We start from the raw sequence: 264,623 nt of genomic DNA, 5'->3' as shown, positions 1-264,623 counted from the left end.
AGGCAGTGGAGCTACGTGTAGACTGACCTTTACAATCCATGGCGGTGTGATTGAAACATTGACACTTACAGCATCACATATGATTAGGTACACAAGGACTAACTTTGAGGTGGAGAATGCCTGATGTAATATACAAGGGTTGGAACTTAAATAGTGGCAACTGTTTATTCACAACCTATACAAAAGAGTTACATGTTTGCACCTGTTACTGTCCTTCAAAGTAGTCACCAGCATTGTGTAGAACCGTTGCCAGCGATGTAGAAGACGTAGTATACCGTTGGCAGAGCCTGTTCTGTTGATGGTCTACTGCCCGTCGAATCTCTGGAAGAGTTCTGAAGTGAATGTCACGAAGTGGTTCCTTCATCTTCGGAATCAAATCAATGTCACAAGAACTTAAGTCCAGGGAGTATGGTGGATGGTGCTGTATGTCCCAGTCCCACCGACCGAACACAGCAGCCACAGTCTGCGCTGTATACGCCTGCGCACTGTCGTGCAAAATGATGGATGGGTTGCGCAGACAGTGTCACCGCTTCTTTCACAAAGCCTTGATCACAGTGTCGTACAGTATGACCTCTGGCACTTCAATCTTGATCCAATTCCGTTGTTCCTGTTTCGAAAACATAGTGACACCGTTACGTTAGACCGCTCGCTCACTAGTGACTGTTTCCCTAGATTGCGCGCACACCGGTGACGTGGGACGGACGAGTTCATTTGCTCGGAGTTAAGGTAGGTATGTCAACAACGTGTGCTATCAACGACAATAGTAGATTCCGCTGCATAGTGTCTTCACAAAGGTGTTGCCACTATTTAAGTTCCAACCCTCGTATTCAGGCAATTCTGCACACTGAATTTCCGAATAAAAGAAGTTGGCTTCTGCATCTCATCAACTCTTTTCATCAAAGCTTCACATTCACGTTCCAATTTCCTTTGGAGTTACCTATATCCAATATGTCCTGGTACGTCAAAACTCCTTTGCAACAACTTAGACCAATCTGCATCTCACTACTGAGAGCAGATTCCCAAAGTAATTTCTCATTTTAATATCGTGTTCACTTGGGTAGCCTTCAGTGCCTCGATTACAGGTGCAGAATCGTTCAGGTGGTTGATAGATTTAAGCTGCCCTGCAAGTTCCTTTAGAGCGTTATGGATATATAAAGGCAACAGTTTTTTCAAGGAACCTTCTAGGTGTTTAACAGTAAACACATTATCTATCACAGGATGAGCTCTGTTACTGTTAGTGTTTTCTCTTATATTCACAGTTATCACAGGTGAATGAGCCACATGATGCCTCTTTGGAAATTTGGATGTTAATACTGCCCAAAAGACAACCCGAGCTGCAGGGAGTACAGAAAAGTCACTTAGGCTTGATGGAAGTTCCATGAGCAGCTCAGGAAGTAAGCATCCACTAAGACAAAGCTTCACATGCCTTGGAACAACCAAAGTGTGGCAGGTTTCCAAGTGGTTGGTCATTAACGACTGTTCCAGCTCAACAGCCATGCGTCACAACAGTGCACAATACACCATGAAATTGAGGTTTTTTATAGAGGTTTGCATCATCCTCACCATAAAGGCACTTAAACCAAGATCCCTGTTCCCTGTAACACACAGTGATCCTCTGCCGACACACACTGGGCGCTGAAACATGCACATATCTCACAGTTTCAGAGAACTTGGAGCACTCACCATTCCCTGGCTCAAGAAACTCGAGTTCACCAAGCCAGCAGCAAGCAGACGACTGCTGAGCTTCCTGAGGTGCCTGTCATTTAGAACCCCATGGAGGACGTGGGACTTTACAAAAAATACTATGGACACGGCTAGCGATACCCACAATGTGAGCTTTTAACTGACCACCAAAATAAGTTACCAGCGTTACTGTGTAAAAGTGACAGTAGATTTATCAGTGAACACCAAATAGCTAATGATAAAATTCCAGTCATTTAACTTCATCTCATTTTCGAAGTTGCTGAGTCCACTGTAAATATCTTGAACGTGGAACACTGACAGATGTAGCACCTCTGCTTATCCTTGTTGAACGATTACAATCATCCAGCTAAATAATGCCTTGTATTTCATCCACACTTTTCACTTTCCACGTTCATAAGAAATATGACTGCTGGGCACTGCACCAGTCTCACGCGGAAACATGTATAAACACTCATAGATCTGTTACACTTCCCTTAGTGAATCGCCTAACGTATTCTCTACAAGCAGAAGGAGGGTTTCCCTTACAAAACCTACAAACTGATAGTATATCGGCGTCCTCAGAATATCGAATTACATGTGGGATGCCTAAGTGATACAATAGAATAGGTCAACAAATCACAATCAGAGTTGAAAAATTCAGTTATGTCTACTCAAGTACGACTTTACATCTTGAACTTCAATATGACTTTACATCTTGAACTTCAAAAAAATATTGACAATCAAGAGCTAAATCCACCGCAACTTGAGTACCATCAAGGAAAATAAAACTTAACTATGTAACTAGTAGTATATCCGAAACCAATAAAAATATTGGAGGCATTTTATGTGGAATGTCAGTTGGAACCAGCCTATACTACCACCTCCTAAAAGACAAATAAACGACGCACCACGAAGGAATTATCCGAATGATAAGGAAATTAGCAGATGCGATATACATATACAGACAAAGAAATGATTACAATTGCAGAAAAATTGAATGATTTATACAAGAGAAATAATCCCACAAATCGAGCAAGTCAATAATGCGCTGGTCCACCACTAGTTTTTATGCAAGAAGTTATTCGGCTTGACATTTATTGACAGAATTGTTGGATTCCTCCTGAGGGATATACTGCTAAATTCTGTCCAATTGACACATTAGATCGTCAGAATCCCGAGAAAGCTGGAGGGCTCTGCCCATAATTCTTCACACATTCTCAATTTGTCAGAGATTCAGCCACGTTACTGGCCAAGGAGGGTTTGGTAAACATGACGGCAAGCAGTAAGAACTCTCGATGCGTGCATTCGGGCACTACCTCACTGAAATGTAAGCCCATGATGGCTTGCCATGAAGGACAACAAATCAGGGTGTAGAATATCATCGACATACCACTGTGTTGCAACGGTGCCACAATGACAACCAAATTGGTCCTGCTATGAAAAGTTTGGCACCCCAGACCATCACTCCTTGCTGTTGGGCTGTATGACGAGCGACAAACAGATTGGTACCCCACTGCTGTCCATGGTGTCTCCAGACATCTCTTCACTGGTCATCGGGGCTCAATTAGGAGTAAGACTCATCACTGAAGAGAGTTCTATTGACGTCGATAAGATGAGGCCGAAGGTGTGTCTGGAGAAGCTCTGGACAGTGGTGGGATACCAATCTGACTGTCATATGGTCCGACAACCAGGAGTGGTGGTCTGGGGTGCCATTTCTTTTCATAGCAGGACCCCTTCTGTTGTCATCCGTAGCATCCTTACAGCACAGCGGTATATCGACGCGATTCTACGCCCGTTTTTGTTGCCTTTGGTGGCAGGCTATGCTGGGTCTACATTTCAGTAAGATAATGTCCGTCCACACGCAGTGAAAGTTCCCATTGCTTGTCTACGTGCTTACCAAACCCCATCTTGGACACCAAGGGCGCCGATCTCTCCCCACTTGAGAAACTTTGGAGCATTATGGACAGGGCCCTCTAACAAGCTCAGGATTTTGACCCTCTGCCTCAGTTGGACAGCGTATGGCACGGTGTCCCTCAAGAGGATATCCGACGCCTCTATCAGTCAAAAAAAATGGCTCTGAGCACTATGGGACTTAACAGCTGTGGTCATCAGTCCCCTAGAACTTAGAACTACTTAAACCTAACTAACCTAAGGACATCACACACATCCATACCCTAGGCAGGATTCGAACCTGCGACCGTAGCAGTCACGCGGTTCCGGACTGCGCGCCTAGAACCGCGAGACCACCGCGGCCGGCCCTCTATCAGTCAATGCCAAGCCGCAAAACTGCTTGCAGGAGGGCCAGAGGTGGACCAACGCATTTTAACTTGGTGAGTTTATTAATTTTTTGAATATATTACCCAATATTTCTGAAATTGTATTCATTTGTTTGAACGCACATGTACATCACATCTGCCGATTCCTGTTTGATTCGGATAATTCCTTTGTGGTGCGATGTTTTTTGTCTTAGAGTGTATTTACCATCTATATTATGAAGTACCTAAACAGTCACCCAATCCTAATTGCAAATTAAAGATCTAACTGCTTCCTGAGGCAACAGATACTTAATTTTCAGCATTTCATATAATTATTGATCAAAATGAAAAACATAAAATGATTTCATAATAGAGGTATAACATCATGAGGAAGATTTAACACAATAATTATTAAAGTTAGAAACTGTATTGATTCTTCTTTTCTCTAGGCATTGTAGCTCATGGTGCGCAAATAATACAACTATATTCATCCAGTATTAGAGACTGAGATTACTTAGTGACCTCCAACAAATTTTAGACATAATTTCAAACCTTTTGGAAACTTCTCATTGACAGCATCCCCCTACACGCGCGCGCGCGCGTGCACACACACACACACACACACACACACACACACACACACACACACACACACAAGTAATGAAGGGAAGAATGCTTATCGCATACTACATTCTCACTGTTGATACAGTAAAAAATCACCAACAAGACGTTTCATTTATTGTTTTCTTATTGCTCAAACTATTCACAAAACATTTTGCAGACAGCAGCACATGTATCATTGAATATACAGGAAAATTATGTCATCGTACAACACAGAGTTTGGGAGACAAGACGCCATAAACACTGAGACGCGTGAAAAACTTGCTTTTATTAAAACGGAGCCATTTTATACATGCGAGTTCGATTCTTTAAAGACTGGGTGTTAGGAGGGTTGGGGGAGGGGGTGACGTTGGTTCCTCCAGAAACACCAAGCATACAGATGTTCTAAATTTGTTATCGTACGAAACTCAGGGGGAAGATCTTTGGGTAAGTATTCGTCATTTAAAATCTTTAATCTTACACACTGCATTTAGTTTCATCTTAGGGGTTGAGCCTTGTGAGTAACATGCCAGTATCTAAACCCTTCTTGTACCCTCATTTATTATCTGACCCTCTACATGTAAAAACATAGCAGAACGCTGGAAATAAAAGTAGCAGTTATTATTAGAAATATCAATACACGATCTATATGGCACCACGCGCAAATAACCGACACATTGCAGCAAAGGCTCCAGACTACTCTACAGATTCAAATGAATGGCCTGCGAAGAAGACTTTCAGTTCAGTTTTGAAAAATTGGGGTTAATTTATTTGTACAGTATGGCAGGAACGAAACTGAGTTGATGTCCTGATCAGGATGGTCAAGTAAATTATAAGTCCCCCAGTTTTCAAAACAATAACCTTGAAGATTTTATTTAAGAAAAACGATATGCAAATGAGGCCCCTACAGAGGAGAGATGGCCACTAAGCTCAAAATGTGTAGGATGGCTTGGGAAGCAAAAGAGGAACGTGTAAACTGGTCAGGTGCTGGCGTGGAAGAGAGTGTAGTGTCTCTATTGAGTTTTGTGCACACTCTTGTCTGAGTCACCAAGTGAGCCTCTCATGCTACCCAAAGGATGGCTAAAAGAGGCCACGGGAAGATGCCCCTATTTCAGCAATCCTTACCATGAGAACCGTAACAAGTCAACAGAGTACGAGTATCGACGTCGCAAAGCTAGCCCAGCCACCACGGCATGGAGAAGTGGCCACTAAGACCAAAGGTACAGTATGTCCTGGGAGGATGGAAGAGGAACGTGTTAGCTGGCTAGGTGCTGGCGTACAATAGAATGTTGTGTCTCTACTCCGTCCTCAGTGTGCCTTCTTCTGAAACACCACATGATCCTCTAACGCAGCCCCAAATACCAAGGATGGATAACGAAATCCACTGAAGGAAGGCATCCCTTATTCAGCAGTCCTTATTGTGAGAACCTTAGCAGGTCAACAGCATGTTCTGTAGCCATGGATAGACTGTGGGCAGTCTGCCCATCATCAAAGCTTGCAGCAACGAATTAAGAAATCTCAATAAACATTTTAAAAATCTACTGCCTCTACTATTTCCAAGCAGGTGATCCCTACACACTCCTTCCCCCTGCCACAGGAGTTGAGTATCAATGTTTAACAAAATGATTGAATAATGTATATTCAGACTCCCTTGGACAGACAGTGTGGAGTGGGGCCTTAAGTGTGGGTGTACATGGACATATTTAACGTGCAGAAAAGTGCACGCCATTCTGCAGAATGGCTAAGGAGACCTTGCCAACTTCAGGTCGTTTATCATTGTAGTTTCAACAGAGAGAATGTTGTATGTGATTCTATAGTCTCCAGTGACGGCTCCTGATTAATACAACTAGAGGTTCAAATGCTGCTGTAGACTTTTTTAATACAAAAATCAAGCTCTTTCTTTTTTGTATGTCAGGCGTGAACTCCCATTTAAGAGTATCTATTTTTAGATTTAGTTACCTGCACTATACTGAGTGGGGTTTGGTTGTGCCAGTAGGTTTAATATCTACTGTTCTTTCCAAACATAAACTGGAGACAGCTAGTTTTTCGGTTCTGAAAGTTTCAACACACTGCAGGACCTTATATACGCTAACTCAGATTTAAATATGATACTCCTCATAATCTTCTCTGTTTTAACACAGAAAGCATGTCTGTAGTTGAAAACAACATTTCAGGAAATAAATCTTCCACAGCTACAGTTTAGTTCTATTATTATTTATTTATTGTGTCATACCTCGTTTCAAGGCTAAAGCTTCATTATGAAAAGCTCATCATCATGCCATGCAAGACTGTATTTTGGTACCCACTTCGATACTTTGTGTCCTCTTTACACTGGCTAAGTCTTTATTATAAGGGGCCCCTAGGTTCGAAACTTACTCTGAGAGAATAATGCATAAAGGAGCCAGCTGTAGCTGTGGAAGATTTACTCCCTGAAAAACATTGCACATTTAAATTCCAAAAATATATGAAAGCACGGAAGACGCGCAATTCATTAACAAAACACCTGTTCCTTTCCCACCACCAAAACGCAGTTGAGTCACACGACTGAGGCATTCTACTTCTTCATTTGATAACCAACGTGTACTCAAATATTACAATTCTTTTATAATGATTACCGTCTCATCGGACAAAGAATTGGTCAGCCTTTTAAAACAACATACCGGTCGCTCAGGGGGCGTGTAGATAGTTCAGAACTGGTACCAGGTGGTCACGTTACCCTCTATCGCTGATGTACAGGGGTGGACAAAAATATGAACACATCAAAAACATTAGCACATCTAACATGATTTAGGAAAATCATTGACCTTCAGAACACTTCCAGTCTTCTCGAAACGGATGAACACAGATTCAGTATGGTTTTCGACAAAATCGTACATAATTCTTCCTGCAAAATAGTGGCATGTTCAATTAAAACGATGGAGGTCGACAGCGACCACGTACCCTTCTCTCAAAAGTAGACCATAAAGTCTCAATGATATTGAGATCTGATGACTGTGGTGGCCAGGGAAGATCCAACAATTTATCCCTGTGCTGACAGAAGCAGTCCTGGACGATGCAAGCCGTGTAGCAGGATGCCTGTCGTCTTGGAAAGCAGGGTCATCATTGTTGAACAGACATTATACTGTGGAATGGACCTGATTAACCAAAATGGTCACATAATCCTTGACAGTAAAGCGACTCTGCAAAGCATCCGTGGAGGCTCGTGGAATACCACGATATGGCCGCCCATATCAACACCGAAATCCCTCCATATTTCACTCTTGGGACATAAACTCGGATAGAAGTGGGAAACAGACAACGACAAAACTCATATAATGAAAATAATGTCTTCCAGTGCTCCGTAGTCCAGGTATTATGCTTTCAGTGCTATGTTTTCCTGCTAGTGGCATTTACATCACTGATGAGTCATTTTGAAATTCCAGCTCTCCCTGCAATTCCCTATTTCTGGAACTCCCTTCATGCTGATTTAGTGATAACATAGTTCGTGAATATGACATCCAGTTCTGCAGTGACTTTTGCAGCTATTATCCTCTTATTTTTTATCAAAATACTCTTCCATCACCATCTGTCATGACCACTTGACTCACCACGTTGTGACTTAGTGAATGATGTTTTTCCATTTTCCCTGGGTTTATTATACACCTTCGACATGGTGCCTCTTGAAACTCCAAACACTTCAGCCACATTCATTATGGAAGCACCCTCATAGAGCACCAGCAGTTTCCCACGTTCGAATTCACTTACCTGCGACACAGGGCACTCACAATTACCCAGAACACTGTTCTGATCATGACTAATACTTGCAACGTATTGAGGATGCCGTTCATTGTCCAAAGCAACACTGTAATCTGCAGGCTTGTTTAGCATCTACATTTGCATCAAGCGTGCATTTGTAGCGGGTATCCTATGTTTCTGTCCAACCACTGTTACTCATGTCAGTAAAATGGTGTGTATGTGCCAGTCGGTTGTATGGATTCAGCTCAGTAAAATGGGCAGCGTGGAGACATGTCAGAAAGATCACAAAGTACTGAAGTTGCCTGATTTGTTAGCGTATCGATGCAGTGTCCTGCATGCTTACTAGGAATACTGTACCACATGCAGAAATGCAGCACGCCTTAAGAATAGTGACTGATAGGGACTGGAGATGAGTGACACGCCTTGTCAATGACAATCAGCTACAACCCGACAGTAATTGTTACTATCAACCAGTGCAGGTCAATCTCAACCAGTTTCCGATTGACAATGGCATAGGAAGAGACATGTTTTGGGCATTTGTAGTCTAGTGTCTCACAGAAGGCCATTGCTCACAGCAGCACATACATGACTTCAGTGTGTGAAACAACACTCGACAGTAGCTTTCTGGAGGCATGTAGTGAGGTCTCAAGGGTCGCAGTTTTGCCTCTTTTCATATGATGCAAAGCGACTGTAGTTCAGGCAAGAAGTGGTTCTGTGATACTTTGGGTGTACCTTTGTACCATGATTTGGGTGCACCCGTTCAGGTTACTGAGAGCATGAATCAAGACATTTATTTCATCATTCTAAGTGGGCAAGTGTCGCCTTTTCTTTCTACGAGTATGCTGTGGACACTCTCGTCTTCCAGTATGGCAACAGCCATGTTTACGGGGCTTCACATGTGCATTCAGAGATTGGCAAACACTTAGACACCCTACCACATCCCTACCAATCCTGTATATCACCTGATCTTAATTCCATAGAAATAACTGGGATTATTTGGAGCAGCAGTTGAAACATAGCCGTCAGTATCCTTACAGTTCCGTAGCTCTGCAGGATCTAATCACCAAAGAATGGTTTCAGAGAAATATGGTGTACCTGAAGGAACTGGTGGACTCTCTCTTCCCCATCGAACTGTGGCTGTTAGTTGTAGGGCAAAGGTGGCATGGGTGCATTTTGTTAGAGTGGCTTGCATACATTAAGGGGCAAACATACATTCAGATGATTGTTTTATAACCCCTCCCCATCCCCTTAACCTACTGTTATACTAATTTAATTTATGAGCCCCTGTGGTTTGTTTTGTCACCCCCTTGGTGAAATTCATCATTCTTAGGAACCTGCCCCCTCGCCAATGCAAGCACATTTTTTCTACTGCACTCATGCTCATAAATTAAGGATAATGCTGATACATGGTGAAACAACGCTCTGATGGACGGTTTGCGGGTTTGAATCACCTCAGGGTATGATCATGCAGTGCATTTGACCTGCGGTCGTAGCACGGTTGCGCTAGCGGCAGTCCACATATGAAGAGGTGTGTTGGTGCATGTCAGAGTACGGTGCAGTGAGTAAGTGTGCAGACGTTTTCAGACTTGCTAATGGTGACTGTGTGTTGAAAATGGCTCAAAAACACATATTGATGATGTTACGAGGCGTAGAATACTAGGCGACTGGAGGGTAGTCAAACACAGCAGGTCATAGCACAGGCCCTCCGTGTGCAACAAAGTGTGATCTCAAGATTATAGCAACGATTCCAGCAGACAGGAAACGTGTCCAGGTGCTACAGTACGGGACATCCACAGTGTACAACACCACAAGAAGACTGATATCTTACCATCAGTGCCTGCACATGGCCGCGGAGTACTGCAGGTATCCTTTCTCGGGACATTACCACAGCCACTGGAACAGTTGTCTGCAGACATACAGTCTACAGACGACTGAACAGACATTGTTTATTCGCCCAGAGACCTGCAAGGTGCACTCCACTGACCCCTGGCCACAGGAGAGTCCATGAAGCCTGGTGTCAAGAACACACAACATGGTCATTGAAACAGTGGTCCCAGGTTATGTTCACAGACGAGTCCAAGTATAGTCTGAACAGAAATTCTCGCCGGGTTTTCATCTGGCGTGAACTAGGAACCAGATACCAACCCCTTAATGTCCTTGAAAGGGACCTATATGGAGGTCGTGGTTTGATGGTGTGGGGTGGGATTATGATTGGTGCACGTACATCCCTGCATGTCATTGACAGAGGAACTGTAACAGGTCAGGTGTATTAGGACGTCATTTTGCACCAGTATTTCCGCCTTTTCAGGGGTTCAGTGGGTCCCACCTTCCTCCTGATGGATGATAACGCACAGCCCCACCGAGCTGCCTTCGTGGAGGAGTACCTTGAAACAGATGATATCAGGCGAATGGAGTAGCCTGCCGGTTCTCCAGATCTAAACCCCATCGAGCAGGTCTAAGATGCTCTCGCTCGACGTATCGTTGCAGGTCTTCAAACCCCTACGACACTTCAGGCGATCCGACAGGCACTGGTGCAAGAATGGGAGGCTATACCCCAGCAGCTGCTCGACCACCTGATCCAGAGCATGCCAACCCATTGTGCAGCCTGTGTACGTGTGCATGGTGATCATATCCCATACTGATGTCGGGATACATGGGCAGGAAACAGTGGCGTTTTGTAGCACATGTCTTTTGGTACGCTTTTCTCAACTTATCACGAATACCGTGGACTTACAGATCTGTGTCCCGTGTGTTTCCTATGTGCCTATGCTATTAGTGCCAGTTTTGTGTAGTGCCACGTTGTGTGGCAACACATTCTGCAGTTATCCTTAATTTATGAGCACGAGTGTAAATTAAATTACTAATTAATAAAACTGATCAGCCGGCCGAAGTGGCCGTGCGGTTAAAGGTGCTGCAGTCTGGAACCGCAAGACCGCTACGGTCGCAGGTTCGAATCCTGCCTCGGGCATGGATGTTTGTGATGTCCTTAGGTTAGTTAGGTTTAACTAGTTCTAAGTTCTAGGGGACTAATGACCTCAGCAGTTGAGTCCCATAGTGCTCAGAGCCATTTGAACCATAAAACTGATCAATTCATTACCCTCTCCACCTCCTGGTTGGTTAATTTGGGGGAGGGGACCATACAGGAAGGTCGTCTGTCCCTCTTTATTAGGGAAGGATGAGAAAAAAAGTCGCCCATTCCCTTTCAAAGGAAAAATTCTGGCATTTGCCTGCAGCGACTTAGAGAAACCACGTAAAGCCTAAATCAGGATGCCCAGATGCGACTTTTAACCTTCGCTCTCCCACATGTGATCTGTGCTGAGCTGCCAGACTGGGAGAATCAATATAGTATTTATTTAAATAATTACAACCAGTTTATTTATTTATTTAAACAATTAGAAACAGTTTCACACTCACTATCAAGTATTGCTGTAGTGTCTCTGTGTGCTCAATAAAAATATCTCATCAAATTGATTTCAGTGTGTGGAATATTGTTTATTTAAACAATTTACAGGATACAAGGCAGTTTTTGGAATATTTAAACAATTTTTGGCACTTTCTTTCGATTGTGCAAGGAATACCATCAATATAAAACACTCATCACACATAATTACATTGCTGTCTCTTTCTTCTCCGATAAAAACACTTGCGCTGCAACTGCATCCTAAGACCAGAAACATTATGGGTTCCTTGTAGTATCAGCACCACCAGCGGCACCATGAGGTGTACACACGCGTGAAAACTGCTATCATGGCTTTGCCACCGAATTCATACACTGGGCTCACACCACTGCAGCAGCTGCTGGACTGCGCTAGTCCCCCCCCCTCCCCCCCCCGTCCCCAACAAAAGCATCAGGTGACAGGGTCCCTTTGATACTAGACTCATGTTCTGCCACTCTATGTCTCTATCACCTTCTGTCTCTGACTCGCTCTCTCTCCCACCCTCCCTTTCTCCCTTTCTGCGTCTCAAGTGGCTACTTCCTGTTTTTGTGTGAACCAATATGTGCAAACTGACACAGGCAAAGACGTTCCCCCACCCTCCCCACCTCTCATGCAGTATATCCTTTTGTCCTCACACTTCCAGTGCTATGGAAACCTATAGCAGATGGAAAAACAGTATTCCAGAAGAATTAGGTAGTGTCCGTTATGTGCCACCATACTAAAACCTCCTTTGACCTGAGCAAAGTGGCGAATACCTGGGAAACCCCGAGTCCTTCAGAAAATACTCGGCTGTGAATGTCTTCGAAATAGGTCCCCCCACTCTATGAAATTGATTGACTAATTAAGTAAATGGATACGCACTGTGTGGGACAGTGTTTCCTTGTGTCCTGTTGGTTGATACTAGGACTGGTACATGTGGCTGGTCGCTCTCTCTCTCTCTCTCTCTCTCTCTCTCTCTCTCTCTCTCAAGTTTGTGTGTGAATCAACGTCTTCAAACACACACGTGGAGGTTTTCATCTCTCCTCAGAGTACTGTGTGTCTATTGGCTAATACTGGGAAGAAAGGGGAGGCTCAAGCAGTTTCGATATAAAATAGAGCCAAAGAGTCCATTTGCACTACACTGTCAGATTAATTGTTTAACAATTTACAGGAGTCAAATAGATCGCTTAAAGCACTAACCACTACTACACCTTACGATGACTCATCTTTGTCATAAAACATATTTTCAATGTTTGAGAATCTCACGCACACAGTTTTCAAATCAAGTAATTAAATTTCTGCCCTAAATAGAACGTAACGCTAAATATATTCGAGGTCTTGTATGCACCGACGTTTGACAACATAAACACCCTCCTCCACCACAACATTTCCAGTAAGCAAATCTGGTGAAAAAATCCTACACACTCGCGATTTTGAAGGACATGTCATCCTCTGACTGTCGGTAGCCATGCCCATGACGCAGCACGAGATCCACAAGCTGGCCTCACAGAACACTCCGCACAGGAGACATTGCATCATCATGTAGGCGCCAGTCAGGAGAGACCCACACATGCATCAGCAGATGCACGCAGATCCCTGGCATCCAGACGCTGGCCTCACAGAACGCTCAGAGCTCGGAGAGAGTGTCACCAACAAGTCATCAGATCAATTTACATTGGGGGAATAGTTGTCTAGCGCAAACACGCAGCATACTGAATATTCTCACGCAAAACACACGTCTGCTTCTGTCGCCGCTCACACAGCATATTGGTCATTACGCTAGTCAGTCATCCAGAGAGTGCTCCCACCGGGACCTCTCCCCGCAGCTACGGGCAAGAGTCGACAGGTTGGAGCAATCTTTGTACCCAAATACTCGTCACAGGCTAAGCTAATCTGTGACTTCTGGTCTACCGAAGACTCGTGCCCATTCGTGTTGCCAGAAACGGCGCACTGCGAGACAAGCAGGTGTGGCTTGGCCACATATAGTAGTTCTAACCAATTCCTACCCGACATAGGCCCCCTCCCCCGGTTTCAAATATCCACTTTCCCCAATCCGAGACATGCAAGTTGTTGACCATCCACTTCGAATTTCTCAAGTGAAATGTAGATTTCTCACTTTTATTCGAGTTATTTTCAAAGACAGAAGAAATCTGGTCATACACGCGTTTTCGTATCGCTAAAGTATCGTCTTGTTGCGAAAATCCTGCAAAAGTATGACGTAGGCTGCATTACGTCTAAGTATTAACTCATCACGTGAAAAATCTGTTCTAATCAGCTTAATATCTTTTATGTCCTACGTCACATTACTAGAATATTAAACTCATTTTTGATTCATATCGAAGTGCTAAGAATATACTCTACCTCTGTCACAGGATGCTTCCTCACTTTCGCACTCTCTTAAAGAAACCAAATGCATCGTCACATACGAAGTGTCTCAGGTAGCAGCACAGAGCAGTTGAAAATATCAGATTTATACTACATATCACATTCAAAATACGATAATGCAGCTGATTTTATTACGATGGTCATCTCTCCCGGTGTAGGTGGGAGATTGAAATTTCGTTAAAAGATCTCTCCGCAACGAAAAAATGTCTAATTACCAATCCAACTCCCGTACCATACCTGTGGTTCTCTAGTCCTCGCTACATTCGACCGACGACACATCATTGATATCAAAATGATCATGATAGTCACTTTGCATGGTGAGTAGGGAAGACGATGTTCTTTTCGAGAAACACTGTTGAGAACCGACATTTGAAATTAACCGCAGAAGGAGTCCACCACCAACATACATTTCGCATAAGGACTACGAAGATAAGATACGAGAAATTAGCGGTCACATAGAGGCATATAGGCAGGCTTTTTCCCTCGCTCTATTTGCAAGTGGAATAGGAAAGGGAATGACTAGTTGTGGTATATGATATCCTCCGCCACACACCGTACGGTGGTTTGCGAAGTAAGCATACAGAGTTAAATGTAAATATAGTCTACGTATTAAAATGTCACTCCATCCATTTATAGACACACAAACCTCACAGAAGTATGTTGTCTCTTATTTATAGAGAAAACTAAAAGACAATTCTTCTGCTGCTGATTGTCTCTTGGTAAAAATCTTCGTATTAGCTCCAAATTTTCTCATCGCAGTTACTTGGCGAGGCGTATGTGAGAGGTTGCAATGTTTGCCCACAAGACATGGAAAAGGCTCCCCTTTCGTCAGAGTATCGCTTACCTGCCGTATCCTCAAGAATCTTCAAGTCTTCGGATATAGCATTTGAATCCACATGATTTCCACAGGTAACAGATGTCCCCCGCAAAGTCACAGACCCCTGCCGATTCTCTCGAAATTCCACCACGTTCCGACAGCACTGTTCCATTAGTTAGAAGGCTGATGTGTAGAGACCTATCACAACGATAAAAATAGCATACTAACGTACAGGAGGAAATTCACAATGATGCAGAGTATATGCGGACTGCACAGAGAATTTCAGAAACATAATACTTAAAATTGGTCAATATTGAATGATGATCTATAAATATCAATCTGTACATGTCCTGATCTCCTTTATCTTATTCCTATGATTATTACGTTAGAAATATGACAGTGTAATGGGTCAGAGACTTCACTGACAACACGCTCTCTCTCTCTCTCTCTCTCTCTCTCTCCTCGTTATTTTTATATCATCCAACGGAGTAAAACTACGGACTATAAAAAGTTTGCTAACATCATCTGGCAGGGAACTCGATAAGATATTACCATGTCTCTCTCTTCTGATACATCTGAAAGAAATATCGTCCTCGTGTTGATATCTACCATATGTGGTGATCCTATTAAATATGCCCATATCGGTCCATTGGAGCAGGTGGCCAGTAATCGAAGTCGCTTGTACTGATCTGTGTAAAGTTTTGTCCCCCATACTGTAGGTGGACCATATCCCACAGACTATCAATCACAAGCAAGAGTTCCTGTGTTGTTCTTTCATAAGCAGTTTAATACATTGTTTTTCTGCTGTACAACATTCAGTCAACGTATGATTGCAGATTTCTGCATCGCCATACATTTTGTTTTTCCACCATGACTTTCAGGTCTGTGGTCAACTGCTAAACGAGCATTAACATGATTCAATGAATCGGCTTTCACAGAAAGCTGAACACCGCATGGTGTAAATTAAGCTGCTCCCATAACACAGAGGATAGTTGAAATAAAAGACAGAGGCGATGTTTCTTATTGACAAGAATGTGGAAGACATCGCAACATACGGAAACTAAAAGAGTTTGCGGCATTGTGGAGCGTCTCCAAACAGCTTTCCAAAGGTGATGACCTCTACATTTAAACTCATGTTCCACAGTGATGGGGTGGCAGGGTCTTGGTGTCTCGTTTTTGAGACCAAGGGCATTGATTCCTTACATTGGAATGGGCATATCGTACCCAGGTATATGATCGGTGTCCTTGGTGGCAATCATGACTACCAAATGTTTCACTGTGTTTCATTTTTATGGCTTACAGTGCATAACCACATGTGGAACCAGGGGCTATTCTGCTGGACTTAAACCCATACAGAACCCATAGTATGGACCATCAGCTGCCAATCGTTCTGGTGGAGGAATGGAATGATTTCCATACGCCCAGGCGAACATTTAAGTACCCCCATTGATCCTCATTTTTTTCGTATTTACCTCGTTTTTACGTATTTTCTATCAGTTTTCGTAATTTTACCAGGTTTCCCATACTTTAAATGCATGTTACCGAATTACTGGAGTTCCAAACCACCACTCTCGATGACTTGTCACGTCAACAAAATATCTCATCACATCGTGATGCTATCAGCCAATGACATTGCAGCATGATTCTCGATTTCTGTATCATTACTAAACCACCCCTCCCCCCAATTACTTTGCGAGGGTTACACATATATGGACACATCACAAACCCTGTTACACTGCAGAAACCACATAACGAAAATATTGTTTCTTAGTGTAGCAAATAGCCATCAACAGAGAGGAGGTGCAAAAACTACAATCCTTGACCGAAACACCTTATAAATTCGTAATATTTTATTACGACTGACCAGCTCTTCCTATGTGGATGAGAGTCACAATGTATTCTCACACTCGTGGATCCTGAGCAGAACTCTAGATAGTCTCTCTATGAATCTTGTAACTGTCCCTCTGTCTTTAACCAATCCTCCCTGCAATATCGTCTCCGATTTAATTTCGAACTGACCAGAAGTTGGAGCATACTGTACCCATTACATTCGACGTCTCATGAAGGAACAGAACGAGCTCTTCCATGTCATCAATACACTTTGATATCTTGCTTTTGGGAAGAGCATAACACGTGTTCCAAGCTTGCACAGCTGACTGACACCTCTGGTATAGACCAGTATTCCCATTCCAATACCGTAACTTCTGTCTCGTTAAGACTGTTATGTACCAATCTTACTCACGTCACTCATACAGCTACACTCAATTTCTCTAGATGAATGCATGCTGAGGAGGTAAGCAACCTTTATTGATGTATAGTAAATACGAGCCTGATTCATTTGTGAGCGCTGTGGTGATCTAACAGACGATCAGGAAGATGAAGAAATGTGTAGTTTATCCATGATCGTTCTCCAGACGGAAGGAGTTTGAAACGTTTTTTGTAAACCATTCTTGCTGTCAGTTCTGTAGTATTGTTGTAGTGTTTGGACTCCATACGAGGAAGATGTTGGAAAGAGAGAAATGATTGTAGGACAAACACACACACTCCTAAGGCTATAGGCGGTTCTGCATTTAAACATGCTATAACGTGAAAGCAGTGTGGTTTCCGATGTATTAGCTGCGTGGAATACAACGCTATTATTACCCCACTGCAGGAAATATATTTCGAACACCTAACATACATTCATCATGCAAGTCCACTCACTATGGCGAGAAACGTTAATATGATAAAACTACTTCCTTCTACACGGAAGGAAAATAACATAGATTCTTTGTGATACATGACATTAAACAGCTCTCTGGAGCTCTCACTGCTCACATCTCGTAACTGTTTAGAAATCATGCTACGCTGGCGTCAGTCCTACAAAATTATCATCAGCAACGAAAAATGCAAGAAGCTATGGCACCTTATGAGGAAATATAAAAATGTGTAGCAGCAGTGTTTGACATGTGAAATTACATGCAATGCAGCACTAACAACGTGAACAGAACACAGTCTCTTCAACACACATAATATCGGTCAAGCTAATATATACACAGAGATTGCAGTACCTCACAAACCCCTGTTACTACCTTAGAATCACTGTAGTTATGAAACTGAAGTCTCGATTTATGTCCGAGATGTGGCAGGGGCATGGAGTACTTCGTATATATCTTTGTTCATCTACAGGAGGGTGCCAAAATGGGTTTTTCATCGGTCTGGTAGACATGATTCATCAATGTGCGCTGGAAATCTTTTTCTGACTGTGGTATGGAGGAGATTGCTGTCATTGATCGCCTATAGATAGTGCTCTAAGTCCAGTACAGAGCATGCAACTGTATACAAATCAAACGTAAGTTATACCAAACAGCTGATAGACCCAATGCAGTGTCCAGTTTTCTGTGAGAGCCAATGGATCATAACGTGTTAATGCCAGTTTAGCACTTGACACAGATGTCAAAGTCATGGTGGAAAAACGATATGTATGGCGGTGTATAAAGCTGTAGTCACGCGCTACTTCCATGTGTTACAGCAGAAAAACAGTGTATCAGACTGCTTATGAAAGAACAACACAGGAGCCCTCTCTTGTGAAAGATTGTCTATGGGATACGGTCCTCCCACACTAGAGAGAGAAAGAGAGAGAGAGAGAGAGAGAGAGAGACAGAGAGAGGAATTGTGCTGTCAACGAAGTCTCTGACACCGTTACACTGTCGTACTTCTAACGTAGTAGTCATGGGAACATGATAATGGACATCAGGACATGTACAGGGTGATATTTATAGACCATCATTCCATGCCGATGAATTGTAGGTGTTATGCTTCTGAATTTCTTTGTTCAGTCTGCGTGTATTCTGCATGCTTGCGAATTTCCTGGTGTACGTTAGTGTACAATTTTTCTCACTTTGATAGTTCTCTACCTAGTCAGTGATGAGTGGCGGAAAAGACAGCCCTCTAACTAATGGAGCAGTACTGTCGGAAAGTGATGGGATTTCGAGAGAATTAGCAGTGGTCTGTGACTTGATGGGGGACATCTCTTACTCGTGGGAATCATGTGGATTCAAATGCTACACACCGAAGACTGGAAGGTTCGTGGGAACACGGCACTAAGGAATACTCTGACGAAAGAGGAGTTGAGGGGTGAGCTCTGTACTGCTTCTTCTATGTCTTGTGGCAAACACTACAACCTCTCACATGCGTCTCGCCAAGTAACTGCAATGAGAAAATTAGGAGCTAATGCGAAGATTTTTACCACGAGACAATCAGCAGCAGACGTATCATCTTTTATAGTTTCCTCTATAAATAAAAGACAACATACTTCTGTGAGGTTTGTGTGTCTATAATTCAATGGAGTGACATCTTAATAGGTAGACTATATTTATATTTAATTCTGTATGCTTACTTCGCAAGCCATCATATATTGTGTGGCGGAGTCATTCCCTTTCTTATTCCAGTCGAGTTTCCTCTCGCATTTCTCGTATCTTATCTTCGTGGTCCTTATATGAAAGGTGCGTTGACGGCGGTGGAATCCTTCTACAGTCAGCTTCAAATGTCGGTTCTCACTAGTGTTCTTCGAAAAGAATATCGTCATCCCTCCAGGGATTCCCATTTGAGGTACCTGGCTAGTGTAACCCGAAAGCTGGAAAAGAATTACTCACTGTGAAAACTGATTATCATGATCGTTTAATTAAGTAGCCTATCAATTTGATACCAAGAACATCCCGCCGGTCAGGTAGAAGTGAGGGCTAGAGTTCCACAGATATGATTTGGGAGTTGGAGCAGTAATCAGGCACTTTCTCGTTGTGGAGAGATCCTTTTAACAAAATTTCAAGCTCCCATCAATTCGAAGTGAATGGCCAACAGCATTCCTGACTCGGATTAGGCAAAGTGGATTTTTTAAACAGGGGGTCGAAAACATTCTGTTGCCACCCTCCTACATAGGGGGAAATGATCACCACGATAAAATAAGAGAAATCAGAACTCACACAGAAAAATTTAAGTGCGCGATTTCCCCGACCGCCGTTCGAGAGTGGAACGGTAGAGAGACAGCTTGAAGGTGATTCACTGAACCCTCTGCCAGGCACTTTATTGTGAATAGCAGAATAATCACGTAGATGTAAATGTAGATGTATGTCTGGTGGAACTGGTAAGAACTACTGTGGAATATTTAATCTGTGGTATTTTTTTCTGATCCTCAAGGAATAACTTCAGCATAAAACACTCACCACACGTATTTACATTGTAGTCACTTTCCTCTGCCAAAGAAACACGTGTGCTGCAACTGTGGCGTAAGACTGGAAGCACTATGCATCCATTGCAGCCGGCTACAGTGGCCGAGCGGTTCTAGGCGCTTCAGTCCGGAAGCGCGCGACTGTTACGGTCGCAGCTTCGAATCCTGCCTCGGGCATGGATGTGTGTGATGTCCTTAGTTTAGTTAGGTTTAAGTAGTTCTAAGTTCTAGGGGACTGATGACCTCAGATGTTAAGTCCCATAGTGCTCAGAGCCATTTGAACCATCCATTGCAGTATCTGCGTTACCAGCGGAACTGTGGGGTGTGTGCACGTGTCGAAAGCGCTGTCGTGGCCTCACCGCCGGATCGATGAGCTTGGCTCGCTCCGCTGCAACAGCCACTGGACCACACATCACCTCCAAACAAAATCATTATGTGCTGACATACCTTTTATATCAGACTCACATTGTGCCTCTCTCTCTCTCTCTCTCTCTCTCTCTCTCTCTCTCTCTCTGCACCTCACACTATCTCTCTCTCCCTCTCTCTGTCTCAAGCGGCTACTTCCTGTTTTAGTGTACCCAACGCCTCCAAACACACAGATGGAGGTTTTCATCTCTCCTCAGATTACTGTGTACCTATTGGCTAATGCTGGTGACAAAGGGAGGGCTGACGCAGTTTCGATATCAAAAATAGAGGGGAGTAGTCCATTTGCATTACCTTATCAAATTAATTGTTTAACAATTTACAGGAGGCAAGCATATCGCTTAAAACACTCAGCACCAGCTTAAAATGATTCTTCTTTATAATATGACATATTTTCAGCGTTTGAGAAGCACACAAAAACATTTTGCAAATCAAGTAATTAATGTTCCCACAAATAGACTGTAGTGCTAAATATATGTGAGGTCTTATACGGACCAATGTCTGACAACACAAATACCCTCCTCCACCACAAGATTTGCCCTAAATATATCTGAAGAAAAAATCCTACCAGCCACACACACTCATTATCTTGAGGAGCGCACCACCTGCCGACTAAGAATCTGCAGCTGCGTCGCTGGCCAAGGAACCGCGCCATCACGTGAGCACCAGTCAGGAGAGACTCGCACATGCATTGGCAGCTCCATGCCCATCCCCAGCATCCACTTGCTGGCCCTATGAAATGCTTAGAGATTGGAGAGAGTGTCACCAAACAGTCAACCGATCAGTTTGCATGGCGGGAATAATCGTCCAGCGCAAATATCCGGCATATTGAATCTTCTCACGCAGCACACACATCATCTGCTACTGTCGCCGCTCACCCACCATAATGGTCACTTCGCTAGTCATTCATACAGAGAGCGCTGCTGCTGGGACATGTTCCCACAGCTGTGGGCGAGATCTGACAGGTCGAACAATACTTTGTACCCAGCTGCTATCACAGGCTAAGCTAATCTGCGACTTCCAGTCGACCGAAGCCTTGCGCCAACTCATGCCACCAGCCACGCTGATTGGACATGTCCTGTAAATTGTTTAAGAAAACAATACTGCACACACCGCTATATATTTGATGAGACATTTCTATTGAGTATAAAAAGACATTCCAGCATGACTTGGTGGTAAGTGTGAAACACATCTCTCAAATCGTTTAAATAAATAAATAGTAGGAAATTTTTCCTAATTGTTTGAATAAATAAATAAACTGGGTGAAACTGTTTAAATAAATACTATATTGATCCTCCCAGTCTGGCAGCTCAACACAGACTGAGCAAGTTTCCCTCCATTTTTTTTTCTGGAGGCAGGACTGGGAGGAGAGGGGTCAGAGAGGGGGAGGACTGGGGGATTTCCCAGGAGGGGGATTGCGTAATTAATTGATCAGTTTAACTAATCAGTCAATTAATTTGATATCAAAAACGGTTCAAATGAATCTGAGCACTATGGGACTTAACTTCTAAGGTCATCAGTCCCCTAGAACTTAGAACTACTTAAACCTAACTAACCTAAGAACATCACACACATCCATGCCTGAGGCAGGATTCGAACCTGCGACCGTAGCGGTGGCGCGATTCCGGACTGTAGCGCCTAGAACCGCTCGGCCACCCTGACCAGCGTGATATCAAATGTGTACTTGTATTAGCGAGAATGAGGGGGAGGGTTGTGGATTCCCCAGATGGGCAGGAGAGGGGGAGGGGTGGAGTGTTCTCAGAAGAACGTATTTTGCCCAAGGGGTTATAAATCAACGCCCAGAGGTCATAAATCAACCGAATTTTCCCCTGACAGAAGGCTTGCCCCTGAATGTCTGCAACCCACACTAACAGAATGTACCTGTGCCACTCTTTCCCTACTAATACTATTATCAAGACTAGAGGACGTGTTGCATGGTATCAGCTTGATGTCTCCTGGGAATCACCATCTTTTTGTCCAGCGAGCTTACTTCACAGCCGTCTATAATGGTATTACCTGAAAGATCACATGTGAATATGCTCCAGAGGTGAAAGTGCCAGTATATGAGTCCATATTATTAGTGGCAGACATAACGAATGGGATCTACATCCACATACAGAATCTACATACATACTCTACAAGCCACCATACGGTGCATGGCATAGGGTACATTGTACCACTAACAGTCACTTACTCTCCTGTTCCACTCGCAAATATAGCTCTAATTTCGCCCATATTATCTTTGTGCTCCTTGCTCTAAATGTATGTTGATGGCAGTAGAACCGTTCTGCAGTCAGCTTCATATAGCAGTGCTTTAAATTTCTTAACAGTGTTTTATGAAAAGAAAGTCATCTTCTTTCCTGGGATTCCCATTTGAGTATGAAGTATTGCCATAATATTTGTGTGTTGTTTGAACCTACAACTGAAACATCTAGCAGCCGACCCCTAAATTTCTTTGAAGTCGTACTTTAATCCAACCTGGTCCACCACCAAAACATTCTAGCAGTACTCAAGAACAGGTCGCACTGGCGTCCTACATGCGGTCTCCTTTACAGATGAACCACACTTCACTAAAACTCCCCCAATAAACCGAAGTCCATCATTCGCCTTCCGTACTACAATCCTCACATGCTCTTTTTCATTTCATAACGCTTTGGAACGTTACCCCAAGATATGTAATTGATGTGACATTCTCAGGCAGTACACTACTAATGTTGTATCCGAACATTACAGGACTGTTTTTCAGACTCAAAAAATGTTCAAATGTGTTTGAAGTCTTATGGGACTTAACTGCTAAGGTCATCAGTCCCTAAGCTTACACACTACTTAACCTAAATTATCCTAAGGACAAACACACACACCCATGCCCAAGGGAGGACTCGAACCTCCACCGGGACCATTTTCAGACTCAGCTGCATTACTTACATACAGGATGTTTTTGTAACTGAAGACATTGAAATATCTCTAAAATTACACATTGGATCAAAAAAGTTATAATTCCAATTTGTTTGTTTTGGAGCAGGACATCCAGTGATAGCACACTCGACCTGCCACACCACCTTGTGTGCAGATGGCTGGAAGCAACTTTGAAATCATCTATGGGTACCCCCATTTTTTATTGCAGGTGACGATTCTACTGCAAAATCTACATCCGTTTTGTCTGAAGCTTCCCTGTTTTTCCAATTAGGGTTAGTGTTCAAACATAGTACCGCCAATTTCAAACAATTAGTGAACCGCTTTTCAAATGACCGTACACAGGATATAAGCATATCTGCGGTAATGTCAGCACAGGCGTTTCGGATGTGGTCGACCATGGCTTCATTGCAAGTTGGCACTTACTGGTACACATATCTTTTAAATATCCCCAAATCCGTCGACCTTGCGAGTCAGTTAATAGGTCCACCTCCACCAATACACAAGCCAGCGTAAACACGGTCTCATACCACTGGTGCTTCAGTTGTGTAATGTGCTGGCAACCATCATACCGAAATCACGTACGCTGTTAAACGTTCAAGGCAACATCATGAAGTACTACCAGTAGTTCCTGTTCCAGAAAATGCGATATTTGTGTCCATTCAACGTGTCATTGATAAAATACGGACCAACGAGTTTTTTCCCCTTGATGCCACACCATACATTAGCCGACCAAGGACACTGACAATCAAGTTGGTGGAGATTGTCTACACTCAAGTAATGCATGTTATGGTGGATAAAGCTACCATGGTTCGTGAATGTGGACTCAACGAAAAACAGCACCTTGGGAAAGAATGTGGGTCTCATATTTGTTGACATGCCCATTCACAAAACACTACCCGGTTATGGAACTTGGAGCCATTAAGTTCTTGATGTAGTGACACGTGGTATGGATGCTACTTATAACAATCCAGTATCGTGACAATACTTCCTATAGACAACAGAATCGTGGTGTAATTACCAAGCGATTATCCGTGGGTTGTCGTGCGCTGCTGCTAGTACAGCTATTTCATTAGATTCTCATGTAACACGTTTGCTTCGTTTCCTTTTGCCAGTCTGTCAGCTGGCATCAGACATAAAGGTGTCATAACCTTATCAAAGAAAGAAAGAGAGTGTACTTTCTCTGGAAAACGCACGGCGCACAAGGCAGCAGGAGCCTCAACATTTCTCCTACACTGTCCATAAATCATGATCATTTCAATTTTTTCTTCTGTGGTTGCAACATTCATCGTCCACTAGCACGGCTGTTCTACAAATAATAGGTAGGTGTGCTGGCAATAAACACTGCACAAGTATTTTAATGTTTAGAGCCGCTATCTGTTCTACATCTACACGATACGTGAGCTCCTGCCGCAGTGTACTGCTGGATCTGCGGCGGGAGAGGGGGGGGGGGGGGGGGGTGGCATGCAAATATGCAAACAGGGGTATAAAGCCCGTACGGCAGTGGCAATTTCAGGGGAAGCTAAATTCATATTCTTGGAGAAAAAAATACATTCAAAGTCGATTTATTTTTGAGTGCGTGCATGGTGTGCGTGATGACTCTCCCAGTGGAATTCCTGTCGTATCAAAAAATAAAAAACTTTCCAGCAGAGTAAAGGGGACGGGGCTACACAAGCTGAGCCGAATAAATTTGAACGGGTGAACACCAATCGCTGTTTGTTTATGTGGTTGATTGGGTGTGCGAATGATAATCGTTGTTATAATTATTAGCGAAATCCGTAGATTCAGATCTCCAGAGTGGAAATAAACGACTTATAGGAATAACAAGCAAGGAAGATTACATATTTCGACAAAAAATTTGTGCCAGATTGCTATACTACTAAGAGCGAGTTTCACAGTCCCCGGTTGGCAATCACTTAAGCCTTAGCTCTACTCTCGGAATGACCCGAAAAACGCGTTGTACGAACACGTAATAACGTCTAACCGGAGAATAAATGCGGGATAACTAAATTGGTGATGTGGTAGGGTTAGTAAAGTTAACCGGAGAGTACGTTTTGACAATGGCAGGAATAGTTACAGCATTACTGATGACGAAATTATTTGTTAGAACGAGGAAGAAGAAGAAACGGGGACGTCACATAAATCGTATGTAAGAATATGACGATTCCAAATTTGAATAAAAATTTCGTACTACCACTACTTATCGATCTCATGCTTGAAAAACTGGAGCATATGAATGAAATGTGAAACTATTTCCTAACATAAATCTTTTTGCTTGTAATAGGCCTAATAGGAATTCGTTATTGGTACCTCGTGAATTACATTTTGGGGTGTTATTTACGAAAATGACGCATATAGAAATGACCGTTTGTGCCAAAACAGCCTCGCTTGTTTGGCGCTTTTACTATTGCTACAGTATCAGAAAGGCCTATTTCATTTCATCTAGCAGTGACAAAACAGACGTAAACACATCGTGAAACCGCACCGCTCTTGGGTACTATTGGCATTAACAGCTATTTCAACGTTAGGCAATGACATTTTAATTTTTCATGTAGCAAAACATTTGACAATCTTTGATGAGGTAATAAATCCTTTCGCAGAAAGGAAAGGACCCCGTTTAAAGCTGTAGCAAGATTATAGAGAAAATAATGCTGGGACCTAAGGACTGAAGAAATGTGTAACGTCTTGCTTGTCTCTCGTCTTTGCTGATTTCATGTTTCCTATATTTAACTTTATGTCACACAAAATAGAAAGTTATTAGCTAATAGGCAATAAAGAGTACCAAATGTTCTGAAGAGTTCTTACTCTCCCGCTCACAAATAATCCCATCCAGTATTTACTCCGAGCTTTTTTTCTCTTTCTTTTTTAAGAAAAGTACCACAGGAAATTTTAATTCCCACTGTCCTGAATGTAGGTTTGATGACTACCATTAAAAAATATACACGTTTGAACTGCATAAAGCGAAATAGAGTGACGTGCGATTGAAGACTGCTGTGTGAAAAGGCGTGGCACTGCACTTTGGCACACTTAAGACCAAATAACGTGTCTTACATTTCCTCTTATATACAGGGTGGTCCATTGATCGTGACCGGGCCAAGTATCTCACGAAATAAGCGTCAAACGAAAAAACTACAAAGAACGAAACTTGTCTAGCTTGAAGGGGGAAACCAGATGGCGCTATGGTTGGCCTGCTAGATAGCGCTGCCATAGATCAAACGGGATATCAACTGCGTTTTTTTCAATAGGAACCCCATTTTTTATTACATATTTGTAGTACATAAAGAAAACTGAATGTTTTAGTTGGACCACTTTTTTCGCTTTGTGATAGATGGCGCTGTAATAGTCACAAACACATGGCTCCCAATTTTAGACGAACAGTTGCTAACAGGTAGGTTTTTTAAATTAGAATACAGAACGCAGGTACGTTTGAACATCTTATTTCGGTGGTTCCAATGTCATACATTTACCTCCGTGAACTTCTCGTTTCTGAGAACGCATGCTGTTACAGCGTGATTACCTATAAATACCACATTACTGCAATAAATGCTCAAAACGATGTCCGTCAACCTCAGTGCATGTGGCAATACGTGTAATGACATTCCTCTCAACAGCGAGTAGTTCTCCTTCCGTAATGTTGGCACATGCATTAGCAATGCGCTGACACAAGTTGTCAGGCGTTGTCGATGGATCACGATAGCAAATATCCTTCAAATTTCCCCACAGAAAGAAATCTGGGGACGTCAGATCCGGTGAACATGCTTCAACGACCAATCCATCTGTCATGAAATATGCTATTCAATACCGCTTCAACCGCATGTGCCGGACATCCATCATGTTGGAAGTACATCGCCATTCTGTCATGCAAGGAAACATCTTGTAGTAACATCGGTAGAGCATTACGTAGGAAATCAGCATACATTGCACCATTTAGATTGCTATCGATAAAATAGGGGCCAATTATCCTTCCTCCCATAATGCCACACCATACATTAACCCGCGAAGGTCGCTGATGTTCCACTTGTCGCAGCCATCGTGGATATTCCGTTGCCCAATAGTGCATATTATGCCGGTTTACATTACCGCTGTTGGTGAATGACGCTTCGTCACTAAATAGAACGCGTGCAAAAAATCGTCCCGTAATTTCTCTTGTGCCTCAAAACTATACAGAAGGCAGAGGCTTCTAAACTAAGTAAGGGAGGCCACCCACCAATCGTCTTTCAGTTTTAGTTTTGTTATACTTATGGTATGTGAATTTCAGAACTCAAATATCAATAACCTGTAATAGTTCCATGCAACTATCGAAAATTCTCGAGAACACCTACTTTGAGGTTTTCCAAGAATCTTGAGGAACTTTGATTCCAGAAAATGAAGTCAATTTTTCACGACAGGAGTTGACATGGTAGCTCAGCGTGTTTGGGCAAGTGGCTGGCCACACTCTGTAATAATAGATTTAAAGAAAATAAAATAAAAAGGAAAAACTGAGTGAAATTTTCGACGATGAATTTAATGATACATCATGTGACATCCGCACAGACCTAATGACGAATAATAACAAAAAAACTGATAGACAGAACGAGCAGAAAAAAATGCAGCGTAGGTTACTCACTAGCTTTGGAGAACGGGGATCGGATAGTAATCAGTGGATTGCTGGATCGAATCTTTCTATGCCTTTTTTTTCATTTCATGTTTTTCTTCAGATACGAATATGTAAATCATTTAAATATAAATTTCACGAAATGCTAATTAACATACATCTAATCATTATTTTAATGAATTGCAGGTGTTCACGTTTCTAATTAGACACTGCATGCAAAATTCCAGTTTTAATTGCAAATATAACTTATCAACATTTTATAAATTATTCTTAATAAAGGTATAAATGTCTATATTTTAAATAGTTTTGTTAACAATTTGTTCTAAAATACTGATAATTAAGAATTTATATTTGCAATGAATATTGGAATTTTTTGTGCGATATGTAATTACAAACAAGAAGATGTGCACTTTCCATAAAAATAATCGTGAGATACGTTTAAATTAGCACAGATTTGACGAATTTTATATTTATGTAAGCTTCGAAAGTAACGAAAAAATAAAATGAAGAAAAAAAGAGACCATAGCAAGATCCTTAGATTATCCGATTTCAGTTCTCCAAGACTACTGAGTCAACCTTGCTGGCTGTCCTAATAAGTTGCCTGTATTTTAGAAAATTAAATAAGCTGAAGTTCCTTGAAAAACTGGAAAATCGATTTTCTCGAGAGTTTTTGGTACATACCTCGCTCTGCTTTAGGATAACAATATTACAGTTCTGAACTTCACATACGATAAGAAGAAAAAAATTACAAAAGTCGTATTGCTGGGGGATCTCCTTGTGAGATCAAGAACCACAAGTCCAAAATAAATATTCCAGACAGTGCAATGACTTGGTTCAAATGGTTCAAATGGCTCTGAGCACTATGCAACTTAAATTCTGAGGTCATCAGTCGCCTAGAACTTAGAACTAATTAAACCTAACTAACCTAAGGACATCACACACATCCACGCCCGAGGCAGGATTCGAACCTGTGACCGTAGCGGTCGCTCAGCTCCAGACTGTAGCGCCTGCAATGACTTGAATGACTAATGCATGTGAAGCACATACTTATGTGAGACATTATTTTCAACAAAATATGTGTGAACACCAGCTGTAAATTAATCTCTTGTCTCGTTTTCATCTACACCTGTGCTCTGGAAGCCACCTTAAGCAATCCTCCGTGGGACCAACACAGGTGATCCTGGTCCCCTGGCAGGACTTCTAAAGCTGCCTACCCCACCTGGTTCCCGGTAATACTACCTTTCTGCAAGTTTTTCTACTTTCAGACATGAATATACAAAATATATGTCCATAGAGCACTACTAGGTAGACTCAGCGAAATCGACTTTATTGAGATTTGAAACAAGGACGGCATGAGTTAAACCTTTAGCATAGTCATTAGGAACGAAGCTTGGTTTTCGATATTCTAACGTGTGTCACAGATTCACTCATGTTGTAACAACAAAATACCTTAAAGATAAGAAGGCCTACTTCCAGTGGTGTTAGAACACTAGATGCTCGAGCAATGCAGCCAACGACCGGTGGTAGAGCATATGTTTGTTCACACGAGGGCTCAACACAGATGAACAGAGTTAGCTGTCTTTAGACACAACGACTCAGAACTCCAGTAACATTATTAGTCAACCACAGAAGGCTTATACTTCAATTCCTTTTTATTTACACTGCAGATCATTCCAGCCAAAACTTGGGAGCAGCCATTGTACTGGCTGGAATATGAAATGTATCTGGGGATAGACAAAATTCCTTTGCTATAGTAGCCGAGCTAGATGTTTGATATGCATCTAGATATGGACTTATGTCTGTATGATCCAATGCAGGCGATCTCACAGTAGTATTCATTTCATTCAGTATGTGTAGTAACTAACACTTCTTTTGGGTTACTGTCGAATACAATATGTTTGTTTAACATATAGCAACAAAGGTTCGCCAGCTCATCATTTTTTTGCCACAGAGGAAGTATTTGAAAACAAAAACAAAGAGCAAACTCTGACTTGGTCCCATCTGTATAAATGCAAAACAAAGCCTCCTCATGTCACCCCAGAGCTCATCATCCCTGTCTGTCCAGTAGATGATCCCATCCACCCAAACAACTCCCTCCACCTTCATCCTACTGCAGAGGACATCATCCGTTTCTTCACCATTGTGCTACAAAACATCCACCCATTCCAACGCTCCCACACCATTTCCCAAATCACCCTCACTGCCCGTTCTGTCTTTCACTTCACCACCTATGCCACCTACTCCCACAATCAAGCCCACCTCACCTTCATCCCACTCACCAACCGCAACTAAATCTCTCCTATCATGGCATGGCAACATTATAGTATCCTTTACCATAGTATACACTCCCCGCCAACCCACAAACACCTCTTCCTGCACACCCTCAATCAATAGTGCGTGTATGCCTTCATACTAAATGAAACTTTCCTCCAACCCGGTCTCTCCATTTCCACAGCCTCTTACACCCTCCGCTGCACTGATAATTCGTACCCCCTAATGCATGATGGGGTTGCCATCAGCCACCTTAAACACTTCCCTTTTCTGCTCCAACTTCTCCTCAATAATCTCACCCTCAGCCTCTTCTTTACCACCCTTCCTGTCACATGTGCCACCATCTACATCTACCCTCGCACCCCCATGCCGTATAATTTTCTGGCCCATACTGATCGCAACTTCTCCAGTTACTTGTTGCCGCAGACCTCAATATCAACAGCCATGCTCCTGCCGACCTCCAGCAGTGGCATCAATTTATCACCACCCTCCAAGGAGACGGTTCCCCTCCCCCAACACACCCACCCCGAATCCAACACCACTCCTAACATAATCCTAATCACTCCCAACCTCTTTGGGAGCATCGCTGCAGAAGTCCTTGACCTCATTGGCAGCAACGACGCCCCCAACCTCCTCACTGTCTCTGATGCTCGCCATCCCTGCCCTGTCCCTCGACCTGATGTTCCCCCTAAAGGTTTCCATGAATACTCCCATGCCAACTGGGATGCCTATTGGGACTCCATACACACCCAGGTCGAATGCCACAACCTTACCAGCCAATCTCCCAATGAAATCTCCCGTACCACTACCTACCTCCACCAGACCTTGACTGACGCCATACCCACCCATATTCCTGCCAAAGCCATCCACCCTCACTGCCCAGCCCTGCCCCCACAGGGCATGATCCCATTGAGTACTGATTCTTCCTCCACACTCATGAGCGGGATGCACTCCCTCGCCACCAGCAGTTACAATGACACATCCGCAATATGTTTACTGCAACGAAATGCCATACCTGGTGATAGACATGCACACAACTCAATGCCACACTCCCAATAAACTCTTCTAAGTTTTGCCTGCTTTCCAACACCTTACTGGAAACCATCCTACCCTGCAATACCCTCTCCCCCATGATAAGCCTCCCTTTCATGACAACCTAACTTGACTGACTTTGCCTCCCACCTATACGAAGTCTTTTCCATTCCAGATGATCCCCAATTTGATTATTCCCTTTTACCAGATTCATTGAACACTTCTCCCTTTGCTCCAAGCTTCCAGTACTTGGGCCACACATCACCATCAGAACTTAACACTCTCATCACTACAAAGGACATCATCCTCATACTCCGCACTAAATGCATTACTGCCCATGGCCATGACCACATTACCTACTGCCACCTCAAACACTGCCCTCCCTCCCTCCCTCCTTGCAGTCCTTACCGATCTCTACAATGTAATCCTTGCCACCAGCTTCTACCCCGACCTGTGGAAAACCTCCCATATCCTGATGTTCCCCAAACCTCACAAGCCTCAATCTGATGCCTCTTCCTGTCACCCTATATGTCTCACCTCGGTGTTCAGCAAACTCTTAGAATCCATCCCTACTGGGCAGATTCATCGCCACCTCCATCAACACCACCTCCTCCCCAACACCTAATGTGGCTTTCAACTTTCCTTCTCTGCCAATGACCAACTCCTATGCGTCACCCATCTCCTCTCCCTCCAACTTAACTCTTGTCACTTCGCCATTTTTGCATTTATAGACCACGAAAAGGCCTATGACTGCATGTAGCATCCTGGTCTCCTGTTTAAACTCCTGACCTACACAAGAGATAAGTGCTGTAGAATTTCGCATAAGAAGAGGGAGTAAGTGACTGATTCAGCAATCAATTAATTTGATGTCAAAAGTGTGCTATCATCAGCGAGGGGATTTCCAAGAAGGGTGGAGGAGCAAGAGGGGAGGGGAATGGAGGGGGTGTTTCTCAGAAGGACAGATTATCCCCAGGGCATTATAAATCAACCCACAGGGTGCCATAAATCAATTAGCATAACAATAGCTTGGCCTCTGAACGTATGCTTGCCCCCTGAATATATGCTTTCTCCTGACTGTATGCAACCTGCGCAAACAAAATGTTCTCGTGCCACCATTACCCTGCTACTATCATTAACCCACCTTATATCTCACATGAACTTCTGAGCCAAAGTATTTTCCTTGCATGTGTCGACCCTTGATGTTTGAAGTGTGCTGAGCCTGAGGGCGGTGTCACAGGGCGCTATGCTTTTGCCCCATTACATAGAATGGTTGTAGGCACCTTTTAGGGATATTCGAACTTGTGTTGCAGTGGAGGAAAATGTTGGGGTTTCAAAAAAGTAATCCTTTAGTTTTTTTGGCAGTGTATTTTCAACGTGTTTTCATGCACTGTAAATGACATTCTCACGAGCCCCAGGTTTCATGACCACCATCCCTTCTCTGTTATTCCAATAGAGAAGAGTGTGCATAATTAAACCCCTGAACACCTATCCAACTTGAAGTACTCTGTATAGGTTCTTCTGATTTATAATTACTGGCAACACTGGCATAAATGATGAATTTCTGGCACCAACAAAAAACTCTCAGTAAAAATTCGCACTATTATTTGTTATTTCTTGTAGTTTTAAGACAGTGGTATTAACTGGTGCAATTCCCTGCCCACAACATCCAACATATTCAACTTCGCTTTTGTCCTCTAGGTTTATTTCTGTATCGCTCTTAGATGCTCCACCTGCATCATCGTCATGTAACACAACTTTCTCTTATACTCATCACTAACCAATCCTACAACAGCCCAGTTAACAAAGACCAAAAAAGCTCAAGTACATTAAAAGATTCGTCTACTCATAAATTTTTGTATAATGGTAGGAGAAAAGGCCCTGAACTACACATTAAAAATCCTAACCATGAGGTGTCAATGCAGGGATGGGGGAGGGGGCATTGAAAGGTCAGTTTTTACAGTTTTACTTCAATAAGTCAAAAACAACAGCTTCTAGCGAAAATGTTTCCCAGTACAAAATTGAACAACATTAATTTTCCTATAAATAAGATTATATTCATTTTTTCCTTAGGAGTGTTAGTTTCTGCTTTGCAGGGGTAGGAGAAATTGTAGTGTTAAAACAGTGTTTGAATAGTATAAGATTAATGTTTATTGTTAAATTAAATGAGTAAAGGACAAATGGTAAATGTATTAGCTCATCTGAGTAGAGGAGAGCCGTATTAAGCAATAAATTGGGTTTTTGGTGGTATGACATTCTGGAGGGGAGTGGATGGCGGAGGGTAGATGCAGTGTGGATGGTAGATTGACAGACTGTGTATAAAATTAATGTTTTTTTGTTAAATGAAACGGGTTAAGGACAAATAGTAAATGTGTGCACCTCATCTCAGTACAGTAGATCCATATTAAGTGATAAATTGAATATTGGGGTATGACATGCTGGAGGGGAATGAGTGGTGGAGGATAGATGAGAGAGCATAGGTTAACAGATTGCAGACTCACACTTCTCTCGCTCTTAGATCTCCAAGCTAAAGAGTGATTAGGTGAGTCCCCACTCTCTACCCTACTATGTTAAAAGAAGCAACTATAGGGTGTTACACAAAGTTATACCAACTCTTTCACAGCTTGTCTTATGAATCACATGTATCACACTGGATAGACACACCGATGGGGACATTATTTTATACAAAGTGCTTTGATGCAACACAGAATACAGATATGAATAACTAATAAGATTAAGAAATACATAATGACTGAATCTATGTAAATCTCCCCTCACTTTTCTACACTACTGGAGGGAAATTTGATTCTTAGTCATTCTGTAGAGCAGTTTTAGTTGTCTTCTGGGAAAGGGAACTTCTCACATTATTTTTTTATTTTAAACAGTCTATTCATTCCCACCATATCCTGTCCAGCTTTCTTATGTAAGTGGTCGAATTGACTGAACTCATGTTTATACACTGATCAGCCAGAAAATTATGATCACCTACCCAATAGCCAGCATGTCCACCATTAGCATGGATAACAACTTCGACGGATCAGGTCATGGAAGTAATAAGGCCTCGGTAGGTCACTGGAGGGAGTTGGCACTGCCTCTGTACATGCATGTCACCTAATTTTGGTAAATTCTGGGGAGACTGGCAATGAACTCTGACACAATGTTCAATCACATCCCAGATTTGTTCGATCGGGTGCACAACTGGTGAGTTGGGGAGCCAGTACATCAACTGGAACTCTCCACTGTGTTCCTCAAACCACACCATCACACCCCTACACTTGTGACATGGCTCATTATCTCAGTGAAAAATGCCACTGGCATCTAGAAACTTGATGGTCATGAAGGGGAGTACATGGTCTGCAACCATTGTACAATAATACTTGGCTGTCATGGTGCCTTGCACGAGCTCCATTGGACCCATGTGAGTGTTCCCCAGAGTATAATGGAGCTGCTGCCAGCCTGTCTCTGTCCCACAGTACAGCTGTCAAGGGGCTGTTACCCTATACGACGATGGATTCAAGCCCTTCCATCAGCATGATGAAGAAGGTATGAAGGTTCATCAGACCCTACAGTACTGACACTGTGGCAGCATCCAGTACTGACGGTTATGTGCCCATTTCAGTCATAACTGCTGCTGGCATGATGTTAACATTGGCACATGCATGGGTCATCAGCTGCAGAAGCCCAGTGCTCAGTGCACAATTGTACTCTGCCCAGCATTAAAGTCTGATGTTAGTTCTACCACAGTTTGCCACCTGTCCTGTTTTACCAGTCTGCCAACCTTAAAACATCTAATATTTGTTATGTGGAGTGGCTGCCCAATCCCATGACATATGTATGTGGTTTCACTGTGGTTTCACCATGGGTTGACGACACTCACCACAGAACTCCTTGAGCAGCTGGCAAATAGTGCAGTTTCTGAAATGCTTGTGCTGAGCTTCTAGGCCATCACAATTTGCCCTCTGTCAAACTCAGATAGATCGCATGCCTTCCACAGTCTACACACAGACAGCATGCACACTGATACTACATGCAACGTACATGTGTCCAACTAGCAGTCATTCCTCACCAGATGACACTGCTATCACCTTGACAGGTTTATATCGATAGAATGTGATCATAATGTTCTGGCTGAACAGTGTGTAGCGGTGTTACTTGCAGTTTATTGAGTACTTATTTGCAGTTGTTAAGTGAGTGTTATGTGAAATATGTTTGCTATAAACAACGGCTGAGAAGTATTTCATTTGTGTCATGTTGTCAGTGACCTATATAGTGTTGGATGGAAAAGGATTGGATTGGTAAATGTAGCATCTCTCTATTGTCTATTATTGGCAGTAAATTGTAAAGCTGTGTTACTGTGTTATAGTCACTTGGAGGTGAATTAATGACTGACCAGAAAGTTACTGCACTTCTCTGACCATTAACTGTGTTACTGGTACACTACACAAACACCTTCCATTCAGGAAATCCTGGCACTTGTAGAGTCAGCTATACTGAGACAATCCACTGACCATACTGGATTACTAAGAATCAATTTCCTCTCAAACAGTGTGGAACAGTTTGCAGAGATTTAGGTAGATTCTATGAATATGTGTTTCTTGCTTTTCTACTATTAATAACACATACTTCTATTCCATGTAGCGTTAACACACTTTGTGGAAAGTAAACATCCCCCAGAGCATGTCTGGTACTGTGTCGCCAGTGATTCATAAAACAAGGTGTGAATGGATTAGTATAACTTTGTAAAATACCTTGTAGTTGTTTTTGTAACATAGTGGGGTAGACTAAGGCTCCTGTAAGTACAAGCTGGCGCATTCAACCTTTTTGTTTCCCAGAGCTCTGAAATGTAAATGTTCTTCGGTGCTATAGGATTTGCGTCACGGCACTTTAGGATGGAAATTATGGATTGTTGTGCTGCCATAAACTCTTTTAACCATTCTAGAAGTGGATTTAGAATCGTTCGTTTCCCAGAAGATTCAGAGAGAAGAAAAAAATGGACTGTTAACTGGTGTCGCGAAAACTGGGAACCCAGATGGAGCGCAAGTTATGTATTGCAAGTAAATAATATTTATTATGACCTGAAGCAATATTTAATAGTAAAAATCGTATGTGATATTTGAATGTATGTTTCTGTTTAGCTATTTTGAAAGTACTGCCTCTTAACAGAAATTCTGCATGTGGGGAGTTAGCATCCCCAAAACATCATAACACAGAAAAACTTTTCTTAACATAAGTATTTAGAGTATAGTATGTGCGTCTTGTAGTATATTGACAGTCATTAATCAAATACAAGCCACAATCGCTTAAGACTTTTATTTAGATGACCGTTTTTTGCAGAATTAAGCCTTCATCGGATCTGTATCACAATAGTAATCATAATACTTCAGAACTACCTGCTATTTTTAAAGTTGAGAAAGCTCGCCAGTTCCACCACTGGCGTTTCACAATAGGAACACATAATGTAAAACATTAAGCCCTTGGGTTGATAGTGCCTAGGTCACGTCAAAAGCTATACTCAGTTTAATTCGGCTGAAACCGGTCATCTAAACAGTTTTAAGTGACCTAGGCTTGTATTTCAATAATGTCATCGATATCAGATCGCCCCCCGGAAGTCACAATGACGAACTTCGATAATGACAGTGCCTCTGCAGTAATGTTTGTTGCTGTGTCTGTAGGGTTAGTAGGCCTGTAGTATGTAGTGGTCTATCTTGAGATGGGCATTTGGTATTGCCTGAAATAAGTACCTCATATCATTCAAGAAAAGCTAATATACAGAAACATACACAAGTTTACATCACTATGAGAGGAAAATAAATGAGCTCAGAAAATACTCAGCTGTGTGGTATTGAGCTCATCCTACAACAATGTATGTACCAGAACTTGTCTAGTCATATATTTCAGTTTGAAACATAGTACTGAAAGTTTAGCAGAATCAGCTGGTCAAAATCTTTATTTATATACTTGATTTATATTACTTGTAAATGCTGACCTATATAATTTTTTTACACACAGACACACACACACACACACACACACACACACACACACACACACACACACACACACACAGACACATGCACATGCACATACACAAAAACAAATTACTTAAATAGAGTTTGAAAGCACTGATAAGTGTCAAACTTGTGTTTTGATTTTCTTGTGAGATTGTTCCTTTGTATACTTCCACATTTTCTTGTGTTAATTATGTATGCATAAGCAGTCTTTAGTGCAGTGTCTTCAGAGTTGTTAATTTCTGTGTTTAGCTTAAGTATTTCAGTTATCCTCTCTCTAAGAGTTTTTTATCACGATAAAAACAACAGTAAAATTTTATTTATAGTTCTTAGTTACAAGAATTAAAGAAAAATTCAACAAACAACAAATTACAGGCACACATTGAAGAGTCTCAGTTTGAGCCTCACAGACAATATGGCTGGAAAAGACTAAAATTAACAGCAGTTTCAACAGTTTTTGATGTCCTTAATCCTCCGCAAAATCTGTCCAATAAGCGTAAGAAAGGAATTGGCTTGCCAAAACCAGGGATACTTTTGAACAGAACTTCAACAGCATCAACATCTAAAGTAAGTGCAGTTGTATTGTGCATGTTTTCTTTTTATCATTATTCAGGATATTTAATTACTCTGTATTTAAGTAGTGGAAGAAAAAAATTTAATGTATTTTTCCATATCCAACTCCATTCAAATGTGACCCTCATCCAGTCACTCATATAAACTTCATTCTCATAAATACTTGTAATTTTTTACTTTGGTAAATGTATGTTGTTGTTGTTGTTGTTGTTGTTGTGGTCGTCAGTCTGTACACTGGTTTGATGCAGCTCTCTACGCCACTCTATCCTGTGCAAGCCTCTTCATCTCAGAATAACTACTGCAACCTACATCCTTTTGAACCTGCCTACTCTACTCATCTCTTGGTCTCCCACTATAGTTTTTATCCCCACACTTCCCTCCAATACTAAATTGGTGATCCCTTGATGTCTCAAAATGTGTCCTATAAATCAATCTCTCCTTTAATCAAGATAAATGAATAAGCAGTTAAACATTTTGAAACACAAAATTTGACTATTATACCTATTGCACCTGCTTATTACCATTATTATTATTATTATACCTAAATTAAAACGCACAAATAACACCTGATCATTATATTCACAGAGATTCACTTCATACAGAAGTTAAATTTTGATTATTGTGTGTTTCATGTCTTGGGTTTTAACTGTTATTGCATATTTATTCATCATATTAGATCACTTTTTGTCGCTAGATAAATGTATAAAATTTGCTAGATAAATGTATAACTAGGGATAAAAAGTGATCTAATATGATGAATAAATATGCAACAACAGTTAAAACCAAAGACATGAAACAGTCAATAATCAATTTAAATTCTGAATGAAGGAAACCTGTGTGAATATAATGAACAGGTGTTATTTCTGCTGTTTAAGATTATGTATGATAATAATAACAAGCAGGTGCAATAGGTACGATAGTCAGACATTTTGGCTAAAATCTGATATTGGACCCCTTCAAATCCATGTTGTGGTAACTGACTGATCTGTAGTGCAGCCTGAGATTTAGGTTAGGTTTGGAGGCAACAGTTTGATTGTGAGATGGCAAAGCCAGCGAATGTGAAAGCCACATGAAGGCAGTGGTAGCACAACTGGCTGGTTTGTAAGAATAACCTTTACATCTGCACCATTTTGAAAAATCCAATAGGGTTCCAATACGTAACTTTTACTGATTTTGTGTTGCAAAACGTTTAACAAAATATTCTTAGTACCAAACTTACATACATACACAAGAAGATCAACAACAATTTATTGTTTGAACCAAATAATGTTTTTAAATGTGTATGGTTGGGGAAATAGGATAAAGCTGGTTTCTTTTGTGAGTGTTCCTAAATGGCTATTTTTTCATTTTTTGCACTCCTCCTTTGAAAATTCATGATGGTATTACCCCACCACAAGATAGCTTTTCTTTGATTCAACAAAATTAGTTCATAATACATTTCCTTACTTATTGTTCTTTTCACAGATAAAATTAATGTAATTCATTAATATACTCATGAATACTCTGGTTTTGTGTGTGTGTTTCTGGTGATGGGAATTGCTGTGTGATTGGTGACTGTACAAAGTATCATTTGTGCATGAAAACCTGTCTAAAAGTACTCTGCTTACAAAGACTTTCAAAAATGTCTTCATGACACTCTACTTTTGAAAAACAAAATGAAAAATAATACATTTTTCTTTATAAGACATTGTATTTTTTTGACATGTCATTTACCCACAACAATGAGTCCCACTTCTTCTAAGCAAAATGTAGTGTGCAATATATAGGAATGACAGTTTGCTAGATAAATGTATGAGATGTTGAGCTGTGACAGACATATACAAAAGACTATTTGCATGCTAGCTTTAGGCCATAAGGCCTTTGTCCAGCATAGAAAACACACGCACACACATTCACCCAGCTCACACACATGACTGCTAGCTCCAGCTGCGGAGGGCAGACTTGAGCTCGCAGTCAAACCCAAAATATTCCAGATGCTTGCAGTGTGAAGCAATCTATTAACATTACTGCAATACTGCCTTCAAATGAAGAAACAGCTGTATGTTCTTGTCTCATCTTCACAACTGAAATAAATTGATATATACATTCCACTTTACTAAAATTTGCTCCTTAGGTAGTGACCACATATAGTAAATTTGAAAAGAAAGAATTGCAAAATAGTGATGTAACAATTTTTAACAGATTAAAATGTTAAAAAATTATAATGCAGTGTTAAATACAGGTGTAGTTATAACCTAAATTGATTGGACGTGAATGAAGTATGTTTTAGGCAAAAATATATTTTTATTGAAGTGTTCAAGTGATTTGTAACATTCTTGTATATTTCAACATCGCTTAGTTACTATTTCAGTATAACATGTGTAATAGTATTATTATAAAGTGATGTTTCGTTTGATATTGTGATACAATTTTTTTGTATGTATGCATTTTCTTTTGTATTTCTAGGCTGCAGAAACAGAATCAGTGGCTGCATTAAAGCGAATAGTAGCAGAATTGGAGGCAGAGCATCAAAAGTTAAAAAAGAAGTGGAAGAAGACAAGGGAAGCCTCTCATTTCTCTCAGAGGAACAAATTTCCAATACAAGAAAAAATGCAAATGCTATTAAACAGTGGTCTGATGCAGGTATTACAAAAGGACTCAAATGAGGTTTCCAGTTGGGGAAGACAGGATATAATTATTTGAGAGACACTAAATATCCATCATCATGCAGCACTCTGAATGGGAGAATTTAGGGTATAAAGGTAGATTTTGGTGTTATTAATTCACTGATGACACTTCTGCAAAACTAAGTTGAAGCAGTGGATGAAAATAGTAGAATGTGCTGTATGAGCATTGATGAGATGGAAATTAGTGGTACAAAGGATTTTGATAACATAAGCAAGAAGTTTGTAGGAAATGTAACATTAGATGCTAAAGAAGTAACAGGAAACCATTACACAGGTGTTCTTCTCTGAGGATTAAAAACGCCATGGAAGCAGATTGTGGCCTACAAAATAACTGGTACATCTACTAATGGGTCAGATATAAAGACGTGTATTGTCCACTGTCCAGGCTGCTACAGCTGTAGGGTTAAAAGTTAAAACAGTAGTCTCAGATGCGGACATCTACAAGGAATTGTGCAATGCTTTAGGTGTGAACGTTAATAGAAGGGACAAAAATACTTCTTTCACAGCAGATGATAAGGAAACAATACATGTTCTTTCAGATCCACCACATTTATTAAAGAATATTCGTTCTTCTTTCACATCTCATGTCCTAACTTTACCAGAAGATATTTGTAAAGAACATGATTTGCCATCCAAAATTGTTCCATCATCGTTTATGAAAGAATTATGTGAAATAGAAAACAGTTCAAAGGATGGATTAAGGTCTCTGCACTACATAGACGAGGAACATTCGTTTCCTTCACATTGTACCAAAATCAATGTTACAACTGCAGTTCAGTTGTTTTCTGTCGAAAACTGCTGCAGTTTTGGAAAAAGCAGTATGTCTCAGAAAAATGCACAAGGATGCTCTAACCACTGCATGGTGGATACAAGTGATGAATGAATGGTTTGACATAATGTCTGCCAGGTACCGTAAAAGGTCCAATACTCTAAGGAATAACGAGAGGAAGTTTGAGTTGCTTGAAAGTGTTGTGAATATCTTCCAGGACATGGAATTCGGCAAAGGTTGGAAGCCTGTGAAAACAGGTGTCATATTATCAACAATCAGTGCTATTAATCTGGAAAAGGAACTATTGAGTATGGGATATGAATTCCTTGTACCTGGACGACTTCCCCAGAATGCCTTAGAAAATGTGTTTTCAAAAATAAGGAAAAAGGCTGGAATAAAACCATCTGCTTTACAGTTGAGGAGAATAATAAACATGATTTGTGTGTCACAATTTGTTTCCCATGTGCAAAACATAAATCATGCTTTGGACAGTGATATTTATTTACTGGATTATTATATATCTACATCTACATTTATACTCCGCAAGCCACCCAACGGTGTGTGGAGAATAGTCTCAATAAGTGTACTAAATATGGGGAATGTCGACAAAATGATCCCATAATGTTTGCCACTTAAGAAGAGAATGATACCGAAGATATAGAAGCTGAAATAGCTACAGGTTACAGGTTACTTGACAACTCCAGTTGAAAATGATATGTATTATATTGCTGGAGCTACTATGAGTGCTACTTTGAAGCAGAAAATATGTGAATCCCGCATTGGTGCTACTAATTGTGTTAAAGATCCAGAAATGCCTAAAATAAATGAAAATATCACATATCATACAAAACTCAGATTTAGGAGGACTTAAGGAGCCATCATCTGGCATTTACAGGTTATGTAAAGAAGCTGAAATTCTTTTTCAAGACTCTGAGGAATTCCTTGTAGAAGGAGAATTATGTGTACATGAGCACTGTTGCAGTGTAAAACACAAAAAAATAAGTTATTATTTGAGTGTAAGATGCAAAGTCATTGCAAAACATCTGTCTGAAACAAAGCAACGAAATGGGTCCTTTGGATCTGCCTCAGTGTATAAGAAGCAGAAAATGGCAAGAGTTGTATATTCCATAAATGATGGTCATGTGCAGATGCATTTAAAATTAAGAGTTTTATTATATGTTATGTGTACTGTATATCATGTTTAATTTTGAGAAGGAAAATTATTATGAAATCTGAAATATTGTACACTTTTTTTCATGAAAATAGCTTTTCAATAACTCTTGACAGCTTTAAAATTTCTCTTATGCTACCACAAAATTTGTACTACATTGAATACCTGTAACTATTATCAAATAAAATGTAAAGAACTGTAAAGCAACTATAAATGTCTTTTGAATACATTTTTTATATTAGAATGTAATGCACACTGTTATAAGCAATAACTTTGTGATAATTGACTGAAACCATTAGCTATTAGCCCAATAAATAAACAGCTTTTGGTCCAACAAAATGAAGTTTCATGGAAGGACCAGGGCCTAAAGCAGAAAATAAGGTGGAATGTCAGCATGATGACAGCAGCCACAGGCATATCATGAGAGATTAAAGCTTACAAAGGACTGTTGGTGCTCCAGGATGGTGGAACAGCTGTATTGTGAATCAATGTTTCATATGATCTGTGTTTTTTAATTAAATCATGGGGCTGGGGAGGTAGATAGGTGATGATAAGTGATCTTTCTTAGACTAAGATCAGTGTCCACTGTTTCAACATTGAGCAAAAATTAAGCTTACTGAGAAGCTCTGACAGGCAGGTACTAGAGATGTCAAAAATCACAAAATTCTCATAAAAGTACATTGAAAAATAGTGTCAGTATATCATAGCACAATATCAGGTGATTAAAAAAATGAGCTTCTTGTTTGTATAGAATATTTAGAAATAGACGCACTATGCCTGTCTAGACATCATGTAGTGACAGATATGCAAGAAGTAGATGTAGGTGGATATAAGCTTTGAGCACTTGTAAGTAGACACTATGGAAGGAGGAGGAGTTGCCATATATGTTACAATTTGTCATCGTGTGACAAAATGAGGAAACTGAAAAATTATGTGTAGAGCAACATATAGCAGCATGTGCCTGAGAGCTTAAATTAAATAATGTTAATTTTATCGTTGTGGCTGTGTAAAGCTCCACACTGGGAAATTTTCAGATATTACTGAAAAATTTACATTCTTTGTTGTGCTATCTGTCAGACAGAGGGAAGGAAATGGTTTCTGGGGATTTCAGTGAAGATTTTCTGAAAGAGTCTGATAGTTAACCAAATAAAAATTTCTAATGTTAAGAATGGTCTTTCTGATCATAATGCACAGCTAGTTACAGTATATTACATAGCTCCACACAGTAATGCAAAACAGTACTCCAAAATAGTGCATTCAGTTAATGATTTAACAACTGCAAATTTTAGGGAAAGCTTGCAACAGTTAGACTGGGATGAGGTGTACAGGGAACCTAATGCTAATTTAAAATTTAAACGGATTCATGATACTTTTGTGAGTATATTTGAAAGCAGTTTCCCTAAGAAAACACTGAAACGTAACTATAAGAAACCATCTAATAAGCCTTGGATTATTAAATGAATAATAATATCTTGTAAACAGAAAAGGGAAATGGATCTTTTAGCTAGAAGGAATAATGATCCAGAAAGAAATATTGTATTCACACTGTATTCAGAAAAGTTATTAAAATATCCAGAAGTATGTGCATTATGTCTGAGATTAGCACCTCTGATAGCAAAATTAAAACAATCTGGAATATTGTTAAAAGGGAAACAGGACAACTGAGAGCACAGTAAGACTGTATTTATGTCAAACTCAATGAAAAGTTTGTAAACAAAAAGTCAGAAGCAGAAAATATTTTTAATAATCAGTTTTTAACTGTTGTAGGGAAAATAGGATCCAGCTGTTCATTACCAAATGCAAGGCTATGTTTGGAGGAGGCAGTACCTACGCAATTTGATAAAACTGAAATTCAACCAACCTCTCCTACTTAAATTAGGAAAATTAAAAATTCTCTCAAAAGTAAAAGCTCACCTGGAACTGATGGCAATTCCAACAGAGTACTAAAAGCTTGTTTCCAAGAGATAAATAGGATTCTCAGCCACATATGTAGTAGCTAACTGAAAAAGAACATTTTTCCAAATGGACTGGAATATGCTATTGTTAAATCATTGCATAAAAAGGAGGATATGTCTGCTGCTAACAACTATCATCCAATCTCTGCTCTGACAACTTTAGCCAAAATTCTTGAAAAAGTAATGTATTCAAGAGTATCTTCATATATTTGTAAAAATGAAGTACTAACAAAATGTCAGCTTGGTTTTCAAAATGGCTTCCAACACAAAATGCTATATATGCTTTCACTGATCAAATATTAAATGCTCTGAATAACCGAACACCACCTATTGGGATTTTTTCTGATCTCTGAAAGGTTCTTAACTGTGTGAATTATGAAATTATTCTACGTAAGCTTAAGTATTGTGGTATGAGTGGGACAGTGCAGAAATGGTTTACTTCATATTTATCTGGAAAAATGCAGAAGGTTGAAATTAACAGTACAGATAGTCAGCCCATTGTCAACTTTAGGCATTTTCCATATTTACACGTAACTTGTGCTTTACTTTGGAGAAGGAACTGTGTAGTGTGTGAGTCTTAAGTGAGTTCTTGTGTGTCCTAGAAACTTAACAAAGCAAGCCTTCATTTGTTTAGAAGTGCCGTGTTGTGCGATGCACATACCGATGCAAACATGAGTAAAATGAAAGTTCAAAATAGCATGATCTAAGGCTCCATGGAGGCCACTTCTAAAATATTTCAGAAAACTTGAACAAAACAATACAGTTCGCATAAGCTACGTGCTGTGTTTAGCATTGGTCGGTAAACAAAATGGCGGATGCGCCAGCCTGTGTTATTAGGAGCGCTATGATAGGTGAGGAATCGGCTGCTCAGGCCTTGGTTTGCAGATCTGTGAGGGATGAAAGTGCATGACCATAATACAGCAGCCTCACACATCTCTCATCCACCCCATCCATCCTATTATATCCCCAACACGTTATAGCCGGCCGGGGTGGCCAAGCGGTTCTAGGTGCTACAGTCTGGAACCGCGCGACCGCTACGGTCGCAGGTTTGAATCCTGCCTCGGGGCATGGATGTGTGTGATGTTCTTAGGTTAGTTAGGTTTAAGTAGTTCTAAGTTCTAGGGGACTGATGACCTCAGATGTTAAGTCCCATAGTGCTCAGAGCCATTTGAACCAATACGTTATCCCTTAATTAGAAGCTAGTGCACTTAGATGTATGCACATTTAATTTTTTTTTTATCCACGCCATTCAACAATTAACATTAATTTTACACCATTAAAACATTATTTTTAATAATCTGTGATGTATTCAGCTGCTGCAGTCTTAGAGGAAAGACCACTAGGATATTTTTGAAGAAAATTTAATGTCGTTTCATTTTGCGCGGAGAGCATTTTCAGTGGGAGCAGCAGTTTTTGAATTATTCAAGAAATGCATAAAAACTGATCTTTTAATGGCCCTTAGCCTCACACCCATACCCCCCTGTTTGGCATTATTAGTATGTTTTTTGTGGTACTATCGCTTACTACTGTACAAAAATTTGCAACTACATGAACTTTTCCCCCTAATTTTCCTTCACTGACTGGACTACAATGGACAGCTTTAAAGAAGTTTTGCACTGACATTCAGCAAACTAAGTACCACTTAGCTGCATAATATGTCCTTCTCTTAAGCCACCAGTGAAGATGTCATGACCCATGAACTTGTTCTTTAATGTAGCTGCCATTACAGTCTAAGGTGACTAGCCTGCAATTTACTTAGTGTGGTTATTGCTCACTTTCTACTCACCTGACATTTATAATGTGGGACCTCTGTTCATTTCGTATCTTCATGGTTACACCCACAAATAGCACATAATCGTTTCACCTTCACTGTCCAGAACAACTGATATTATTTTCCACACTGACATATGGCCGACCCCACAGAATATGGAATGCGTACTCATTCCTGCTACATGAGTGACAACTAGCCATCACTACATTACTTGATGTTGCCTTGGGTCAGTGTAACTTGAATTATTTCAAGCGGTATTGATGGAACTATTAGTTACTAGCTGAGCATTATAAGCAAACTGACCTGCTCCTACACTGAGTCTGGACTGGTCAAGAATATTGTAGTCAATGGCATGGTTACTTTAGCTGCTTAGAGAACAAGACTGCAGTTGTCCACTCTGCATTAATTTTTAACTGTACTCATCTGCATTCCAGTGAAGTTTTTACTGCTCCCCATCTGTTAACTCTATTGCCACACCATTGACATTGTTCTATCACCAGTTCTGTTTAGTTTTACATCATATAGTTTCTGACATATTGATCTCGGTAAGCTGGAAGAGACTAATTCCCAGAGAAGTTGTGGTGTAAATACCAGAGACTGGGTTCTGACACCCATCTCTTGAGTGCATAATGCTGAATTCACATCCCAGGTTTGGATACACGTGTCTCCGTTTACCAAACCTGATCCTGCATCTCATGCATACTGGTGCCAGTGTTGATGTCTTGTTGTTGGACACTGCTATGTTTCACTGAAAAGAGCAGATGCTGTGTCTCACCTTACAAGAGTGGCCCCAGGAATGTATATACTTGTACTTTTCAGCACCACCAGTATGGTAGTTCTCTCCTCCTCCCCCCCCCCCCCCCCACACACACACACAATCCTCAACTCACTGCCATCCCTCTTCTCTCTCCTTCCCACAAGACCCCAAACAGACAGATTTAATTCATATCTGTTCCCATTCCGAGGCTACCACTGAGCCATAGTTGCACTCACTCTTTCTTCCAGAAGCTCTGCAGAGTAGTAATGTTCTTCTCTGTCACAAATGAGATGAGTTTAAGAGTACTCCATCTTTGATTATACACTGCCACATTACTGTTCTTTGGCAGGAAAGGCTTCACATTGTTACACTTTTATACCAGCACGCAGTGCGGCATTTTAACTTTCCTAGTGATTGCTGCCTTGAGAGTGCAACTATTCCATATACAGCCTTCTGCTTCAGGGGTATTTTTCAAATGCCTGAATAATATATTTTATGTCTTACCTTATGCGCTGATTTTCTCTGGAGTTAACCTAAACATCTTCCAACAAGAAGAATTTAAACTATAACAAGAGACCAGGCAACTATTATACTGTGCACCTATTCTGAAATGTTCTGGTCAAGTAGGACCCCTCTATTCCCTGTAGAATATAGCTCAGATAATTCTTAACATTCAGGAGTGGTTGTGTAACATCACTGATGATGTTCGATATACATGAACAAAATGAGCTTGGTTTAATGCTGGTGGAGTTATCCTCATGACACTGTTTGGAACCCCTAACCATACTGATGCAGAGTGATGCAACTGTGCTATCCACTGTGCAACATCACTTGTTGCAAACATTCAGAATACCATCACCCAGAAAACATGCAGTTAGTACTCTTACAAGATGGTCTGGTTGTTAATCCAGTACCCAACATATCAGGATGGTAGCAGCCATCTTGGTACACCGTTATGAGTGTTTCAAGAAATTTGTCAATCTAACCACTGAGCTGGAAATTTCTAAGGCTTTACAAGTCACATCTTTCAGTTAGGGTTGTAGCATAAGCTCATTCCTAGTGCGATGCCTGCCTAAGTGTTAATACACTACACCACCGCACAAATAACGGCTCCATTATGAATGCTTTATTCTTTCAGATAATCTTTCTTACCGCACTATAACACTACTGCTTGAGTGCAACCATGGACATCTGCAGAAATTTTTCCATGACAGGGCAAAATTCCAAACTTGCCTTTTTTTTATGTCACTGGCTAGGTGAGTTTGAAAACATGTCCCACCTGTAGGTTCAAATCCTGCCTCGGGCATAGATGTGTGTGATGGCCTTAGGTTAGTTAGGTTTAAGTAGTTCTAAGTTCTGGGGGACTGATGACCTCAGATAAGCAGTACACAAAACTCATTCTACTAATTGATAGTTTTGGTATTTTTACAGTAGGTTACTTTGGTATCTGAGCAGCAAGTATATTTCAACAGTATTTGAAAAATAAATCTTTTTACGCTCTTATTGTGGATATGGATGCCAATTGTTTGCATCAACAATCTGAATTTACATCATCGTATGAACCCTGGGGTGATTGCGCGGCGTCTCACAGACGCCAGGCACACTCACTATTGTTCATCAGAGATACTGGCGGACTTGTGGTGCCATCTACCTTGCAGTTAACTAAATGCAAACATATTAAGCTCATCAACATTGCGCTAATTGGAGTACAGTTTTGGAGGGAAGAGATTATTTCCGAAGCTGCATTGCTGGAGTCTAGCAGATGCCTGTGACCTTTGCAGTTACTAACAGTAAATATTTTTTTAATTTAATCCACTAAAGTAGGTGTTTGGGCAACGGCCTTGCCGCAGTGGATACACCGGTTCCCGTGAGATCACCGAAGTTAAGCGCTGTTGGGTGTGGCCGGCTCTTGGATGGGTGACCATCCAGCCGCCATGCGCTGTTGCCATTTTTCGGGGTGCACTCAGCCTCGTGATGCCAATTGAGGAGCTACTCGACCGAATAGTAGCGGCTCCGGTCAAAGAAAACCATCTTAACGGCCGGGAGAGCGGTGTGCTGACCCCACGCCCCTCCTATCCGCATCCTCCTCGGAGGATGACACGGCGGTCGGATGGTCCCGGTAGGCCACTCGTGGCCTGACGACGGAGTGAGAAGAAGAAGAAAGTAGGTGTTTACTTATCTTTAGATCCTATATGACCTCAGAGAAGACCTACTTCAGTCTGACAAATGCATGTGACAGGGAAATTGTACTGCAGCTATAGGAGCAAGATGATCAACTAGATGATGACTTCGGTGTTTATAGCATTGTAGAAGAAGACAGTGTGGAAACAAGAGAAGAAAATCCATCACTGGGAAAGACGCAGACTCCGATAGTGACAGTGATAATCTTGTTTAGGAGGAGAAATGCGTACCATCACGTTTCCGACTTTGATAAAGGTCGGATTGTAGCCTATCGCGATTGCGGTTTATCGTATCGCGAGATTGCTGCTCGCGTTGGTCGAGATCCAATGACAGTCAGCAGAATATGGAATCGGTGGGTTCAGGAGGGTAATATGGAACGCCGAGCTGGATACCAACGGCCTCGTATCACTAGCAGTCGAAATGACAGGCATCTTGTCCGCATGGCTGTAACAGATCGTGCAGCCACGTCTCGATCCCTGAATCAACAGATGGGGACGTTTGCAAGACAACAACTATCTGCACGAACAGTTGGACGACATATGCAGCAGCATGGACTATCAGCTCGGAGACCATGGCTGCGGTTACCCTTGACGCGGCATCACAGACAAGAGCGCCTGCGATGGTGTACTCAACGACGAACCTGGGTGCACGAATGGCAAAAAGTCATTTTTTCAGATGAATCCAGATTCTGTTTACAGCATCATGATTGTCACAGCCGTGTTTGGCGACACCGCGGTGAACGCACATGGGAAGTGTGTATTCGTCATCGCCAAATGGCAAGAGTTGTATATTCCATAAATGATGGTCATGTGCAGATGCATTTAAAATTAAGAGTTTTATTATATGTTATGTGTACTGTATATCATGTTTAATTTTGAGAAGGAAAATTATTATGAAATCTGAAATATTGTACAGTTTTTTTCATGAAAATAGCTTTTCAATAACTCTTGACAGCTTTAAAATTTCTCTTATGCTACCACAAAATTTGTACTACATTGAATACCTGTAACTATTATCAAATAAAATGTAAAGAACTGTAAAGCAACTATAAATGTCTTTTGAATACATTTTTTATATTAGAATGTAATGCACACTGTTATAAGCAATAACTTTGTGATAATTGACTGAAACCATTGTTACACTTTTATACCAGCACGCAGTGCGGCATTTTAACTTTCCTAGTGATTGCTGCCTTGAGAGTGCAACTATTCCATATACAGCCTTCTGCTTCAGGGGTATTTTTCAAATGCCTGAATAATATATTTTATGTCTTACCTTATGCGCTGATTTTCTCTGGAGTTAACCTAAACATCTTCCAACAAGAAGAATTTAAACTATAACAAGAGACCAGGCAACTATTATACTGTGCACCTATTCTGAAATGTTCTGGTCAAGTAGGACCCCTCTATTCCCTGTAGAATATAGCTCAGATAATTCTTAACATTCAGGAGTGGTTGTGTAACATCACTGATGATGTTCGATATACATGAACAAAATGAGCTTGGTTTAATGCTGGTGGAGTTATCCTCATGACACTGTTTGGAACCCCTAACCATACTGATGCAGAGTGATGCAACTGTGCTATCCACTGTGCAACATCACTTGTTGCAAACATTCAGAATACCATCACCCAGAAAACATGCAGTTAGTACTCTTACAAGATGGTCTGGTTGTTAATCCAGTACCCAACATATCAGGATGGTAGCAGCCATCTTGGTACACCGTTATGAGTGTTTCAAGAAATTTGTCAATCTAACCACTGAGCTGGAAATTTCTAAGGCTTTACAAGTCACATCTTTCAGTTAGGGTTGTAGCATAAGCTCATTCCTAGTGCGATGCCTGCCTAAGTGTTAATACACTACACCACCGCACAAATAACGGCTCCATTATGAATGCTTTATTCTTTCAGATAATCTTTCTTACCGCACTATAACACTACTGCTTGAGTGCAACCATGGACATCTGCAGAAATTTTCCCATGACAGGGCAAAATTCCAAACTTGCCTTTTTTTTGTGTCACTGGCTAGGTGAGTTTGAAAACATGTCCCACCTGTAGGTTCAAATCCTGCCTCGGGCATAGATGTGTGTGATGGCCTTAGGTTAGTTAGGTTTAAGTAGTTCTAAGTTCTAGGGGACTGATGACCTCAGATAAGCAGTACACAAAACTCATTCTACTAATTGATAGTTTTGGTATTTTTACAGTAGGTTACTTTGGTATCTGAGCAGCAAGTATATTTCAACAGTATTTGAAAAATAAATCTTTTTACGCTCTTATTGTGGATATGGATGCCAATTGTTTGCATCAACAATCTGAATTTACATCATCGTATGAACCCTGGGGTGATTGCGCGGCGTCTCACAGACGCCAGGCACACTCACTATTGTTCATCAGAGATACTGGCGGACTTGTGGTGCCATCTACCTTGCAGTTAACTAAATGCAAACATATTAAGCTCATCAACATTGCGCTAATTGGAGTACAGTTTTGGAGGGAAGAGATTATTTCCGAAGCTGCATTGCTGGAGTCTAGCAGATGCCTGTGACCTTTGCAGTTACTAACAGTAAATATTTTTTTAATTTAATCTACTAAAGTAGGTGTTTACTTATCTTTAGATCCTATATGACCTCAGAGAAGACCTACTTCAGTCTGACAAATGCATGTGACAGGGAAATTGTACTGCAGCTATAGGAGCAAGATGATCAACTAGATGATGACTTCGGTGTTTATAGCATTGTAGAAGAAGACAGTGTGGAAACAAGAGAAGAAAATCCATCACTGGGAAAGACGCAGACTCCGATAGTGACAGTGATAATCTTGTTTAGGAGGAGAAATGCGTACCATCACGTTTCCGACTTTGATAAAGGTCGGATTGTAGCCTATCGCGATTGCGGTTTATCGTATCGCGAGATTGCTGCTCGCGTTGGTCGAGATCCAATGACAGTTAGCAGAATATGGAATCGGTGGGTTCAGGAGGGTAATATGGAACGCCGAGCTGGATACCAACGGCCTCGTATCACTAGCAGTCGAAATGACAGGCATCTTGTCCGCATGGCTGTAACAGATCGTGCAGCCACGTCTCGATCCCTGAATCAACAGATGGGGACGTTTGCAAGACAACAACTATCTGCACGAACAGTTGGACGACATATGCAGCAGCATGGACTATCAGCTCGGAGACCATGGCTGCGGTTACCCTTGACGCGGCATCACAGACAGGAGCGCCTGCGATGGTGTACTCAACGACGAACCTGGGTGCACGAATGGCAAAAAGTCATTTTTTCAGATGAATCCAGATTCTGTTTACAGCATCATGATTGTCACAGCCGTGTTTGGCGACACCGCGGTGAACGCACATGGGAAGTGTGTATTCGTCATCGCCATACTGGCGTAACACCCCGCGTGATGCTATGGGGTGCCATTGGTTACACGTCTCGGTCACCTCTTGTTCGCATTGACGGCACTTTGAGCAGTGGACATTACATTTCAGATGTGTTATGACCCGTGGCTCTACCCTTCATTTGATCCCTGCAAAACCCTACATTTCAGTAGGATAATGGACGACCGCATGTTGCAGGTCCTGTATGGGCCTTTCTGGATACAGAAAATGTTCGACTGCTGCCCTGGCCAGCACATTCTCCAGATCTCTCACCAACTGAAAACGTCTGGTCAATGGTGGCCGAGCAACTGACTCATCACAATACGCCAGTGACTACTCTTGATGAATTGTGGTATCATGTTGAAGCTGCATGGGCAGCTGTACCTGTACATGCCATCCAAGCCCTGTTTGACACAGGATCTATGCACCTAAATTGCGTGAAAATGTAATCACATGTCAGTTGTAGTATAATATATTTGTCCAATGAATACGCGTTTATCATCTGCATTTCTTCTTGGTGTAGCAATTTTAATGGCCAGTAGTGTAGTTGCCTTCACCAAATCAGCCAGCCCAGAACTGTCAGAAATGAAGCGGAGTGTTTAAGGTGCCCAGCAATGCTCCAGTGGTCAGTTGACTTCATACCTAATGTGTTCTCTGAGTTATAACTTAGAATTGATGACAATTAAATTTAGAGAGACGATGAAAGAGAATTACTGTAATAAAAAAATATTCTCCTTATAAAACAGTAAGGGGGCGGTGTAGCACTAGGAAAAAAGTGGGGGCCAGCGTCACCCGCGTTCCCTCTCTTATACACCCCTGCCTTTGTGCTATCAGGAACCAGGCGTGATCTAACCACAGACAATTGGTATACTTCCTTACAATTAGCTGATGACTTACTTCAGAAGAATCTTACTCTGGTTGGAACTACGAGGACGAATGTATTTGAAGTTCCCCCAGAGTTTACGCAAACAAAGAACGAGAAGGTGGGAACAACACTGGTTTTCAAACACACTGAACTCTTACGTCATATGTCGCTAAGAAAAACAAGGCAGTTCTGATACTCTTCACAATGCAGCATGATAATGCAATTGCTGCTACAGCTGGTGATGAGAAAAAGCTAGAAATGGTAACCCCTTACGACGATATAAAATCAGGAGTCGACACTGTCTACCAGCTGCATAGTACTTATAGCGTATCCAGAATGACCAATAGATGGCCTATGATGATTTGTTATAGCGTGTTGAACATTAGAACAATTAATGCACAAATAATATACCATGCAAATAATACTGATGCTAGCACCAGGCACTCTTAGTTTCTAAAACTTATGGCGTGTAATCTTGTTGACGATTATTTGTGTCGACGTTCTCAGCATTCATCATTGTCAAGAGATCTCAGACAACACATTCAGAGCCTTTTTTGCAGATGAAGGTGCTGTCCAACCCACATAAAGACGACTGAGGCTCAAAAAGACGGAGAAGCTGCGTATGCGGTCGTTCAAAAAAACGGTAGGCCTATCCCAAGTATAGATGCCACAGGTGTAAAAAGTTCCTCTGTTTAGAACATGCACGAAAAGTGTGCGCTTACTGCAAATTGTACGGCTCATTGAATGCGATATTTCTGTTACAGGCTGTACAGTTCATTAAGTATGAATGCTTTCATATAAGGACTATCAATTTTCTGAAAAGTGTGTTATAATGGTTCATCACCTTTGTGATGAACGAGACTGAAAACTGCGTAATGTGACAATCAACAGCTTTGTCATGTATATTTATACCTAAAAATCAGAAAAATAAAATGTATTCCATTGGTCAGAATGTGCACACCTCTCTCATTCTACTTAATTAGTACTGCTCCCTTATAAATTTTGACAGATGGAACGAAATATACTTTCTTACCGCAAAAATTCAGTTGACATCTGCAAGATGCCACCTGACCTATTATGAAACAATATCCCACGCGACCACTGCAGGGTTATTCAGGATATCCAATACTTTATGAAAGAAAGCTAGAAAATATTCACAAAAGAAATTTATTCACATTTCCATAATGTTAGGTTGAAACTGAAAATTAGAAATCTGCAACAGGAAAAAATTCAGAATCACTGAGAAAATCATACTGCATACCAACAAAAATTCCACATTAACACTGCCTGAAGTGAATAAACATGAAATAAACTTTACAAAAGGCTTATTTATCTCCTATGCCATCCATAACACTTTGTTTACAGAACTTCACTCCTGCTGATATTAATGGATTTCTTTTGCATTACTTTCAAGGTTTATATTTTTTAGTGTCGATTGGCTTAACTGACATAAAACAAAATGTGTATTGGAAGTTACATTTTGTTAGGTTGATTATGTGAAGTGTGGGCCAATATATTGCCAGATGAATGTGGGACGCCTCCAAAAATCGTTCTCTAATTGGCTGGCAGAATCAACTTTTAGCAGCCTGGGAGTTCACAAAGATAATTCTCATATGTCCATCTTGTCAAACTATTGAAGATCACATCAACTGCAGTGCACAGTTCATAGCTCTGTGTTTGTGTGATGTGCTGTGTTGCACCCCTGTGCACCATTACTGGAGCACGTAATTTATTCTTTTTCGACTTCTGGCAAAGAAAATGTTTTTTTTTTTTTGACTAATTTGTTCAGGATTAAGTATAAATGTACACACCTAAAATATAGCATGGCTGTGTTCTCCCGAATGTATTACAGTAGCTCTGCCATGTACAACTCAGATTTTCTTTTCCCACAGAGAAACGATAAAGTACTTTAGCGATTCCATTTTGCATTAAGGCACATATACAGTTGTCACGTTTATTGTGTTTGGAAGAGGCGATGGAAGCCATGCTCCATGGTGTTAGCTGCAATATTTCTCGACTTCTGTAGTGAATAAAAAGGCTGTACACAAATTCCAGGCGGGATGCAGTAAAATACTTTTATATTGGAGTCTTGTCTACTGTAATAATAAGCAGTTCCCCCGTCATCTGTAGTGCTTTACATATGCATAACACCTGGAAGATGCATAATTTTCTAATTGTCAGTAGGGATCGTCAGAGGCACTTGACAATGTCCCTAGCTGACCTCCATTGTTGTATTCAGGCTTGGAATCAGACACGTTCTAATATAATTTCCCCAACTAGAGTCCACAACTGAAATCACGCTCTTATTACCTGAAGCTTCCACACCACCTTGTCCATGCGCAGTAACTTCTAAACCGTACCGACTTCTGTAACTGCCACAATGGTGTTCTACAAGTTACTTTCGTCATTTACTCATATCACATCAACTTACCTGACACCAGCCTATTATTTAAATGTTTTTTTTAATTATTTACTGCTCCTGATGTGATGTATGAGGGAAGGTCACACAAGATAATTTTTTCCTCCCCTTTTGTTTATATTTGAGTCTTGTCTACTGTAATGATGAGTCATCAATATGGATGAAATCATGAATAAGCTTCACTAGCTGGGTAGTACTATTCCATTCATCTGCCTTACATTTAAGGACAAAGTGGACAGCTGCAGATTTTTCACTGAGGCAGCATGAATTTCGAAAATCCATATTTGTGTGCTGTGCATATGCACACTGGGATATGAGGAAAGTACAACTTCACTATTTTGTCACTTTACGACACCCAGCTGTTTAAAAAAATTGTGCTTGTTTAATACAATAACAGATGTTTATACTCATTTGTCGAGGTTTGTGTATTTTACAACATCAATGAGAGAAATGTAAATGTGTCCTATCATTTCCCCCCCCCCCCCCCCCCCCCCCCCCATCCCACACACACGCCAATCTTGATTACTTCTGTTGGGAATCAAATACTGGATGAACTCAGGAGTATTGTATACCTACCCCCAACAAGATGTGAGTTTGCCTGTTGTATTCAAAATAATAAGAGTTTTAAATTGTAAGGTATGTTCTGCTTAAAGTTTGAAAGAAAACAAAGGAAAGAGAAGAGATTAAATTTGTTATTACTTTCACTAATAGCTATACCATTTCATATGTTGAATCTTCCTTATTGACATGAGGTTTTGTGGAACTTTAACAGCTGCATAGGAACATTGTTTTCATAGCAATTTAGTTTGTGTGTGAATGCAATCCCAAATTAAACATTCTTGTAGGAAATGTAGTGATGTCAAAGTTCTTATAATGTTATCAGAACTGTTAGAAAACAACACATGAATAGAAGAGTGTGTGCCAAAATGGTCAATGTATAAAACCCTTATACATTTATGTAATGACTATAATTGTAGTTTTAAGGGAAATGACTATACTAGCAATAAAGGGTGGAGGAATCCAGTGTCAGAGATTGTTGTAAGATACTAAAAGCATTTTATTATCTTTACTTGGTCTAATGTTAAGTTAATTCAGCAAGGACTTGCCGTGGAAAGATTGGAAACCACCTTCTAAATGGTGCATTTGAAATACACCCAACATGAAGGGTGACTTTTTGGATTTATTTCAAAAACACATTATACTTCAATCTTGCTGAACACTTTAATAGAAACTTATCATGCTTCAGCATTTTAAGTCAATTATCTCTAATTTGTCTAGTTTAGTTTTGTACTGAGCCTACAGTGCACTGGGTATGGTAAATTATTGGGAATTTTTCACCATGGTTCACTCTGAAGGAAAAATGTGTCAGATACCTATTATTTCCATCAAATTTTGAAAAACTTTGAATTTTAAGACATAAACTGTCATACTTAATTACTAATATCTATGGTTAGTTATTTAGGTTTTGATACTTATTGTTGTTACAACTGATAACTAAATGTAACTCCTGTGCAGCTCGTAGCTGAGGCTACTGCGCCCCTTATATGCTAAGGAATATTTTAGCCTAGCAACCAGTGCTCTAGGCTCATACTAGTTGTACAAATATTGCAGAAGAACTCTGTGGTCATCTCTTGAGCTAGCCTGCTGCTATATGAGGCACCATCTTGCCCATGACCCAACCGCCTAGCCAACCCTTGATCCGCTTAAGCTACCTCACTCCAACCACATCATATATTACCATAAAGGCCTGCATATTAATACGAACTACATTACCCTTGTTGCCAATTATGCATCACCTTCTGAAAAATTCTGAGAAATATAATTGCATGTAACCCTTATTATTAACGGCCCTCATCCAGGTAATCTATCTGTCCATGGAAGCTTGTGATGAGCTACAAATATTGTAGTCACCACTTCTATGGAAAGTGAAAGGATTTCTAAGCCACTGTCAGACTATGGAGTACTGGGATAATTTACTAACAATTTGAAAATTTTTCTTAACACTTGATTTCACAGCCAGTCCTTGGCACTCCCTCGCATGTACTCTTATAACAAATTCAACTAGTAATTCAGGCTAGAAGTGTTTCACTAATAAGGATATTGACAGGATAAGCTTTCCTGCATGGTGATGTAGCCAATAGAGTGAGTGGAGAAGTCTCATGTATTGGATGGGGAATGTGAGCAGAGCATGGATTGTGGCTGCAATGCACTCTCAGCTCTTGAACCAGCACAAAAAACTTCTCACTTCTACTCCTTTCCCAGTTTTGGACTTTTTTCTATAATTTAATTGGTCATTATGAATGATTAGTGGCTAATTCACTATCTCTAGGGCACATCCAATTGCATAGTATATTATTATTTTAATTCTTAAACTTCCTGTTCCATTTTCACATGGATAGGGCACCCCAGTCCTTGTATATACAGACAGTTTCTTACAATTTGGCCCATTGTACACTTGTACAGAACCTTCTGCAGCAGCAGTTTCTTACATTTTGTGCTACTGGTCAAAAATAAAATGTTATTCCATAAATGATGGATGTTGATATTGCTCATCCATATTTCTCACTAGATACCAAATTACTGGCAATTATCTCCCATCATGTCAGTTTGCAAAATTTCACCTGGGCATCTAAAACCACGTTTAGGCATTTCCTCAGGTTTTATATGCCTTCTGATACAGTGAACATGAGTTGCTTGAAGTGTCATTTCAGGCAAAACAGTAGATTATTGCATTTGCATGGCAGATGAGACAGACGTTTGGATTTTAATTGCTGATATCTGTACACTAAATATGACAATAAGGGGATGAGGAATACAGCATATGTTTGTGATGGTCTTTGTTTCCATAAAGTCAAATGTTTCATTGGGCACCAAGAAAGGAATTTTGCCTGCCTTTTCCAAGAATTTACAGAGAACATTTCATTGCTGTCTTTCTTAAAGCAGGTAACACACAGCAAGTCAGGTGTTACTGTATATTCCACAACGGCATGTGACTCTTTACTGTATCACCTTCACATAGGACAAGGACAAGGCACTTTTTCTAAGGAGTCTCAGCCCATGATACATTTATAGCATTGCAATAGTAAGAAAAACATAAAAACTTCACTTCTTTATTTGCTAAAGTTATTGTCACAACACTTGGAAATGTACTTAATTGTTAACTAAAATGGTATTCTGGTACATAAATGAATAAATTCTATGAGAAGTAAGGACATGTACAATACAATATTTTATAATCTCATCCCAAGGAAGACTCATACAATTACATTGGTAAGGAAGTTACATGAACTATGATTCTTTACTCGCTAAAACTATTACAATAACATTTATAAACCAATTTTTTTACTTACTAAAATAGTATAATTAAATGAATAAATGCTACTAGAAATAAAGCTGTGTATAACAAAATATATTATAAAATTTGATATTTGACATGTGTCTTACATTATCACATAATTGCCACTGACATCACATCAAAGTTCCTTCAGCAACTATTATAGAACATTGCAGCACTGTGCAAGATGACATACAATGAAAAATTCCTATCACTACTGCTGAAGGTACATGCTGTAGGAAGATTTATTGAACATGCTGTACGAATAGTTTATATGACACATGTATCAACAAACATACTTTGGGTAGCATATAACTTGAAGTAATTGTGAAGAGTCATTATAATTATACTAAATTCCTTGAAAGTTCAGATTTAATGTAGTATATTATCAAAAAACGTGATAAAAAATTAAACTTTTAAAGTTAATATATTAAACTACTGCTGGTAACAATAAACATTTTTGCATCACCAACTTAGTGTATGTCAAAAAGTCCTCTTGCTCCATGTATTCTGCATTGAAGTCTGAAAAATAGTAATGCCTGCTTCAGTTAAATGTATATAAGTGTAATGTAGCTGAATTATGAACAAAATTTATCATTTTGAGAAGAGTAAAGGCTAATGAACTGTCAGAAAGGTCAAAATCAATTTTTCAAATCATACCATTACTGTGTTGGAGTGAGATGAAATAAAGTATCCTGTAAACTATGCAGCAGAAATGAAAACATAATGGGAAATGAAAACAAAAACAACATACGAAAGATGAGACAAATAAAAGCTCTACATGATACTTTTATATTCCACTGTAAACTCTCTTTCCACCACAGTCATTCAAAAACACTTCATAGCCCAACTCAGAGCTTCCATCTGCCCCTGCTCAATCATGTTCCTAATATTCAAAGCTCCATGGAAGTCTTGCTGCGTAACTTTCTGGATGAGTGCTATCCTGCAGAGTGTAATTTTAAGTCTGAATAAAACCCTACTCAGTTGCTAACCCAGTCTCCACAATATCCTTCATCCAAGAGATGTACTGGAGAACTTCTGCAATGTTTAGAAGAGTGGAAGAGACATTCTGGCAGTTTTGTGAATCGAGTAGGAGATTGGGGAGTTTTTAAATCTCGTAGTTGACAAGCCGAAGGTATGGGCTTGAATGTACATTTTATTCTCCAGGAGGTACCAGTGCAGTTCATGCTCTGATGCAGAGGAAACGTTTCATCTAACTTCAAACATATTCCTGACAAATATTTGGGCCACCAATATGATGTCTCATTAACAGGTATTCTGCTGGTTTAAACGAATGCAGACCACTGATTTACAAACCCTTTGAATTTTAAGTATTAGCAAATCTCGTAGTTTATACACTTGCGACAAAAGTAAGTAATTTTCACTGTGATTCCCACTGACTCATAGTTTAATCTCTGGAGATGCCAGGAAAGATACAAATAAACAAAACTACTTTCAAATAGACTGTCAGGCACCAACAAAGATCCACTTTAAGATATTTAAGACAGTGAGTATACAGGGTGAGTCACTAACTATTGCCACCTAGAATAATTCCGAAAGTATGATAGTAGCTGAAAAGTTTGTGGGGCAAATGTTGCATGGGACAACAGGGGCCATAATATGACGCTGGTTTTTTGGTGCTAGGTGGAGTATGATATATGAAGGTCAACTTTGTTTTTTTTTTTATTTGGAATGCTATAATTTGGTACTTATTTTCTGATAGCAGCTATCAAGATGAGTCCAATGACGTGTAATAGTAAGGTCTTTGATGGTCAATGATGGTCAAAAAGGTGGCATGAACGTCCATTTGCAGAAGGTGTTCAAAGTGATGAGCACTGGTATCAATGCATTGCTGCAATCTTCATCATGGATTGAATGGTATTCCTTATCACTTCAGCACTTATTGAAGCACATGCTCTGAGAATTCTTTCTCATATATAGTGCAAATAGTAAATATTCACCAAATATGATGTATCCATCTAACATGCCATTGACATGTACTTATATGCTGAATGATATCCTCAGTGTACTCACCCTACACGTCATACATTTAAATATGCGTAATGTAAATTGAGAACAACTGGATCTTTAACGCATCGACAGCATATCTGGCAAAGGAAAGTTACTAATGAGAAAACAGAAATTGGTACTCTTGCCACTGTAGTTCAAGATCCTTGTAATAGTTCACATCAAATTGCAAGGGAATCTGGCATGAGGCAGAGTAGTGTTGCTCGTGTTCTGCATCACCATAAATATCATCCTTACCATATCAGTCTCCAGCAAGAATTAACTGGTATGAATTGTATGCATCGCACTGAATTCTGCCAATGGGCTCAATTTCAGATTCAGAGGGATGACGCATTTATTAATTTGATTTTATTTACTGATGAGGTTACATTCAAGATCCATGGAAACGTTAATTTGCGTAGCATGCATTATTGGGCAACTGAAAATCCATGCTAGCTGCGGCAAGTTGCACACCAAAAACCGTGGTCGGTCAGTGTATGGTGTGGGATTCTGGAATACAGAATTATAGGCCCATATTTCATCAATAGAAATCTTAATGGTAGGAAGTACACCACATTCCTGCAAGAAACATTAGGTCTGTTATTGGTAGAAATACCTTTAGGAACAAGGGACAGAATGTGGTATCAACACGATGGATGTGCAGCACATTTTTCACTGATGGCTAGAAATGAGTTGATGAGGTTGTATGAATGTAACATCATTACAGAGACAATTCCTAAATCATTGGATTGGACACAGAGGAGATGTGATGTGGCTGGCTCATTCACCAGACTTGACACCTCTGGATTTTTTTTCTTGTGGGGATTCGTAAAAGACATTGTTTATAAAGACGTTCCAACTACGCATGAAGATATGCGAGAGCAAATTGTCAGCGCATGTGCTTCGATAAGTGCCGATGTGTTAAGGAATACCACTCAATCCATGAAAAGAAGATAGCGGCACTGCATTGACATCAATGGTCATCACTTCAAACACCTTCTGTAAATGGACGTTCATGCAACCTTTTTGACCTTCGTTGATCTCCAAAGACCTTACTGTTACACATCATTGTAGTCATTTCGATAGCAGCTATGAGAAAATAAGTACCAAACTATAGCATCCCATTTAAAAAATCAAAGTTGACCTTCATACGTCTGAAGTAGCCCCACCTAGCAACACAAAACCAATGTCATATTATGTCCCCCGTTGTGCCATGAAACGTTTGTCCCACAAACTTTTCAGCTCCTATCATACTTTCTGGGTTATTCTTGGCAGCAATAGTTAGTGACTCACCCTGAATAGTAACAGAGTGAACAGCTAATTTTTGTGTGAAATAAATTCTCAGATAGGTCAAAATCAATTTTTCAAGTCACACAATTACTGCGTTGAAATGAGCTGAAATAAAATATCCTGTAAAGTATGCAGCACAATTTCTAGAAACTCTGAATTAGATTACAGATACATTTTTTCATCTGTTGTTAGCTGTGAATCAGTTTGTATCATTTTAACTTTTGATGAAGTGTATGACATGCATATGTAGCACTTTGATATCAAAAGTGCATTTATTAATGGGAAGCTATAAGAAGAGATTTTATGAAACAACCTCAGTGTTTCAGTAGCAATAATACAAATTAATATTGCACATTAAGGAAAAGTCTTTATGGGCCAAAGCACTCTCCCTGGTGTTGCAATTAAAAATTTGTTCATTTTATTAAGGTTTCTGATTTCAAACACAAGATTCATTTCAGTATCACAGTTGATCCCAAATACTTTGTTGAACTGGAAATCTGACAAAACTGTGGCAGTAAGGAACTATTAATTCGGCAAGAGGGCTACATTAGACACCTCTTAGAGAAGTTTAAAGAAAACAGTTATAATCCATGTGTTTCCCCTGTTGATTACATTTCACAGTTACACTTAGGACAATTGCCTAGCTAATGAATACTCAATAACTTTCAAATACAGATACATGTGAACAGGTAGACATGATCTTCCCAGATTTCAGAAAGGTTTTCAGCAACATATCCTATCATAAACTAATAACCAAAATATGATCACACACAGTATAGTCATATGTATGTGATTTTCTTGATGAATATTTGTCTAACAAGAGTCAATACATTATACTCGATGGTGAATCTTCTACAGAAATGAAAATAACAGTAGGTGTGTCCCTAGAAAGTGTAACTGCATCTTTAATTTATGAGAGTCAGCAGCACCATGAGATATTTCACTGACAACACTGCTGTCTAAAGGAAAGGGTCATCATTAGGCAACTGCAAGGAAATGCCGAGAGATTTGGATAAAATTTTCACTTAGTGTAATAAATGGTGGAACATAAGATAATATATGTAAGGAAGAGAAAGAACCAGATAGTATATAATTACAAGTAAAGTGGTGAACATCTTGTGCATATCATACCATATAAGTATTTAGGAATGACATTGAGAAGCAATATGAAATGAGATAATAATGTAAAAACAGAATTAGGGAATTAATCTGAAGAGTCAGATTTGCTGGAAGGGTTCTGGGATAGTTCAGTGCAAGCCTAAAGGTGGGGTCCTTATCTAATAAGTCTGACCATAGACATCAAATAAATTAAGAGTCTCACTACTAAGATAGTAACAGAATGGCATAACCAAAATGAAATTGTACCAAAGAAGCTGAAGAAACTTAAATGGAGATCGCAGGACAAAAGACATGATGGATAAGTGTAGCGAACCCGTATTTGAGGAAGAGTTTGTGACCATCCTGCTGACACCATTACATGTCTCGGATAGGGATCTAAAGAAAATTATGAAAGAAATTAGGGTGTACACAGAGGCACGTAGGATTACACTTTTGCCTAACTCAACAAGTGAATGGAATAGAAAAGAAAACAGCTTATACTATTACAAACTACCTTCCAACATGCATTGTACACTGGCTTACACAGATTTAGAAGACAACTGAAAAATATCCTTTTATCGGGCAGTAGATCAGTTGGTTATTACAGTTACTGTAAGATGAGATGGTATGTTTCAAACAGACAGGGTAGCAATTTTCTTAACAACCATGGATCTGAACACTGGCCTGCTTTTATACACATACTAAAGAACCTTCAAAATACAAGATGAAAGGTAAAAAGTAAAGCAGTAATAATCTCAAATTTGGTGTACAGTCACACTCTGAATTTTTGGAGGATAATGGTACTGATGTATGAACAACAAGGTAAAAAATACATTAATTTTAAAATTAATTATTGTCTTTTTTAAATAAATGTAATTTTCCCCTCAACATGCCTAGAAACTATTAGAACAATGAGTGATGGCTGTATGGCCTTCAGAAAAAATGTCCATGTGAGTGTATTGTCTAGTGGACTTGTTACCTAGTTGCCTCACAGATAAAATTCTACTAGCCAGATTCCCTCCAAAGCAGGTTGTGTTGTAGTGTGTGAGGCAGCTGATAAAATAACATGGGTTTGCATACAGTTCTAGAAGCCAGGTGTGAAAACATGAAGCAACATTCAACTCTTTATGGACAATGAAAGTAATTTATGATTGATGAAAATGAATAAGTATCATAAAATGCCAAATAATTGACACAAAATATCACTCTACTCATGAAAGTGAGTCTTATGTGGTCTTATGTCAGATCAGAACTTCAACTAGTAGACATATTTACAAAGTCACTATCAAAAATGAAAGTAGGAGACAAACTGCATATTATTATCAACTGCTTCTTTAAAATCAGCATACCAGAGTGATAATGTAGCATAGTATGGCTTCTTGTCCTGATTATCTTTCACTGTCGCTTTGCAACTTTGAATAACTTTGATTGTATCTTTGGTAATGTTTACAGCTTAGACACACTTTATCCCAATTTACTTCAGTTCTTTTTTGTAATAAGGCATGAAGTGTCCGAAGTAGTCATGTGCTCCCATACCAAAATAATAAAAGCAGTGATCTATGAACCTGTTACAAGTTACTGCCACTCTGACAACAAAACATCACACCTAAGAACATTTGTAATTCTGTTAATGTAAATCCTTTTGCTATAAGCTATAGTTGAAATACATAATGCCTGTGGCTTACCTTCTATTTGGATCCCAAACTCTGCACATCATTTGTCATTATTTAAGATTTTTGCTGGAAGCTGCAGTGCATCCACTGATCTGGTCCATAGTTTTTTAAAAATTTGCATAGTGAAGTATTACATTATTCAATGAATGGGTGGCCATTTATCATAATAAATCTAATGTCTGATGATCTGGACTTTAATGTTTAAAATAATCCTGAATGGTTACTTTAGTCCCCTTGGCCAAGTCACAATTGACTAATTGACCTCTGCCTCCAACTCCTTCACCTCCTTCTCCTCCAGTTTCTTTTCCTTCACTTTCTTCACCTTTCCCTCATCATCCTCAAACAACTTCTTTTTCAATTTGTCCTTCTCTAGCTCCTCTTGCTCCAACTGATTCTCTGTTTTGAGCTCCTCCACCTCCTTTTCCTCCACCTCCTTTTCCTTCACCTTCTCCACCTTGACCTCATGCTCCTCAAACGGCTTCTTCTCCTCTCCCTCCAGCTGATGTTCCTTCATGTCTGGCTTCTTCACATTCACTTCCACCATCTTATTTCCTGTCTCTCCCTTCTTCAGCACTCTTGCCACTTGCTCATACCTCTTTTCCTCCTCCACACCTTGTAACTTACACCAATAGCCCACACGCAGCATCTTGATATATGCCACATTCTGTCAAAAGGAATAAATTGTTAGTATCCAAATAAGCAGCAGTACAATATGAGCAATTATAAACAGAAAAGAATGAGCTTTAGCCTCAGAATGAAGTGTATGTGTCTGTGTTCCATATAAGCTTTAGAATTCCTGAAGAAATTTCAATAAAATATGCTACACATATGATTTAGTGCCAATAGACAATTAATACAGGAGTATGACACCTCTAATATTACGGGTGTGGTGGGAGTCAAAATATTATATGTAAAAATAATTGAAAAATGAATATATTAGTGTTGGAGTTTTTCAGGATGCTACGTTAATTGGTTACAATCACAGTGATATTTAAATGCTGCAGATGGACATGGTGGTAGGAAGCAGTGACATGTATTTTATTTATTTAAGCTGATATGAAAAGAGTCATTAGGCTCTCTCTTACAACAGAACAGGCTTCCACACATACAGTATCTTTTTTACATCATAGTTACCTAAGAAATAACAATTTTAATATGACAAATATAAAATGATTTAAGTCACTATAGTGACAATGTGAGTAGATAATGCTGACTACAAACTAATATAGTTATTACTGGTAGTACATCTACTATTGCTGCTGCTGCCACTACTAATGATAACAGCATTAATAATAATAATAATAATTATTATTATTATTATTATTATTATTTCATAATAATGACATTAATAATAACAACAACAGTGGCAAATATAAAAAGAATTATTGGTGTACAAAATAGATGCTTTCTGATACAGCGAATCCTGGAGAAAGGAAATTTAAGGAGTCTGTACCTGCTAAGAGTACTGGGAAAGGATGAATAAAGGTAACAGGTGGATACAGGAACAATGGTATTATTATTGTCACTTTGGTAGATGTGTGATTAACTGACTTCTGAAGCTGGAGATACTATCTGATTCTCTATTATAATGCTGGAGGCTATTCCACACTCAAGTTCCTGCTGCTAAGAAGGACTTCAAGAAAGTGGGTGAACAATGGATTGGCACAAATAGGACTTTGCTCTGATAGGAATGTTCTTCAGATAAGAGTGTCAAGGTTGATGAGATATATGAGGGACAGCCTAATTAGTAAGAAAGCAGGGAAGACAGAGTGTCTGGAAATTTCTGTCCCCATCTGCACACAGCCTGGATAGCTATCTGTACGATGGTGTAATATGATCAAAGACTTGAACATCACAGATATAAATAACACATCTGTTAATAACCTGTTCCAGGCACCATGAGTTATTCTGAGAAAGACCTGTAATCAATATTTGAAAGCATAAGAGTTTTACAAGTTTCTTTTTTAGGTCAAAAGGGAAGAGCTTATTATATTTTTGTCGAGCATGGAGAGCTGTCAATGCCTTCTTGCAAACTGCAGTTATGTCTTGTCGTATTTTATAATGGATATATATTGGATCTAATGGCAACAAACAGACCTGAGCTCTTAGATATGTTTACATTGAAACTGGTATCAGTGACCATGATGCAACTGTGGCATCAATGATCACCAAAGCACAAAGGAGAACTAAACCAATCAGAAATATATACATGTTCACTAAATTAGATTAAAAAAAAAACATTGGTGTCATATGTCAATGAGGAACTTGAAACTTTCAGCACAGGGGAGGAGAATGTAGAGGAACTCTGGCTCAAGTTAAAGAGAATACTTGGTCATGACTGGGTGGATATGTACCCAGTTCATAATGGGAGGGAACCTCCATGGTATACTGTCACCATAAAGAAACATCTAAAGACTCAGAGATTACTGCATATAGGTGCAAAACAAAGCATAAGGCTATTGAGAGGGAGATGCTGAATGAAATGAGTTTGGCTGTCAAGTGAGCAGTGCATAATGGCTTCAATGACAAACATAGTAAAATATTTTCAAGTGAGCTTTCACACAAGCCAAAGAAATTCTGGTCATGTGTAAAGGCTGTTAGTGGCACCAGAGTTAGGGCCCAATCCCTAGCAAATGAGACAGGAACTGAAATTGAGGGCAGCAAACCAAAAGCTGAAATGCTTAACTCCATTTTCAAATGTTTCTTTACAAAGGAAAACCCAGGAGAACTGCCCCAATTTAATCCTTGTACTATTGGAGACATAAATGGAAAAGTATTAGTTTCAGTGGTGTTGAGAAACAGCTGAAATCATTCAAACTGAACAAAGCCCAGGTCCTGATGGAATCCCTGTGAGATTCTATACTAAATTTGCGGCTGAGTTAGCCCCTCTTCTAACTATAAAATATCATAGATCTCTGAAACAAAAACCATGCCCCACTCTTGAAAAAAGGCACAACTCACACCTATCTACAAGAAGGGTAGATTACCCATCCTCTTGGAAAAAGGCACAACTCACACCTATCTACAAGAAGGGTAGATTACTCATCCACAAAACCATCATCCAATATTCTTGACATTGATTTATTGTATAATCTTAGAACATATTCTAAGCTCAAGCATAATGAGGTAACTTAAACAGAATGATTTTTTCAATACCAACCAGCTGGTATTTCAAAAGCATCGATGATGTGAAAACCAACGTGTACTTTTCTCACATAACATACTTAAAGCTTTGAATCAGGCAACCAGGTAGATGCAGTATTTCTTGATTTCCGAGAAGCATTTGACTCAGTACCACACCTAAGCTTATTGTCAAAAGTATGAACATATGGGGTAGGAAGACAATAGTTCAGTTCTTGGTCTTATGTCAGATCAGAACTTCAACTAGTAGACATATTTACAAAGTCACTATCAAAAATGAAAGTAGGAGACAAACTGCATATTATTATCAACTGCTTCTTTAAAACCAGCATACCAGAGTGATAATGTAGCATAGTATGGCTTCTTGTCCTGATTATCTTTTACTGTCACTTTGCAACTTTGAATAACTGGATTGACAATTTTTTGGTAGGGAGGTCATAGCATGTTATCTTCGATGGAGAGTCATTGTCATATGTAGAGGTAGCTTTGGTTGTCTCCCAGGGAAGTGTGTTCAGAAACTTGCTGTTGATGTTGTATGTTAACAACCTTGCAGGCAATATTAATAGTAAAATCAGGCTTGAAGGTGATGCCGTTATCTATAATGATGTACTATCTGAAAGAAAGTGCATAAATAATCAGTCAAGCCTTGATAAGATTTTAAAGTGGTGCAAAGATTGGCAGCTTGCTCTAAATGTTCAGAAATGTAAGATTGTGAACACCACAAAATGAAAAAATGTATTATCCTATGACTATAATATTAATGAGTCAGAGCTGAAATCTACCAACTCATATAAATTATTGGGCGTAATGTTTTGGAGGGATATGAAATGGAATGATCACATACATTCAGTTGTAGGTAAAGCAGGTGGTAGACTTTGGTATATTGGTAGAATATTGGGGAAGTGCAATCAATGTACAAAGGAGTGTGCTTACGAATCACTCATGCAACCTGTTCTAGAATATTACCCAAGTGTGTGGAAACTGTGGCTCATAGGACTGACAGGAGGTATAAAATGTATACAGAGAACGGCAGTGCAAATGGTCATGATTGTTTAATCCATGTGAGAGTGTCACAGAGATACTGAAGGAACTGAACTGGAAGACTCTTGAAGACAGACATAAACTATACTGAGAAAATCTGTTAAAAAAGTTTCAAGAAGCAGCATTAAATGATTAACCTAAGAATAAGCTACAACCTCCTACGCATCGCTCAGATGGGGATTGTGAGGATAAGATCAGAATAATTACTGCATGCACAGAGGCATTCAAACAATCATTCTTCCCAAACTCCATACATGAATGGAACAGAAAAACACTGTAATAACTGTTACAGTGGGACATAATCTCTGCCATGTGTCTCACTGTGGTTTGCAGAGTACAGATGTAGACATAGATGTAGATATGCGGTCAGTACACTTTAGATTTTGATGTATTATTGCTCCTAGACTCTTTTCTGAGGGAGAGAAGTTGATATGTGTTCCATTCAGCGTTAAGGATGGTAGGGATTCCCCATATTTTGGGCTAATGACTCTAGAATGGCCAACCATAACGCTTGGATTTTGGATGGGTTGACTTTTGTCCTATATCATGCACACGTTTAGATGGTGCATGTATATCAGTATTGAAATTCTTTACAGCTTTCTTCAGATTTGTTGGTTTTTCACTTAGGTATACCTGGAGGTCAGCATCGCACATGTGGTATTTGCAGTATGATAAAAATGATGACACATCACTGACATACAATGAGACAAGTATAGGACCCAGTACCAAACCCTGCGAGATGCCTGATACTTGCTACCTGCATTGTGACTTCAAGATGATGGACATAACTCATTGCTGGCAAAACATCAGGTATGAGCGAAACCATTGAACTACACTCAATGAGAAACTTAGGCTGCTGTATTTGTCAAGTAAAATGTTAAAGTCAGCAGTGTCCAAGGTTTCAGTGAAGTCTAGGAAGTGCATGATAGTCCCTTTTGTGCATTCATGTCAAGCTTCAGATAGTTTCTCACCTTTAGTAAGGCAGATGTTGTGCTGTGATGTTTAGGAAAACCCAATTGTTATTCATCTCATAGGCTGTTTGTATTTGGTAGTTTTTTAGCTGGACATAAACTATATTTTCTAAGGCTTTGGACAGTGCAGGAGTTTTGGAAATAGATTAGTAATCAGAGGGTGCTGTGGCACTGTCCTTTTTAGATAGGGACTTAAGTATCCTTTATGTAGAGGCCCAAGGAAACACTTGTGTCTAAGATGTAGTTGAAGATATCTCTAATAGTGGACAGTAATGGGTCAATAATAGGCTTCAACATTTGGACTGTAATGCCATTGTGTACGACAGATGCTCATCTGATATGCACAGTAGCCATTTGATGGTATTACAAGCAGCATGCTTTAGTCAGAATTTTTCCAGGATACAGTTGCATACCCCTCTGTCACAGTTGTGGTGGAATTGTGGTTGTAATTAATGCAAAGTACCTGTTCAGCTCTTCACCTGGGACAATTGGATCAGTTGCAGCTTTTACTTTACCTACAATAAGACCACACAGGTTTTGTCACAGGCCAGCTGGTCTATTTCTGTTGTTGGTTAATGTATGGGCATGCCTGAGTTTTGCATTCCTCACTGCTTGACTGACTCGGCTCTGCTTATACTTGTAAGCAACATGATTTTCAGGCATGGAGTGCAGTTTGTATACCCAATATGTGACCCCTCTGAGATTCATGAGCTTTTTCAGTTTTTCAGTTAGCCAAGACTCAGGTTTCTCTCTTACTTTTCTGGCCTTCACAGGACCATATCTGTCATATAGTGGAGAAAGTTTGTTTGTAAATTGATGAAATTTTTTGTTCATGCCCGAGAAGTGAATATAAGACATCTTCCAAACTGTTTCTTGCACCTCAGTTGCAATTTCAGATAACTTAATGCATTTCAAACCTCAGTTTGTAGTAAGTTGTGGTTTCTTTCTGGGACATTGTAGCAAGAATGTCATGAAAATTGTCATGAGCAGAGGTGTCATATAGAATCAAACTATGGAATGATTGGACCAATTTCAGCCAAACCTGGAGCACCTGTGGCTTGCATTTTACCATCCCCATTGTGGAAATTAGGATGTGAAAGTGGTGATGAGGATTGAAGAAATTTCAGTTAAACTTGATGTGGCATTTCTGAACCTGGACAAAATGACTATGGACCAGGACACCCATAGCACTCCTAGAGATGGGGCTGGGGATAAGAGACAAAAAGGTTAATATGTTATCATAACATTTCATTAAACTTTTTTGCAAAGTGTCATAATTCTCATATAGCTTACCAAACTGGACTGTATACTTGTAAAAAGGCATCAGTCAGTAATATGGTGATTTTGAGTTTGCTGTTCCTTAAGGTATTACATTTGTAACCACACAAACTGACAATAAAGAGGTTATCAGTCTGTCAGTTAGTGTACATTCTTTAGTATTCCGAAAAATAATGTGATTTTTACAGGGGCATCAGTCAATGACACATGCCATTTTGAAAGTAGAGTGTGGCACCAGACATGACTTATTCTCCTTTGAAAATAAAGCTTAGATAACAGCATTGACCATGCTGCATATCATTTACTTTCTAGTCATACCCAAAAGTAGAGTTACCAGCAGTGTTTGCAAAACAACAGTATACTGCAATTGTTTTCACAGTTGTACAGTGTTGTTTTGTTATCCACACACATTTTATTATAGGTTTGTGATAGGATTTACTAATTATTAGTAGTACAATGAGATCTTCCAAGGCTATACCACAAGATACACTGAACTTCATCTGTTCTAAGAATACTATTCAGCTCAGGATAACATCACAGTCTCAGTATATTTCTGTCATATCTAACCTACTCTGGGAAATTCCACATTAATTTATAGTTAAAGGCCACAGTTTGTTACATTGAAACAGAGGTTTTGGAATTATAAAAAGGAAAGAGGACAGACCATTTACTGTACCTGACATCATGCAGGTGATTCTTAGAAATTCTAAGCCAGGTAAATTTTTCATTAGAGAGATTGCTGCTACTGAAATATGTCATGGTGATATCCATACTACATGAAGACCAGAATTTCTGAAGGGACTCCAAGTAGTGGAACACAGGGGAAGGTAAAATTCTCTGTCAGCACTTTTTCATATTCTGTTTATGATAACATAAGAAAGGGTTATATTATACGAGGGTCGGTCAAAAAGTAATGCCTCCCATTTTTTTTTCTACTTAAAGAAATTAAGTTAAGTGAAAAATTTGAATTTGGCGCCATTCCTCAAACCTTCTTCTGCAATCCACTGCAGTAGTAACTTTCTGTGTCAACAGGTGGCAGCACAGCAGAAGTTTGTAAGATGGCCGACATCGATGTTCGTTTGAGACAGCGTTGTGTGATTGAATTCTTGAATGCAGAAGGTGAAACGCCCATATGCATTCATGAAAGACTGAAGAAGGTGTATGGTGTTGTGACAGTGGATGTCAGCACTGTTAGACGATGGGTTCGTCGTTGTAAGGAAGCTGAAGGGCAAACACCGTTGACTGACGAAAAGCGGAGCGGCAGGCCGGTGAGTGCAGTGACTCCACACAACATTCAGCAAGTTGATGACATCATTCGTGGTGACCGTCGGGTGACTGCAGATGAAGTGTGTCGCATTATTTCTCTTAGTAAAGGCAGTGTGATCACGATTATTAAACAATTGGGGTACTCAAAAGTTTGTGCACGGTGGGTTCCAAGAATGTTAACCGATCAGAATAAAGAGGCAAGGAAAACAATAGCCTCCCAACACTTGCAGCGCTTCCGTTTGGAGGGAGATGAGTTTCTGAAAAAAATTGTGACCGGGGACGAAACATGGGTGCATTTTTTTGAACCCGAATCAAAGAGGCAGTCAATGGAGTGGCGTCACACAAGCTCGCCAAGGAAGAAAAAATTCAAAACTGTGCGATTGGCAGGGAAAGTTATGGCAACAGTTTTCTGGGATACATAGGGTGTGATTCTGGTTGATTTTTTGAAGCAGGGATGCACAATAAATTCTGTTCAATACGTCACAACCCTCAACAAACTTAAAGCACGTCTTCAGCGAGTTCGCCCAACAAAATCAATGGCAGATGTTCTTCTTTTGCATGACAATGCAAGACCACACACCAGTCGTCACACCTCTGACGAGATTGTCAAAATTGGATGGGAAGTTTTGCCTCATCCCCCATACAGCCCTGACCTGGCACCATCAGACTTCCATCTGTTCGGGCCACTAAAAGAAGCTCATCGTGGGATTCATTTTGAAGATGAGGAGGCCGTCAAAACATCCGTGCGTCAATGGCTTAGGAAGCAGAGCTGTGATTTTTACCGTGCTGGGATACATGCCCCTGTTCAAAGATGGACCAAAACTGTAGAGATGGGCGGAGATTACATTGAAAAATGACAAAATGATCCTCAATGTTGTGGTTTTCAACCTATGTAATTGCATTTAAATTTCCTGACAATTAAACGTAGAAAAAAAAATAGGAGGCATTACTTTTTGACTGACCCTCGTAGCTTCTACAACAATCAGTGGACTGATTAGTCACACTAGTCACCGGGGCCTCCAATATTACCTATTGACTGTGCCAAAGAAATGAGCTCATCAATCAGGAAAGATTCCAATTAAGTCTAGTACAGCAAGGATTTGGAAAATCTGCAGTGTTATCTGCTTGATTAACACTTAACTTTCTACAAAAGTTGAAGTGTACTGTTAAGAATGACAACCAGTATGAGTGAATGGACTGTCAGACACTAATTACTACTGTAGAACAATGCATTAGTATTGTGAAATGTTGAAATATGTGTGTTATATTGTATGCAATCAAGATAATGCTAATCTGAATGGAAATCAGTGTGCAATTTCAGTATCTTTTACATATATTTTTTAAAGGTGTCAGTTTCCAGTCTTTAATGATTAATTACATCAACAAAATATAACATTAGGAATTCAGTTTCATTTCCGACAGTAACACTTGCTTTATATAACATGAAAATTCCAATAAATATGTCCATGTAAAGTTACTAATGAACCTGGCAATGCTTCGTAAATGCTAAATATGTATAGGAATTGGATACACATCCCAGAGTCTTCCCCCCGTTCCCCGAGCCCACCTCCTCCTCCCCACTCTCTTTGTCTCCTCCTCTTCTCCCCCCTCTCTATGCATCTTCTCCTCTCCCCTCTCTGTGCATCCACTCCTCTCCCCTCGCTATCTCCAATCCCCCTCAATCCACCTATTCTTCTGTACTCATACTTCCGTGTCTTACCTTTTGTCCTGTTTATTGTTACTGCTAACAAAACCTTCACTGGGAACTGAAATCACTTAAAGTGAGTAGCTAAATTGGTTGGGATCATTGGTATATGACGTATGACAGATACCTCGCCAGCTGCTGGATCTGTGAGGATAATAGCTTCAGTGACAATATTTTGCATTGTTTTAATCTGTGAATGGATAATATTACAAAGTTTCAGCCCATTCGGATTCCATAGTAGCATTTCAGTCATTAACCAAAAACCATAAATACAACTTTTCTGTTTTCTGTAATGCCAATGATGAAGAAGAAAACAGACAGCACATTTTTGTGTCTCTGTTTGACAATATATATGTAACATGGGAGAAACAATTTGCCTAATTGTTTACATGCCCTCCTATCATAGTTGGAACTGAATGTGAGAAAGAAATCGAAAATTAAAAGTTTCACAGCACGCCACAGCATTTTCTTTCTCGCAGTCAGTTTTAACAGAAAGCATGTGCAATGTTTTTTGAAGAAATATATACCCAATGTCTGTCTGAATGTCCATTAGAGCGTTGGGTAAAAATTTAAAGTACATCTGTCAAGAACCTTTCAAGATTCTTGGTAACAAAGTTTCCCTTTAATATACCACATATATTAAAAATGTCCCCCCCCCCCCCACGAATAATGGACCTTGCCATTAGTGGGGAGGTTTGTGTGCCTCAGCGATACAGATGGCCGTACCGTAGATGCAACCACAATGGAAGGGTATCTGTTGAGAGACCAGACAAACCTGTGGTTCCTGAAGAGGGGCAGCAGCCTTTTCAGTAGTTGCAGGGGCAACAGTCTGAATGATTGACTGATCTGGCCTTGTAACACTAACCAAAACGGCCTTGCTGTACTGGTACTGCGAACGGCTCAAAGCAAGGGGAAACTACAGCAGTAATTTTTCCCAAGGGCATGCAGCTTTACTGTATGGTTAAATGATGATGGCGTCCTCTTGGGTAAAATATTCTGGAGGTAAAATAGTCCCCCATTTGGATCTCTGGGCGGGGACTACTCAAGAGGACGTCGTTATCAGGAGAAAGAAAACTGGCGTTATATGGATCGGAGCGTGGAATGTCAGATCCCTTAATTGGGCAGGTAGGTTTGAAAATTAAATAAGGGAAATGGATAGGTTAAAGTTAGATACAGTGGGAACTAGTGAAGTTGGATGGCAGGAGGAACAAGACTTTTGGTCAGGTGAATACTGGGGCTATAAATACAAAATCAAATAAGGGTAATGAAGGAGTAGGTTTAATAATGAATAAAAAATAGGAGTGTGGGTAAGCTACTACAAACAGCATAGTGGACTCATTATTGTGTCCAAGATAGACACAAAGCCCACACCTACTACAGTAGTATAAGTTTATATGCCAACAAGCCTTGCAGATGATGAAGACATTGATGAAATGTATGATGAGATAAAAGAAATTATTCAGGTAGTGAAGGGAGACGAAAATTCATGGGTGACTGGAATTCAAGAGTAGGAAAATGGAGAGAAGGAAACATAGTAGGTGAATATGGATTGGGGGTAAGAGATGAAAGAGGAAGCCGTCTGGTAGAATTTTGCACAGAGCATAACTTAATCATAGCTAACACTTGGTTCAAGGATCGTAAAAGAAGGTTGTATGCATGGAAGAATCCTGGAGATACTAGAAGGTATCAGATAGATTATATAATGGTAAGACAGAGATTTAGGAGCCAGATTTTAAATTGTAAGACATTTCCAGGGGTAGATGTTGACTCTGACAACAATGTATTGCTTACGAACTGTAGATTAAAACTGAAGAAACTGCAAAAAGGTGGGAATTTAAGGAGATGGGCCCTGGATAAACTGACTAAACCAGAGGTTGTACAGAGTTTCAGGGAGAGCATAATGGAACAATTGTCACGAATGGGGGAAAGAAATATGTTAGAAGATGAATAGGTAGCTCTGAGGGATGAAGTAGTGAAGTCAGCAAGGGATCAAGTAGGTAAAAAGTCGAGGGCTTGTAGAAATCCTTGGGTAACAGAAGAAATACTGAATTTAATTGATGAAAGGAGAAAATATAAAAATACAGTAAATGAAGCAGTCATAAACGAATACAAACATGTCAAAAATGAGATTGACAGGAAGTGCAAAATGGCTAAGCAGGGATGGCTAGAGGACAAATGTAAGGATGTAGAGGCGCATATCACTAGGAGTAAGATAGATACTGCCTACAGGCCAAGAAAGTCTTGAGATTTTTGGTAAAAGTTTCCCCTTAATATCTGATAGATATATTTACCTATTAAATATATTAAAGAAATATATGGCCTATGTCCATCAGAGTGTTAATTACAGTATCACATAAAAATCTGAAGTAATAAGTCATCAGGTCAAGAATTTTTCAAGATTTTTTGATAGCCCCTTTAAAAATATATGATTCAGCTATGAAACACAGCAGATACTTCAGCCAAATTTAATACACATATAGCTTACAATTTAAGAAAAAGTATTGTATGACTATGACAACCTGAGCTCCTCTCTTATTTGTGGTGCATGTAGGAAACTAGTGTCACATTTGGTTAACACTGGAATACCTGGACCAATACCAACCTAATTTGCTACAAATATGAAAAACTACCTTGAAAAAGTATTGGTGAGAGGTGAAAAACATATTCCTAACATCCCTAGGAGGAGAGGAGGGATAAGAAAGAGTTGACTTGTTAACATAATTTTAAGCAACCAGCGTCAACAATTAATGTCTAGTTTTCAGTGTTCCTAGGTCTTCTGGTGACAGTTATCATGACATTTCACCTCTGGGGGATTTAAGGAGATGGTGATGTGGGTGGGAATGGAGTCACACAAAAGCGGGCAAAAACAATGAATATTTTTGTCATATCCATAATATTTATGCTTGCTAGGCTGAACAGTAACAGTCCTGATGATGACTGACTCATGGGAGTTTGTACAGTGGGAAGAGAATGTGAAATATGTTGACTAAACTAACTACATATGTCACTACTATCTGGAAAACACTGAAGGACACACTTGTGTATATAATGCACCAACCACAAATAACATTGCCTTGTACCATTCTATTGTTGTTTTAAAACTGCAAGCCCGTACCTATTCCTTCATTACTGCTTCAGTTAACACTGTGATACATTGTGTTATCACACATCGAAGTGAGCAGCAGTAATATAAAATAAAAAGTGTGGTAGAGAGAAAAAATTTACGATTCATGCAAGAATATGATGTAGATTCAAAGCTAGCAGCACAATCCCAAAATGAGACAGTTGTCTGTGAGGTAATTAGTAATTGAATAAACATTTGGCTGGGATCTGATGCAACTGTGCTGTTTAATGTTCTGAGTGGGTCACTACATTGTGGTAACACTTGTACACAGCAACAGAGTGAGACAGTGAAAGTTTATTTTACTATTGTTTAATTAAACAGTGATTTAGCTCATATAATATAACTATATTTTATTATTGATTAATTAAACATCAATTAAACTGTGAATATGCACATACATATTTACCATGATAATATAAAGACAGCTATTCTTTACATGTTTACAAAATATGCCATGTGCCCGCTCATGTTATGAAAATTGGTGCACCCGTTCAAGAGTTAATAGTGTTACACCACAAGATCTACAGGGTTGTTGGCTAACTGATAACAGCCTGATGACAGTTAACACCTCCTGTTAGTGTTGGTGGGAGTGACCTGATACAAATATAAATAATAGGGTGATACTTCTTAATCAATAGGACTGGTAACACTGAGGAGAAATAAAAATCAAAGTGAGTAAAACCGTATCACAAGATGACATTTAGGCAGTGACTTAATGCTGATAATGATGGAGTGTTTAAGGAGATCAAACAGTGGAGGTTATCAGTATCCTATTCACATATCACTCCTGCTCCCAGGACAGAAGCAGTAAATTCAGTCTATTTTAGTATATAGCAAATTCTGTATGCAAGTGTAAGAAAGCATCCTAAATGTTTGTGCAGAATGTATCTGAGATGGAATGTGTAAAACAACCCAGTGTTCACCTAGCGGGATTTGGGAAACTGCATTAAACTGATTCCAGAAGCAGTCGCACTAACGTTTCCCGCTATCCATGCAGGTTTCATTTATTGACCCTACCTTTGACACAGAAAGAGATCAAAATGCAGAAATAAAATATCTAATAGATAGCAGAAGTGTTTTCAAGTGTGGTTTAAAGAGCTTTCTCCTAAACAACTCATTCTATACCATAGAGAAATTCCTGAGTATAAATAACAAGTGATTTCAAAAAATTGTAAATAGATAGCACACACCCTTTCAAACATTATTATTTTTTGTTTAGTTGTATATAAGTGTTCTACGTTTGTTCTGATGACACATGTCACATCATAAAATTCATTATGAATAACTAACTAATCAATGACAGAATTGTTTGTGTGGTGAATGTTGAGTTTTTTAGTGCCCATATAATCAGGTATTGGTTATTGGGGCCTGGTGCACATTTTTTTAAGTTACCATGGGACTGTAGCCTTTGTAAAAAAGACAAGAGACTCTCTGAACAGGAGGGAAAGACTTGTGCCCTTTAGTCTGAATTAGAACACATGACATTTGAAGTAGATAGGCTGAAGGGGAAATAAATAGATGGACTGGGCAAAAGCAACAAGGAATGGGAAAAAAGAAACAGCTCTTCATCTTCTACATCTACAATTGAGTTTACAGATCTTCTTTTTTTCTCTTCAAATTTGACTTATGGCTTGAAGTAGGAGTGGAAAAGCCTCAGCCAGATGTAGGGTGCAGCAGATGTCTAGCAAAGAAACTAAGTATAGGTTGGTACCCTAAGGAGTTGGAAGAAAAGGGTCTCACTGCTATGTAGTAGCCATCGGAGGAGTGTCGCCCAGATGGTACAGGACAAATTAGGAACAGGGTACCAGGTCACAAGTACTATGAAGCGAAGTGATGAGTGCTGGCCTTAACCAGGTGAGAGAGGACATAGGGAATTTGTACAAAGATTTTTACATTGCAGATCAGGTTACTGATCAGTGGGTGGAGCAGGGAACTGTCTGGCTAAGAAAAGTAATTACAGAACATGGTCCAGCAATGACCAAGTTGAAAGCTATACGCAAAAATCATTCTACAATGGAATGTATGTATCACTACTCCTGTTGCTAAGATTGTCGGGTAGACAACTTTCAGCGGTTGTAGTATGGACCAAAAGAATAAAAAATATCTAGTAAACATCAGCTGTAAAATGCATACCTTTAGAGCTATGAGCACCTGTTCATCTTCAACATAGTGAAACACATCTGTTCTACAGAACTAATCCCCATAGCTCTTAAGGTATTCATTTTAGAGTCCGTATCTACTGGGCATGTTTTACAGTTTGCAGTAGGAGAAGTGTGCTTCACAAGATCAGCAACACTCAATACCTAGCTGAGGTAGAGCCATTGTTGTTGCCAGAGGTGGCAGTGAACTAAATTTTGCACACTGCAAACTCCCAAGTCAGCTGCAAATGTAGTCATGTATACTTCCTTATCTATTGTATGTGTACTATAGCTAAGATTTCTAGATTTTCTACCCCTTCATGTGTTGCAGTTTTTTGGCAAAAAGTGTGTTTCAAAAGACATGAGGATTTCAACAGTATGACTCTAGGGACAAATGGTGGTGTATCCTATAGCACATTATATGCATTAGAAGAATAGATGTGGAATCAGTGAAATGAGATACTTGAATGCCTCTGGAACTAAACTTACATGACACCTGCACAATTGCAGCAATTTCCTGGAAGATTGATTTAAGGAGGAAAAGTGACTAGTTACAGTTGTCCCTGATGAATATGGTCACACCACCTTTAGCCCTCTTCCATGGAGACTATACTTTTGCGGAGGCTGAATCCCACAGTACAGGATTAACACACTCATTAACCTGAGCCATGTGCAGGACTGCAGATGTTTAACATTTGAGGGTTAAGAGAAGATATTGTTGGTTCCTATTAACAGACTTCATACTCCATTACTTCTTTAGATGACCCCTTTTCTGCCTTATCAGTTTACATGAATGTGGGATGGTATGGTGTTTTTTGAGTTGCCCTTTTATGTTACTGTATATGAGTTTGGCGTCAGATTTTCAGTGGTATGTTGATGGTAACTGCCACTTTGGCATGCTGCTTGCAGTACTTGTGCCATTCTTTGTTGTGGTGTATCCTACACTTAAATGCCCTGAGTACTTAATGTGAATTATCTACTTGTTGACAGAAGGCAGGTAATGGTTGCTCTGGAAGTACACTTACATGTACACTTGCACTGCTGAACTGCATCGAAGTGGACATCTCACCTTGTCTTTAGTGACAGCTACTTAAACACTAAGGAAAATCATGTCATAAATGTTGATGAACTCACTGACCTATATAATTTTTGCCTCACTGCAATTCACTGTCCTGGTTACTTCACCTCTTACACTTACAGCTTCTTTTTCTATTGAAGTATTTGACCATTCTGTTTCTATTCTACTTGACCAGCAGAGCATTTAATGCAAAATACTGGAAGCATGTATGTGACTCCTGCTTTGTGGACTGCCTTAGCACATGTGCCATAAATTGCCTTGCATTACATGCATATGCTGTTTGATCATATCAAAACACCCCAGGAGGTTTTGTACAAATAGCAGCAGTTTTAGACAGAAGAAGCCTGCTTTAATCTAATTCAGCAGGTACTACAGGTCAAAAGGTACCTTACAGGAAGCAGTTTCTTCAAGCTCCCTATTGACCCATTTCATTATGTGCTTGAGGTACGTTGCTCCTTCATCAGATCATTTCTCCAGCAGGCAACAGCATCAGTGATCATAATGTTGCTGCAGGGAAAATCATCTTTGCTGAAGTTAAAATAATTAGTGCCCCATTTCTAAGCCATTTCACTGATAGCAGTCATATGTTATACGCTCTAGCACTTTCTGAATATAGAAAAATGGCTGATATCTTGTTGAATGTTGCTTCTTCCCTTTTCATGATAATAAATACATTTTAGTACAATTTTACCTGTTACTTCTCACTCTTTTAATCAATCTTGGTGACTGCTCTTCAAGACTACCCTGTCAAGTTCTCTTGGAAGATTAGGTGGTAGATACAGTTCATCTGACTCACTAGAGTATTTATGGCTTTGAGAATTATGAACCATTTTGGTCCCATGAACAGCTGCAGAATAAGAGTCCACTCCACTTGCCTCTATAAGCCTCAAAAAGTGGGTTGCAGTAGATTCCCTAAAGGTTGCCTGTTATTCACTGTTTCATCTCAACTACATCAGCTCACAGCACTCCATGAGATCCAGCTTTTATTTATTTATTTTTAATATACAGATATGTGGAGACTTGTACCAGCCTAGTCCATTAAACTTCGGGCATACAGCCACGCAAATAACATTTTATCCACTGAGATTTTGGCTGTGTATCATCCGGCCATCCTCAGAGCGAGTCACAAGACTGACAAAAGGATGCCAAGCATGGTCTTATATGCTCTGCCGCGGTGGTACTGGGCATGCGGGTCACAGATGCTGGTTGGCGGCAAAGAAATATGCTTACACATGTGCCGCCTGTGGCAAAGGCATACCATCCTAACAGTTCAAGCACTCAAGCTAAGATCATTTCTCCTTGTGACACATTACATTCCACTGCCAAGCCCCACAGTGCTTGCTGAAGTGTGCACAGAGCTCATGGTTACAGATGACTGGTGGCACTCACCAGTACCCGTATCTGGAACCCTTGATTTTCACACCTATACTTGAGGTGCCCATCATTTAGCACAAACCAGGGGATGCATGAAACTTATCAAATGCTATGGACATGGTGAGAATTACCCCCTGCAGAAGTGAAAACAAAACAGTTTAAATTCATTACTGAAAATATACATTGTAGCAGATCTGCTGTTGGAATTGTGCCAGTTATAGATATGGAAAAGAAAAGAAACAAAATGTTTCATGTGCCCTGTGGATTCAGTAATAAAGATAAAATTGAAAATAAATGAAAAGACAACTGAAGTAATGGTGTAGGAAAAATATTAAGGAAACCTTCAGGAAGACAAAGATGAGGCTATTATTTTTCAGCTATGGAGTACATTTATCTTCGAACAGGAAACATGGACACTAGGGAAACAAAACAAAACCTAACTGGAAGAAACATAAATATTGTTGTGGTAGAAAATTTGCCTGAAAATTCTGAATGGAAAATAATAAAATAAAACATCTACTAATACTACACAAATTAAAGACCAGCAAAACAGTAATAAATGGAATAGACAGAAGGAACATGCAAAATGGGTGAGACATTACCTTAGATGCGACACTTTTGTCATAAATATATCAGAAGGCAAGGAACGAGACAAGACAGTAAAGGGGTACCTGAAAAATTCGTATTTTAATGACATTGAGACCATAATATGAAACAAAAATTATGGAGAGAACAACAAATTCTTGAATAGAGTGGTTGCTTTGACACATTACAGTCTATACGAAATGAATGAACTCATCACTGATGGGACCCCTCAGGCTTGTCTCCCGTCAATATCCCATTTTATCTGGAAATAGTGATATATCGTAAGATAGTTTTTTAATGTATTAAGCAGTTTTATAAACACAGTTTGAGTCCACTGGGATGCTAGTTTGTTCTTGTTCATAAGCCATAGTCAAACAAATGTAAATAAAGGTTTTCATACTTTTTAACACTTAAGATGTCATGAAAAAGAATACAGTTTTAGGGAACTTCAGTCACAGTACTTCACAAACACACTTTTGAATATTTAATATACAATCATAAAAGTTCTATGAGACTTACCATAATGTCTGGTTTCCGACGTTTCGATTTGGTTTCTCCTAGAAAGGAAAAAATGATTTGTTAATACACAATCATAAAAGTTCAATGTGAGTTACCATAAAATCTGATTTCTGACGTTTCACTTTGATTTTTCCTAGAAATGAAGAAAATGATTAGTTAAATAATTTCGTTTTTTGTTAAGTAAGAAAATGCATACACAAAATGTCAAATTATTACGAAAAATTTGCAGCACTGTAAGAGCCGGTTTTATTTCTTTCAACTCATTATTTCAGTGGCAGTGAAAGGAATATGAATGCATCAAGTAAACTTTTCAAGAATAGTTTGTATACTAGGCAAAACTCAAAATCTTTTTCAACAGCAAAAACTACAGAAGTGTCTATGCACACCAATACACAACAAAGTAGCAGAGAAGAGAAGCTGGTCAATAAAACACGGAAAGTGATTTAATTGCCAAAAAGTATTCATCCTCATTCAAGAATTATACTGAGTGGCATATCACACAGGATATCGGCAAGTGAAAAATACATAGACAAAATAAACTGCAATATCTTTGATCAGTGTGAGGAACAAGGAGCAATATTTGTAGAATCAAATAAGTTTATCAGAGAGGACTATATTCAACATGATGGGTTGCATCTCAGTTGGTTACATCCTGTACCTTTTTAACAAAATGTTTAATGATGTACGCAAAGTTACGTGAATCAAGGGAAACTAACAGACAGTGATGAAGGTAATAAATTAAAAACCACAGCAAAAAAGAAAAGGAATTTAGGAAAGCTGTGGTCAAAACTGTAAATTAGCATAAGTCTTCATTATTAATGCATGGGAACAGCTTGCGAGCAGAGTATCCATAGAGCAAAAACCGTAAAAATTGACAAAATGCAAATTATCCTTTTGGAAGGAAAGAATATCAAAATACTTTCCCTAAACAAACACTGGCTTACAAAACATTCTATCACAGTTTAAAATAATTAGAAAACTTTTGGGTTACTAGCAGCTTTGTAGGAAAACCTGAATGCATGAGGCTTTTACATGTTGGCCAAGAACTTGTTAGAGTATAAAAAAAGAGATAATTTCAATGTATGTAAATTATATTTTAAAGCAGCTGTATAGAGCTAGAAAAATGGAATATTATTAGTATCTCAGTATATAAGATTCCCTGTAGTGACGCAACAAAATTATTTTCAGAGAAATTCCAGTGTCCACTACATAAACTCACAAAAGAAAAGAGGAAAAAAATGCAATTGCTGCTGATTTTAATATAGATAAAGCAATTAAAACAAACATGACAATTAAGTTCATTGATTTAATTCTAAAATCTCACCTTGGACCAAATTTAATTGATTTTACTAGCATATATGAGTGAACATCGACACATATAGACAATATTTCAACAAATTATATATTAAATGACACTGTTAAATTTTCTTTGAACCTAGGAATTTCAGATGACTTATCAAGTTATTAAATATAAATATAGAAAGTGGAAGAAGATATTTCATAAAAAGACAGTTCATAAGAAACAACACACACTAATTCTGTTCTAGAGCAAATGGGGCAGATTGGTCATTGAATGAGAGCTCAAGTTCAATACGTTTTGGTAAGTTTTAAAAAGATTTAATATATATTCAATTAAAAATTTCCACCCATAGTTTGTCAAAGAAAGGCAACAAGCAAACTAAAGGAGACTACCACTAATAGAGAGAAAGAAGTACATGCTTAGCTGAAATTCGATAAGCGTCCTGAGTTTATGAACTATGTTAAATCAAATAAAATTGTGTAGGAAGATTGTAAAAGTATCAAAGCAAAAAGCAAAAACTGAAGACATTAAAAAAACATAGAAATAGACTAGTATTAGTCTTAGTCATAAGAAATGAGAATTTTTTTTTTTTTTTAATTCAGAAAAGGTGAGGTTGGGCGATGAAGTCGGGGGCCGCCGGCAGTGTGTGGTAATAGTCGGCAGCCAGTAGGCCACGCAGAGTAAATATGGCGGGGAGCTGTAGCAGCATATTGCACGTATGGTTTATTTGGAGTGGAGCAACAGAGAGTCAGGGAACTGTCGCGTTGCTTTAAGTTATGCCGATGTATGAGGTGAGACAGTTGGCCAGAGCCGGGAGTGGCAATGTGTAACTGGCTGATGTATGAGAATTTACCCCTGCCATAGTTTCTGTCTCTCTCTGAAATTACATCAGAAGCGAGGGGAAAAGCAGGAAAAGCAGTATAAACAGTCAGGCACTTTTAGCTTGAGAGAGGTGTGCCAGGTCAGTCAAGAGTCGGGTCGGACCTGTGCTGGTCTATGCTAACAGGGACCAGTCTGGCAACGATGCTGTAAATACTTTGTGTAAACCTGCACTTTGTTTCTATGTACTTGTTGGAGCTGTTTTCCACCTCCGGGGACACAACACCAGGATGGAACGGAACGGCAGACGGGTACTTGGACATTGCACGATTTGCCTGAAGGAGGGCAGTGACAGCGATCTGCAGCGGGTCCAGGACGGGCCACGTTCGCTTCCCACCTGGTGTACTGAGGTCCAGGCAAGGCATACGCTGCAAGAGGTGCTGCAATGCTGAAACAGTGTTAGGGACAGCGGTGGTTGTTGCCATCCAGCAAGCACCACTAGAGGCAAATTGCGGCACGCCGTCCAGGAGGGCGCAAGTTCGAGACTGGTCCTGACCGAGGGCCACGGGTGACCAGTACAACCACCTTCGTCCGATGGTCGGACAGAGCAGGACAAATGGGGCAGAGGGCAGTGGGGACCAGGGACTGTTAACAGTCTCCGGAATCGCAGGCAGTAGAGTGGCACCAGTTGCTACGCCTCGGCAGATGGCGACCAGGCGAGTGCAGTTGACTTCCATCGTCGGGTGTCCTTGATGACCACAGCAACAGTGTCGGCAGTCCAGGAGTGCTGAGACAGCTGGACTCGTGGAACAGCAGGCAGCAGGCGGGTGACGCACTGATAATATGCTTCTGTGAACTAGCCGAATAAAGCAATACTTCTGAATACCGCTGTATCATTCTGCACTGCCCCCTGATGCTATGAACTTGCTCGGTCTCCTGACAAAATACAGCGCAGTGAGTCCCAGCTGCAGCTTGGCCATCTGGAGTCCCAGGTTCGACCACCGCCAGTCCGCAGCAGTGGAGTCAGAAGTGGTGCTGGTTACAACGCTGGTACCGGATTTCCACTCCGACTTATGTCGAGCAAGTAGCATTGAGGTGTGTCTGTGTAGAGGGGTAGTTGAGGTATTTGGTTGCATTCGTGATGGGTGGTTGTACACTTGTTGTTATGTCTTGTTGTCGGGGAAGTGTTCGTCCGTACAAGTATAGGGAGAAAAGCAGGACTGTCACTGCACACGAGTACGAAGGGGATGGGTGAGTGATGTTTGATTTATTGTTTATGTGACATTCTTTTATGTTTTAAGGGGTTAAGTGTTAATTAGGATGGACTTCTTGAAGGTGTCTTTTGTAAGGCCGGAGGAGCCTGTAGAATTATCTGAATTCAGGGGAAATGTGGGACATGATGACATAGCATCTAAGCAATGTAATTTTTGTAACCTGTTAGTTCACGGATTACCGTGCACAAAGTGGGTCCCAAAGAGTTGTTTTATTTGTAACAGATTTGGACATTTGGCGCACAATTGTTCAGAAAGTAGATGGGCAATGATTCGCTGCAAGAAGTAAGTTTTAAGAGTAGCAGAGTGGAATTAATACTAACAGTAGAGCTACAAGCAGCGGAGGCTGCGGCAGTGACTACAGTGGAAGCTGTAGCCATTCTAACTGAGCAAATTCGAGTATTGTTGGAGACAAGGATAAGGGACAAAGAAAAATATGAAGAATTAGGAGGGAGGTTTGAGGCATTGCAAGCAGGGGAAGGGACATCCAGTGAAAGTAAATTGCAGGTCAGGGAGTGTCATAGAGCATCTGACCCGGCAATCGCGGCATTGATTAACCCCTTTTCGGGTAAAACAATGGAGGATGTGTCGCTATTCCTTAATGACATTATCACAATGGCTGAGGCCAATGGATGGTCGGATGTTGTAATGTTGAGAGTGGTGAAGTTACGGTTAATAGGGGATGCCAAGTCGTACGTACTGTGCCATGAAACGTTGAACAATGTGGGGACGTTTGCAGAGCTTGAAGCTGGGTTATACCAGAGGTACCAAAAACAGAATAGTACCAGGTTATTTTAGGAAAAATTAAATGTGTTGGTTATGAGAAGAAATGAGACTGTGGAGGTTTTCTCAGACAGGATTCGAAAGCGGGATGTACAATCATTCGAACTTTTACCTAATGGGGAGACGGATAGAGTGCTGTTACAGGAGGCCAAGAACAGGGCGTTGGATGTGTTTGTGCAGGGAGTACTGAAGGAGATGTCATGTCAGGTGAGAATGGAGAATCTCAGTGATCTTGTGGCGGCTCTAAGGATTCCCACATGCTCAGAGGAGGTAGATTATGTGATGAAGCAAAGGGTGGAGCATAAAGTCCTGGCAGCGGAAATTAAGTGTTTTGGTTGTGGCCAGGTAGGGCACATTAGGAGGCAGTGTAAGCATCAGTTGCGGTATTACTCATGTGGGAAAATGGGTCACCGGTCAGTGAACTGCAGGAGTAAAAGTAGGGGGGAACCTCAGCAACAGCAGCAGATAAACGAGAACGGGATTGCTTCAACAGTTGGAGGATGGTCCCAGTGAAATTAGGTAATGCGCTTGTAGGTGCACAGACGGAATGCTGCTTATTAGGCTTGCTGAATGGAAGGGAACAGAGGTTTCTGGTTGACAAGGGGACACACGTGTCTGTTATTAGTCTAGACCTGGTTTGTAGGAGAAGGCTTGGGCCACCACATTATAGGTTACGTGGGGTGAGGGATAATAAAGTGGAGTCATTGGGTACAACGGTACTTCCATTTCTTATCGCAGGAACTAAGTTTAGTGAGCGAGTAGAGGTGTTACCATGTGTGAGTGAAGGGTATTCAGTGATTCTCAGACTGAACTTCCTTGACAAACATCGTGTGAAGAGAGATCTTTGGCAACAAACAGTGTAACTCTGCGGAACAATGTTTTGCATAGGGGAAATGGTTGCAAATGGATGAATGTCACAAGGCGCACTTAACGTGAAGGTAATGCCAGCTAAACTGCGAATGGATTCATTAAAGGTCAATCAGCAGGATAACGTACCAGCAGGTACAGGGAAGGTAGTCTGGGTTTCAATAAATGTGGACTTACCAAAGGAGACGTTGCACATAGTGGAGCCACTCTTGAGTAATGAGGAGTTGGATAATGTTTTGTGTGGAGGAGTTTAGCTCACGCAAGTTATGTGGAAGGAGATCATAGGGTTCCTGTAAGTATAGATAACTTTGGCAGAGTGGACTTTAGTTTGTTGAAAGGGTTGTTATTGGCCACATTGGAGGTTTTTGATGAAGATGACCTTGATAGGGTGGATTTAGAGGCAAGCCATAAGCAAAATGTCGATGCAGTGCAACTGAGGGGAAAATTACAGAATTTGCAGAGAGACAACAGGGTCGCGTTGGAGGAATTGTTATTGACATTTAGCAATTTATTCAGAATGGAGGGTAGGTTACCGGCAACACCGATTACGAAGCATCACATACCAACGGAGGATAATACACCAATGTTTAGGAAACCATATAGGGTAGTACGTCATATGCAACCGCTACTAGAGGAGTTTATAGAACAACAACTACGAGATGGAATCATAAAGCATAGCGATAGTCCGTATTCAAGCAATGTAGTTCTCGTACCTAAAAAGTCGGTGGATGGTACAAGGAAATATAGGTTTTGTTGTGATTATAGGTTTCTGAATGTGAAAACCATTTCAGACTCATATCCGATTCCGAATATTACAGACACTGGATAATCAGGGACAACATAAGTATTTTACGATGCTGGATTTATGAACTGGATACCACCAGTTGGAAGTAGTGCCAGAGGATAGGGTAAAGACAGCTGTTACTGTTCCTGGGGGACACTATCAGTATATACGTATGCCGTTTGGGTTGAAGAATGCACTGGCCACTTTTCAGCAATTATTAGATGAGATTTTAAGGGGATTTAAACCAAAGACATGTATGGTTTACCTAGATGACATTATAGTATTTTTGAAGGATATAACAGAACATGTATCACATTTAAGAGAAGTACTTAGAAGCTTGTGGTCAGCGTGGTTAACATTAAGTTTTAAAAAATGTAATTTTGCGCAGACGCAGGTCAAATATTTAGGTCATGTAATCAGTGAACAAGGGGTCAAACCATTCCTCAGTTGACAAAGGCAGTTCAAAATTTTCCGACACCGCATTTATTGGTTATATTGGGTTATGTTCATATTACCATAAATTTGTAAAGGATTTTGCTAAAATAGGCGAGCCGTTAACAAAGCTTTTAAAGAAAGGGGTTAAATTTCAATGGACGGAGGAAAGCTAGCAAGTTTTCGATGAATTAAAAATGAGATTAATATCTGGTCCGGTGTTGGTGTTTCCGAATTTTGAAGAAGACTTCATCCCATCATGTGATGCTCCAAATGGCGCAGTAGGATTTGTTCTGGCGCAAAAGGTAAAGGGACAGGAGCGTCTGGTGGCGTATGCTTTGAGACAGTTAAATAGGGCAGAGTGGAATTATTCCACAATGGAAAAGGATATGTTAGCTGTAATATATGGAATAACATATTTTCGTTGTTAACTTTATGGTAGGAAGTTTAAGGTCGTGACAGATCACGCAGCATTGAGATGGTTACTGGGACTCAAGGATCCTTCTAGTTGGTTAACACAGTGGGCTCTACAATTAAGTGAGTTTGACTTTGAAGTAATTCACAAGACAGGGAGGAAACACCGGAATGCAGATGCATTAAGTCGCAAGTTAGACGCATTAGAAGTAATGGGTAAGAGTGTCGCGGAATGGCAAAGGGCACAAGCAGAGGATGAGGAATGCCAGGGTTTTAGAACTCAATCACATTTCATTGTGGAGGGAAATTTGTTGTGTAGAGTTACCAGGTGTGGACCACGGGTAGTGGTACCAAAGAGTTTGAGAGAGGAAGTCTTAAAACAGGCCCATGATCATGAGCTTCCAGGCATGAGGGTCATCAAGCAATGGAAAGACGAGTAGCACAACAATTTTGGTGGCTTACTCAGAGAAGGGATGTGGAACAATACATAGCAAACTGTGTACCGTGTGCGCAGCGAGCGGATGTGATGTGTACAAGAATTCCATTGCAATGGTTACCAGAGGCTTCGAAACCTTTCGAGTTTATCAGGCTAGATATCTGTGAGCCATACAACAAAACACCGGCAGGGAATCATTACGTTTTAACTATAATTGATCACTTTTCACAGTTTCTAGCCATGGTCACAATACCAGGCCAACAGGCAAGTACAGTAGCACAAGCTTTAGTCAATAACTGGTTATTGAAGTTCGGGGTGCCTGATACCGTAATTACGGATTAGGGAACTAACTTCATGTCCGAATTAATGACACAGTTGTGTCGGTTACTGAGGATTAAAAAATTATGGACCAGTCCATTTCATCTGCAGGCAAATGGGAGAATGGAGGGAGTACATAATACATTTTCATAAGTTATTATGTGAATGGAAACCATGATGACTGGGACATTTATCTTTCATATGTGGTACTGAATTATAACACCAAGATGCATTTGCGGGTCAGAATGTCAGTGTTCGAGGTGGTCTATGGAAGAAAGATGACATCACCATTTGACGTTCTATGTCTGGAATCGGGAGCTAAAGGAGACACAGTGAGGAAATATGCACAGACACAGAAAGTCTGGAAGAGGGTAAAGAAGGCCAATACGAAAGCGTTGGAAGGGTAGCAAGAACAGAATAAGCGATTGTGACCTTTAACACAGTACAGGGTAGGTCAATGGGTACTGATCACAAATCCATATACACCCAAGGGAAAGAAAAAAAAATACTTGACAAAGTACCACGGACCATACCAGGTCATGGAGATGACTTCGCCTGTAAATGTTAACGTGTAGCTGCCAACAAAAACATCCGTTATCCACATAAGTACAGTAATGCCTTTTAAAGGAATGTTGGACAGATTATCTCAAATACAAAGAAGTGACCCAGTTGCAGAGGCTAGGCAAAGAAAACGGAAAAAGAAAGTCACGGCAGAGGGACAACAGCAGACGCATAATGTTCCGTATGGGTTATGGTCACAGAGGGAGTAAATTATTATATGTGTAATAATGTATGGCATGTTTACATTTTGTGTTTTTGTATCAAGGGATAACTTGTGTTTTTTTGCGTTTTGGTGGGCCAGATAATAGTTGCGTTTTTCTTGTTTGTTCTTTTAGTTTTGTCATTGTATAGCGGAGACTATTTTCAGAGAATTTGATAGGGGTGTGAGTTTACCTCACTGCCAATTTTCCAGTAGTCGGAGTTGATTCACGTTATGAGTGTTACACTATTCATCCATACCCTGCGAAATGGAAGGAGATTGGGAAATGGGTGCAGATTAGGACGCAAGACGTACTTTTTATTTCGGCGAACAGAGAAGCTCACGGAGTACTACCACTGGCGGGGTTGGAGCATTGTACGCAAGGACCAGTGATGAATTGCCCTAATCAACCAGTTTTTTTGGATAGTAGTACGTGCGAAGTTGGATTGTTCCTGGAGATTACGAACGGTTCAGATAATAAGAAAGAGGTATTATTGACACATTCCTACTTCCAGAAGGTAGGGAGACATTGGTCATATTTGGTATTTATGCCGATATGGGTGATGGTCACTTGTTATACCAATCAGAGAGCGGATAAAATAAGGAGGTTATAACTGGGGGGAGAGTGGAATAATTATAAATGGTATGGTTTGTGAAATTGTGGGGAAGGATTTCTGTCTTCCAGCATCACGTATGGGTGAAACAGCTTTAAATTTGTTACAGAGCATGTTGTTTTATACAGAAGGGGTTCTGGAGATATTACCAATGCAGAATCTGACATATTTAAACTACACGTTAAATCCAGAGTTTTTGGAAACATTGCATTCCTTTATTAATGCACAGGAAGGATCTGTCACGATTAATAAAGTATTGGCACCTGTTCAAACGTTACAACAGCATTGCACTGACAGAATAATGACAGTGAGCATTTCAGCAACAAGCTGTACTGTTTTTCTATTTTTCTTGAGTATAGCTTTGTGCACCAGTAGAGGAGGTGCTAACACATCAGTTGCCTATAGCATGGGTAACCAGTGTAAACAGTCTATAGGTGTAGCATTAATGTTTTTATGTTCTTGTTAGTTTTAGTCTGTAGCATATAAGTTTTGTGAACAAGGTACGTTTACGCAGCCACAGGCCACGGCAGTTATATTTCGATTAGGGATGAATCTTGTCGAAAGGAGGGAGGTGTGCTGTGCTAGTATTACTCTTAGTTGTAGGAAAGGGTAATTTTTTTTTAAATTCAGTAAAGGCGCAGTTGGGTGATGAAGTCTGGGGCTGCTGGCAGTGTGTGGTAATAGTCGGCAGCGAGTAGGCAGAGTAAACTTCGCGCGGAGCTGTAAAAGCACATTGCACGTATGATTTGTTTAGAGTGGAGCAACAGTGAAGCAGGAAACTGCAGCATTACTTTAAGTTATTCTAATGTATGAGATGAGGCAGTTGGCCAGAGCCGGGAGTGGCGATGTGTAACTGGCTGACATATGGGAATTTACCCCTGCCATAGTTTCCGTCTCTCTCTGACACTATGTCAGAAGCAAGGGGAAAAGCAATATAAATAGTCAGGCACTTTTAGCTTGAGAGGGGTGTGCCAGGTCAGCCGAGAGTTGGAACGGACCTATGCTAGTCTATGCTTATAGGGGCCAGTCTGGCAGCGATGTTGTAAATATTCTGTGTAAATCTGTGCTTTTTTCTATGTACTTGTTCGGGCTGTATTCACCTCTGGGGACGCAACACCAGGGTGGGGCAGAATGGCAGCCGCGTACTTGGAGATTGCACAGTGTGCCTGAAGGAGGGCAGTGACAGCGGTCTGCAGCGGGTCCAGGACGGGCCACGTTCGCTTCCCACCTGGTGTACTGGGGTCCAGGCAAGGCGTACGCTGCGAGAGGTGCTGCAGTGCTGAAACAGCATTAGGGAAAGCAGTGGTTGTTCCCATCCAGCAAGCACCACTAGCGGTAAGTTGCAGTATGGCGTCAGGAGGGCACAGGTTCGAGTGCAGTCCTGTCCTGGGAGCAGCAGTGACCAAGGGCCATGGGCGACCAGTACAACCACCTTCGTCCCACGGTCAGACAGAGCAGGCCAAACAGGGTGGAGGACGGTGGGGACCAGGGACTGTAACAGTCTCCAGAATCGCAAGCAGTAGAGTGGCACCAGTAGCTACGCCTCGGCGGGCGGGGGCCGGGCAAGCACGGCTGACTTCCATTGTCGGGCAGCCTTGATGACCGCAGCAGCAGTGTCTGCAGTCCAGGAGCGCTGAGATGGTCAGACTCGTGGAACAGAGTGCAGGGGGCGCACTGAAATTATGCTTCTGTAAACTAGCTGAATAAAGTAATACTTCCGAATACCACTTTATCCCTCTACACTGCCCCTTGACACTATTGAACTTGCTCGGCCTCCTGACAAAATACGGAGCGGTGGGTCCCAGCTTTGGCTTGGCCATCTGGAGTCCCAGGTTCAACCACTGCCGGTCTGCAACAATTCTTGAAGAGTTGGAAATAAATATGCATCACTAATCCAGTCTCGATGTCATCAATGAGTGGCAAGTGCAGACACTGGTTTTTAAATATTTTTAACAATTTGGTGGTTCATTAATCCATCTCCTTTCATGCTTAATTATTTAACAATTATTAGATAATAAACATTTTATTTTTATTCATCTTTTCTTTCTATTACAAATAAAATAACATTTTTAATACCATTGTAATTTTTTAATAATAATGTCTACGATACTTTTTCTATTTTTCTACTTTATTGCATCTTTTGTTATTAGTATTCCTTTTGGTATGCATTTGTATAGATGATACTGTTTCTGACATTCTAAAAGGGGAGAAGGGGAGTTCAAAAAGAAATGAGACAGAGGCATAATTACAGAAACAGTACCTGTATGTTAGAAGTATTGACCCTGGCTGTTGAGACACTTGTCCCACTGTGACACAAGGAAGTGAATGGCTGTGCATAAAATTCCCAGGTCCACGATGTTAACCAGTTCTGCACGTACAGCTTGACATCGCCATTCGCACAAGTTCAGGAAAGGTATTGCTGATATTCTTCTTTGACTAAGATGGTCCCCTTCCGATTCACTTCCTGCAGCACAGGTCAACAGTGAATGCTCAGCGTTACTCGCAAACCTTGACCACCCTTTGCCAAGGGATCAAATCAAAATGACCAGCCAGTCTCACCTGTTTGGTCAGTCAGCTCCATGACAATGAAAAGCATCATATGGCCAACACAGTCACGGCACTTCTGCAGAAATTGAAATGGGGAGCCACCCTCCATACAATCTGGACCTCTCTCAATATGATTAGGCCATTTTTTATCCCCTTTAAAAGGCTCTGAGGGGCAAACAATTCACCTTGGACGACGACTTCCAGCTGTATGTGCAGAACTGGGTAACATTGAAGCCCTGGAAATTTTATGGGACAGCCATTCACTGCCTTGTGTCACAGTGGGACAAGCGTCTAAACAGCCAGGGGCAATACTTCTAACATACAGATACTGGTTTCTGTAATTATATCTCCGGCTCATTTCTTTTTTTAACACCCCTTTAACACACATCTTCATGCATATGGGGAAGTAACACATAACTGTGTTCATTTATATTTTAGCAGAGTCACGTTGTTTTATCAGTTTTATTACTCTGTAAAGTATTTTTACACAAATATTTTTACAGCTTGTACTTGGTCATTTGTTTTTAACACCATCTGGTAATGGATTACATAACAGTGTATTTACCATTTTAGTTACTTTCCTTATTTATTTGTTGGTTGTCATGCACCATCATATGGTTGTTTCCTTGATTTCTTTGGAATTAATCACAGCATTTTGCAGTCAAATGTAATGAATAAATCTAAATAAAAATTAAAATTTCTTCTATGTGCTTATGCAGTTTCACTGGCTGGCAAGCTATCTTTTGTGTTCAGTTGTTAATTTTAATTTTTGGCAGTATTTCCTTCAGATATGTACTGATATTGTTCTTGTTCACTTGGTGCTAGTAAATAATAACTTCAATTTTGTATTTGCCACATTGTCTCTGCTTAAATTATTCCATCAAGTTTGTTACTTGGTACGTATCATTTGTTCTACCTACACTATAGTGTGTTAATGCATATGATCCCACTTCTGGTCACCAATTTTAATGTATACGGGCAGGGAAGGGGGCAGAAGGTTGTTACATACGCCTCGTGATGACAGTGTGTAGGAGGTCGAGCGGCCAGGATTTGAGAGTGGGCATCCAGGGCTGCCGTTAAATGACAAAACAGGAAATTAGGTACAATAAAGAGGATATATGTGCAAGGGGTGCGTCTAGGGTCAGAAGTTACCAGGTCTAGGCCAGTCTAGGAGGTTGATCAATTAATTGCAATGGGCAATGGAAGACGAACCAGTTCATGTTAATTTATGTTGGTGGCCATTCATAAAAAGCAGAGCCAGAGGCTCTGCCTTCCAAAAAGACATCTATTCTGCTCGAGGTCTGGATTACGAGAGAAAGAGGCAACTGTGTTCTCAACCGCAGAACACTCCAGCGTCCACACACCTAACCTGTATCCCACACACACTATTGGGTAAAATCAATGGTGTGAATTGGCTAGCAGTTTCAGCAGAGTCCTCAGGACATCTCTTCACAGCAGCTTTAACTGGACAGAACTGCCTCGGTTTTGAAAGACAGGCAACTTGTGTCACGTCGGCACAGTGTAAGTTGCTCTAGGAGAAAACTTGTAAAGATTTGACTGGACCTTTGAAATAAATTTTTTAAACCAATTCCCTAAAATATTCCGTGACTGGCTGTGACCATGTACAAGTGTTTGACATATATTTCTGTATTCTGTCTAGATGTGGATTACCATGTGCTTACAGATCTTTCATAATATATTTTTTGACAACAAATTAATGATGAGCTACATGTGAATGTGTAATGTAATAAATAAATTCCACTAACATGAGTTAAGCGTTACTGGTGACCTACCAGCACTTTGTTTTAATTTCCATACATTTCAGTATGGCTGCAAGTCTCTTGCATGACTCTGTGTCATGTCTGAAATATATTATTATTCTACTACATATCCATAATCAGTAAATGAAATCAAAGACAAACTACAAGCCAAATAAATTTTGAAGCAGAAGACATTAAAGAAAGAATGTTCATTTCCAAATACCACAAGTTCTAGGATAGAAGACTTTCTTCTATTTCAAGGTAAAACATGTTACACAGCTGACAAAGTATGTCTTTAACATGAATAACTATATAACTAGTTTTAAAATTTTATGGAATTTTACTCACAACAAAATTCTGTAACTGAAGAATTAACATCTTGCCAATAACTTCTATATGTTACATAGTACTTAAATGTGGAGAACTAACAATATTTTGAAATACTGCACAAAACACAATCTCATGTTTCACAACAAAAATTGTTAAAAAGTCAGAAACTGCTTATGGCAGTCTATATCGTGAATTCCTTCATTTGATTGTAAAATTAATCACTAAATTGAAACACTGACCAAGAAACATCCTGTACTCTTAGATACACTACTCTCAAGGTATAACACTGTCCCCTACATTTGTTTGGCTCAAGTCAGAACAAGACTGAGGAGTCTAATTAAAGTTGTTAAAGCAACAGAACAATATGTAGAAAAAGTTATATTAATCCCTAAAAATGAAAGTTGTTAAAACAACTTCAAATGTGCTAGCACAACCTCAGGCCAAAATAGTTAGTCAGCCATGTGAAGAAGACTACTTTCCAGACCTTCCAAAATACCCAGAAGTGAAACCAATATTTAAAAAGACTCCCAAGAAAATATGGGCAATTATCATTCAGTTTCCCTTCTTTATGTGTTTTCAAAATATTTAGTACAATCATTGCAATTCAAATTCAAAACTTTAAAACAGACAAAAGTACAGTTTATGCCATCAATGAATTTCTTAGTTTCACTTTAGATAAACGACAGAAATTTACAAGAATCTTTTGTGACTTATTGAAACTGCTCGACTATGCAGAAAAGTTATTACTGTTACATAAAATGATGAAATATGGAATTGAGGTTAATGTCTTACAGTGGTGTAGGTAATATATGACAGAGAGAAAGCAAATGGTTGCAATAATATCTAGTAAAGGAAATTATTACTCGAAATGGAGAACTGTTTTACAGGGAGGAACCAGAAGGCTCAATTTAGGCCCAGTCTCTCTCTTTTTGTTATGCACATGACTTACCCATAAATATAGTCATTCAGTTTTATTTGCTGATGACACAAGCATTGATAGTAAACTAAAATGCAGAAGAAATTTCTGAAAATGTCATAAAGACCCTACAAAACAATAAAATAGCCCATAACTAAATATTTCAGAAAAACAGCTAGGGTAGTTTAAGAAAAAATAAGTGGTATCCACTCTGTGCTCAGAAGTAAGGAATTGAACTAAGCACAACTTGTTAAATACTTATGAACACAGATATAAATATATCATTGACGTCACACAGAGACTATCTGAAAAACAAATTAAACAGCTTGGCATTTGCTATGATAGTCTTAGCCAATGTAGCTGGTATAGACACAAAAAGATAGTGTTCCATAGCTACTCTGTGGCATTTGTAAGAAATGGTACTGTCTTTTGGCGAAATGCTAGGGTGACATTTTAGGCTTTAGCAGTCATCATATACAGCACCAAGATTTTTTCCTCAGGGTAGCAGATTTTGCAACATCATGCATATGACATAATCAGTGGTGTGAGGTATGTGTAGCAGATGGTATCTTCCTCACAGGAAAGACTGCCAGGATTGTAGTCTATCAGAATGACTGCGTGATACTTTGACGCTGTGTGTTAAAATGCTAACTTTCTTTCATTAACATTTTAATAATGGTGCATTAAACTAGCTTAACATCCTGGATTAGGTACCTCTAAATAACAAGTTATCACCTACTTATCTTGAAACTCAGAAATGCATGTCAAACTAAAACCAAAAGCTAAGTGACAAGGCAAACTAAGCTCTTTGGGTATTTTTGGAGCTCTGCCTAGACCAGGCTCCAAAGTGAAAGAGTGGTACTGTCTTATCATGGGGTACAGATATGTTGTTGGGTCTGTTCAGTAATATTACAGTTTTAATATACATTCAGTAAAGTGCTAATCAGATATATAGGGGTAGTCATGGGAGACAGACATGTGCCTGATGTGGACAATTGTGTTTCAACTTTTATGCAAAATTATTCCACTTTAATCATTTTGAACAAAATTTGTCAACTTAACCATTGTACAATTATTTAGGGAAAGGGAAAAAGGATGTTTATAGGTGGTGTGGTTTCTAAAAACTGTTAACGAACTGTTATGATGAAGTAGACACATACTATTGACATGGATGAAACACAACATAAAATTATGACAATCTCACAGAGGACATAAACATGGGATGATAATATTTGGGTATGAGCCCACATGAGATAAAGTAGACAAAATAATGTTATGCACTTAACTTAAGTAATAGAAAAACAAAGCAAAGATCTAACTATGAGAAACATACTCAGTGGCAGAATACATTGTAAGAATAACTGTTGGTAGACAGGTAGACAGGTATACTAAGTACACATGAAATTAGATCCACTGGCAATGTTGATGACAACAATAACACATAAGTGACAAGGAGTAAGACACTCATACTGTAGAGAGAAGCAATGTGGTTGTAATGAAGTGTTGAATTTTGTGACAGATGGCAGTGCACCGACATGTAAGTGGTGATAAGAGTTTAAAGACATCTGAATAACGCAAGTGTTTTTGAAACTCCCTGGCAGATTAAAACTGTGTGCCGGACCGAGACTCGAACTCGGGACCTTTGCCTTTCGCGGGCAAGTGCTCTACCAACTGAGCTACCCAAGCACGACTCACGCCCCATCCTTACAGCTTTACTTCTGCCAGTACCTTGCCTCCTACCTTCCAAACTTTACAGAAGCTCTCCTGCGAAACTTGCAGAACTAGCACTCCTGAAAGAAAGGATATTGCGGAGACATGGCTTAGCCACAGCCTGCCCCGTTTCCAGAATGAGATTATCACTCTGAAGCGGAGTGTGTGCTTATATGAAACTTCCTGGCAGATTAAAACTGTGTGCCGGACCAAGTTTGGAAGGTAGGAGGCGAGGTACTGGCAGAAGTAAAGCTGTGAGGACAGGGCGTGAGTCGTACTTGGGTAGCTCAGTTGGTAGAGCACTTGCCCGCGAAAGGCAAAGGTCCCGAGTTCGAGTCTCGGTCCGGCACACAGTTTTAACCTGCCAGGAAGTTTCATATAAGCGCACACTCCGCTTCAGAGTGATAATTTCATTCTGGCAAGTGTTTTTCTTTAAAAAGTAACTCAAAGGAAGGAAATGCGCTGATCGTAGAGCAATTCTTGTAACAAAAGTTCTTTTACAATGTATTTTCATAATATACCTATTTCTAATAAAAATCACACATCATTAAGTGAAACAATATACTGCTCACAACTTATGCGAGTAGAATAATTCACATTTTATAACTATTAATAATGCATTAACGGGATGCTGAGAAGATGGGATTATTATCAGTACTGAGAGATGTGTCAACTTTCAGTTATTCATGGTGTAAGGGCTATAGAAAGAATGACATGTTCTTATTACAGAATTATTAATGATCATTACTTAATGATGACAAATGAATTTATTTGTAAAAAAATTGAATCTGAATATCAGGTTAATGGGATAGCATGGCTACTGGGAGATACTCACTTTCAGCTTTATTCAAAATTCATTAAGTTTATTTATTTCCAAACTGAATGTTGTCTTTGAGAACATCCCTATTTTTGGAAATCTCAGAAGGAAGGGGATGTGTGATATTTACAGCTTTAGTACCCATCATATCTAGTTCCAAGTTTCTTTCCTCAGTGCTGCAGAGGTTGCAGCATTACACATATGACATAATCAATGATGTGAGGTACCAGTAGGAGATGGTATTATTCTCATGGGAAAAACTGCCATATTTCTAGTCTATCAAGTAACTGACTGAAACATTTGAGGGCTGCACAACAAAATGCTACCTTTCTTTCATTAATATTTTAACAATGGAGCACTAAACTTCATCAACACCCCGTAATACGTATCTCTAAATAGCAAGCTATCACCTAATAATTTCAAAAGTCACAATTACATGTTACACTAGAAACAAAAACTAAACAAAAAGGCAGATGAAGCCCTTTGGGTTGTCTTCAAAGACCCACCTAGACCTAATCCCAAGCAACGTAGTGTAGCTGCCTAAACAGATTGGAAGTGGTAGTTGGGGGGTACAGATGTATTGATATACACAGACACGAATATAATAGAGGGAAACATTCCACGTGGGAAAAATATATCTAAAAACAAAGATGATGTGACTTACCAAACGAAAGCGCTGGCAGGTTGATAGATACACAAACAAACACAAACATACACACAAAATTCAAGCTTTCACAACCAATGGTTGCTTCGTCAGGAAAGAGGGAAGGAGAGGGAAAGACAAAAGGATGTGGGTTTTAAGGGAGAGGGTAAGGAGTCATTCCAATCCCGGGAGCAGAAAGACTTACCTTAGGGGGAAAAAAGGACAGGTATACACTCGCACACATACACATATCCATCCGCACATACACAGTCAGAAGCAGACATTTGTAAACGCAAAGAGTTTCGAGATGCGCCTCCTACCTTCCTTTGCGTTTACAAATGTCTGCTTGTGACTGTGTATGTGCGGATGGCTATGTGTGTGTGTGTGTGTGTGTGTGTGTGTGTGTGTGTGTGTGTGTGTGTGTGCGAGTGTATACCTGTCCTTTTTTCCCCCTAAGGTAAGTCTTTCCGCTCCCGGAATTGGAATGACTCCTTACCCTCTCCCTTAAAACCCACATCCTTTTGTCTTTCCCTCTCATTCCCTCTTTCCTGATGAAGCAACCGTTGGTTGCGAAAGCTTGAATTTTGTGTGTAAGTTTGTGTTTGTTTGTGTATCTATCAACCTGCCAGCGCTTTCGTTTGATATACACAGACAGTAATATCACAATTTATATGCACATTACTGAAAAGGGTACTCATACTCATGGAAGACAGATCTGTGTCTATTGTGGAGAGTTATGTTTTTTTTAATGCAGGTTCTGCAAAGTGTTAAGGATACAGGGTGCTTATCAATGGTGGAAAAACTGACATTTTTTATGATTTTATTAAATTCTATAGTCTTTCCTGGTTACATTGATATATACATTACAGGGTTTCAAATGAAAAATGACCTATATATACCAAATTTTAAAGTTACAGCCATGTATGCCACCACGCCCCCTTTATTTCTGTTACAGAAACCAGTATTATTTCGAAAAGAAGTGTGAACTTTCTGTTTCCAGTTATTACACATATGATACATTGCATATGTTGGTAACAGTGCAGGTTTCTACTGTCTGTAAATGATTATCTGTGCTAGTATTTACTTATGTTTTGCTTAAGCAGTTTGTTCACTAGTAACTGAATGTTTGTTGCCCAAGTGCTACATATATTTGTGGAAGTACCTATCCTTTGGTGTGCAATAAATACAAACTATGCTACACATCAAGAAATTCAATAAAAGGAAATTCCGTGGTAACCAGTTCACAAACAAAGCAAGCCACACTGTTGAAAGTAACCTATGTATCAGTTCTCCAGGAAAGAAACTCCTACATGTCACACCTCCTGGTGATCAAAAATTTTTGTGTTCACAATAATGCAGATTGTAGTGGATTTATTGTTTTTGATGTGGGCATCTTATCTTCTTTGATGAAGGAAGTGACAAACTGTGAACAATGTGATGGTCCAGGCTGTCTGGAAATAACTGAACAACAAAGTAGTAGGGTGGGTTTAGCGTCAAAATTAGTTGTTCTGTGTAGATCCTGCAATAAATCTACGTCATAAATGACTTAGAACATTGCGCATAATTCATATGATCTTAATTTGAAATTAGTGTATGCAATGCATGCAACAGGAAAAGGAAAAAAGGCTGCTCAAGCGTTTTATGGTTTGATGGACCTTCCTCCTCCTCTCAGTAGGTTCAGCAAGTACATAAAAATACTCTTAGGTGCCTTGACAGTTGTGTCTAAAGCATCTATGAAGCATGCAGTAGAAGAAACTGTAAATATTAGTCGTGGTCGTGCGGTAGCGTTCTCGCTTCCCACACCCGGGTTCCCGGGTTCAATTCCCGGCGGGGTCAGGGATTTTCTCTGCCTCATGATGACTGGGTGTTGTGTGTTGTCCTTAGGTTAGTTAGGTTTAAGTAGTTCTAAGTTCTAGGGGACTGATGACCATACATGTTAAGTCCCATAGTGCTCAGAGCCATTTTTTGTAAATATTAGTCGAACCAGGACCTTGCTGTTGCACTTGATGGGACATGGCAATGTCGAGGACATCGTTCCTTGAATGGTGTTGTAAGTGCTACTTCTCTGGAGAACGGAAAAGTTGTTGATGTTGAGTGCTTATCTAAGTAGTGCCACACCTGCCATTGTAACACTGAAGGACATATTGAACATCAATGTTCTAGGAACTATGATGGTTCCAGTGTAGGTATGGAGTGTGATGGAGCTCTAAAAATATTTCGGGGGTCGGTGCTCCTTTATAACATTAGATATACAAAGTACCTAGGTGATGGGGACTCTAAAGATTTAAATAAAATTAAAGAGTTCAGTGTTTATGGTGATACCTTAGTAACAAAACTGGAGTGTTGTGGACATGTGCAAAAGAGTATGGGTGCTAGATTGAGGAAGCTACAAAGAGAAATGAAAGGAAAGTTGCTATCTGAAGGAAAATCTCTGTCTGGCCGAGTCAGACGGACAGAAACTAAAATAGACTTTCTTCATAGTTATTATGGACTGGCCAGTAGATGAACTGCACCTCTGAATGATGTTACAGCAATGAGAAAAGCTGTCCAGGCCACTGACTTTCATAAGTTGTCCACACATGACCACCCTGCTCACAGACATTGCCATAAAGGAGCAGATTCTTGGTGTGGTTACCAGAAAGCAAAAGGAAGTGGTCAAATATACTATCATAAGCATTATCTTCCTGAGCCTGTTATGAATGAAATAAAACCAACTTTTAGAGACATGATTGACCCTGTTTTGCTTAGTAAATGTCTTCATGGGGGCACTCAGAACACAAATGAAAGTTTCAACCACTGCAAATGGGAAAGATTACCCAAGAATGTTTTTGTAGGACTAAATACATTAAAAGTTGGTGTACTAGAGGCTGTGATATGTTTCAATGATGGAGTGAAAGGAAGGTTGCAAGTCCTGAGAAATTTAGGCATAAAATGTGGCTCTAGTGTGGAAGATCAGTTGCTTGTGTGTGACAGACAACAGGTGTATGAAGCTGAAAGATTCACTCTTCAATTTATCAAAGAAGCAAAAAGTGTTGAAAGGAATGCTAAGAGGAAGCATGAAGATGAAGAAATGCTACAGGATGAAGACTATGCTTCATGAATGTTCTGAGGCATTAATTGGACTCTATCTTCATTCGCAATTTCTCGCAAGTTGTATTTTTCAGAATTCAGGTACAAATATTTCCTAAAGTTTATAAAGCAGTGCCCTATTTTTTTTCTGTAGCTTGCAATAGTCCATATTTATGTTGTAGACCTAAGCTTTATTGCAGAAGCAACTAAATTATAGAAAAAATAACATTTTTCTTAGGAAAAAAATTATAAAAATTAAAATGTAAGCTGTCATATTTTTTATCCTTTTAATTTACATGATAGGTGGAATTAAATAGGCCTAGTACATCAGCCATCATGTCATGCAATTCTGGTAAAAATTTGCTCTCCTTCAAATGTATAGCATTGGATTACATGGTATCTCAATTTGAGGAAGCATTTTGACGAAAAAAAAAAAAAAATGCATCGACTTCTTTGTGATTTTTTAATAACTATAAGCAGGTTCAAAAATATTCAAAAGACTTCTAATTTGTTTACGAAGTGTGCTACATTACCTGATATCAACAAAAACTCTGTAAAACACACACATTATAGACAGTGCTTGAAAGAAACAGGTGTTGATTTTTACATAACATTGAACCTGAGAAGTACCCTGTATTCTTAATCAGATCAGAAGGGGCAGTCATAATGGACAGATGTGTGTTCTGATGCAGACAGTCAAAACTTAATTTTGTGCAGCAATAATGTACTAGAATATTTTGAGAATCCTTAACACGATATCTGTTACTAAAGTCACAAGATAAGTTTTGTAAATATATTAATAATATGTGTCTTGTTCAAAAGATGGTGGATAAAGTTTGTAACTTGCAGTTTCTCACATTCTGTTTAAATAAATAGATATGACATTCCTAAATAGTGAATGAACCAGTTATTAACATAACATTGGTTCCTCGCCAACAGTTCATTACAGCCTGAAGGTAACACATCTTTCATCTACACACTGCTGTCTGGGCAGATATCTGTAGAAGAGTGCAGGTCGGTCAAAACTAACAGAACTCTCTGCATTTCACTCAGGGCAGTGAAAACAACAAGGTACCTCACATGTAATGCATTTCCAGAACAAATGGGGTCATTAAGAAGAAATCTGTGGTAACATAGAGGAGTGGATATGATTCATTTTTGATAAATCATGTAATTTTTTGCTTGCTAACGACATAAGAAGCATATTAAGCTGACACAAAAAGTTATAAGAAACATGTGCAATACCAGGCTAAGAGAAACTTCTTGATCACTGTCAAGAAACCTATATATACTAACTGCTTCCTCATTGTACGTATATGAAACAATTCTCTTTACAAATAATAATCCTGAACTATTTCTTCCAAGTAACTTGTGCCAATGGTATGAAACTACGAACAAAGAAAGTTTCATGCTTCCTACACACAGAGTTCATCTTTCTGCACAGACCCAACAATATCGGGGAATGCAAACATGCAGAAAGCTGAAAGACACAAATTTTCAAAAGTTTGAAATGGAATAGACAAAAAGAAAGTTATGTTGCATTCTGGTAGAGAAATGCTTTTAACCTCTTGACGTAATTTTTTATGATGACTTGACCATTTGCTCAAGAGAAAAAATTAAATTCAGATACTGGTGTTATATGATGATAAATTTCGCATTCCATGAACAATCAAATATTATTATAAGGTGACACGTCTCCTGTATACTAGACCAGTGACTTGACTTGTATTTTATGAAACAATGATATTCTGATTCTGCACAAGAAACACATTTTAGCTGGATAGTGTACCTGACCAACATTATTTAATTCAGCATATGTATTACAAATAAGACTGTCTCATATCCCCATCTTGAAAACTAGTATACTATTTATTCTGCAATATGAACAGTTTTACACCTGGGAGGTTGCTACTACACATTAACTGTGTAGATAAATGCACATAACATAATTTTCCTCATTTTTGCCTGGCTTATATAATGGTGTTAAATTTACTCAACAATCTAGATTGAAAACTGCAGTAACATTTAAGTCCACAGAGGTTATAAATTGCTGCATATAATATTATATATACTTAACAATAAGAAACAAACCATTGAGTGGTACAGCTCTTGGCATGGAGGCTTTTTGGCGCGCGACGGGTGGTGGAGACTGAACCAGCTCTCTAGGACGCTTTTTAACTGGTTGAACTCTCTTAGGGATGTTCTTAGCAAGAATTCGCTGAATAAACTTTTCAAATGTCCCTTCTTCATCACACCAGTTACTAATGACTTCAACAGCATTCTTTTTGGAGAAGACCTGGTCGACCCACTTCGTAGCACTGTTGGTGGCAGCGTAGCGAAATAGGAGCTGCCTTTGAGGACAGGTGGCCATCCTGTGGAGGCTCTCCCACTCTGCCATTACAGATAGCTGGCCCTGTGAAAACCAGCTACTGTAATCACACAAACACTCACGAAAATATGGTATAAGAATATCCATATTACATAAAAAACTAGAGGAAAATGATAAATGGCATCAATCAACTCCTGCTGTACCAGCAAGGCTCCACAACCTTTCTGGATTATACACTTATGGAAAATGAACACCGTGAAGCTATGGGAATACAAGAGGGTAAGTTTTATTCTGATATTGTTCTGGCTCTTAAATTGCAGCTCCAAGACATGTCCAATATCCTTGTAAAAGTGATGTATGGACCAATATAACCACATGTATATTCTGTATGATTAACATCACAGGGTCATATGTCTATGGTCACTAATTTTTGCATCTACACCTGCAGTGCCAATCTGTAGTTGTGGATGAATTCAATCACAAGGACATTGGATGTCATCTTCAGAGGCAATGTTCCACTGTACTCCTAATGTTAGCACAACTAGTCAAGACAAATTACAGATATTGTAGAACAGACAAGTTAGCAACCTATCAAGTCTCACACATATGCAGTGTGAGGCAACTCCCTTGGTTATGTTACCTAGAGTTGTTGATGGTCATCTGGGAGAGCATACTGGGAACTGAAAGAAGAATATGCAGTTGTCCTCATACAAGAATTCATTTTCCTGGCACTGTATTCTGTATTTATCTTATACTATTTTCTGTTCCCTCTAATATCACATATATGTCTTCATTTTAGGCTATGATTTGTCACATAATGCATGGAATATGGTCTGCACACCATTGTCTGACAGACTGGTAGTTTTTGCTCTCATGGTCAACACCATATTTGTGTTTATTGTCACTGTCACCAAGAAGGGAACTTCCATTATTACTAAACATAGACTTGTACCGTCTGCTATTCTAGTGGTTTATTTCACTATACTGTTGGTGAAAGGCTGCACGGTAATGATGTGTGATAGGTATTCCAATGATCAGCAGTCTCACTCATGGCCCATCATTCAGCACATTGTTTTTGCTGCAGATGCCATTCAATCAGCAACGGCTCCTGATACAATGCATAGTCCAGGTCTGATCCTATATTCTGTTTCTAACCAAAACTGAGACACACACCTTCCTTGGGCTATTAACACCAGTAATGATACAGGGATGTTGTCTCATGACCAATGTTTTGAGTAATTCTTCAGGGACATTCTCCATAACACAGACTGATTATATCGCCTTGTTGAAATTCAGTTAATTTCAGGAATGTTACCTATCAAGAACATTCTGCTTGACTATGTGGCAGCTGTCACCACTGCTGTGTCTGGCAGCAAAACAATTACAGACAACACACCTAATGGGCTGACATTCGCCTGCTTGTGCCCCTGAGAAGAAGTACCGTTGGGCTGTAGTTCGGCAACAATGCAGCCCCCACAGGTGCATAGACACAAAGAGAGACAGCAGTGTGAGCTATCAACCAATACCTTATGGACGTCAACACTGTTATTCTGTTGCATGAGTCATGGTCCACATGGGTCGAGCACAATGCATACTCTGCACCATTGCACATGCAAACTGGACAGCCACCGCTCGTTTGCTGTGTTTCTTACACCCATGAATTAAATGGTATCGGTGAGACATGCATTCACATGCTCGGTTGGTCATGTGTCCATTGTGCTTCCACAGCCACGAGTCTGCCATGTGTGCTTGATCACTGAGGAGTGTGTACCCTCCAGGATCAGTGGTCGAGCCATTCACCACGGGCATGCAGTCACCCTTGGAGACATTTAAATGTGATTATTACGAGTTTTTCAGTGTGTATATATATATATATATATATATATATATATATTATTGTTACAGCTTAGACTTAGTGCGTGGGCATGGCATTAAGCTGGCTCAAGTATGACAGTTTTGAAAGCAATGAAAAACCACTCTTTGCACATTTCTGTGGTGACCCTGACATGATTACAATCAGGCAAAAACACCTGGTGACAGACTCCATCAGCGTGAGTGACCAGGAATCGTGAGTGAGCTCACTTTCAAATGTTCCTCTGCTCGCCTGTAGTCCTGCACGGACAACATTTGGGCCTTGAAATATTTATTCGTTTTCTGTGTACTTTCCTTCCTTGCATATGTCTTGGTACTTTCATGTGTCCCCTTTTGCCTGAGATCTTAGTGCAATAGGGCAATGGCGACCATGGAGGATCTCCAAAGGCAACTAGAGGAGCTGTTGGCATGTAATCAGTTCCCGGAAAGCAAGCTGCAGGCAAGGCCCTTCTGCCACTGCTGGAGTGGCACCCAGCACTGGATGTGTATTGGTTAAGCTTCCCCTTTTTGGCCCTGTGACCCATTCATGTGGTTTAGCCAAGAGGAGGTGGTTTTCCTAAGCAATAATATCACATGCCACCTCGTGAAATTTGGACATGTCGTGAGCCAGCGGGAACAGAGTTACACGGGCAAAGTACAGGACGTAATAACTTCCCTGTGGATTTAATCTTCCTACAAGCAGCTTAAGGAAGAGTTGATATGCCAGATTTTGTCATTCGACGAGCAGCAAGTATAGCAACTCTTGTGCCAAGAAGAACACACTAACCGGAGGCCTTCACAGTTCCTGCGCCACATGCAGAGCCTCGTGCAGTCAGACATGGTTCCAGATTAACTGTTGGGCACTATTTAGGTGCACAGCCTCCCCCTGCTCAGATGCAGACTGCGCAAACTGACATGCAACTGGGCACTGTAGGAGACCTGGTAGATAAGGTGTATAATGCACTGGCAACAGCACCAAGCACATACACAGCTGCCTATGACCCCTTGACCTCCCCCCCCCCCCCCCCCCACTATCACTCTGCAGTGACATACACCTCCAACAGCCGCAGCAATGGACACCGACCTACAGCACCTTATACAGAACTTGGCCACCCAGGTGGCAGTATTCAGTACACAGGTCGAAAGTTTGTGGCGCGTTCATGGCAAGAGGGCAGCAGGCATTGCAGCAGCAGCAGACCAGATGATGGGCAGCAGAGCTCGTGCTACAGGTAACGCAGTAGCAGCCGCTCTCACAGTACCCTGCCAATGTATTAGCAGGCTCCAAGTGGCGTCTGCTGGTAACATGTCCATTTCCGCAATGAAGCAACCCATGCTGCACCCATTGTTCACACACAAACACCAGTTGTGAGCAGGGCCTAGATGCACCCTGCTGCAGTACTATATCAAAGCATCTGTTTGTGGCAGAATGAGGTTGGAGCATGAAGTACATCATTGATATTGGGTCAGAATTATCAGTTTTTCGTAGAACCACGCTAAGAGATCCCACAATGAATCCATAGACATCCCAGTCTATACTCATTAGGTTAAAGTCGCGTCCAGCTAATATTCCATGATTTGGGTATTTACAACAAACATCTGCCATGCAGTTATCAAATGCATTTGTAGTTAAGGCAGGTACTCTCCCTTTCCAGGCACACATGTGGAAGTGTTGCATGATGCAACTAGCAAATTCTGCAAATTCATGTGAAGAAGATTCTTTTCATAATCAACATGGTGAAAACTCCATTTCCTTTTGCTGATGTCCACCCTTTGTCCCACCTTCTCCAGGCATAACACATATATGAGCATGCATAACAACTTTGATACGTGTTCTGAGGTCTGTATGTCACATCACATATGAGGATCCTGGGATCCACCTGAAACCACCTGCAGCTACCAATTGCTAGGGTATTTGTTTCTTATCGGGTGACTGGTGACCAGTAGACAATAACATTCTTTGGGGTGACCAGCCATCTGGATAATTCCTGGCATGTCCTCCTTTTTATCTGTTTGTCCGAGGTCCAAGTGGATTTTTACATCGTCCACTTTCTTCGCGAAGTTGATCATAATAAAATTATGTTTGCTATTATTCCCATTCTACTGCTCTTTTCTTATATACCTTGTCTACAGATGGCAGCAGGATCGTCAGTTTTATCGATCACATTTTACATAACGTAGCTCAGCATGGAGCTGACAATCTTTCTGTTGATTTGGAGCCTGTCATAGTGAAAATTAAAAGCTATTTTTTCTCTTTAAGCAGAACGGAACAGTTAAAAAGCAGTATCCTAGATCTGTAGTCCCGATTTGTCTGTTTCCAAACATGTATACTAATAATACAATAATTATTTAGTTAATGATTTTTCTCAGTATATTAAGATCTGAGTTTCCAGAAATTTCTTGGTGGGCTTTTCTAAATACCAAGGGTAGAAATATGTGCCTAAATATCCAATACGTAAAATAGAACACATCTTCTAGCCTAGTCATATGTAGACATTTGCTATTGATCTATAGTTATATAGCCTCACATCTGTAAATTTCAAGCAATCATTCATAATATGAGCCTAGCATTATTGCCATATGCTCATGTATTTTAGACTCTTGAAGTCTATGAGGTTTAATCACCTGTATTTTAGTTTTCAAGTTTACTACATAAAGATGATCTCCACCAATTAGGTGAGTGATAACAAATATTCATAAATGGGGAACTCTACTTTCATTCTGTTCCATAAAGACATTTGAAGTTCAGTCAAAGCATCTAGCAATCACTTACTGGACATTCAAAGAAGAAAAAGAAAGAATTCAGAGGCACCACTTTGGCAGTTCAACAAACTCACAAACAAATCAAGGGATACATTAAGATCAGGTTGTCAAGAAATCTAATTAACAAAAGATGGGCTTCATTGAAAGCAATAAAGAGATAAGGAGTGTGATTTACTTGGTCACTGCAAGAGGTGGAATTTATTATCAATCAAGCACTATCAAATTGAGTATTGATGGCAGAATCGTAGCAGGAAGACAATGAGGATCCTCTCAGTGAACACACAATAGGCAATTGTTGTGTTGTGAACTGCTTGTGTCTGTGTATGTGTGGATGGATATGTGTGTGTGTGCGAGTGTATACCTGTCCTTTTGTCCCCCTAAGGTAAGTCTTTCCGCTCCCGGGATTGAAATGACTCCTTACCCTCTCCCTTAAAACCCATATCCTTTTGTCTTTCCTTCTCCTTCCCTCTTTCCTGACGAGGCAACCATTGGTTGCAAAAGCTAGAATTTTGTGTGTATGTTTGTGTTTGTTTGTGTGTCTATCGACCTGCCAGCGCTTTTGTTTGGTAAGTTTCATCATCTTTCTTTTTAAACCATATGGTCAGTCGTAAAGGAAGTGGCTGGTCTGCAGAGACAGGTCGAGAATATAGAATCAGTGCATAGTGGGAATGTCCGTGTTACTGATAAGTCGCATATATGTACAGTATTTAATTATTACTTTCTGAATATAGCAGGTGAACTAAATAGAAACCTATTCCCAACAGGGAATCACACAGCGCTCTTAGAAAAAAGTGTTCTGAGACTGTTACCTGAAATGCTCCTTCATGATACTGACAAGAGGGAAATTGACTTAATAATTAAATCACTAAAGACCAAGAACACTCATGGATACGACAGGGTATCTAGCAGAATACTGAAGTATTGTTCTTTGTATGTTAGCCCAGTACTTAGCCATATCTGTAACTTTTCCTTTAGGAGTGGTCAGTTTCCTGACCGATTAAAGTACTTGGTAGTGAAACCACTTTATAAAAAGGGAGACAGGGATAATTTTGACAATTTTAGACCTATTTCTATGCCATTGGTGTTTGCTAAAGTTATCGAGAAGGTTGTATATACAAGGTTACTGGAGCATTAAAATTCACATAATTTGCTGTCAAATGTACAGTTTGGTTTTTAGAAATGGTTTAACAACTGAAAATGTTATATTCTCTTTTCTCTTTGAGGTTTTGGACGGATTAAATAAAAGGTTGTGAACGCTAGGTGTTTTGTTTGATTTAACGAAGGCTTTTGACCACAAAATATTACTGCAGAAGTTGGACCATTATGGAGTAAGGGGAGTAGCTTACAATTGGTTCGCCTCTTACTTTAAGAACAGAAAGCAGAAGGTAATTTTCCGCAATATTGAGAGTGGTAGTGATGTTCAGTCCCAATGGGGCACTGTTAATTGGGGCGTTCCCCAAGGGTCGGTGCTGGGGCCATTGCTGTTTCTCATTTATACAAATGATATGCCTTCTAGTATTACATGTGATTCAAAAATATTTCTGTTTCCTGATGACACCAGCTTTGTAGTGAAGGATCTTTTGTGTAATATTAAAACAGTATCAAATAATATAGTTCGTGTAATAATTTCGTGGCTTGTGGAAAATAATTTGATGTTAAATAACAGTAAGACTCAGTTTTTACAGTTTCTAACTCACAATTCAACAAGAACCGATATTTTGATGAGACAGAATGGGCATATCATAAGCGAGACGGAACAGTTCAAGTTCCTAGGCGTTCGGATAGATAGTAAGCTGTTGTGGAAAGAACATGTTCAGGATCCTGTTCAGAAACTAAATGCTGCTTTATTTACCATTAGAACAGTATCTGAAATATGTGACAGTTCAACACGAAAAGTAGTCTACTTCGCATACGTTCATACGCTTATGTAGTATGGTATTATTTTTTGGGGCAATTCTTCTGATGCGAAAGGGGTATTTTTGGCTCAAAAACGGGCTGTTCGAGCTATATGTGGTGTAAGTTCGAGAACCTCTTGTCGACCCCTATTCAACAGTCTGACATTGCCCTCACAGTATATATTTTCTTTAATGTCGTTTGTTGTTAGCAATATTAGCTTATTCCCAAGAGTTAGCAGCTTTCACTCAGTTAATACTAGGCAGAAATCAAATCTGTATGTCGAATACGCTTCCTTGAATCTTGTGCAGAAAGGAGTGCAGTATTCTGCTGGATCGATTTTCAATAAACTACCACAAGAACTCAAAAATTTTTGCAGTAGCCCAAACACTTTTAAGTCTAAACTGAAGAGTTTCCTCATGGCTCACTCCTTCTATTCTGTCGAGGAGCTCCTGGAAGAGCTGAAAAATTAAGCAAATTCCAGTGTTACATTGTTGATTTTCTTTATTTAAATTTACGACTTGTCGTTTGAATTTGTTTCTTATATTTCCTTTTATCTGTTTCTACTATCGTGTTATAATTTCATGTATTGACTCGTTCCATAACCGTGGAGACTTCTCCTTAAATTGGTCCCAGGGAACAATAAATAAATAAATAAATAAAAGAGAGACCAACATCAATACTGAGGATGCTCAGGTATAGAAAAAGGGTATCATGATGAGGAGATAATCAGAAGTGGCACTACATGGCCATCTTTACAAAGGTCCAAGCTTTCCTCAAACGGTCTTGAACCACAATCATACAAACACTTCAATGATCTGTTACAAATACTCTGACATGAAATACAACCGCAAGGCAGTAACAATATTGCTGTACGAATATCTGATGACAGACATATTCATTTTTAATAGTTGAATTATTTAAACTTAATCAGTCAGATGTTACTGAAAGTGTCACTAAATGAGGGATCATAATGAAGCATCACACTTAACTTTCCTAGGTGCACAACTAGACTGTCACGCATTTTCGACTTAGCAAAAAAAATGGTTCAAATGGCTCTGAGCACTATGGGACTCAACTTCTGAGGTCATTAGTCCCCTAGAACTTAGAACTAGTTAAACCTAACTAACCTAAGGACATCACAAACATCCATGCCCGAGGCAGGATTCGAACCTGCGACCGTAGCGGTCTTGCGGTTCCAGACTGCAGCGCCTTTAACCGCACGGCCACTTCGGCCGGCCTCGACTTAGCAGACTGGGAATTGCTTATGATATAAAGTTCAGCATGCCATATACAAATAACTGTTATCCACTGAACTCATATTCTGGTTACATCACATGACGAACATCAATGTGTTGTAGCTACCTTTCCGGAATGTCTACTTTCGGTTGATGTATGAATATTATATTTCAGTTGAAAAGGTGGCGACATTAGCTGTAATATTCAAGAGAACGAGTCCTTTTTAGCATTTTTTGTGAATGTCAACTTCGAGGACTCATTGAGAACAAATCGTAAGTAGAAGAAAACTTCCTTTGCGAGGTTGAAAGATACAACGTTTTTCTATTTGCAAGCGAATTTTCATTATTTTCTGACTAGCCGTTTTATCACTGTAATGTCAAACGCAAGACATTGTGATTGATCTTACCGTTGCAGCTATTGCAGCGGAGAAAGCAAGGTTGTAGCGCTTGAACTTACGTTGATTGCGTGGTATGCCATTACTAATGAATATCTCTAATGACCTCGATGTCGGTGGGACGTTAAACCCAGTCTTCCCCCTTCTAATCCGCATGTTTTTCAGTTAAAAGTTTGTAAAGCAGTTACGGTTAGTAGCTGGAATGTGTGCGAGGCTGAGCGGTCATACAAATAAGTTGCATTAGTTGCAACGCAAGATAAGCGCCTGTTCACTACTATTTTGTTCTTGATACAAAAGTCCAGTAGCGTTGAATTCACAGTGTTGCACAGGCAACCACAAAAGTTTAATTTTCTTGTCCACTGAGCGTAATATACTGTACCTTCCACAAGGTAAGTGTGGTCGCGCGTGTTCCAGTAGGACTACTTTAGTAAATTCCTCATCTGAAGGGACAGATGGAAGTTCTACGTTGTCGCATTCCATCTGTTTAACAACAGAATTCTTTCTCCATTTCACAGATGGATTTCGTGATACGGGCTTTAGCACTGTGTGGTATGGAGACTGATACATAACAATCGGAGATCTGTTTGGTAATTTTTCGAGAGCGCTCCTAAACCAATCCTCGTAGTGTCTGGCATTCATCCCAGAATCATAATCTGCACTTCCTTTTAGCCCAACAATAAATAAGAGGGCATTTTGTACGAATCGATCTTCGTGTGCAATGTGACACAATGTAATACTTTTTTCCAGTCCCAGGCATAATTTGAATTATTCCTTTCTAGCCATTCCAATGTTGAACCCTTCCTCTGAGATAATTGTATACATATTCTTGTACGTAAGTTATTTTTTGTTCCTGAAAGCCAAACTTTCTGGAATGATTTGCACCACACCAGCTCTCGTCAGGGTGAATGATTGAAGCGCACACAGGCGCCTTACCGACTGTCGGCTCCATTTTATGAAATGAAATATTTAGAAATGTCATAATTCGCGTGGCAGCATTATGAGTCATTGGTAAAATTAAATTATATGAAGTTGAGAAAAATGCAGTATTTCAATACACATGTATAGTTGGCACAAGAATAGCTGTCCAATGGGCCCTTGGTTCGGTTTTGTCGCATATCGGTTCATTACAGACCACTTTGCATTGATTGTCCTCTACTTTGCCATTGCTTCCAATGCCAGGGACCTACCAATTGTAGCTTCATACTTCCGTTAGCATCCATTTGTTGGTAATGCTTCATTTTTGTCTTCCAGTGCTGCTAAATCACAGGTGCATGCGCCTAGCACTGATCACCTTCTGTGCTATAAATATCACACGGTAGTAACATTGCTTTGCGATCCTACATGTTACAACCAATGAGCTGCATGTGTTAGGGATGACTGATGAACTGAGACAGTCACCCTCAAATGAGGTCCTTTGTAACAAGGAGTATGAAATTAAATGAAAGCTGTTGTAATGTAGGCCTTGATGCAACGACTGGAATAAAATCTGACACTTTCGTGAGTTTCGACGCAATGGGCATGAAGGGTTCTGAAAGGTTCTGACACTGGAGCCTCTAGTCGCCTGTTTTACGCTTTTACACTACACACAGTTTCGATAGCCAGCCACAACTATCAGATCGTATTTTCCTACTGTGATTACATGAGACTTAATCACAATATTTGGTTATATGGAAACCTCTCTGAACAGGTTTTAAAGGGGCCGCTCATTTTAGATCCCAGCTTGCAACCATCAAAATTTGAATAAACAAACACTGCCTCTTAAGTTAATCTCGAAGCAATGTCTTGCTCAGTTTTGGTTTAATAGTTTTCTTGTGGTACCTATGCTAACAAACCTTCAGATAGTTAAAAACTCTAGAAACTAATGAACCTTCTTCTGTTTATGTTATAGAGATCTCTGATGTGATTTTTCTCAATTAAACGTAAAAACAAGGGCAGTTTACTGTTTTATTATATGTTTGGTACTGATGAGACGATTTTTTACTATCGAAAACTGGGATAATACATTGCACTTGTTAGTTTGTTAGATTCTTTTATGATTGGTTAGTTATTTACTAATTAATAGAATGGCTTTGTGGTGACTCGTGCAGTGTAATTGCTTGCCTAGAGGAGTATCAGCTTCAGCCTCTTAGTTCTGATGCATGTAGGTAAAAATCAGGATACTGTTTTACATTTGCAACTGCTAGCTACTTCAGAAATCTGTATACCAGTATGGTGAAGTCTTGTTGTGTTGTGTGTATGTTAGATGAAAAGTAAATTATTAGCGTACAAGTAATACACCAAATACGAATGATCTGTAAAGTGCTTTCACAAAACATTTTACTTTGTGCGCAATTTATACTTTAATTGCTGGTTCATTGCGCCTTATGGCAGCACTGTATGAGAGGCCGAAAAAACATATGTAGTAACCTTGGACAAATAATTCCGCCTCTCAAAGTTTCCACATTCTGCGACAGCGTGATGCTTTTAGGAATCGTTCGCCGTCGAATTTTTCCTCACGGAAGTCCCACACATACATTTCTCCACTGAACAATTCGTATTTTCATAACGTACAACATTTCAACTACGATAACCACAATGGCAGATACATGTCATGCAGTTGCAAAATTTTGAAGAAGAGAGATCTAAACTGGATCGGATTAGCAATTCTGGTTTCATAAAATTCAGATTATCTGTCGCATCATAGAACCTAAATTCATTTTTTGAAAATACACGTTCTACTCAGCAATTAGTTTTTTTGTATTCTTCATATGAAGGGCACTACTGCAAAGAAGTTTCCTGTACATTTCTTTACAAACAACTAATAGATTTGCTACAATTATTAGGACGGTCCATACGTTTGTAGCGTTTTTGTTTTTCATGTCAGTATTCCGGTTCCTATGGGTTTATATATCAATTGTCATTTTTTATTTGTAGTTGACTGTTGATCTTTTAGTTTGCATATTGTCATTTGGAGATAGTGAGTAGAATGGTGGACGTTCGAAAATGGAGTGCCGAATGATGAATTCGAAACATTTACAGCATATTCTTCTGTTTTAGTTCAGGGTTGACAGCATCGGAGGGGGCCAGAAACATTTGCGCCTTGTATGAGGATAATGCTATTGGACACAGATCGGCAAGAAAATGGTTTTCTCGCTTTAAGGAGGATTGTTTTCACGTTAGTGACTCTCCACATTCAGCAAGATATTCGGTGTTTGACGAAGATATTTTAAACGCATTAATCCACAATGACCCACTTCAGTTTACTCGACAACGAGGAAGTGCGATGAACTCCGATCATTCCACCATCGTGTGACATTTACATTCAATGAGAAAGGTTACAAAATCCAGTACATGGGCACCGCATGTTCTAAGCCAAAATCACAAGAATCAGTGAGTGGCATCAGCTGGCTCGTAAACAAAACTAACCACTCAAATCCTTTATCGCTACCGGTGACGAGAAATTGTGTGTTTAGCCGGCCGCGGTGGTCTAGCGGTTCTAGGCGCGCAGTCCGGAACCGCGCAACTGCTACGGTCGCAGGTTCGAATCCTGCCTCGGGCATGGATATGTGTGATGTCCTTAGGTTAGTTAGGTTTAAGTAGTTCTAAGTTCTAGGGGACTGATGACCACAGTAGTTAAGTCCCATAGTGCTCAGAGCCATTTGAACCATTTTTGAACCGGAACCGCGCGACTGCTACGGTCGCAGGTTCGAATCCTGCCTCGGGCATGGATGTGTGTGATGTCCTTAGGTTAGTTAGGTTTAAGTAGTTCTAAGTTCTAGGGGACTGATGACCACAGATGTTAAGTCCCATAGTGCTCAGAGCCATTTGAACCATTGTGTGTTTATGTTAATACAAGGAAAAGAAAGAAATGGTCGAACCCAAACAAAGCAGCAACTCCCTGTACAAAGACTTGTGCGCATCCACAAAAGATAATGTTATGCATCTGTTGGAACAGCGACGGTGTGGTGTAATACGAACTGCTTCCCCAAGGTTTAACCATCACTGTTGACATTTATTGTCAGTAACAGAGACGTCTTGCACAGGCAATCCAAGAACAACGTCCAGGAAACGTACGTGAAGTGACGCTACTCCACGATAACGCCCGTCCTCATTCTGCTAGGCTGACAAAAAAACACTCTACAGGAACTGAGAAGTCATTGCACATCCATATTATTCACTTAATCTAGTGGGGGACTGATGACCTTCGCTGTTTAGTCCCCCTTAAACATCCAACAACCACCACCACCACTTAATCTAGGTCCTTCTGTTTTTCCCTATTCCGCTCTCTATCGAACAACCTTCAAGCAACTTCCTTTCCGAAAGAAAACGAGCTCTGAACATAGCTCGACGAGTTCTTCTCATCGAAACCACGTGGTTTCTATAGTCAAGGAGTCGAAAAGTTACTACAACGTTGGCAGACTGTTTTAAATAATGCAGGAGAATATGTTATTGATGATTGAGGTCTCTGTTATCAGTAGTTGCTTTGTTTATTAGACTTATGAAAAAACGCTACGAACTTATGCACCAACCCAATATTATTATGGTGGTGACGTGGTAGATTTTTGTGCCCTTGAGTACACTGAAGATTTCAACAAGCTGAGTTTCTTATTTACCGTATCAATCGAAAATTTTGTGAAATATATTAACAAAAGCATTCTCATTGGTCTCGAAACTCTCTTTGTAAAACTTATCAAGAATCAGACGAGAAGGTGAAATTCGCCAACAAACGTCGCCCACTTTCCCGTGCAAATCCATTGTTAGAAGTATTATTTCAGTATCATGTTCGTATGTACTTCTCAGGGGATATCGCTTTATCTCGGAGCGCATCATAATTTTGAATGACTCCAAATGTGTTACTCTACAAACATTTCACTTCCGTTTCATGTACTGGGGCGTATTCGTATAAAAAACTGTCAGAATAGGACAACGGGATAGGCGAAAGTAAGACATTTTTGAGGGAAGATAATGCGAACAAAATACTATAAAGTTTTATCTGTGTGTGCGACGAGGAGGGGAGGGGCGCCTGAAATTATCGCACGGGGCTTCAAAATCCCCTTGAACCAACTCTGCATGTCGACTCCATTCGGCACACTTCAAGTCGACTATCTTGTGTTTAAAATTGTTACCGGCCTCAGCGATGAGTAGTGTCTGTTTTTCTCCTATCTTCTGTGTTGCACAAGAGCCTCAACTTAATTTCACATTCCTCGCTAAGAATGAGAAACATACTTGAAAATGACAGGCTCTACACTGGACATTTCAAATCTGTATTACCGACTGAAATTTAAACCATAACGGTTCATCTGTAACGCGTGCCTGTTAGTTGGTAGTGCTCAGCAGGAAACATCTAACCACTTGTGCTTCTACGTTCTTTCCCCACCTGACGGCTTAGCTACTGTACCTCTGCATCTCACTTCTCCCCTGATGATTTCGGCTGACCTTTCGTGTGCAAGTGTTGGGGATAAATCAGCTTCTTACGTGTACTCTATGATCAAAGCCTGAAACCATTGTTCCCTTTGTGTTTGAGGTTGTTTTAATTCCTCAATTATTCAGATTCATCAAGTCATTTACATAGCAACGAAAAAGATTTCTGTCTAAAAGCATTATTCCTAAAAGCTTTCAACTGAATTTAAAGAGTTAGTAACACACTTTATCTCTTACAAATCAGCCTACACGCTGTACTGCGTACTCTAATGCCTAACACCGAAGTTCATTGCTTAGGTACTATAAGGCGTCTGTGAGTGAAACACGATAGAAATTTTCAAATTATTTCTTTATCAAATGATAAATATTATAAAAGATGAAATGTTTGAGCTAAATACACATTTCTTTCCACACTTTTCAGGAATATCCCACAAAAACCATGTGCAAAGTTTCATAAAAATAACTTTCGGACTTTTTGAGAAAATGGTACCTAAAGAGGACTAATTTTTATACTTAATATCTATTAACTAAGTATTTTTTATATTTTGAATTTGAAACCCTATAACGATGAATATTTACACCAATGTTGCTTACGATATATACCTTGTATAGTAAAATATTCATGAAAATAGAACTTGAAAGAGATATAACGATTTATGTAAGAAGCTGCAAATGCAAGCTTGTGTATCCTACACAGTTCCTTTAAGGGGACAAAGTCATTTCAGAGAGTAAAAAGAGCTCTGTTTAGTACTGAGAGCTCGTTTCTCGCATTTCAATTGTTAAAAGCTATCCAGTTCACGTATACGGAACGAAGGAAGGAAAAACGTTTTATGTCCAGTCCACAGCTAAAGTAATTAGAAACGAAATTTTGTTTACTGGAAGAGAAGGGAGTGTGTACTGCCATTTCACTGACTCATGCCAACATTTGCTTAAAATGGTAGAGAAAACCATGGGAAACCCAAATTTGGTGGCTAGCCTGGGAATGGAACCCGGGTCCCTCAAATACAGGTCCAACCCCACTGCCACAACATCTATCTAGGTCAGTCATGCTTACGTGTATGAGAGCGGTCGCGACTGTCCGTTTTCTTTGTCTTTCTTAAAATACTCACTAATAATACATCTAATACATAATTTATATCTCTGTATTAAATTTTCAATAAGAGCTAGAGTGTTTTTTCCTAAGTGAACCAGAATATTTTGCGTCACTTGATACTGGGCCATGCTTTACTCGTCCTATCAACTTCAGCGCACTGGATTACTTAGAAAGTAAAGAGAAAAACTGTTTTTAATATCGCAGTTTTCCTGACTACTGACGAAGATGGTAAGTTAGAAGTCAATGATGTCTGCGGCTTGTGTAAGAGTAGAAACGCAACCGCCAAGACCACTGTCTCCAAGGGTACCAAGATCGATACCATGTATTACAAAACATGATCCTCGACTTTGGCCTACGATTTTAAATTCCGAAGTGGTACGGTATTTGATAGAAAACTCACCCAAACAAATCAGGAAGCATAATTATGCGCGTGACACTTGAAATTTAAGGTTTTCAACTTATTATTATGAAAGACATTTAGGAAATGGCAAGAAGTATGGGATTTAATAAACAAACAAATTTCTATTATAACTTTAAAACTATTGTCTGGAACAAGGTGGAAAACTAGAATAGATGCCCTAAGATCTTTGTACAATAATTTACCAGACATTTATGTTGCTTTACATGAAATAACGAACTCTTCTACTTTTGACCAAAAAAACAAAATACGACACGCAGTCTCTAGGAGACAAAATATGTACATTTTCATTTATTTGCTCAAGTTAAGTGTGGCAAAGTATACTGACAAATGTAACCTTTGTTAGTAAACTTTTTCGGTCTATTGCGTGAATACGCAAGTCGCTTTAGATGCTTTAACAGATTAAAAGAACTTTTTGATCAGCTGTTGAAATGATAAAAATTTGCAATAGTTATAAATAATGCCACAGAAATTGCTGCAAAATTAGAGTTTGAAACTTACAGAGACCTAATGTACTAAAAAACTCCGAAAACTTTTGGTCAGGAATATGAAGATCAGGCACCACAAATGGACTCGAAAACCTCTTTCAATATTAATCTATACTTTTACATTTTAGACCAGGCTCTAATGGCAGTAACAGAAAGCTTTGATTTGTTATTTAGTCACAACAGTGTACTAAGTTTTCTGTTTAAACTCAGGATGTTCGAGATAAAAGCCTGCTTATGATTTGTAATCATTTAAATGAAAGATTTTCTATGAACGATGGTCTGTCAGACATAGATGTTGAGGAGCTGTGTGAAGGAACTGTCATGTCAGTCCCTTTCTAAATGTTTCGACAATGACAGAACAAAAATTCTCGAATTTATAGTTTTAAATAATTTAACAGCCATTTGCTGTAATCTCGCAATTTCGTTGTGAATTTTAATAATGATGCTAGCCACAGTAGCAAGCACAGAAAGATCCCTTTTCAAAATTAAAATTAATAGAGAAGTATGTACACTCAACAATGTGTAGTGAAAGACTGTCTAACATGACCATAATATCGATAGAAGAGGACATTTTCGATAACATAGATACTCACAACATTATTAAGGAATTTGACATATAAAAGCTAGGAGATGTGATACTGTATAATTGTGCTGAGATTTTCCAACAGCCTGAGATTTGTAGACTTTTTTTTACTTATATTAAAAATTAAGTTCTAGATACAGGGCAATAACCCACAAGAATCAAAACCCGAGAAAAACTGCAAGACAAATTTTGCTGTTTACACATATGAACATACTTTTTTTATTATTTTATGTTAAAAAGCAGCTGAGAGAGGTAATATTTCTCATGATCCTATAAATATGCAATGTCGTTAAACATAATGGCTAAAAAAACCAAGTCCAATAAATATACAAAAAATTAAATCCTTAGTCTCTTATGATTTGTATTTAATATATATTAGCATGTACATAATAAATAACTGTTATGTAATATTGCTTTTCTTTTACTGTCTTTTTCCACATGATAGTAAACTGGTTCATCCATTTACAAAGTTGAGGGCGCACTTCCTTGGTTTCGCAGACAGGTACTTGCCATGGTCAGCCCGCAACCAACTCTCATTTGATGTTCATTTTATAGCCTCCTTTCAAGACACTGTCCATTCTGTTCAGCTGCTCTTCCAAGTCGTTTGCTGTCTCTGACAGAACTACAATGTAATCGGCGAACCTCAAAGTTTTTATTTCTTCTCCATGGATTTTAATTCCTCCTCCGAATTTTTCTTTTGTTTCCTTTACTGCTTGCTCAATTTACAGATTGAATACCATCAGGGATAAGCTACAGCCCCGTCTCACTCCCTTCCCAACCACTGCTTCCCTTTCATGCCCCTCAACTCTTATAACTGCCATCTGGTTTCTGTACAAATTTTAGATAGCTTTTCATTCCCTGTATTTTACCCCTACCACCTTCAGAATTTGAAAGAGAGTATTCCGGTCAACATTGTCAAAAGCTTTCTCTAAGTCTACAAATGCTAGAAACGTAGGTTTGTCTTTCCTTAATCTATCTTCTAAGACAAGTCGTAGGGTCAGTATTGCCACATGTGCTCCAACATTTCTACGGAATCCAAAGTGATCTTCCCTGAGGTCGGCTTCTACCAGTTTTTGCATTTGTCTGTAAAGAATTCGTGTAAGTATTTTGCAACCGTGACTTATTAAACTGATAGTTCGGTAATTTTCACATCTGTCAACACATGCTTTCTTTGGGATTCTTCTTGAAGTCTGAGGGTATTTCACCTGTCTCATACATCTTGCTCACCAGATGGTAGAATTTTGTCAGGGCTGGGTCTCCCAAGGCTATCAGTAGAGCTAATGGAATGTCGTCTATCCCCGGGGCCTTGTTTCGACTTAGATCTTTCAGTGCTCTGTCAAACTTAGATCTTTCAGTGCTCTGTCAAACTCTTCACGCAGTATCGTATCTCCAATTTCATCTTCATCTACATGCTCTTCCATTTCCATAATATTGTCCTCAAATACATCGCCCTTGTATAGACCCTCTATATACTCCTTCTATCTTTCTGCTTTCCTTTCTTTGCTTAGAAGTGGGTCTCCATCTGAGCTCTTGATATTCATACAAGTGGTTCTCTTTTCTCCAAAGGTCTCTCTAATTTTCCTGTAGGCAGTATCTATCTTACCCCTAGTGATATATGCCTCTACATCCTTACATTTGTCCTCTAGCCATCCCTGCTTAGCCATTTTATATTTCCTATCAATCTCATTTTTGAGACATTTGTATTCCTTTCTGCCCGCTTCATTTACTGCATTTTTATATTTTCTCCTTTCATCAATTAAATTCAATATTTCTTCTGTTATCCAAGGATTTCTACTAGCCCTCGTCTTTATACCTAATTGATCCTCTGCTGCATTCACTATTTCATCCCTCAAAGTTACCCAGTCTTCTTCTAGTGTATTTCTTTCCCCAGTTCTTGTCAATCGTTTCCTAATGCTCTCTCTCAATCTCTCTACATCTGGTTCTTTCAGTTTATCCAGATCCCATCTCCTTAAATTCCCACCTTTTTGCAGTTGCTTCAGTTTTAATCTGTCCGCCCCTGGTAGCTGAGTGGTCAGCGCAACGGAATGTCAGTCCTAAGGGCCCGGGTTTGATTCCCGGCTAGGTCGGAGATTTTCTCTGCTCAGGGACTGGGTGTTGTGTTGTCCTAATCATCATCATTTCATCCCCATCGATGTGCAAGTCGCCTAAGTGGCGTCAAATTGAAAGACTCGCACCTGGCGAACGGTCTGCCCGACAGGAGGCCCTAGCCACATGACACTTATTTATTATTAGTTTTAATCTATAGTTCATAACCAATAAATTGTGGTCAGAGTCCACATCTGCCCCTCAGATAGCAGTACAAAAGGTCATATTAAGTTCTGCACAATGGTACAGCTCTTGGCTTACAGTAGCACAGAGCATAACCCACAGTCTTGCTAAATCCATCTTCTTGCTTAAGATTTTTTTTATCAATGAACTTCATTCTTAACCTCTACTTTTCATTAAACAGTTGTAGGATATGATCCTAGGTCTTCATTGCTACAATGAGTCATGGCTAATCAAACTTCGTAAATGTATCCATAAAATTTAAAAGTTGGATTTCATTCATTTGAAATAACACCAGGTTGAATACATGTTCCTCCATCCAGCAAAATTTTTTTAACTCCTCATGAAAAGTGTAAATGTTTATTGATTCTCTGTAAGCTGGAGAAATATAAGATCCTATACATACACCACTTGCTGATGGATGGCTGAGCAGTAAGAGTCATTTTAAATTACTGCACTGAAATGCAGTGGCACATATCTATTAGAAAAAACTGCATGTTTGCATTCACAAAACTTGGCTTTGCATCTGGTCATTTTTTTTATGTTCATATCAAAAAAAAAGTGCTAATGGAAACCTCTAACTTCTGGAACTTCATAATAAAAGAATTTACTGATATTTAAGTTAGTGAAAGTTGTATCAACTGTCAGTCAGTTACACCCCATAATCCACTCTTCCATCTACTGCAAGTCACAAATGTATAGACAACAAATCGATAATCACATGACAAACGTCAACAAAATTGATGTAACACATATGGTACTGCTGAAAAAAGCAACAATGAGCAGTTTGTATTCCCGGAGTGCTAGCATAGGAGACAAGTGCTAGACTATCACTTCAGTGTGTAGAAGACCTGTGGGACATAAACATATGTAAAGTAATCAGAACAAGTTTTCACTCTGCAGTGTAGTGTGCACTGATTTGAAACTTACTGGCAGATTAAAACTAGTACACCAGAAGGGGATTCAACCTGAGACCTTTGCCTTTCATGGGCAACTACTCTACTGACCACACTCTCCAAGTGTATTTCACAACCCACCCTTACAGGTTTACTTCTCCTAGTAACTCATCTCAGTGGTTCATGGTGTGGGTTCCTGTAGTCATGTCCTAGTTCATGAACCACGGGCAACGTATGAGTGGCCAAGTAAGTGGTCCCGACAGTCGGATAACAGTTACTTTGGAATAAGGCTGAGCATCTCGGACATATTCTGAGTTGTGGTCACCTCTGTGCTCATACGGCAATGACTACCAAATCCACCGGTTAGTCCCTCAACCGTTAGGGGTAAAAAACTCAATGGGACTCGGGGCAAGTAAGGCTAGCAACCTGCTTCCCCGGTACTTTAAATATGATGCTGGCAACAATCAGAGCAAAATGCCTCGGACCTTTGGAGGTGACGGAGTCCCACCTCTAACTGACAAACCAGGCACTCCTAAGATACGACTCGGCAAACAAATGGTAATGAGATGGGGAGCTATTAATATCAATGGGGGCTACTCTGGGAAGAAGGAAGAGCTGGCAGAGGCTGCAAGTAAGATGGGGCTGGATGTTTTAGCTGTTAGTGACATTCGGGTAAGGTGTGAGAAAGAAGAGGAAGTGGGAGAATACAAGGTCTACCTGTCAGGAGTCAAAGCAGGAATAGCACAATGGGGTGTAGGGTTTTACATCAGGAAAGAAATGGAACCCAGCGTAGTTGCAATAAGGTATGTAAACGAACGACTGATGTGGATAGATTTGACAGTGTCTAGCAAGAAAATTAGGATTGTGTCAGTATATTCGCATTGTGAAGGGACAGATCAAGATAAGATGGATAGTTTTTATGATGCACTCAGTGATGTAGTTGTTAGAGTAAAGGACAAGGACAGTGTTCTGCTCATGGGTGATTTTAATGCCAGGATTGGAAATCGAACAGAAGTGTATGAAAAAGTTATGGGTAAATTTGGAGAGGATATGGAGGCCAACAGGAACGGGAAACAACTCTTGGATTTCTGTGCCAGTACGGGCTTAGTAATCACAAACTCCTTTTTTAAACATAAGAACATTCACCGGTATACTTGGGAAGGCAGGGGAACCAGATCTGTCATTGACTATATAATAACAGATCAGGAATTCAGGAAGGCTGTGAGGGACACACGTGTATTCAGGGGATTCTTTGATGACACTGATCATTATTTAATCTGCAGCGAAATTGGTATTGTGAGACCGAAAGTGCAGGAGGTCAGGTCCATATGTAGGAGGATAAGAGTGGAGAAACTTCAGGATAAGGAAATCAGGCACAAGTACATAACAATGATCTCAGAAAGGTACCAGTTAGTGAATGTAGTCAATTACAGTCATTGGAAAAGGAATGGACAAGGTACAGGGACAGAGTACTAGAAGTGGCCAAAGAATGTCTTGGAACAGTAGTGTGTAAAGCAAGGATGAAGCAAACAGCTTGGTGGAACGACACAGTCAAGGCAGCCTGTAAAAGGAAAAAGAAGGCGTATCAAAAATGGCTACATACTAGAACTCAGGTAGACAGAGAAAGTTATGTTGAAGAAAGAAACAAAGCCAAACAGATAATTGCAGCATCCAAGAAGAAATCTTGGGAAGACTTTGGAAACAGGTTGGAGACTTTGGGTCAAGCTGCTGGAAAACCATTCTGGAGTGTAATTAGCAGTCTTCGAAAGGGAGGTAAGAAGGAAATGACAAGTATTTTGGACAGGTCAGGAAAACTGCTTGTGAATCCTGTGGATTCCTTGGACAGATGGAGGGAATATTTTGAAGAGTTGCTCAATGTAGGTGAAAATACGATCAGTAATGTTTCAGATTTCGATGTACAATGGGATAGGAAATAGGATGGAAATAGGATCACATTTGAGGAAGTGGTGAAAATGGTCAATAGATTGCAGTGCAATAAAGCAGCTGCGGTGGATGAAATTAAGTCAGAACTCATCAAATACAGTGGAATGTCAGGTCTTAAATGGCTACACAGGATAATTGAAATTGCCTGGGAGTCGGGACAGGTTCCATCAGACTGGACAAAAGCAGTAATCACACCAATCTTTAAACATGGAAACAGAAAAGATTGTAACAACTACAGAGGTATCTCTTTAATCAGCATTGTGGGTAAAATCTTCTCAGGTATTGTTGAAAGGAAAGTGCGAGTATTAGTTGAGGACCAATTGGATGAAAATCAGTGTGGGTTTAGGCCTCTTAGAGGTTGTCAGGACCAGATCTTTAGCTTACGGCAAATAATGGAGAAGTGTTATGAATGGAACAGGGAATTGTATCTATGCTTTATAGATCTAGAAAAGGCATATGACCGGGTTCCTAGGAGGAAGTTATTGTCTGTTCTACGAGATTATGGAATAGGAGGCAAACTTTTGCAAGCAATTAAAGGTCTTTACATGGATAGTCAGGCAGCAGTTAGAGTTGACGGTAAATTGAGTTCATGGTTCAGAGTAGTTTCAGGGGCAAGACTAGGCTGCAACCTGTTTCCACTGTTGTTCGTATTATATATGGATCATATGTTGAAAACAATAGACTGGCTGGGTGAGATTAAGATGTGTGAACACAAAATAAGCAGTCTTGCATATGCGGATGACTTAGTTGTGATGGCAGATTCGATTGAAAGTTTGCAAAGTAATATTTCAGAGCTAGATCAGAAATGTAAGGACTATGGTATGAAGATTAGCATCTCCAAAACGAAAGTAATGTCAGTGGGAAAGAGATATAAACGGATTGAGTGCCAAATAGGAGGAACAAAGTTAGAACAGGTGGACAGTTTCAAGTACTTAGGATACATATTCTCACAGGATGGCAACATAGTGAAAGAACTGGAAGCGAGGTGTAGCAAAGCTAATGCAGTGAGTGCTCAGCTACGATCTACTCTCTTCTGCAAGAAGGAAGTCAGTACCAAGACTAAGTTATCTGTGCACTGTTCAGTCTTTCGACCAACTTTGTTGTATGGGAGCGAAAGCTGGGTGGATTCAGGGTACCTTATCAATAAGGTTGAGGTAACGGATATGAAAGTAGCTAGGATGATTGCAGGTACTAGTAGATGGGAACAATGGCAGGAGGGTGTCCACAATGAGGAAATCAAAGAAAAACTGGGAGTGAACTCTATAGATGTAGCAGTCAGGACGAACAGGCTTAGATGGTGGGGTCATGTTACACGCATGGGAGAAGCAAGGTTACCCAAAAGACTCATGGGTTCAGCAATAGAGGGTAGGAGGAGTCGGGGCAGACCAAGGAGAAGGTACCTGGATTCGGTTAAGAATGATTTTGAAGTAATAGGCTTAACATGGGAAGAGGCACCAATGTTAGCATTGAATAGGGGTTCATGGAGGAATTTTATAAGGGGGACTATGCTTCAGACTGAACGCTGAAAGGCATAATCAGTCTTAAATGATGATGACGATGATGAGTAACTCATCTCCTACCTTCCAAACTACAGAAAAGTTCTCCTGAAATACTTGAGAGACTAGCACTCCTGCAAGGAAAGATACTGCAAGGACATGGCTTAGCCACAACCTGGGGGACTGTTTGCAGAATGAATTTTCACTATGCAGTGGATTGTGTGTTCATTTGAAATGTCCTGAAAAATTACAACTGCGTGCTGGACTGGGATCCAAAACTGAGTCCTTTGCCTTTTGTGGGCAAGTGCTCTACTGACTGCACTATCTGAGAATCACACACAACCCGCCCTCACAGTTTTACTTCCACCAGTAACTCATCTCCTTTCCTCCAAATTTCAGCAAAATTCTTCTGCAACATTCTGAAACAGTCCTCCAGGATGTGGGTAAGCTATGTCTCCTCACTGTCCTTTCTTCCAAGAATGCTAGTACCACAAGGTATACATAATTGACTGACAATTCATACAGCACAACAGGTGTTTAAATACAGGTCTTAAAGCTATTAAAATACAAAACTAAATGAAAAGTCTCTTAACCCACTGTAGCTGTATTTATTCATGTTGATTAAAGACCCACACAACTGGTTTCGCAACTTTAAGTTGCATCTTCTGCTGAACTTCAAGTTGCATCTTCTGCTGTATATAAATGGTATGTCATATGGTATAGGGAATTAGGGAATGCCACAGAGTACTAGTTGGCGTGACTAGGCAAAGTTCTCAGTCCTCCTCAATTGATAAAAACTATCATCAATGATGAATTCTTATGTGTTTTTGTCACCAACATAATAATAATTGCAGCAGCTGATTACACAAGCTGCAAGGCGTCCTGTGTATTGTTGGAGCATGTGCGAAGGCTGCCATCTGGATACTGAGAAGGTTAGGGAAATCATCTGTATTTACCTGCTGTACTGTATGAATTGTCAATCAGTTATGTACAACTACTTTAGCTGTGGCTGCCCCAGTTTTAAAATTACCCACAAGGTATGCATGAGAACGTCTGCAAAATTTGGATGGTAGGCAATGAGGTTCTGGCAAAAGTAAAGCCGTGAGGGTGGGTTATGAGCTGTGCCTGCGTAGCTCAGTCAGTAGAGCACCTGTCCAAGAAACACAAAGGTCTCAGGTTCAAGTCCCAGTCTGGCACACAGATTTAAAACAACAGGAAGTTACACATGTAAGGTAAGATTGCTCCAATGCATACACTGGGGAACCCTGAAGAAGTGAGGATAATTCTAACTTCATTAACCTTCAGATACATAAAATATGATAAAACATGCCAGCTGCATTTAATTGCAAATAACTGCATGTGCATGCACTGCAGTGAAGCAAGCATGTTAAGAACACAAGGGTATAGCTCAACTTCATCTGTTATATGTTCATATAAGTAAAACAGTTCTTCATTTCAGATGCTCAAATAACACAATTAAATGATTGCTTTGTTCAATGCCCAACACAGTTAATAGTGACAGCTACTAATTTCTTATTTCCCAGTCAGTGGGATACTGAACTATAATCTTCCTTCCTTCCTTCTTATTTCCTTGTTTTGTATGCCACATGAAATAAAATACAATACAAATGAAGTACCAAAATACAGAAACTATCAACAAATTCACAATAACAGACCACAATTTGAAAAGTTTTTAACTTATCTGCAATGTGACTGAATGTAGACCAAGCAGGAAAAGATATGATGACTAGATCTTGCACTGAGTACAGTAAATTTACTGTAGTGTAATGACAGTCCCTTCATAGCTCTTGTGATATTTCTTGTAGTAGTCACAGATTTAATGAGGTGTCTAATGGTTTCAGTGCACTGTTTGATACAGCTGAAGCAAAGAAGCATAGATCCAGCTAGAGGCTACCTCATTATTCATAAACTTAGGAATGAAGGTACTGGTGATCACTTTAGGCTGTATTCATTTAGCTCACACTCTACTTAACATGTAAGACTGTCAAATAGTTGTCAAAGCATCATCTGTATCCCGCCTCACAAATGTGTTAGTGTTGTACAAGTAGTCACTCTTGTTAAGACAAAAAGCAAAGACCATATAACGGCAGCCACAGTCATAAAAATTTTCACATACATTCTCCATCTGTTCATACCATTGTCATAAGTAAATAGTATTATTACAATATTACAGTCGATGGTATGAAGATGCCTGGTTGATTGTGAGGCTAGTAGAATGAACCCGTCACCAAAACACAAGTTAAAATCTTCATCCAATTAAACTGGGCAGAAGTCCTGATGCCATACAAAATGTCAACAGCTTTCTCATTATTGTCGTGTCATCACCTAATATTGAGCGTAAGTCATTGGTAGACTAATGGTGTCCCTTTTATCAGTATAAGAAGAATACAAAGTTAGAACATGATTCACCATACAAACACTGTATTCCAGCAGATCTTTCTGCCACAAGAGATAAGAATTTTTCATTTGGTAGTGTATGATACAATGCAAAATGTGGACTGCTCCACCCCTTCACTAAAAGGAAGATGCATCATGGTTGAATCGCTAGTGTGATCAACCACAGCTTGTTGGCCACTTCTAGCTACTGTCTTTCCCACTCAGCCATTACTCTCCTTGACATGACATGATAGCCTAATGGGGGGTGGACATTATGGTGAACTGTGATGTTTTCCTGGCAGGCTGCTTTAGCTGCTCTGTCAGCTCTCTCATTCCCCTTGATTTCAATGTGTCCAAGTACACAGCAGAAGGCCAACTCTTCCTTCTGCTTTTGCAAGAAGTTTGTAGGAAATGAAAGAAAAGTTCGGAGTAGGTATTAAAATCCATGGAGAAGAAATAAAAACTTTGAGGTTCACCAACGATATTGTAATTCTGTCAGAGACAGCAAATGACTTGGAGGAGCAGTTGAACGGAATGGATAGCATCTTGAAAGGAGGATATAAGATAACATCAACAAAAGCAAAATGAGGATAATGGAATGTAGTCGAATTAAGTCAGGTGATGCTGCGGGAATTAGATTAGGAAATGAGACACTTAAAGTAGTAAAGGGGTTTTGCTATTAGGGGAACAAAATAACTGATGATTCTCGAAGTAGAGAGGATATAAAATGTAGACTGGCAATGGGAAGGAAAGCGTTTCTGAAGAGAAATTTGCTAACAACGAATATTGATTTAAGTGTCAGGAAGTCATTTCTGAAAGTATTTGTATGGAGTGTAGCCATATATGGAAGTGAAACATGCGACGATAAATAGTTTAGACAAGAAGAGAATAGAAGCTTTCGAAATGTGGTGCTACAGAAGAATGCTGAAGATTAGATTGGTAGATCACATAACTAATGAGGAGGTATTGAATAGAATTTGGGAGGAGTTTGTGGCACAACTTGACTAGAAGAAGGGATTGGTTGGTAGGACATGTTCTGAGGTATCAAGGGATCACCAATTTAGTACTGGAGGGCAGCGTGGAGGGTAAAAATCGTAGAGGGAGACCAAGAGATGAATACACTAAGCAGATTCAAAAGGATGTAGGCTGCAGTAGGTACTGGGAGATGAAGAGGCTTGCACAGGATAGAGTAGCATGGAGAGCTGCATCAAACCAGTCTCAGGACTGAAGACCACAACAACAACAACAACAACATTCTAAATATCCTGTAGAGCAGTAAGAGAGTCTCTGCAAACAAGAAACTCATCTCCACCAAGAAGTCTCATCTGCTCAAGTGCCTTCTTGGCTGCACACAGCTGAAAAGTGGCTTGGTCTGTTAATTTTAATCACATGATGAGGGAAGATAACAGAGCACCCGACACTGTCCATTGTTTACATCCATCAGTAAAATCTGTCATGTATTCAAGATAGTCTGACAAAATGTTGTTGAAAGCTGTTTTAAAGCTATTGGGGGTCTAGATCTTACACTCTGCCATGTTCAAGTTGTGTGATAGCATGGCAAGTGTCCAGTGAGGGTATTTGCTCCGTGCCTATTTAAGGACTGGTATGAGGGCCATCCACATAGTAAGTTCTGTTTCTATTTCTATACACGGCAGCACTATGATCACAGTTCTGAGCATGCACGGCAGCTACTCTGACTCAAGGAGAAGACATGTATGCCATTTTTAGATTGCTGCTGCTGACATGTGCTTTGTAGTGCTTCTTTATAATGTCAGCTGTAATTGAAAATGCTGCCGAGTGTGAAATCAGATCTGTGATTCATTTTCTAAATGCAAAAATGGCTCTGAGCACTATGGGACTCAACTTCTGAGGTCATTAGTGCCCTAGAACTTAGAACTAGTTAAACCTAACTAACCTAAGGACATCACACACATCCATGCCCGAGGCAGGATTCGAACCTGCGACCGTAGCGGTCTTGCGGTTCCAGACTGCAGCGCCTTTAACCGCAAGGCCACTTCGGCCGGCTTTCTAAATGCAAAGAAAGTTAAACCAAATGAAGTTCATCAGCAAATCTGTGAAGTTTACGGACAAAATGCTATGAGTAATTCAATGATTAGAAGATGGATCAGAGTGTTCAATGAAGGATGTGATCAATTGCATGATGAAAAATGAAGTGGACACCTGTCTGTGGTTACTGATGAACTGGATCACACAATTGAAGAGAAGATTAAGCACAACCATAAGTTTACACTTAGTGCCCTTGCTATGCGAGTTCTGCAAATCTCACGATCAATAATTCATGAAACTGTTACTGAAAAACTGAAATTTTGAAAACTTCGCTCATGTTGGGTACTCAAAATTCTTACTGAACAACACAAAAAACAATGGATGGGCAGAGCACTTTGGTTTTTGTCACACTATAATGAAGAAGGCGATGGTTTTCTTTCTCAGATAGTCATGGGGGATGTAACTTGGGTATCGTACGACAACCCCTGAAACAAAACGGCAATCAGTGGAATGGAGGCACACTTCATCCCCAACGAAGGTTAAGCCTTAAAAGTCATGTGCACCATTTTTTGGGATAGAAAAGGCATTTTGCTGATTGATTTCTCACCACGAGGCCAAACAATGAGTGCACATTGTTACTGCGAGACCATTTAGAAATTGCGCCGTGCAATACAGAATAAGTGCCGAGGATTACTGTCAAAAGGTGTTGTTTATTTCCATGATAATGCCCGATCTCACATGATGAATGTGCCCAAAAAACTCTTATGGGAGTTCCACTGGGCTGCATTTGATCATCCTCCGTACAGACCAGACCTCGCTCCTAGTGACTTTCATCTCTTCTTACACCTAAAATCTGTCCTTGGTGGTCAACACTTCAATGATGATGACGAGCTGAAAGAACATGTTACCACATGGTTGAATACACAGGTGGCAACCTTCTATGAAGAAGGCATACAAAAACTTGTGCCACGCTATGACAAGTGCCCACAAAATTTTGGAAGCTTTGTAGGAAAGTAGTTTAACAGTCGTAGATTTTTGTACAATAAATATTTTTTCTGTATCTGTACACATTTGTTTTATATAACCAAAGGAACTTACTTTCTGGATGACCCTCGTATATCTACTACACCAAGCTGCTTCAGATATTCCTCTTAATAGATATAAAAAGGCTTAGTTGTTTGACAACTGGTAAACCTTCATTGTATGGAGTGTTTAGCCCCAATACCAACAATAGAATGTCTGCAGGTAGACCTGTCTTGTGTACATGTTCACCAGACTCTGCACAGTGACTAGGCAAGGGACTTGTTTGGTATGTTCCTGTGGCCAGTCTAATGCCTGCATGGTAGACAGCAGTCAACATGTTTAAATAGGAAGGTCTAGCTAATCCATACACCATGCTGCCACAGTCAAATCATGTATGGAGACAGATTCTGTAGAGTATGAGCAGACTGAACTTATAACTTATCTGCAACCCCCCCCCCCTCCCCCTGCCCACCACCACAGCTAGTACTACTAAGACATTTTAAGATGACAAACTAGTTCACACAGTTGACGTCAGTGCCCAATGGCCACAATATTTCAGCAGTGACCACATTTCCATCTTTAGGTGATTTCAAGATGTTTAATGCCTTCATATATCTGAAATTCAGATCATGGGGGTGTGACAGCTTTGTTAATATCTGATCAAAGGTGATACCCAAGAACCACACTGAGATCCTAAAATTCAAAATTGTGACCTCATCTGAAGTTCTGTTATGGGAAAAGATTGACATCCCTGAATTGAGAAGTGATATCAGACTCGGTTCCCACTGTGGATCTGAACAGTAGGCTTCATCCCAAATTTTTCTGAATAGGCTTTGGAGTACTTATTGCACCTCCATGTTCAAATGTTGTAGCATGGCATAGCAGAGCCTATCAGGTTCTGGAGCAGCATCATGTTCAACAGTTAGTGCAGACTGCAGTTCACACATAGAGAAGGTGTAATTATATTGCTCTGAGTTGTTAAACAAGAAGTCTAGTCTTTGCTTCTCCATGTGTTCCCTATGGTGAAGGAATCAATTATTTATGTTGGAGGTGGGAGTAAAATCACAAATGTGTTTACCCATTGTCTGTGCTATATCCCTGTATTCTGTTTGGAGGATACCATTGTTTAATATGGCAGATATTGGACCTGGACTTTCATTCTCTGATATCTTCTGAACTGACTCCCATACCTTTGTTGCTGGTGTGGAATTATTAAGGGTTGTGAAAAACTCTTTCGATGCACTCCATTTTCTCTCCTTGATGATTTGTTAAGCTTTAGCACTCACCTGCCGGAAGGTTGCAAGATTATCTGCATTTGGCCAATTCTGGAAGCTGTGATATACAGCTCACCTGCCTTTAATGGCTACCCAACATTCCACATTGCTCTAAGCGATCATTTTTCTTCTAGGCTGGCTAGAAGACATAGAAGTGGAGGAGCCATCAGCATGGTACATCACATTTGTGATTTGATCCATCAGCTCCTGGGTGCTACCATAAAGTTGGAATACAGCCATTTTAGTTTTATAGTGGCCAGTTTGCTCTGCTGAATATCCATTTAAGTGGCCTTCATTCAGCTGCTGTAGACTCACCTACATGAAGCCAGATGGCAAGATGGTCACTCGAGTGTAAATCCCTGGCCCTTGCCTGCAAGGCAAGAGGACACAGGGAGGGATTTATAGCTGACAATGACCCAATGGCCATGCAGTAGTGCATCATTTCCCCAGTATTAAGTATGCATATGGGCACTAACAGGAGCAGCTTCTCAATTACTCAACCCTTGTGGCAGACAGTAGAAGAGCCGAAGAGTACAATGTGTGCATTAGTGTCACCTAGTAACAGAACTGGGCAGGGGAGCTGTTTCCTGAGATCAGTAAATGCTGTGCTGTAAGGGGTTCATGTGCTGGTATGTACATAGAGCATACTAGAAGAGCATATAATGGTACTGCAGTTACTTGTTCAAAATGGCTCTGAGCACTATGGGACTCAAAATCTGTGGTCATCAGTCCCCTAGAACTTAGAACTACTTAAACCTAACTAACCTAAGGACAGCACACACACATCCATGCCCAAGGCAGGATTCGAACCTGCGACCGTAGCGGTCACGTGGTACCAGACTGAAGCGCCTAGAACCACACGGCCACAACGGCCGGCGCAGTTACTTGTAACTTAGTGATGAGATGATGAGTGAAGAGTAGTGGTGTACTTTGTTGATGAACACAGCTACATCACACTTTGCTCATTCACCCTTTATGTCATCCTTCCTGTTATGGTTAAAGCCTAGCAACACAACATTATCTGTGGCATGTAAGTGCATCCCTTGGAGGCACATACACGTAGGCTTTTTCTGTAGTAGGAGTTTTCATTCCTCCAAATGAGCCCTACAACTGTTCACATTCTTCTGAAGGATGGGAGCCATTTTAACCATTGAGCTTAACTTTTACTGAGTGCTGAAGTATAGGAGTGGAGTTAAAAATATTGTGAGGAGGGGCAAGATGGGCTTCATATATTATCCAAACATGTTTCTTCCCCATCAGATGTTACTGAAGATCTGTGGTGTGAGGGTTTGACATCTTGCTTTTTAGGTCTGGTCTTTCTGCTTACTCCCTTTCCTTTCTGTGGGAAAGGTGGTGAAGAAGTAGATGTAGATATCTTGTGACCAGACTTCCTCAACAACACTGGTTTGTAAGCCAAGCTAATAAGTGCAGCAATGCGTTTGCAGTTGCAGCTACAATTATGGATGAATGAGCTAGTATCTGCATTGGGCATTTTGATCAAGGTATCTGCCTTGACAACTGATTGCTATATGATGGCAGAGAATGAGGTTGCATGGTCTTGAGATTCTAATTTGCCTCCATGTGCAGTAGCTGCCTTGTGATCCAAAGCTGCTGAATCTTCTGTTCCTGTACATAGAGAGTATATTTCTTTGACCAGCCTGAATGAGCACCTGAGCAACTAACACAGCACAGTGGCAGGATGTATGGTGACCCTGGATCATGAAGATCTAAAGCACATCTTTCACAGGTTCGCTTCCGTTTGCATGCTCAGAGTGTGTGCCCAATACACTGGTATTGAAAGCAGAACATCAGTTTGGGGATATATGGAGGGACTCTAAGACTTATGAAACCAGCCTTTATATATTCATATAACGTGGGTGAATTAAAGGTGAATATGAAAGTAGGTGTTTCTGCTAATTCATCATCTACCTGTTTCAACATGCTTCTCATCTCGATTGAATCTTTGCTTCGCCATTCCACTAAAAGTTCATTGGGGTCCATATACATGAGGTCATTACTTGATTCAACCCCTTTTATGTAATTAAGGGTCTTGTGTATTTCAGTAACTATAGGATATTCTCCAAGTTTTATGCTTTGAATTAATTTGGGCACTTCACTGGACATCACTGCATCTATTAGCAGGATACCTCTCTGTAATCTGTTGATAAACTTAGGAGCCCCAGCAATTCTCTCTACACCTTTTTGTATATAGAATGGGGACATTATCTCAAACATGTTGTTATTGTGATACATTGTGGTCCCACTGCTGCTAGGGAATCATTTGTCCACACAGACAGAGCTCCACTTGCCTAGGTAAGCATTTTACAACTGAGGTGCTGTTGGTTTCCCAAAGGTCATCCACTAACAACTGTTCAACCTCCACAGCCATGCATCTCATCAGAGGGCAGCGCACCTTACTACTGTTTTTTATTTTTCAGTTTTTTATTTAGTATTATTATTATTTTATATAAAGCTTTGTGCTGTCTTTGCAACCTGCACCAGCATGCCCATAGTGTATCAGTGCTTCCAGTCCCCAGCTCATGAAAACAATATCTTGTAATTGACTGCAATTACAAGATCACACACAGCCTGTGAGTACAATTTGTAAGCTGGTGTGGCAGATTTCTCTCTACAGATAAAATGTTTTCACACCACTAGGTCTTTGTATAATACAAACCATTCTCTACACCATGACCCATTGTGACAATTTTGCCACTTGAGGTTATTTATTTATAAGGCTTTGTGAAACCATGAGAGCAAAAGCTAACTGGTATTGAAATACGTCACTACATAATTTACAGAATGCTGAATAAATTTTTTTTAACAAATTAATTCAACAATTAATTAAACATGAAAAATAATTGTGAGAGGGTAGATGAATATGGTAAATAGCACATTACAGAATAAAGTTCTGAATTCCTGTGAGAAACTCCTGTCCCAGGGAGGCCCCATACCTGAGTGCAAGAGGTGGCCATACTCTCTCCCTTCCTCCCAGCTCTCAGAGAAAGAAAAAAGGATAGTGTTAGTCATGTATTTTTCATTTCAAGAAAATGATTTAAAAGTTGGTATCACACAGGCTTTTAAGAAGATTGGAAATGAAACTTTTTTGTGGCTACTTACAAGTTGCCATTTGTCTTCCAAATTTTGAAAATATCCATACTCCCAGGCCTAGCTGCCCCCCTTACAACTATAATATGGGCACCCTTGTCCTGTGTAGAATAGAAGGAATGTGCCACAAGGAAAGCTTTCAACTTGGATTTGAATACTTCTGCATTTACACCTGCATACATACTTTGCAAGTCATGATACAGTGCAGGGCAGAGGGTACATTGTACTACTACTATCCTTTCCCTCCCTGCTCCACTCTCAAACAGAGCAAGGCAAAACAGCTGGACCTTGCACAAAATGTATGTTGGCAGCAGTAAGATCATTCTACAGTCTGGTTCATATGACGATTCTCTAAATTTTCTCAATATCGTTCCTTGGAAAGCATGTCACCATCTCTCCAGGAATCCCCATTTGAGTAGCTTTGTAACACTTATGCGTTGATTGATCCTACTGGTAACAAATGTAGCAGTCCACTTTTGAAAAGCTTTGATGTCTTCCTTTAATTTGTCCTGGTGGGGATCCCAAACACTCAAGCAGCACTAGAGAAAGTGTCACACTAGTGTTCTATATGCAGTCTCCCTTACATATGAACTACGGTTACCTACAACTCTCCCAATAAACTTACAATTCTTACCTGTTTGTTATATTTCATATCATTTTGCAGCACTATGCCTAGATAGACAAGTCACCTGACTCTGTCAAGTAGCACATATTAATGTTAAGTTCATACATTACAGGATTGTTTTTCCCACTCATCTGCATTAACTTACCTTTTTCTACATTTAGTGCTAGCTGCCACTCATCATGCTACAAAAAATTTTGTCTATATCATCTTGTACCCTCCTATATCTATTGTCTGCACACACACTCACACTCACTCACACACACACACAACCACACACACACACACACACACACACACACACAGAGGTAGCAGATGTCTACGCATAATGGCATCCACGCAGGCCGTGGCACTGGGATGTGACACTGCATTTTTAAATTTAGTATTAGTGGCATAGTTCCACCAGTTGGGGGTAAATTTGACATCTATGCAGACCCAGACTGTTCCAGTGAGCCAGCTTGCCATTTTAAACTTGAAACAACTGGGATATTTAAATTTTCCACCATTTCAAACTGAAGACAAGTGCCTCTCAAGTAATTTTGGACATTTTTTTTAAGTTTTAAACTTAACAAAAGTGGGTTCGAGGGGACCCAATGTGGCTTTTGAATTTATTGCCAGTTTAAAATGTGATTTTTTAAATTCCTTCCCATTCTGAACTCAATTCAAGTGGTCTAGTCCATCCACCCTATTGGATTTTTTTATTTTTTATTTTACTCCATTTTAATCTTAGAACACGTGAACTAACCCCACCGCCTTGGATTCTAAGCTTAGCACAACTTACCTAGTTAAACTGACAGATCAGAGGAGTGGGGAACAGATTTGGGGGAAATCTGGCAATGCTGTATGATGCCATCAGGGAAATTAAGTGATTGGCAATATAGTGACAATGCAGGTTGGGCTGAAACCAGCAGTTCCCCTCTAGTTGCAGCAACCTTGTAAACTGAGACAATATTTTACAAATGCGTTCAAAAATTTTTTCATTTATGGTTTTAGAAAGAAGGGTAAGTCTCTGAGAATTTTAGAAAATAATTTCGACATGTAAGTCAGTTTTAAATCTCTTTAGCTACGTAAAAAACATGGGAGCATACAACCAATTGATTTAATGGTTGAACCATGACTGACTAGTGAATCATTTCTCCAGATTTTGCTAACAATGCTCCATATAACAGTCAGCAAAATGGGAAAGGGAAAACTGAGTCAGCAAAATGGGAAAGGGAAAACTGGTTCGTATTCTGATGTTGCAATAGCTGCTGAGCACGGAACTCAGCTATCTATCTCATTTTCCATTGACTTACTAACAATGGCAGCAGACCATACTTCACATAACAAGCTTTCCCCTTCTTATTAAACAGCAAATGTGCCCTGGTGTTAAACACTGCAAAAAAATAGCCTGCACATCATTATTGACAGCCTTGTCCCATTTTATATTTTTGCACACTGTGACATAGGAATTAGCCATAACTTTATAATTAATAATTCTCATTTCATTTGTCTGTCACTGAATCCAAATAAATTCAGTATTAACTAGCTGCCAAAATATTCAGCTTTTTCTAACACAAAGGTGTTACGGCAATTTTTCTCACAGACCTCGTACTCACACTATGCTCTCTTTCTGCGTTGACCTATAGGTAAAGGTAAATCACAAGCACATTCTTAATCAAGGATGTGCTGAAAAGCATTGCTTAAAGCTTTTTAAATGAAACAAGCTTTGTTAACATTACGAATAACATTTGAAAAAATTTCATAATTATCTATCATATGGCATGCATATGTAATAACAAAAAAACAGATTTTATTTTTGGAAATGTTTATTAGTGCCATTTCACCATACTTCATAAATTTCCTGGTTGCCTATGTCCTGCACAGCATTTTCAGTTTTTATGTTTCATTTATTTAATTTCTGCAGAGTGACAGCATTTGGTTTCTATAGTCAAATCTAACATCCCATTTTGAAAATCCTACTGGCAATCTTTAAGGAGAAATTGTTGTGGAGGTACCTTGTATCATAAATATTGCTGAGATATCCAACTGCGCCAAACAAAAATACTTTTTTGGGAAATGGTAACATCCTATGAGTGACAGCACATTCACATGTGCTCTTATTTATTTCACTGATATCTCAGTTTTCTTCACAAAAGTGGCAATGACACCACAAACCACACCACTACCTACATAAGAAATAAACATTTCTTGGAGACTGTGGCTATCGACACATCTGGCCTGTCACTGAGTATGCCCAGTCGGCTGCTGTGGTTGACAGAATATTAACTCACACAAGGAACAAATCATTTGCCCCTCCCTCCCCCAATACATTAGTTGTCTATCCTTGGGCTCTTGGTAAGATCTTCATAAAGAAATTGGACTGTAGTGACCACAAAAATTGGTCTTTTTGATTTTTACGTGAGTACTAAGGAGACATTCCTCTGTAACAGAAATGAATTTCTAAATCTTATTCTAGTGCTGAAGACTTAAAATAAGGAAGAAGGCACAGTAATTCCTGGAATCTTTAAAAGCTTTTAATAAAATCAGAAAGAACTAGACCCATTGTAATGTTCTAGCTTCAATAAAAAAAAGTGCTATCTGTTAAACTGAATGGAAAGATAGGAAATACTATTTTTCACTTCATAATACAACTTTTAACTATAAAATTTGCAAATTACTTCACTGTCCATTTGAAGAATTTCACAGAAATACAAAAAAATTATCTCATTTTATACTGGCACGTTAAACATAACTTAATGTTCAAACACTGAAGTTGTATATTATATGTAAAGAAACTTCACCATTAAATTGCCACATAGGATGTGCTGATGGAGTATTGTATTTCTTGTTAATATAGGTATGTGGTTAAATCTGTGACTTATTAGGCAGATACTTGATTAAAAAGTTCACACTTCAAACACATTTGCAGTAATTAGGACAATATTTCATACTGAAACTGGTGGCTGTTCCATAGCCAAACATTTGCAGTTATATAACACATTGACCCATATTGGTGCAATGGTGTTAAAAGGAAAAATAGCTTTGTGTAGCAGACTGAAAGTGCAACTGATAAGTGAGACAGAGAAATCTTCATCATCAAGAGTAACAAACATATCTGTGGAAGCCTAAAGAGCTATCAACCATTTATCTGAGAATAAAGGTCTGAACTATGAGATCTTCTTAGTATAAATGCAGAAACCAAACCAAAATCCAAACTTTGTTGCAGAAGAACAAACAATATCACTGCAAATTAATGTAATAGACAAACCCAGTGATGAAGAGCAGTAAGATATAGCTAGGCCTAATAAGGCGGAGTGCAATTGTAACATTTTCCTCAATAGAAATGAAGACAATAAATGAAACTAAAGAATCCTCTGCAGAACAAGAGCATATGTTACTGGCACTAAGTCCAAAAAACAAAACCAACCATCTGATGAGCAGCAGCAAGAAGCAGTTGTGCAAAGGAAAAAACAGAGAATGACAGCTTTATCATTACGGAAAAAGAAATTATGCTTGGAATCCCAGCATCAAAATATACAATACATGAGCAATAAAAAAGTTGGAAGTAGAAGTACTCATAAATGAAACATACCCAGTTATAATGTATATAAGTGAACGTGGAATAAATGAAAATGAAATATGCACGTCTACTATAAACGATCATATTATTGCAAACTATTTCTGCAGAAATCTGCATAATAGTGGATTAGTAGCAATATTTGTTAAAACAGCTGAGAATTACTTAGCAGTATGAATGATATATACAAAAATTTGGCCATGGATAAAGAAAAGGTTATGAAATTACAAAGAGAGAAAAATTTGTGGAGATGCTAATACAGTACAACATGAAAGCAACTGTAATGGAACCTACAAGAATAACTTTAGAAACTGAGTCAATTATTGATATTATCACTAATATAGACAGCAATGAATATACGACAAGGGTTCTATAAACAGGACTTTTTCATCATTTTGGAGAACTATGTGAAGTATATGGAAATCTACACTCACAAACAGAAGACAAAAACATAGAAAGAGATATTACGCTTTCCAGCCAACAAAACATCAACATTTTTAAAGCAATATTGAGAAATGAACACTGGACAAACATTCTTCAAGCTTAAGGAACAGATGAAAAATACAGTTCTCTTTAAGAAACCTTAAAACATTACTTCACTATAGCATTTCCAAAAACCAAGATGGAAAGAAAAATCCTCCAGAACAAGCAGTGGATCATAAAAGAAATAAAAGGGCTGAAGGCTACCTTAAAGCGATGAAACAGAGGGAAAGTACTGAAACCTACAAACATCATCAGAGGAAGTACAGAAGCTGATAACATAAGGGAAACCCAAATCAATAAACGAAATTATTTCAAAATCAACAAATATACTGAAAACTGCCTGGGATATAATTAACTCTCAGGAGCCATGAAAAATACATGCAGAAAACAAATGAAAGTGAATAATTAAGTCATTACAGACAAACAGAAACTGCCAACATTCAGCATAATAGTTGCATAGAAACAGTGGAAAATCTAAAGCATGCAAGCAATAACCAAGGAAGTCATCAGGCCACAGTGAAAGTTAAGCCAAGCCACTCAATGTTCCTGAAACTGTTATCTAAAGAAGAAGTGACGAAGATTGTAAAAAATGGTAAGGGAAATATCTGTGCTGGACATGATGAAGTATCAGACTACCTGATCAAGCAGGAGACAGTAGAAATAATTACTTCACTGTTGGATACTATCAACTGCTATTCCAAGAAGGAATAATTCCTGATCAACTTAAATTAATTAAAGTAGTGCCAGTATACAAAAAGGGAAAAGATGATGATCCTAACAATTACAGAGCAGTATCTTTAGTATCAAGGTTTCTCAAAATATTACAAATGCTTATGCTCAACTGACTAACTGCTTATCTGTAAAAGCATATTATTCTAACTTCAGCACAGCATGGATACCAGAAAGGGAAATCACCAAGAACAGTAATAACGAGGGCCTCCCGTCGGGTAGACCGCTAACCTGGTGCAAGTCTAACTGAACCATAAACAGAGTTTATTGTACAGGCCTTAGACAACTGTCTTTGTTTTTCTTGACTTATCCAAATCTTTCGACATAATTAATCATGTAGTTTCATGGACAAGCTGCAAATAGGATAACATCATATCTCAGTAACAAAGTGGAAGCTATGCTACTGTCAATTAAAATTACTACACAAAGAAGAAATGCAGTTGATAAACGGGTATTCATTGGACAAATAAATTATACTAGGACTGACATGTGATTACATTTTCACGCAATTTGGGTGCATAGATCCTGAGAAATCAGTACCCAGAACAACCACCTCTGGCCGTAATAACGGCCTCGATACGCCTGGGCATTGAGTCAAACAGAGCTTGGATGGCATGTGCAGATACAGCTGCCCATGCAGCTTCAACACGATACCACAGCTCATCAAGAGTAGTTACTGGCGTGTTGTGATGAGCCAGTTGCTCGGCCACCATTAACAAGACGTTCTCAATTGGTGAGAGATATGGAGAATGTGCTGGCCAGGGCAGCAGTCGAACATTTCTGTATCCAGAAAGGCCCCTACAGGACCTGCAACATGTGGTTGTGCATATTCCTGCTGAAATGTACAGTTTTGCATGGATCGAATGAAGGGTAGAGCCATGGGTCGTAACACATCTGAAATGTAACATCCACTGTTCAAAGTGCCATCAATGCAAACAAGAGGTGACCAAGACATGTAACCAATGGCACCCCATACCATCACACCACGTGGTGCGCCAGTATGGCGATAAGGAATACACGCTTCCAGTGTGCGTTCACCGTGATGTCGCCAAACACAGATGCGACTATCATGATGCTGTAAACCGAACCTGGATTCATCCGAAAAAATGACGTTTTGCCATTCGTACACCCAGGTTCGTCGTTGAGTACACCATTGCAGGCGTTCCTGTCTGTGATGCAGCATCAAGGGTAACTGCAGCCATGGTCTCCGAGCTGATAGTCCATGCTGCTGCAAACGTCGTTGAACTGTTCACGCAGATGGTTGTTGTCCTGCAAACATCCCCGTCTGTTGACTCAGGGATCGAGACGTGGCTGCACGATCCGTTACAGCCATGCGGATAAGATGCCAGTCATCTCGGCTGCTAGTGATACGAGGCCGTTGGGATCCAGCACGGTGTTCCGTATTACCCTCCTGAACTCACTGATTCCGTATTCTGTAACAGTCACTGGATCTCGACCGACGCGAGCAGCAATGTCACGATACGATAAACCGCAACCGTGATAGGCCCTCAATCCGACCTTTATCAAAGTCGGAAACGTGATGGTACGCATTTCTCCTCCTTACAGGAGGCATCACAACAACGTTTCACCAGGCAACTCCGGTGAACTGCTGTTTGTGTATGAGAAATCGGTTGGAAACTTTCCTCATGTCAGCACGTTGTAGGTGTCCCCCACCGGCGCCAACCTCGTGTGAGTGCTCTGATAAGCTAATCATTTGCATATCACAGCATCTTCTTCCTGTCAGTTAAATTTCATGTCTGTAGCACGTCATCTTTGTGGTGTAGCAATTTTAATGGCCAGTAGTGTATATGTAACCATGAACAACTCAAATACCAGTACATCAGAAGTTAGCGGCATTAAGTATAATGTACGTCAAGAATCTGATATAGGACCTATCCTCTTCAATTTATTTGTAAATAATGTACAAATGTACGAAAATAAAAATAAGTTACTCTATGTAGATAATATGATTGTGCTGAATGTTTCCAACAACAGTGAAGCACTTGAGAAAGCACTTTCATGTCACGTCAACAACATAGCACATAGACTGTGAGTTAATTATTAATTTGAAAAAAAAAACTATGTGCATGGTTTTCAACATTAAACAAAAGGAAGAACACATAGACGTTTTTCTAAGTGAAAAGGAACAGGAAGGAGTAACCTCAGTTGAAGTTTTACACTCAAGATCAGACCGTGAGCTAAACTGGAAGTAGCAGAAAAAATAGGGTATCCAACAAGCTAAGCTCAGTGATATTTATAATGAAACAACTGACTCAATATACACAACAAGACCTCTTGTGCATTGTCTATCACGGACATTTTGAACCATTCGTGCAATATGATATCACAGCATGGCAGAACGCAACCATCACTTGACTGAAAAGACTATCCACAATACAGAAGAAAGCCATTCCAATTATACTGAAAAAGAAGCAAAAAGAATCTTATTGCAACTGTTTCAAAGACCTGGTTGTTCATCTTCATAACACAAGGAACAAGAAACAATTGCAGTCCATTTCACACAGACTTCAGATTTTAGAAAAAGGGCCTCAATATGCTTGTATAAAATTAATACAAGCACCTCCAAGGGACTTACAAAACCTCAAAACTGAGAAGATTTTACTGGCAACCCTAATAATGTTTTTGAAAGAAGAAGAATGACACAAAGCAAAAGTATATGACCAGACAGTGAGGAAAAGTTCATACTGTGAATAACACACGTCGTGTACGATATTGAGATACTATAATTACAAATTAGTGTAAGGAGCTTAACTAGAATAAAAACTATTCATGTACAATGTAACATTCATAAAAACATATTTATAACTCTGATGTAAATCATTTAGCTTTATGCACATACTTTGCACGCAATTGTGTGTTATTACTGTCTAGCCTATTATATTATATAGTATAGATACAAGCAAAATGACATATCCTATATTATAAGTTCAAACCTGTACAAAAGTTAATGTATGGGACCAATAAAAATCACGATCACAACTACTTGCTATGGGGAAACAACAGGAAGTTGAATAGGCAATAAGGAGAGGGAACGACGGTCCACTTAGAAAGATATAACTGAAAGACTGACCCTCTGAAACATAGGCAGAGAGAACTGAAGGGAATTGGATTCCCCCAGTAAATAATCCTATAGACATTGTCTGTAGACCTGTGTAATGCCTACAGTGCCATCTCAAATACTGGCAATGGTGAGCACACAGTTAAGATTTTCTATTGTTTAGATTGTGGTGATGTCAGATTGATGAGAGTTTAATGCTATGAAACTTCTTGAAGCAATTTTGTGACACACATACCTCTTAGATTTTTCAACAAATGTTTTTCAAGCATATTTCTCTTAAGTGTAATTTTTTGGAAGTTATGCTTAAGGTATGTATTAAGCTCCAATGTAAAAATTATTATTCTATTAAAACATTTTACAAATTTCATTGTTATTATTAATATCCTATGCATATGTAGCACATTATAATTGATGATGATGGCAAGCTGTATTTAAAGGTATTGGGGTGAGGGAGGTGATGGGGGAACAGATAAGCTAACACATAATCTTACATATGAGTTATCATACTTGACTTCTGTATGAATATACAGATATACATATATTTCAGTTTTAAATTACGTAAGATAGACAAAGAATGATGATTAGACCATAAGGCCACTAAGATAGATTAAAGCATACTCAGTAGGTATTATGCAGTTTTGCTTAGAAATTTGTCTATACTACAATAATATCCATCTAGAAGGAACAGATTCAGCTTTTCTTTACACTTGGGTATGTTTCCAACCAGTTCTTTAATTATTGGTGGAAGGGCATTAGAAATCTGTGTACCACTGTATAAAACCCTCATTAGCAGCACGCTCTTTGTTGTTAGATCATTATGAATATCAAGTTTCCTTCTGCTGTTACAATTATGGTAAAAACTATTAGCTTTAGGTAAGTTGCTATTTTTTCAAACAAAGCACATCGGGGAAAAATATATAGATCAGATGTTGTAAATATTTGAAGATCTCTAAATAGATTTCTGATTGAGTGTCTGGAATGTACTCCAGACATAATTCTTAGGGGTCACTTCTGTGCATGGAATGTTTTTCTTGCTATTGGTTGATTTGCCGAGAATATTACACCATAGGCCATAAGTTGATGTAAATAACCAAAGTATGCTGTTTTTATTATGGTCATCTCCCTCCTGTCTGCTATAATTCTCAAGGCAAATGTTTGCACAGATCTCGAATGTGATGGTAGTGCCACTTATGTTTGCTGTCTATATGCAGATCCAAGAATATGGTGGACTCAACATTTAGAATCTCGTGTTCACCCATTTTTTGATTCATTTCATTGGTAACATTTGTACTACGGGAAAAAAGAACATAATTTGTCTTCGTTTAGATCTTTTCCCAGTCTCACCTTTCACATATTCCCATACGATTTTCATTTTCTCATCAGATTTATCAATTTCCTCTTTTAAGTAGACGCTTTTTGAATTATTTATCACTTCCCTTAATATCTTAGAGTACACTTTATAATGCCTCATCATTTCAGTATTGTTAGACAATCTGGCTGACACCTACAATTCTCTTTTTGTTTTACATGAAACTTTAATGCCTTGGGTAATCCATATGCCACCATGGTTCTCGCCATGTGCAGGATGCCTCACAGATGCATGCATGACCCGTGCTGTCTCGTCAGTGAGTCTAAAAGAGGGTGTATTATTGACATGAGAAAATGTGATGCATCCATCAGGGAAACTGCTGCTCCTGTGAGATGAAGTGTTTCAGCAGTGCAACAGGGTTTTGGAGAATGGTTAACAGAAGGCAGTACAACATGATGAGATGGATCAGGTGGCACCACCCAGACCATCCCCCAAGGAAACTGACACCTCATTGAAATGGCAGTGGAAGAGATACGCATCCTCTTCATCTCTGGGGCAACAGCAGAAGGCTGTAACACATCGTATATTATTAGGGGTGAGAGCACGTTACAGTTTATTAAGGCTTGGGTTACATGCGCATTGTCCACCTTTGACTAATATGCAGAAATATGCTAGATGCCAATGGTGTATGGAAAAACCTCACTGGGGCAGGAATGGTGTCATATAGTGTTTCTGGACCAATCCAGGTTCTGTTCATTCCACATTTTGATATGCGGCAGACAATGGGACCAGAATCACAGTGACTGCATTTGCTCAAGATATACAGCACCAAATCAAGGCCTTATGGTGTGAGGTGCTACTAGGTATAACCACAAATCACACGTAGTGCATGTTCTTAACACTGTGCCCAGTGCGACCTAAATGAATGACATCCTGTAAACCATAGCCTTACCCTTTCTGCACAACACCCCAGACTCCATTTTTCAACAAGACAATGCATGAACACAGGCTGCTGCAAGAACATCTGCCTTCTTGATGTCACAGTGCGTCAGCCTTTTTTACCCTGTCCCACCAGACCATCAGACTTGCCGCCTTTCAAAAATGTGTGGAACATTATTAAAAGCCGGGTACAGCACTGTGACCCAACGCTGACCACCACCGGTGAACTTTGGAACCAAATGAATGCAGCATGGTTAACTATGCCACATCACCATAGGCATCAATGCCATCATGCATGGAACAAGTTGTCAGGCCCCATGGCGGATCCGGTGCCTATGCAACAGGACACATGCTGAATCAAGGTGATTGAAACGATAATCATTTCTGCAGAACATACTAGTGTACACGTCCCATGAATATGAATGTCCTATCTCTAGTTCTTCCAGGTGCTCTGTTTTTTCTGAACATGAGTGTAGATGTCTTCATATATAACAATAGTCTGGATAAGCTGTGAAAAATGGTAAGATTTTTACTGTTGATGTATCGATTGTGATAGCAAGCTGTGGAACTAGTAATAATGTATTTCTATCTTCAAGAAGTATTTAAAGGTTAACATCACAACTAGTACATTAGATGCCCAATGAAGTTAAAAGCAAAGTTTATTGGTTTAGCTAATCTGTGACATCAACAGACACAAAACTACATTTGAAAGATGACTATATGCATCCTCTTTCATCATTACAGATAGAAAGAAGACAATTTCACACTCGGGAATAAAAATGTCCTTAAAAACAATTCCACATGATGACAAATACCTGTAAGAATTTGAAAAGCAATTCAAGGTGTTATATGATCTTCATATATTTGGAAATGTAAGCCATAATTTTAAAGAAATCACTTGCACTCAGATATTGCCATACATAAGATCACTTTATGCAAGCTCTCAAAAATATGGAAGTTCATTGAGCCACACATGCACAAAACTTCGAGAACAGATTAAGTTTTCTTTAAGAGACACAATGGAGGAGTGATACCAGTGGCCTGGGAAGCATCAGTTTTATACTTCTCAGTTGCATCCACTTCCTCCACACACTGTTACGGCAGTGTAGAAGTAATTGTTAAATTTTGCTCATTCATACTGGTCATTCAGACCTTTACTCACTGATTTCCTAGATCCTTCTTGTTGTTAAACATCCTTTATTCAGTGATCAACTTCTGATATAGACTACTGCTGTTCATTAATCAGTTGAAGGACATGTTTCCAGACCTTACTTAGATGGTACCTTATGTCATGGCTAATCAGATTTTGATTGAATTTTTTCGTTATGAGAGTACTGGAGGACAATCAGTTTTAAATGTCAAAAACCATTCAAAAGCCATAACATAAAAATATATATTTTTTTGCTCAAGGCAACCAGTTTCAACACTCTTAACTGTAATCTTCAGGTCTTAAACATTTTTGCTAATAAAACATGTTCATTTTACTCTGGACCTCATGCACAAGATGTCAAGTGGTTAAAGCTCAGCATGTTATAAACGTTTGTCACATCTTAAATATTTAATAACACACAGCGTCTTGTCCAGAAGGCCATGCCCATATACATATTGCACACAGATGCTTGTTATGTGACACAAATATGGTATACAATAGCACATCTGTTTACATATGCTGGACACATACTAAACAGTGCAAATCCACTTGCATTCCTCCCATCCAGAAAAATTTGATTTCGTTTGGATAATTGAGATGTTTGTCTGAGTCTTTGAAAGTTCGAAATATAAAAGATTCCATACATGTATCACATGTCATAGGACAACCCTGATGTCTGAGCCACAAAAGAGTAATGTACTGAACTTCAGATGTATGTATGTACATACCAGACAGCTCCAGAAGTTGGCAGTCATGAAATTTTGCTTCCAAGCCGAATATTTCATACTTTTTATACCAGTCAAAGTACAAATGCAAAACTCTATGGTCTGCAAATTTATGATAAAAAAAATCTACTGTAATGAAACTTACTGAAATTCCTATTAAATACAGAGAGAATATGGCACACAACATACCCTTCCGTGTAATTGCAGGACAACAGAGATGTATATCAGAATTCAATAATCATATCACAGTTGTTCAAAAACATGATAGATGTACCAATTCCAGTACTGCTGGAAACAGCAAAAGCAAAACTCCACAACAGTGTGGAGTTCTAAAGTACTATCACAGAAGAAAAGTCCTGCTCCTACATTGTACAGAAGACCTGGGAGACATCAACATGTGTAGGGCATTTAGGAAGGCTACTCCACAACATTAACAGATGGTGACTTCCGGATTACTTCAGATTCATTAAGCTACAACTACTAAAAATATGATAATAAAGGCTAACTGATATCGAAGATAAATATTTCCATATATATGTGTGGCAGTGAAGGAAGCATAGACTAAGAGTGCAGTGACATGACCAGCTTTATATGTTACACGTTAACATGAAAATAAGGAAAAAGTTCCTTATATGTACTTAAAAGCAATTTACACTAAGCAGACTAAAGTTATGTGATAGTGATATACACATACACACATAAAAAAAAGTTTTGCATTACCTCGGTTCCGAGAGTTCTGGAACCTGTACAGATAATTGGAATAGAGATCAATATAAAATCATTTCCACCCTTTTTATTGCTCATGAGAACAACACACTGCATATTGTACCACCATACAGTGAGGCCTTCAGAGGTGGTAGTCCAGACTGCTGTACACACCGGTACCTCTAATACCAAATAGCACGACCTCTTGCATTGATGCATACTTGTATTCATTGTGGCATACTATCCACAAGTTCATCAAGGCCATGTTGGTCCAAATTGACTCACTTCTCGACGGTGATTCAGGGTAAATTCCTCAGAGTGGCTGGTGGGGCACGTCATCCATAAAAACCCTTTTCAATATATTCCAGGCATGTATGATGGGGTTCATGCCTGGAAAACATGCTGGCCACTTTAGTCAATCGATGTCATTATCCTGAAGGAAGTCATTCACAAGAAGTGCATGATGGGGGCATGAATTGTCATCCATGAAGACCAATTTCTCGCCAATATGCTGCCAATATGGTTGCACTATCAGTCAGAGGACGGCATTCACATATCATACAGCCATTACGGCACCTTCCATGACCACCAGCAGTGTACGTCGGCCCCACATAGTGCCATCCCAAAACAGCAGGAAACATCCACCCTGATGCACTCGCTGGACAGTGTCTCTAGGGTATTCAGCCTGACTGGGTAGCCTCCAAACACTTCTCCGACGATTGTCTGGTTGAAGGCATATGCGACACTCATTCGTGAAGATAACATGATGCCAACCCTGAGCGGTCCAATCGGCATGTTGTTGAGCCTATCTGTACCACGCTGCATTGTGTTGTGGTTGCAAGGATGGACCTCGCCATGGACATGGGAGTGAAGTTGAACATCATTCAGCCTATTGTGCACAGTTTGAGTCATAACATGACAGTTTGTGGCTGCACAAAAAGCATTATTCAATGGGGTGGCGTTGATGTCAGGGTTCCTCTGAGCCATAATCCATAGGTAGCAGTCATCCACTGCAGTAGTAGCCCTTGGGAAGCCTGAGCAATGTATGACATCAACAGTTCCTGTCTCTCTGTATCTCCTCCATGTCTGAACAACATCGCTTTGGTTCACTCCGAGACACCTGGACACTTACATTGTTGAAAGCCCTTCTTGGCACAAAGTAACAATGCGGACAAGATAGAACCATGGTATTGACCATCTAGGCATGGGTGAACTACAGACAACACGAGCCGTGCACCTCCTTCCTGGTGGAATGACTGGAACTGATCGGCTGTCAGACCCCTCCATCTAATAGGCACTGCTCATGCATGGTTGTTTACTTCTTTGGGCGGGTTTAATGCCATCTCTGAACAGTCAAAGGGACTGTGTCTGTGATACAATATCCACAGTCAACATTCATCTTTAGGAGTTCTGGGAACCGGGATGATGCAAGCCTTTTTTGGTGTGAGTATAAAGGTGGTAGAAGTATTGCACCAACAAGGTATATAAAAGCAGTGCATTGGCAGGGGTCAGATGATACATGTGAAAATGTTTCTGATGGGATTATGGGAATTAACAGACTTAGAACGTGGAATGATAGTTGCATGTATACATATGAGACAATCTATTTCAGATATCTTTAGGGAATTTACATAATATTCCAATGTCCGCAGTGTCACAACAAGCAAGTTTCAGGCCTCACCTATCACCACAAACAACAGAGTGGTTGACAGCCTCCACTTATCAATCAAGAGCAATGGCATATTCTTAGAGTTTTGTCTGTTATCAGGCAAGTAGCACTGCATGAAAAACCACAGAAATCAATGTGTGCTGTGTGGTCAACATATCTTTAGGACAGTGCAGTGAAATTTGCTGTTAGTGGCCTATGGCACAAGACAACTGATGCACATACATTTGATAATATCATGACATCACCTGCAGTGCATCTCTTCAGCTTGTGACTGTATAAGATTGACTCTAGATGACTGCAGAACTGTAGCCTGGTCAGATGAATCCCAGCCGCACTGAGTGGCCACACGGTTTGTGGCATCATGTCACAGACTACGCGGCCCAACCCGCCGGAGGTTCGGGTCCTCCCTCGGGCATGGGACTGTGTGTTGTTCACTGCATAAGTTAGTTTAAGTTGTGTGTAAGTCTAGGGACTGATGTCCTAAGCAGTTTGGTCCCTTAGGAATTCATACACATTTGAACATTTAGATGAATCCCAATTTCAGCTAGTAAGAGCTGATAGTAGGGCTCTAGTGTGGCAGACACCCAACAAAGCCATGGGCCCAAGTTGTGAACCAGGCACTGTGGGAGAAGGTGGTGGCTTTCTAATTGTGTCTAGTGGAACTAAACCAATCAGTGACTGGAAATGGTAATGTTAGGCTACTTGGACACCATCTGCTGCTATTCATGGACTTCATGTTCCAAAACGAAAGCAGAAGTTTTATAAGTGACAATGCATTATGTCACCACATCACAATGAGTCATGGCTTGAAGAACATGCTCAGTACTTCACGCAAATGATTTGGCCCCCCATATCGCCCAACATGGATTCCAGTGAATATTTATGGGAGATAATAGAGAGGTCAGCTCATGCACAAACTACTGCACCAGCAACACTTTTGTAATTATGGACCACCATGGAGAGAGCATGGTTCCATATTTCTTCAAAGGAGTCCCAAAACTTGTTGACTCCATCCTGTGTCATGTTGCTACACTACACTTGGCAAAAGTAGATCCCACATGGTATCGGGAGGTATCCCATGACTTTTGTCATCTTAGGGTAGTTTTAAAATGTTTGGTTCCTTTTTGTTTCTTTTTTTAGTAGACAATTAAGATTACATTTCAAAACTTAGACAACACAGTAAAATGATTGCTTTGCTCAGTTAGATTGCATTTAGAATTTTCTGATTTATTATGTCCTAGTTTTGTATTACATGTTAATTAAATATACAGAAAATAAAATTTCAATACTCACAAACTGTCAATCAGTTCCCTGTAATTGTTCACAATGTTAGGGTTATTTAGATTATTTTCAACATGGCTAAATCCAACCAAGCATAAAAACAAGTTATGATCCAATATTGCACAGTATACAGAACATTTACTTTCACATAAGGGGGATAGAAGCTGCTAGCTCTTGCAGCACATGCTGAACTGGATGAGAAACCAAATGGTTTCAGTGTTATAAATAGCAACAGATGAAATAAAGAGGTAGAGATCATAATAGTGACTATCTGAGACTTGTTCAGCTAAGGAATGAAAGTCTTCTTTATAAATGTAATCTGCCTACATTTACTTCATTTTGTATTGAACATTTGAGATTTTTGAACTGTCTAACAAAGAATCAATAAGACATACAATCTTGATGAAATTTAATAAATCCAGTAGGACCTGCTGTAGCAAAGGATTGAAATGACACATTCTTGTCACCACTAGCAATGTTATTCCAACATTCCTTTTAACCCTAACAACCACTGAAATTCCCTAACACTTACCAACTAACTTTTATCACATCCAGAGGAGACTTACAAGTGCTTTCACTGGACATTGTCAAGAAGAAACTTAACTACAGACACTAGAATTTATGGGCCGTCCTCATACTTTCCAGGTGAGTAGTTTGCAGGAAGCATTTCAGTGTATTACTTTAGATCATAAGTGTAATGCTAATTATAGTGTTCATTCATGACATTACATATGTAGACAAAGTAACGGTCTACAATCAGACATTTGAACACCTACCAAATCTCCATTTGCTATTAAGGTTCTAATGATATCAGTAAACATCCATCTCAATAACATATATGGTACCATCAATGATGTAAATTGGAGAAGACACTAATTAATAGGGAAAATCATTTACATGTCTCTCAATTTATCAAAAGGTATAACCTTTCCCTTATAAATTAGCAGGTGTATTAACCAGGAACAGTTGCACAGCCATACAGATTATGTGTATTACCCCGTTCTCTTTAAAAGCATACACATATATATTTAAATTGTTTCAACCAGGAAGTTCCTTCTTCTTTGTGGAAGAACTATAGTATCTCACTGACTGGACAGTTTTTTAACAATCAGGTGCACTCTGATATTTATTGTCAAATGTATGATGTTCATAAAAGTTTTTAAAGAAATAGGCAGTCTGTTGCCAAATAAATACATACTACACTTGGGCAACACATACAAAGAAGAGCAGCACAAATGGTCACAGCATTGTTTGACCCATGGGAGAGTGTCACGATGATGCTGAAAGAACTGAGCTGGCAGGCACTTGAAGATAGACATGAAATATCCCATGAAAACCTATGTAGAAAGTTTTTATAGCCAATAAGTGTTTAATCTAGTAATACATTAAAACCTGCTTCATACAAGGGTTAGTCAAATGAAAATCCTTAATTTTTTTTAAATATTATTTATTGTGCAGAAGTGGTACAAAGGTGTACCACTTTTCAACATAATCTCCCCCATGTTCAATGCAAGTCCTCCAGCACTTACGAAGTGTATAATTTCCTTTAGAAAAAAATTCTTTTGGTAGTCCGTGCAATCACTCATGCACTGTGTGGCATACATCTTCATCACAATGGAACTTCTTTTTCCCAATTGTGTCTTTGAGTGGTCCAAACATATGGAAATCACTTGGTGATGAGGAATGGCACCATTTCTTGCTCACTGTCTTCGTTTCTGGTTGGTGGAAGTGAACCCAGGTCTCGTCCCCAGTAACGATTCTTTCAAGGAAGCCATCACCTTCTCGTTCAAAGTGCCGAAGAAGTTCTTCACAAGCATCAACACGTCGTTCTCTCATTTCAGGAGTCAAGTGCAGTGGCACCCATCTTGCAGACACTTTGTGAAACTGGAGCATATCATGCACAATGTAATGTGCTGACCCATGACTAATCTGTAAACATGCTGCAATGTCATTCAGTGTCACTCGGTGGGTTTCCTTCACTATGGCTTCAACTGCTGCAATGTTCTGTGGAGTCACAACTCGTGCCTGACCTGGACGAACAGCATCTTCCACTGAAGTCACACCATTTGCGAACTTCCTACCCCATTCATTGACTTGCTGCTGTGACAAACATGCATCACCATACTGAACCTTCATTTGTCGATGAATTTCAATAGGTTTCACACCTTCACTATGCAGAAACAGAACAGAAGAATGCTGTTCTTCCCTGGTGCAAGTCGCAAGTTGGGCGGCCATCTTTATACTGATACTGTGATGGTATGTGTGCATCTGCATTATGCTGCCACCTACAGGCCATACTGCATGCTGTTTGTAGCACGCTTACCAACTTACAGGATAACGGCTCGAAATTTCGATTTGCTGTTACAAATTTAAGGTTTTCATTTGACTCACGCTCATATCACTCCCACACTGATCACAAAGATAGGATTATACTAATTGTACTACACATTAAGACATTTAAACAACCAATTTTCCATCATCAATCCACACATGAATGGAAAAAGAGAAAGCCCTAACAACTAGTACAATGGCACATACCCTCTACCTTGCCCTTCACAGTGGTTTGCAGAGTATAGATGCAGATGTAGAGCTAGATGTAGATGTAGATGTAGGGTCTTATCACCATTCAGACCATTATCTGCATGTAGGTCATGTAAAAGCCACTACATATGAATTGTGTTACTTTATTTGTTCTTAAATTCCAATACTATGACACATCCAGCACCTTTCTAAAAGTGAACTATGGTTGAATGAAATTACTACTACTACGACTACTTCTACTACTGTCACCCACAGTTTTCCTCAGGCTGTATTATTATTCAATATTTATGCACTCTTAACATCTGCTCTTCATTAAATATCTATTAAGACATATCATCTGTTTTAAATGATAACTGTGGATAGTCCAAATGGGTTTCTTTTAACTACAAAACGTTCTTTTAGGTGTTGTGGGACATAGTCAGAAATATCAGTAAAATGGAGTAGTACTCATTACAAAATACTACCATTAACAATTTTCCTTTTAACCAAACACTACCACTGTTTTTAATTTTCCATCATGCAGTTCCCTTTTCCATGCAGTAACTGGCTGAAAAACATGTTGTCGTGTTAAAAAAATCAAAAATGCTTTACTAAACCTGGCATGGGGAGTAAGTTTCTATTCCTGGTTTCACATGAACGAGCATCTAACCTAATTTCATACATGTGAACAGACTGGTTGGGATGTATCAGTACTCTGAGTTTGTAGACTGAAGGCTGTAAGGGAGTTGTCCTCAGCAACGTCTTGTCTACAAGAATTTGAGCTACTAAAACACAAAACATATCTTGAGCCTTTCTGATGCCACAGATGAACTTTCATTGCTCCAGTTCTCAAAGTAGTATTCTGTAGAATACATGGGTATGGAGAAAGGCATGATATCCACAGACAATTTTTCAGTTTACTTAGGTAGTACAACACTGTTGCTAACTTAATGTCAGGCTTTCCTTTGTGGTACTTCCAGTATTATTTTATGTCAAGATAAATGTTTTTGAGGTAATTTTGTCCGTTCTCAGTATTTATATGGCAAAAGACGATGTGTTCAGATTTTTTTGGTGCTTCATAATAACACATTTTTCTCTAATCATTTGATCTGTCTTTTCCATCATGGGGTTATTTATTTGTGTCATAGTATTCACATCATTACATGATGTGATGTACACTGTGTCATCAACATATTTCACTGTATTTTGTAGCAGTAGCAGTAGTAGTAGTAGTATTTGCTGTTGTAGCAGCTGTTGTATTCACTCATATATGAATTGGGCATGGTGAAGTATTCAGATTAAAACAAAAACATAACTCATATATACACAAACATTTCATTACTTATAGGTATACTTTCACAGCTATGGGACAGGTAGTGAGCCATGGACTTCTAGTGGTGACCATCCAGGCATTTGCATGAAAACAGTTATGTAAATAACAGAGATACAAAATCAGGAAGGCAGGAAAACTCGTCATGCTCTCAACACAGTAATTACAAATATATAAGGACTTTAGAATATATGGTATACATGTCATCCCTAGGTAAGACTATTACCCAACAGGAGTGGGGAATTGTTAGAAAGGAGTACTCACTTCTATTACAGTCTGGATAACAAGATGCATTGCAGCATGCAATTGAAATTATGTGGCACCAGGAACTGTACTCCAAAGTTAAAATATGTGGGACAGAATGATTCTCGTGGGCAAAAGCCTACATTGTACACAAATTCACAGTGAAATTCTGGAAGTATATGGGCCAAATGCAATTTTGCCTCCAGTTATAGTGCAATGGTGCCAACATTTTCAAAAATTCCACATGGTGTACATTTACAAGTAAAATATGGAAGGATGCACATGTATAACAACAAACAGCTTATAAGCTAATAAGGCACCTAAACTGTTGCAGGGGAACGTAACTAACTAAAGGTTTCATATCTGAAAGAAAATAGATGACACAATAAAGAGAGTTATGAAACATGAAAGGTGCACAGAATGTGCCAGATATGGAAACCCTAGGAGAAACAGAAACCATTCAGATGACGTAGTTATACAAGACTCTGGCTAAGACAAAGAATAGAATGGTTCTAGTTTAGATGGAATAAGGACCCATTTCATTATGTATGAAGCTTCATTCTTAAAACATAGTATTTTACTTCTGCATAAAAATTACAAGGGAAGACATGACATATGTGTAAAACGTGGGACAGCAAAACTACTATTTTTTAAGAGCTGACCTCAATGATGACATTCACTTCAAAGATATTTCTTTTCTGAATGTAGAGTGTAAAATACACTGTCCAGTCAATACCTGTCAAAAGTCTAAATAACCACCCGTAGCAATGCAGGCCACTGCAGGAGATGCAGGAAGAGAGTCACTGGGGTTCTGAAAGATACTGACAAGGGTGTCAAGTCATCCAGACTGCATTGCTGTGGACAGCTGCACTACATTTTTTGGTTGAAGATCCATGGCACGAACAGCCCAATCGAGGTGGTCCCACATTTCCTGGATTCAGTCTAAATCCTGGGAGTTTGGTAGTCAGGGGACTATGGTAAACACATTTTGATGCTCTTCAAACCACTGTGAGCTGTGTGACACATTGAATTGCCCTGCTGGTAGATGCCATACTGCCAAGGAAAAACAAAATGCATTTAGCAGTGGATGCAGTCCCCAAGGGCAGATGCATACTTTCGGTGATCCCCTGTGACTTCAGAATAATGAGATCACTCAGTAAATGGCACAAAAGCATTGCCCAGACCATAATGCTTCCCCTTCCAGTGGGAACCATTTAACGAATGTAGCAGGGTGTTTGATTTTAGATGTTTCATGCTGTATAGGCGACTGCCATCTGTCTGATAGAGTATAAAACATGATTCGTCTGAAAATGCCCCCCCCCCCCCATTAGAACTCAGTGGACATCCATCTGTGGTACCAACATGCAAATGCCAGCATCCATCTCCAGTGAACAGCAGTCAGCATGGATACATGAACCCGGTGCCTGCTGTGGAGGCCCACAGATAGCAACATTCACTCAATAATCTTGAACCACAAACTGTTGTTAGCCCCTTCATTTATCTGGGTGATCAATTGTGCAACAGCTACGCATCTATTTGCCTGTACACATATCTGCAGCTATCATTCACCACTGTCATCTATGGATCGTAGTGCAGCACAAATTCCTCAGCAACAGTTTTGGAAGGTTCCATTTTGCATGCACAGAACTCTTTAACCACAGCGGCCAGTCGGCATAGGTGCATCAACCAGGTGTCCACTGTGGAGGCCCAGGAGTCTGCTGTGGAGGCTCATATGCAGCAATGTTTGCTGAATAGTTGTTTGCACATGCTGCTGGTAGCCCCTGGGTTCATCTGGATGGTCAACTGTTCAAAATCTGTCCCATGTCTATTCGCCCATACACATATTCACAACTGTCATTCACCCTCGTCATCTATAGTCCCTGGTGTACCACAGATGTCTCGGTACCAGTTTTGGATAGTGCCATTTTGCCATGAACTGTATATATCAACCACTGTGGCACACAAACAGTTTACAAATTTAACCATTGGGAACTGCTTCCATCCTAGGCCCGAAAGCTTGTGCACTATTATCTGCATCCCCCAATACACATTATATTCCCTCTGCTGCTAATGCTGCCCCTGTCATCTGTTAGTGGTTTTCTCACATTCATGCTGAACATAGAAAGTGGTTACGTTAATGTGACTGGACTGTGTATATGAAAATTGGTAAGTGTAAAGCTCAGAATTACCTCTGACAATACTTGCACCGAACAGCTAGTAGGATTCTTGTAAGGTAAAGCCTCTAATAACAATGTTTTGTATGTGAAACAAACAACTCAAGAAAAAAATGGCACTGAATTTGGAGACATATCAATAATACACTGTTTATTTGAAAGCATTTAGTCACACAGACAGGAATGTGCTACTGGAGAAGCAGAGCAGAAAGTGTACCTGAAATATAAGTTTTATTCAATATATCTATACCAACCTAAATTTTGTCACTAATATTGAAGGAATGGAAATCCTGACACCTTTGGATTAACAGTCAAACAGTTAGATAAGATCAGGAATGCTGTCACCCATTTAACATACATAATTATCAAAGATTCATTAAGATAGGTAATATCTGTATGATTATAAAATGGGAAACAAAAGATACTTCAACTGTCCACTTTACTTTGACATTCAAGCTACAATGAAAGAAAGTATGAAGAACTGCAAATACGAAGGACATTCAGTAAGTAATGCAACACTTTTTTTTCTGAGAGCAGAACGGTTTTGTTCAAGATTCCAGTTCACCATATTGTTCCCCACTTGTTTGCCTACAAAGCCCCATTTTTCAATATAATCTCTGTTGAACATGACTGCCAAATGACACCCTACTGATAGAGCACATGTGGCCACATAGTACCACTCTACTGATTGATGTTGGAGTGAACATCTTGCTGCATCAGTGACCCCCATCATCACTGTACTGCTTCCCACTTGCTGCATTCTTCATTGGGCCAAAAATACGGAAGTCTGAAGGTGTGACAGTCAGTGCAATGCAGTTTTGTGAGCTCCACTCACTTGTGCAGACCGTTGTCAGGCCTTACATCATCATGAAGTAGGAGTAGTTCATTTACATTTTTGTGGTGATGAACACACTGACATCGTTTCTTCAATTTCCTGAGTGTAGTGCAATGAACTTCTGAGTTGATTATTGTACCATGAAGGAGGACATCCAATAGAATAACCTGATCAGAGTCCCAGAAGACTTTCACCATGACTTTACCGGCATTTTCTTCAGAGAGGCATTGGTGTGGTATCACTCCATTAACTGCAGTTTTGTTTTTGGTTCCATATGATGAACACATGTATCAATGACTGCGACAGTGTTTACCAAAAAATTATCACAGTCAGCCTCTTAATGTACAAGCAGTTCTGCGAAGCTTGTCCTTTGTTGCTCTTGCTGGTTTTCTGTTAGGCAACAAGGAACACAGTGGCCAAATACCTTTGTGTGCCCCAACTGGTGGATGAATGTGACAGCACTACCAACAGAGTTGTGCAGCTGGGTATTTGACTGGGATCCATTGATCACCTGGAATGGGAATGTCCGCACATTCCATCATTGGAGGAGTCACAGCTGCGTCCAGCTGTTTGGCATGAGGAAGGCTGGACAGGTTCGCGTGACCTTGTTGCGAAGATGACAGACACCTTGCCCAATGATTAACCATGTACCCCACCCGTGCTTTTGTTCACAGGCACATCTCCATAGACATTCTGCAAGTGCTTATTAATATCTGTGATGCTCTGGTTTTCCACCAAAAGAAACTGAATGCCAGCTCTCTGCTAGGAACACACCTCTGCTACAGGTGTCACTTTCAATACTACATATAGCAGTGCCACCTACCAGAACTTCTTGAAACTGCAGTGGCTGAAGCAGGAATAATCCATGGTGTCCCACAACAAATTCCACATTTTTTCAACGAAAATTGCCTGAGAAAAATATGTGTTGCATTACTTATTGAATGCCCCTCTTAACAACATACGCAAGTGGCATCAGGTAAGCTCCATATGTTTACTGCAGATGTTCCAATATATAGGGGCAGTATTGCTCTGGTTTTGATCTCCAAAATGTATTCATGATAAACTATACAATTAAAACATTCTGCAAACCCTTAAGATACAGAATATATTGTGTTTCTTATTAATGGTACAGGCAGTACTGTTTTCCCAACTATAGCTGGGCTTTGGGATTTTGCTTCTCAATGAACTCCTAACCTTCAGTATATGCATTCTACATAATACTTCTTTGAGAAGCCTATCAAATTAATGTCATAATGCTGAGGAACAATTTTGCTCAGAGAAGTGTCCATTATTCAGAAATACTCATTTTCAACTAACTTGTCAGAAACCATACATACTTTTGACAATAATAATGTATAGTTAAAGTGAAGCTTAGAGGACTTATTGTTGACTTTCTCCTTTACTCCTGTTACGAATTTCTTTGCAAAACCAATTGATGCATATATTATTACCTATAATATGTAACATTAATGCCATGTAATGACTGATTGCAGCACAGTTTTGCCATTTACATAAATTAGCCAAGGAACAAGTACAGGAGTTTCATGCAACATAGCTACTGAGAGAACTTGCTCTGGCGCAATAGCGCTGGTTATGTGTGTTACATACGGTGCTATCAAACATGGGGTTGAAGTTATGGAATAGAATGCAACACAGAGAAAGGGAGATTACAGAAAACAGTGTGAAGTTAGATTGTTATTTCAAGGGCAACAAACCAAAATGTTAAGACAACTATATTAACAGGAATCTAACAAGGCCAGGAATGACTTAAGAACCAGCAGAAGCTGACTGACTGGCTGAAATTGTCAGCAGTGAGTCACCAAGAATAAACAGGACAACAACAGCAGGAAGCAGAGTTTGAAAATGCCACTTCAGTTGAAAGTTTTTTTTTATCTAAAACATGGCCAGTTTCAGGCTCTTATATGCCCATCACCAGGTGTTATACTGGACCAGAGCTAATAATAGCTTTTACACATAGAAAAAACAAGTATCATATAACTCTTTAGAAATCAGCAGTCAGGCTAGTTGTGGTAAAACCTAAGTCAATGGCAAAGTAGCACCAGATAGTGCTACAGATGGCTGCCTGTGTAAAGAAATATGCAATGAACACCAGGACACTTACACTTTGTGCAGTGACCCTGAGCACCACAGTGAATGAGTACAGAATGCACAGAGCATGAAGTGGCGTACATGAAGGGGGAAGCAAACTGGTAAACCCGAGTGACAAACGTGCTGTCATTTTTTGATGGGAAGAAGAACATGGAACTACTATCTCATCCATTCTCAATTTGAATTATTCTCCTGTAGTGAGGTCTGCAAGGTCTACACAGTTTATTTTACATAGCTGTAAAATGTCCTCTTTTCATAGAAGTTTGCATATTTTTCATTTTTTGTTCTATGACTATGGCACATTGTTGTGCATCATTATCTGTGTCCTCACTAATTTAAAATTTATCCATCTTTCTTGATGTAAAATTTGTGTTAGGTCTAATCTTATGTAAGCCTTGGTTAGTTGTCGGCTTTTAGTTAGCAGGTTTTACACTGATCACACGTTTAATGTGTTGCTTTAGTGCTATTGCTGCTGTGTATTAATTGATAGTTTATGACAGTATGGACTGTAAGCATTTGCTAGCTTTCATTTTGTTCAGTACCAAGATGCTTTTTAATAGGAGTGGCACATGTGTATGTTCTTTTAACTCATGACTGTGGTGAGTTGGTCCATGTATATCCCCACTAAATAAAAACCTTGCATGCCATGCATGGAAAGGGAGAAACTTGTTTTGTGCTTTATGGTAAGTATGTAAATTCTATGTTGCCAGCTTCCAGTTTGTTTTATACCAATCTACACTGCTGATGTTCAATATGTTCCTTTACCATTCATATTGCACTTAAACATTTTTCATGTAACATTCTATGCAATGATTTTTCTCATTTTGAAAGTAAATTACTGTGGCAGACATGCTCATCCCAGGTGCTGGACTCCATGACGTCATTTTGCGTTTTGCATTTAAATTTCCTGGGAAAAGCTCTAGGTGAAACATATTGTGTGGTGGTTACTGAGGGTGCCAACAACAGTTTTGACCATAACTTCAACTGAACAGTTAAGGATGATATTAGGCATATTGCTGGGAATGCTCCTAACAGAAAAGTGAAGATTATTTCATTCTTTTAGCAAGCTAATAAGCCATGGCTGAAATGATCTGTTGAACACATAAATGCAGAGCTTCAAGAGTAGCTCAAAAGAGTAATCAAACAGTGGTGTGACTAATGTGTCACTTGTCACATGGTCACACAACCCATGGTATGGTCTACATGTTAATAGTTCTGGTACAAGGTTACTTGAGTGACTAATATTCAGAAGCATTTTGTGTAACCAGAGTGGTGTGTGTCGAGTCCCTGTGATTTACAATATTTTCTCTAAGCCTTTTTTAGGTAAAAGTTTCTGAAAGACAAATATGCCAGATAACCATAGACTTTGTTGCAACAATCATTAGAAAAACAAAAAACTATATGAATCAAGTTTTTGTTTAACACTGGTCAGTGACATTTATAGTGCCAGCCAAGAAAACAGATGGCTAATATATTGGATTGAATTATCTTATACTAGGAGCACAGAGACTTATTTAATGCAAGAGACTCAAAAATGCATTAGAAGCATTTGTTCAAAAATCTTCGTCACATCATCAAAAATGTGAAAACCACGCACTATGCCAGAAAAAGACGAAATTATGCAACCAATGTCATGAAAATTTGGAGTATTAATAGAGATGAAATGTATAAACTAGGTGTGGAAAATTATACTAAAATCCCAAATGACAATATCAACAAGACAAATGATAAGAAAGTCAAATCATTGGCTACCAAATTCAATGTATTCTAACTAACAGTAGCTGAAAACGTGGGTTAAAGTGGTGCACTGAAAACAAATGCAGTAAACTTACTGAGACGGACAACATATCCTTGACCATTATACATGAGCTTTCCTAACTCATCATTAGGTCAGTAAAAAATGGGAACTCCTCTGGGTACCATGGTATCTCAGCTAAAGAACTAAAATGGTATGTTGACTTGGTAGTGCCACATTTGAGTTACCTTTGTAACCAGTCCGTGAGTAAATGATTATTTGGTGAAAGATTGAAGTAAGCAGTAGTAAAAGTGACATACAATGTGTGGGTAAGTGACTACCTCTAATTATAGACCATTCTCCCTACTTTCTGTGTTGTCAAAGTTTTTTGGAAAACTGGCTTACAAAAGAATACTGAACTATCTTCCTGAGAATAACCCTTTGACAATAGTTCAGCTTGACTTCTGTAAAGGCTTACCTATTGTGCAGGCTATGAATCATATCATAAACACAATTATAATAGATCCAAACAATAAAAATTATTGGGCAAGGATTTTTTTTGAACTTCATAAGGCCTTTGGTTGTCTAGATCACAAAATCCTGCATGGATGGAGTCAAACCTGAATAATAGAAAACAAGAGGCTTGCGTGAGCAAATGATATGTCAGGAATAATATTGAGCTTCAGTGCTCTGCCTGCTCCTGTTCTCACTCTACGTAAGTGAATCATTGGGATACTGGAGGACTCTTGAAAAACTGGACTTCTCCATTATAACGCAAGTATATTGATAAAGGGCCCAAGCACACCACTACAACACATAACCAGAAGAACAATGGAACAGTCTTACAACTGGTTCAGTGGCACTTATTAATAATAAATCTCACAAAAACTCTTATTGTGCAACTTGAAACTGAAGACAGTGACTTACAAGTACCAAAAGCACAGATCACTGCGCATCCTCTAGATCAGACTCTATGTTTGAAGCTAGTCAGCATCCAGATGGATAACAAACTAGGTCTGACACCAGCATGTGAATAAGATTACCACGACCCACAGTTCCACCTACTTTATACTCATAAATCTCTCTCACTGCGTTGACCTGTAGACAGGACTGCTAGCACACTTTATACACTTTCATTCTGTTCTGTTCTATGACATAATCTTCTGGAGCACTGCAACTAATGCAAAACAAGTATTTGCTCTACAGAAGCAAACAGTAAGAATACTGTGTTAACTGAAAATCTTGCAGAAGCCTCTTCAGGGGTCTACAGTTTCTTACACTTATGTGTCAATGGGTATACATCCTACTGGTACGTGGTTAATAGTTAAGTGTGAATTGAGGAAAAACTCAAACATTCAAAATGAAAATAGTAGATGTAGAAATAATTTCCGTATAAACTACACATCTCTTTTTAGAGTTCAGTATTTAAAATTAAAGCAAAAGAATATCTCATTATCAATCCATCAGTAATATGTCAGAATATCTGGACACAGCAGTGTGAAGTCTGCGTAAATTCAATATTTATATAAGATAGACACCGATTTGCCAGCAAAAAAAGGCAGCAAATAGTCAACTGTGTAAAATTACATAAATACATTTTTTAAAGTAAGCAAAGGCAGCAGCAGGTGAATAGTGGCATTTCTCCAAGTAGCTATTTTTCTACCAAGACACATTCATCAAATAATCTAGGCATCTGTAGTTCACAGACACTGTGAACTACATGAAGGCATCTGAAAGCTGCTATTGTGTTAACAGATTTAGTATGTATTATTTATCACACCTGCATACATTTTTTGGACCATGTCATTTTTGCTGTAAGCACTTTATCATTCACACTCACAAATAATGCGATAGGTGTAACAGTCTGAAGAAGGGCGGTATATGCCCAAAACTGGTAAAGAAATTAAATTTCCTTTATACAACTTATTGCTTATTATTTCATTATACAAATATCTATTCTAATGTAGTACTCTGAAGCAGCACTGGCCACCTCATGTTTCTTAGTAAACTACTCCCAATATCATTATTACCATGTCATTTTATCTATCCAATTGATTTACAGTGTTAGTTTTCACCATTCTTTTAGCATGTTGATGGTTGTCATTCAGTTTTAGATCTTACATTACTCTTTGTTACAAATCCATCAAATGTCCAATCACCATTCTGAACTCCATGAAAGCTGACTTGTCAGATTGTCATATGTCCAGCTGCTGGTTAATACAGTTCTCCACAGTTCTATTTTGCAGTACTATAATACTGGGCGCAGACAAGGACTCTGATATATATATATTCCTTTCAGAGTCAGGTCATCATTTGCACTACTTGGGAGCAACCCAGTTTCTGTAGGTAACAGAAATATGCACCAGCATAATGCTTTTCCATAATGTATGTGATCCAGCCTGGCAGAAGGTTACATGATAGGGTTCATCGAAATTTCAGTCACTTATTACCGATGACTGAGAGCATATATAAGTAAGATGCAGGATCTGATTTACAAGTGTTTAACAGGCAGTCAAGGTAATGACCATGGTACAAGTATCAAACACAGATGGCTGTAGAAATACTCAGGTGGCTGCTCCGAGTGACTGTAAGCCAATTGCAGTGTGATGAGTAATACTACAATATAACTTCTATACTGCTGTCACATTGCATTTAAGAAATCAAGGACATCAGCATGTATGAAGTATGACTGGTCCAACATGATGTAATCAGACCATAACAACTGGCAATGCCAATTCAGTCTGTTGTCAAAATATTGGCCTTATATCGCACGAAGGTAACTTCTCATAGACTGAGCCTACATTAGGCTTAAAAAAATTTGTTAGATTGTTGAAGAGTGTGGAATTTTAATTTGCTTTACTGTTATCTTATGTCATATAGCAGAATAAAGAAAACTTTTTTTCCTGACTGTTAGACTCTTTCCTTTTGTGAAATGTGTTAAATTCACAGAAATGAAATTAATGACTTGATAGGAATGAAATCAGTGAAGATGCAGTCACACAAAATAAAGTGATTGCAAACCAGTCACATATTCTGAACTAGAGTTTTTGATATGTAAGAAGAACTGAAAACTCGTGCCAAGACAGGATTCAAACGCAGAGGTCTTCCTGGTCATGAGCAGACTCAAACCCAGATTTCTCCCTGGTCATGAGCACTTTTTTAGCCATTAAGCTGTGGGAGCATGCCTCCTTGCCTGTCTCAGACTTGGCACAGACTTAGCACAGATGTTTCCATCAATGATTTCTTAACATTACTACCAGATTTTTTGCCATGAGGTATGTGAGAATACCATCACAGGGTTATCAGAGTCAGTATAGGAACATAGCTTACCCTTGCCACCAGGGGCACACATGCAGTGAATTATATGAACTGAAATGATATAAATGTATTAATGAGGATGAAAACAGTACAGATGCAACCACATGAAATGATTTGAATACAAACCATTCCAGTTTGTTGAAACTGTAATGTAATGAGACTGATGACCCCAGCGGTTAAGTCCGATAGTGCTCAGAGCCATTTGTAATGTAATGAATATGTAGTGGTGGTCTAAAATTTGTACATGTTCCTACGTTTAAAGAATGAATTACTTTTGAAATTTTTAATATGTAGGAAACTCTCCTACAAAATGTAACAAATTAGGAATGGTTATCAAGGTAATTACAGCTAGTGACTTATTTTAATTAGAAGTAAAACTAGTACTTCATTTACAAAGGTTGCCAATTTGTGTTTCAGCTTTTTAATTAGTTTTGATACTCCATTTTCACTTGTTGGAACTGTTTCCAAACTAAAGGCAGTTCTTGGAGCACTGCTTGTTACTGCAATTGGGAGACGGGGATGTACTAGACTAGACAGAGTTTATGTCTGATCAGCAGAGGGAAACGAAGAATAGCTGAGCTTCTTGCAATAATATATGGGGGGAGGGGGGGGGGGGGGGCGCCGTTACATAATCCTGGATCCCTTGGTAGTTACTGGTGTCAGATAGCCATCTTTTTTAGTTTAGAATCAGGATTCAGTTACCTTGTTTTGAAAGAAGCCAAAATAACAGAAGAGCTGCACAAAATGCTTAAGACTGCACAGAAAATTAAGGTTAATTTATTTCATCAAAATATTAGTGGGTTCAGTAATTAAGTAGAAGAGCTTCTTGTCTGTTTGGAAAACTTAGACTTAAAAGATAGACTTTCCCTGCATATCTGAGCACCACATGACCACAGTGTTAGACAAGTCACATATAAAAGCAGCTTATACATGCAGAATTAATATGGGAAAACAAGAAGTTGTAACATATGTTAAGAGAGAACATAAGTTCAAAGCCACTGAAACATATAGTTTTTGTAGTGAACAGCACATAGAAGTTTGTGCTTGTGAATTAATAGCGAAAAGTAGTTCACTTTTGACTAACTATATATAGACCAGCAGTGGGACATTATGAATGGTTTATGAAGTATCTGGATTCCTTACTGTTCTATAGGTCAGACAGCAGCAAGCAGTTAATAGCTTGCAGTGACTTCATTGCAGATTCTCTGAAGGATTCTGATACCAAAAAGTGTTCTGGAAACCTTATTTGGATCCTACAATTTTATATCAGTAAGTAACTTTACAGCCTGTGCAAACAGTTCAAGAATCAACAGGAACACTACCACAAACTTCAACTGCAGCAACAGTGATCTTGTAATCTTAAAACATAGCCATCAAACATACTAATACTGTCTCCCTGCATTCATAAGCAGCAGTGTCAGAAACTTCACATGCTGTTGACCTTCCATCAGTGGCTCAAGACCTTTCATTAGTATTAGTCCCCTACAATCTTCAGCCGTGAGTCTCCACCATGTTCAGCAATAATAAGGCAAGCAGAAGAAGCACAAGAACCAGTAAATGCAAAACTTTACAGAATGTTTGGTACATGGCCTCGTTTCCAGTACCAACGTAAGTCAGAAACCAGCCGATACATTACCTATGACCTCTAATTGTAATTTACAGTGACATCATAGCAAAGAGTTTAGGAAGTAGCATACTTTGTATTTCGCAACAGAGTCCAACAAACAAACTGGACCAGTTAATTGCATTAATGACAACACTGCAATAAACAATACCTATTTATTATGTATTACTGAACATCATCTGAAGGAAGGGATTGAAACGATGCAGGTATACAAATACAGCTTAGCAGCTTCTCACACTAGGAATACAATGGGTTGAGGTGGAGTAATAATGTCAAGGTTGCCACATTAGTGCCAAACAAGAAAAAAACTAAAAAAAATTGCAAGCAGACAGTGTTTCCTAATGTGAGCAAAAAATCTTAAGTACTAACATCAAAATCTTTTTTAATGAACTGATTTTAGAAGGAGAAGGTATGTCAAATGGTGTACGTGTTTCATTAAGACCACTCACGTTATTTTATTCAAAAAAAAAAAAAAAAACATGCATTTGGTGGCTAAAATACACATTCCCTTGCAGTCACAAACAAGGTTAAAATACCTTCACCAATATCAGAAATAAACTCAGAAAGAGATAGGCCTCTTGAAAGAAATGTACAAGATGAGGAGGAGTTGTGTAAGTCAACAATATATGTGACCGCCTATAATATTTTGATTCTACTATATTCATTACAGTCAGTACAAACCACCAGGAACTGCCACAATTTTCTTCTTCTTATCATCCATACTTTCTGCTAATAAACTACTTTCCAAGAGTCAAAATGTACCAGAATAAATAAAAAGTTTATAAAACATCACACTATACAACATACTTGCAGTGAGACAGTTGCAGTTTCTGAAATCCAACATCTGTGACCTTTGGCCTTCCCAGGAGCACTGCAGTCCTTGATTCATGGATAAAACACGAAAATCCACTGCATAACACCACCCAGCAACAGAACCATTCTGCAGGCAGTTCAGTGAATATAGATCTGATAGACGAGACCTGCACAATAGTGGGAAACAAAGGGCTTCAGATCGGCAGTCCCGATCTGTTAGAGATATCCGCAGAAATGGCCTGTGATTTTGGCTTGGGGTGGAAACCCAGTCATTTGGTCAGCTATTCAGGAGTCACAGGCAGCATGTTGATGAAATGTGACCACGGTGATCAATCCATGCAACAGATAACTTGAGCAAATACTACAAGAATCAATAATAATGAGGAAAGGTAGCAACTCACCATAAAGATGATTGCTGAGCTGTAGACAGGCATGTAGGAAAGACAATCACACTCGCACAACTAAATTTTCAGCTATAGCCATGGTCAGGAAATGAGAGAACACACACAATCACACAGACACAACTCATGCACACACCACTGCTGTCTCCAGCCATTGCGTCCACAGTCTCTGAGAATCAGATCCAACAAACCACTTCTCATGCCTCCCAGCCTCTCATCAGCAGCTGCTAGGCTAGTGGTGACAGCGCTGACTGCAAGATGAGGGGAGTGGTAGGGAAGTGAAGCATGTGCTCAGCTGCACCCAACCAGTGATGATGCAACCACAAACCATTTCATCTACAGAGACAAAAAAAAGATTTTTCCAGTGTATTTCTCAAATATCCCTGATTTCCCTGACATATTTGAAATTCCCTCATATTCCCTGATTTCCCTAATTTCCAGAACCTGTGGCAATCCTAAATGTGTGTTCCAAACAATATATAGATAAAAAGAATTACTGTGTTGATCAACATTTTTAGGCTTGCTCAACCATTCTTGACAGTAGAGGATCAAATTGGTTCTAAAAGATCTGTGGTTGAAACCATCAACCTTTGTTAAAATGCAGTGCAGAACAAAATTAGTCAGACACATATACCCTACATTACAATAGATGAGACTGAGAAGGTAATAAGCCAAATGAACAATAAAAATTTTACTGGTGTGGATAATTCTGTATGAAAGTAATGAAGCACTGCTGCAAATTTATTCTTAAAGTTCTCTGTCACATATTTAATGAGACTACAAATCAAGGGAGTGTCCCTAAAAGACTCAAATATGCAATTGTTAAACCACCATTCAAAAAAGGTGATAAAGTTGAAGTTTCCAACTACTGGCCAGTTTCACTGATAGCAAGTCCTTCTAAAATCCTAGAGAAACTTATGTCCAAGAGAATCATTGATCATTTTAATAAACATAACATCCTTATAAAAAATCAGTCGGCTCCAATAGGGTAATTCAGCTGAACATGCCATTTTCTCATTTGTCAACCAAATCCTCAAGTCCACAAACAATAAAATGACACCACTTCAAATCTTGTGTGATCTGTCTAAATAAAGTATTCAGTAGTGTAGATCACAGAATTCTACTTACAAAGGCATTATAACTTACATGGTAAAGTAGAGATGTGGTTTGAATCATATCTAGATGACGGAAGGTGGAAGGTAGTACTGGATAATTCTGCAGTGGCACCTGAATGCTCTGACAGGAGCACAGTGAAATGTGGAATACTACAGGGCTCAGAGTTTGGTCCCCCCCTCCCCCCCGCCTTTTCTTAAATTCTATCAATGATCTGCCATGACACAAAAAGCACACCTCACCCTATTGGCAGAAGACACAACCATTATGACAGACAAAGTACCAAACGAAACTCCAGAGAGCTCTGCAACCACTATATTCTAAGAAACTTTAGATTGGTTCACTGCAAATGATCTGTCCCTCTATGTTAACAAGAGTCATTCCATTCAGTTTCAAACTACAAACAAAGAACTGCAAACTACTGAAATAAAATGTGGTGACAAAGAAATATTGAGAGTTGAGTCTTCCAAATTCCTGGGATTGCACATTAACAGTTCTCTAATTCGGTCAGTTCATCACATGAATCTACATAAAGGAATGAATTCAGCAGCTCACTTTAATCTGCTTGTGACTTGAAAACAATCCAAGTTTCATAGTTTGGATGTTTTCATTCACTTATGACATGTCGCATCATGTCCTGGGCAGACGAGTCAGGAGTAAATAAAGTCTTATTGCACAGAAGAGAGTAATCAGAAATATGGGTAGAGTGTACCCTAGATCCTCTTGCAGAAATTTATTCAAGAAACTGGAGATCCTCACCATGCTATTATGCCTGTACATTGCTCCACTCATGTGCTTAGTGAATAATAATCATACAATTTACAGAACAAACTATGAATATCATGAGCATGATACAAGAAGTAAACATGATCTTGAAACAAAATAAATGTCTTAGCATGGTATAGAAATGGGGACATTATTCAAGCAGAAAAGTATACAACAAACTTCCAGTTCATGTTAAATAACACTAAATTCAAAAAACATGTAAAATTTTATCTTTTGAATAGTTCTTTCTATTCTTTATATGATATTTTTGAAAACATGTAATACTTAATGCAATGTGTTTAATTTTAAACATTCCTATAAGAAATAACTGTATAGCCCCGGTATATCCTTTTTTGACAGCGACCTTTGTGTGTGAATTAGAATGTAAGCCCTATAATTTGTGTAACCAATTCTGCTACTGTGATCTGTATTATCAACTGAACACTTGAAGTTCAAGTATCTGTTTACATAAGGTTTAGATTGAAAGCCTCATGACCATTTACATGTGATTAGTACTGAAATTATCTGAAACGTTCTACATCATAGCTAAACCTCACAGCAAGGATCCATGCAACTAAAAAAGAAAGAAATAAGTAAGTTTGCATCTCAGAAGGTGAGAAACACGGATACTTAGGCTATTTTCAGTTTCATATACCACACAGAGTGATATTTTCTCATAAAACCAATTGCTGCCTAAGAGAACTTTTCACATTACACATAAGAGCTTTCATAAACACGAACACTACACTTCACAGGCAAACAAAGTAAGCCGCTATCCAACTGTTAAACAAATGAGGTATGCTTCCAGAATGGGAGGTGGAATGAAAATAGAGTGTATGTGATCATATTACAGTGATTACAAAATCGAATCAAATTAGCCAAGAACATGACTGTATGAGCCCACTTATCAGTAAGATGCTTGGCATGGATGCATTCACTGATTACGTTGGCCATTGCATCCTCTCTTAGGCAAATTTGCCAACAACTGGAAATTCATACCCTGGATATTATTAGCAGAGCTGATGTCTTACCTGGTCCCACATATACTCTGTTGGGGACAGATGTGGATATAATAGCAGCCACAGGAATAAAACAACATCAGGTAGACGTTTCATGGAAACAGGTGCCATGTATGCAAGAGGACTGTTCTGTTGAAAAATGCATCACTATACTTTCACATGAGAGCTAACTCTTGAGGATACAGGAAATTTGTAAAATACTGTTGTACCATTGAGACTTCTCAGTCACTACAACCATGACCTGAAGTCACACCCAATTGCTACCACAACCATGCCACCAAGAGTGACATCCAAACATTATAAGAATAGGAGCTCTCCTCAGGTCGCTGCCATACTCACAGACAATAGTCATCTGGGGTAATGCAGAACAGTGATTCATCGCTGAACACAATGTGATACTGTTCATCAGCAGTCCGTGGATTCCAGTCATGGCACCACTCCCAACACAGCTGTTTGTGTTGTAGTGCTAAGAGAAGCCTACACATTGGAAGGTAATTCCCTACTCCTGATCCAACTAGGCTCACTTTCATGCTGCAGGGTAACACAGGATGTTGTAGGGGGTTCATCACTTGATCTGCAGTGGCCAGCACAGATGTGAACGGTTTGAGTGTGCTTGGTACATAAAATGTCAATCCTAGCTTGTGCTGGTCACACTGATCAACCAGAAACTTGGAAATGAGAATCCTTGCAACATGTTCCCAGGGAGTCCAACATCAGGCCACTCTAAATCCAAATGTCCTACAAACGTGGATATTGCATAATTCGATCAGCCAGCCAAATGGAGACGCACACTGTGGTCTCTTACAAACAATGTCAAGTGCTACTGATGCTGTCTCAGATAATTATGAGGCATCTCCATGTGTTTTTTAGCTACGGTTAGACATCAAAACTCTTTACGTCTTTTATACACCCCACCACGGTTGGAAACAATTTTAAATGAAAACAGCACTAACGCGCTCTTGTAGCTGAGCTACGTGTCACAAAAAATTACAACTCTTAATCATTTATATACACACTGTGCATGTGTGCAAAGTTACATTGACATCCGAGCATGTCTTCTGGTTGCTTCACTTTTTTGTCAGGCAATGTAATTTGCAACTCCTAAGTAACAAATTCTACAGCCAGTTTAATTATGTGAATATACAGCAGAGCACTACTCAACATTTCACAGTAAGTACTGTTCTCATTATTTAAGATGTGCTTGTACTCAAAGAAGATAACAATTTTAAGTCTTGCACAAAACTCTTTTTGTGCTAGAATGAAATAATGTTAGACAATAAAGGTAGGAATACCTCACAAAATATGGAGGAAAAACGATTGAAAAAGGTCACTGAAACGCTATATCTTGTAGGGATAGAGATTCTGAGAAGTGGTCCAACAGATATCTGTGTCTAAGTGCAGTCAAGTAGAAGGATCAAAACTTAGGCGCTAAAGTGACGGACTGAGTACCGGTACCATTTCTCGAGCAGTTACAAGCGTCGCGAAAAATAACTGCTTAGCTGAAAACTTTCACGTAGTATTGAAGTTGATCATGAGGTTACAAAAATCACAATGAACGCAACAAACTATAAAGCGAAGATTTTGCGAAGCCTTTGTGCTTTTACTCAGTACTGGAACTCGTATTAGGTTGAAAGTGCAAGTGAAATACAGCATTGCAATGGTTGCAAAGAGACGAAACTGACAGAATGCCGCGTTTGTCTAACACCATACATAAAATGCTATTAACTGCAAGCTGTTTGGAGAACGCTAGTTTCTCACCCTATATCTGAAATCCTTACACATCGTAACGGCTACATCTATCCACACACTGCATAATGTGCTTCCACCAAAAAAAAAAAGAAAAGAAAAATCTATAGGCCTATCTCTAATGCAACAGCACAAATTAAAGTTAATAAACACGGCTGAAAAATGTTGGGTGAAAATTAGTCAGATGAAAACTCAGTTGTGTGACACTACTAGAATACTAGACAAAAGAACACTAAAACTAATAGTAACTTTTTTGCTGCAACACTAACACGAAAAAATTGCATTAGTTATTGTAATTTAAACATAGAACGTCTTTAGGTTTAAGGATCATCACACATTTTTAGCCGCTGTTTATTCAAGTGGAATTCTTTATGAATTTTGAAAAATTTGTGAATTGAAAAAGGTTTAACAAGGAGGAAATAAAACCTTACTGTTACGGCTTGTGAGTCTCGCTGTTCCACAAAACCGCAGTACGTCGACTAAACGAGAAAAGATCATATAATTCCACTTACACACAATTGCACAGCGCGCCTTTTTTCCTGAAATTTTAGGCCGGAACCAGTGCCGCAGTAAAAAGCAATACCATCTATGGACACTTATAACAGCTCCTTATCTCTGGCGCACAGATATACTACTGATATTTGTATAGATTATGGCAAAATTTTATGTCTCTGCCGGAATTTAATGAAAGTAAATGCTATCTAAATAAAAAATACGATGGAAGTAATACAACATACTCGGACAAGATGGCATATATCTGTGTCTTATCTATAATGACGCCTAAACCCTGCAAACTGCTTTATGGTCTCTGGTTGAAAGTACTTGATCAGCCATTTCCCCCCAAAATCCCCCCTCCCCCACCCCAGCTCACCTTTGCTGCTCCAGTCGTAACTGGTGCTTATTGGTTGACTCTTCTAGGAACAGACACATTCAGAATTTTAACAAGAAGCCACGCTATGATGCTCAACGGTCTTGAATAATTGTCAGCCATTCAGTCAGTTGAATACCCAGCTGAAAGTTATTCAAGATTCTCCTACTTCAGAAAAACCCAAAAATACACAACCCTTTACTTGTAATGCCTGGCACTCAGGATGGGCGAGAATCTCCACGACATTCGCGCTTCATAAATGGACCTGTGGCAAAGCGCACTTATTTTGTTTGGATCATCTCTATTTCGTATCAATGCGATCTTGGAGGAATCAATACACATGTTATATTCATACTGTAGGGATGCTGGCAGTATTCCTTTCGCTAAGGGAGATTAGGGCCTACAGCACGAAATTTAAAATTTCTATTCAAACCGATACGCATTCTCAGAAATTATAGGAAACGGTGAACTGTTTCATATTTGTGAAGTATGTACCAGTATGATTCTGTACTGTACCGGTAAATTTTTGTTTCCATAGATCTATTGTAAATAGGTTGTACTTGAAACAGGTACATGTTAAAAGAGGAGATACAAAATGCACAGGGTGTTTCAAAGACTTTGCATCAAACTTACAGGTGCGATAGATCACATCATGGAGAACAACTTTTATTAGAGGCAAAATGTTCGCCAACGCTAGGTGTCCTTTAGTATTCACTGGCCCAGGGACAACGAGATTTCATTGAACTATCAGGCTCTACTGCCAAGGTGTGCTCCATACCACTTGACTCAGTATATTGATAGAGTGATTTTCAATATGAAAATCTTAAGAGTGAGTGTCTCTAAGTGGAGAAAGACGTTTTAGAAGCAAATCAGGAACTTTAATTTTGCTAGGCGTATCCCCTTTTATATAGAGCAGCTGACTGGATTATAGCAACACAAAAGGCATTTATTTGTTTTACATGTAACACAAAATGGCATTGACTGCAGGCACGATGGAGAGATGGAGAATGCCAGCTCCCTGTCTTACCATTGAACCCTTACACATAGAAAAGACCACAGCCATTAATCCACACATAGTGCCTATAAATCTAATAGAATGTGCAGGTCATTACTATTAAAAAAAAGTGTAAAATTGTTAGATGGAAATTAGAGAAATGAGAACTAAAAAGCAGAATTTCTATCTAGAGTTTGTACACTTATATGTTGGTGTTATAGTACTAGGAGACAGAGCACTATAACTACACAAGATAACACGTTTCCTTATGTTAAGACTAACATGAAACATATATCGATTACTGTAATTTAAAAATACAACATATTTATGTATCATGACAGAAATGTTAGTGAAAAAGAATGCTTTCTGAATATTTAGCAGTTTATGAATTTCCAAAGCGTAAAATGGCAGCAAAAAAGCCTATATGTGTTGTACGCACAAACTAGGTTGACACGCGGTACGGTGGCTGATGGGGGCGACAGTAAATGGGAAATGCATTTCCTGCCGCTTCCATCAGCCATGCTAGAATACTTGTCAAGGACAATTGTAGAAGTTCTTTAGTTTCTGGTGTGAAAATACGCTACTGATACTGATTTTTACTTAGATTAACCGCATATGTCTTATAATTTGCTTAGAATAAATCAGTCTACATAACTTAATCATGCAAGCCACGATACTTCACTTAAAATCGTTAGTGTTCTGTTTTTCTTTGTAGCAGGTTACATAACACAAAATAACCTCATGTAGGTAGCAACTGACGGTCTGGTAAACTGACATATGGCCGGGAGAACCGTGTGCTGATTTTCTTCTTTTCCTTTATTGTAATTTCACCGCCCTGCCTCATATGGGTAGGGGAGGGCTTGCAGTGGCACAGTCCGCCACGCTTCAGCCGACTGGCTTTTCAAAAAATATAAAAATGGGAACTCATACATAAAAAGGGCGAAAAAAGGGGGATATAAAAAACACAGTAGCTATGTGCTGACTACATGCCCCTCCATATCGGCATCCAGTGAAGCCTGTGGGCTGAGAATGACATGGCGGCCGATCAGTACCATCGGGCGTTCATGGCCTGTCTGGGCGGCGTTTAGTTTAGTTTTAGATAGCAACAGAACTTTTGAGGGAAAGTGTAAGTAAATATCCAATATAATACAGTGAAGCGCCAAAGAAACTGGTATAGGCATGCATATCCAGATACGTGATGACTGGGTGTTGTGTGATGTCCTTAGGTTAGTTAGGTTTAAGTAGTTGTAAGTTCTACGGGACTGATGACCATAGCTGTTAAGTCCCATAGTACTCAGAGCCATTTGAACCATACAGTGACATGTGAACAGGCAGAATACGGCGCTGTAGTCGGCAATGTCTATATAAAACAACAAGTGCCTCGCGCAGCTGTTAGATAGCTTACTGCTGCTACAATGGTAATTTATCTAGATTTAAGTGAGTTTGAACGTGGTATTATAGTCTATGCATAAGCGATGGGACACAGCGTCTCCGAGGTAGCGATGAAGTACGGATATTCCCATGTGACCATTTCACGAGTGTACTGTGAATATCAGGAATATGGTGAAACATCAAATCTCCGGCATTGCTGCAGCCAGAAAAAGCTGCAGCAAGAATGGGACCAATGACGACTGAAGAGAGTCGTTCAAAGTGACAGAAATGTAACCCTTCCGCAAATTGCTGCAGATTTCAGTGCTGGGCCATCAACAAGCTTCAGTGTGCAAACCATTCAATGAAACATTATTGATATGGGCTTTCGAAGCTGAAGGCCCACTCATATACCCTTGATGACTGTACGACACAAAGCTTCACACCCTGCCTGGGCCTGTCAACACCGACATTGGACTGTTGATGACTAGAAACATGTTACCTGGTCGGAAAAGTCTTGTTTCAAATTGTATCAAGTGGATTGGCTTGTACAGGTATGGAGATAACCTCACGAATCCATGGACCTTGCATGTCATCAGAAGACTCTTCAAGCTGGTGGGTGCCCTGTAATGGTGTGGGACGTGAGCAGTTGGAGTGATATGGGACCTCTGATATGTCTAAATACGACTCTGACAGGTAACATGTACATAATCATCCTGTCTGATCACTTGCATCCGACTCTGTGCATTCCGACGAACTTGGTCAATACCAGTAGGACAATGCGACGCTCCACACGCCCAGAATTGCTACAGAGTGGCTCCAGGAACATTCTTCTGAGTTTAAGCATTTCCGCTGGCCACCAAACTCCCCAGACATTGTTGAGCATATCTGGGGTGGCTTGCAACGTGCTGTTCAAAAGAGACCTCCACCCCCTCGTACTCTTTCGGATTTATGGATGGCCCTGCACTTTTCATGGTGTCATTTCCCTCAAACACTACTTCAGACTTTAGTCAAGTCCATGCCACGTGCTCTTCTTCGTGTTCGCGGGGGCCCTACACGATATTAGGCAGATGTACTGGTTTCTTTGGCTCTTGAGAGTAATACGATACTGTTAGAAAATTCTGGCGACGATCGCATATATCATAAATACCGATAACCTTTCAAGTATTCGTATTTTCAGCGAAATACAAACACTAGTTGGTAGTCGCTACTGCTTGGTACGGTAACTGAAAAGCATGTACACAGCAGGTGACACAGGATCGGCAAAAGTAATTAAAATGCTGCCGGTATTAAATTGGCGAAAGGCTTTTTGAACGGAATATTGATTGAAAAATGCGATTATAGTATAAAGCCACAAAATTTGTTCAAACCGAGTATTCTTCTAACAGCTAATAGGAATAAAAACAATTCAATTTTGTAAAGTCTAAACAAAATAACGAAAGAACATCTGGATTACACTAGATGTATCATTGTTTCCACAGACGTACAGTAATGTGTGTGGAGCATGTTACAGAAGGCTATATTGGCTATATATTTTACACTAGAACCGAGAAGTTTATGTTTAACGTTCATTACACAGATCCTCCTTACTATAGACCCAGCAAATAGCAGCCTGAATGCCCACTGTGTAACAGATTGATGCGACCATTAGCAGGACATGGGGCTCACACAGGCAGTAGAAAACGAAATGATTCACGAATAATAGAATAACATATTGTTGTAGACTGCTTTATAAAGGATGGGTACAATGGATCTCCCGACATTGTGCAACTATCACCGTAAATGCAATTTGCAGAGTCTAGAAACTGATGGAATAACTGCATTTAAGAGCCATTTGTTTGCTAAATTGGTAAAAACTTAAAGACTTACACTGAAATTCAGCTAGAGTGTTATCGGAAAACATGGAGTCTTGCTACTGACAATGGTAATATCGACTACACTAAGAATGAATTTTCTCCCATTATGGGGCCGTTTTTGCGGCAATACTGTAGTCGTCAAGAACGACTAAATTTGGTTCAGCCTACTGCAAGGTGTTGTGTTATGGTACAGGAACTTAAAATTTTTTCTGATGCGCGTAATGAATAAAATGTAACTGCACCGTATTCGATTTCAGCAAACCAACTTTAGAGTCCTTATTGAAAGTGAAACACAGTAGGTTTACGTTACAAAGATATGTCATTTTTATAACCCGTGCCTGCTGTGTAATTTACAATAAGTAAAATGGATGTGTCAAAACTGAAAGTTACGTAGTTATCTCTTAGTGATTACACTTATATGCATATACAGTGGTTACAGAAGACAATATTAACACCCACATTATATTTTGTAGAACCCTCTTTGGCGGACAGAACAACCGGAATTGTCCTGTGGCTCGAATTGCACACATTTTAGGTATACGTCATGTGATTCTTTTACCCCGGCTCGGAAAGGAACTAGCCGAATTACTTTAGAGATGACGGTGTTAGGCCAGTCATTACTGTTACACTAGACACCGCAATGGCCTGTTCATATTCAAAAGTTATAGTTCTGCAGTCCAGAAAACGTGTATTGTGTCATCCTCACAATCAACTATCAAATCTCCAATAATTTCAGTCGTGGGCATATTAATCGCTTATGTGACAAATCTTGTGATACTGAATGAACAGCCACCCAAAATAATATCCAAACCCGTCCTGTGTTGAGGAATAGTTGCTAGACGAAATGAAATCCATTTTGAGACCGAAAGAAAGAAAAAGAAAACACCCACCACCAAGAAATTATCTGATTGGGACGGAAATCGGTAAATGTGATGTGCATGAAAAGAAAGACAAACGATTGCAATTTTAGAAAAAAATGTGTGATATGTTCAGTCGAAAAAAATTGAGGAAGTCAGTAACATGGTGCTCCACTTCTGGCCATTATACAAGCAGCTATTCGTCTTGGCAGTAATTGACAGAGTTGTGGGATGTCCTCCTGGGGAATGTCGTTCCAAATTCCGTCCGATTATCGGATTAGATCGTTAAAAGCCCGAGCTGGTTGGCGGCCCCTGCCCATAATACCCCAAACTTTCTCAATTGGGGAGAGATCTGGTGACCTTCCCGGCCCAGGGAGAGTTTGTAAAGCATGAAGACGGGCAGAAGCAACTCTCTCCGTTTGCAGGCGAGCATTATCTTGCTGAAATGCAAGTCCACGATGCTTTGTGATGAAGGTCAACAAAACGTGGAGTAGAATATCTCCAAAGTACTGCTGCGCTGTTAAGGTGCCGCTGATGATAACCAAAGGATCTTGGTAAGAAAAGAAATGGCACCCCAGCCCATCACTCCTGGTTGGCAGACTGTATAGTGAGAGAGAGTTAGCTTGGATCCCACAGCTGTCCATGGCGTCTCCAGACCATCTTCGGCGTGGAATCTCATTGACTGGAATACAATTGTCTTCAGTGAGGAGTCTCATTTAGATCTGAGCCCTGATCAGCGCGAAGACGTGTCTGGAGATGCCCAGGAGAGCAGTGGGGTACAAATCTGCCATATGGCCCGACAACAAAAAGTGATAGTCCGCTTTTCATAACAGGACCAATTTGCTTGTGATCTGCGGCACAGTTACAGTACAGCAGTACATCGAAGATATTCTATGCACTGTTTGTTGCCCTTCATTGCATGCCATTCTGAGCTTACATTTCAGCAAGGTAATACCTGCCTGCACATAGCGAGACATCCAACGACTCTATCAATCAAGGCCAAGCCGAATAACTAGCTTGCATAAGGGCCAGAAGTAGACCAACACATTATTCACTTGTGCGATTTGTGCAGCGCTTTCCCTTGAATAAATCATCCAATTTTTTTCTCAAATTGTAATTATTTGTTTGTCTGTATATGTACATCACATCTACTGATTTCAATCCCACTCGGATAATTCCTTCGTGGTACGTCTTCTTTTTCTTCTATAGCGTATTTTCATTGGTCAGCATACTAAGATTCATTCTTCTAGCGCTGCTGAAGTATTCTCATTTCGTTCACGTGGTTTTAAGAGGTCTGACAGCAGCACTACCATGAATTTATGCTTTCTGCAGTATTGTCTCACGCGTTTCGTTGATACGATTCTCTAGACGCATATTAAGCGCAGCTGTCACCTTTGAGGCACAGACCGGTCTCAGTCCTCTTTAATGCAGTCCTGTGTCTATAGATAACTAAAATTGCTTACTCTTACAGTAAAACATTTAGCAGATGAACTTTCTACTTTAATCTCGTATGCTCACATAACACGACACTATATTTGTGACAACTGTCTCCTATTCCTTGGCGAATAATCCTCGTCCAAGGTCTGTTAGATCTAATATTACAGCTGCAGTGCAACTACACAGTATCACTCTAGTTACAGAGGGAAAACAATAAAATTTCTTAAACTTATGTCAAAATTCGCTATTGCAGAAGTTACGCCATCACCTAATTTTTATTACTTGTTGTTGTTGTGGTCTTCAGTCCTGAGACTGGTTTGATGCAGCTCTCCATGCTACTCTATCCTGTGCAAGCTTCTTCATCTCCCAGTACCTACTGCAGCCTACATCCTTCTGAATCTGCTAGGTGTATTCATCTCTCGGTCTCCCTCTACGGTTTTTACCCGCCGGCGCTGCAGCCTGGAACCGCAAGACCGCTACGGTCGCAGGTTCGAATCCTGCCTCGGGCATGGATGTTTGTGATGTTCTTAGGTTAGTTAAGTTTAACTAGTTCTAAGTTCTAGGAGACTAATGACCTCAGCAGTTGAGTCCCATAGTGCTCAGAGCCATTTGAACCATTTTTTTTAACCCTCCACGCTGCCCTCCAATACTAAATTGGTGATCCCTTGATGCCTCAGAGCATGTCCTGCCAAACGATCCCTTCTTCTAGTCAAGTTGTGCCACAAACTCCTCTTCTCCCCAATTCTATTCAATACCTCCTCATTAGTTATGGCGCCGGCCGTGATGGTCTAGCGGTTCAGGCGCTCAGTCCGGAACCGCGCGACTGCTACGGTCGCAGGTTCGAATCCTGCCTCGGGCATGGATGTGTGTGATGTCCTTAGGTTAGTTAGGTTTAAGTAGTTCTAAGTTCTAGAGGACTGAGGACCACAGATGTTAAGTCCCATAGTGCTCAGAACCATTTGAACCATTAGTTATGTGATCTACCCATCTAATCTTCATCATTCTTCTGTAGCACCACATTTCGAAAGCTTCTATTCTCTTCTTGTCTAAACTATTTATGGTCCTTGTTTCACTTCCATACATGGCTACAATCCATACAAATACTTTCAGAAACGACTTCTTGACACTTAAATCTATACTCGATGTTAACAAGTTTCTCTTCTTCAGAAACGCTTTCCTTGCCATTGCCAGTCTACACTTTATATCCTCTCTACTTCCACCGTCATCAGTTATTTTGCTCCCCAAATAGCAAAACTCCTTCACTACTTTAAGCGTCTCATTTCCTAATCTAATACCCTCAGCATCACCCGACTTAACTCGATCCGGAACCGATTTAGGCCAGGAAAAAAATTAGTTATCATTTTGGCCAGCAGGTGCAAATGTGTCGCTGTACAGCATCTCGTCGACGTCTGCAGTGCTCATTGAACAAATTAAACAAGCGGCGGTTAATAATAAAATCAACGTTCTGAGTTTCTCACTTGTTTGGCCTTTTCTACGCACGCCCCTTTCCTAAACCATTACTCATCAAATGCAAATTATATTGTGTAAGGACATAAAATACACAACAAACTATCACTAAATCATGTATGGTTCTAATTACGTGCAAAACCAACAACCGAACAAAAAATGAGATGTCATCGGTTCCCATTTTTTCTCTTACACATTCATTTGTGTGTCTTTCCCTACCCATGCTACCAATACTACAGGAATCCTACCATTTACTACGCCATTTATATACCTGTGCCAGAACCACTGAACCGTAGTTTTGGCAGAGCGCAACTGTAGTGATGCTACGTTCCAGTGTATGTACGTAATTCGGCGCTGATATTCATCTCATTTAAAATGTATTTGATTAACCTATCGATTACTCAACGGAAATATGCCTATTTATTGGATCGTGGATGACGAGAACTGCTGTGAATGATGCAGTCAGTTATGGTAGGTTTCCGGAATACGTCTCTTTTAACTGTCAGGCCCAAAAAGTTAATACTCCCATTTTCCTCAAATTCTATGGTGAAGCTGATATTCTCTTGTAACTGATTAAATCTTGGGTAACATGTATTAGCTTCGCCAAGAATATCACCGGAAAACGCTTGCGTATCATCTGCATAACGGCGAAAGTATATGACTTTCTTAGGTAGGTCACCGTGATTTTCAAAAAACTTGCTTTCGATACGACCTAAAAACACAGATTGGTTATAATTAAAGTGCAGCTACTCACAGAGGTCCAGTGTGGGCTGTATTAATCGTATGGCAACGAAACTTGGTTGATATGCTAATCCGGAAACGATTTACACCAGAAAAAAATTAGTTATCATTTTGGCCAGCAGGTGCAAATTTGTCACTGTACAGCATCTCGTCGACGTCTCCAGTGTTCACTGAATAAATTATGTAAGTGGTGGTTAATAATAAAATCAACATTCTGCGTTTCTCACTTGTTTGGCCTTTTCTACCCACGTCCCTTTCCTAAATCATTACATATGGAAACGTTTCTATACCTGTATGTCTTTCTCGCATTCACAGCGCCAGATATGTACCTGATGTCCAAATTTACAATAATTATTTTCAAGTGTAAAGCAGTTCCTCATTAACGCTTTAGAATAACTACCAAGTTTTGCTGCCGTACTACAGTTACAACCAACACTAGACATTTGTGAGTAACTGCACTTTGATTATAACCACCTAACATATTTTCAGTTGTCCCTGACAGGCACTTCCCCATAGCTAGACCTTCTTTTTATTCATATGTGTGTTCACTGAAGATTAAGCTGTTCGTAGATAAAACTGATTCAATGTGGTCATCTAATTTAGATCCTATCGAAAACAATTTCTTTAAATTCCGATGACCTAACTAGGGAAGACATACACTATAGCCATTACCTAGATGATACATTCTTGTTCGATGGCACTCTTGACGGAGGTAATACATGTCACCAACAATTTAATCAGTCACATACGAACATCAGTTTTATCGCAGAACATAAATAAAATGAGAGTATTTAGTTGTTGGACCTGTCAGTTAAAAGAGAGAGGTAGCCACTTTTCAAACATATTCCGGAAACTCACCACATCTGATTGCAGAATCCGCAGGAGTTCTTGCCATCCACAAGTACATAAATAGTCATATACTGCAGCGCCAGAGAAACTGGTATAGGTATGCGTATTCAAATACAGAGATATGCAAACAGGCAGAATACGGCGCTGCGGTCGCCGACGCCTATATAAGACAAAAAGTGTCTGTCGCAGTTGTTAGATCGGTTACTGCTGCTACAATAGCAGGTTATCAAGATTTAAGTGAGTTTGAACTCTGTGTTGTAGTTGGCGCACGAGTGGTGGGACACATTATCTCCGAGGTAGCCATGAAGGGATTTTCCCGTAGGAGCATTTCAGAGTGTATCGTGGATATCAGAAATCCTGTAAAACATCAAATCTCCGACATCGCTGCAGCCAGAAAAAGATCCTGCAAGAACGAGACCAACGACGTCTGAAGAGAATCGTTCGACGTGACAGAAGTGCAGCCCTTCCGCAAATTGCTGCAGAGATCAGTGCTGGGCCATCAAGTGTCAGCGTGCAAACCATTCAACGAAACGCCTTTCAGACCCACTCGTGTGCCCTTGATGACTGCACGTCATGAAGCTTTACACTTCGCCTGGGCCCGTCAACACCGTCATTGGACTGTTGATGATTGCAAAGATGTTGCCTGGTCGAACGAGTCTAGTTTCAAATTGTATTGAGCGGATGGACATGTACGGGTGTGGAGACAGCCTCACGAATCCGTGGACCCTTCATGTCAACAGGGGACTGTTCCAGCTGTTAGAGACTCTGTAATGGTGTGGGGCGTGTGCAATTGGAGTGATTTGGGACCCCTGATGCGTCTAGGTACGACTCTGACAGATGACACGTACGTAAGCATCCCGTCTGATCACCTGCATCAATTCATGTCCATTGTGCATTCCGACGGACTTCGGCAGTTCTGCAGTACAATGCAACACTCCACTCCTCCGGAATTGCTACAGAGTGGCTCCAGGAACACTCTTCTGAGTTTAAACACTTCCGCTGGCCACCAAACTCCCCAGACATGAACATTATTAGGAATATCTGGGATGCCTTGCAAGGTGCTATTCAAAAGAGATCTCCATCCTTCGTACTCTTACGGATTTATGGATAGCCCTACAGAATTCATGGTGTCAGTTTCCTCCAGCACTACTTCAGACATTAGTCGAGTCCCTGCCACGTCGTATTGAGGCACTTCTACGTGCTCGCAAGAGCCCTACACGATATTTGACAGGTGTACTAGTTTCTTTGGCTTTTCAGTGTATTTCCACACAGCGATTAACAAGTTAATCGAATACCCTTCAGACTAGGCAAATGTTAATACTGAATTACACACACGGGAGAAGGTAGCATCATACAATGGCTATGACCCAATATTAGTTATGATATTATAGAGGAAAAACAGAAAGAACGTAGTAAGAATAGAAATCAGATCAATAGAAATCAGATATTATTAGAAAAGAGGAAGCAAGTACAAAAAGATACGTAGATAATATTACCATACTGGGGTCACATTTCTGACAAAATAAGTCTTTTGTTTGGAATATCGAGGCCGTAAACTGGCTTCAGAGCGGAGAGCAATGTAAGATCACGTCTTATACACGAGATGGATAAGAACCAAACAAACAACATGTAGTAAATGTTTTCAATTTTATGTTGGACAAACAGGGAGGAACTCCAAAACTAGATTTGGCGAATAAATTAATGTTAGTGCAACCAGTCACTCAGCATTCAGCGCTCATTGAAGAGAACACAAACTTTCAGCTAATGACACTGACAAAAACATCACCATTCTCCATGATCAAAGACAGGTTATTAAATATTCTAGGACAAACTGATATATACAGCCATATGATAAAACAACTGGACAGCGTACTTAATGAACAAAGAGAGTTATGCAATAAGATGTACATGCAAAATTTCAAAAATGGTTTAAGTAAATAAGTTTGATTTGGAGTCTAAATCCTACATGTAAAGTTGTCTAATTTGACGTGATATGTTGGATTACTTTGCAATTTTATATCTTTTGTATACTAATCCTTCATATGCCAATTGTCGTAAAACAGTAATTTATACGTATGAATAAATGTCGCAGATGTCTATATATGATCTTAGAAATACCAAAAGACAGGTATTGTAGTCCCTTTGACCTGCCAGTTCCATCTTTACACTATATGACAGCTATGTCAAATGTTATCAAGAATTGTCACTGTCTAAGATTTGACAGCAGTAACATACATGACAACCTTCATACTATGTTATATGACAGATTTCTGATTCCATCGTATTAAGTGACATGTATGTCACTGCTGTGGAGGTGCTTAATGCAAATAGACATATATTCAAAAATGGTTCAAAAGGCTCTAAGCACTATGGGACTTAACATCTGATGTCATCAGTCCCCTAGACTTAGAACTACTTAAATCTAACTAACCTAAGGACATCACACACATCCATGCCCGAGGCAGGATTCGAAACTTCGACCGTAGCAACAGCGCGGTTCTGGACTGAATCGCCTAGAACCGCTCGGCCACAGCGGCCGGCTCAGCTTGGCATTTAGGCTGTGGCGTGCAACATGCGTTGCTAGGTTGTAGAGGAGTTATGACGCGCCACTCGCAGCAGTGACACCAGGGAGAAACGAAATTTATGGCACAACCTGACTAAAAGAAGGAATCAGTTGACGGGACACGTACTGAGGCATCAAGAAATCGTCAGTTCTGTAGCTGAGGGAAGTAGGGAAGCGGGGGGCGGGGGTATTATTAATCCAAAAGTAATCACCGAAACTACTCCTACATTTATCCCGCTGTTAGACAAGACGGTCAGTACCTTCATGGGGAAAAATGTTTACAGTTGCCTAGGGAACGATGATTGTACTCAGATGTACACCTCTTCGACGTTTATGACTGTCTTTATTCAAGGCTCAAAGCTCCAAAAATATGGAAATCGCCTGGGGAGAGATCGGAACTGTATGTGTAAGGGCTTCCCAGAGAAACTTCTGCATCGTCGTAGAAATAACAGTTACACCCGCTCCGTGAAACTCATGATGACCTTTCTCTTTGACTGTGATGGCCCTCTGCTCTTTGACTTTCTGGAACACAGTGCTTCAATTAACGCTCAACGATACGTGGGCACTACTAAAATAACAACAACTACTACTAATCGCGTAGGCTGTTGAAATCCTACATGTTGTTGAAGTTGGCCCTCCTGAACCCAATGATTCCACGATCACAAGACGGTCGCGAGATCTCGGCCAGTACGAGGAGCAATATCGCAGAACGATAAACCCCATTCTCGATACGTCACTATTCTACCAACATATATTGGTACAAATAGACATTTCTTCTTCTTATACGAGCTATATCACAGTCACAGTCTTTACACAAACAAACAACATTCCACTGCGACATCTGAATGAGTAAAGTGTTGCGTAATCTGACCTTATATACAAAATATTACTGACGTTACGCCTGTCTACATCGTACCGCTGCTCTGAATGTAAATTCAGGCAGGGGGGAAGAAGGAAGATTAGAATGTAACGTCCCGTTGACAGCGAGGCATTAGAGAAGGGGCACAAACCATTCTGGCCCTTGCAGAGGTATTATTCTTGCATTTGCCTCACATGATTTAGGGAAAACAAGGAAAACCTAAATCTGGATGGCAGGATGGACATCTGAGCCATCGTGAGCTAACCACTACGCCTCCTTACTCGGGGTTAATACATGGGATAACAAGTAAATTTTAGAGGAATCCGCACGCTTTTGTGAAATTCTATCAACTTTCCGAGAATAACGAGAAATAAAATACTGACAAATTTTCGTTTTTAAGAAGGTTATGATTTCCTTACAGAAACTCATATTATAGGTACAGATAGGTTTTTAGTTTTTATTTTTACTTTTAAAAATAAGATAGGATTGATTTACAAATTAGTATGAAAACTTCCATTTGCTGTCTTGGGCCAATTTTTTATTAGTTTTTATAGTTCCGTTCTCTAGGAGAGCAACTCATGTGAAGAGTGTCTTCACAATGGACGTTCGTCAACTTTGAATCCAATTTATTTTCCAAAACATTGTTTCAAATACCGGTAGAGCCAGACATAGAAGCAATGTAAGTAGTCAGTCTTTTGCAATTTTCATACTTCGGGAAAGATGTTTGCTCCCAAACTCTTTACTATATACAGTTTTGTACATTTTCTTGGAAATATCTTTGTCCAAGTGAAGTGAAGTGAAGCGAATGCTTTGGGAAATAGAACAACTTTGTAGGCACATCAGTCCAACGTGCTGACTAAGAAACACCATGTGGCGATTTTAAGCTTCCCTATTTCTGCAAAGTATTGGACTCCTCAAACTTTCCTGCCTAGATCTGTTATAAAAGTTAAAACTACTGCACTGTCTATTTAGTAAATCTTCCTCTTGTGTTTAAGTATTGTGACAAAATCAGTATATTCTTGATTTTCACATCGTTTTCAACGATATTTATTGTGTGACGGAAAGCAGGCGCACTTTGTATAAGATCACATATTTACTTCCCGTTTCCATATATATCGATAGTTAGTGCATTTAAATATTGGAGAATGTCTTTCAGGAAAGCCACATCCAGCATATTGCCCTCGTTTGCTATGGATTGCGGATATTCACTTGCTTATTGTGTTTCATAAGTTTTCGAAGATTGAGATTCATTGTTATTTTATGTTCCAGGAACGTCGTACTGCTTGTCCTTTGCTTAGCTAATGAAAAAAATCGGTTCAAATGGCTCTGAACACTATGGGACTTAACTTCTGAGGTCATCAGTCCCCTAGAACTTAGAACTACTTAAACCTAACTAACCTAAGGACATCACACACATCCATGCCCGAGGCAGGATTCGAACCTGCGACCGTAGCGGTCGCACGGTTCCAGACTAGCGCCTAGAACCGCTCGGCCCTTAGCCAATGAACCTTTTTGTGTTACAGTAAGTGAGAATAATCCGAATCACATTCAGACAGGAACCCACTGAAATGTCTGTGCTGACGAGCAAAACGAGAACTCATAAAGTTGACCAACTTGACCAAGCTGTCCATTACCCCATCCACCGTAATACCGAGTTTGCCACAAAGCACTGTCTGATCGTTTATGCACTGGTAAGAATTCCTATCCCTGATATTCTCTACCAAGCGTTTTCCTTTGCCCATCGTCGCCAAGGCAATGTCAGTTGTAGGGAAAGTAAATTTACCATAACTAATGTTTAATTTTATAATGAATTCATAAAAAGTCTTTATCAAGTCTTCTTCGTGAGCCTTGCCTGAAACCACAATAATCCTAGCAATTGGCCGGCCGAAGTGGCAGAGCGGTTCTAGGCGCTACAGCCTGGAACCGCGCGACCGCTACGGTCGCAGGTTCGAATCGTGTCTCGGCCATCGATGTGTGTGATTTTCTTAGGTTTAAGTAGTTCTAAGTTCTAGACGACTGATGACCTTAGAAGTTAAGTCCCATAGTGCTCAGAGCCATCCTAGCAATTCATCCTTAAGTACCTTATCTTTAATATCAAAAAATCGCACAAAAACTGATATGCTTCATTAACAACAATGTCATATATTCTTGTAAAGCAATGGGCTAGCATTTGTCTTTTGTAAAAGTTCAAGCAAGTTGCTTTTGTTGACAGCAGCCAAATTTAATGTTCTTCTTGTATTGTTTCTTGCAGACAACGGAACACCTTGCATAGGGGTGACAATGTTTTCTTTTTCCCCATGAAGTGCAGTGGTCACCTCCAACATAACATTTTTTTACTATGTCAAAGTCTGAAAATGCTTTCTGGTTCTCATTAAACTTTCAGCTCGCATCCTGCGGTGCTTTCTTGATCGCTCCTGCACCAAGCTAGAATGGTCTTGCAATTTTTCTGAGATTTTAAATATGCTTGAAGTTTATCTTCACGCCCTACACTGTCAGGAGGAAAGTTTTTGTGGAACTTGTGAGGATCTGTTTTGTAGTATAGCATTAAATTAGTATTTTTAACAAGGGCGAGGCTTTGTTGCATGTGAGGTAAACTGGAACTGTTTTGGCGTTATCAGGCAGTGTAAAATATTACTGTTTGGCTCAGACAGTCAGAAACTTTCTATTTTCACTGTCGACATTAGGCTATTTTGGATACTTATTTATTGATGCATAAAATATTATTAGTACACGTCAATAAAAGAGCCAAACGAACGTCCGCGTCGCATGAGGTCTCGTCGATGAATGTCATCCTCTCCGGCCTCTCCAGGCCCCCGGCCTGCTAGTATCCACATTGCAACACACGCTTTCGGCGACAAGGGTGCAAACACACCTGGCGGGGATCCTAGCAGCGTAGTTTTCGCTGCCAAACAAACTGAAACATTGCTGACTTTGAAGGAAAGTAAACAATGAATCCTGGTCTCCTAGCGCATCAAAGGCGATGCTCGAGAATGCACGCACAGATTTTTTTTTTTTTTTTCTGCGAGTAATTTACTTTACTTTATTTCAACGTTAGCAATGTTGAAATTTATCTGCGACATCAGTTCGAATCTTGGTATGCTCGAGCACCCGTACGCCACATAGAAATATGCTCAAGCATGCTGTGATCTGCTCTCCGCTAGATGTGTCATAGCAATAAGGCAACATACAATTGACTAGTCGACAGACAGCCGCCTGGCAGCGTTGTTGAGTTTAGACATGTCATCATGCTAGTGTAAGACAGAGTTACGAGTCTACTCTAAAAAGCTGTTGCGCCTTCTGTTCAGTAGTACTATTGCTATTGTGAAAGGACTTAACGGCACGCGCAACGAGAGACAACGACCTCTTGAATTTAGATTTTAAAACATTTATTCCTGGCACAGTTTTCAGCCTTCCGCTTTATGAATACCGACTGCGGTCCATCAGTTGCCAGCCGTTCTGCTAATCATCTGCATAGAATGTGGAACACTTCATTTCATGCCAGTATGTCGTGTGTCTTTGCAATTTCCGTGACAAACAGCGTATTAGTAGTAGACTCCGATTCGCGAAATTACTAAACGTTACTGCGTAAGATATGAGGAAATTGTTCAGTATGAATGTTTTAACAACAGCCAGTTACTCATGAAAGGAGGATCAGATACAGGAGAAGGATTTTCATCAGTTATGGTGCTGCTTTAGCTAATCGATTGACAAGCACTGCAGTGACGTACAACTTACGATCACAAAACGCATGTAACACGGCAAGGCACTGAACAGTAACATCTGTACAGAGGTTACTGATACTGTTGTCAACCGTCCTCGTGTACTGTTGTTTCATGTACAGTCCTAATACTCGTCTACCTTGTGCAGGTCATTCATCTACGCATAACTAGTAAAAGCTGGCCACTGTTATAAAGTGCTGGACTCCGTCTCCGATTTTGATCCCTCACATTTCCTTCCATCACCAAATTAGCTATTCTCTGATGCCTCAGTGTGACTCGTACCAAGTATCCAACCCACCTCACTCTTTTAGTTAACTAGTGCTACTAATATCTTTTCCTCCGGATTCAACTCAGAATCTCTTGATTAGTAATCCAACATACCCACCCATTCTTCAGCATTCCTCTGAAAAAATACTCTCTCTAGTCTACATCTCATATCTTCTTACCTTGTTCAAAGATAGCAGAACTCTTCTACTTGTCATCGTACTTCTGTCAGCGTCAGTATTAGTATTCGTACTTCCCTCATCATCAACTGACTTAACTCAGTGAAATTCCATCATCTTTTTTTACTTCTCATATTCTTTATTTTATAGCCTCTTTTCATAAAGACACTATCCATTCTGTTCAACAGGCCTTCAGACAAGTTTGCCGCCTCTGACAGAATTGCAGCATCATCGGGAAATCTTGAAGTTTTTTTTCTACCTATACTTTAAGTACCTTTCTAAATTTCTCCGTGCTTTGTTAACTATTTCCTTAAGGTACACAATGAACAATGTCACGGTTAGACTACAACCGTGTCTTACTCCCTTCTTAGCCCTGCTTCCCCTTCATGTCATTCGACCCTTTGAACTGCAGTCTGGTCTTTAAAAATTGAAGACCTTCTGGTCGCTGTAATTTATTCCTGATAACTTCATAGTTTCTAACAGTGTATTCGAGCCAAGTTATCACAAACTTTTGTTATAAATTTGTGAATGAAATAAACCAGTCTTCTAAGACAAGTTGTAGAACGAGCATTTTCTCACGAGTTCCTGTAATTGTAGGTACGTTTGTCTTGCTTCAGCTTATCTTCTAAAACAATTCGTAGGTTCGGATCCTACATTTCTGCTGTACTCAAACTGATCTCTCACGTCGGCTGCTACCAGTTCGCCCATCCTTCTGTTGTTGTATCTAGGAGGTAGTGTACCTTATCACACGTAATACTTTTTCTTTGGTACTTTAGTCTAGTGACTGATTTTAGAATCACATGAAGGAATGTGCACTAGAGACCTCCATAAGCAGTTTTCTACACTATTTATTGTTGTTCGTCATGAGGTTGTATTTTCTGCAACGTTTGCACATATTTCGCGTTCTGTACATTTAAGTAATGTATAACAAATTAAGGTTACTTGGAATATATTGTTATATCTTCAGTTGCAGAATTTGGCGGTGAGTAAAATGCTATACATTTTTAGAATTGTTTATCTAATGTTAAGCCATAATTCGTCCATCGTGCATGCCTTTTAGCATGGAATATGTAGTACTTGCAGATGAGCCGAGTTTCTTTAATGACTTAGCAATTTACCTGTCTGGAAATTTCTGTTAGTTTCCAATAGCTCCTATTTGAAATTGTGTTGAACTTGTAATTGGTTTTTGATAAGACGCTACTTAATTTGATTTCATTTACTAATTATTACGTAGTTCAGCTTTCCACCATATTTAGTATGGACAGGGACTGCGATTGTTGTGTGCGGATGCAAGCCGAGTTGGTGACACTTCACTCTTAGCTTCAGGCTGTGATGGCTTCGGTTACACAGCTTGAGGCTGCAATGGATGGGCACCACTGTTGTGGGACAGCCGTGGGGATCCAACGGACGTCCAGCACGTCAGAGTCCTCTGATCGGTCCTCACCGGTGGCCAACCCAGTTACTGCTTGCACTGAAGCTGACCCTTCACCTGTGGTCGAGTCGGAGGTCGCCCCAGGGCGAAGCAGGTGGCGGAAGACTTCCCAGGCAGCCACACGTAAGGCCTCCTCGGTTTGTCTGACCAACAGGTTCCAGGTTCTGTGTGTGGCTGACACTGTCACTGAGCCAGGTGCTGTCGCCTGTCCTGTTTCGGAGGAAACCACTCAGCCTGCAAGATCTGGGCAATCGCAGGGGGTGGGATTGTTGGTAGCTGGGAGCTTCAATGTTAGGCACGTTATGGGGCCCCTTATGGACTTGGCTGACAAGGGTAAAAAAACCAATGTACACTCTGTGTACATACCGGGTGGAGTCATTCCAGATGAGGAAAGGATCCCATCCCAAAGGATGCCATGAAGAACATAGGCTCCAGCCAACTGCAGGTGGTTGCTCACGTCGGTATCAATGATGTGTGTCACTTTGGATCAGAAGAGATTCTGTCTGGTTTCGAGCGGCTAACAGAACTGGTAAAGGCTGCCAGTCTTGCTTGCAAGATGAAAGCAGAGCTGACCATTTGCAGCATAGTCGACAGGACTGATTGCGGACCTCTGCTACAGAGCCGAGTGGAGGGTCTGAATCAGAGGCTCAGACGGTTCTCCGACCGTTTAGGCTGCAGATTCCTCGACTTGCGCCAAAAGGTGGTTGGGTTTCGGGTTCCGCTGAATAGGTCAGGTGTCGACTATACGCAGGAGGTGGCTACACGGGTAGGGGCTGTGTGGGGTGAACTGGGCGAATTTTTAGGTTAGAGGGTCTCGGGAAAACACAAGAAGGGCTTCAGTCACAAAGGGTGCAGGCTGAACACAGGAAGAACGTAGATACAGGAACCATTGGTATAACAGTGGTAAATTGTAGTAGCTGTGTTGGGAAAGTACCAGAGCTCCAAGCGCTAATAGAAAGCACTGATGCTCAAATCGGTATAGGCACTGAAAGCTGGCTAAAGCCGGATATAAGCTCAGCCGAAATTTTTGCGAAGAACCTAACGGTGTGCTAAACACGATTGGCGGTGGTGTGTTTGTTGCTGTCAGAAGTAGTTTATTGTTGCGAAATTGAAGTAGATACTTCCTGTGAGTTAGTATGGGCAGAGATCATTGTTGGCAACCGTAATAAAACAATAATTGGATCCTTTTACCGACCTCCCAATACAGATGATACAGTTGCTGAAAGGTTCAAAGAAAACTTGAGTTTGATTTCAAACACGTACCCGACTCATGTGATAACAGTTGGTGGTGACTTTAATTTACCCTCGATATGTTGGCGAAAATATGTATTTAATTCCGGAGGTACGCATAAAATATCACACGAAATTGTGCTAAAAGCATTATCTGAAAATTATTTCGAGCGAATATAAACGGTTGTGAAAACACACTTGACCTCTTAGCAACAAATAATCCTGAGTTAATAACGAGCATCAAAACTGATTCAGGGATTAGTGAACACAGAGTTGTCGTAGCGAGACTGAATATTGTAATCCCCATATCCTAGAAAAATGTGCGAAAACTGTACCTACTCAAAAAAATCAGATAAAAATTCACTTGACGCCTTTCTAAGAGACAATCTCCACTCATTCCAAATTAATAATATAAGTGTAGACCAGATGTGGCTTAAATTCAAAGAAATAGTATTGACAGCACTTGAGAGACTGATACCAAATAAATTAACAAACGACGGAGCTGATCCTCCTTGGTACACAAAACGGGTTAGAACACTGTTGCAGAAACAACGAAACAAACATGCCAAATTGAAACAGACGCAAAATTCCCAAGATTGGCGATCTTTTACAGAAGCTCGAAATTTAACGCGGACTTCAATGCGAGATGCTTATAACAGTTTACGCAACGAAACTTTGTCTCGAAGCCTGGCAGAAAATCCAAAGAGATTCTTGTCGTAAGTCAAGTATGTTAGCGGCAAGAAACAATCAATGCCTTCTCTGCGCGATAGCAATGGAGATACTATCGAAGACAGTGCTGCAAAAGCAGAGTTACTAAACACAGTCTTCCGAAATGCCTTCACTAAAGAAGGCGAAGTAAGTATTCCAGAATTCGAATCGAGAACAGCTGTCAACATGAGTAACGTAGAAGTAAATATCCTCGGAGTAGTGAAGCAACTTAAATCACTTAATAAAAGCAAGTCTTCTGGTCCAAACTGTATACCAGTTAGGTTCCTTTCGGAGTATGTTGCTGGATTTGCTCCATACTTAACAATCATGTACAACCGTTCGCTCGACGAAAGTTCCGTTCCTAAAGACTATAAAGTTGCACAGGTCACACCTATATTCAAGAAAGGGAGTAGGAGTAATCCACTAAATTACAGACCCTTATCGTTAACGTCGATATGCAGCAGGATTTTAGAAGATATATTGTGTTCCAACATTATGAATTACCACGAAGAAAACGGTCTATTGACACACAGTCAACATTGGTTTAGAAAACATCGATCCTGTGAAACACAACTAGCTCTTTATTCACATGAAGTGTTGAGTGCTACTGACAAGGGATCTCAGATCGATTCCGTATTTCTGGATTTCCGGAGGGCTTTTGACACTGTACCACACAAGCGGCTCGTAGCCAAACTGTGTGCTTATGGAATATCGTCTCAGCTATGTGACTAGATTTGTGATTTCCTGTCAGAGACGTCACAGTTCGTAGTAATTGACGGAAAGTCGTCGAGTAAAACAGAAGTGATTTCTGGCGTTCCCCAGTGCAGAGCAGCGATGGTGGTTCAGACAGATTTGTATACCGTTTCCTTATGTTGTGCGCACTCTGTTCAGTTAGGAATGTCTCTGCTGTTTCGTTCTTTATAGGATTTAAAAGGATGTGTATGAAATGGACCATTGCCTCCCTAATCTTCGAAACGTGCTGTCGGTGATGTAAGTGACATCGTCTGCATTACCGTTACCCTCAAAGTTCTTAGGAAGAGTAGCTTCTTTTTTCAATTTGTAATTTGGCGCCAAACGCTAGAGAGAACAAGTGATACCATCGCCTTAGTTTCCGCCGAAAAATATAATGTCACGGACTACTATCGTATTCATGCGTAACGGTAGGTGGCTTGATAGAATGTTCCTTCTTGTATATCTTAACTTCATACCCTTTAAAGTAGACGTGGGATAAAAGCGACACACTTGCATTGGTTCTGCAAAGTTTCGGTCCTCCATCTTGAAATTTGTAAAGGAACTTGTAATCTGTCTCATAAACCCAGTATTCCTAAATACTAAAATCTGACTTGTGATACGTGAATTTATTATATATATACATCACATACATCCAAGTTTTTGTCATCTGTTTTGAAAATATTTTAGAATTCATACAGGGATCGTTAATAATTTATGTCATGAATAAATTGCTGCCACAAACTTTCAGAAAGAGAAGGAGTGGGATTCAAATCTCAATTTGGCCATGCAGATTTAGCTTTCCTGAACCTTTCCTAAATTAAGAGGAATGCTGAGACGGTTACTAACCAAAGGACACATCCCATTCTTGTTTTTTGCGATCTTGTGTTTTGTATCTAATGACATTATTACAGTTACTCTAACAAAGATATTTGAGCATCACTCTACAAAACTTTAAAAAATCACTCACCCATATACACACACACACACTCCAGACCATTTCATTTACAAAGTTTCATGACCATTTCTCTGCCATGTTTTTTCTGGCAAGATACCGTTTTAGGTGAGAGTGTATGAAGCAGACACAGAAGAGATAAAACGCAGATACAATAAAATATAAATGTGCCCGCCAAAATCCATAAGGGACTAGTATAGCACTTTCAAGGTATTAAAATGTGTGTACCAATGTACTAAATGTTTTTTATATTTCTGATCCAAACTATGTTTCCTCTACCACTCTTTCATGTAAATTGGCAGTGTACTGACAAACATGATTTTAGTGAGATTCACATACCCTGAATTCAGATTGTGTGCATTGGTTTTGTATCGAGTGCTGTGCATATGTCTGCATTTTAATTACGATTTCGATAAGAACCTGTAATGTTTTGCTCGTATCATCAAAATACATTTGTATGTGTGTGTAAGTGAAAAGCAGCAAAGTACCAAGTACACTGTTATATTGGATTAATCTCCCAACTTTCACTGTATCATTCCATGTCTCAGTAATGCAGATGATCATGATCAAACACAAGTCTCGCTTTATGGTTAGAATGTGCTGTTGATGAGCAAAGAGGCACATGGTACACTGTTTTTGTTTCCATTGCATCAGACCATTAACACAACCATCTCTAAGGTGCATAATTGTTATCAGGTACCAATCTGACTTTGTGATTAGAATGAGTTGATGTGACTTCCACAACCAATTAACAGCACTGAGGGCTTTTGAGACATCAGTATGCTACTACTTCTCTTTTTACTTGGTTTATATAGTTTTCGTAAGTGTTATCTGATACTGTTTTCTCACACAGTTCGACATACTCAGTAACCATGAAGATTACGGTTCAGTAACTTACAGTCACTGAAGAATTTTGCGATGCATCGTTTTATCAGTCTAACACATAGGTACTGTGGAGAATGTTGGGAAAATAGTATGAGTCAGTGTTTTTCAATGTTTTATCTGTTTCTGCTTTCGAATAACAGTATTATTTCTGAATTTTGTAAAGTTTGGAAGACTTCATCTCAGGATGATAAGTATCAGTAACTTATGTACTAAGGACTTTGCGACTTATGAAATGGCTTTATTTACGAGTGGTGCTGGTAGCTCATCTACACTTGCTCACGTTTTGAATTTTAATAATTTAATCACCTTAACACACAATAATATTTTTTTGGGAAATATCTTTACACTGCACCTAAGTGATAGACAACGTAGTTTCTTGTCATTTTTGAAGTTCAAGCTTAAAATGTAACACAAGTTAATACAGTTATTAATGCATTCATGAAATCCATCCAGTCTTGTTTTCCCCAGCACTATTATGATTACTTGGTATTCACTTATTCTTCCTATTTTCTTCTTAAAAGTTCTCTCACGCGTTTCGATTTTAGTCATTTTTTTCGTCTAAGAAATTTAATCGAAAATGTTTGTCATTTTGGGCTGGTTGGTACCGTACAAAGGTGAAACATAATTAAAGAGTAAGTAATTCACATATTATTGCACATGATTGCTTGTGCAGTCTACTTTCAAAAATAATTATATATTGTGGGCAACGTTTTGCTCCTTACATACATACTTGCAAACAATCCAACAAATAATTCCCTAACTATGTTATATTGTTCGCTTGTATCTCATAATTAGTCACTACACATTTCCACTCACGTACATGTACACACACACACACACACACACACACACACACACACACACACACACATTCAACAACCATGATGATATTCACAACCTTCCATTACATTCCCTTCGCGGTCACATATTTCTATTTGAAACATTGAAATGGGAACCATCGAAATATGAAAGTAATGTTGAAATTTGAAAGGTGACAGGAATTTGGTATTATCCATCCCAGATCTAGGGCAGTAGGGATACCAACAATATGAATTATACTTTGAAGATATAGGCCAAACTTTCAAATAATAGATTTTATTAAATGCTTTACTGTGTACTATGGACAGATTGTTTTATATTGAATTAAGTTTTTTCTTTATAATTTTGTGGAATCTAAATGTGCCTCTGTTCATATTATAATGGAGACAGTGATTATTGTAAGAAACACATTTTTATGTCCACAACAGATTAGGTAATGTAGTCACATGATGCAATTAACATCTACTGTTCTGTAATATATATTTTCTTTGAGCTGCATTAATTGTACAGTTTTTTTTCTTTTCCTGTGTGATACAGTTAAGAAATTTTGCCCTAGTTTTGGTCAGCTGAATCTTAAAATGTGATTCCATAACTAAGGACTGAGTGCACAGAACTATTGTCTTATTAACATATCATTTATGATAAATCTGTCCTTCACTACTAACATTGACATCTTCTGTAAACAGGACACCTTTGTATATTTTCATTTGAGAACTGAGTCTTTTTAAAGTTCAGCCTGAGTTTTTTACAGGCCATTGTGTTCTAGGTACTAGATTTAGTAGTTATATGTGTAGCAGTAGTAGCAGTACCAGTCAGATGTTTTACTCTTGTTCATTAGAGTGGTGTGGGTTAACTCTAGATAGTCCTTTTTAACACCAATAATAGAGCTTTGTTTAACAGATATAATTTAGTTAGTTCTTTTACTTGTAGCTTCAACAGTTTTTAATATTGCAGTAGGGCTGTAGGTTTTTTGTGAGTTTCTATCTCCTAAATTTGGTTTTTAAGAACTATCTTCTGCAACACTATATTTTCCTTCTTTAATCCTACATGTGTTGATACCTAAGAGTAACCTTATTTTATTATTTATAAAACTGCATCATTTACAGTTCTCAATGAGTGTGATGCCAGAAGTATCCATTAAATGGTTTTGTTAATGAAAACCTATGATAACAGGTAGCAATGGAGTTAAAAAAGAATAAACGCTAAGAAACAGAAAAAGTTGTTTCTAGAAGGAGAACTTTTCAAAAACTAAGTGTAATTTTCAAACTAAGAAAAATGCCACCTGGATGTTCTACAGCTACCAAGATTATTATGTCTGTCTTCTTTTTGGTACAGAGGCAAGCAGTCAGGAAATGTGCTTCCTCTAGATATCCTACTTGTAACTAAAATTGGGGGATGACTGATGGTACCCAACTCACTTTTGAGGATAAACTTAGAGAAACTATAGACATCCTTTTCTTGAGGTGCTCAGTTTGTTGATACCAGCAATATCTGTTATATACTTGGGGTAGAGGGTTTTTGACAGAAATATTTCCAAGCATATGTGTCTCTCACAGTGCAGCTATAACATAATCCAAAATACATAAACTAAACAGTAAATAGTTTAGAAGGGAACATACCAGAAAACATTATGACTAAAAACTGAAAAACCTGTGTATGGTCAGTAGGCTGAGGTGAAAGGAAGGGAGGACAACATGAGGAAAACATGAGGAAAAATCACACTACACCTGTGTGTAACTCTTTAACTTTGTAACTCTTATAGGTATTTCATAAATGATATTTAAATTTGAAACTATGAAGATTTACAGTCAACAAAAGGAATAGTAAAATAACAGAATATCTAAAAATTTAAAGTAAACTAAGAATCGAAATGAGATAAGGATAAGATACATGCTCTTGAGTACCAGAGAATAGCTTGAAAAAGTATTATATAAGAAAGGTAATACAGAAGTAAAGTAGAGAATATCTTAACAACTGTAATACAGCTGGAAATACATAAGCTAAACTGCATGTCAGTAATCATCAAGGATTGCTATTTACTATAGGAAATATGTCTATATTATCAGGCAACAGACTACATAACAGTTTGAAATACATTAACAGTAGCAATAAAATTTATAATAAGGTGTGAGGTAAACTAGAGTAAAAGGGAAAGAAAAGACATTGCTGACAGAATTAGAGATATTTAGAGCTTAAATGAAGTTTAAGAGAGGGGAAGCACTAATCTGAGTTTATTATTTAACATTAAACAAAAACTGCATGGCAGATTTTCATCAACCTCCAGCACTTGCAACACATTCCGTTTCCTCCCTATGTTTAACACATGGAGAACCTGGTACTGTGGATGTTCAGGACATATGGAGATAGAATTCTGCAGCTTACAGCTATGTTCATGTTCAGCCAATGTAGCTCCTGTTCCTCCGCCTGATATGCAAATATGAAATGTATTGTAAGTCAAGACAAGTATACAACATGTTGTCTAGTAACTGAGTCTTATTCTTGGTGATAGAAGTTTACTGTGCTATGGTGTCCCTCACAAGGTATGATGTTTTATAGTTGCAGAATTTCAATGTTTTGGCTACATACTCTGATAATCTGTGCTTGGTAAGAGATAGTGCACCACTCCACTCTCTGGAAACATTGAAAGGAAGAGCAGAAAGACAATACAGGAGGGGTATAATTTTCAGTTTGTGGTTTTCTTTTCTGTAAGATGTGGTCAGTTGGAACTGTGCTATTGGCATTTGTGGAGGTAATAAATGTCATGGTCTCTAACTCTGCTTGGAAATATTATTTGTACTATGGAACAGAAATGAGGTTGTTAGCATTGTAAATAGAAAGCTGACTCAAATAATGGAAAGTTCAGGTTGTAATATGAACAACATTATGCAAAAGACAAATTGCTACTCACAGTAAAGATGACACGTTGAGTTGCAGACAGGCACATATAAGCTCTCAGCCAAAGCTTTCTTCAGAAAGAGAAATGCACATACATTCACACAGACTAGCACACCTCACATGCATGTGACTGCTAACTTCAGTCATTCCAGCCAGACTGCCTGTCATCTTAAATGGAAAGTTGCACATTTGTGTACCATTGGCTATTGAGAGCAAGAAGGCAGGCTGTTATGTTGGCTGTTGCAGTTTCTCTGTATGCTTTGAGACAACCTCTTTGTTAACTGATGTCAACATCAATATGTAGCAAGTTCGTGTGTTTACTGTCAGTCTATATTTTGAACTAATGTTTGGATGTTGACTGCTCATGTAATAAAAAATTGTGTTGAACTGTGTTGTAGTACAATATATGTGTATGGTACATATTCTACATATCTGAACCAGTATTACTGTTTTCTGATATGTTCACATCACATTTATTTCTTACTGTTTAGCACAGTTCTTTCAATTATATTACAACTGCACTATCAACGACAACATTCACTCCGTTCTAACATCTCAGCCTCCACATGTATTATCATTTTCAAAGTTATTCATGAGTACTGTATCCTCTTTGATGGTGACAGTTATTGTCTGATGATTGCCTTGTAGGATTAGAACTTGTTAACTAACTTACTGAATACTGTAAAACATCAAAATTTTTGATCTTTTATTTCTAAGCATAACATTGCCCTGCCAAGCAGCAACAAAAGGAATTAATTACTTAGTGAAATCTTTGGATTATGAAAGTAGGGTGTAAACAAGTGGACAACAGATATCTTTTGCTTCTTGCCATGCAACTGATTTAATTTTGGCTTCAGTGGACAGCATTAATTAAAGATCTAGGAAACAATTAAATGCTTCAGTATTTGCATGATTTTTCCATAGCAGTGAAATACTTACACATATTAATAAATCTGAATGAAGATTTTATTGTCCGTATCATTTATCTACCTCATAGCCTAGGATTGTGTTGTTTGCCCATGGTCATTATGAAGCCCAATTAGATTCAGATATATGCCACCATGATCTGACAGCATAGGTTTCACAACATTCAAACACACACCCTCTCAGCTAAATGGTTGAGATAACATGATGTAAGTATCCTTTCTGCCCTGATGATATACTGTTCAGCCAGTAGAAACTGATCATCTCAAAGTATGTAACTGAAGGCTAACTTTAGAATTATCCACATTAGTATTAATATTACCAAAAACAAAACTTTTATGCACATTATATCCAAGTAAAACAATGATAATTTCTGTATATGACCCACTGTGACTTTGAATCAGCATTATAATTATAGCGTATCCCTCTGCGGTATCAGTCCTTTCCAAAGCCCTCACTGCTTGGTCCACCCCAAAATTCAGTCATGCTGGGCTTTTTAATTGCATATCCTTCCCATTTTGTCCTACAGTGAAATCATGTTTTTTTCTCCAACCTTAACAATCAGACTCGACCTAAAACCAATGCTGCTGAACCTTCCCTTACTCAGTATACTGCTCCATCTAACTGTTATCCACCCCTACTTCTACTGAATCATTCTCTGGTAACTTTCCAGAAGTTCCTAACCTCAAACCGTGTCTCACCATTATTCACCAAATCCCTCAACAAGGAAAACAGCATCACATCATTAGAAATAAGTACAATTCATCACCTAAAAACTGATCCTGACGAAACAATCTTACCTGCCAACAAAGGCTCCATCACTGTGAATATGAACCTGGCTAATGGTCTTCAGCAGCTGTCAAACATGTACACCTATAAGTACTGCCAGAGTGACCCCATTCCAGAAAACCAGCATGATCTTCCTTGCATCCTCCTCATCACAGATGGTATGCCACATCCCACTACACTAAAATCTCCAATTCCCATGGCCTTGCTGTCACTGAGCACAACCTTCCCCAATGCCTGATTGACTGCATATCTACGAGTTCTTTCCTGTTCACCAAGGCCAATTGTATTGTCACTCATAATTACTTTCCATTACATATAAACAAATCTGTGCTGCAGCTAGGTGCATTGGCACTATCATATGCTAAACTACTGTATTTTGCAGACTGTAATGCGCATTTTTTTCTCAGAAAAATTGCCTTCAAAATTCAGTTAAGTCTTATACTTGAAATAAATATAGAAATGTCCAGTGTTTGATATAAAATTCCCACCTGTTTTAAATTGGTCATACACTCATGCTGCAGAAACCCATCTCTATCTGACAACAATGGATACAGCTGGCAACAGAAGTGCACTGATGCGATGAACATGAGTTGTGGGGATTCATAAGCTTGCTAACATTGTCTCCCTCCTGTCCTGCCATCATAAACACAGAATGCTGTCTAGTCTATAATGCATCATGGCAGTCTGTGGTGCCAGTGCACTTTAATTGAAAGTGATCTATGTTATTGGTAACAGTACAATATTTTTGTTAGTAGATGGTTTCATAATGAAATAAAAGATATTCATGTGATGCAGTCTATAAATTAAAAGTAATAACATATGCAGAAGAATATGGAAACAGAGCAACTGAGTGGCATTTCAGCCCTCCACCAGCAGAAAAAACCATTAGCGATTGGCCAGCTAGTAAAGAAAAACTGAAAAAAATGAGGAAGACTAAATGTGCAAATAGATGATTGAATGTAAAATGGGCAAAACTAGAAGATGATGTAGTGAAGTGGGTTCAAGGACACTGACAAAAGGCATTGGAATTAATACAAAAATGATTCAAATACATGCCTGTAAGCTAGTGCTGCAGTGGAACTTAACAGACTTTAATGGTGGAGTTGGTTGGTGCTGCAGGTTTATGAAACATTGTAGACGTAGCATTCAAACCAGAACCAAAATATCCCAGAAAAAGCCACAAGAGTATGAAGAGAAAATATTATCTTTCCATTGCTTTATCATTCAACACCTAAAGAAAACCAGTATGGAACTAAGCCAAGTAGTAAATATGGGCGAAACTCCTCTGGCATCTGATGCCGAGTAACTGAACTGTTGCTGTGAAAGGTGCTAAAACTGTAATTATAAAAACAAGTGGACATGGAAAAAATGCACTCTTCATTATTTATTTATTTGTTTGTCCATGTAAATCTCTTTCTGAGTACATATATAGTACAAAGTTTATTGGACAGAAACCTTTTTGCCTATTGGTTTTACAAACATCAAACATACGGTATATCATTTAAATTTTTATAACAAATTTGATCTATGCAGCTAATAGTTACAAATGTTATTAAACACTGTATATTTATAACTTATTTCTACAATTAAAGATACAAAACCCATTATTTCTTGCATAAGATTCTGTGACATTGAATAGTAGCAGTTTTTCAGAAGGTAGGCTGTCACAGACTTTTTAAAGCTCTGTAGTTCAGGAAGAGATTTTATAGGTCTTGGTAATCTGTTGTATAGTTTTTTCCCTTCATGATATACTCCTTTTTGGCATAATGTAGTGTTCCAATGACTGACATGTATTCACTGTCTGACCTAGTAATGTAATCATGGACACTTTTGTTTTGAGGAAAAAGCTTTTCTTTTCTCAGCATACTTTTTTTTTGACATGCATGGCTGCTTCCAGGATATAAATGCAGGGAAGGGGTAAGATCTTTGGATCTTTAAAGAAAGGTTTGCGTGATTTTCTGCTGCTCACTTGTTTCATTATTCTTATAATTGCCTTTTGTTTCCTGAAAACTGTTTTGGCCTGGTGTGCATTTCCCCAGAAAATGGTACCGTACTTTAGTATTGAATGTACACAAGCAATGCATACAGCCCTATGATCACGTTGTGCACCAAGTGGCATGCCACATTGTTATGTCAGGTGCTGTGCATGTATATTGATTATAAATGTAGTCTGGCAGTTTTCATTCCCCTTAAAAGTTCTGCACATGGATAAATCCATCACAATGGATTACATAGAAATGGAGCTCATCTGAGAAGACACATGGTGCCATTTCTGTGTCCTGTGTTGTCACTGGGTGCATCACTGTCAGCTATCCTCTAGCTGCTTCTACATCAAAGATAACTGCAACAATGGTGGCAGTGCTATCAGTCCATTGCAGTCGATACATCATACACAGTCCACCTGGATAGTCCATTTCCTGACACAAGGTATGTCGCCTAACTGTACAGTGCTGCATGGCTGGATACACAATATGTCTGTTCTCTCAGGGGCTAGTTGAGGGGGCCAATTAAGCACTTCCCTTTGGGAAACAGACATAAATTACAAAACAACATGAGCAGATATTGAAGAACGATAAAATGCAGTCTCAATAGGCCACAACCCTGCTACAGTGGAATTCTGACATATGCTGGTAGACGTTTCTTCTTCTTACATAAGGCATGACATGACCATCTCTCAGTCACCATTTCTGAATGAGAAACCTTCTGTATACTCTCCTTATAGACAATATGTGCATGGCATTACTCCTACCTCTCTGAAGTATCAATTCTAGCAGCTTCAACTTTCGTAACTTCATCACATAAAACATCATTACTACCTTCCTTCAAAAGTAATTCACCAATATCAGCCGACACACACACAAATTCATCAATAGCTGACAAGACTAATGCTACACCGTCCTTATTACCCTCCTTAACAACTTTCGGCGTCACAACATCACCTGAAACATCATCACCTTCATCACTATAATAGGTACCGCTGGTTAGTACCTCTTTTGCGTTTTCTATACCATCTAACTCCACCAAATTCAGATCCACGTCAGGTTCCTTTTGTGAAACACAGCTAGCTCCTTATTCACATGAATTAATTATTGCTATCAACAGAGGATCTCAGATAAGTCCATATTTTTAGGTTTTTAACAGGCTTTTGACACTATTCCTCACAACTGGCTTCTAATCAAATTATGTGTCCATGTGATATTGTCTTAGTTGTGGGACTGGATTTTTAATTTTCTGTCCAATTCACAGTAGTCAATAAAAAATCATCTAGTAAAACAGGACTGATATCTGGTGTTCCCCAAGGAAGTTTTATAGGCCCTCTGCTGTTCCTTATCTGAATAAATTGTTTATAGATAGTCTTAGCAACACTCTAGACTATTTGCAGATGACGCTGTCATTTACAATCTTGTAAAGTCGTAAAAGGACCAAATCCAATTGGAATATGAATTATAAGGGCACCAGTATCAAGGAATTACAATTACAAACAGCTTAAATAGAAAGAGTCACATAGGTAATGTTGTTCAAAGACAAACAATAGACAGCGTTTTATTGGCCACACTGTTACAAGACGCGAGAATTCTTCTGCATAAACTTCACTTGTGCATCCTCTTCTGGAGTACTGCTGTGTGATGTGGGACCCTTACCACATAGAATTGATGGAGGACATTAAAAATGTTCAAAAAAAGGCGTCTTCTTTTGTGTTACACAACAGAGGAGGGAGTATCACACATGGGATACATGAGTGGGGTGTGGCAGTCATTAAAGCAAAGGCATTTTTCATTGCAGTAGGATGATTTCATGAAATTTCAACCACAAAAATTTTCCTCTGAATGTACAAATTTTTGGCGAAACTCACCTAGCAAGGCAGAAGTGATAATCACAATAAAATAAGAGAAATCGGAGTTCACACAGAAAAAATTAAGTATTTGTTCTTCCAGCGCACTGTTAAAGTGTGGAACAGTAGAGAAATATTGTGAAGATGGGTGAATGAATTCTCTGCCAGGCACATATGTGTGAACTGCAAACCATTCATGTAGATGTAGGTGCAGATTTCTGAAATTGCATATAAGCTTAATTTAGCTGTTGAGCAGCCATTAATATCTATACTTAGGGCTAACATGTATTTCCTACATATAAAGCTTAATAAAAGTATAAAACCGTATGTCAGAGAAAAACTCCCTTTTTATATTGCAGGCATAAATCCATTCATTAAAATATCTTGCAATTATTTAAAGAATGAAAGTATTTATAGAAATGGGTTTAAAGTATGGATGTTAGATTTTGGTACAGCTTCATATTATTGTTTGCATTTTCCAGTCAGCATTATTATAGGAAAGTATTGGACTGCAATACTGTGAATTAACTTGGTGTCAAATAGAAGTGCCTGCACTAGATTGTATTACATTACTTAACACTCTGTCATATTGAGATGAGCAGATAAATCTTCTTAATACTCCCTTTTTACAGAAAAGCTGTTTATATTTCAGTCCAATGTCTGATTTGGGTGCTAACAACTGTAATAATTTGTGTGGATGGAGTTCCTGGAATTTGGTAGCTCTGTGAGTTGTCTGATTGTTGCATCTAAATGTAACACACTGAAAGCAGTTTTCTCTTTTAGTCAGTTTTCTCTTTTAGTCACACTTTACTCATTAAATTAGCAGATTGTGTTTTCCACAGTACTGTTGTTCTCATTTGACTTACCTTGTCTTACAGTAATACTACTTAACTTTGTAGGATGTACCATTCTCTCATGAACATTCAATATTGGTTTCGGAGATTTGTCAATTTGGGAACCTATTAAGCACAAATACACATTCAGGACACTAAGAAAGTAACTCTGACATTCAACTGTTAAGATTGTGCTCTAACTTTCAGGTTTCTCTGCTCATGCTGAACCATGATTATAGCAATGAATATGCCCATTTTTCTGGTTTGGTGTCTGTATTTTCTTTACAGGTTGGTGCCTGTATTTTTTTTATCACATTTGATTATTAAGCTTCATTTACTATGGCGAACTTGTGCTGTGCCACTCTGCCCAGAGATAGAGAGTTTTAATGCGGGTGGAAAAGACAAATTTCATCTCCAAAATTTGTCTGACATGGAAAAGAGGCAGGCTAGTGTACAGTTCTAGATCATTAGGCTGTGCACATGGATTAAATTTCAAATCTCTCTACAGGGTGTTATGAAGTGAGGGCATGGAACATTGTTCACGGTCAGTTGTCTGCCAGTTGGGAACATCAGTATTTTTAGAGATAAGTAGGGTATGTCCTAGCCCCAGGTTTCAACATCTTCCTTCCCTCACCATCAATATTGATAAATGAAGTGTTATAATGTGCATGCACATCCACCTACATAGAAAAGTGGCACAAACTACAATTGCTTGCACCAAGAATGAGCCAGTTCAGGAAATTAAAAACGTCAGTTAACAATCCATACAATTACCAGTTTGAAACTTTGTTATTAATATGTGTGTTTTTCATTTATGTTACAGGACAAATGGCTTTAACATAATATTGCCTTACTATTCTTCCCATCTGCTTGTCATATTGTGATGGCAATATGTATATGTGTGCACAAATATTTCACTTTCCTGTCAGTAGCCTTCATATATTGTATTAAAGGTCATCAACAGAAGAATGGCGACAATAATACAATATCCCTTTTAGTTTTCAGATTTTCTTTTGAAGTTGGCAATGTGTCTCTAGAATTGATGCACCACCTGAGAGTCTTTAATAATAAAACTGTATCTGTACATGCCCATTTTTCCCTTCCTGCCTTTGCATGATGATTAGTTTTCACAATCATATACCTCTATATTCAAGATCCTTTGTTAATGCACATTGTTTTTTTTTTTTTTTTTAATTTTAATTTTATGGTGGTTATAACAGCAAGATTTTATCAACATGGTGATGTACTTTGTCACAGGGTACATGTTATGTCAATGACTTTTTAACATTTGATGGTACAATACTTCAGATTCCTTCAGCCTGTTCATGAATGAGATATGAATCAAACAGGCTTCAATTCCACACAGCAATAATTATGAAGCATATCACTTCATACTTCATTGGCATTTGTGTGACTGTAGATCAAGAGTACATGTACACTGTTTCAGTGTTTGAAATGTTGATCACCCCCAGAAAAAATTCCTCTCACCAAGTTCCAAGTATTTTACTAGACAGCACCCTGGCTATTTAGTGTACCAATGTTTTTGGTGACCATAATGTGCTTCATACCAAATGAATTCGCAATTGCAAATAAGGACTACCATCAGCTGTAGAATGGAATGATGACAACAAAAATTTGTGCTGGACCAGAACTCGAACCCGGATTTCCCACTTATTGCAAGTGGTTGCCTTACCATTTGGCTATCCATGCATGACTCATGGTCAGACCCAGATTTCCATATGTCACCCACCATGTGTCTGTAACCGCTCACGATAAGCAGGAAATCCAGGTTCGAGTCCTAACCCGGCACAAACTTTCATTGTTTTCATTCCATTCTACAGCTGATGGTAATCCTTATTCGCAGTTGCAAGTTCATTTGATATGTTTCATTACTGATGTCACCACTGTGCCTAGGGCCTTTTCATCATCATCAGGATAACACAGGCATTGCAATATTGTATAATGTGCTTCAGTCACCACAAAGGAAACCATTGCCAAAATCCATAATATAATAATGTAAGACTGCTGAATAAAAATTAGTAAGATTGTTGGGATTTTAGACATCTCATCTTAGTCTGGGCACAATATCGTGCACAGAGAATTGGCTATGATGAAGCTGTGTGCAAGATGGGTGCCACGACTGCTCACAGTCAACCAAAAGTGCTCTGGCACATTCATTTCAGTACAATGTCTGGCTATGTTTAATGGCAATCTGTAGAACTTTTGCCTCTACCAATTTGTGGCTGCGATGAAATCTGGGTCTGTAATTACACACTGGAGTCCAAATGGCAGTAGAACCATGGACAAAAGCTGGTGAAAGTACACCAACGAAGACAAAGACCATTATTTCAGCTGGTAAGATGATGACCTCTGTTTTTTGGTTTCTCAAGGAATGATCTCCAAAAATTACTTGGTAAAAGGTGAAACCATAAGTAGATCATACTGTGCTTCGTTGTTGAATCTTTTGATACCTGCAGTGGCTGAAAAAAGACCAAGATTGAAATGAAAAAAGTAATCTTTCACCAGGATGTTGCATCACACCACACGACAGTGGCAACAATGGTGACAGTGCATGAACTGGGTTTTGAATTGGTTCATGATCCACTCTGTTCACAAGATGGAGCCCCAAATAACTTCTTCCCATTCACTAACTTGAATCTTGGGCTTTCTGGGATGAAATTTTCATCAAACGAGGAAGTGATAGTTGCAGTCAATGAGTACTTTACAAAGTTTGACAAAGCCTATTTTTCCAGTGGGATGAAAAAACTGGAGGACAGGTGGACCAAGTGTATATCCATCAAAGGAGATTATGTTGAGAAGTAAGGTAAATTGCTTACCATACAAACATTTGTTTTTGTTCCCTACCAGACTTGCAACCATTACAATGGTTCTTGCACCAAAATTAACTATTGACCATGATAATTTTATCAACACCATTCAGCACATTTTGAAAAATTACTTTAACTACAAACTGAAATGTTAGTTTCATCATAAAAATGATTGTGAAATAGATGACGACTAAACAGATCAGTTGACATATTATGTGGATTCAGAATCTTTGTTTAGAGAAATCTGATGCATAACCCAACAAATTGTACAGTTAGGTATTAGGTGATGTTATTCTTCTACTAACAACCTCAGACTGCTGGTTAATGTATTTTAAATAAGTCCATACCTTTACTTGTGAAAAGAGTAAGTCAGATGATGTGTCCACCCAAGAGCATAAGTTGAAGGTTAATACACCAACTGTTTTTGTAAGGAAATATAAAGTAGTGCTGTATAAACTAACAGTGATGTACATCATATACTACAGTAATCCATTCACCATTACACATGATTGCCATACCATCAATGTTAATGACAATTATGGTTGCAAGTGGTGTTACAAACTGACTAAACCCAAGTGAACATGGAGAGCCAGTTGACTTGTAATGGTGCATTGGCCTAATTATCTGCATTCTGTCATAAATGGTCATGAAATTATTATTATGAACTAAAGGTCCACATTTGAAAGCTAATTAGAATTTACCCATCCAAGGAAAGTGCTTATAAGTCTTTTGTTTCCCTTGTTGTATGTTTCTGTTTGCTGGGTCCTTGGAACCACCAGAGTAAGTTATGAATAAAGATAATGATTGTGTAGAAGGAATGACTGAAGAAAGTTTGAAGAATTTCCTTTAGAGCTGTCACATTCAGCCTCTATAAACATTAGTACCGGAACATTTGCCATATTTTCTATGTTATGATTGTCAACTATCTGGTGGTATTAAATTTTTGAGCATAAGGGTATGGTCAAGAGCCTAATTCTCTGGATAATGTTTTGTATTCCACTGCCGGAGACATCATCAGAGGCCTTAACAACTCAGAAAGCTGTTACAAACTCAAGCAAGCCCAACAGAGTTGGCTCTTTATATGTATCCATGCAGAAGTTGGTTCATGACACCATCAGACAGCTGTCTATGATCAGAGAGCTGCGCTAACAAGCACAGTGCTTGTAGTTTGGAAGAGTTGGTGCTCTTTGTTTTATTTAACACCATGTGCCACAACTAGCATAATGTCAGTTCTTCTTTTCTGTTGAAACTGCTCCAGTACTTTTTAATTTCTACAGCCCTGTGTACTTCCTGGCATAGTAATTATTAGATCTTGCCAAAACCCCAGTGTCAGAGAAAAGAATTTGATGGTTTCCCAGTCCTAGTGCATGATATCCTGTAGCTGATTTATCCATCTCACCAAGGTGACATATGCTTTTGTGTTTCTTAAGGTGGGTGTTAATACTTCTTTGTAATTCCTCTGTATGCTTGGCCGCAAATGCAAGGGATTTTATATACCCCTGCTGTGGCAAGTGGCAAATGTAGGTTCTTTGTAGTGTTCAAATATTTGTGATACTTTTTTGTTAGTTTAAACATTGTATAAACACCATGTTTACTGAGTACTTTCTTGTTGTGATGTATGAGAGTTTTTACAAATGGAAGGCAGCATTTCCCTTTAGTTGGTTATTTTTCATTAGGAGCTCTAGACCTTTTAGGGTGTGGTGCCATATTTATCTGTTTGTCAGAGTAGCCATTTCTTCTGCAGACAGTCCTTACATGACCAAGGTCATCCACCAAGTAGTGCAGTTCACAGAATCTTTTAGCCTGGTTCACTAATGTTTTGGTCACTCTTCTTTTCTGCTTGGGATGGTGACTGGAATTCTTGTGCAGTATCATTCCATGTGAGTGGGCTTGCTGTATACTTTTTATTATAAAGATCTGTTACACTTTCTAATTGCTTGTACATCTGAAAATGAAATTTAATCATCTTTTTTTTATTCCAAAGTGAACTTTGCACTATAGAATTATTATTATGTAGAAAATTTAGAAATTCAGATATAACAAAAGTATCATCCACATACAGTAGTCAACATGAGGGTTTCTTCTTCATTGTTTGAAAGGCCTTTGCAAAAATCCTAACTGCTGCTCCAATGAGAAAAGAGTGGTGATTAAAACATTAGTGGACTGGGCTACTGCCTTCAGAAGAAACGGCTACTCTAAAAAAGAGATATACAGGGTAGCATATCCTAAAAACTCTAGTGCTTCTAATGAAACATAATCAAGCGAAGGGAAAGTTATCTGACCATTTACAAAAAATTTTGCATATCGCATCATAAAAGTCCTCAGAAAACACAGTATTGATACAGTACTTAAACCAACAAGAAAGAAGTGTGAATATTTGAACGTTGGAAAGGGCCTTCCTTTGCTGCTTGCATAAGCATATACAATCCCTTTAAATTGTGTCCAAGTGTACAAATCAACTATAAATAAGCATTAACACCCACCTTAAGGAACACAACAATAAATGTCACATTGGCAAGATGGATAAAGCAGCAGTACTAGATCATGCAATAGGACCAGGAAATCATCAACTTTGTTTCTCTGACACAGGCACAGTCTAAAGAAATATCTGTAACTATAATCTTTGACAATTGTTAAGGGAGAGCAAAATTTCACTGTGGTGGTGAACTGGTATTTGAAAGAAGGAAAACAGAGAGAAGAGAAATAATAGAAGATGTACTGGGAAAAGGAATGTAATAAATGAAGAAGGTAAATGGGAATACACACATGTAAACAATGACATTAGCTGAAAGTAAAAAATGGCAAAGCAGGAATAACTAGAGGAACATGGAGAAGCAGACATGCCTGTGGGTAACATAGCTACCACATATAAGCAAATTAAATAACCATTTGATGAAAAGAGAATGGCCTGTATCAGTATTAAGACCTCAATTGGTAAGCCAGTGTTAAGCAAAGTCGGGATGGCTGTAAGCTGGAAGGAATATATAGAAGGGATATACAAAGGAAACAAACTTAAAGGCAATATTATGGAAATAAAAAAGGAAGTACATGAAGATTATGTGAGAGATACAATACTGTGAGAAGAATTTGACAGAGCACTGAATGACACTGAAATAAGGCCACTGGAGTAAACCACATTGCCTCAGAATTACTGAGGTCCTTGAAAGAACATAACAGGATTTAACCATCAAATTTGGTACTCAAGATACATGAGAGAGGTGAAAGACAAACACTTCAAGAGGAATGTAATAATTCCAGTTCCAGAGGAGGCACGTGATACCAAATGTGAATATTATTGAATTACCTATCTGATGAATCATGGTTGTAAATTGCTGACATGAATTATTTGCAGGTGAATGAGAAAACTGGTAGAAGCTGACCTCAGGAAAGACCAGTTTGGATTTCAAAGAAAAGTAGGTACATGTGAGGAAATTCTGAGACTATGACTTATTTTAGGAAATAGACAGAAGGAAGGAAAAACTACATTTGGCTTATACCATTAGCAAATTTGAGCATGTTTTTGACAGTGTTGACTAGAATACCATCTTTGAAATTATGATAGTAGGAGGAGGAGAACAAGTACAGGGAGCAAAGAGATATATATATGCAACTTGTACACTAACCAGAGTCAAAGAGTTGAAGGGCATGAAAGGGAAGCAGTCTCTGGGGAAGGAGTGAGACAGTGCTGTTGACTATGCTCAGTGATCTTTAATTTATACTTTTATCAAGAAGTAAAGGAAACTAATGCTCAGGAGAAGATATAAAAACTTATGCATTTGCTTATTATATTGCAGTTCTGTCAGAGACATCAAATAATTTTGTAGACCAGTTGGATGGCATGGTTAGTGTCTTACAGAGAGGTTATAAGATGAATGTCAAAAAAAGCAATGGAATGTAGTCGAATTAAATCAGGTGTCACTAAGGAAATTAGATAGTAAATGAGACCAGAAGTAGTAGACAAGTCTTGCTATTCTGGAAACACAATAACTGATGATGGCCAAAGTAGAGAGGATACAAAATGTAGGCTGCGAGTAGCAAAAAAAATAGTATTTTTAAAAATGAGAAATTTGTGAACATTAAAACACAAGTTTAAGAATCAGGAAACCTCTGTTAGAAGTGCTTATCTGGACTCTAGCCCCCATAGGAAGAGAAACATGGATGATAAACAGTCCTGAAAAGAAGAGAATAGATGCTTTTGAGGTGTGTTGCTGCAGAATAATGCTAAAAATTAGATGGGCAGAGCAGAATATGAACGAGAAGATAATGAATTTAATTTTGTGAAAAGAAATTTATGGCATAATGTGACTACAAGAAAGGATTGGTTAATATGACACACCCTAAGGCATCGATGAATAGTTAATTTGGAAATGGGGCTGGGGGTAAAAATTATAGAGGGAGACCAAGGCTCTGCTACAGTCAGCACACTGAAATGGAAGTAGGTTGCTTTAGTTCTGCAGCTATGAAGTGGCTTTCACTGGATAGACTAGCATGGAGAGGTGCATGAAACAAATCTTTTGTTTCAAGAGCACAACAACAATACCAGTCTTTGCCTCAACTGACTTCAGAGCAGCTGATTGAAAGAACCTAGTTTCCCTGTCTTAACTAATAAAGTGTGCAGTTTGGAAATGATCAAATATCACCTCTACAACTATATACTGAACCTAAAGTCACCCATGTAATTCTGTAGTGTTGACATTTTGGAACTGATAATAACAATAACTGTATATTGCAGTAAATCCTTCTTGGTGAATTACCTTTAGAACTATATACTGAACCTAAAGTCAGTCTTGTAATTCTGTAGTGCTGATATTTTGAAAATGATAATAACAGTTGCATACTACAATATGTCCTTCAATATGGACTGACACATTTCATTCACACAGTTATGTATTTGAGTACATTATTTAATAGTCTTTCTTCTGTTTTTCTTAGGGAATAAACTGAGAGCAGTTGTCTCTGAGTATGTGGTAAGTCAAATAAAAATACTATTGTTCTGTATTATATTTATTTAAGAATACTTGATATATATTGTGGAAAGAGTTTGTAAAACTCTGAGGTTTTGTTCCTTGTCATAAACAGTGGCAGCTTAACCATTACACTATTAATAATAATGAGACTCTACATCTTATGTCTGAATTTGGCTACATTTCTATCAATAAGTTCTTTTTTCTGTCTAAGAAAACGTCTATATTTAGTTTGTCTAAAGCTGAAACATAAAATGTGTTTATCTTTCATTGTTTAATTATGAACAGAGCTGTACTGTAATTTTCTATAATATAAAAAAAATCCTGGTCAGTTCCAATTTTGAAGTCAATTTAGTACTAACAGACTCCTTTGTTGTCTGTGTTTTGTTAGATTAAATTAGATGTACTTTTTGTTCCAACTGATCCATAGTGAGGGGTTCCTTCAGAATTTAGAAAATGTCAGAAAAACAAGAATACACAATAAATATATAGAATGAAAAAGAAATATGCTAATGTACCTTCCACAGATTAAAACTGGAGAGATTGTCATGAATGTGGAATAAGTCAAAAAAATTGTAAACTTATTTTCATTTATGGAGTAATAAACACTAAATATAAAAATCATTTTACAATGGTTATTTACAATAATTGTATTATGGCACTGAATGTGTACAGAAGTCAGTATGTACTAATACTCACATTAATTTAATATTATTAGTAACACACAAGCACATGCCAGTTGGTTTTGGTAAGAAATTCATCAGTGTTGTAGTGGGTGGCCACGCCACCAAGAAATTCCTTAGGCTCCTCTTAAACTGAAAGTTACATGTAGTTAAAAATTGTATGGCTGCTGGCAAGTTATGGAAAATCTGTGTTTCTGATAATGGCCACCTTTTTCCACCAAAGTAAGTGACTTTAAATGTTTCTGAAGATTATTCTTATTTTTGGTTCTGATTCCATGAACTGAACTGTTTGTTTGAAAAATAGATACGTTTTCAATGACAATTTTCATTGATGAATAAATATATTGTGCAGCAGTATTTAACATCCCTAGTTCCTTAAAAAATGGTCTGTAGGATGTTCTAAAGTTCATGCCACAAACAATTGTTAATACATGTTTTTAAACCAGGTAAACAATTCCATATGACATTATGGAATGAAACTAAGCATAGTACGCCAGCTTTTGCTTTTTTGCACCCCAAGCATCTGAAAACATTTACATTGCAAATATAGATTTTTTTAGATGCTTCAGAAGTTCTGTGGTGTACTGCTCCCAGCTAAGTTTATTATCAAGCTGTAATACCAAGAATTTAACACTGTCCACTATTTCTATCTGTTTGTCATTGTATTTTACGTATATACTGGTGGGAAACTTCTTACAAGTTCTGAACTGCATGTAGTGTGTTCTCTAAAAGTTTCGGGGCGAAGAATTGCCTAGGAAACATTTATTGATCTCCATAACAATTTCATTAACCAATCTTTCTATGACTACATTTTATTTGCTATTTATTCCTATGTTTGTATCATCTGCAAACAAAACAAACTTGGAATCTGGTAATGTTACTAATGAAAGGTAGTCTGCCCCATTATCTGAGTTGAAAGTGCATCTGACTGTCATACAGCAAGCCTAGGTTAGATTCGCAGAGTGGTCAGAGATTTTCTCCGTTTGGGGACTGGATATCTGGATATTGTGTTGCCCTCATTCTCATTTCAACATCGTAATCATGCTAGTCACCCAGAATGGCAACAACTGAAAAGACTTGCAACTTAGCAGTCTAACTTTCCCAGCTGGAGACTCCTGGCCATCAGTGCCATATGATCTTTTTCTCTAATGAAAAGTCATTATTATTTACAAAAAAAGTAAGAGCCCTGACATGGAAGCTTGTTGAACGCCAAGTGTAATTAGTTTCCAGTTGCTTGATGCCTGATAGTATAAGACATATGTCTTTCCTAATTAAACCTTTTTTTCCTGTCAGAGATACTGTATTTGAACCATTTTGCTGGGTTTACTGAGACACTATAATATTCAAATCTACTTAAAAGTATATTGTGAATTACAGTGTCAGATGTTTTTGGTGGTTCTACATCTACATCTACATCCATACTCCGCAAGCCACCTGACGGTGTGTGGCGGAGGGTACCTTGGGTACCTCTATCGGTTCTCCCTTCTATTCCAGTCTCATATTGGTCGTGGAAAGAAGGATTGTCGGTATGCTTCTGTGTGGGCTCTAATCTCTCTGATTTTATCCTCATGGTCTCTTCGGGAGATATACGTAGGAGGAAGCAATATACTGCTTGACTCTTCGGTGAAGGTATGTTCTCGAAACTTCAACAAAAGCCCGTACTGAGCTACTGAGCGTCTCTCCTGCAGAGTATTCCACTGGAGTTTATCTGTCATCTCCGTAATGCTTTCGCGATTACTAAATGATCCTGTAACGAAGCGCGCTGCTCTCCATTGGATCTTCTCTATCTCTTCTATCAACCCTATCTGATACGGATCCCACACTGCTGAGCAGTATTCAAGCAGTGGGTGAACAAGCGTACTGTAGCCTACTTCCTTTGTTTTCGGATTGCATTTCCTTAGGATTCTTCCAATGAATCTCAGTCTGGCATCTGCTTTACCAACAATCAACTTTATATGATCATTCCATTTTAAATCACTCCTAATGCGTACTCCCAGATAATTTATGAAATTAACTACTTCCAGTTGCTGACCTGCTATGTTGTACCTAAATGATAAGGGATCTATCTTTCTATGTCTTCGCAACACATTACACTTGTCTACATTGAGATTCAATTGCCATTCCCTGCACCATGTGTCAATTCGCTGCAGATCCTCCTGCATTTCAGTACAATTTTCCAATGTTACAACCTCTCGATATACCACAGCATCATCTGCAAAAAGTCTCAGTGAACTTCCGATGTCATCCACAAGGTCATTTACGTATACTGTAAATAGCAATGGTCCTACGACACTCCCCTGCGGCACACCTGAAATCACTCTTACTCCGGAAGACTTCTCTCCATTGAGAATGACATGCTGCGTTCTGTTATCTAGGAACTCTTCAATCCAATCACACAATTGGTCTGATACCCCACATGCTCTTCACGGAATATACCAGCAGCCTTTAATTTATTGTCAGATGAATTAAGTTCATTGTAGGTGCAGATAGCTTTCTCACTATCAGGGCTCTTTAGAAATATGAGAATGCTTGCATAGGTGACATTGGATAGATTTGATGGTACTTCTTTATCTTCTTTCTTAAACAAAGGCTTAACTGCAGTATATTTCAACCATTAAGAAATTTTTCCACTGATAAATGACTTGTTACACAGATTACTTAATGTTTACTAAACTGAGAAGCACAAACTTAAGTTAACTTTGTTCTATTGTATAATCAGCCTACTCTTTCCTGTCTTATTAATAAATTAGCTTGATTGTTTATCAGTTATTTACTGATATTATCTGTCCAATTACAGAGGTGACGGACTGATAATTGATTAAATGCCACAGTGAAATTGCTGTAGAATACCACATAAAGGTATGCAACTACTAAAAGAAAAGAAAAAAATTACCTGTGATCTACTATTTCATTATGCACTGTTTAGAACTCTACGGCAAAATCGTCAGAGAATAATTCGACAATTACTGTCTGTTTTATCCAATGATACGCTAGCACTTTGAAAATCCTGATCATAAGTGATGATTAGGCCCTAGCTGCATCTGGTCCAGCCAGAAGTTGACCCCTTCCAGATTTACGACCACCTAATAATGAACCTGCACAACATATAAGGTCCCTTCAACAAATTGGTCAGGTCTGTTTAAATGTAAAAGTGTCTCTCATGATGGTTTATTCCTTGGTAATACTATACAGAGACATTAAAGCAATTGTCTTCAGTTATCCATGATTGTGTCGAAAATATAAATAGCCTCTGCTGACTTTTGAGTCCCATAAAACGCACCTTAATTGAATACTGATTACACACCTTCATTGTGTTTAATACAAAATCAAGTCTGTGCTGTCACATTAAATGTCTCATACAGTCATAAAAATTGTGACATTGATGACTTGTCAATACATACACTCCTGGAAATGGAAAAAAGAACACATTGACACCGGTGTGTCAGACCCACCATACTTGCTCCGGACACTGCGAGAGGGCTGTACAAGCAATGATCACACGCACGGCACAGCGGACACACCAGGAACCGCGGTGTTGGCCGTCGAATGGCGCTAGCTGCGCAGCATTTGTGCACCGCCGCCGTCAGTGTCAACCAGTTTGCCGTGGCATACGGAGCTCCATCGCAGTCTTTAACACTGGTAGCATGCCGCGACACCGTGGACGTGAACCGTATGTGCAGTTGACGGACTTTGAGCGAGGGCGTATAGTGGGCATGCGGGAGGCCGGGTGGACGTACCGCCGAATTGCTCAACACGTGGGGCGTGAGGTCTCCACAGTACATCGATGTTGTCGCCAGTGGTCGGCGGAAGGTGCACGTGCCCGTCGACCTGGGACCGGACCGCAGCGACGCACGGATGCACGCCAAGACCGTAGGATCCTACGCAGTGCCGTAGGGGACCGCACCGCCACTTCCCAGCAAATTAGGGACACTGTTGCTCCTGGGGTATCGGCGAGGACCATTCGCAACCATCTCCATGAAGCTGGGCTACGGTCCCGCACACCGTTAGGCCGTCTTCCGCTCACGCCCCAACATCGTGCAGCCCGCCTCCAGTGGTGTCGCGACAGGCGTGAATGGAGGGACGAATGGAGACGTGTCGTCTTCAGCGATGAGAGTCGCTTCTGCCTTGGTGCAAATGATGGTCGTATGCGTGTTTGGCGCCGTGTAGGTGAGCGCCACAATCAGGACTGCATACGACCGAGGCACACAGGGCCAATACCCGGCATCATGGTGTGGGGAGCAATCTCCTACACTGGCCGTACACCACTGGTGATCGTCGAGGGGACACTGAATAGTGCACGGTACATCCAAACCGTCATCGAACCCATGGTTCTACCATTCCTAGACCGGCAAGGGAACTTGCTGTTCCAACAGGACAATGCACGTCCGCATGTATCCCGTGCCACCCAACGTGCTCTAGAAGGTGTAAGTCAACTACCCTGGCCAGCAAGATCTCCGGATCTGTCCCCCATTGAGCATGTTTGGGACTGGATGAAGCGTCGTCTCACGCGGTCTGCACGTCCAGCACGAACGCTGGTCCAACTGAGGCGGCAGGTGGAAATGGCATGGCAAGCCGTTCCACAGGACTACATCCAGCATCTCTACGATCGTCTCCATGGGAGAATAGCAGCCTGCATTGCTGCGAAAGGTGGATATACACTGTACTAGTGCCGACATTGTGCATGCTCTGTTGCCTGTGTCTATGTGCCTGTGGTTCTGTCAGTGTGATCATGTGATGTATCTGACCCCAGGAATGTGTCAATAAAGTTACCCCTTCCTGGGACAATGAATTCACGGTGTTCTTATTTTAATTTCCAGGAGTGTATTATACATAACTTGGATAAAATCTAAGCTATGTTTGCTGTCATGATGCCGAGCTCTCAAAGAAGTCAGCAGGATATAGAAATGACTGTCTTGTACCTGGTGTTTGTTTTAACTTGAGATAACTAAATACTCAAAATAAACAAAACACTGTACAAAAAAGTGTTGTAGGTGAAAAGTTAATATTAGTTAAGGAGACATCAGTGTATGCTAAAACTGGATACCTCCTAAACAGCCCCCATGCATGGGTAGGATCAACATTGTATTTTCAAATGGGAGACCCCCCTCATTTTTGTTGCATGTTCAGATTCTGTGTCAAAAAATACATATCGTTTACTCAAACCATTGTTTCCCACTCATGACAGATGACACTGTAGTTGACAAATTTCAAGTATACCTGTTTTTACAATTAATAACTAACATATTTGATTCTATAGTTCATTTATGATATAAATGTAAAGCTTAGTGTTATAACAGTTGATTTTGATGCTCAAACATTACTTGCATGTTGGAAATGTGATTGTACAGTACAAATAATATGGCTAGCCATTGGCAGTTCTGGCATATAAGGTAGCTGTATGGTAACATAGTTTTGCAGTGAGTTCTCAAACCATCACAATGCTTGTTTTTTCATTGCTGCCCTTGAACCCCACCATCAGGATGGCTGATTTTGTGCGTGTTTCCATCCAGCTCCCATAACTCTCACACTGGCTGCTACACAACTACTGGCACAACACAAACCACAACCATTGTAATAAGATAAAATGCCCATGAAGTGATCGTTACAGGTGCACCTGCCATGGAAATGCACCAAAATGAAGCACCCCAGTGGTGAGGGGTAAGGGGACTCACCAAATACAAGCACTCCAGTGGCGAGGAACAAGGCAACTCACTAATATCATACTTCCCAATGGAAACACAAACCCATTGCATGCACATTGTTGTCCTTGGATCACAATAGATGTAGATTCTAACCAGAAATTTACCATGTCTTACTGTACAATCAAATTTTGCAACACTAAAGTACATTTCAAACATAAATATCAACCAGTAAAACACAAAGGTTCACATTCATATTGTAAATGAACTGTAGAATCAAATGCGTAAGTTGATATTTGCAAAACAGGCACACTTGATAGTTGTCAAATACAGTGCCATTTTCCATGATTGGGAAACAGTGGTTTGAGTAAACAGTATGTATTTTTTGGCATAGAATCTGAATATGCAATAAAAATGGGGGGCTCTCATTTGAAAATGTGAAGTTGACTCCTACCCATGCAGGAGGGGGTGCCTAGGAGGTATTCAGTTGTAGCACAAACAGATGTCCCCTTTGCTAATATTGACTTGTTGCCTATAAGGTTTTTTTTTCATACAATGTGTCAGTTTTTGAGATATTTGTCTGAAGTTAAAATAAAGACCCTTATACAGATTGGCCAAAATTTTTAGGGTGATGGAGTGCCCTGAACAAAATATTTTTAGATACAGAACTAGTCATCACTGATAAAGATTACAGACAATAGGAAGTCTTGAATGAGCAATACTGTGAGGAATGTGTTTGAAAACTGCTTTTGTTTTATAATAAATTTCCTGTTTTATTTCCACTGTTTGCACTACCTCAAAAATCAATATATAATTGTTTTTAGTGTGTCAACTTTGGAACTGAACTTTGTCCAACCTGAAGGATTACACATTAAGTTTATCAGAATGTAGTACTAGGAATTCAAATTAATATATATAGTGAAAAATTTTCAAACAGGTGTTATCTTACTTAGAAAAATACCACTAGACAGCAACCTATGAGACAGTATACCATTCAAGCCAGAAAGAATTGGCCACAGTTCTCAAAAGAACTATTCACAGAGTAGAATTTGTGGCAAATGTGTTGGATAGTGTAGGAAGTGATTCATCACTAAGCACATGTCAACCTGCTTGTGAAATACACACTTCAAACAGTACGTTGTGGAGACTACAGGTGGAGGACCAGTTACAACCATATGATGAAATACAAATCTTTCGCATTTTAATCTCTATATTATGAAAAAGTTTTCACACCAAAGAGAAAATATTTTGAAACTGACTGCAGCATCATAATCAATATAAAAGATAAAAACATCAGTTTTCACACATACAATATATAGCTCCAGGTTATCCAGTAAAAGCACACACATTTATTTAATACAATACAATGAGCAATCATTAAAAACATTCTAAAAAACTTTAAACTGTATCGGTCTGATGACACCTGCTGAATGTAACTGATTTTTTAATGGAGTAGTCTGTTTCTTAATGTTGCTTAACATGAGCAAAAGTTAACCTGCATACTTTGGATGATGCAGGACTTAATTTTGTAACATTTTTTTATTATTTGCTTATGTACTCTCTGTCACAATTTTCATGTGCTTGGTACTTACATTTAGTGGGGGGTAAAATATGATCTTTCAGTGAATCATGCTAAGTCCACACTAATCTGCCACAGTTCACAGTCAGCAGTACAATATGTAGTGATATCTGGATATTGTAAAACAGTTAAGATCCTTAGACGACAGGAAGGCTTCTGGCCCAGACGGTATCCCCGTAAGATTATCTGTTGACTATGCTACAAATATAGCACCATACTTATGCATCATCTATCAGAGATCATTGGAACAGTGGAATGTTCCACGGGACTGGAAGAAGGCCCAGGCCATAGCAATCTATTAAAAGGGTAGAAAATCGGATGCACATAATTTCTGGACAATTTCACTGACTCGATTTGTTGTAGAATCATGGAACATATTTTGTATTCAGACATAATGGCCTTTCTAGACTCTGATAAGCTCATCTGCAGAAACCAGCACGGTTTTAGGAAACAGTGGTCACGTGAGACACAGCTGGCCCTCTTTGTGCACGATATACAACAGGCTCTAGATACCGTCTCACAGGTTGATGCCATATCATATTTCTCGACTTTCGAAAGGCGTTCGACTCAGTTCCGCACTGTCGCTTGGTCCAAAAAGTGCGCGCTTACAGTCTGTCCGATGATATATGAGATTGGATAGAAAGTTTTCTAACAGAGAGAGAGCAATATGTCGTCCTGAATGGGGTGACTTCAACAGAAACGAGCGTAACTTCAGGTGTACCCCATGGTAGCGTAATAGGTCCGCTGCTTTATACATTTTACCGTCCACCCCTGGTAGCTGAGTGGTCAGCACGCTACGGTCGCAGGTTCGAATCCTGCCTCAGGCATGGATGTGTGTAATGTCTTTAGGTTGGTTAGGTTTAAGTAGTTCTAAGTTCTAGGGGACTGATGACCTAAGATGTTAAGTCCCACATAGTGCTCAGAGCCATTTTTTGACAGATTGTCAATCCCAAGGGCCAGGGTTCGATTCGCGGCTGGGTCGGACGTTTTATCCGCTCAGGGACTGGGTGTTGCCCTAATCATTATCATTTCATCCCCATCGATGCGCAGGTCGCCAAAGTGGCGTCAAATCGAAAGACTTGCACCAGGCGAGCGGTCTATGCGACGGGAGCTCATCGTCACACGCCTTTTTTTTTTTTTTTTTTTTTTTTTTTTTTTTTTTTTTTTTTTTTTTTTTTTTTTACGTAAACGATCTGGTAGTATCAGACGAAAGTTGTGAATAAATCAACGAGGATTTGTAGAAAATAAATGTGTGGTGTAATGACTTAATATTAGTAAGTGTAACCTACTGCGTATAACAAGGCGAAAATCCCCATTAATGTACAAGTACAAGCGGTAGACCTAACATCCGTCAAGCATCTGGGTGTGACTATTCGAAAGGATCTCAAATGGAATGATCAGATTACACAAGTAATGGGCAAAGCGAACTCTAGATTGCGATTTATTTGTAGAATCCTGAAGCGATGCAGTCGTTCAGCAAAGGAAATTGCTTACAATACGTTAGTTCGTCTAGTCTTAGAGTATTGTTCGTCTCTGTAGGACCCTTACCAGTTGGGTCCGATTCAAGAGCTTGAAAAGGTCCAAAGAAGAGCGGCAAGATTCTTGACTGGTACATTTAGCCATCGCGAGAGCGTTACAAATCTCATAGAAAGCTTGAAGTGGGACACACTTGCAGATAGACGACGCGCTAAACGGACGGAGCTGCTCACTAAATTCCGAAATCCGATCTTCGCCGAGGATGTAGAGCATATATTATTACCACCAGCTTTCAAATCGCCCAATGATCACCATTTGAAGATAAGGGAAATTAAAGCTCGTACTGAGGCGTTCAGACAGTCGATTTTCAATCGCACGATCCGCGAGCGGAACAGAGAGGTGGGGGGGGATATGACTTTGGCGCGAATTGTGCCCTCCGCCACACCCCGCTTGGTGGCTAGCGGAGTATATATGTAGATGTAGACGGTGTTCCGCTCATATACCATCTAAGCTTGAATTCATCAAATAATAGGAGCACTGCCACTGGAGTTAATTAAGTTAATTAAGGCATGTTCTTGTGAGTTTAGTACAACTCCAAGTTACTTGTGTAACCAGTCAATTATAACTGCGACATTTCCTGACTGGCTAAAAAAAGCAGATATTAAGCCTCTATTCAGGAAAGGGGATAAAAAGATACCATCAAACTACAGACCGATTTCACTTTTGCCAGCATTCTCAAATTTTTTAGAAAAAGTAATGTACAGGCAGTATCTCAACCATCTGACCACAAATAACATATTATCAAGAACACAGTTTGGATTTCTGAAGGGCTCTGATATCGAGAAGGCTATTTACACCTTCAGTGAAAATGTACTTAATTCATTAAATAACAAATTACAAGCACCAGGTATTTTCTGTGATTTGTCAAAGGCATGTGTGAACCACAACATCCTTTTAAATAAATTAGAATTCTATGGTGTCACGGGCAGTGCTGCAAAATGGCTCAAGTCATACCTCGCTAACAGGAAACAAAGGGTGTCAGTGCAAGAGTCTAGTGAATTAAGTCATCAGTCGTCATCAGAACGGGAAGAAATTATATGTGGTGTCCCACAAGGATCCATCTTAGGGCCATTGCTTTTTCTTGTGTACATTAATGATCTCTCATCAGTTACACTGCCAGAAGCAGAGTTCATTTTGTTTGCAGATGACACAAGTATTGCAATAAATAGTATGTCGAGTGTAGTTCTATAAAGATCTGCTAATGATATTTTCATGGATATTAATAAATGGTTTGAAGCCATCTCACTGACATTAAACTTCGAAAAGACTCACTATATGCAATTCAGAACTTGTAAGAGGTTTCCACCCAGCATATGCATAAAGTATGAAGAAGAGCAGACAGAAGAGGTTGACAGTCTTAAATTCCTGGGATTGCAACTTGATAATAAATTCAGTTGGGAGGAGCACACCACAGAACTGCAGAAACGCCTTAACAAATCTGTATTTGCAATTCGAGTGTTAGCTGATATAGGCGACATAAAAATGAAAAAGCTTGCATACTTTGCCTACTTTCATTCCTTAATGTCATACGGTATAATATTTTGAGGTAACTCTTCAAGTCAAACAATAGTTTTCAGTGTCCAAAAGCGTCTAATACGTATTATTTGTGGAGCAAATTCACGGATGTCCTGTAGAAACCTCTTCAAAGAACTGGGTATACTAACTTCTGCCTCTCAGTATACTCCTCAATGAAATTTGTCCTAAATAATATATATCTCTTTCCAACAAACAGCTCAGTTCATACATACAATACCAGGAACAAAAATGATCTGCATAGGGACTTAAAACACTTACTTTAGTTCAAAAAGGTGTCCACTACTCAGGAACACTTATCTTCAATAATTTTCCAGCAAACATAAAAAATTTAGTTACAAATAAAGATCAGTTTAAAAGGAGCCTGAAAGACTTACTAGTGACCAACTGCTTCTACTCCACTGACGAATTTTTTTAGTAGAAACAAATGATGTATTGTATATATTCATACTATTAGTATTGTTATTTCAGCTTAAAAAAAAAAATATTGACATGTTCCACATCCACGAGGATCTCCTGAGTACGGATCTATGGAACGAAAAATTAATCTAATCTAATCTGGAACACAACAGTTATCTGTAATGAAAATGCCATTAGAAATCACTGACAGCACACTGTTGTGATCTAAAGTTTTTAGAAACTAAGCTGCAAGCCTTTTTCAGTGGTATTTCAGTGATATACCTCTCTGATCTTCTTTTTTAATAGAAATATTTTCTACACATCTATTGTATTTTTCCAGTAAGATGAATATGAATGAACAATACATTGTCCTCATAACTGTTTAGACACCATACTTCGCTATTTTAAGGTTCAGAAAATCTCTCACCTTATTTTCGAAAACTAAGTATCTATATCATCCCCATGGTTTTTTATTATTCTTTGTTTAACAGAGTTATTATTCATTGATCTGTCTCCTTTACAAATTTTATATTAACTAGCAAAGGACAGTTAATGTAGAGAAATGTATCAGTGATGATAAGGGTGTGATGGCAACTATGACAACAACTATTACAGGAAATGTTAAGAGAGCTGGGAAGAAACTTTTACTTAGCAAGAGTGACAGGATACAAGCTGCAGAGTATCTGAAGAGTCAACATTACATATTCAGTAATGAGAACGAAGATGTGGAGCACAAATGGAAATAAATTCAGAACCATCATTCAATATGCCTTAGACAAGTATGTTCCAAGCAAGGTCTTAGGGGATAGGAAAGACCCACTGTGGTTTAATAGCCGTGTTAAAAAACTGCTCTGTAAACAAAGAGAGCTTAATCTTAGATCCAAGGGAAGTCAAAGCTTAGATGACAAACAAAAGTTGAAAGAAACGAAAATGAGCACAAGGAGATCAATGAGAGAATTGTTCAACGACTTTGAAAGTAAAATTTTGTCAACCTATCTAGTAAAAAACTCTAAAACGTTTTGGTCTTACGTGAAATCAGTAAGCAGTTCAGAATCATCTATTTACTCACTTAGAGACCATACCGGCACTGAAATGGAAGATAACACAGAGAAAGCCGAAATACCGAATTCAGTCTTTCACCATGAAAGATCGTAACACAGTCCCTCCTTTCAGTCATCATACAAACGTCACAACGGCAGTTATTAAGATAACTAATCATGAAACTGAAAAGCAACTACGGTTGTTTCATAGTGGAAAGGTATTAGGACCAGATGACATGTCTATAAGTTTCTACAAAGGTTATGCGAAAGAACTTGCTTCTAACGGCAGTTTATCGTAGATCACTTGAAAAACAAAGGGTACCTAACGATTGAAAGAAGTGCATGGCATTCCCATTTTCAACAAGGACCGCATGACAGATGCACACAATTATAGACCTCTACCATATACTTGCTGAGCAACCTTTACATGTTGAGCAAGTCAGTAATGCATTGGCCCACCCCTGGCCCTTATGCAAGTGGTTATGCTGCTTGCCACTGATTAATAGAATTGTTAGATGTCCTTCTGGGGAGATGTAGTGCCAAAGTTCTGTCCAATTGGTGCCTTAGGTCGTCAAAATCCCAAGCTGACTGGAGGGCTCTGCCCACAATGTTCCAAAAGTTCTCAGTTGGGGAGAGAGCTGGAGATCTATCTGGCGAAGGTAGTATTTGGTAAGCATGTGTGAGTAGAAACTGTTGCCGTCAGTGGGCGGGCATTATCGTCCTGAAATGTAAGCCCAGGATTGCTTGCCAAGGAGGACAAGAAATCGGGCCATGCGGGATTACCCGAGCGGTCTGCGGCGCTGCAGTCATGGACTGTGCGGCTGGTCCCAGCAGAGGTTCGAGTCCTCCCTCGGGCATGGGTGTGTGTGTTTGTCCTTTGGATAATTTAGGTTAAGTAGTATGTAAGCTTAGGGTCTGATGACCTTAGCAGTTAAGTCCCATAAGATTTCACACACATTTGAACAACAAATCGGGACATAAAAATATCGTATATGTACCGTTGTGCTGTAAGGGTGCCACAGATGACAACCAAAGAAGTCCCGCTATGAAAAGAAATGGCACCCCAGACCATCCCTCCTTGTTGTCAGGCCGCATGGTGGGCGGCAGTCAGGTTGGCACCACTCAGCTATATGGCGTCTTCAGGCACGTCTTCACTGGTCATTATGACACAGTTCTAAGCAGGACTCCTTACTGAAGACGATTCCTCTCCAGTCAATGACATTCCAGGTGGATGACGTGCTCAAAGACGCACTGGACAAAGGTGGTACACTAACCTGACAGTTGTCCAACATATGGCCCAGCAATTAGGAGTGATAGTCTGGGTGCCATCTCTTCTCAAAGCAAAACTTCTTTTGTTGTATTCTGCGGCACCCTTACTGTACGGTGGTACGTCGATGGTATTGTATGCCCCATTTTGTTGCCCTTCATGACAAGCTATCATGGGTTTTCATTTCAGCAAGATAATTCACCCCCCCCCCCCCCCCCCGCTCACGGTGAGAGTTTCTACTGCTTCTCGTCGTGCTTGTGTGTGTGTGAGTTCTTAAGGGACCAAACTGCAGAGGTCATCGGTTCCTAGACTTACACACTACTGAAACTAATTTAAACTAACCTATGCTAGGAACAACACACGCACCCATGCCCGAGGGAGGACTCGAACCTTCGTCCTTGCCAAACCCGACTATGATCAGCATTGTGGCTGGCTCTGTGCCCAACTGAGAACATTTGGAGCATTGTGGGCAGGACCCTCCAACCGTCTTGAGATTATGATGATATAACGCGACAGCTGGACAGAATTTGGCACCATATCCCTCGGAAGGACATACAGAAAATCTATCAGTCAGTGCCAAGCTGAATGACTGTCACATAAAAGTCATATATGGACTGACGCATTTTTGACTTGCTTAACTTGTGAATCTCCTTCTCGTGAAGAAAGCATGCAAATTTTCTGAAACTGCAATCAATACGTCCAGTCCATGAGAACATATATTGCATGAATAACTATCAGTGGTGGAACACAGCTGAATGACTGTCACATAAAAGTCATATATGGACTGACGCATTTTTGACTTGCTTAACTTGTGAATCTCCTTCTCGTGAAGAAAGCATGCAAATTTTCTGAAACTGCAATCAATACGTCCAGTCCATGAGAACATATATTGCATGAATAACTATCAGTGGTGGAACACAGCTCTTCTAATTTCTCATTTTAACAGAATGTGGTTACCAGTGATATTCTTAGATGAGACTTCTTGTAGGAGTCAGAAGTAGTCGTATACTGTGGATGATCACAGTATTCCAACAGGGACACGTAACAAAAATTACTCTGAGCAGTAGTTTACAATGGAAGACGTTGGAACACAACAACATATAGTTAGCTATATGTAAGTGGGGACCATCATGTTAGTCCAGGTAGGCAGCTTGGTGTCATCCATGATGAACTATACATGACTACCACTACAAACAATGCAGGGGAGGGACTGTCAATAGGACGTGGCCCAACCAAGGAACAACACTGGCAAGTGACAACCGTTGTGCATCAGTTCTCGGGTACATTGAAATCTGGAGAGAGAAAAGATAGACTGAACGGCCCATGGTAAAACACTGCATCAACTGTGGGAATCATCTACTAACTAGTCAACGCTCATATAGAGTGCCGCAAGGTGTACATCGAATAATCGCCGAGGAAGTGGAGAAGATGCTCCAAGATGACGTCATTCAGCTTTCAGAGAGTCCTTACTCCTTCTCTGTGGTAATTGTGAAGAAGGACGGCACATGACGTTTGTGTCGACCACTAACGACTAAACAAAATCACAAAGAAAGATGTTTATCCATTGCCCTGCAATGATGACACCCTAGACTGCTTGAAAGGAGCAAAGTATCTCTCAGCTGTGGACATGCAGACAGTCTAATCGAGTTTGATTAGGCTGACCAGGAAAAACTGGCCTGATAATACTTGATGGCCTCTTTGTTTAAAAATCTGCTATTTTGACTGTGTAATGCACCGGACACCTTCTAGCGTGTAATGGAAAACCTTCTTTGACACCTTAAATGGACGGTGTGTCTTTACTACCTGGATGGCTTTGTCGTTTTTTGACGACATTTAAAGAATATCAAAGATGCGTGACAGCTGTGTTGAAGCGTCTTCGGACTGCAAGTCTCCAGCTGAATCCTCTTTGTCGCCTAAGAATTAGAAATATTTGGGCAACTAGTGGATGGCGATCCAGAGGAAATAAGAATAATCACACGTTTCCCAATTCCTCAGCACATTCGTGATGTAAAAAGACATCTCAGAAAGTGCTCATACTACAGGCAATTAATGAAGGTCTTCTGTACCAAGTCATGCGCCTTTCAAGAACTACTGTAGGGAGGTGTCAAATTTTCGAGAAAGTAGATACAAGAATGATCTTTCCTTACCCTTATGGGGGAGCTAACATCTTCTCCAATTCTAGCATTGTATGACGAGAATCCCGAGACCGGACTACACAGTGACACAAGCGGATATGGAATGGAGGAGGTTCTAGTACAAATTCAGAAAGATGCCGAGAAGCTGACAGCTTATCATTCCAGAATACTCTCAAAGGCCTAGGTAAACTGCTCTTCAACCAACAAATAGTGCCCTGCAGTTTTTTAGGCCATCAATAAGTTGTGGTAATATTTATTTTGCAAACGATTCACTGTTGAACCACTGTGTTCTGTGTTGCCTCATTAACTTAAAGGACCCGTCAAGTCTACTGTGATCCAGAACTGCTGAAAACCATAGATGCCTTGAAGGAGGAGAAACTTAACAAAGGAGAATTCCAATTACCAAACAGAGCATTGTGTAAGAGGAACTGTGATTGAGTGGTGCAGAAGTGGTTGCTCATCATTCTATCTCATTTAGGGCTAGTTTTCATGAAGTACTTACATTGTGTTCCCATGTCTGGTCTCCTGAGATTCATGAAGTTTCTGGACAGAATTAGGCGCAGGTATCTCTGGCCAGAACTTCACTGATACATTAATATACTATGTGAGTCACTGTAAGAAATGACAAGAATGGAAGCAAGTGTTGCACTTAGTACGAATCCTATCTGCAGCAGTGTCATTCTATAGAAATGGAATCGATCTTTTGGTGAGGTTCCCAAAGCATACAAATGGAAATCGTTGGATAATAGTCTTCACAGACTGCCTCACCTGCTATGCTGTTAGCAAGGCTGTGGCAACTGCTGCAGGACCAGAAACTGCGAAGTTCCTTGTAGAAGAAACCATTTGGAACACAGAGCACCCTGTATGATTGTCTCTGATCATTCAGTTGAGACGAGTATCAGAGGAAATTTCGCGTTGCGTCATCACCCACACGATGAAAACTGCCTATAATTCACAGACAAGTGGCATCACAGAATGGTTTCTTAAGATATTGGAAGATTTGCACATTGATGTGCACTGATGTTGAACAGAGAGATTGGAATACAATACCACGTGTTGTGGTATTCACATACAATAGAATATGGCAAGATTCTACAGGCTGCACGTTGTTCTTTCTTCTCCACAGTCACAAGGATAAAACAGGAATGGATACACTGTTACCATTTCAACTGGATGACACTAATAATGACTGCGTGAAACACCTCGTACCAACATGTATGAAGCAAGACAACTCACTAGCATATGGGCACTCTACAGCTAGGAGAAAGACAATGAGTGCTATAACTCCAACCACCGGCCAGTGAGATACAGTGAGAGAGACTTGCTATGGATTTTTACATCTGTGGGGAAAGTGAGGCTATCAGAAAAGGTACTAAAGCGCTACTCTGGGCTGTATTGTATCCTTCGTGGCTTGTCAGACACCACAATGAAGTCAAGGAGTATGTATCTTCATTAAGAAGACAAAAGCTCAGAGATGTCCATGTCCACTTTATGGGGCCCTACTACATTCCAAAGGTGCAGATCGACGATGGGATGGCCTTGGAAAGTGAAGACCCATTCAACGATTGTGGAACTTCAATGGGAGGGCTTACCTTTCATGTCATCATAGTGAAGATGATGTAACTTAACAACCCGAACAGAATGTGAGGATCAAACAGTACAGCCATACAGAGGGCCATTGTCCAGATCTATATCCAGGATTCTGTACTCGGCTCGAATGAGAATTTCTGAAACAGAAGGTCACTGTTTCCCTAGAAGAGGGAGCAGTGCAGTGAGATGCGGTTTATGCCATGTCATCATAGTGAAGATGATGTAACATAACCCGAACAGAATGTGAGGATCAAACAGTGCAGCCATGTAGAGGACCATTGTCCAGATCTATATCCAGGGTTCTGTACTCGGCTCGAATGAGAATTTCTGAAACAGCGGGTCACTGTTTCCCTAGAAGAGGGAACAATGCTGTGAGATGCGGTTTATGAATCATGGCGTCGTGGTTAGCATAGCTTAATGTCATACAACTGGTCCCCAGATCAAACCCGACCATAAGCAACTATTTTTTATGTACTATTAACATTTCTGGAAGGTTTTTTAAATATCTAGTGCTTTTAATGTCTTTATATTCTGGAATATCCAGATTCAGTCATAGCTGGACATTCTATCTTCACAGGATGGTCTATAGATTATTCTGCCGTGGGAATCTTCATCCCAACGAGATCTGTCTAGGAGTAAGTTATTGAAGAATCTGTGGAAATACATTTGGTGGAAGGTCTTATTAACCACGACAGTGGCTTTCAACTGGATAAGGTAGCAAACCCAGTAGTTACCGTACCTTAATATGCAACAGAAGAAAACATTTTATGCCCAATGAAACGGCTATTGGCGATTAATTTCATTATCTTGACTCCTGAAATTTAATTCCGTGGGCACGAATTCTGACAGATGGTGTGCATGTAACATCACCATAAGGCATGCCCTGTGACTTGAGATGGAGCGACATTTGAAGAGAGTGATAAACTAGACAGAGGGCGCACATGCAGCGGAAATCTACGCACATGTGCCAATTTCTGATGTAAATATGGCTATGTGCACCAGCCATCTCCAGTGCAAAACACTCATATGAAGATGGCTGAATGGTTGTCATTCGAAACATTTTGGCAAGCTGTCAGCGTCATCTGGCTGCAATCCAAAAACTAGATATCAAAATGGTTCAAATGGCTCTGAGCACTATGGGACTTAACATATGAGGTCACAGTCCCCTAGAACTTAGAACTACTTAAACCTAACTAACCTAACGACATCACACACATCCATGACCGAGGCAGGATTCGAAACTGCGACCGTAGCGGTCGCGCGGTTCCGTTCTGAAGCGCCTGGAACCGTTCGGCCACAACGGCCGGCAAAGTAAATATCATATCGACCTCTAATTTAAACCTCTGGTTTGGGTTTTTGGATACACCTGGAACGAATTTGTGATAATCAATCAATGAAAAAGACATTTTAGAGGTATTTTGGAACTGAAATTCCATAACGCTGAACTAAAGGTATTATTTAATTTTGTAAAATGTTACTGTACAATCTGTGCTTTAATTCATTGCTGAGATTTAAAAAAGTTAAAGAAATCGAAATTATTAAGGTGCCAGTATTCATCATGCTTTATTAACATAGCTATCAACAACAATTCTTAAAAATGAACGAAAAGCTGACCAAAAAATTTCATCAATGCTTAATTCAAATGCAGTACTTTCCCAAATATATATTTCTAAACCTGTAAAAGCAATTTTAAAATACAAGTAGAAGAATAATCTAAACAAAGACGAACATATTTACGAAACTAGAAGGGGTTGTGACTATCACATGGCAAGGAATAACATAAAAGCCGCAGAAACAGCTCCTATTACTTCTACATCTATATTTTTCAAGACACTGGATGACAAAGGGTGCTTCCATTTGTATCATTTACTAGGGCTTCTTCCCGTTCCACTCACATACACATCATAAGAAAAATGATTGCTTATGTGCCCAACAGTGCACTATAATAAGTCAAATCTTGTCTTTGAGATAGCTATGATAGTGATTCTGGGGACTTACGTTATATTCATAGCTTCTAAATTCCTAGCTATCTCACTTCATGGTGGTCCTTGAAATTTGGTAATTAGGCTTTTAAGGAATAATTGACGTCTTATCTTAAGGTGGCTACCAGTCAGATTATCTAACAAATACTAAAACGGTGGAAGTGGTCAAAATTGCCCCTGTCATACTTTTTTCTTCATTTTAATATCCAGTTACATACTTCGTTAATAAAATAATATGGCTTTTGATAATTTTGTCTGCTCTTTACGATGATGTCTTAGGATTTGCAAAATATTTATATCTTCTTCGACATTTCATCCGATATATACTATGTGATCAAAAGTATCCGGACACCCCCAAAAACATAAGTTTTTCATATCAGCTGCATTGTGCTAGCACCTACTGCCATGTACTCCATATCAGCGACCTCAGTAGTCATGAGACATCGTGAGAAAGCAGAATGGGGCGCTCCGCGGAACTCACGGACTTCGAACGTGATCAGGTGACTGGGTGTCACTTCTGTCATACGTCTGTACACAAGATTTCCACACTCCTAAACATCCCTAGGTCCACTGTTTCCGATTTTATAGTGAAGTGGAAACGTTAAGGGACACGTACAGCACAAAAGCGTACCGGTCGACCTCGTCTGTTGACCGACAGAGACCGTCGGCAGTTGTCTAATAGGCAGACATCTATCCAGACCATCATCACACAGGAATTCCAAACTGCATCAGGATCCACTGCAAGTACTGCGACAGTAAGGCGGGAGGTGAGAAAACTTGGATTTCATGGCCGAGCGGCTGCTCATAAGCCGCACACCACGCCGGTAAATGCCAAACGATGCCTCGCTTGGTATAAGCAGCGTAAACATTGGACGACTGAACAGTGAGAAAAGGTTGCCTAGAATGATGAATCACGGTACACAATTTGAGGATCCGATGGCAGGGAGTGGGTATGGTGAATGCCCGATTAACTTCATCTGCCAGCGTGTGTAGTGCCAACAGTAAAATTCGGAGGCATGGTGTTATAGTGTGGTCGTGTGATTCACGGAGGGGGCTTGCACCCCTTGTTGTTTTGCGTGGCACTATTACAGCACAGGCCTACATTGATGTTTCAAGCACCTTCTTGCATCCCACTGTTGAAGAGCAATTCGGGGATGGCGATTGCATCATTCAACACAATCGAACACTTTTTCATAATGCACGGCGTGTGGCGGAGTGGTTACACGACTATAACATCCCTGTAATGGACTGGTCTGCACAGAGTCCTGACCTGAATCCTATTTAACACCTTTGGGATACTCTGGAACGCCGACTTCGTGCCAGGCCTCACCGACCGTCATCGTTACCTCTCCTCGGTGCAGCACTCCGTGAAGATTGGGCTGCCATTCTCCAAGAAACCTTCCAATACCTGACTGAACGTATGAGTGCGAGGGTGGAAGCTGTCATCAGGGGTAAGGATGGGCCAACACCATATTGAATTCCAGCATTACCGACGGTGGGCGCCATGAACTTGTCAGTCATTTTCAGCCAGGTTTCCAGATACGTTTGCTCACATAGTGTACCTAGAACAGTGGAAGGGATCAATTTGACCCCACTGTGATTTCTGTTCTGAATATATTTAAATTATCCAACAATGAAGCGGCAGTTGTAAGCAGTCTTACAGAGCAGTTGCTGCTCATGCTTGCAACTTGGTGAGTGTAAATTCCCATCTACCACAGTTACTATCGTACCTTCCGAATAATAGCCGAACGTTTTCGAACACGTATCGTCAGCGTGGTCATTCTGAAGATCAAGTGTTACATATCTTCGTGAATAACGAAGTTGAATCGGAAATTGACTTCACTGATGAAGATGATGATTATGTACCTGAGATAAGTGAAGATGAAGAAATTGTGAACAAGGAGCGATTAGTGGAAGAGATTCATATGCTTTCACGTCAGTCTTCTCCTTTTTATCACTGCAGGCACAGTTCGAAGCGACTACAAAGATGGTTGGTTGCTACGGATAGAACCGTGTGGGAGAGTGTCAGTTTTTCATCTTGTGGAAGAAGGTTGGCTGTGAACGTCTTGGAGGAGGGACGAGGTTCCATTGCTTACACTTCCCATCGAGTAGACGGCTCTGTCACCTGTGCCTTCCGTCTTATTTTTGACGAGGCAATGCTACATCTCATGAAGAAATACACAGAATCAACTGTTCGAAAAGTGCTAGAAAAGAATGACTGGACTGTGTCACTTGAGGAACTGGAGAAACTGGGAGCCGTCATGTATGCTCAGGGTGTCATTTGTACAAAAGTTAAGTCTGTGGATGATCTCTGATCCCACCCTTGGGGTCCTACTTCTATCATTATGTCAGGGGTAAGATTTCAGGAGCTTCTCAAATTTCTCAATTCGATGAAAAATCAACCTTAGCTGAACGCCTGGCAGCCAACAAATTCGCTTTTGTATCTGGAATTTGGTGAAAGTTAATTGAAAACAGTATTTGTTCTTACCGCCCTAGAGAAAATATAGCCATTGATGAACAGCTATTACCAAGCAAGACAAGCTGCACATTCACTCAATTCATGTCCAACAAAACAGAGAAACATGGTCTCAAATTCTGGTTAGTTATCGATGCAACAACGAAGTATATACATGTAATGCTTTCCCATACCTTGGCGAGGAGGACATGCATGGAGAGAAGCAGCCGCTTAGAGAGTATGTTATTCTGCGTCTCATGGAGCCATTTGTAAATCAAGGAATAAATGTGACTACAGACAACTTCTTTACGTCCCTTGAACTTGCTGAGAAACTCAAAGAAATGAAAACTTCATTAGTTGATACAACGAAAGATCCACCGTGAACTCCCCAATGAAATAAGGAAGCCCAATGCTGAAATACACTCCTCACCATCCTGCACCATAGTGGGAACACAGACTACACCATGACTGTACACCAGGAAAATAAGAATAAAAATATCATTTTTCTGAGTACTCTGCCTGTTCAAGTAGCAGTAAGCAAGGAGGGAAAGAAGAAACCTGAAATTATAACATTCTATAATGCAACAAAGCATGAAGTGGACATGGTTGCTCAAATGACCTGTAAATATACTATAAAGGTTGCATGTAGGAGAGGGCCAGTGCATGTCTTCTACAACATCTCGGACATGGCGGTAATAAATGCATGGGTCATCTACAACGTAGTTATGAACAAGAAAACGGAAAGGGAGAAGGTTTTACCTTCAGCTGGCAAAAGAACCCAGGGGAACGAAACAGCAAGAATATTAGACAAAGGAAGAGGACACAGGACTCAAACCACCTATAAAGCGGAGGAAGTGATAAATTAGCCTCTGCAAAGGCAACAAGACCAGCAAAAAGTGTGTAAAGTGACACAAAGCAGTGAACAGAAATCACCTGTGCTTAGTGCGTCTAGCAGATTCCATTGACTTGGGTGAAAAATGATACAAAGCCATGTGTAGAGCACATGCGAGAGTAATGTGGACTAAATATACTAAACGTATCTAGAAGATCATACAAATAGTTAATATATGAAAATCTACAGTGTAGGGAACTTGTTAGCATTAGCAACAATAAATTTATAACGTTTTGGGGTGCTGAAATAAATAATTATTAATTATTGTGTTAAATAATTATTGTCATTACTAGAAAAAAGGTATGGATTAACAAACACTAAAACAAGGTTCTTGTTCACGTCAAAAATGAAAATATTTTTTGTAGGGTTAATATGATCACTTTCCACCATTTTAGGAATGCAGAAATTCAGTCATTCTCGTGTTAAAAAGTTTAAGATAAAGCTGCTATGATGTGCACAGTAGGAGTTTTTCCTAATAAGTGTTTTGATAGTATTATAATGAATTCCTTTCAGAGATATAGATTATCTCCATCTGGACTATATTATTTATAAGTCATTTTTAGGCAGGTTTATGACACGAATTGTAACATACTCTATGTGATCAACAGTATTTGGAAACTAGTGTGTATTGTGACACTGAGAACTAGATGTCACAAGAGGTGGAACCACAAGCAAAAAACGTTTCAGGAAGTATTGCATTGTCAGTAAAGTAGCAGCTACAGTAGAATGGGTCGATCAGAAGATTACAGTGAGTTCAATACGCACTAGTCACTAGACGACACCTAAGTACCAAATCCATTAGGGACATTTCAACATTTCTACTGTTGCCTAAGTCGACTGTTGGTGATGTGACTCTGAAATGGAAATGCGAAGGAACACACACAGTTGAACCAAGCCCAGGTAGATCTCATATAGGGACGGACATGAAGTGCCTAGCATTGTGGAGGGCGTTTGCAAAAATTTGCATGAACTCAGAGGAAGGAATCACTCAGGAGTTACAAAGTGCTAACAGCAGTCTAGTTAACGCAATGACTTTGTGTAGGGAGTTAAAAATAATAGTGTATAATGCTGGAGCAGTCCCTCTTATGCTACACATCTCTGTAGTCAGTGCTAAGAAAAGCTTGAGTTGATGTAAAGTGCGACGCCACTGGGTAGTGGATGACTGAAAACGAGTGATTTGGTGTGATGAGTCAATCATATGGAACGGTCTGGATTTGGCGAATGCCTGGAGAAGGTTACCTGCGTCATATGTAGTGCCAACAGTGATGTACAGAGGAGGTGGTGTTACAGTGTGGGTTCTTTTTCTTTCACAGTTAGGGTGTGGCCCCTTAAGAAAATGGTACATACGAAAGGCAATGAACACATGTTACAGCATTGTGTGGTGTGTACTGTGTATAACAAATGAAAAGTCCAGAGATAGTGATTGTTTGTATCAGTATAATAACGCAACCTGTCAGAAAGCCCCATCTGGCAGCCAATGGTTTGCAGATAAGAACTTTCCTAAGTTGAACTGGCCTGCTCAGAGGCCTGACACGAACCCAATGGAACATCTTCAGGATGGGTTAGATCATCGACTTCGCTTCAGGCTCCAGCGTATCACATCACTACCTTCTCTGGTATCGGCTTGTGAGGAAGAATGGATTTCCATTCCTCCACAAACATTCCGACACCCCATTTAAAGTATCGCCAACGGAGTTCAAGTCCGGTCATAAAGATGAAGGGAGGACATACCCCATATTAATGCCCCTTGATATGTGTCCAAATAGTTTTGATTATGTAGTGTATGATCACTATCCAAACTAATACTGTATTGCTGTACGGAGAACATAAAAGTAAATTCCAGACCATGACTCTTATGACGCTCTCATAGATGTTACTTTGTCTTTGAGGCACTGTTTTGCTTATACTGCTTCTAGGTTTCCTCGGTGATTGTCTAGTATTAAATTTTTTTAAGTGTGGTGCTGTTTCTAAAAATGAAATTTATTGAATTTACTGAAATGCACCTTATTCAGTTCTACTTTTGAGCTCATTGTAAACTCATATTGATGTAGTGACCATAAAATTCCGTGTATGTGAACTCAATAGAACACCATCGAGTACCAGCTTTGTGGCCACGAACTCGAACTCGTAATTTATGAGAATTGGGTGACCTGAGCGAAGACATCTGGCTCCACATATCTCAAGGAATCTTGCAAGGACCTGTCGAATCCATGCCATACAGAATCAATGCTACACCGCAGGTGGCTTTCGTTTATCAGTGTACATACTTCATATATTTGTCTCAATATTCAACTTAATCTTGTAATGTAGTTATGCTTCATATTTCATTTATTTTCTCTTGTCGATAAGTCTGCATATTTCATATTGCCAGCAGAAATATACAGAAACAGAACAATATCCTTTCATTTTCATGTCTATAGTGGTCTCTTTTGAGTTTGAATTTATTCATATTACGCTATTGTTTAAATGTATACTAATAATTCACTTCCCTTGGCAGGATGTGCCATTCTGTCGGATGCTGGTGGGGCGATTCAAGCAGAATCGAAAATCCAGGAAGCAACTGACAAAGCTCCGCACACAGCCACTGCGTCAAGCCATTCTTAATAATTACATGTGTAAGGTAAATCCTCCCAAAACATGGAACAAAAAGAGGGTGATACGGGAGGCGAAGAGGAAGGAGAAGGAGATACATCATTTGGTGGAGGAGAATCATTATGATGAGCTAGAAGATGATTGGTTTCAGGTAGTGGGAGATGTAGCTGGAGAGGTAGAGATAGAGGAAGAAAAAGTGAATGCGGAAAAGGAGGATATGTATGAAGAGGAAGAGGTGGAGGACACATTAGAGGAAAAGGTAGAGGAAGAAGAAGTGGAAGAGGTAGAGGAAGGAGAAATGGAATATCAAGTGGAAGAAGAAGATGATGATCTCCAGCAGGAGAAGGTGGAGAATACACAGGTAGTGGATGAGGTCGAAACGGAGGAAATAAAAGAGAAGGAAAGTGAGAAGGTGAAAATGGAAGCAATTACAGGAGACAAAGAGACAGATGAGTACTGTTACTTACAGGAAGACATCAACACTAGAGAACAGAATTTAGAGACTGATGAAGACCTGATAAGTTTGACCCCTGTTAAGGTAAATGCTCCCAAAACATGGAACAAAAAGAGGGTGATACGGGAGGCGAAGAAGAAGGAGAAGGAGATACATCATTTGGTGGAGGAGAATCATTATGATGAGCTAGAAGATGATTGGTTTCAGGTAGTGGGAGATGTAGCTGGAGAGGTAGAGATAGAGGAAGAAAAAGTGAACGCGGAAAAGGAGGATATGTATGAAGAGGAAGAGGTGGAGGACACATTAGAGGAAAAGGTAGAGGAAGAAGAAGTGGAAGAGGTAGAGGAAGGAGAAATGGAATATCAAGTGGAAGAAGAAGATGATGATCTCCAGCAGGAGAAGGTGGAGAATACACAGGTAGTGGATGAGGTCGAAACGGAGGAAATAAAAGAGAAGGAAAGTGAGAAGGTGAAAATGGAAGAAATTACAGGAGACAAAGAGACAGATGAGTACTGTTACTTACAGGAAGACATCAACACTAGAGAACAGAATTTAGAGACTGATGAAGACCTGATAAGTTTGACCCCTGTTAAGGTAAATGCTCCCAAAACATGGAACAAAAAGAGGGTGATACGGGAGGCGAAGAAGAAGGAGAAGGAGATACATCATTTGGTGGAGGAGAATCATTATGATGAGCTAGAAGATGATTGGTTTCAGGTAGTGGGAGATGTAGCTGGAGAGGTAGAGATAGAGGAAGAAAAAGTGAACGCGGAAAAGGAGGATATGTATGAAGAGGAAGAGGTGGAGGACACATTAGAGGAAAAGGTAGAGGAAGAAGAAGTGGAAGAGGTAGAGGAAGGAGAAATGGAATATCAAGTGGAAGAAGAAGATGATGATCTCCAGCAGGAGAAGGTGGAGAATACACAGGTAGTGGATGAGGTCGACACGGAGGAAATAAAAGAGAAGGAAAGTGAGAAGGTGAAAATGGAAGCAATTACAGGAGACAAAGAGACAGATGAGTACTGTTACTTACAGGAAGACATCAACACTAGAGAACAGAATTTAGAGACTGATGAAGACCTGATAAGTTTGACCCCTGTTAAGGTAAATGCTCCCAAAACATGGAACAAAAAGAGGGTGATACGGGAGGCGAAGAAGAAGGAGAAGGAGATACATCATTTGGTGGAGGAGAATCATTATGATGAGCTAGAAGATGATTGGTTTCAGGTAGTGGGAGATGTAGCTGGAGAGGTAGAGATAGAGGAAGAAAAAGTGAATGCGGAAAAGGAGGATATGTATGAAGAGGAAGAGGTGGAGGACACATTAGAGGAAAAGGTAGAGGAAGAAGAAGTGGAAGAGGTAGAGGAAGGAGAAATGGAATATCAAGTGGAAGAAGAAGATGATGATCTCCAGCAGGAGAAGGTGGAGAATACACAGGTAGTGGATGAGGTCGAAACGGAGGAAATAAAAGAGAAGGAAAGTGAGAAGGTGAAAATGGAAGCAATTACAGGAGACAAAGAGACAGATGAGTACTGTTACTTACAGGAAGACATCAACACTAGAGAACAGAATTTAGAGACTGATGAAGACCTGATAAGTTTGACCCCTGTTGAGGTAAATGCTCCCAAAACATGGAACAAAAAGAGGGTGATACGGGAGGCGAAGAAGAAGGAGAAGGAGATACATCATTTGGTGGAGGAGAATCATTATGATGAGCTAGAAGATGATTGGTTTCAGGTAGTGGGAGATGTAGCTGGAGAGGTAGAGATAGAGGAAGAAAAAGTGAATGCGGAAAAGGAGGATATGTATGAAGAGGAAGAGGTGGAGGACACATTAGAGGAAAAGGTAGAGGAAGAAGAAGTGGAAGAGGTAGAGGAAGGAGAAATGGAATATCAAGTGGAAGAAGAAGATGATGATCTCCAGCAGGAGAAGGTGGAGAATACACAGGTAGTGGATGAGGTCGAAACGGAGGAAATAAAAGAGAAGGAAAGTGAGAAGGTGAAAATGGAAGCAATTACAGGAGACAAAGAGACAGATGAGTACTGTTACTTACAGGAAGACATCAACACTAGAGAACAGAATTTAGAGATTGATGAAGACCTGATAAGTTTGACCCCTGTTAGAATATGCCAGGACAAGAACTGTAGCTGTTCCACTTTATGGTCTTCTAACGAATTACCCAATAGTTATCAACAGTATTATTACGAAAACTGGCACAGCAGCGCTTTTCCTGAAAAACAAGTGTTCACTGATCTGGCAGAGTGCATGTCTTCGCCCGTACCTACTGATGGTGAAGACTTTAGGTATTACACGTATCTAGAGTCAGAGGACGAAGAGATGTTAGAAAAGTCATGGAACGAATGTTTTGAAACTCAAGAATCTCATCTAGGGCAAGATGCGGTAGAGGCAAACATGTCTACTGGATCAGTTACGGATAATGAAGGTGTGAGTATTCCGACTAGAAACGAGTTCGAGGATTTGTCAATCACATTAACGACAAGATCTTGCAGAAAAGAGGAAGAGGGGATATGCAGCATGAGCAGTTGAACAAACGCTATTCTCCACTACTTTCTGAACATCACTAAACCATTTACACTAATGCCATTTCGAAACGACTGAAACATGCAAAAATTGTGAGATACACGAGTATTTACCTCATAAAGTGCACTATCCAGAGACGTGTTAAGGGTATACTGTATCAGACACATACGGCGAAGACACTAGACCTCAGAATAGATGTAGAAATGATGGACATTCTGTTATGTGACTGTTTGGGGAGGCACAGGTTATATCAGATACAAGGTTCAAGTACCCTGACTGAGTGCTTGTTGGTCATGTCTCAAAAATTTTTTGTATGAATCTTTTGAAAACGACACATCATGTACATTGATGCTCTGTGTTTTCGCTGTATAAGAAACCTATGACAAAAAACGATTTGCTTTATTGGGAATACGAAAACAAGGCAAGCTTCAAACAGTATGCATTTTGACTCTAAAACTTATTCCACAGTATTGCACATTAAGCAAATTATGGTTTCTGAATGTGTGAAATTTCAAGCAGGTTCATTGAACACTAACAAAGGGAGGGCCTCAGACATGGCCAACCCATTTGGGTCATTATTGACAGGTCGTTTGAGCGGCACCTAAAATGAAAGACTCTGAAATGTTCTGGCTCAACATATCCTTCCCTGTCCTCCCTCAACCCTGCCTTTGACAAAACCATCCTTAAAGTTCATGACGCGCAACCGTCTCTAAATTGACAGAATCGATAGATAATTGAATATATACACGAGTGTCCACAAACGAATATTTTCCCAGAAATCGACTAAAGAAATTTTTACGACTGCTTCTTACGTACATGTAAGTTGAGTAAGGTGAGAGTACCACTAAACATAAGCCGCGCTGACGTAGCGAACAAGATTCCTAGCTGGGGAATAGAGAACACCTGCTCGATCCCACTTGGGTTTAGCAGACTTTTTTTTCATTTCTGTTTCTTTTCGTTTCGAAACTGGTAGTAATAGTAGGGTTAATAAAGTAACTACATTAATAGAGATAACGAAGAAGTAAGCAAATAAATTTCCCAAACGACCTGCATTAGTACAGAATAGAAAATTTAATCCTAGTCGCTTTACAGCGGCTCTTTAAGTAACACAGTTTCATGTCCTCAGTTCCCTCGAAACAAGTAGAGGAATGGTACTTGTCATTTAAACAATCCAAGCAAATCCTCTCGCATGACCAAGAACGTCTAATAAGTGGGATCTTCGCGCAACAAGACAAATCGGTCCAAAGATTAGAGAATTAGCTTTGATACGTACCACGCATACCTGCATACCTGCTTGAAAAATCGGTACTGGAAGTTGGTTATGAATTATGTTGTGCGTCGTTATTGAATCCGTCCGTGTCGGTTGACTTTCATCATTATAAAGATGCTATCATACAGGTCAGCATTTGCTTGTCCACTCTAGGAATCCGATATCAGACAAAACTTGTTCTCAGCGGCTATGGGTTTACAATGTGTCAAGTTCCCAGGTGGTGCAAGTGAGGTAAACTTTTTTTTTAACAAATCTGTTATACGACTGATTTCTTCCACACACTGAGAACCAAATTAATCACTAGTCTCTTACAAGCACAGGAGAACTGCAGGCAATAGTTTTCCAGACGCTGTGATGCAATTTTGCGCCGTGTGCGAATGCGTTATTTTATATACACACGTATATCTAAATGCATTATTTTATCCATAGTTCCACCTGAGTGTATGAGGGACAGTCGTAACAGTTTCTTTTCTAGATTTCTAAGAAAATATGTGTTTGTGGACAACATATGTAATGGTGAAAAATGCTCAATTTCCAGTTATTTACCGATTCAGTAAATTTTGAATTGATTGCGCGTCATGGTATTTAGTGGTGATTTTCTCAAAAACGGAGGGCTGTTGAGCCAAAATATCTTAAGAGTCTTTCATTTTAGGCTGTACACACAAGCGCTGTACAAAATATGAGCCGAACTGATTGGTCGTGCCTAAGGCTCTCCCCTTGTAAGTATACATAGAGGGTGCACAAAAATACAGAAACACCAAAAGACTAAGACATTACGAAGTTAATACGGTGTAGGAAAACTACTAGCGTTCGAAATAGTTTCCAGTTGTCTCGAAACGAAGAGGTACAGGTCCTTTTGGTTTCAAGAGAATCTTATACCATTCTTCCTGCAAAATAGTGACAACTACAGGTAAGTGTGCTGGAGGTGGATAACAACCACGCACATTTCTCTTCCAAGTTTACCAAACACGATCAATACTATTGAGATCTGATGACGGTTATGACTGGGGGAGATGCAACAATTCATCATCGTGCTCAAAAAAATCGGTACTGGACGCTACGATCTACATCTACATCTACATCCATATTCCGCAAGCCACCTGACGGTGTGTGGCGGAGGATACCTTGAGTACCTCTATCGGTTCTCCCTTCTATTCCAGTCTCGTATTGTTCGTGGAAAGGATTGTCGGTATGCCTCTGTGTGAGCTCTTATCTCTCTGATTTTATCCTCATGGTCTCTTCGCGAGATATACGTAGGAGGGAGCAATATACTGCTTGACTCCTCGGTGAAGGTATGTTCTCGAAACTTCAACAAAAGCCCGTACCGAGCTACTGAGCGTCTCTCCTGCAGAGCCTTCCACAGGAGTTTATCTATCATCTCCGTAACGCTTACGCGATTACTAAATGGTCCTTTAATGAAGCGCGCTGCTCTCCGTTGGATCTTCTCTCTCTCTTCTATCAACCCTATCTAGTACGGATCTCACACTGCTGAGCAGTATTCAAGCAGTGGGCGAACAAGCGTACTGTAACCTACTTCCTTTGTTTTCGGATTGCATTTCCTTAGGATTCTTCCAATGAATCTCAGTCTGGCATCTGCTTTACCGACTATCAACTTTATATGATCATTCCATTTTAAATCACTGCTAATGCGTACTCCCAGATAATTTATGGACTTAACTGCTTCCAGTTGCTGACCTGCTATATTGTAGCTAAATGATAAGGGATCTCTCTTTCTATGTATTCTCAGCACATTACACTTTTCTACATTGAGATTCAATTGCCATTCCCTGCACCATGCGTCAATTCGCTGCAGATCCTCCTGCATTTCAGTACAATTTTCCATTGTTACAACCCCTCGATATACCACAGCATCATCCGCAAAAAGCCTCAGTGAACTTCCGATGTCTTCCACGAGGTCATTTATGTATATTGTGAATAGCAACGGTCCCACGACACTCCCCTGCGGCACACCTGAAATCATTCTTACTTCGGAAGACTTCTCTCCATTAAGAATGACATGCTGCATTCTGATACCTAGGAACTCTTCAATCCAATCACACAATTGGTCTGATAGTCCATATGCTCTTACTTTGTTCATTAAACGACTGTGGGAAACTGTATCGAACGTCTTGAGGAAGTCAAGAAACACGGCACCTACCTGGCACCTGTGTCTATGGCCCTCTGAGTCTCGTGGACGAATAGGGCAGTGAAGAGGGGCCCTATCGTCTAAGAACATAGCATTATGATTGGGGAACGAACATTGTGACGTGGGAGAGACCTGAATAGTCAAAATGGACACATAATTCCTGGCAGTAATGCGACCTTGTAGAGTAACCAAGGTGTCCATAGAATACCATGGTATGGCTGCCCAAGTCATCACCAAATTCCCGGTATTGTTCACTCTTCGGACGTAAACTCGTCCAGAAGATGTAAACAGTGTGAAAAAAGACTCCTCCGGTCGAATGACTTTCTTCTATTGGTTTATAGTCCACGTTTTATGCCCTCGGAACGCTTCCCTGTTACACGTATTTGCTTCACTGATGACTGGTTTTGGAATTCTATCTCGGCCTGTAGTTCCCTACTTATGGAGCACCGTTAGCGTTGTTTTGGTGCTGACAGGGTTCGTAATAGAGGCATTCAGTTATTCAGTAAGTTTGCAAGGGTCGGCCTCTTAGTTTTCCTCACAATCCTCTTCCATTACTGTCAATCACGAACACTCAACACTCATTTTCGTCAGTGTTGTGACTTATCGGGTGGTGTTTTTACCCTTTCCAGTATGTGGTATAAATCTTCGATATGGTGGCTCTTGAACCATCAGTCACTTCGGCTACCTCAGTTAAGGATGATGATGATGATGTTTGGTTTGTGGGGCGCTCAACTGCGCGGTCATCAGCACCCATACAAATTCCCATTCTGTACACAGTCCTGTCTAGCCATTTTCACGAATGGTGATGGAATGATGATAACAGCACAAACGCCCAGTTCCCGGGCAGAGAAAATCCCAAACACGGCCGGGAATCGAACATGGGACCCCGTGATCCAGAGGTAGCGACGCAAGCGACTAGACCACGAGTTGCGAACTTAGTTATGGAAGTGCTCACCATAAGAGCACCAACGATTTACCTACATTCGAATCCAGTTAGCTCCGACATAAAGCGCTCACAACAACACAGACCACCGTTCTGACTATGACAGACACACGCAAAGCATTGAGAATGTTGCGCAGATGCCGATTGTGGACAAATGCCATAGTGCAACCTGCAGGCGTCGCTAGCGTCTACATTTATGTTAAAGCATGCATTTCTTGAGGAGTTTCCGTAATTTGTCCTCAAACCCCCCCCCCCCCCCCCCCCAACCTATGACACGTATTTTGGTCAACAGATGCAACGTCTCAAATAAAAGAAAGTCCTTAGCAAACTGCAAAATATTTCTTCTCTATTAACTAAATCATTTACGTAAGTTTAGAAAGTGAGGCAGGTTTCTCCACTTGCGATTCGTACACATGATAAGTGGCCTCCTAGCTGTCCAACTCTGAAGTTCGTTGCATTTCAGGTAGAATGCTAAATATTGTAGCGTAGACTATTTTTAATAGAACTTGGCGTGTAACGTGTCCAATTTATATTGATTACAGTGTAACAGCTGTTAGACAGAAATCCAAACAAATGCCTCACAAAAAATGTTAAGCAAAGCAGATGATTAAATTCGATGATGATTTAGAGAAGTTCACATACTTCGTTTATTGTGTTTATTTTTTTTTTTTTAACATCTCGCTTTCAACCACCCCCAGAGCCATAAATCGAAATGGGTAAGGACAGGGGATTTTGGTGGCCTACAAACGTGACCATTCCTACCGATCCATCTTCCGATAATTGTAGATATAGATATAGTGTCACCACACTGGAAGAATATAGCCATCTTTGTAGCTCTGTAAGTTAATATGCCATACTAGTATTAGGGCAAGGGGGGTTTTGGCGAGAAGTACCGTTACCCAAGATATCCGCGATGACGTCATCCAAGATGGCGGCGATAACGTCATTCAAAATAGCGGCGATGACGGTATTCAAGATGGCGGATTTTGGCGGGAAGTTTCAATTTTGGCGGGAAGATAGGTCAATTGGGCAACCTCTACTAACCTAACCCCCCTCCCCTCACCCAGAAAAACGGCGAAAAGTTCAAATTCCAGCAGGATAATGCATCACACCTCTACTAAGCTAAGGAAATCGCGGGAAGATAGGTGACTTGAACGTGATATGTTAGCGGTATTTGCGACTCCCTCACGCCGCCCCAAGTAGATACTTCTATAGGACTTGTAACGTATTCTGACTCAATGCCATTTCAGAGATTCTGTGATATATCCACTGAGTTATAGGAGATGGCTGATTGAGAAGATCACAAACAGTAATAGTAGATGATGTGCTGATTGAGGTCGTAAGAAAATGTACACTAGCTTTTCAGATGTCTGGTGTTACGCTATCCGCTAGAAATGATGTCCATTGTTTGGAATCAAGTCTTTCCATTCAAGCAGATACTTGCACGGATCACAGCCACAAGTGAATCGTATTTCTGGCATTCTCATGTCAAGAAACGAGTCACCTTTCTCGAACCTGGCTGCTGCAGTAAAATTCCAACGTGGTTTTAGCCACCCCCTACGCACCTTGCAACTGCTCCCATTTCTAGAACTTTCCGCATGTGATCGTTCCAATTTAAGTCGGAACTGAGCAGAAGTCAGAGAAAGCCATATCCACCACCTTCTGCAACCCGTGTAGAAACAGAACGACCGGAATTTGACGATTCGGTGGAAATGCACTCAATGTGGTACGTCCCCAAACCAAATAAAGGTACTACAATCCGAAGCAGATCCGCTCCCATTTCTACAACTTTCCGCATGTGATCGTTCCAATTTAAGTCGGAACTGAGCAGAAGTCAGAGAAAGTCATATCCACCACCTTCTGCAACCCGTGTAGAAACAGAACGACCTGAATTTGACCATTCGGTGGAAATGCAGTCAAAGTAGTACGTCCCCAAACTAAATACAGGTACTACAATCCGAAGCAGATCCGCGTCCATTCAAATTTATCAGCCCAACATGCCATCATCGTTGTTCTCTACCCCCCAACAGAGAAAAATTAAAAACATTAGACGGTCCACTAACATAATCTGATATAGAACGCACCACGCGATGACGTGTAGCTGCGGTGCGGCCCAGTGCGGAGAGGGAGATTTCGCGATGCTCCACAGAATAGCGTTCCTAACGGGACACCCCATCGGTCATGGCAACCTTCTGCTGCTGCCTATGCAGAAAGATCCTATTAAGTATACAGCTTTTGATCCAGTGCAGAGGGCAGCTTAAGATTTCATCACCCATACTGTAGGGTGATAACCGTATCCCGCAGGCTATACTGTAATTCGCCAGATGCGCACCCTGTGACCACATGTCGTTGTTTGAAACATTGTTTTCTAACACGCTTTGTACACTGCCATACGTTTTGTTTTTCTGCCACTACTTCGAGGTCTGCGTCAGGTCATTAACTAACATTAAGACGCTCTGATCCACGGCCTCTCGCAAAGAACTAGACATTTCACACTGTAAATCATTTTCTTATGGCGGCTACCATAACATCCCATACACTGGACGGATCTAAATAAAAGGCAGTTACAACATAAGGAAACTGGAAGAGTTTCACGTCTTTGTGGAGAGTTTCCAATCCGAAAGTGATTGACGACCACTGTATTTAAACTCATCTGTCACAATGACGGAATAGATGATGGCTCTGCGTTCCATTTTGACTGATTCCTCATATTGCACTCACGTGAGCGATTACAATTTGGGTGTAATACAACCCAGAAGGTGCTGTCCATCCACCAAAACTCTTTCCCCAACTCAAACAAGTGCTGTCAGTCAATCATGATGTGGTAACCAACAGCATGCCAGTCCACGGATGGGACGGAAAAGACACCAGCTATGTACTCCGATAACAGCCATCACAGTTGATAGTGCGAACAATTTTACAGTAATTTCAACACCGGCCAATGATGTGACAGCATGTTTCCCCAATTTCAGTATTATAGCTAAACCGCCTCTTCTCTACTTTGCAGGCATCATTGAAAATGCAGATAGATGACTGCGCAGTGCGTCTATTGAGTGTTAATTCTCGAACGCATAAATCATCAAAGTATACCAGACTGCGCTCTACATATTTCTGACACCTTGAGTGCATTGCTTAATTTATGATCTATCTCCCTGCGTATGACAGTCGCAGGGCATTCTTGCTGTCTTAGTGTAAAATTAGAGAGTGAAAGACCCTCCTCACACTGTCATTGACCAATCTGCCCTGCAGCACCGTTACCGAATTAATCTGCAACCGATCAGAAGTAGACAGCTACACTGGACGTCACGTCAATGAATAAAACTTTCCGAGTCCTCACCCATCCAAGTGCATGAGATTTCTTGAGATGCGCCCATCTCGAGGAGCTTAGCACTCCTTATCTATGTATAGTAACAGATTTCAAAGTGTCGTGATGCAATAGCAGACAGTTAAGAACAACAAGAAACAAATGATTTTTGTGCCTGATGGAGCTCCACACGGAGGGAGATCGACGCATTTTTACGTAAATCAACCAGCCTATCAACTCTTAACTATTGTTCTAGAGTCTAAGATCGGTACCTGCACTTAAAACGGGCTATAATGTTACATTGCCTGCGTTTCCAGCCTATCAGTTCTATGGAATGTAGCGCTGTTAATATTCGAATGTAAGAAATATATTTCAAGAGCATGACATACACCGTTCTTCCCGGTTTCTCTACGATAAACTATGTTATCGAACCGTAAAACGAAAAAACTACTTCAGTAAAACATTTGCTCTGCATGATACGAGCACAGTATAGCTTTCCACTATTCACATCCAGTCACAGTTCAGAAATTATACTATGCCTGCATCAGGCCTATATAAAATGATCGTTAGTAGCGGGGGATACCTCCTACAAGGAAACAGATAAACGCATAGCAGCAGTGTCCGACGTGTGAAAATTGAAAGTCATTCCGTCACTAACTCTGTAAACAGTACATCTGTCAGGCAAATGTGTACACGAGGAACTGCAGCACCTCACAAGCAGCTATCGCTAACTTAGTTGTGATGCTGAAGTCTCGATTTTACACCCACGAGGCGACAGGGGGTATGGAGTACATCGCGTAAGTCAAAGTTCATTTAGAGTAATATGTCAAGTTTCATCACACATGAGATGGAAGTCCTCTGATGACCGACAGGTTTACCATTAACGATCGCATGTAGACAGTGCTTTAAACCACATACAGAACACATGGCTCTATACGAGTAGAACGCAGGCTATGTGACACAACTGATGCATCTGGACAGAACAGTGGAAAAATTGACCTGCAGCAACTTCTCCTTCTCTAGAATGCATCAGTCAACCATTAAATCGTACATCGTTACAGCTCCATCTCAATCGATCACTCCATCCACACTCTGTTATCCTTTAACGCAGATGCAAACAAGCTTACAGGTGCATGGTTCTCTGTCTTCCTAAAAATCATCAAATACAATAGTCAACTCGCGTGTATCACGGGTACCTCAACAGACATACAGTATAATGCTGCCTCGATGGAAAAAATTTCTGCCTCCCTGATTCCCTTCGTTTCGATGTCGACGTTTTCTCGGATTCCTCTTGTTGCCGTATACTTGTTCCCATGTACAAATTGTTCGGCGCGAACCAGAAGATATAGAAGTACTTTGTCAATTTTCCAGCATTTTGGTGTATATTCGGTCAATTTACACCTATTCCCTCGTCATTTCTCGCAATTCTATCGACTTTATGTCAGATCTATCCATGCAATCATGACATAACCTCGTGTTCTGTGTTCTAAAACTGCTTGTAAATGTAGCACAGGTGCCAACACCTAGCCCAAATGCACTGATCTGGAACCATAATGTAGAACTATATTCGACTGTATCAAGTCTCCTCCACATTCGGAGAGCGTTTGCACTGTTTTCTGTGTGCCTGTGTATATGCGTGGGTTATGGAAGTCTCCAAGGACCCGCAATAGACCTGTGTTAGCGTTCAAATGTGGGTCCACTGCATGTTATATCCGGAGTGATGTTGGGCTGCCAATCCACAATATGCCAAATCCGAGTTAGCATTCGAGTGTGGATCTCATGTGGACTATATATCCAGACCTACCTTTGGAGGCGGATCCACCGCACGTCACATGTGCAGCAGGGTTTGCGGATGGACGAACCATGCGTTACGTCTGGACACGTATTATGCGTTCGAAGTTTGGTACACCAGCGGAGGGGACTAGGTCTTGGGAGCTGTCTTTATGTCAGATTAGGACCTGACACAGACCTGGAAGACGTTGCAGAAAACAAAACGTATGGCAGTGTACAAAGCGTGTTAGAAAACAATGTTTCAAACAACGACATGTGGTCACAGGGAGCGTCTCTTGTGACTTACAGTATAGCCTGTGGGATACGGTTATCACCCTACAGTACGGGTGATGAAATCTTAAACTGCCCTCTGCACTGGATCAAAAGCTGTGTACTTAATAGGCTCGTTCTGCATAGGCAGCAGCAGCAGTTTGACAGGTAAATTCCATGACCGATGAGGTGTCTCGTTAGGAATGCCTGGACCGAACCGCAGCTATGCGTCATCGCGTGAGCGACGGTTGCTAGGTGTGTTCTATATCAGATTAAGTTAGTGGACCTTCTATAGTTGTTAATTTTTCTCTGTTGGAGGGTACAGAATAACGATGATGGCATGTTGGGCTGATAGATTTGAATGGACGCGGATCTGCTTCGGATTGTGGCATCTGTATCTAGTTTGGCGACGTAACACATTGCGTACATTTCCACTGAATGGTCGAAACACGCTCCCATTCCACTTACTCAGGTCGATCCGTTTCTACACAGGTTGCAGAAGGTGATGGATATGGCTTCCTCTAACTTCTGCTCAGTTCCGACTTAAATTGGAACGATCACATGGGGAAAGCTGTAGAAATGGGAGCAGTTGCAAGGTGCGTAGGGGGGGCTAAAACCACGTTGGAATTTTACTGCAGCAGCCAGATTCGAGAAAGGTGACTCGTTTCTTGACATGAGAATGCCAGAAATACGATTCACTTGTGGCTGTGATCCGTGGAAGTATCTGCTTGAATGGCAAGACTTGATTCCAAACAATGGACATCATTTCTAGCGGATAGCGTAACACTAGACATCTGAAAAGCTAGTATACATTTTCTTACGACCTCAATCAGCACATCATCTACTACTACTTCTTCTCAATCAGTCATCGCCTATAACTCAGTGGATATATCACAGAGCCTCTGACATGGCATGGAGTCAGAATACGTTACAAGTCCTATAGAAGTATCTGCTTGAGGCGGCGTGAAGGAGTCCCAAATACCGCTCACATATCACGTTCGTTAGCCGAATCACTTTCAAAATTCAGTGATGTTATCACGAAGTTGTATCGTGGGCTACGTGTAACCAGAGTGCTGGTCCGATAATACACATTCCTACAATCACCGTCTCGGTGTTTGTCCGGAAAAACCACCTCATTCAGTGGTAATGTCGTACCTCCATTTATAAAGCCAGTATAGCTTTTAACATTGATACTTGTGTGTACCTGTAGAACCAAGACCGCTTGTGACAGTAACATACAGTAGTTGTTGCGATCGGGTTTTTTAACATCTGGCCGATTACGGGTCTCTTTCTAAGATGCAGTGGTAGCACTCGGAAGAAAAACTTTTTGTATCGTAGGTAATCAGTTATTGACGAAGTATTTTACTTAGTAGTAGGGGATGCGTAATAGGTTCACCTTGAGCATCAGGCTTATAAAGTATGTGTTTGTGTTCCAACATATGCAAAGGAAATGACTATGTCCATTCATAAGGAAGGTATGGATTTGACGTCTAGTAATGTGATACCAAAGGGAGAAGTATGTCAAGTCATAGCAATGGTACTGATATTTCTATTTCCAGAGCCACAGCCGTCAAAAGGGTGTCTTTCTGATACTTTGCTTATTGTCAAATATCGTTCAGCTGAGGCCGCGATTGTAACATTTAGTTGTAAGTACAGGAATAAAATATATATTTGAGTGATTTCTTAGGATGATTGATTCTACCCGTGCATGCTCGGCCTGCAGCACACGTGACCTGAGGATGGGTGACTCACGTTTCCCATAAACGGTAGGAGCTGTCAGAATGGAGACGCCTGTTGGAATGTAGGAATGTAGATGAATTAACTTGTTATCTTCTAGACTACCGAATAGCGAACTACCACTTGGTATGTGTTGGATAGCTTTCTTGATCGTGTGGCAATTTGAGAAGATTGAATATGGAAGTGCATTTGCAATGGACCGTTATTCCCTCCCATGTAAATTGTTTGGCTGACTGCTTCTGCACATTTCGCGCCTTTATTTAGTTGAGAGAAGATCGATTGTGGCGTGTGTACATAGAATGTGGAAGACGCGTTTGCAGGTCCTCTAGACATGAGAAACACCTTAGTTGACCTTGTAAATTATAGGGATGATTCGGAATCTGCTACATCACTGACATCATTATTCGAGAGTAGAAGTATCAGTTTTCTCTATTTTTTGTTTTGTTTTTGTTTTTTGGAGTTTCCGAGTAAAGGTCTTCACAGACGTGATAGGTTTCTAATTAGTCAGTGGTTTACAGCATGCCCCACCTAGCTAAAGTTTCGGGTTTCTAGAGTAATAATTTCCGGTCCATATCTTCAGAATTATATCGCATGAGCGGTACTGCCATGCAAGCGATATTGATATGTGCTTGATATCGAGAAGTACTGGGAAAATGGTATGATATTCTAGCAAACCATGCGAAATTAGATATGTTCTTGTAATCCCAGAGTCTGGAAATGGGTGTAGAAAAGCGAGCAAGCAAGCAAGCAGGTCCTGACCAGGAACAGTAATGCGCTTTTGCCCAGGGGCGAAACGAGGCTGAGGAGGAGGAGGAGGATATTAGTGTTTAACGTCCCGTCGACAACGAGGTCATTAGAGACGGCGAAACGAGGCTGAATTTGTAGAACAGTTCTAAGAGTAACTTCAATCCACTAACGGCTTTCTGATGTAAAAGGGATGATTTTGTATGGCGGAGGATATGAATTGTATGTTTACTACATTGACACGGTACACGGTGATATATTGGTGGGCTGAATATTGTTTCAAGCTCTCACATACAAGCTCCTGTCCTCAGTGTAAGAGCAGTGTAATTGAGTAAGAGTCTTTCCATATTTGACAATTGTATGACAGTTTGTGAGGTTTAGTTGTCAGGTGCAATATGGCGATCAGTTTTTTTTTCGGGGGCTGTACAGATATGAAAGGTCACTGCACTGTTTTCGTAAAATGTTTATATATTGCACTGTAGAGTTGCTGTGGCTTATGTTGTGTAAAATGTGTATATATTGCATTGTGAAGTTACTGTGGTTTATGTCCAGCTGCCGTGGGCGAGCGATTCGAGGCACTTCAGTCTCGAACCGAGTGACCCCTTATCATCGCGGGTTCGAATCCTGCCTCAGGCATGAATGTGTGTGATGTCCTTAGGTTTACGTAGTTCTAAATTCTAGGGGACTGACGACCTCAGATGTTAAGTCCCATAGTGCTCAGAGCCACTTGTGGTTTGTGCTGTGGCATGACTGGAGAAGATAACTGTGTGTCCTATCGTGAGGGATGTATAGATTCGCCACATCGATAACTGCGATGGTATGAAACAGATTTTTTACGTGGAAAATTATGTGCACTATCGATACTGAGAATTGTTCCAGAAGCACCGCCATCAAGAGGAGACATTGCCTGTACATCAATTGGTGTCAGACTGTAGCAGCTGTCATAGTATTTAATTGTAGTTACGCTGGTAAATATGTTCCAGGCTTCCAAAATTCTTGTGAGTCTCGTATGTATTTGATGATCTGTAGGCAACATTGTGGGTTTAACTGTCAGTGCAATTTAGCGCTCTATGCAAAATAATTTTATGTCTGGAAGTCTCGTTTGCAGAAAGAAAGAAAAGGTGGATGGTGCTTCAGTACAGGCAACATCAGAAATTTGGCGAGTAAATTCGATAATAGCCAATGATAACGCTCGATTCATTCACAAGACATCCTTTGTGCTGCGATATAGGAATCTCTACATAGAGGTGAGAACGTTTGCGTATGTTGAGAGTAGGAAGGGTATCACGTTAGGACCGCTGGGAAAAGTGCATTCGATGTTATTCTGCGCTTTTTTCGTAAACAGGTTCTGTTAGGGAAACAATTTCCGTGCATACAAGCTAAGACATCACGAAAACTCCTACAAAAACGCATGTTAGGTATTTCTGGGACACTGCGATTTACTAGAGTTCGACTTGGTTATTATTTTAGATAGCCATGTGGCTTCAGTATAACATTGAGAACATTGCTAGACGTGCTTGCGATGGTATGCGCGGCGATATGTCAGCCACACATCATGCATGGTCCGTTACAATCACTAGGCACAAAGCAGCTTGTGCTATTCTGAAACGGATTTCTGCAGCATTGCTCGGCAATAAGCTCTTCGCGCTTTGTATATATGTCTTTACTCCTGTCCGGTCGTGTCATCAACAGTGCCTAGGTGAACATATATTTTGAGAGAAATTTCTCTGGTGTTGAGTATGAAGGGGATGCCACCACCTCATGTGTGCAGGACCTGAAAGGGTGCCAGAGTGTGGTTTGACAGCTGACAGACTCATCACTTCGCGGGGCTGCCGGTGCATCCTGACTTCAGGGAGTGTGTGCTGTCCAATGGGTAGGGGGTGGCTGGCGGTGTCTGCTTGTGTCTGTTGCATTATTTTGTTAGCAGTTCTGTATACTGTGATATGCGCTATTTGGACAGTTTACGAGTACTGAGCGTGTCTACACATCACAGTGCTGCATTATTTAGGAGCAGTTTGCAGATCTGTACTGAAATTATTTCGGTAAATTAGGAGTTGTTTGCGTGTCTGCAGAGCGTTATTTAGGGGTAGTTTACAGATCTGCAGACTGTGTATTGTGACCCCAAGCATGTGTTTGTATCAGTGTGATAAATATACTCCATCCCTAAATCAATTGTGCCAAAATAAATAAAGTACACTCCTTCCTTACTATCTCCAGCAGCCCAGCACAGGCTGAGTCATTTTTGCTCCATTTTTCCCCTCCAGACCACCATCTTGGATTACATCACAGGAGGGATGACAGCACCCTCTCGTTTCAGTACTATGTACTAGGTCAGTTGGACTCTAGATCTCTTGGTGGAGACACTGCCTGCAAAATAAAGACTCATATCCAGCACAGGCAGAGTCCTTTTCCCACCATTTTCCCCCACTCCAGACCGCCATCTTGGGCTACATCACGGAACAGATGACAGTGTGCTCTGGTTGCAGTACTGTGTACTATGTCAGTTGAACTCTAAATCTCTTGGTGAAGACACTGTCTGTCGCCATTTTCCCCCACAATCTTGGATTACATCATAGATGAGAGCACCCTCTGGTGGTGGTAGTGTGTACTAGGTCAATTAGAGTCCAGATCTCGTGGTGAACACACTGGATGGCTGCGCTACATGAAATTGTTTAAATGAAGACTGGTGCATAAAAAATAAAGACTTATGTCCACCACTGGTCGAGTCCTTTTCCCGCAAATCCCTAGGAGGAGGCGGCGGTTGGGTGACTGAGGTTAGTCAAAGTGTCCTTTCTTTCGCGCCATTTTCTTAGCTTAGTAGATATACGCGAATTGACCTTTCTTTACCGCCAGAATTCAAACTTGTGCGTCAGTTCATAGGAAGAGGTGACTTAGGTTAGTGGGGGTGGCCCAAGTGACCTATCTTCCCGCGATTTTCTTAGCTTACTAGAGGTGTGATACATTATCCTGTTGGAATTTGAACTTTCCGTCATTTTTCTGGGGGAGGTGAGGGGAGGGGAGGGGAGGGGGGATGACGTCATCGCCACCATCTTGGATAAGGATACTATGCGCCAGAACCCTCTTGCCCCAGTACTCATGTTACATATTTTCAGAGAGGTGTTCTTGTAAATCTCTCTCCACTAAAACATGTGGGTTTCTCATGATGATATGGTGGTGTGGGTACACACAGCAACATCTCTAAGCACCAGTACTAAAATGGAATGAGGTAAGTATAGATAAAAATGGCAAAGGTTCAAAATGGAACTGCAAATGATAACACACACACACACACACAAAACAGGGAAAGTCATCTTACACACAGTAAAAAGGGAAAAAGCAGTGGAAATAATTAAAAGACTACAATATGTAGCTATGGCTGACTGAATGGAATAAAAGGGATGAGTCAGACACGCTGTAACACACGAATTATTCAAGCCAGAAAGCTTTTCCCAGAGTCTAGACGCATCCAAAAATCTTAAAAGCTTGACCACACTCATCTGGTCATCAGGTAAAATAGGGAGCACATCCTAGCCTAAATTTGTTTCTGCCTGTGTATCACAAAATAAAATGCAGTCAATTAACGCACACAGCGATTTGCAAGCCACGTTCATCACAGATTTGGAAGCTCCTTTCGTCGGTGGAGGAAACCATGTATGAGAGGATAATGCAAATTCCAGAGTTGCGTCAGGGCCACTTCATCCCGTCAGAGTGACCTACATAAGAAACACCAGATAGTAGGCTTCACTACCTGCAGCTTATTGTCCCTCACTGCCAACCACTCCTCCTGCCACATCTGTATGGATCACTGACTCACCAACGACATCACAGCCTGTAGAGGTACACTGTGTCACGTCATGTTCCCTGCAAACGTCCTTGATGAATTGGTCTGCTCATTTCCAGCAGAACGATACCACCTTCGTCGGATGTTGAACGAAGTACAGCTGTTCATGTGGTAAATGCATCATTTTCTCTGCGAGATAAATGTGCTGCAGAGAGTGGAGGGCACTAAGGGAGTTGGAGCAACTGAGAAACGGTTTGCTCTGAACAATTTTAATCTGCTCCAGTGCCTTCAAGATCACATTGAGTTCTGCTGAAAATGCAGTATAGTCATGTGGAAGGCGACTCCTCAAAAGACAGTCGGTAAATACGACTAAACAGCCAAGGGAATCACCTTGATGGGAGAGATCAGTGTACACCACGTTAAAACCTTGATGCCCATCTAAAAGGTTAAAAAAACGGATACTGAAATTGAAATTCTAGAACGCAAATTTTCTCAAAAAATCCGACAAGTCTAAAATAATACTGAACCTCTTTAGAAGCCAAAGTGGAAATATGCTCCTACCTTGATGTAAAACGTTAAACCAGCTATACCTATCTCTTAAAAGCAATCATTCACACTAATCCCATAGGGTCTTATCGCTTGGCGTCGAGTGTGACAAAGCATTTCCACTGATGGCCGAGCAATCGAATGGTGTGCAGATTTGTATGGTATGAAGAGTGTTTCATTGCACGAGGAGTCACTGCCTGACGTGAAGCATCGACTCACTAGCCACAGCGCAAAGCCTCCGCATGGAACTGATTCTAACCGCCCCAGTGGCCAGCTAAATTCCTTGACTTGTTCACAATATTCAACATTTTTAAATAAGAGGGTCGTGCATACCGATACTCAGGCACCCATATTCAAGCTGCATGTGAATGCTTAAAAAGAATGCCCACAGACTTTTCGGTGGAGAAATTAAGACTTCTTTTCTCTTCTCATCCTTCCAACCATCGAAGATTGAGTTGGCACTGACGAGTTATAGATTCCAAGGCTGAAGGAGGAACAAAAGACAGAAAGTTACCAACAAAGAAAGAACATTGGACAGAACTGACATGATACTATTAATAGCAATGGAAAAGACAGTCGCACTTAAAACTCGACTTGGGAGGGACAGTATTCTCACGCTCAAAGCATTCAGAGAGATTGCCGCTGACTAATATGTAAACCAGTGTGGTGACGAGAGCGTTTGTAGAAAGTTGGGAAGACATCAACAGAACAGGCTGTGCCAACGGTGGTGCAGGCTTGCATTAACAGATGCAGGTTAAGTGCTCTACTTCCCTGTAAAAGTATGGGCGCCACCACTAGTCTTCTGTACAGGCTGTTTCAATGCTGTTACAAACAACTTCACGAAACAAGGTAGCGGTATTACCTTAAACGCCTTCTTCAAACCGGAATAAGATGTGCTTTCGATGACTTTAATTTCCTGGACAGTCTTCTCTTCTGCAAAGACAGGATATTTCATGCTGCAAACAGAATGGGGTTGGGAGCAGTTAGAACACATGGGTAGCGCAATATATTGAATACCTGGTTCGT

The 264,623-nt window shown here is 39.8% G+C and overlaps 1 protein-coding gene across 1 annotated transcript; it reads left to right on the top strand.

Annotated features, from left to right (window-relative positions):
* Nucleotides 1-106,550: 106,550 nt before the first annotated feature.
* Nucleotides 106,551-246,990, top strand: LOC124575303 (golgin subfamily A member 6-like protein 22; the record flags this gene model as incomplete). Its single annotated transcript, XM_047131164.1, has 3 exons — nucleotides 106,551-106,659; nucleotides 107,180-107,385; nucleotides 243,997-246,990. Coding segments are annotated over exons 1-3 (3,309 nt in total), but the record flags the coding sequence as incomplete, so codon positions are not given.
* Between the last annotated feature and the right edge of the window lie 17,633 nt (nucleotides 246,991-264,623).

This window comes from Schistocerca americana, unplaced genomic scaffold (assembly GCF_021461395.2).
Source record: "Schistocerca americana isolate TAMUIC-IGC-003095 unplaced genomic scaffold, iqSchAmer2.1 HiC_scaffold_232, whole genome shotgun sequence".
Taxonomy (NCBI): Eukaryota; Metazoa; Arthropoda; class Insecta; order Orthoptera; family Acrididae; genus Schistocerca; species Schistocerca americana.
Note: the sequence above shows the minus strand (reverse complement) of the source record. Positions and strands in the feature narration are given on the sequence as shown.